At 39.5% G+C, this 210,205-nt stretch overlaps 2 protein-coding genes, 2 long non-coding RNA genes and 1 pseudogene across 6 annotated transcripts; 2 read left to right on the top strand and 3 right to left on the bottom strand.

Moving 5' to 3' along the window:
* Positions 1–3,877: 3,877 nt before the first annotated feature.
* On the top strand, positions 3,878–11,665 carry LOC137197560 (ATP-binding cassette sub-family C member 2-like; annotated as a pseudogene).
* Positions 11,666–18,335: 6,670 nt separating this feature from the next.
* Positions 18,336–21,555, top strand: LOC137197011 (heme A synthase COX15-like). Its single transcript, XM_067610067.1, has 4 exons — positions 18,336–18,430; positions 18,563–18,644; positions 18,972–19,126; positions 21,467–21,555. Exons 1-4 carry the CDS (start codon positions 18,413–18,415, stop codon positions 21,500–21,502), a joined length of 291 nt encoding a protein of 96 aa, XP_067466168.1. The 5' UTR covers positions 18,336–18,412; the 3' UTR covers positions 21,503–21,555.
* On the bottom strand, positions 19,124–131,416 carry LOC137197010 (Kv channel-interacting protein 2-like). Of its 3 annotated transcripts, XM_067610064.1 has the most exons (9): positions 131,062–131,416; positions 26,742–26,844; positions 25,780–25,900; positions 25,509–25,578; positions 25,031–25,101; positions 24,707–24,814; positions 23,002–23,106; positions 22,762–22,824; positions 19,124–22,087 (listed from the first exon to the last, which is right to left on the bottom strand). In XM_067610064.1, exons 1-9 carry the CDS (start codon positions 131,132–131,134, stop codon positions 22,040–22,042), a joined length of 762 nt encoding a protein of 253 aa, XP_067466165.1. In that variant the 5' UTR covers positions 131,135–131,416; the 3' UTR covers positions 19,124–22,039. The 3 variants fall into 3 exon arrangements, with proteins under 3 accessions (XP_067466165.1, XP_067466167.1, XP_067466166.1); XM_067610066.1 differs by lacking the exon at positions 26,742–26,844 and having other exon boundaries at positions 25,780–25,904; XM_067610065.1 differs by lacking the exons at positions 26,742–26,844; positions 131,062–131,416 and adding an exon at positions 75,301–75,574 and having other exon boundaries at positions 25,780–25,904.
* On the bottom strand, positions 94,520–97,897 carry LOC137197620 (uncharacterized). Its single transcript, XR_010931485.1, has 4 exons — positions 97,201–97,897; positions 96,310–96,427; positions 95,625–95,699; positions 94,520–95,281 (listed from the first exon to the last, which is right to left on the bottom strand). It is a non-coding gene; the product is annotated as an uncharacterized lncRNA (long non-coding RNA).
* A 5,771-nt stretch (positions 131,417–137,187) lies between the features above and the next one.
* Positions 137,188–150,682, bottom strand: LOC137197619 (uncharacterized). The gene is made up of 2 exons (XR_010931484.1): positions 149,463–150,682; positions 137,188–137,312 (listed from the first exon to the last, which is right to left on the bottom strand). It is a non-coding gene; the product is annotated as an uncharacterized lncRNA (long non-coding RNA).
* Positions 150,683–210,205: the final 59,523 nt, after the last annotated feature.

Raw genomic sequence — 210,205 nt, 5'->3', positions numbered from 1 at the left:
CCACGTGACATTTCCGATTACAAGAAGTTCACAAATACAATCTGCAGTCTAATAAATTCCCCTTGAATGTGTATTGATAGACTAGTACATCTGTAGTGTGTCAGCCCCGTATTGAGGAGTGCTGGGATGGTCAAAACAGCCACAGATGGGCAATCGCCACGTTGTACTGCCTCATATCACATCACTGGGAACGCTAGAAAATGTACAACAGTCAATAGACACCTACAGCTAGGACTGTAATAGTTTGGAAGGCCAGGAATTATTCTACCAGAATCCCATGAATGGAGGTGGGTGTATTCCCCTTTAGAGTCTTACATAGGTAAGATGGATGACATCTCTTTCTGTTACACATGCACACACACATACACAAAGGGTGAGGCACCTGTGAATGACTGGGAACAGCAGACAGACAAGCAGACTTTGGAGTATCTCTGTAAATACATAACTGGATATTAGTGACATCATCATGCGATATTGAAATCAGTTCCTCATTGAAAACAACACCTCCATCTGCAAAACAGGACTGCTTGAATCTCCTGTCCGTTGAGTCTTCACCTCAGGAATGTCTTTCTCTCTCGTGTCCCCTAGATGGCGGTAGATTCATATCAACTTTATGGGCAGGGCATGAGCACTGCACTGAGAAACAAAGTTTTCTGACGCAGTGAATCATATAAAGCAATTGTGTTGAAAATGGTTCACTGTTTCGAAGCATTTGATACAGTAAAATGGTGACATCTGCTGGGCAACTTTGACATTGCTTTTACGTGTAAGGATTCAGGACAAGACGTCATGAATCAGGCAAAATATAAGTAAACTCACCGCTGTCGTATTTTATTCAATGAAGGTTATTTACCAAGAACTGTCTCAGTGTGTGGATGTACAAACATATATGGAGATAATTAGTCATTTTTGATAAGGTTTATAGTAACCCCTTACCAGTGGTGGGAAAAGTACTCAGATCCTTTACTCGAGTAAAAGTACCAATACAGCAATGTAAAAATACTCAATTACAAGTAAAAGTCCTGCATGAAAAATCCTACTTAAGTAAAAGTAAGTATTAGCAGCAAAATATACTTTTAAAATAAAAGTACTTGTCCCCCTTTTGGCTGATATATATGACAATGATTGGATCATTTGAACATTTATTGACATGAAACCATGTGAAAGTTTTGAAGGAAAAATCACTATTTGGTGGAGCTGTTAACAACTCATAGACATCTGAAATGTGACCCTGACTACACATTGCTTTTTGTAAGACGTCAAAAGCCAAAAAGGTTGTAAACCACTAGTTTAATCTTTAACAGTGTGTTGTATTTTAAAAAAGCTTGTTATATTATTAATTGTGTCAAATCTTCATCTGAAAATAAATGTAGTGGAGTAGAAAGTACAACATTTCCCTCTGAAATGTAGTGGAGTCGAAGTATAAAGTAGCATCAAATGGAAATACTCAAGTAAAGTACAAGTACCTCAAAATTGTACTTAAGTACAGTACTTGAGTAAATGCACTTAATTACTTTCCACCACTGCCCCTCACTACTTTTATAAACTCTGATGAATTAGGGACAGTAAGCTCTGTGACATATTTATATTATAACTGGCTTTAAGCAGTGACATGAAATAAAGGAATAAAAGTGAGTGTGCTACAATGATAATATAATGTTTGAGGACATGCTTGTGCAAGGAGAGTGATTGTGCTAATGAAAAAAGAAAATAAAAAAAACATGTGGGGGACTTTGATGTGTATGTGCAGGGGGTTCAAAGATTTTCATTAAAAAACAGAATCATTTCCACAGACTGCCTGCTCCTCTTCTTGCTCACTACCTCTACAGCTTTGGAGAAGACCTTTTCGCATGACACTGATGTTGGTGGCATGTAAAGGTACCTTTTAGCCTGTTTAAAATGGTTTGGGTACACTGCCAGCTCTTCGGCACAGATCAAACACTTGACCTCTTTAGGACTAATCAAGTCAAGTGGCCTCACACATATGATCTGGCCCTCTTTGCTGGTGCTATTTCCATTCTCCCTTTTTCTCCCTCCCTCACACTGTCAAACACTTGCACACACACAGCCTTTCAGTCACAACACTTTCTAGTTCTCTCTCCTTTATCAGTCAATTAAATCTATTGCTGATCTGAGTATGCTTGTGTGTGTGTGTGTGCGCGTTGGTTGGTGTGTCTATCCACAGTACAGGTATGTGTGTGTATGTAGCCTATGTCTGTCTATTCTATACTATGTATCTAATCTAATACTACTCTTACTTAAATTAAACGGTCCCTGGCTGTCTCTCAATGAAAATTTGGCCTATGCAAAAATCTCCTCCACTCAAAAAACCCACACATTTTGGAAGGATTCTGCCCACTTTAAAACATGATGGGAGAATGACAAGCACCCACTCTGTATTTAACTCATATGATTCAGTAACCAACACACTCGCAGTCTCGCGCATGATCACAAGCTTAGTTTGGGATGGTAACGTGACTTTTGCCGTGGTGAAGCGAGGAGTCGATACATCGATACAGTAGTCTGCTTCGAGCGTGACATCACTTGTTAAAGTTAAAGTCAAAGTAACTGCCTTCACTATTGCATGAAAGAGGCCACAGTGGGGTTGAGGAATATAGCCTGTTGGCCCTGCAGTGGATCAGTTGACACTTTATAGTCTCAAACACTGAAAATTTTCTGATGCACATATATGTTCAATAGCTAAACCATACAGTAAATTATACTTAAATACTTAAATGCAAATGGAGAACTCCAGATGGTGGACACAATCATAGTAACAACTGTATTATACCATGCAATCACATGCAGTATCTTTTGTCACATGTTGATTAAAATTTGTTGTAATTTTTTAGGTTAAAGTTTGTGGTATTCTTTTCTGGATTGCTTTATATTATAACTTTTTCTGTTATTTTGTATTATGTTATTGCAATATAGTAATTATATTACAACCTCTGACACAAATATTAAAATTATATATATATACAAATTAGAAGCTTCTTCACAAAAGTTTTTGTATTGCGGGGCTTCTATATTGGATTGTGTTGTTTTGCACACATGGTCATGTTACTGTGTCAGTCACCCCCACAGTATGTGATAGATGAATATGAAGGACCTATTTTAGCTCTTTAAGTAATTAAAAAACAAAAAAATACAACTAAGACAGTTAAGAAAAAGGCTCATCTTGTTATAAGTTGTTTGATTATACTTTGATCTGAAAGCATTACATAGTTTTTTTCACCCCTGTACACAGTGAGCATGTGACTGGGCAATAATGACTCTTAGGTAAGACATGACTCGGCAAGTCTGACAACTGCAGCGCATGTAATATCTTACATTATTATGATTATAAGAAACAATTGAAACGGATGAAAAGTTTTGGATGAAATTCAGTTTCAGTTGAAAGAAATGTAAACTTTAGTCTATAGACTTTAGTTTGTAGGTAAAACAGATTTTATTTTCCTCATGGGGAAATTTATCAAAGAATCCATTTAGCTGATAAGAGTGAAATACCTTAATTTAAATAAACACCTGCACATGCAGTCCAGAAAACAGAAGCACATGCACACATCTCTCCAGACTGTACTGTTAGACCCTATATTTTCTCCTGAGCGTAAGAGTGAAGACTGTGACTTGATCTAGGCTTCTCCTAATAACACGTTGCTCACACAGCAGATACAAATAACTTCAAGTGCTTGAAACACTAAGAAATGCTTTTACAGCCCCTCAAAAACTTTGAAACACTACAATTTCTGCACTGTGTCAGGGTCTTTTGTTCATATAACACATGAAAACCCTCAGTGTTCTGCTCCTTTCACTCCAAATTCATGTCGCTCCATTAGCAGCCAACTCTCCATCACTCTCTTCTCCGGAAGTGCACATGACACAGGCTGCTGTGCGTACAGCGGTGAGCAGGGATTTAGGATTTAATCACATGTGAGTCACTGTTGATTAAATATCTAATCAGGGAGGAGTAAGCTGTCCCAGTAGTGTAATATAGTGTGAGCTCCTGGGGTACAGGGATGGGAGTGTGTTTGCGTTCACTTTTCCCTGAGATTAGGAGAGCAGCATGGACCTTATAATGAATCAAATCCTTATATGTATGTTTTTTTCTTCAGAATGCTTCATATCTGAATAGAGAGGACCCAGACCTCCCACTATGTGTGGAGCAGACAGTGCTGGTCTGGATCCCTCTGGGGTTCCTGTGGCTCTGTGCCCCGTGGCACCTGGTGGCTCTCTGCCGGAGGACACACATGAACACAAAACACCTGTCCAAGCTCTACTTCATCAAACAGGTGATACACTCAGCAAGAAAAATAAATAATCACACTGACAGGAGTGACACCGCACCAAAATTATCTTACTTTACCTCAGAAAGTGCTGCAAAAAGTGCTGCACATCATGAGAAATAAATGACCACCTGCAGTTTTCAACACCCTCCTCAGAAACTTGTCAGCTGCATGAGTGTAATCTGCACATGTGACGATCACACGATGTCACTAAATAAAGGGATATTTCCTGGCTTGCATCCTACAAGAGCAATTTCCTGAGCTACTCAATATCTCATATGGGTGTGGATACAGTAATAACTGCACCTTTGATGTTGTCAAACTATTTTATGTATTGGCAGAGTCAGAATCACTTTTTCCTTTCCCCTGCAGCTCTTTTCTTATATAGAGCATGAATGAGATCAAAATTGATTGGACATTTTGAAAGCTCAAAAAAATAAAAAATAAATAAAACAACCAATTTTCCAATGATTAAACCACACTCACACATGGAGGTGTAAAACACAAACAGGAACATACAGACAAGAGCTTTTTTTTCTAAGAATAAGCAACAGATAAATAAATAATAAAACATTCATCATTTGGGAATGATGCAACATTATGCAGTATAACTGTTTAGTTCTGTACTCCCAGTTTTTTTGGATTCATGGATCCAATTCATGCTGATTTACATTATCTCCTTCCAGATCGAGAATATGAAGTCCAAAGACAAGAGATTGAAAATCATGAATGAAATACTCAACAGGATCAAGGTAAGTACCTTTATTCAAAAAATACAGAGTTAATAGCCCACCATCAGTGGTAATGGGTATAGGCTGACCATCCATCATTGGTGGAGGTTGGGGACTCTAAGGGTATGAATGCTATCCTCTGTTCTCCCACCCTTTCCCTGTGTCCTCCGCACTGCTCCCTCTTCCTCCTTTGCCTCCCACCAGATTCTGAAGCTGTATGCATGGGAGCCATCTTTCCAGGCGCAAGTGGAAGGTATTAGGGGGCAAGAACTGAAGGTCATGAGGAAGTTTGCCTACCTAACGTCCGTCTCCACCTTCATTTTAAAGTGTGCCACGGCTCTGGTGAGTCCTGTCAGTGAGCCTTCACAAAAAGACCACAAGCAGCAGGTCATGGATGCTCTTTGTAAAGGTTCTTTTCTAACACTGTCCTTTTCCCAGGTGTCTCTGGCCACATTTGCTGTGTTTTTTTTTTTAATGGGGCTGGCCCAATAGGAGGGCTAGGATTAACCCTAACCCTGGGACTGCAGGATTATCATATAGGCCTAGCCCAATACATTGATATTATAATTGTGATTATAATTTGAATTTAATAGAACTGCTATTAGGCTAAATACATATTTTGTGTAGGCCTATTTTTTACTGGAAGTTAACATTAAGTATTTTAATGATGCTTATTTTTCAAAACACACCATAGTTTTGATGGTAAAAACTTTACCTCAAATTATGTAACTGTAGCAGTTGAGTGCAGTGCAGTCAGTGCAGCCCAGGTTACACCAAAAATGTATTGTAAAAACTATATCTGTAGTAATGTATCCCCTAAAATAATTTGTTACAGAGGTAGCTTGGTATGGGGGTGTATTTTCAGCAGCACAGACACTGCTGAATGATCATCGAAATATTATAGGAATACTACAGGCAGCAGTGTGTCTCTATGAGCCTCTTGCTCTTCCACAAGCACATGTTGTTACTTGTCACTTTGATCATGAAGATGACACTAGTATATAGACTACAATATAGTATAGACAAGAGTATTTGTAGTATACAGTTTAGAGAATATTATAAATCTAAGACGAAACTGACAGAACAGACAAAAATCTGTCTGCTACTTCAGCACCATGGACAGCGCCATGGATTTATCAACACACAGCGCAGTTGGGCTAATGATATTTCAGAGCCATGGTTGGGGCTATAGATTCTAAATTGCACAAACCTCAGTCAGATAAAGGATCAATGAGTCAGGCAGACTAGACTTACATATTCAATTAAATAACCCCTCTGCCCGTGCACTCTCTCCTTGTCTGCCAGGAAATGTGGTATTTCCCATTGAATGAATAAAAAAATGGAGGAATCTATCTAGATTGTTCTATTCTGCTGTGGGTCACTTGAAATCACTGTAATTTTTTTTTTTTAAATAAAACACTAACTTCCTCAATACTGGTCCAAAAGGATATGTTCCTATTGTTAAGGAAATCCAATTAAACCATCCTGTGTTTCTGTTGATTTCTCTTGCCCTCTCTCTTTAACTAGTGCTTCTATGTAGCAACTTCAAGGCAGCTGCGTCGGTTGGACTCAGTGTCTCGCTCTCCTATATACTCACACTTTGGTGAGACGGTGTCGGGTTTGTCGGTGATAAGAGCCTATGGCCATCAAGAAAGATTTCTTAAACACAATGAAATTGTCATGAATCATCCTGCCTTTAGGTTTTGTTTTTTCTCTCATTTAGTCCTGCATTTCCTGTTTTATTTTGGTTTCTAACTCTCCTCTCATTTCAGATCCACTTCCTGCCCTTGTGTGTTTCCCACTCCTGTCCTCGTCATCATCCCCTAATGTCCTCCACCTGTGTCTCATGACCCTCACTCCCCTTGTGTATTTAGTCTGTGTGACCCCTGCTTCCTGTGCCAGTTCGTCTTAGCCCTTAGTCGCAAGAGTTCCAGCATTATCCTCCTTGTTATAGTCTCTAGTGTTTTTGACCCCGGATCTGCCTTTTTTTGACTCTGCCTCTGCCTAGCCCTTTTTGGTCCTGTTGCCTTCTCTGACTGCCTGCCCGTGTACCAAACCTGCTACTAAAGACTTGTTTTTTGGAACTACTGTTTGAGTCGTGCGTTTGGGTCTAGCCCTGGTGTACCTGACAACCTTGTCAGAAATAACTATTGATGAAAACCTCAAGTGTGTCTACCCGTGGATAGTGTCAAACAGGTCAGATATTGAACAGCAAATTCACCTTGAAACACAAATCATTAAAAAATCCAAGCACATCATATTGGAGTCCAATATTGTAGCTGTGGAGAGAGTGAGTGAATACACAGAGATTGAGAATGAGGTATGTTGAATAGAGAGCTTCTCTGTTCTTTTACAAGCCACTCTGCGAACATGAGCTAATTTTCACCCATTAAAAAAGACCAGACAACGGTATCAAATTACCATCATTTTCTTGAATTGCGCTTTAGTTGCTGACAACTAGTAAGCACAATCATAGAAGACAAACATAGACAGATGTGTCATAGGTCACCATAGCAACTTTTCCAACATCCAGAAGTGTAGTAGACACACACATCCCATAAATTTCAAACAGGTGCTGGACCAATGAAACAATGTAACAAAGAAACACGAAGGTCCACACACTGTAGCTCCCTTAGGTGCAGTTTATTGATATTGAGACATCCACCAGTAGGGACTTTCACCTTTCTTTGTCACAACTTCATAATCATAACACAAATAAACTTAATTTTCCAGATATATATAGACCCACATCATACACACCTAACATAAACAAAACAAAAACACACAATCTTAGCAATGACCTCACAAAGTAAAAACAACACTGTGTCTGTGTTTCTACAGGCCAAGTGGGTAACTGACACTCGTCCAACATAGCAGTTGCCTGAGGCAGGAAGACTACAGTTTGAAAACTACAAGGTCCGTTACAGACCTGGTTTAGACCTGGTGCTGCATGGAATCTCATGTGACATTCACAGCACTGAGAAGGTTTGTATGTGTGTCTGTATATATAATCAGTATGTAGGCTTTATCTAGACTGCTGAATAGAGGAATCTCTGGATCAATAGTGTTGTGTGAGTGTATATATGTATACATTATTCACTTGTCACATGCAAATACATAAATATTAGATGATCTAAATCTGCATCTGCAGAATAAGGGTGTTCCACAGCTGGCACTCACACCACCCTTTTCAGAAGTCCGGAGTCACTCCTGCAAGCACAGATCTTGAAAAGGAGCCCATCATGTCCAAGTGGTAGAACATTATGAACAAACAAGGCGTAGACCAAGGCATAGCTTGGGAGATGCACTTACAAAGCCAAACAGCTAGGCTAGGCTAGGCTTTACCAGCCACTCCCTCTCCATAGGAGTTGAACAGCTGTTCAGTGCGCCGAAAGGGGGCCATGTGTTCAACATAGCATGCAGTGCATAAAGATATGTTTAAAAATATGTTTCACCTGATATGTTGTCTCATTGCATCCAGATTGGTATAGTGGGCCGTTCAGGAGCTGGCAAATCAAGCTTAACCAACTGCCGGTTCAGAATCATTGAAGCTGCTGAAGGTCGTATCCTCATTGACGACATAGATATTTCCACCCTCAGCCTGCATGACCTCAGAAACAGTCTCACCATCATACCACAGGTATACACACAAAATGAAAAAAACACTATAACCCACACACAGCATTCTGTTCTAAATGGTACACTGACCTAACCCTGTGGGCATAGGATCCGGTGTTGTTCTCCGGGACCTTGAGAATGAACCTGGATCCATTTGACAGAGCCAGTGATGAGGAGATCTGGAGAGTGCTGGAGCTCTTCCATCTGAAGGACTATGTAGCAGGGCCGCAGGAAGGATTACAACATGAGGTGGCAGAGGGGGGAGAGAACCTCAGGTAAATGTTGAATTGTAACCTACAAACTTCTGATGATGTGTATGTGTGATCTAACAGACATTAATCATTCAATTGTTTTCTAGTGTATTAAGTATTCATTGCCTCAGTAATTGTCCTGTGTCCCCTACATATATTTAAATCAATTCAAATCTAATCTGATATCTGATATCTGAGTTTAGTAATCAAGTAGAGATGTTGGACTGAGCTTCCAGTCTCGTTAAAGACATATTTAATGTTGTTCCATCCCCTGTTAAAGTTGTGGTAAAACCATTTGCTTTTGTTTTTTTTCGCATCAAATGAAATGTTGGCCATGTGCAAATCCTACCTAAGCATGCACACCAAGACCATATATAGCACCTGCCAGTGTGGTGATTTCCAGCATCTTCAGATAATTACCTTGTCATTGAACGTGTTGTAAGTTCACTGCACACAATCTAAGCCTAATTGGGTGTCAGTACATGTCACTAACACAGCTCAAGCTCAGCTCAAGTGTGCCAGAAGGTCCTAAAATATCTATAATATGTCAGGGTAAAAACCTGGAGTATGTTTGAAGCTATTGCTAATAATTGTCCAATTGTACTTTATTTTAACCATTTTATGTGTGCTCCAAAAATGCTCTTTTGAGATATCAACACATATCACTCTCCTCTTAGTATTGGGCAGAGGCAGCTGCTCTGTCTGGTCTGGTCTTGGATGAAGCCACAGCAGCTGTTGACCTGGAGACAGACAACCTGATTCAGAACACCATCCGCAAAGAGTTTTCACACTGCACTGTCCTCACCATCGCCCACCGCTTGCATAGCATCATGGATAGCTCCAGGTGAGTTAGTGCTCCATAAAATGTTTTTACAAAGTGTTTTGGCACTTCTTCCTCTCCTGTGAACATAACATAATATTTCTTTCTTTCTTCACTCTTTTTCACCTTTTGTTTTGCACACCACTGAGTATGACACATTATTTATGCAATGTTTTCACATGAGGTAATTCCTCTCGGAAGTAAATTAATTTGTTGTCAAAGAAGACAATAAAACAAATAATATAAAGCAAATAAACCAAAAATGGCATGTTCTACCACCTTACTTATTATGACAGTATCAAAATGATAAACTGCTGTTTGACAAAAACTGGATTAAACAACACTTTCAGCATATAGAAGAGTTTTATTTACTTGACAAAATCATCTAAACTCAAGGTCTGCATACTCAGTTTTTCAGAGCTTTCAACCATCACAACAATCCATGTCAGCAGAATTTGCTCAGTTGTCATGAGCTGTAGATGTTAAATCTTTGTGTTTTTTCTGGCTTGTAGGTTGAGTTTGGTATTTCATTCTTAATTTTGAAAACAACAACTGACAAAACAATCTCAGCTTAACTTACTTGCTTGTTCCAGAGCTTTTAATCATACCTGACGGTCTTCATCATCAGATGGAGTTTGCTGTGTAAGAATTAGAATAGAATTAGATTATTTGTGTATTTGTTTCTTTTTTTTCAGACCTTTGTCTTCTGTTTCAGTCTCAAACAATGGGCTGGTCTGATTCAGTATCAGTTTTAATGGAGCAGGTGTTCCAGCAGTTAGGGTGCCTCCTGTTTTGTGACAGACGTCAGATGGTCACAGCTGTGAGGTGCAATTCAGCCCCTACATGCATCTTTGTAGACAATCAGACATGAAAAGATCTCTTTGACTTCAAAGTCACCTTTTGCTTCTTCTGGATGTGTGTGCAGTGCCATAGCCTAAAGATAGGGGTGAAAGGTGGTGTAGGCTATGTGCAATAAATGTATTCAACAAATCTTTCATATATAAGAGTTAGGTTTCCACATGAAAAGGTGCTTCCATATCAAACAGGCTGTAATACATGCAGAGAGGATGGTAGTGTGTTTTGAGCTCCGTGGCCTTCTTTTTGCAAGCAAGAAACTCCCAGTTAACTTTATGTTGTGTTATAGTTGAGAATTACAATAACATCATAGCACAACATCGAGAAAGAAATGCAGTAAGCAATGGCAATAATTTATACTTATATTATGAAAGTAGACTACAGGTTTTTAACTATGTTTTTTTTGGAACTGACCTTAAAGTGAGGGGAACCTTGTAAATGCGCTTTTTTTGACAATAGAAAATGAATGAATGAATGAATGAATGAATGACTGAATGAACTCTTTATTTTCACTGGAGGTCACCAGAGTTGAGCATTTAGAGAAAAATACCCATATAAAAAAAAAGATTGAAAACTGCTGATTTAGCCTATCCATCCTTTTTTCCATCAATATATCCATCCATCTATCCGCATTATTCCTTTTTCAGGTAGACTGGATCCTCTTGGACCCTCTTGTCCTTGTTTCTGGACCAACTGTATTTTCAGATGTTCTGCACAAATATGTACACATCCATCTGTTTCACATTAGAGCAGGAAGTTTATCTTCACCAGGTCCTCCTCTGCCAGGCAGTAATGACACACTCCTTCTGTACACTCCTCAGTCAGTGGGTTTTGTCTATGTTCTTCCTCCGCAGGGTAATGGTGCTTGATGCTGATAAATTGTGGAATTTGATTCTCCAAGCAACCTGCTTGAAAAACAAGGCCATTGCTATGCCATGGCAAAGGATGCTGGGATAACACGAGCAGAAATCACAGCTCTCTAATTTTGGACTTTTGTTTTTTTGTTTTTATAGGATAATTTCTATTTCATGAATTCATATTTTGTTGTTTGATTTTGAAAACTGGATTGTGCTTTGATGTTAGGAAATAATGTAACATTTGTATTTATAGGAAACAATATGAAGAATCATACTCTGTAAATAATGTTTGTATGTGAACAATAAATATACTTTCTCAAATAATGCTCAGTTGATTTTAATAAAGGGTTGTTAAAGTAAGGGAAAATCAACGAGTAGGTGTGTGTTAAATGGTTTTAAGGCATGATATGGAGGTGAGGAACCACCTGACATATGCGTATCATATTGACCCTTATATTGAAAATTCTAGTATATCTATTATTTTTTATGTAAAATAATTTAGTAATATGGAAGTTCAAGAATACAATAAAAGTTGTCATGATTATTACAAATAGTTTATATTTCGGTTTAATATTCTTCCCTATCATACAAAAGCAAATCATTAAAACAGTTATTGGAGTCTGAGAACAAATAGTTTGGTCTGATAACATTTTATTAAATTAGGATCAGATCTGACAGGATGTTAATTTCCCTGTGTTGACTGGGAGGGCTGCTGGAAAACGTCCATCTTGACTGCAGCTTTTTGTCACCTCCCCCTGCTGCAGCTGCCTGCTTTTGCCCACTTTCCAGGGAGGCGAAATGAATACAAGCCCACTGTGTCTTTGCCAGTGTGACATAATCACTCCCCCTAGAGGCCAGGACCATATCTGGTCTGTCAAGTCTTTCTGTAGCATTTCTCCTTTTATGTGTTTGAATTTCCCTTAATGTTTATATTTTCACGTTTGTACATGTTTTAGTATTTGTAGCATTTTTGTATTTGAAGCACATTTTACTTAATGTTGGTGATTTTGCTTTTGTTTGTGTTTTGTCCTTAGAGCCCTATCTGTGTAAGATACACATGAGTAGAATTGCAACATCTGCATGAAATATCCAAAGATGTTGTCTCCATTGTCTTTCCAGAAACAATGCTGATGGTGGAACAGTTCACTATGTTTCCGTGAGTGGTTTCATTGCTCATTTACATTTTCTGAATAGGCGAAATTGCATGTTAAAGTAGCTGCAATGACAATATGTAGGATTACCTATCAGCCACTGTTGTGACCATTTGTATGTGAGTGTGAGATAGATTCTCCGTGTCCAACGGAAAACTCCACATGATGCATGCAGAGCAGATTTAGGAGGATACCCATTAATAATAAAAAATCCAAAGACAGCATTTAAATTTTATAATCATCTAAAAGAAAGTGACCGTGACACACTCCATAACTAAGCCCTCACCTACAGAGAGACCCTAGAGAGAAGCCCGCTCAGCCAGCTGGTTCAGGGGCACAGATAGAAACTCCATTAGACTAAACTAAATTATAAGAAAATTAAGTGAAAACTATTTGATATATTGGAAAGATTCAACTAAAAGCCAGAGGAGACTGGAATGCTAAGAAAGACTGTGCACCCACTGCACACAGCAGGAGGTGTAAAATGAGCTAACTGCCTGCCAACTATACCAAGACATCAGAGACATATACTAACCACAGATTAAAACCACCCAAGACTTTGAAAACATGGCTTATAACAAAAAACTTCCATATCTGCTGCATGAAATACAGCAATGTACAAACACAGCTGCAAGATTTGTGAGCTGCTGTAACTGGAAAAGGGAGTCCAGTGGAATACAAACACCATTAAGACTGTCAGTCACCTGTGTATTCCTGCACTGACCATTTGTAGTGTGCTGATCTCTGTACATAAACATATTTACTGTACATACATACAGAACATTAATTAAAAAATGTTGCAGTGTTTATACAGTTCTCACTCATTTGTATTTATTTATTTTTTAATTGCAAGTCTTCTTTTTTATAATTTTAAGTTATTTTCTACTTATCTGTATATATAAATATAGAATTGAATTGAATTGAATTGAATTGAATTGAACTGATAGAACCAAGGAAGAGACAATGAGTGAGAGTCAGAGAGGCAGTGAGAGAGACACCGAGAGTAAGAGAGGGAAGGAGGGGGACAGAGTGGCAAAACCAAAGAGATGGTTCTTGCTTGTTAAGCGAGCTGCTGCTGGGCTTCATCCTGCATTCTTTCCTCTGCAAGGAAGGTGAGTCTATACATTATTGATCCAAATACATTGTCAAATTGATCTTTTTTTTACTTACACAATAATGATAAGAATCATCTTGATTTTGCAATGTTCTAGTTATACTGGCAGTGTAACAAGTTGTACAGTGTGTGGATGTCAGATTTTAATTAGACATTCTGAAATGTTTGATAAATTCATATATATAATATATATAATTACAGTGTAATATGAATGTTATTCCCTCTAATTCGTCATTTTTCCTGATGGTTACTTTAGCTCTAGATTTAATTGCAATTGTCTGCACAATTTCAACATGCAAGGTGGCATCATTTGGTCTGAAAAGGTTTCTAAGCAAACATGTTCAGGAGGCATGACTTTCATTATGATCATTTGTGTGCTCAGTGAGCTCTAATTTTTTTTTTATACTTTATTGCTTATATACCTTATTTAAGAGTATAAGAGTTTATGTAGATTTACATTTACTTACATATGATGTTGTTCATACTTATAGCATTCTTACAATACTTATATATTTTATAGTAAAAAAATAGAATCATTAGAATAAATTTTGTGTAAACCAAAACTGAGAACATACAGTCTGATTAAGTGTATTTACCATCCTGAGCACTTCATCACCCATAACCTGACCAGAGCACAGAGGTCTGTCTGTGCCCCGTTGAAATGTGGTATCTTGCCTCTGGAGGTGGAAACTGATCACTTCTAAGTGTCACCTGTGTGATCTGGGAGGAGTTGAAAAAGAAATGCACTTTCTGTTCTGTTCCATTCTATGACAATCTTAAATATAACCTTTTCCTTAAAATGTCTGCAGAATGTCCTGATTTCTTTCCCATGTCTGATGAATGTAGACTTCAGTACCTGTTTACAGGCAAAGTGTTTCACCTAGCTCAATTTGTATTAAATGCTTACCAACAGCGTATGAGGGCACTTTATGTTTGATGTGTTAAAGGCACAGTCTGTGCCTCAGATATGCCAAAGTTATGCTTTATGGCTGTAATGTCTAAGGAGCAGGATTGTATTCATATTTGGTTTGACATTGACTGACATGTATGAAGATGTATTATATTTGTTCTTTCACGCTCATTATGTTATTGCTCTTGTTTGTTGTTTCTAGTGTCATGTAAGCTCATGCGGGCTGGGCACCTTTTGGTGCATGACATTTTTAGATAAATTACCATAACATACCATACCATATCTTATCTGGCAAGACGTTTTTAAGCCTATTTGTTATAATAGATGTTTATCTATTTTTATTGGTATTCAGTAATAATATTGGTCTATAAGAGGTTCTATCTGTTGTATCCTTTCCATCTTTATGAACAACTGTAATTACAGATGAGTTGCATGTTAACGCCCAAGTACCTGATTCTGGGGCAAAGTTAGAGGCTTTTTGTAATAGAGGTGTCAGTAGTTCCCTGAAGTCCTTATAAAATTCATTAGTGTACCCATCATCTCCTGGGGCCTTCTCTCTTTTTAATTTCCTCATTTGTTGTAATAATTCATCTGCTGTTACTGTTTTAATAAGATTAACATTTTGTGATAATGAGACTTGTTTTAACTTACGTTTCTCAGGGTATATATCCATTCTTCTTCTTATCCATCTGTGTTGTCAGCATCATCCCTATATATGTATAATTCCTCATAGTATTTTGCAAACACTGTGTTTTGCAAACACTATTTCTTAAGCCTGTAGGCTAAAACTTTCATTGATTTTGGTCCCTTATCATAATATTTTTGTTTTGTAAGTATTAATGATTTCTCCACTTCTTCTGTCAACATTCGGTCTAATTCAGCGTGTTTCTTCATCAGCTGTTTGTTTAATTTCGAATCATGTGATTTTTTTATGTTTGTCTTCCAATACTTTTATTTGTAGTTCAAGTTCTATCTCACACAGTCTCCGCCCTCCACTGGACTCTATGGGTAATACTCCCATCCTTGGAGAAGAGTGAACATCCCCCCATCAGTGCAGGAGGTCTGCACTACTGGGGGTCCCCACAGAATCTGTTGATAGGGATACTGCTAGGCTGAGTGACCTCCTACATAGCGGTGTTCACAGATGCATCCCTGATGGGGTGGGGGGCCATCTGTCTGGAGAGACCTCCTCAAACTTCAGGCGGTGCTCCTGGTTCTCCAATACTTCCTGTCTCTGGTTCAGGGGAGACACGTGTTGGTGAGAACAGACAATCGCACCACAGCCGCCTACATCAACAGGCAGGGTGGAGTCTAGTCCGCAGTCCTGTTGAAGATAACGGAGAACCCATTGGTGTGGGCCTCAGTCTCTGAGAGCCCTCCACATTACTGGTCTGGTGAACACGGGCGCCTCATGTCGAGGGGCAGCCCTCTGCTGGAGGGGGGGGGGGTGCTGCACTCCGAGGTGGTGAAGCAGATTTGAAACCAGTTCGGGAGAGCGGACGTGGACCTATTTGCCAGTTGAAACAACACCCACTGCCTGTTCTGGTTGTCCCTGATGCTGCACGACAATCCACCCTTGGAGGTGGACGCGTTTGCACATGCGCCATGGCCAAGAAGGCTGCTTTACGCCTTTCCCCCTCTTTGTCTCATTCCCACGGAGCGAGTGTGACAAGAGTGGTTGCCAGTCATCCTGATAGCCCTGGACAGCCTTTCATCGCTGTGGTATGCAGAGATGACTCAGATGTTGGCGCCCCAGCCCTGGTACATTCTCCAGGTCTGGGAAGCTTTGTCCCAGGAGGCGGGCTCAATAGGTGCGCTGCCCCCATTAGGCCAACTTCTCCAGGCTTGGCTCCTGAGAGGGATAGGCTGAAGAGGGCTGGACTGTCTGCACAGGTTGTGCAGACTATCCAGGTGGCAACCAGGCCACCATTGCTTGCTACAAGGCAAAATGATTGGGATTCCAACACTGGTGCGAGGAGAAGAAGTTAGACCCCCTGATATGTGCAGTGGGAGAGGTCCGCTCCTTTCTACAATATCTGGTGGATAAGAGGCTGTCTCATGCCACTGTTGAAGTGTATATAGCAGCCATCTCCTCCTGCCATGAGGGGTTTGGTGACAGACCTGTCTTCGTCCACCTCCTCGTGAAGCATTTCCTGCAAGAGGTCAGGAGACAACGGCCGGTGAGGTGTGTCTCCACTCCCCAGTGGGAACTGCCTGTGGTGCTCAAGGCTCTAGTGAGTGATCCCTATGAGCCTCTGGAGTGCTCCTCTTTAAAGGCGTTGTCACTCAAGACACCTTGCTGCTTGCGCTGACTTCAGCTAAGAGACTGGACTGTCTTGCGCCCCCTACTGCTCTGCTAAGCGGGTGGGGTTATAAAGTAGTGGGTGGGGCGCGGCGACTAACCTGTGGCTGGCCGGGCTCAGTGAGGCAGTCTGAGATTATTGCGCGGCAGGGTGTACATTTATCGGGCTCCACCTACTGTACCCATAAAGTCTAGTAGAGGGTGGAGCCTGTGAGAGAGAGAATGAAGGGTATGATATTATAAGCCTTGTTCTATAAGCATGGGTGGAGCCCTGTACCAATGGACCCTGCCTCTCCCACGCCGTCCGCTGAAGTGGTTTTGGATGGTGAGCGACAGTGAGATGCTGCTTATATAGGGTGTGGGATGCACGTAATTGGTAGGCGCATCTGGATTGGCCGGCTATGTACATGCAAATTTCAGTGAGTGATTGCATGTGTGTCATTGGAGAGGAGTATTATTGATAGAGTCAAGTAAATGGCTCTGCCTGTGGTTATAGAACTAGGGTTACAATATTGTAACTTTCTTATTATAAGAAACACAGCATGTGATGTATATACCTCAGTGTTATGTAGTAAACAAAAATATGGGTTGGGCCCTAAAATCAGAGATTCATTTTTTGGTGTCATTTTGTTTTCTCAGAATGAACCATGACATGACCAGAGTTTATCTTCTACATGGAGTGGGGTCATCGTATGTGGGGCCAGCTGGTTGGACTGACGTACATCCTCCCTACCATGTACTTCTGGAAGAAAGGGTACTTCACTCGCTCCATGAAGGGAAAAGTGTGAGGGCTTTGTGGATTCTGTAGCAAACCTGGCTCAAGGCTTGCAACAAATGAGAGCCCACACATTAATGAAAGGTGCAAAAGATTTATTTAACTAAGCATAACAACTCATAATAAAATATGGGAATGTTAGGCATCAGTGATGTGAAGTGTGTGTGGATGTGTGGAATGTTGGCTGTAAAAGTAAAGGAACATAACTCCAAAGCAAACTAAACTAAAGTGAAGCCATGAGGATGGTGTGCTGGCTCTTCAGCAGGGCAAACTCCTGGAACAGTAGCCCTTTTATATCTTTAGGCCACTCCCTCCTCAGGTGCAGTCAATCAACTCTGACGGACCTTTTAACACTAGCACTCCTGGAAGAAAGACAACAGGATTGTAATTGCAGAGAACTAGAGAAAGGTAAACAGTAGAGAGAAAGAGAGAGAGCCATCACATTTCGTTTTCTTCCAGGTGAGATATTATACAGTTTAAGTGATTCAATAGGATCATAGGAGGAGCACAGGAAGTGAATCATTGCCTCACTGTTTGTGCTGTTTTTTTGGAGGCAAGAGGTCGTATTTATTATGAAAGTTGTTTATATAGAATCATTCTGTGTATCCTCTCAGGGCCTTCTGGGTTGGTACATAGTAAAAAGCAGTTTGGAGGAGAAGCCTGAGTCCAGTATTGACTGAGTGCTCACCTTGGTTCTGCGTTGCTACTCTACTGCACCAGTCTCTGGACTGGGCTTACTCTGATGCTGCCTGTCAGCAAGGTACTGCCTACAGGCAAAACACCCATTTTAATTTCTGTCTCCATTTGAAGAATGGAGTCCTAACCTTGGTCTGTGTCACACAAGCTTTTGTTTATTTATTCATGACTTTTCCTGGCACCTCTTTTTTTTCAGATGGCAGAAACCAAACGTCTAATGCAGCTCAGGAGGTTTGCCAAGGGTACTGGTGGACTCGTCTTCCTCACTGCTCTTTCCAGTACTGCTTGTTGTTGTGCCAGCACAATGTCAAAAATATAAATGTGTAAATACCCTTTTTTAAATCAGCTAAGGATAGGAGTGGTTTTAGTTTCACAGCAAGTCTCAGTTACAGGAAGCAGGACTTGACCAATCCTTGTAAGTTGTTCATCAAAAATTGAAATTGGACAACTTACAGTTTTCATATTCAAAGCTAAGATACAACACTGCACTGCACTGCAAAGCATAGTCAGAAGAGGGGGATATAAAGAAACAAAATCATTTCTGTGAATGTAATGAATACACATGCAGATAAATATATAACATTGTTTAAAATGCTTTGTTACAGGTGCTTTTGTTGCTGGTTTGGATGCTGGGCTGGTGTATAACTCCTTCCCTAAGATGGGAGATCGATGGATCCCTGATGATCTGCTGGCCTTTTCCCCTGCCCTCAAGAACTTCTTTGAAAACCCCACAACAATGCACTTCGACCACAGAGTTTTGGTATGTCATATTTTCTACAAAGAAATAACCTTCTGGGCAACATTTCAGTGTCTTAATTTAAAAAAAACAATTATTTATCTCCACTTCCTATCCCACACTGTATTATGTGAATTAGGAGGACACAGTAGGTAGTTGATGTTCTTCTGAATCCCTACGAGCCACACCTAAGAGTAAGCAGTGTTCGTTTGAAATAAGGCATTCAGGGAAAAAAAAAAACAAGAGATGGGTTTCAATGTAGACTGGGCTTTTGTGCATATGCTGCATCCTGTGGTTCTGCAATGGAATCCACATGCGGTGACACTGAACCATGTCACCGTACAATTATTACAGCAGGGATGTAATTTGAGTGCCTTGGATAAGAATTATAATACATCAAGGCTGCCAATGCGGAATTGACTGAGCCATTTGTGGATGCGTGTTGCCATCAGAGGATGACCACTTAATGTTAAGTGTTTGTTTTGTAAGGAAATAAACTAAGACATGCAAAAACAAAAATAAGCACATTTTCAGCTTTGTCCAGCTTTAATGGTACAGCAGATGTTTTGAATGAAAGTTTGGCTATGAAGTGGTTACTCACTTGCTGCCTTTTGTCTATCACGCACTGCCTGTTAGTTGAATCAGATGTGGCTGTTTGGAACGTGTAATTATGTATATTTAAGTTATGAACCATTGCTTGCTGACATAGTGATGATAAATTATAATGTTAAAAATGTGGAAACCTAATTGTTGCTTTGTACTGTATCTTTAGAAATGTAAAACTGAAAGCGGTGTATTTTAATAAAGAAAATTGTGTACAGTCCTCAAAATTCAAACTCAAGTCAATTTTGCATAGTAACTGTGATTTTTATTGTCTCTGTACAAAATATACACATTTTGAATACGTAATGCAACCAGTTGAGGCTAGCTAACTAGACAGTCAGTACAACGGGTTAGTAGGTTTTCATTGTTCTAGACACAGTACATGCGGGTATAGACAGGTTTTACTTGTGGTCAGGAATGGAAGTTAAAAACTGTTGGCAAGGGACAATCAGAGCCAAACCACTTTTTTCTTTTTTTCTTTTTTCGTTAAAAAATTCAGAACAGAGAAAAAAAAGAAACTACAGGTTTGGAAGTGCATATTTTCATTAGGGCCTTATTCCAACCTGTTACTGTGCTCTCAGAGGAATCAGAAGTGAGATGAGTGGAAAAGTGCTGATACATGATAGAGGACATTATTGCTATTCCATGTTAGTGTCTGTATTTAAAAGACATTAAAGCCTATTTAATAACATCTGGAGTGCCTCTGGTACTTATGCCGTCTTCATCAAGAATAGTTCTTGTGTGAAAAGGAACAAATTAATACCTAACGATGGGGTTTAAAACCCAAAATTACACTCCAATTTGGACAGTGTGCAGGTAAACCACACAGCCAGTTTACCAGATTACATCCTGGTTTTATCTCTGATTGGCCCTTGCCCAACCAACTACACAGTATCTCCCTCTCTCTTCACCCACAGGTGGGCTGTATGTCTTAACTTAGAGTGGCTTCATATACATCTTTAATGTATGTCTTCTCTTTGGTGTTACAGAGAGAGGGGGAATAAGCAGGGGTAAAAAAGAAAACTGTCATTAAACCATGTCTCTCTCACTAACAGTACACACACACATATTATGCCTCTTTGAATTACTGAAGTTGAATGAGCCTAATTTAATGCAACAAGGGTTTTGAATTTTTTTCTTTTTAAATAAGTGGTTGAACCTGCTACGACCACGTGACATATCCGATTACAAGAAGTTCACAAATACAATCTGCAGTCTAATAAATTCCCCTTGAATGTGTATTGATAGACTAGTACATCTGTAGTGTGTCAGCCCCATATTGAGGAGTGCTGGGATGGTCAAAACAGCTCATCAACAAGAGGGCAATCGCCACGTTGTACTGCCTCATATCACATCACTGGGAACACTAGAAAATGTACAACAGTCAATAGACACCTACAGCTAGGACTGTAATAGTTTGGAAGGCCAGGAATTATTCTACCAGAATCCCATGAATGGAGGTGGGTGTATTCCCCTTTAGAGTCTTACATAGGTAAGATGGATGACATCTCTTTCTGTTACACATGCACACACACATACACAAAGGGTGAGGCACCTGTGAATGACTGGGAACAGCAGACAGACAAGCAGACTTTGGAGTATCTCTGTAAATACATAATTGGATATTAGTGACATCATCATGCGATATTGAAATCAGTTCCTCATTGAAAACAACACCTCCATCTGCAAAACAGGACTGCTTGAATCTCCTGTCCGTTGAGTCTTCACCTCAGGAATGTCTTTCTCTCTTGTGTCCCCTAGATGGCGGTAGATTCATTTCAACTGGGCAGGGCATGAGCAGTCAAGCGGCTCCAGGGAGGTGTTACCCACATGCACAGAGGCAGGATCAGATTCACAAATCCAAATCTCAGCCATCATGGGGGAAAAGGGAAAAAGTGGTCAAGGTCTGGGGGCAACTTCCTCCCTCTGAGTTCAGCCATTACAGGCTGCAGTAGTTCTTCCATCAGCAATAGTAATAAATTAAAGTTCAAATAAAACAGGTGAGAGGACTTGGGTGTGCCAGTGTCTGTGAGCCCACTGCTTGCCTTTGCTCTCTGTGTCTCTGGGGTAAACTAAGATTCTGCATGATGAGGGAGGGAGTTGGGGAAACTCCATTGTTGCTTGGAGAATGGCCACTGGGCGTCCAGGAAGAGGGAGAGGGCTTCTCAGTGCCCTCTGGACTCACAGCTCTCAACAGAAACACCAACAATCTTGCAAGTCAGAAGATATCCACACACACACACACGCATTCACAAACTCTTGCTCTCTTTCAACCCTGATTCCTCTTACACACACACCCCTCCCTGGTGCCAGTGTACTCCCTGGTCCAGATTCTTAGATGACGTTGTCAAACAGCTGCATGGACTGCATGATGTTCTCATCCTAGAGGAAGATGAGATATTTGGATAAGGAAGCAGTCTCATTTCTCACTTCTTGGAAGAAGGGTTTTTTTTAAACTTTTGGACAGAAGCAGACTAGCTGTTCCCTCCTTCTTCCGGTCTGTATGCTAAGCTAAGCTAATTGCCTCCTGCCTCTAGTTTCATTGAAGGACCAGTGTGTAAGATTTAGTGGCATCTAGCGGAACAGACTTGGCAGAAGTGTAATATAATATTCATAAGTATGTTTTAATTAGTGTATAATCACCTGAAAGTAAGAATTGTTGTGTTTTTGTTACCTTAGAATGAGCCCTTCATATCTACATAGGGTTCTCTTCCACAGAGCCCGCCATGTTGCACCACCATGTTTCTATAGTAGCCCAGAACGGACAAACCAAACATGGGCTCTGAAGAAGGCCTTTTGTATTTTTCACAAGTTTCATGGCCACCGTAGGTTGTTCTACATACTAGGAAGGGGAGGGTGAGGGGAGGTGTATTCATTTGGTTGCAATCTGCAATCTCATGGCTAGATGACACTAAATCCTATGCACTGGTCCTTTAATGCACACTTGAGAGTGTTATCAATCTTCTCATCTAACTTTGGCAACAAAGCAAACAAGCATATTTTCCAAAATATCAGACTATTCTTTCAAGGCTTAAAAATCCCATTGTCTGCCATACCTTTTTGCATGACTCAATAAATTCGTCTACGGTGACTACCCCATCTTTATTTCGGTCCATTTTCTGAAAGGAAAACACAGCAGTCAGAGATTAACTTACTGAAAACTACCATACGTTCAACAACTTTGTGTGTTATCTTATTTTTAGAACTTGTCAGTATGTCTATCAATCCTTTTTTCTGTGGCTTTCAACAATCATAAAATGAGGACTTAATAGAAAGTCAAGTCTGTGGCCTTTGACCTGGAAGAAGCTCTCCACATGATCTCTTGGGGCATCGTCCTGCATAGTGGGGTATGTGTACTTCCCCATCATGTCATAGATGGACGTCATGATGTCCAACATCTCCTGCAAAGTGAAGGACAAAAGGGAGAAAACATTACTGAAGATGCAGAAATTGTTGGAAGGAAAAGAACATTTTAAAAACTTAGCCTATAACATGAGTTTTTTTTGGATAAGAAGTGGGGGTTTTGCTTTGTTTAATTAAATAAAAATTACAAACCAGTGGACCCATGTAACACATTTCTTAAAAATGACAAAAGGTCTTATTTTAGTAATTGTTATAGGGCTGTAACTAACAATGTTTTGTTTCATTTCTAAAATGTAACTAAAAATGTGTGCATAGAAATGTTACTTCCCCTTTAAAGCGAATGGTGTAGTACATTATACACTGTTAATTTAGTCTAATTTAATTCAATCAATTATTAATCGAATATGGAATCTGCAATCGTTTTTCTTTCAGTCCACCCCAAGAGAAGGGTTATATTATAGATATATGCAGAGTTGTTGTGCTCCTTTAAATATTTGATATTGGGTGGCTTTAGAAATGGTTACATTTAATTTTCACACTGTTTTTAATTAGCCTTCAAAGTCACTTTTCTGTATGTTTTCATTCATATTAACCCCCACAAGTAATTAACCCATACAATTACCATCAGTGTTAGCATTATATTGTTGTTCTTTGTTATTGGTAGCTAAATTATTATTTGTGTCAAAACAAATTTGCAGCACTGAAATGCGTCCTACAAAACAGGGGATAGACATAAGGACTTTTTTTAAGAGTCAAGAGGTAAATAGCGTAAGTAAAAACAGTAGTGACATGTTTGTGAGCTTTCTTGACATAAATAATCAATGGTGCTGGCTAGCTAACCAGCTAATGTTACCCCTGAGTTTAAAGCCTTTTCGCTAACATTTTCTTGTTAAATATTGGTATGAAATGCAATATAGTATTAATAAGTGTCATTCAAATAGTTTTAGATAGTAACTAATGGTGGGTGGTTTGGTCATAAACATAGAAGCCGAGGAAGATACTGATAACAACTTGGTTTGGTTTGAACATTAACCTTAATCCTACCGACTGGGGTACCCGCAGACCCCAGAGGACAGAGGGCACTCTGTCAGTCACTTTGAAGGTTTTGTGGAAAGATTCTATTTAATAAAATCTGCAATTAGTATTAAAGGAAAGTATATATTTTTATTTTACATAATATGCAAATTAAATGTAACTTTCCTAAAATAATAATAATCTGTTTTTTTTCCAGATGACATCAGTTACATGACTAATAATGTTTTGAGAAGAAACAAGTTAACATTTTGTTATAATGATTGTTTCTTACAGTCGTTTAGTCTTGGTGTCCCCAGGGACCCCAGTCGGTAGTCCTTATATGTTAAATATGTTGGTAGGATAAGGGTTAACATATGCATCGTGAAACTGTGCCCCCTCTTTATGTTTGTTTGACATAGTGGAACCAATAATATAATAACAGGTTGCCAAAACCTCCACATCCTCCAAAACACTGAGGACATGACCTCATCCTCCTCGCTAGTAGCTATAGTAACTTTGGGCCTGTTTAGAAACCAGTGACAGTTAGATTTTACAGTAAGAATTCAGAGCGAGCTAAGCTGACTTTTGTGTGTGTGTGTGTGTGTGTGTGTGTGTGTGTGTTACCTCTTTGGTGATGCAGCCATCCTTGTTCAGGTCATAGAGGTTGAACGCCCAGTTTAACCGGTCATTAATGGTCCCTCTCAGAATGATAGACAGGCCAAATACAAAGTCCTGAGACAGAAGAGGAACAATTTACCAGGTTGTTTGGGAATTGCCCAAATCTTGACACAGTAAATGAAGTCAAATTTTCATCACAGCCCTAATCTCTGTGGGCAGGTATTTAGAGGGAATACATATTTTGTGGATAAAGCTCATGGTCACAAATTTCACTGGAAGACAGATTTGCTTTTATCTCTCAAAGGAAGCCAACGTATGAAGAAAACTCACCTCAAAACTAACCGAGCCGTTCTTGTTAGTGTCGAAGGCTTCAAACAGGAAATGTGCATACATACTTGAATCTACAAAGGTAGAGAACTTAAAGTAACCCGCATGCCCTCAACACATGAAGCACAGTCTTTGAACAGCTACGATTAGCAGCAAGCTAAATATAGCCCAGATATAAAAATAATTTCAAATACAACTGGAGGCGAGTGGTTAACATTTTATCAACCTAAATATCATGAGATGAAAAATTGCTTCTTTGCAGAGCACGTACTATAGTTCAGCAGAGCAGATTTATAATGAGTTAATTATCTTCATTTCATTATGATGATTAAAATCTACATGTGTACCTTTACAGAATCAAATAAATGATGTTATTTACTTTTCTATTTGAACTTTTTAAGATGAATGAAGACAGAAAGGAGGGCACAAATGAAAGTATTGTGGAGCCCTTCAGGTTTAGTGGTCGGAGCTGACAACTCACCTCCCTGAGGGAAGAACTGGGAGTAAATGTTCTTAAAGTTCTCCTCATTCACCACACCACTCGGACACTCCTAGGATACGAATGTGCATGCAGAAAACACATTAGTTCCCATATCATACAGAATATAAAGGACAAAATGGAAACTTCAGCCCCAGCCAGACTGCTCTAAACTCTCCTGATGATGTAATTAGAACAGATTTTTTAGGGTTGTTTTTTTGATTTGCAGTCTGTCTCATCCTGTCTCATCACTATCTTCTTCAGCCAGACCTACATTTTTGAAACCTCTGTAGAGGACTTGCAGCTCCTTCTTGGTGAACTTAGTCTGCTCCTGCAGCTTGTCCATGCTTTCAGGGCGATGACACACTGTGGATAGCTCAAAGTCATCTTCCTCGCTGTCTGTGTGAGGGAGAGATGAGTATTGGTTAGCATTTATCACCACTATACTCCTCCTAATCTCCAAGGCTGCCATGAACTGGCCAACATATTTTAATGAAGACATTACACTCATATTGAGCTCATGATACACTATTAAGTCTTATGAGTAAATTGAAAAATATTCTATATGCACAAAACAACGTTAATCCATATTCTACTATTTCACTGATTCAAAACATGAAGTAATGCATATTTCTTTAGATGATTGTGAGGTTTCTAAGTTGAGTAATTTGCACACATCTTGCAGTACTCCATATCACAAAGCAGAACATTGTCAGTAAAGCATCTTTAAAATGTCTATTTGTCTTAACACTCAAGCTCAAGCAAACTCAAAAAACTGGAGAGAGCCCTACTGAGGAACTGAGAGAGTAGGTTTAATGAAAGTGGTCAAGAAGATACATTGAAAAGAGACACAATCACTAAAACACACCCCATTCTCATTCCAACTGTTTCTCCAGCCATAGATAGTGCTTTGACCTCTACAAACTACTACTTTGACCTCACTTTAATCTCTATCAGCCTGGTACCTCTGTCAGACACGCATACACACACACACACACACACGTTCCAGTACCCAAGGGAACAACACGCTCTTCAAATCACAACATAGGAAAACAGATCTGACCCATTAGTTTCAATAACACCAGAACGTGTTCGGTTTGTTGGGGTTGAGTGTGTTCCTGTGTGATTATGTAGATTTATGTGTTCACTGAATGTTTCAGTGTCTGTCTGAATCTTCTTAATTCACTAAATAGGCTGGACACATGGGAGAATGTAGAGAAGAGAGTGAAGGAGCACTTGCTTTGACTGATTGAGGGGGCAGCCGAGGGCTTGCAGCACGGCAGCAGCTTGAGGAATCGCTGCTTTATGGTTTTTTTGCTTTGGCTGGTGGAAGGATTACCTGCAATCGCCAACCATAGCACAAAGGTTAGACACGCACACATACGCAAAACTGTGATTTAATTCTGTTTCACATACTCACACACATACATACATGCCTGCAAAAAAGAAAAAAACACATTCCATGCAACAGACAGGTGAAACAGACTGATTCATGCCATTTAGTCAAATTGGTAATTGCCTGCTGACCTGGCTTAGCAATGGGAGACCACGAGAACCACTTCAAAAAGTAGATATTACAGCGCAACAGCAGCACAGCGTGACCCCTAGAAACACACATTTTCCCTAATCAGACTCACTCTCATATCACAATGTTACATTCAACATACTGGATGAAATATTAGAAAAGCCGGCAGAGAGTATCCATTCAAAAAATGAGTCCTACATCAGTTTTTATTCACAATCGAGTAGAGTAGAGTAGAGTCAGACAAATTATTAGTCAATTAGACAAAAACTCCAAGTCCACTTCAAATTGAACCCAACACATCATCAGTTCATCTCCAAGCAGCAAAGCCAACAAATTTCTTGATCCTTAATTTGGCATGTTGCAAAGATTGGAAATCTCTCAATATGAAAGGCAGATAGAGGAAGTAAAACACATACGCACACATGAACCCGCATACTTACTCGTGCCTCTTAGTTTCCATAGTAACAGGCCTCTCACCCCTTTCAGCAAGACCCCAGCAGTCTGAGGGATGAAAGCCATGATGGGGTGGAAACCAATACAACCACAGAACCTTCACTGACAATCTAGTCTCTGTGATGTGTCACCCTGTTGTCCCTCTATCCCATGGAGCCTCTGAGACTCTGGCCGGGGCTCTGGCGTCATTTGAAGCCGGAAGAGGGGGAGCACATCGGCCAATGGAAACAAGATTAATATGTCCAGCCACCTAGCACAGGCCTAGCCCTCTTCCCCAGGGTCTGTGTAAGTACATTATCTTTTTCCATGGACCCAACCTGACCATGATACAGGGATGAACATTAAATACTTTGACCAACAGCCAAAGGTACAAAAAATATCTGTATTTATTATCGGGTCACAGATACTTGTGAGAGTCAGAGGACAAATTATGTAGTGACAGGCAATCCACATGACAAGTAACGTTTGTATGACCCTGCTCCTTGTCATCGTTCACCTTTTCTTATCAAAGCCTTTACATCATAAATACGTCAAAGTAAATCTAAAAATTTGTCTGATGGCAAAGTAATCTGAAAGTAATAATGCATTTCTGAGCAGTGGTGCAAAAAGTACTGAGATCATTTACATAAAGGCCTTGAAAACATATATTGTCGATCAGGTGACCAATGGGGTCCTAATGTACATGCTTAAGTTTTTCTGCTTAAGTTTTTGTAATTTCACATGACAGATTTCTGCATTTGTGTTTTAGTCCTTGCTTCTCTCATGGGTTTGAAGAGGGCAGGGCTCAGTTAGAAATGGTGATGTCATGTATTTCTGTGCACCAATTAGGATTAAGCAACATTAAATCAAAATGTGATTACAGTGGTGATGTTGCTAATCATTGTACATGTACTGTATGCTGCCAGTCAATCAAATCTAATCAAACCTAGCTGAATTTTTGAATCTATTAAAATATTACCTAACAAGCATGTGCAGAGAGGGCAGTGGGCTGAGGGTGCCCGAGCACCTGCCCCTTTGCCCCTTGATGTCCAAAGTTCCCTTTTGTCAAGGCATATTTTATGTTTAGCTAGTCCATCACTTTATAGCCATTAGTTCAGACTGGTTTCCTACCGTTTCTGTCCCTACAGTTTCTGTTGTAGCTTCTAGGAGCGCTCGTTTTGTTTTCCGTTTGAACACTGTATCCCCGTATGAGACACAGAGACAGCTGTTCCTGGTAACAACCAGTGACCAACAAACCACCACCCACTCCTGCTATGCTGTTTTTAAAACAAACAAACCATCTGTGTTGAAGCTAGCAGGTAGACTGGACCTGCTTTCATGAGACAGACGAATTAAGACGAGTTCAGAGGATCACATAACACTAACTGACATGTGCAGCATCAAATAATAATCTGATTGACAAAAGTCAACAAAGTAAGTAGCTAGCAAAACAGTGAAACTCAAGTTTTTTAAGTTGGCATTAGTGTAGTTTAACCGTCCAGTTAAATCTGTGTTGATGCTTTACATTGCAGTAATGTTAATGTAGCTCGATAGTTTGGATAGCTTGACTGCTGATGCATTTCCACTGCGTGTTGTTTGTCCACAGTTACTATAATTAACACCATAAAAGTTAAAGTTCTGCTTCATGCTCACTCAGACTTTAAAAAGTACATCTCATTACATTTTTAGAGATTGAGTCAAGGAATAAGAAGAGGGAGGAGACAGAAATGAGGAAGAATTGCAGAATGTAATGGTGTTGAAAGAAAAACAAGGAGAAAGTAAAGAAGGCACAGCCGATATTCAATTCAATTCAATATTCAAAGAAAAAGTTTAAGGAGGAAAGAGAAACACAGAAACAGCCCAGTTGTCAGGTGATGGAGAGACATGAACAAATTCAAAGCAGGGAAACTGGTAAGAAACTTACACCTGTACCTAGATGAATTACTGTTCTGGTAAATATTTTTAAAGGCACAATCTGTTATCCACATGTAAACAAAAGGGCATCCCCACTAACAAAAGTCAAAGCACAAGATTGAAAACACCTATAAAAGGACTTACAGATCTTTTAATACAGGTACTAACACAACACAACTCTACTAACATGATGTTTTCTTAAGCTGTTAAAAGGTTGTTGACCTCAGTAACTGTACGTTAGGAAACAACTGAAAATGACACATCCCAACTCAGTGGATGTTTCTTATTGTTTTAAACATTGAAGATGTGCTGACGAGAAGTAGCAGAAAAGTACTGAAAAGTATCACAATTCATTTTATTCTCATTTTTGTTTGGAGAAATGTATATTAAAGAAACCTCCAAAGCTGAATCTTTATTCAGTGACATCTCCATTTTAGAACCATTAAAAATCCAACATCCAATAAGGTGTTTCAGCCAAAACATGTTCTGAAATACAGTAAATGGTGTCTAAGGATTTATAAATATTTTTCTACTGTGTTGCTTGGAGCCGTTAAATATAGATCTCAGAATGTTTTCTTACTTTTGCAGAAACAAAGATCTAAATTAAAATAAATTATGAAATGGCAGCCATGTGCTGCTTGCACCTAACTTGTGCTTTTTTTAAAGATAAGATTTTATAGCTGTGTGGTTTTGTCTAACTGTCTCTTGCACTACTTTTGAACTCTGCCTCTCCACTATTTTTAGCCCTATTTTATAGTCTTTAAAGATTCTCCCCTTTCAATCCCAGTTGTTGTACGTCTTGTAGTTTTTTAAAATGTCTTTGTAATCATGGGATTTGAAGAGCTACATGTTTGTCACAATATCAAAAGCATATTCTTTGTTTAGACACAATGTGTGTATGATGAATGTCTTTAAAGGAGCAGCCTTTTCACCGCTCAGGGGTTTTTGTTTTTGAAAGCAAACTGTTTTATATGCCATTCAGTCAAACACATAAAGTGAGTCCTTCAGATAAAAATACATGAAGCCTTGGGCCTTTCATTTACCCTTACAATAAAAAAACCTCTGTCCTCAAAGTTCCTGATCTACACTGTGGCAATTATGGTTCTCAGCTCTCAGTGTACCTCGTCCAGCCTGCAGAGAATGTTGCCTTTGGCTGTGTGATGTTTGATAGGTGCCAACAGGACACACACACACACACACACACACACACACACACACACACACACACACACAATAGAGAAAGAATCATAGTCCCCCTCTGATTTCATCAGGTGGGGGACAATGACATAGTACGATGTGGTTTGTTGTAAGATTCAATGTTACATTTTGTTTGAATATGGGTCGCTATAATTCAACAGGCTATGCTGTAAATTATGTTGGTGTATGGTCTTTTAAAATCTTGTTCCATGTGCCCCTTTTTAACTCTGAGCACCTGTCCATAAAGGTTTTAAATATTTGTAACTAAAAAGCAACAATTAAATTTATATTACAAAAAAAGCTGAAGTTTGACTCAGATTTTTGGGGGCTTTAAGTAAAAGTAGCAGCACCAAAATATAAAAACACTCCCTTACATTTGTAATTCTTCCAAAGTAGAAGTCCTTAAGTATTAGGAGCACAATACAATTAATGTATGAAAAGCAAAAGCAAAAGTAAACATGAAGCAGCACAACATTATATTCATATTATTAGATTACTATTACCGATGCCTAACTGTGAATGTAACATTTTGATGTTGTCACTGACAGAGACATCGGTGAAGTGTTCATAAAATTTGATGATCTACAATTCTTTGACATCTGGGCTGCTCCATCTGCTGAGGAAGATCATGTGATACATTCAAAAGCTCCAGAACAGCTACTAAATTAAACTTGAGGAGAGACTGTTTTGCCAACTAATCCTAACTACTTTTTATTCTGTTGTAAGTTTAATTTACTGTACACTGTATATTAATTGGTTGTACGTATAACTACAGCTGTCAAGTCAAATTTACACTACATACCTCTGAGATACGATGAGAAGTGTAAAGTAGCAAACAAAAGTGTAAACACGACAGTCAAATTATTTACAGTACATAAATAAATCTACCTAATTATATGCCACCAGCACTTAAAATGCATCTATTGGCAAGTAATCACAGTGCATTTCTAAGTTTGTACAGTTTCTTCCCAACTCTGATTGTTGTTGTGTTAGAGATATGTCTTGTCTCTGGGTGCAAACAGACTAAACTGAATTCCCACTGATCGTTCTGAAAGCCTGGACAGAAATAAGTAAAACAAAACAAACAAACCTTCATGATTTGGGACACTGAGCTTGAAATACTTGTAAAGACAACAAAAGCAGAATCTACTGGAAACTGTCAGTGCTTAGATAGGCTTGTTTTAGGACTGAGACACCTTTTTCCATCTCCCTGTCTCACTGCGCTCTCTCCATCTCCTCTTTTTGTCTCCTCTGATTCTTTCTCTGTAATTTTTTCCTCTGCCAGTGATGAAATATATTGCTTGTTGTGCCCAGGCTGTCTTGGCCAAGTCTCTCTTGGAATAGAGATATTTGATCTCAGAGGGATTAACCTCATTTTAATACACACATGCACACAAGCACGTCTCTTTAAGGGCCCCTAGATTTGATAAAACATGCCCCAAATGTGAGGATCTATGCATCTATTTTTCTTTCCAGCTATCTAAGCACAGAAACCAGGCTGTGTTTGTCTTTTATCAACTAAAATACCTACTACGGAAGTTGTATCTAATATTAACAGAATGCTGTGGTCCTTTGTTCAAAACAAGTAGGTTACTGCGCTCCTTGCGCTATTGAAGTAACATGCAATACATTTGTTCTCCAGCCTTTGAAGTTCAAATTGTTTTTTTTTAGTGGCAATGACAATGAAAGCAGTAATTCTTTCATTTTGGCCAGAGTAGGCAGAAAACTGTCTATTCCTCATCAGACCGAAAAAAAAGCAGCTGTCTGTTCTTACTGTTGTGCAGCATTATGACACTCGTACCCATTGCGCCCTGTAGTGATTGTGCAATTAGTTCAATAGTTTCCCCCAGAGTACACTGACAGATCATCACAACTCCTCAGGAAATAAGAAAAACAGCTCTATTTTTAGCTTGGCAACACATTTTTTTTGGCAATATCCAATAACTTTTGAAGGAGCTTCATGATTCATAAACCCAAGAGATCTGTGGATTTTCTCAAGGAAAAGAGAAACCATGTAATTCCTCAACTAGAGTGAAGGCAGCAAACCTATTATAGAGCAACAATGATACACTGTTAATAGAGATATAGGTCAGTTGTGCAGATCCAACATTGGACCTTTCAGCTACTGTATCTGTAGTCCCTCCTGACACCTAGTGACGAGACAAGTAATACTGTAGTTTTAAAAAAGGCGCCGTTTTCTCAAATACAATACACACTTTCTCATTCAAGTGAATAGGAAGGTGTGTTCAAACTTCTGACTGGTACTGTACGTATATGAGCCCAGAAATAGTATTTATAGATGTCCTGATGGTTCAGATGGTTCTTCATGTAGCTGCCTGGGACATTTACCTCATGTAATTCATCTCCCCCCATTTAACTCTTAACTGCACTCCAGTTATTCAGTATTGCACTTTCATGAAGTTGGAGGACTTACGAGAGGCAGATTAAGAAAAGACAGCTCAAACATCATCCTAGACCAGTAATAAAGGCTTTCTGCTAGAACTTTATAGCCTTGGTGTGTCCTGGTGGCCAAGTGGTTGAGATGCATAACACATAACTGCAATGTCGCTGGTTTGATTCCAGTTGGGTACCTTTTTGCATGTTTTCCTCCCCCTTCATTTGCTGTGTTCATCTCTACTGTATATCACCTCAAGCCCAAGCTGAGCTAACCCTGATGACATCACTAGGGTTATCTTTGGAAAGCTCCTCCAGAGACACACACAGAAGATATTATACAAAAGTTTTCACAAGTTGAGCAGTACTCTACATGCCAAGTAAACTGTTTTGCTATATATGTTTTAACATACAGCACTAATATGTGAGTTAGAAAGAGGTATGGACTCACTGTTTTTACTTTAGTATTTCAGTCCCTGACTCTCTCAGACACTACTGCACACACACATACACACACACACACACACACAGAGGACCATAAATACTTATGACAAAGCTGTGACAGCTACTTTGTTACATTTAACCTTAATAAACTCTGCAGAAAAGCACAAAAACATATGTAGACATCCATTTTCCAGCTGAGTCTTTTCCTCCTAACGTCCCCTCGCCATATTCATCATTTTGACTTCTTACTCTGCGCCTCTCTCTCTCTTGCTCTCTTACCGTTTCTCTTACCTGCCACTGAAAGGTCGATAAGCCCCAGAAAGTGCATCAGTTTGAGGGAGCTGCAGACCACCAGGAGGATGCCCACCGTCTGCAGCCCCTCCACCTCCCACTTGTCTTGAAAGAACAGATGCATCCTTTCCAAATTCCTCTCTCTGCTTCTGTCAACAAAAATCTATCTCTTGCCCCAGGGCAAGCACGTCCAACCCCCCTCAGCTCCAACCAGAAATACACCGTCTTCGTCTCTTTAGTCTTTCCTCTCAGTCTCCCTCTATATGCCGATATTCGGCCATCCTAACTCCGCACGGCACCCCGCCCAGTTTCTTCACCGAAGGTAGATTGTTATTCTCCTCGTTTCCTCATTGGGAATGGTAGGTGCGTGGGAGCAGGACTGTTTACTTGCTGCTCCACCCCCGCCGCCTCCAAGGCTGTCAAAGGTTGTTTAAGTTCCAGGTGAAGTTCGGACAATTCACAGTGTGTGTCCTGGCAGGTTGTTTTCTGACTGATATTCCAGCTGCTTCCAGACGCTCAAACTCTCTCTATTCTCTGTCTGTCCTCCCTCTCCTCCTCTCTCTTTGCCTTACCTTCGTCACTCTCCTCCCGCTGTGTCCCTCCCCATGTTTAATTGGGTCAGTGATGGAGTGATGGGAATGAGTGAAGGGATGAAAGAGGAGAAATGGAAGGAGAGAAAAGGATAGAGGAGTACTACTTGTAGGCATAGCCGCGGGAATATGATTTCTGTTGGGGGTGTGGGGTGCTGACTATTAACCCCGCCCCCCAACATTTTTTTTTTTTTTTTTTTTTTTTGGAGTTTATTAAATATCTCCAGTGATCCCCTCGCAGAGAGACGCTGGGCACATTTACGCACAGCACCGTAACTTCATTGATTATTTAAATCTTCAGACACGCTGACAGGCTCGGTCAGGATGTAATGGTAATTAATGTTCTGTGTTCTTCTACACATCCAAAAGGTGACACATACAGTCCAGGTTCATACAGTGAAATTATTTGGAGTAAAGCAGCCGTCCTCCTGATAAATCCTGAGCTCCATCAGAGCTGTCTAAAACAATTTATTTCAGAAGCTAAAAGTTTAATTCTGTTTCCCCTGGAGAGTTTGCTCTGTCCTGTCAAGTTTATAACTACAGTTTTTAGTTTTGCTGTGACATTACTGTTCGCATGGTAATGTTTACAATTACTGAAAGCAGCCTCTGTAATCTGTTAAGTAAACTGTTAAAGAAAACACTCATACATCAGTACAATACACAATAAAGAAATCACCTGGAAAGCCTGCACTGCTCAATATAATTTAAAAAGCAATATAGCCTACAGGGACTGGTAGAGTGGAGTGTAATGTCCACAATAAGCAGCTGCATCGCGTTCCAGCTCTGTCGGGCACGCCTGGTTCTTTTCCCCACTCCACTGTTTTTACGCCAGGGTCTATTTTTGCTGGACCGGCTTGCACATGACAGAAAAAAATAAATTATTACAACAACACAAATGGGCCTATAGGTTGCCAGCCACCTGGTGGCGGGGGTGCTGCACCCCCAGTTCCCATAGCTACCGTAAAGAGGGGAAACAGAGAAGGGGGAAATACAAAAGATAGATGAGAGGAATGAATTGGGAGATGAGATAGTACAAGAAACGGGGAAAGGAGGGGCAAAATGGAATGGTTAAAGGAGGATCTAACAGCAGCAAGGAGACAGCGAGAGTTGAATCCAAAAACAAATGATCGAAAAGAAGTAGCAAGGCAGAAAATGAAGGACAAAATTAGGAGAGAGGAGAAGGGAGGGAAGAACAGAGAGGCAAGGCATCTGACCCAGCGGCTACTGTGGACAAACTCACAGATGTGGCATTCTCCCCTGAGTGTAAAGTCAACACACATGCACACACGAACACACAGCCTGGAGGTGAAATCTGGCTATAACATGTATTGCATATGTAATCCAGTGCAGCAGGGAGTATTTCAGTTGGGATGGGATAGATTGATGTCACATCTGTCACACTGACATTCTACCACAGACAGACAGACAGATTCTCTAAAGAGTTTCAGCTGAAAAACTAAAAATTACTACATTGACTAGATGATGATGCATTTTGGTTGACTTGTAAGGTTGTTTTTTTGTTAAAAGGCCTTTAACCTTTTAACAAAGTGTAGCAGGAAACAAAGATGACCTTTTGAGCCCTTTTGGGATTTGATGATGGAAATAACCATTCTAAATAGGAGTAGCGATGCACCAATCTGATACACCAGATCCGTATCAGACCTGATCCTGACCTTATTAAGGTATCGACCAGATGTGACCAGTTCATATTAAATACAGTTTATTTGCCAACGCTATTATATAACAGTGTTTCTGCTGTCAGTTAGTCAGTGGCAGTGGGTGACTAACTCACTTCTAAGTGCCTCATCATCCTTGGCTTCATGTTACCTTACATACAGTAAAGTACATCCAGTGAGGTATACACACAGAAAATTTAGAAAAACAGGACCCTGGTAACAGATCAGTACTTGGTATGAGCAGATACACACTGAGTTGAGGTATCAGAATCAGTGTTGAGAGAGAAAAAGTTGGATTAGTGCATCCCTAAACAGAAGGTGGACTTCAATAAACATGGAAAGTGACCCCACTTAGCTTCATTGTCCACTCCATGTTCAATTGCACTCCCTGTTTTTAAAGCAGAAAGAGGATGGAACATGAAGAGGGGAGAGACAATGTTTAGTCAGCGGCTAAATTCACTTTAAAGGCTTAATTTTGTAAAGATTGTATACTGTTTTGTTTCTGATTCTTCATGCCTGTGAGCAGGTTGGCTCCACGCCATGCAGAAAGAAACCAGGAGATAGAGAGGAGGGTAAAAGGGAAGTTGGGGGAGACAAAGAGGTCTGCGGAGGACTTGATCTGTCTACAGAAAGAAACCAGGAGATGGAGGGGAGAGTAAACGGTAAACTGGGGGAGACAGAGAGGTCTGTGGAGGGCTTGATCTGTCCGTCGTGTGATTAATGATTCTTTGAGTCAAAATAAGACCTGCAGCTATACTGTAGCTGCTGTGCCTTGGAGAGCATAAGTCTTCAAGCAGCCTTGTGAGACTAAACAACCTACACTTACTCTGAGGCAGACTTATGCTCTGTGGCAGACAAAATGGCAACAAGAAATATTTTTGCGGTCACAGACAGAAACTGCTTCCAACACAGTAAAGGAGACCTTTTAGGGAATGGCACTAATGGCACCTAAGAATCAGACATTAATACAGTAAAGAGAGAGTAAAAGAGAACACATTTAATAAAAATGGCCATTAAATGTAAAATACTTCACAGCTGGCCACTTATAGAGATTTCTAATCTACATAAAGCATTAAATTACCCTATACTCTGCATACATTTATGGGTATGATTAACTAATCGGGCTGCATACATTCCCAAATAAAGTGACATATTCAGGCCAGTAAATTCTCAAACACAATCTGCAGTCGGAGAGTCAAATCAAGGATGAAAGTGTGAGAGATTAAGGCTGGTCGCACCTAACCGTCATTATCTCTTACATAAAGCTGGAGGATATCTGTCATATACTGAGACAGAAATGTAAGATCAATATATTGCAAATAAACAAAAGACTCTCCTCTTTAACTTTGTTTCTTTCCTAAAACTTTGCTCAGACATGACGTGTCTGTCATTCCAAGAATATTGTAAGGCACTGACCTTTGAACTTCCTACTGTTGTTGTGGTTGCTTTCTATTAATGGTATCATAAATTTCAGCTTGATTCATTGATGCACTGATTGTAATCATGTGTACATTTGACGTTGAGGTAACAACTGCATTAAATTTGGTTGAAAAGTTTAAGTTTTGCCTTCTAGTAAATATATTTCGACATGTATTAAGGAGCTGCTTCACATTTAACTATGGTCATGCCATTGAAAAAAAATTACGTAATCTAGTTGTCGGAAAGATATTCACTTTTAAAGCAGATTAAAGGAATAGTTTAACATTTTTTTCAGTTATTTTTTTCAAGGGAGTTTTGGTGAGAGCCAAGCTCTCATTTTCATTCTGGGAATTGCACTTTTTTGCTTTCTGACTGAGCACCTGGTTAGCTTAGCTTAGCATAAAGACTAGAAACAGGGGGAAACAGCTAGCCTGTCTCTGTATGAAGGTAACAGACAAACAACAACTCTAAAAGGTCACATGTTAAACTAAACACATTATATCTTGTTTGTTTAATCCCCACAAAGTATAAAAATGACAAGTTATGGTTTTATGGTGGGTTATTGTACCAGATTTTTTTGGCCTGGCTTGGTGACTTCCCTGGAGCTCTATGCAAAAAGTCTCAGGGTATGGTCTATTTTACTCTTTATGCTAAGCTAAACTAGCCAGTTGCTGGCTCCGGCTTCATATTGAATGGACGAAAATAAATGTGGTAATAGCAGTAGTGGATCTCATCTAACTCTCAGCAGCAGAAAAAGCAAATAAACGTATTTCCCAAAATGTCTAACTATTCCTTCAAGTGTCTACACATCTTTTGACCTGCAAATCACAAGATCAATGCCACCGGAAGCTTCTCTTAATCTGGCAAATAATGAAAAAACATCCCTAACTGCAAACATGCACACATAGCACCCCTTTACTGTTCACCTCAGTGTTACTCAGAAATGCAATTTGTGCAGTACATTTCCAGCAGCTTGGAATTTGTGAGAGTGTGTGATATAATTAGCAGACCAGTGATGAGTGTACAAAACATCTTCCATTCCAAGTTCCTTAGATAGGCTTCCTCTTTCCCACTGACCTCAACTCATGACTTCAAAAGCTCTTGTAAGAGCAGTGAGATTCCTTCAGGGGGGAAAAAAATTACAGATGAACTACAAGAGTTAATTTTAGCCTAACCAGTTTACTAACAGTATACAAGACATCTGTGATCTAATGATGGACATTCACCTGCCTCAGTGATAATCTACAGTAGATGCTGACCCCCTCACACACACCCTCACACACGCACCCACATACTCAGATTGTAATAAAATGTTAGGTTAATCAGTCTTAGTTGATTAGTCTCTGTGAGGCATATTTTGCCTGAAGCCAGACACGGCGAGTAATTGAAATACCTCCATATTTAGACGTCTACCTGGGCAATTATTCCTCTCAAAACTGATTAAAATGTCTAAGAGAGAGAGAGAGGGGGGAAAGTGTGTGTCTGTGTGTGTTATTATCTGCATGTGTGTGTGAATGCGTGCGGTGAAGGAGACACAGAGGAGGTCATTGACAAATGGTGCTCAAAATTGGCTAGTGTGTTTCCAATTAGATAAGCGAAAGAAGAGATCCATTTGCATAGATCATTAGCTTTTGAGGATATTTTTAATACCACGATGTGGTACAAAAACAGATTCATTCTACTGAGTCCTTTCAGCATAAACTACAGAGAGCGGCTAATGAACAGTTTTCTTTAGAAAGCGCACACAGGTCAGTCAATCCGATGAGACAGAAGACAGAGGGTTTTCTCTTTAGAGGAAACAAGAAGTAATGGATTATTTCTGTGTGTGTGTTAACAGCATCTATACTGAAATGACAGTAAAGAGTTATATTTATTAATAGTTTTTCTGGAACATGATTGGTATATATGGCCATGTCTCTAATTTAAATAACTGTTTATGTTACAGTTGATATAGAAGAACTTAATATATAAGAGGTTTGTAATGCATTAAAAGAACAAAAATAACAACAAATAAAAAAAAAAATCATGCAGTTGCAGCCCTAAAACAAACTAAATAGCACTGTTATATTGTTGAGTCCTGAAGGCACATGTTCGGAAACCTCTGACCTTTCCAACTGCATATTGCAGCAATTAGCTTTTACACCTGAAGAGGGCAGTGCGAGGTAAGACATTTGATTAGCTGTAACACTGTATTCATAGTCCTGCTCACCTCTAGCTATTCTCTGTTTCTCTTTGTTATTGTCCTTCATTTAAATTCCGCACCAGAGACCAGACTAACAGTGGGAGGGTAATGAAAGATCACAAGCCATTAGCAATTACCAAATGCATCACGCACACATTCACACAACGCTGCAAGGAACAGAAACACTAACGTTTGCTATGTGATTGCTATATGTTTCACATCAAAACTACAGCAGACAAAACTGCTTTAAAAGCTGTTATACTTTGAACCTTCCTGTCTGGCCATCAGCTGCATTTATGCTTTTTAAAATGCATCCTGTGTTTTTGAGTGGTGTAAAGCAGTCAATGTAAATTGGGTTTGCATCACTCACAACAATCTTCTAAACTTATTTGCTATCAAATCATAAACACTCTGCTCTGCTGTCTCCTGCCTGGAGCTAAATCAGGTAAACATCCTGAATAGGTCGATACTACAGAAAAAGAAAAAAACAAAAAAAAACTTTCTAGTACCTAATACAGGGTTCAAATCTCAGCTCCCTAAAGGTTCACTTCCAGTTGCTGAAAGATTTGCTTCTAAAAAGACCATTGCAACAAATCTTAAGGGAAAATTACTGTCACAGCAACTCTATTACAGAGCAAAGTAACAATTTTCAGCCACACAACACATTACTATGTTGGAGCAAAAGACAGTGAAACATTGAACTAAACTCAGTTTGAACCAAAACTCAACCAGCAGGCAGTAGTCTACAGAAGAGTTCCCAGTAGTCTCCCAAACATTTATTGGAATCCAGCCATGAATGAAGATTAAATTGGCAGTTAAATCAATGGCACAATGACAGCAGCCTATAGCCTCCCTTTGTTATTGTAAAACGTGGTGATAATAGCTACTCTGTCTCTATGTCTGCCCAACATAAATGTTTTATCCTGGTGAATCCCGCTACAAGGCTTGTGTGCCCTTGTTAAATGGTTAGTTCAGATTTTTTTAAGCGGGTTTGTATGACGTACTTATCCATAGTCAGTGTATTATCCACAGTAGATTTGGGCCGGCATGCTCCCAGTTTGGAGAAGCAGGCCAGAGTACTGGCACGGAAGCTACAGTACGCAACTGTAGGCAGCAGCACAATGTATTTTAGACATCTAAAAAAGGCACACTTAAAAAAATCACTATCAGTTTAAATGTACGCTATATTTAGAATATTATCACCTCTTTACCTTGCCGTCAGACAGCCCTTTCCTTTGGCATTACATTTTCTCACTTCCGTATTCCTACGCATGCTGTGCACTGTATTACGCTGCAGGTCAGCTCCTCGACCCAAACAGTTGATCTAAAAAATATGAAAACTTAATAAAATAACATATTAACAGTCCTGCAGCTTTTGCCCTGGCTAAAAATCTCAGCCATCCATTGGTACGAAATGCATTCTGGGATACTTGGCTGTCCCAAGCTTCTGCTGACTTCAGCTGACCAATGGTGTAACTTCATCAGTCGGTGAGTGACTCAGTGACGGACAGACATTTGAGTATATAGGGCTGGCCCCACTGTTGTGGTACAGCCAAAAATCCGAACTAACCCCGTACGTGTGCAAGAGAGATTGTAAAGAATAAGAGAAAAAGATGTGAGAACAGATAGAGTAATTGGGTTAATAAGCAGCAGAAAGCCAGAAATCAAACTGTACTTTTCTCATGTTTTCATTCAGCATTTTGAGTGGGTGACTGGGGACCTTTTTGGGAAAGAAAACTGGGAGAAGTTTACTTATTAGTCAATTAATTTCAGGATGAATTTAGAAAGCTTCCTCAACCCACTAGGTCCACAAAGTTACAGTGTGCACATATGTTACATTTTGACCACTGATGCTTAAAAAACTTTAGACCATCCTTATTTTAAAACATAAAAATGACAGTTGTGTGAACAGCAGAGCTATCTAATTAGCTACAGTAAATCAACATTACCTAGCAACCATGACCAATGAGGACAGTGAACCAGCAAATTCTCCCATAGGCGGCACAGCAATGAACAAACAAGGATAAACTGCTACCTCAAAACTGAGAAAAAAGTAAGGGTACCATTAAAGGATGGGTTCACAATTTTTCAAGTCTGTCCTAAAACAATAGTCAGGTGCCCAAAACGAATATTGAAGCATGTTTTTTTCTTGCTGTGATCATTCCTCCTGTTCATACTGGTCATTAAGAGATCCCTTCATAATATACTTTCAATATAAGCGATGAGGGACGCAATCCACAAGCCTCCTCCTGTGCAAAAATGTATTTCAAAGTTTACTTGAAGCTAATATGAAGATTCAGTCGTCCAATTTAGTCAAATCAACGCAATATCTTTCAAAGTTAGTCTTTTTAGTGTCAAATTCCCTCTTTTCATCACTATCCTTTCACCCCAGCTGTAAAACACTGTCTCGGGAAACACAAAGACGAACAGATCTACTAAAAGACTAAATGTGGAGGATATTCACTTTATTTGAATAACTCACAGAATGCTGAGGCCTGATATTATCTTCAGATGAACTTTTGAATATATTTTTGCTCAAAACGAGGACTGTGGATTTTGCAGAATAGTTTAGGAAATATCATAATGTCTGCAAATTCCTGAAACAACTTACTGCAACATGTAAAGTTTCCAGAACATTTACAGATTGAGCTGCGTATCGGAAAAGGTCTTCAGACACGAGGCTAAGCTGTGTTAATGCAAATCTCCCAAACGCAAATGTTAGTGAGGGATATTTTCAAGGACAGGTCTGCATTTGTGTGTGTGTGTGTGTGTGTGTGTGTGTGAATTTGTTAGTTTATTCTCAATGTTATCATCTTTCTGCAGACGCGTGTCAGAAGAAGAGGAGCGGAACGTCAACAACTTCTGTTCTTTTATCCACAGAGCACCTGCCGTACAAATACAGTCTCTCATCCACATAACAAACCCACACACACACATACACACATGACTACCATTATCCAATAGAGGTAACGAGAGCTGAAGGAAAAAAAAAAAAAAAGACAGACAGCGACAAAGGAGGGAGAGAGACAAATAGCGAAAGAGAGAGAAGCATGGAGAGGATAGAGAGGAGTTGTGTATTAAATATCCCCTGTCTGATCCTCCTGTGTCCCAGGCTCTCATCTTCTAGCTGGCTCGCCATCAGAGGGGCAAACAGAGAAAGAGCCTCAGACAAGGACAACCAGGACAGTCTCCTCCACGCGCACTGCGGTTTTATTACCGTTTATAAAGCTTGCCACAACCAGGATACTTGTTCAAATCACTGATAGAAGCTACAGCATCTGTATACCTGCCCTTGTTTCAACTTTCCCCAACAGAGTACAATTATGATCACTCTTTTCAAAAAATCAGAAGGCACAGATGACATTTTTAATCTGTTTTCAGGTCGCAGCTCCACTACAGGTGAGACATACACACACATACTCGCTGCATTTTCCATTAGCTTGCTTATCCATTCAAGGGCAATTACAATGAGGACAGATGGACGTGGCTCTATGAGAGTGTGTGTGTGTGTGTGTGCTTGGACACAAATGGATCCTCTGCTGACCGCTAAGCAATTTACCTGCACTTATCCCTCTGCCTCATACCATCTCATTCCCTCACACACACACACAGACACACACATACACCTCTCAGTGCTGATCATAGCCAAAACCCTCTTAAGCAGAAAAAAATGATTTGCTGAGCCTGATTGTATACAGCAAAGAGATGCTTTTCCATGATGGAGCTAAAAGTTATAGCTATAATGTCCACCAAAGACACTTCCATTACTTCCACACTGTTATCAACATGACAGCCAATGTTGTCACACACACACACACACACACACACACACCTCATCATTTGCTTATGATACAGGCATCACAGAACTAAGTACACTGCATATTTTGTACTCAAGATACTTTGAGCCCTTATCAATGACAATCCATCATTATATTATGCTGAAATATACTTGTATACTATACTGTGCTGATAGTTTTACCCCATACATTATTATGGTGCAATGAAAAACAGCATTGCATTCACAAACTAATTTCTGATTATATTTCTCATGACTGCATGATTCCAGCTGATTTGACTGTATTAATCAACAAAAACTCTTTAGCAAATCTATTTTGGTTCCCCACAATTTATTTCTCTTTAAAACATTGGATTTAGCATGAGAGTCCTGCGAAAAAAAACCATGTATCTCCAAAATGTGATGAGCAAAGAAAAACAATCCTGTTTTCAACTTTCTGACATGTATTTTTCAGATCATCCAGTGGGTTTATTTAACATAAAAAGGAGAATTTTATCAAAGAAAAGCAATACTTCTTCAGTTTGCCTAAAAAATCTAAAATCTAAATCATCATAAATGTAATTATTCTTTTGTTAAAATCTGTCTTAAAGAGAAACTGCAGGCAGACAAGTTGAAGAATGATTTTTAAACTTTGAGGCAAGCGAAACAGTATATTTACAGATATGTGTGAAGCAAGTTACCACAGCTCATCAGCCGTTTCATTCATGCTTCACAGTCATTGGCTTATTTTCCTGCTTTTCGACTACCAGATGACTAGTGATGTTGAGTCCCATTCATGAAGAGGTACATCAAGGCCATTAGAACCTGATGAGGGTGGCTGTGGCTCAGGAGGTAGAGTGGGTCGTCCATTAATAATAAAGTTGGTTGTTCATATGTGCTGTATTTTTCAGACTGTTGATGAACGAAGATCTAATGATCATGAATGAGTTATTATGAGGGATTTGTTCTCCTAGCAGAGTTCTCATTGGCTCCCTCAAAGAGCAGTGTGACCATTTGCTATTAAAGGTTTTTTCTTGACATTTCTTTCTTGACAGGCATTTCTTGACTTAAGTGTCTCTGACTGAAATCTCAAATAGTTGTACAAATCAGTCCTGGCTTGCAAAATCCTAGAACCCCCTCCACTGAATCCAGGTCCCTGGACTCCTTCTTGGGTCCTTCAAAGCACCTTGAACAAAATGAGTTTGACCTTGTTTCTTAACTGTGTGCCACCATCAAACAGAGGGAGCAAAGTAAAGCATCACTTTGGAAAATAAAGGATTAGATCCTGGAGACTGGTATGACCTCATCACACTGTTAAATCAGGTATGAGTTGATATGAGGACAAGAAGAGACATTATGATATCAGAAGGTCTTTCAGAAGTGATGAAGCAGCACTGGAACATGTCCCTGACATCCAAGACTAGTGCCAACTCAATTTATTCCAAAATCAAAGGCTAAGAGAGACCACAGTGGATGTGGCAAGATGCCACAACTTTCATGCTGGAAGTGAGTAACCAGGAATGCCACGCCACACTGCAGCACAGAGTACAGTAGATAAGAAAGATATAGACACTGAAAGACAGAATGAAAATAAAAATCAGTGGCATGAACAGGTGGGAGTGTTAACATTTCAGTAGCTGAGATTTATTTGTCTAAAGTCTGAAATTTTATCCAGAGAATTCAAGCTGAAGGTGACCTTGGAAATGGTAATTTGAAAAAAAATGACTTTTTCAGAACATCTCTGGCCACAAGATGCAACTGAAAGCTCTGAAAAATGTCTAGTATGTGGACCTTGTGCTATTTTTGTTTTTTGTTAATCTGTGCAGGGAATATTTTAAGAACAAGAGTGAGGTAGAAGAAATCGCTGTGTTGTTAGAAACTCTCTTTCCTCAGGCACAACGCCATCCAGCTCAAGCCAGAATATCCCATCGTACAACTCTTCAATTTCCACCTCATAAACTTTCAAAGAACACACTCCAGCCATTAGCCATGAGCTTTAAATCTATCAGCGCCTTATAAACTTCCAGACCAGAGTGAGCCTCACACACACTGGATGCATCCTCCTCACACACATCCTGTTTGCTTTTTTTCTACCTTCTTTAACTTTCTCTTGAGAGCACAAAATATGTGCATGCAGTGTGTGTGTGTGTGTGTGTGTGTTTAATCAGCGCAGGGTCAGCAACACAGCTCATTAAAGTAATGGGAGTCTCACAGTCTCTTTATTTTACTTGTCTCGCTCTGTCTCACCAGAAAATGACTTAGTATAAGTCTGGCAAGATGAGTCTGGCAACGAGGGAGGACCGGGGGACATTTTAACCACGATTAATTTTTTATCTGTTTTTTTCCTTTTCCTAAACTGACCTTCAATTGGTGGAAAGTCATCTTTGTAGACACATAGAAACATATCTCAAGACTGTTCCTGCAGCTTTTCTCTTTTTTGCCAAAGTGAAGTGAAACAGTTCTGTAAAAGCACATGTAACCAGTGACCATACTAACTGCAGTCAAGTCAACTCACGTCAGCAGATCAATATCCTGAAGACAGAAGTAAATGAAAGACACATGGCCACGCAAGGAGCCGACACAAGCCTCCACTATTATAGTGGAAAGGTCAAGCAGAATGAAAGAATCTATTTCTAATAGAGGAGTGATGCTGATTTTGCAAGGGAAGGAGTATGGAGGGAGACAGATTACTAATGAGTATGAATGAGGGAGTGTCAGCTGTACGGGGGCTGAAATTAATAAACAGATCAATTGACTAATCACATTATGGTCTCAGCAGTACATTGTAAATATTTTTCATATGAGCATAGCAGACATACTCATGGAGTCATGTGGGCACCAAGTGTATATCACATGCCCATATATGGAGTATGCATTGGTTCAAGCCTTCCAGTGAGCACTCTTTATGATTCTGCAGATAGAGTAATACAGTCCTTCTGCCATCTGGACTCGGTTCGTCCATTAAAGAGAAAATTCATTAGCTTAAGTACTAACATGGGAGTTGGCACACACACAAAGCTGCCATTTTCCATAAAGAATGGTCAAAAAATGCCGAAGACTGATGCTCAGAGTGTAATGGGAGAATAAATGGAGACTCCGGTGTGTGTGTTTGTTTGTTTGTGTGCATGCATGTGTATGCAGAACTCTGTAGCAAGTTAAGACAATAAAGTTACCAAGGGGAACTTTTTTTTTTTTTGAGATGACAGAGCTGTTGGCACACCTTGACGACTGGGTGCAGTCCAACAGGTAAATAAGGGATGGAAAGTGGGGAGGAGGGAGGCATCGAGATATGACAGGCCAAACAAGGCATCGGTGCACATTGACAACTCCTGGGAGTGAGCCAGAACAGGACAAGGACCTTTTCAATCAACCCGTCATTTACAGGCATTGTTTGAAATGTTGTAAATGTAAATCTGAAATATGTTTCCCTTTATAAACTATGACATCTGTGAATCGACAATCTGAGTATATGGTCGACCAATTTACCATAAATCAATGAGGGCTTCTATCAAGTTCTGTCTCTTTTACATAAAGTACGATCATTTAGTGAAAGACTTTTGAACTGAAGTTGTTGTCTAATCACATCAGGCCAACCCAACCACAATACATCTTGACCTATGATGTGCAGAGAAGAAAATGAGCCATATTTTCTCTCTTGATATAATGCCATACTAAGGCTATAGGTTAATGAGAGTATTGAGAGTAAGGCTGACATTCCCTCAGTGAGTGAGTGCCTCTATACAGCACTCAGACCCACTCTGTCCATAGTGTTATCGATTAAAGGGTAAAAGCACACACCCCAGAGGCAGGGGGAGGCCTCACAAACAGCTAAAGTTACTCAGAGAGAGAGAGAGGGAGAGGGAGTGTGTGTGTGTGTGTGTGTGTGTGTGTGTGTGTGTGTGTGTGTGTGTGTGTGTGTGACAGAGAGAGAGAGAGAGAGAGAGAGAGAGAGAGAGAGAGAGAGAGAGAGAGAGAGAGAGAGTGTTGCATGGCCAAGAGTTGTACTGGTAACCCAAACCCTCAGACAGGACTGCAGCCCACTCAGGACCAGAGGGAAGGGGCACTGCAGATGAAAATATCAGCTCATGCGCACTCTCACACAGTCACAGCAACTATAAAATCTCTTAACTCATTTTTTTTTTTTACTGTAGGTTAATTGTCCTGTTATTAAGCCAACAAATCAACTTAGAAAATCCATTACCTTCCCCGCCGACGGGCTCAAACAACCCAAACTGCTCCAGGACTTTGATGAAAAGACCCATGACCACCAGTACAGCAATCATCTCCAAGCCATCCAGACTCAACATCTTGGGAGACCACTGTCGGTCATCGCCCAACACTGTGCTGCCGAGCCAGGTCAGGCCGGGCCAGGCTGAGTCTGGCCAGCAACTCAAGATTCGTCCAAACTGCACACAACCTGAGCAGTTCTTCCAACTTTAGCCCAGCGTAGCCCAGTCGTCTTCAACCTACTACCTCACTTTTACCCACTTTGATCCAATTTAGAACTTGTCAACTATGATGGAAAGAAAAAACGTGGCCGATAGCTTGGCTTGATTGGTGTTTCTCCTCTGTCACCCAAAATCTGGCCTCAGTCAGCCCCTCCTATCTCCTGGTGGAGGCCATACTGCTGAAGCTACAGGCTGCAACGCAGACCTCCAGACTGCCACCTGGTTAAAGTGCTTTGCTAAAGTTTAAGGTTTTTTTTCTTCCCCTCTCCTCTCTCTTCTTTCACTCCCCGTCGAGTGATGGAATCTGGGGATGTGCTGCGCCTGCTAGTCCTTTGGCAGTGGTTGTCAGGAAGCGAGTGTTGTGAGGGGGGAAAGAGGGAGTGAGTGAGTGAGGGAGAGGCGGTAGATAAAGAGGGGGGGGAGAGGATGAGTGGGAGATGGCATAGAAAACGAGAGAGAGGGAGAAAGACTAATCAAGAGAGGGAGAGAGAGAGAGAGTGCGGGCCAGACACAAACACAATGAGAAAGAAATAGTTTGGGGGGGGGGGGGTTTGGAGAGTTAAGCTATGCCCTCCCTCTCCGGTGACATTACCTTCATTGATTTTCCTAATGCGGTTTCCTTGGTAACTGGGAGAGAGTGTTAAAAGCCAGATTTAACTAATAGATAAAGAAATATATATATGTTCAGATGTGTATTTTCACTGTACGGAGATCGCTGCATCTGTTCTGCAGCCTGTATGTCTGCCAGTCGATGCAATGTCTCATTAACTTTTTAGATGTGTTGCTATCGGAGCTCAACTGGAAAAAGAGTTCTGGCTTCAGTACAGAAATTTGGGAAACAAACAGGGATTTGAAAAGATAGAAGCAATAGTTTTTTTACATAATTGTTAATGTTGATGAAGCAGGTGCAGGAAGAATAGTAGTTGACAAATATTATATAAAAGGAGCAAATTATGTTTAAAGCCATGCAAGCAAAAATACAAAAGTAGCTCAACTGAAAACTATTTTGAGTAGCAGTTTGTTGCATTTGGTCACAATCACAACATCCTACTGTTACTAATTCAATATGAATATATTCTTCTTGCCTTCAGTGGAAAGTGGTCGTCATCTTTTTCTCTCAGCAAAATTTTTTAGGCTGTGTCTGAAATAAAAATTATTCCATTTTATAGGATTGTCTGAGTATAGTAAACTCATTGTGAGATCATTTGAACACTGCATGATTGATGGTCATGATCCAAGAGCTAACTACCATCAGCCATTGCAAAGACAAAAAAAAAGGATGTAAATTTGTCCTTTATTGTTCTTTTTGTTTTGAGACATAATAAATCCCTATACAGTATAGTGAGTAATGCATAAGTGAATACAAGACCTTAAGATGGAAAACAGCTAAAACCAAACCTAAATAGAATGCATCGACTGTATGGTAATAGCATAACTGAAGATTACTTCATCATTCTTTCTTTCTCAAGTAGTTGAGAACTTTTTTTAGTTTAAAATCTGCTTAAATAAGGGACTGTATGAAAATTATTGGGATGGGGACTGAACCATACCTTTCACTTTTTAAAAAAGCCCCCAGCTTTATCAATATTTTCTTTGGACCTTCACCTTGACTTAAGGCCCAAATGCATTGAAAGCGCCTGACGCACATTATGAAGAACATCTATTATTTTAAATGGCTGAATGCGCACTAAAAGCATTATGAGCTACTTCAAACTGCCTTGACACCCCTACTCCAACCTTGCCTCGATTTTGGATTCTGCAGCCGAAAAAGAGAGAGATAGCACGAGTGAACTGAGCGCACGAGTGAGCGAGCGAGCGCGCACGAGGGTTAGGGGTTGAGCAAGGAGAGGGAGCGGCGGTAGAGCGAATGAGAGAAATAAAACGTTATTTTCTGATTGTTTCATGGCGGTATGTTCTAAAGCACAATAAATAACCATCAAACACTCAACATGTTATGGCAGTCTATCACCTGTCCTCCAGACTTTTCTCCCTTTTTGTTTAGACTGGATTGAGTGGAAGAAAGTTGATTTGAGTTGTGTCTTTAAAAGACTATCTTGCATGATGATTATTTGGGTTGCCGATATTAGTTTGAGTCCAGGGTTTTCTTTAGTTTCATCTCTGCCTGGCTTTGGTTTTATTCTTGACAGTTTGTAACCTTGTGTTTCTCACGTGTTGCTCTAGTCCTGCTCAGGCTGTTTCCCCCTGCACACCTGTTCAGTGTTTAGTCTTGTTAGCCTTGCCCTGTTTGTTGCCTGCCACACCCTCATTGTCTTCATTGTTAACCAGTCCTTGTGTTCCCCTCCTTTTCCAATTGCCTGCCCCTTGTGTATTTATCTGTCTGTCTGTTCTTTGTCAGTTAGAGGTCAACGTATCCTGCTGTTTGCAGCTGTTATTTTTTGCTCCTCGTGTTTCAAGTCAGCCAGTTCTGTTTTTGTCTTCGTCTGCTAGTAACCAGTCTGGTAAATAAACAATTATTTTCTTCAGTTCCTGTCACCTGCCTGTTGTTCCTACATTTGAGTTCACTTGCCTGCATAATTGTGACACAACAGATGATTTACAGTGGAAACAGACGCTTAGTTTAATTTTCCTCCTCTGCATTTCTCCTTTTCATTCATTCATTATATCCAACTAATGCAGCAGTAAATACAAAGAACGACAGGACAATTCTGTATTGGTTCTCTGGCGTTGGTATTTCAAATCGGATGCCTGCAGTGTGTGCCATAACAGCATCAAATGACACGCGTCAAATGAGGTGCGTCAATTATCGCCTTTAAAAAAAAGCTGCAACACTCTCTCCCATAACACATAAATATATCTTAATTTAACGAGACGTTTATGTTTTCTGTTATGACGCAGAAGAAGGTGAATCTTTAAGCTCCTGTTGGCTAGTTTTTTGCTCGAGATGACGTTCACTGACAAACCACTAATGTGGGAAAAGCTAAGATGTGCATGTATTGTGTCTCAAACTGTTACATTGTTCCTATTAATAACAACAAGTTTCATTTCGATGAGGAGCCTGATACAGAGACAGTATTGTTGTCATCTACATATGGCTACATGAAAATTAATCTCATTTTATATCATAAATCTCACAAGAGAAGGTTGAAATAAAACAGAAATCTTAAAATTAAATTAAAAGATCCTCCCCTGCTCTCCCCAAAAAGTAATTTTAGCTGTTAATTTTCATACAGTCCCTAACTAAAAGTAGAATTGCTGGTTGTTAACATATACTAAGTACAAGTATATATAAAAGCGAAACCCAACCTTAACAAAACATTTCACTCCCAAACAATTAACACACTGCAGTCAGGAGAAGAACCACACTGCTGTTATTAATCAGTTAACTTGTGGATTTCTGCAAAAACTCTTACAAAAGGTTTATGTGTTATGTGCTCCACAGATTCTTATACAAAAAATAGGACTGCTAATATGATCAAAGCCACATCAAAATAGGTAAAACTGAGTTATTTGGTCATTTTCTGCGTCAGTCATCTGGTGATGCTGGGATACTTGAAGCATCAACAGGAGCCAGTGCAAGCTAGCCATGTTCTGATGTCCTGCCCCTCCCAGCATGGCTCCCAGCGAGGGTATCACTTCACCTCATGCTACAAAAATAACTAAATTGGAAAAAGGTATGTTCCCTCTTTCTCTTATTCTCCCACTATGTATCCCTCTCTGCCTCTTTCTTCAGAGAGAGGAAAGGTTGAGAGAGGCAAGGCAGCAGGGGTTTGACAAATGTGCTGTGTCTGCATCCACTTCTGCTGCTGGTTCTCTTTGTTGCCATTCCTCTTCCTACATTTTCAACCGGGCTATATGGCAGCATGCCTCATTACGGAGAAGTCTGTCACAAAAACAGCTGCACTGAGGACCATGTGGGTCACCCTAATGTCTACTCCCACACATACACACAATCACACGAGTACACAGAAACACACACGAGTCAGACAAGGTGACGAGAAACTGATGAGTGATGTCTTAAAGTGACATCACTCTTCTCATACATGGTGTGAAAGCAACAAACACTATGCCACAGCAGACCCATTTCTCTTCACTCTTCTGGCAGAAATGTATACTTTGCTGTATTGAGGCTGAGCTCCGATTGCAGACATGGTAAATGTAAACAGAGAGGTATTGAACCACACACTGACAATAGAGAGAGAGAGAGAGAGAGAGAGGGAGAGAGAGGGAAAGTGAAATCTGTGCCTGACCTGTTGGTTAGGAATGATTTCTCTGCACGTCTGTTTATTGAATTTATTCATTCTGGGGGAGAAACCGAGAGGGGGAAGGAAAGGAGAAGCCAGGCAGGTTTTTGTATGAGACATAGTGGCAGGAGAGAGTAATGAGAAGCAAGAGAAGACAGACAGAAACAGACCATGTAGGAACAAAGGAAGGACAAACTGAAGAGCCGAGCCACTAAGGTCAGATCCTACTGTGTGGCGATCTGCAAAGTACAGAGAGAAGACACATCTATTCTTTATTACCCTCCAGCATCTCTCCCCTCCTGGAGGATTTTTCACCTCATTCTGGCTGTCACGATAGAAAATTGGACCTGCAGATGTGTCCTCAACTCCTTAACAATTCTTCTCCACTACTTTCTCCTCTATTTTTCATCAAATTTACACAAACAAGGAGCAGATATTTACACTTTCAGGGTCAAGGTTGACAAGATTAACTCTATATAATTTGAAATCCAGAAGGATCCTTCCTTCAATTGAATCTGAAACTTCAATTGCTTTAAAAAACACACAAGGCAACAGGTCTGTTTACTGTTTGAAGATTCAAAGATATTCACCTGAGAGCAAATAGTTTTCTGAACAATTCTCTTTATAAGTTCAACTATTGAGCAGACACAGTTATCACCTCAACCCTTCACTTTACAGTGTCACATAACATAGTTGTCTGAAAATGCCTTCCAGACAATAATGCATTTCAGTCTTCAAACAGTGTGTGGCAAGATGTGTCTCTGACATAAACAAATAGCATTTTTGGTCTTTCTTTTTTGCTTCTAAATTATCTGCATGGTCTTTAAAAAATACCTTTATGTGCATCTTAACAGTTTTTAGCCTGTTTGTGTTATTTGTATTGTTTTTATTGCCATAGCAATATTATGCTGCCTTAATGGCCACAATTCTCTTGGAAACAAGATTTTAATCTCAATAAGACATTTACCATGTAAGAGAAAAGACAAATAAAGAAAAGACACAACAGTTAATCAACAAGTTTTGATTCTATAGGTTACTGAAGATACTATTGCAGTATATACTGTAATTCTAATGGGCTGTATGAAAATGATTGCAGTTGGAGTTTCTGAAAAAGGGAAGAATATTGTAATTGTTCTTTTAACTGAAGGGAGGGTACTTTGATTTTTCTGAGAGAATAATGGTTCAGGTTTTGTTTTGTTTTTTACTTACATATGATTTATATTTTATCTTTTTCCTCCCACATGGCATAAAAAATGTCAGTGTCAACAAAATGACAATGTTGTTTGTGTAGCAGGGTTTTATTATGTGCCATCATAATCAAACTGGTAGCTAACAAGACTAATATAAACTAGAAACCAACGAATAGGAACTAATAGAGAAAATGTGTCAGTTTTTAGAAAGACAATGATTTTGTGTGATCAATGATGACAAAAAACACACAATTTTCTTTCACTAGCAAACAGTTGCTTAAAGATCTGTTTTCTTCTGCATCATAACAGAAAGCAGAGCTACAGTTTTGTAACTGTGTCATAGAAAGTTAACCTATGATAAGATGGAAGTTTAACATCATAAAACTACCAGAATGCAGTTATATTATTTTGGGAGGAGGATGTTGCAGTTTTTCTTTAAGTCGAGGGGAAGATGCTTGCTTTTTCTAAAAAGTGAGAGACAAGGTTCAGCACCTCTCCCTGCTCCAATAATTTTCATACAGTCCCTAAGATGTAGTGCCTGAGGTTGCTCTCATGGCTCTTGTGCCTGTGGAACTTGTTGAGGCATCTCAGACTAATGAAGTCCATCAAAAGCAAAAAAAATCTCTCTTGTCTCTTATATGACCTATCATATAGGACAATCATAGTCACTCAGCTCAAAAACTAAACAAACTATCTCATTTCCTCTGCCTCTCTCCTCGAGCTCCAATTGATTTTTCCAAATTTCTGCTCCTGCTAAATATACTGTAAGAGATGCTGAGGGGAAGTCAATTGATACGTGCTAAACTGGTGAGTGTGTTGTTCGCATTTGTGCTGATGGGTTTATGGGTTTTATAATAAACTGAAGTAGATGGCTTTATTGACTCGTATTTCAGTATTTATGTTCTGTTAGTTTATGTCAAACATTAGGCCTCAAGGGAATTTTATGAATCAGTGATCTGACATTTGAGCTCTATCAGATCATCATAGACAGATGGATTGTGACTTGAAGCAGCAGAGGAGGATTTATGACAGATTCTAGGCCTGCAGCATTCTTATCTTGTAGAACATACAAATACATTTTCCACAGTGCTGAAAGTCGAAACTACAAGACAGTTAAGCTGGTATGACTGTGTCATGTTGTATTGACCCCTGCATGTTACATTCTCTAATCCACACAATGTGCTAATTGGAGAACATGACTATTGATCTCTGTTTCAATAAGGCTTGACTGACCATGCTAAAGAAGGAAGACCTGAGCACACACACACACACACACATACAAAGTTGCACACGTCAAATGCCTTCTGAGAAGAGAAAAGAGCTCAAGAAAATTGTTACGATTACTGAGATCCCGCTCAGTCTTCAGTCGTCACACATATAATTTCACCTGACACTATGCTTCACAGTAGAGCTCGAATGAACATACAGAATTCGTTTGAAATCGATAACAAGATAGATGTCTGGCCAAACAAGTCGTCTTTAGTTTCTATGTCACACTGTGAGCTGAACCACACAGAGGATCAATACAGATGTACAGTAATAGAACATGATAGAGTAGGAGGTTTGACTGGAAAACTAAATAAGGGGCCAGTTTTTAAATCCTGGGTCAGCAAGACTGGGACATCTAGTGGGCATAAAGGGTGAAGATCAGACGCTGTATCACAGAATAACAAATGTATAATGACTTACACTATTTAAATCAGGCTACAATAATTTTATATCCACATTGCTCAATTCCCCAATACATTCACATCTTATTGTCTTATTGTCTTATTGATTTTCATGTACAGTATTTACTCTCTTTTAAACTCTCACAGACTCCTATATACAGAATAATGGAAACTTTCCTTAACACATATATCTGTAATATAAATAGAACATATAACTTTACCCCAAAAAACTGTTAATCCTGTTAATGCACTCAGTTTTTCTTTTTGCTCTGCCACCTTATATTATAACCTTGAACTAAAAATTCAGACAGAAGCAACAAATATGCTCACATTCAGCTTTGAGAAAGTGCCACTCACCTTTCCTCATAAACAGCCAGTAACACAATGGGAATACTGACATTAGGACAAGTGCATAAAAACCTCCAATGCCCTCCTCGGAGCCGCTCAGGATGGCCGACTCCAAATCCCTCATACCCAACACAGGTGAGTGATCCTGATCACAGAGGAACATGTCTGTGTGTTATGTGACAGCTATAATCAGAGATAATCAGTGGCACAGCCAGGTCCTCCTTTCCTTGTGTGGGCATAATCACACACATAATGGTTTGTGAGTGTATTTGCACTCATACACAAACACACGTTGTCATGCACCACCTGTGTTGATAAGGCATGTGCTGTTTTTCCCCCCATGATCTAGCTGCTATTGTTAAGGTTTACAAAAAGCTGCCTATCAATTATATTACTATTCAGAGTCTGAATGAGGCCCCTTATGTCATTCATTTATGTCTCGTATGTGCACTGACAGTGTGTCTTATAAACTAGTGTTGTTGTATTATTTGCTGTTATGCCACACGGTGAGACACAATACATGTGGAACAGCAACATGGGTGGACCGGGACAGCATGCAAACAAGGTGTGCAGCGACAGTAAATGGCAACACAGCTGTTAAGAGATACAAGGATAAGAATGTAGGAAATTTCAGATTTTCAACTTTGCAAGGAAACACAAAGGTACAATAGCAGTCTCGTATGCGGGGTTGGAAATAAACAATATATTATTTATAGCAGGAATCTAATGCAGAATGAGTGAACTTTGAATTTCACAGTGCCAGCGAGCAGGTGCTGGAAACCTATTGGGAGAGAAGAAAGAGAATGTGAAAGAAGGTTGTGAGGGAAGAAAGACAGACCAATAGACTGGAAAAAAGGAAAGAGAAATACATAATAATACGGGAGTGAGTTTGAGTTGCAGAATGGTGAGAGGAAGAAAAAATAAGGAGCAAGAATAGATGAATGTATAAATATATGAGGGCTGCAGAAAGAATTCACAAAATAGAAATGTGTTGAGAAAGTCACCTTTGTCATGTCCGCACACACACACACACACACACACACACACACACACACACACACACAGTCATGTTTCCATCACTTCAGAGGACATTACATTGACTTACATTCATTTTCTGGAGACTTATCCTAACCTTAACCATAACCACCAAATGCCTAACCCTAACACTGATGCTAACCTTAACAACCCTAAAGTTACCTTAACTTTAAACCAAGATTTATGTTAAGGGGACTTGCTTTTTGTCCCCATAAGGAAGGCGAGTCCCAACATCATGACTGCGTAAACAGATTTACGTCCCCACAACATGGGGAATACCTGGTCGACACACACACACACACACACACACACTCCGACTCCGCTGGACATTCAATAAATGAAGTGCAACTTCAATCAACTTCCACTAGAGGTCAGTGTATATCAAAGTATATACACACATCTTTCAAAGTATTTCAAACATGTCCTGTATAGACCATGCTCTCTCTCTCTTTCACACACCCCTACTGACACACAAACACACACACACACACACTCAGACTTCAGATGGCCATACAAAGCTTTTTTTTTTTTTTAATATGACTTTCAAATGTTCTTTATATATCCACTAAACTGATGAAGGCATGACGCAGTTTTGAGTTGGTGCCAAGTCTGTAGCACAATCTCATCAGCGGTAAGTCTTTAGCTCAACCTTTAAGTGAGGGGCATAGATAGTCTGGCATAAAGCCGGGTGCCCTGCTGGTTGGCCAGATGAGGTTTGAACTGAAGGGTCACAAGTTCAATTTAGAAGTGAATGTGTCCCAATGTGTAAAAAGAATGTGAGGAGTGCACTGGCTTGACATGGCTAACCTGTTCCTGCAGTGCAGAAAAATCTCTGACTTCACACTGATATGCATGCATGTAGAATACAAAACAAACTCCCAATTGCAAATTAAATGTGCAACATATTCTCTACTGTATGTGTCACCTTCTCTGTTGAAGAAACCAACCTGCAACCCAATTCATAATACATAATTTTTAATGACTCATTGCAGTCTAGTTAAGGACAAATACTGTTGCTAAGGTTGTACGGCATATGGTGATATATAAATGAGTGTCTCAATGGACAACAGGACAACAGGACAACAGGACAATGACAACAAGCACACGGAGCTGCCACATAAGTTGATTCAGCAGCTAAACAGAAGGCACACAACGATCCAACCTACACCAAAGGACGAATCTAGCGGTCCTGCACACACTTGCAGGCACACAACTCCGAATGTCACAAAGGGTGGAATGGCACACTATTGATGAACAAGCATAAAAACACATTTCAGCACACGGTCACACAAGAAACAAGATAAATATCAGGAATCTATACATTAGGGACAGTTTGTTTATAAGTCAACATCTATAACCAATGCTCTTCATCAGGGAATGAGATGTGAGGGTACAGAAAGACTGGAGATGCTATCAAAAAGACTAATGAACATTTAATTGTAAGGTATCTCAATGAAAGAGGATAGGAAAGGATAGGATAAGAGAGGAGAGGAGAGGAGAGGAGAGGAGAGGAGAGGAGAGGAGAGGAGAGAAAGCTGTGATTGTCTCTGATGGCCAGGCCCAGTCAAATGCTCTATTGTGTTAAACCTGTCAACTGTCACCAAAGAGAGCGAACGAGAGAGAAATCGACTGACAGATAGAGAGAGAGAGAGAGAGAGAGAGAGAGCGTGAGGCTGTCGTCATGGACACGACACATAGCATCAATTCCCCGGGTTTGGTTGCACACGAAACCCCACACACCCACCCTTCTCCATGTATTGGTAAAAACGACACAGACAGGCTTTCCCATTTCATCTGTTATATTGTGCCGGTGAATGTATTGATCCAGGATACGTATAACACACAGTATAAGACACATTCGAACACACACACAGTGTGGTGTGTTCAGTTAAGTTCTTGCTCTGCTGTCTCTCTGATATTACCAGACCTTGTGGACATGACAAACCTCATTATCGTGGCTGTGCAGGCTATGGGATCCATTAGTATTCTGCAGATCAGGCACACAATCAAATACATGCACACATGGAGAGTGGGGTTATTTCATAGAAGAAAATTGTTTCTAATGCTTTTCCTGCTTCTCCCCATCTGTGAAGTAAATATTCTGTACTACATTTGTCTGAAGAGATTTCTATTTCTGGTCTGGATAAATCAATCCTGGCCTGCAGAAGTATGATCAGTCATAATCATGATCAGCCATTGTTTCCTGTGTTTTCTCAGTATGCCTACTGCTCACTATTGACTGCAATCATGGTCTGTCCACTGCTGTGACCCGTCGGTTGTCCTTTCTGTCCTTCATCTGTTCTTGTCTCTACAGTAGCTGACAAAAGCATAACAGTTTATGCTTGTGTCTCACGCTTAAAGGTCTGGTTCACACAAACATTATATATATAAAATTGATTAAATATATTTCCTCACTTCTACTTCTTCTCACTCCAGTGGCATCTGAAATGGGAGTGTGCCATGGCGTGACACTGTGCGTAGGAGACAAGTTACAAGAAAAAATTTTTTTTTAGTATGTTCCCAGACGTTGTTGTCTTGAATTATGAGGATTATAAAGCAACAAAGCATGGTATCAGAAGTGCTACACCAATGACAGATAGAGTCTAACAAGACTGTGATGACCAGTTCCACCACTTAACAGATGTTTCGTGAACGAGGCTAATTCCCAACCGTGCCACCATAGGTAACAGCTACATCTACTCTGCACAGTCAATATGGAGCATACGTTTGCAATTACGCCATCAGGACCATTTGACTTTGAACCAAGTTCATGGCCCACTTGGATCAGATGATTCGAATGCTTCAGGATAGCTTCAGATCTGAAAGAAAAATACCAGGTAAAGTCCCTTGTTTCAACTATGGGAGACAAGGCCTATGACATACTGAGTTCTCTGCCTCTGACGACACACACAGCCGAAGAACTATGAGGCCATTAAAAGGGCTTTTGAGGGATACTTTGCTGGAGTACATAATGTGATTCATGAGTGGGCAAAGTTGAACAAAAATGTCAGGAAGCCGTAGAGAGTGCAGAGCATTGAACATTTCAATTATGGGGAATTACGTGAGGAAATGACCCAAGATAGGATTGTAGTTGGAATACGTGATGCTACCTTGTCAGAGAGGCTTCAGTTACGCCCCATATTGGATCTATCCACAGCCATATTGTACAGGTGAGGCAACATGAGGAAGTGAAAAAACAGCAAGGTGTTTTATGCTCAGCCGATTCACCTTCCCACATGGATGTGGTGGCGTACCATAAATCCAAGAAAAATAGCTACAGGCAGAAAACAACTTGTTATGTTCAGGCTCTGCATCAGTCTTTCTCAACCAAAGTCAAGCCCTGTAGAAAGTGTGGCAAGACTTCAAAGCACCCATGGATTGAATGCCTGGCAAAGGACGTTGAATGCAGGAAATGCCACAAGAAGGGACATTTTGCTGTTGTATGCGGGTCAGCTCAAACCCTTAATTCTGTAGAGACAGAGTCAGCTGTAGCGTATTTGGGAACAGTGGCAGTGCAGAATCCCCAGGTAAGGTCCTCGTCCTCATGGAAAGAAACTGACTATAAATGGAATACATGAAGGACTGTTATTGTTGTTGTTTATTATTGAGGTTGTAGCAGGTGGTAGTGGTGGGTATACTGGACTGCATTATATTGAAAAGTGTACCTACTGTTTTGCCCATCCATTAACAAACATGAGGGGCCTTGCTGACAATGTCAACAAAAACTGAAAATGTATAAGCTTCGTAAAAGTAGAATCTATGGCAGAACTGTTGTATTGGATTGCATTAGATTGCACAGGTGTTCCTAATAAAGTGCTTGGTGAGTGTAGTTGTGCATCTAAACGCATCTACACGGCTAGATACCAGGTAAGTAATATGTTTATCAACATTTCACTGACCCTTTAAGCTCTGATTATGGACAGTCAACCATCTTTTTTTATCGTTTGAGCTTCTTCACCATGCAAACCTGGATGTAGTTGAATGTTTACTATGTGTGATTGTTCTCATGTAGTTATATGCTGCACAATCTCTTCAAGGAAACATGAATATGAAAAAAACTGTTCACTGTATGTATTGTATTAACACAGAGCAAGCACAGAATGAGTGACCTTTAGCTAGAATCGTAGAAAAGTCCTAAGCAAGTCCTAACATTCCTAGAAATCTGCTGGGGCAGAGTACACAGAGAGAAACACACACACAAACACATGCCTGATAAAATCGCTTTAAAGTGTGCTCCTTCCTCACAAAGGCAGGCAGGAACACAGGTCATGACGTGTAACTCAGTGTGGAGTGGGCCTCCACGGTTATAAATAGCCCTGAGAGGAATCAGATTTGGAGAACCGGAGGTGGGAACTGATGAGATCACACATATCCATATGTGTGTGCGCACAAGCGTACCTACACATGCTCACACACAAAGGACTTGGATCTGAGGAAACAGAGATGGAGTCAGGTTGACATCATGCAGACTTGCAGACAGACAAGCAGACAGAACAACAGGATGGCAGCAGAACAGAGCGGGAATAAGCTGAACACACATCCGGTACGACTGAGAGGATGGTGTGAAGTGACATCAAGACAACTACCTGGTGACAAAACTGGGGAGGAACTAACTGTGGCGATGATGAAGAGGATGACGACAAGATGGTGTAACTGGTGCAATTGCTAATTGTGGTGTGAATGATGACAATATACATTGTGGGCACGTGAAGTGTTTTTGAAGTGAATATATGTCTGATATTCACATGTGCTCTGAACATGTGGCCTTTCAAGGACATCACAGTATTAATAACACATGAAACTGGAAGACTTGTGTATGATAGATCATTCATGTAGTCTACATTCAGTTTTCCATATGAATATGATTTGAATATGTTTGACTTTCACCAAGGACATGAAGACAGATGACAATGAAATAACTGGGCATGACTGCACAAGAACATGCACTGTATTTCTGTTTCATTACAAAATGAGACATCAATCATCTCACAAAAGTTATACAAAACCATACAAACTGATGAAATTAGGCTGTTTGATGATGAAGAGTGCTAAGATAAAAACATGTTTCATATCCTTCATGTAGGATAGAAGCCAATCACTGCATTTAACAGTCCTTTTGTTGTTTAACTGCTCTTTGTTACCTGCAAAGCAATAATTAACTTGCAGCCACTACAGATTTTTTAAACCTTTGTAGAAGTCTGCATAGGAATACAGAAATATTAGTGAGTTCAAATAATGATTAGAAATAAAGTCTCTTTTTTCCCTAAGGGTGAAATGTGCTTTACGTAATCTGCTTGGTGCTGGTTTACTGTGGATACAAAGGAACACATCAAATAATGTTGTTTTCTACAACAATCTTTAGAGTGTCTGTCAGTGTTTACTGTATGTAAGGACAGCTGATACAAAGTTGTCTTTTAATGTCCTCCCATCTTTATGCTTCATGTTTTAAACTCTGCTCAGCTCCCTCAAACTATAGCACATGCTGTATCAGTCACAAGTGTGACACAACAACAGCCACCCAGAGGCACGATAACACACACACACACACACACACATACACCTCAACATGACTGACAGACATCAAATTGATGCAGAGCGTAAAGACGACAGACTTAGTACCACTTGAGAAAGTGACAAGCGAGTGACACATTAACAGTAATGGAGAGAAGAGAGACGCTGAGCGTTGTTGTCAATCAAGAACGGTGGTGATGAAATCTCTGAAGGCCAAGATATATTTATCCATGTATTTAATTTGTTGTCTGTAGTTTTTTTTAAAATTCTATTTTGTACCTTTATTTGTCTAGGAAAAATCAGGAGTACTTAGACCTGATTTAGTCATGATCTTCACTAAATCATTAAATGAATCGTCTCCTGGTTCTCAACGGCTCTCCATGACTTCTCTTTCTATCTGTGTTATCAGAATTTGTTAGTCTGTGAAACAATTTTACATTACATGTAAATGTGGAATTGATTACTACCCGCTGACATTGAAATAGATTAATGACTAAGCCTGAAGACAAAGACAGAATAAAGAAATTGTGAAGAGCAGCGGCGAGAAAGAAGAGGAAGAAAACAGATAAATATGCTGGTGTTTAAATTGGAAATATTTTTTATGGAGAAAACAGAAAACTAAATATTATTTAGAGATAATCTTGTCGACCCCATACTCCATTGTCCTCCTTTTCCTTGGTTTGGGTTTCCCTCCTATTGCTCCCTTTTTTCTCTTTATTTACAGCATCACTTCACAGGAACACACTCTTGCGCCACAACCCTTTTTCTTGCCCAACTTCCATCCAACCCCCAACTCTATCTCCCTACTTCCCCTTCATTTCCTTCCTCTCACCCTCTTCTCACCTCCTCTTGCTCTGTCTCTCTGTCATGCTGACTAGAGGTCAGCAGCACTGTCTTTCAAGGTCATCCCTGTCCGAGGTCTGGCCTCCTCATGCCTGGATTGCTGAGTGGAACAGACAGCTCCGTCCCAGTTGGGGACCGTCAGACTTTTAGTGCCTTTGACCACCAGCCTCCCTGGTGGATAGACTTGATGTGCATCCTTTCTTTGTTTCCATCCACTGCTGACCATTACAAAGAGTGTCACACGAAGAGAAAGGCAGAAAAGAAAAGGAGTGGCTGGCAAGAGAGAGGGAAATAAATTAAATGTTCCTTCAAATGAGTCAATAATGTTTTATAGGGTAATTTTTTTCCCAATAGTCTAATACACTGTATGTTTACACTAACTTAAACATACTGTATGACATAAGCTTTGTAATGCAGGGTGCATTATCCAAACCCTTGAACCTTACTCCTTTATTTTGGTTTATTTGAGCAGATGTCATTCAAACTCTGCACACACCAAACAACACCTTTTTTGTGAGCTCAGACCCGTGTTAAAATATTGTAGTGTTGTCTAAAAACTTGGTTTCTGAGATAATATCTACTTTTATGGGGAGCATTGTTTTACATTGTTTTTTATACAAAAATCTACAGTGTTTTTTTTTTCTTTTAGAAGTGAAAGGTTTAGTTGATTAATTGATGATTGACAAGAAATTTCATAAGCGATTGATCATTTAAGTTGTTTTTTGAACAAAATTGCCAAAAAATCTTTGAAATGGCTGCTTCTATCCTCCAAAATGGGAAGATTTCTTGAACTAGTTTGTCTTATATTAAGTAAATTGAATCTTTTATTGGTTTTTAAACTGTTGTTCAGACAAAAAAAACAGTATGAGGACGTCGTAATGAGCTCTGAGCTCTGGGAATTTCTACTTGATGGATATTTTTTGTCATTTGTGACTATTTTCTTACATTTTATATAGACCAAACACTTACTGGATGAATCAACACAGTATTCTGCAGACTAATCTATAATTAAAGTAACTCTTAGTTGCAGCTCTTGCATCTATAATGGGCTCTTTGCACGTAAGACCATGAGAGAACATAAATAAAACCCCTGCACTTAACAGATAAACCAACATTATTATCATCATACTTTTATTACATCACATTATGCTTGTTTATGTACTTAAAATAAAAAAATGAGACAGTTATTCAGCTACAAAATTTTATAATAATCTTTAAGCAACCTCAGTGTATCTTGTTTTAAGCTGCAAACCAATACTAAGCTGTAATGAAAGTAAAGAGTCAGGTGTGCACACATCCATACAGCATGGAGGCAGTGTAACTGAGAGATCCCTGAGGCATTTAATAGCTATAGTTAGCTTAGATTTATTCACTGCTCTGATAGCTATAGTTAGCAGTAAATTTATCCGCCTGCCAAGGGAACTTGTCAACGAGGGATGGAAAATACACTTTCATTCAGTTAGTTAGCCTTTAATGACTGAGGGGCTGGCTGGAAAGAGCTGATTAGAAAATTAATTATTTATCAAAATACTACTAAAAATTTCCCCTGAAAACTGAAAAATTGAGAACAAGTCATTAAGGTGTAAATTGAATGTTCTGAATTTCAGATCAGGGCTATAAGTCTTTATGTATGAGAGCAAGTGTGCAGGGTGAGTCTTCTCACTACATACATGTACATATGGGTCTGACAGAGTTAACGTGTGTGTGTGTGTGTGTGTGTGTGTGTGTGTTGTGGGGGCTCAGGTGTATCTGTGTCTAATGATGTCTGAAGGAGTCTAATCAATCTCAAGGAAAGAAAGATCAATAACTTATCAAACAGTGTTCACCCTGTCAGTGCTTTAAGGCTGACTGACTGACTGACTGACGGACTGGCTGAGTGTGGTGAATACCCACAACACTGCTGTTATTCTCTTACTTTGCATATCTTACTCACACTGCATCCATGTTTTTCTCTCTATCCATTCCGTCACTCAGAATGATATCTATTCATTCACCTTACTTACATTGCTGAATAATGAAATATTCACTTGTCAATGCTCCTGTTATCAGGTTTTAAACAGCTTTTGAAGAAACCCTGTCTTGATCCACCAGTCTCTAAGAACTGCCCTCCTTGGTCACAGTGGTTCTTGAAAAAAAAGATCTAGCAGATCATGTCATCAGTTTTCATGAACAAAAAGCTGGCTGTTTTTTTGGAAATGGCTTCTCTAGAAGTTCTGCATGATTTACTGCTGGCAACTGACACTAGTATTCTTGGTTGTAGTTCTTCAAATCTCAATTTGCATTAAATACTTGATGATTTGTTTTCATTGAATGTCTTAAACAAAAGGTGGGAATATCTGTCTTCAAGACAGGACTTTTTTTGTGGTTTTAGGGGATGTGGAGTTCCGCAGGGTTCTTTATGCAGGTTGCTATTCTCTATCTAGAGTACATGCTGTTGGTCAATTATAAGCCAGTTGTCATTTTTATGCCAATGAAACTCAGCAGTACAGCTCCATTGATTATCTTAATACCAAACAATCCTGTTTTTATTAATTATAAACATATGAAATATCAAAAGATCTGATCATATAAGGACAAAAATATGTAGGTATAGAGAGATATAGAGAGTGTATAGAGATAACTCCTTATAGACACAGATGTTGTGGTGAGCTGGATTGGTTCAGCAAGTGTAGGAAACGGGGAGGACATAGGAGGTAATAGACACATGCTATAAGTGTATTAAGATAAATGGTGCAAGTGGTAATCTTACTCTCTGAGTGCAGAGAAAGAGCTGGTGGTAAAGCTGAGGATGTGTTTTGCTTCTCTTGGCAAGTAAGAGGTCAAGGTTAAAGACCAGAACTAAGGGGAGAGGAAACGCCACATCTCCTCTCCTGGAGGTGGAGGTGAGCAAAACATGTGCAATTTGAGCACAATAGTATTTTTACCTATACTGTATAGTGTACAATACATTAAGTTCTTAGATTTTACTTATATAGTGCATAGTTGGCTCATCCCATATGTCGATTCATTCTTGAGCATCCCTGTGAGCTTGATATATATTATAATGAATAATTTGATAAAGTAATGGATGTTTCAGCCTATTCACTACAAAAACAGTATACTCAGTGATAGAAAATCTGTACCTTGCATTGTGTACCATGTATGGTTATATGACGGCAGGGTCCTGCGGGTAATAGCAGGAGTCATATGGATATCATGTGGAAGGGAGAGCTCTATAAAGCTTTGTCTAGGTCTGGTAGGAATCTGTAAACAACTAAAGGTGCCTCCCAAGGCTATCAATATATACCAGTGAATTTCTTTCCTTCTTCAGAATTCTCCACGGAGACTCTGCAGACTCTTCATGTCTGTAACATTGGTACTGTTTGAATTAAAGAGATGCTTGACTTCAACCAACCTCAGTCTATTGATAATTTATCTATCACTCAGCAAGTTTTTAATATAGAGGGGAAAACATCTAATCACAGCAGCACATGTTGTTGGCTTTTTAATATGTGGAAACTTTCCTTGAAGAATTTATAAGTTGAAGGTCAAAGGAAACAGATGGAGGACAATGAATGCCTTGTGAGTTTAGTTGTATTTCAGCACCATGGACAGAGGACCAAATGATTTGGACCAAGTGATGCAAATGTGTTTGTTAGTTTCTTTATATTCCTTTTACACATACACACATACAATAATTAAATGCAGCATCTCACCTTGAAATAAGCATAAACAAAAGGCAAAGTAACAACCTCTTTTAAGATGTCACAAAACCTCATGAAACACTCCTAATCTGTGGCCAGACGCTTTGTCTTCTGCTGTCCTCTTTCCAACACCTGATAGAAATTTAATCAAATATGACATCTTGCCCTTTTTCTTCTACAATCATGCCAGAAGTAAGAGAGAACATTCTGATATCCAAACAGTTAGAGGCCTTAACTTTATAAGTCAATGTCTCTGTGAGAACAAAAAGTACAGAGGTAAAACCTTCAAGGGCTACTAAACCATAAGAGATATTCTCCTACAAACACTAATACAGTGGTATGTTATCACTGATAGCTGCCACCAAGACCCATGATGAAGCTTTCAAGGTACACGGGGGGGAGGACTGTGATATTACAAATGTAACACTGGCTGAGCCAAAATTCCAGTAGTTGTAAACAAGCAGCACATAGTGGACAAGTGCTTGCTTGTTGTAAAAGTGTCAAAAGGAGGATTGCAAGCTTGATTTAAGAAAATTAGCCTATATTAAACTGATTCAAATCAGCCACATCCACTCTTGAAATATACAGTATATACCGTATACTTAGCTTTTTTTTTTTGCCACAATAGCTAATTTCTGCTAAAATCACAGTGTAATAATCTTTTAACACATTTGGAAACAAAATAATGGTGCAAGAGAAAAGTTTAATTTAATGGCCTGTTTGCTTGATAGACACAGTTGTCAACCTGTAACACTGAGACCATGGCAGATACCACTTCCTCACTCCTTATTACACTCAGAGCCCCCGCCCACCCCAACGCCTAACCCCCCCCCCCCCCCCCCCCCCCTTTTTTTTGCTGAAATTAGATTTTTCTGACCCTGGTAACTAGCATGATGGCTGCTAACAATAAACCCAATATAAGGCTTTAAAATATCCTTCAGAAACTGATAGAAACCAGTGTGCGCATACACACATTAGAAAGCATTTAGGTCTTATTCATTATTTTTTTCAATCCCTTCCTGTCATAAAAGAAACTCCGGCGAGAGACGGTCGAGAATACAAACCCCTTTCCTTCACAGTTTCTCCTCTTCTCTTCACATCGCATTGAATTCCTCTTTTCTTCTCTCTCTACCAGTCACACCTATTCCCTCCCTCCACCCCACACACACTCAGACTTCTACTAATAGGGGTTTATTTTTAGCACATGTGCGATGTGTGTGTGTGTGTATACACATGATGGATGGAGGTGATGTTTCACACCTTTCTAGTAAGCTGGGAGGGGGCAATGAGGGAAGGCTGGATGGAGGTGAACAAGGAGGTGAAGGCAGGGAAGGTTGAAGGGAGGGCAAGAAATAGGCTCGAAAACAAGTGCACATGCTGGGAAAAGTGTTACTACACAGGAAATGTGAAGCAGAAGGGTGTTAGGCTGAATGGTTCCACCTGAAGTCCCCGCTGGCACTGCAAACTGACCTAAGAGCGGCTGAAGATCAACAGGCCGCTCTGCACCTGCTGATCGTGCTCTTCTTCAGAGAAATTTAGAATGACAAGAACAGCCTGATGTACAGCACTGTCCAATTAAAATAAAGATCACACTGTCCTTAGCTTAAGGCAAAAACTGAAATTTAATCACATCATTTCTAGCTTCTTGTTTTTCCCTCAGTATCCCTTGAGAGGAAGTCCAAGAACTGATCTGAGGTGGAAGTGGATATAATAAGTACAAACTACAGATACCACAGTGATACACATAGTACTGTACCTGATAGGCAGAGCAAGCTAAAGAACTGACTCAAGCTTGGGACGAAGGGAAATGTGAACAGCATGGAGCAGATTAAGGCTAAAACATGGGTAGATGCCAGAGAAAACAAAGGATAAGAAAGCAAGCAACAGATACTCAGAGGGATTATTCAGCATACACGGAGTGCACAAATAACTACAAACCAACTGTCACTTTTCCTTTAATAACTTGATCTTGAATGCCACCGCGTGTACATAACATTGGCAGCACCTACGAAACAGAAACGTAATTTTTAAATACACTGTAGATCCTCAAATAGGAACTTCTTTTTGCACAGGCTTTGACCTTGAACTTCCATGAGGAGCTTTATTTTTAGGCCACTTCTTTTTTTTTTATCTTGACTGTGAATGTTCGAGTCAGGAGGTGTCAACAGCAGACAGAAACAGAAGTGAATAATCAGTGCAAGCGAGATAATTTAAGTGCGAATCTTCACATGTCTAGCGACAACACGAGTTTGTTCTTAAAATGGATGTGAGCGCTCAAACGTGATGTGATATGGCATTTTTCTTTCTCTATCCATCTCTTCCTGTCTTCTCACTTTCTTGCCTCACTTTTCCCTCACTTTAAAGTCTTTTTTCTATTATCAAATGACAAAACAATTGTCACAACTTGGCACTGCAGCCAGTAAAATAATAATCTCAAATGAACTGGAACGGAGTTTTGCAAATGAATCCAAATTTATCTCTCTGTTTCTGCCCTGGAAGTCATATCTATACAAACCAAGCTTCAGCGCTGCTTCCTGCTGTGTTTTCATAATGCCTATTATGCAGTGATAGGAGACAACATCCAGCTCAGCCTGGCAGAGGGTCTCCTCTTCACCCCATGGTAAAGCACACAGGCAGGGGGACTTTAGCTTGGAGTAAGTTATCCTCATGGTAATGAACAATTCCCTTCCCACCGCGAGTGCCATTACCACATACTGTGATATGGCTTGCTAGTCCCCATGTGCACAAATACACCGACACACATGCACACACACACTAACCCCTGCAAGCGTTCGTCAGAATTTGCCATCACAGGCAGTACATGTTTTATTCATTAAGCCTAAAATTGACGTTTAATGCCAATTTTTGTCAACAGGAGAGGAAAGTGATGAACGAGTGTGTAATAACATCTGTCAGACACAAGAGGGAGATTACAAAGGTGACATTGTTAAACTTAATAAACTCTACAGGTGTTTGAAGGCAATGAGCTCAGAGAAAGATACAAATACATCCTCCTCACCTCAAAAACATGACACGCAATGCAAATTTAATCAGAAGTGGACCAGCAGTGTAGCAGTTACAACTTTTGACCATCATCAAACCACAAAGTTTGACCATCAATTACATCAATAGCCCTATCGGTACAGTCAGTGTAACAGAAACACTGCTCGAGCAAACTCATGGTAAAATCCAAAATGTGAAAGCAGCACACAAATACACACAAAGCTCAGCATCTCCATGCTGGGGGCCAAGGCGCTGACCGAACATGTTTTATTCATGGCTGAAAGGTTGATAACAAAATCTCTTTGGTCAAAGCCACAAGTGAGCTGCAAAGAGAATTGGCTTCAAAGTGTTGGAGCTGAAAAACAGAGTGGAGATGTGTGTATCTTTCTGTGTATCTGAGCCTATGTGTGTTTTTCATGTGTATACCATCACTGGTGTGGAAGCGCCCATATGCCCATTCAACAGAAAGGTGAAGCAGTGTATGGGGGAGGTGATCAGAGGTTATTAATTGGAAAGTACAAAGTTCTAATGGGCTCTGAAAGAAGATTAACACCCCATTTCATTTAGAAAAATGTCAAAGCCCCTAATAAATGACTCCTACTCTGAAGAAGGAAATGAATGTGACTATTTCTTGGTGCTCATACTGTATACTGTGAAGTGTGGGTGAAAATTTAAAGTTCATTTCATAAAATGCAGAAGTCACAGGAAGCTAGTCTCTGCCAGAATGAATCACATGCTCTTGATCACCTGAAAGGAATTATTTTGCAGTAATGACCAGCATTACATGCTGCTCATTACACAGCTACTTACCAAACACATTCATCATAAAACATGAAATATTCATCTAAAGCTGTTTGTTATGAGCTAAAGTCATTTATAAGCCAAAACAACGTGTCTGTGTCGGATACTAGGGAGTAAAGTTGTTAGGGCACAAGGTGTTGCTCGTTAATTTGATTTAACAAAATCAGCCACACTTTGTCACTGTGGAATTACTGTGAAACAGTCATCTGTTATTTACAGCAGAAACAGAAATCCATTGAGCAGTCAACACCATATATGTCTGCAAATTAGTGGGTTGTCTGATATTGTTATTATTGATCCATTGACATGGCAACAGAGAAGGTTTTTGACCTATTATTGACTTGTCAAACACAGGTGTAACTACTAATTGCTACATTCCAGCAGCAGCCATAGACCCAAAGGCCTTTTTCACAAAGACATTTTGACATATCAAAGTGGGAAAAGCACAGGCGTAAACAATAAAACTAATGATGACTGACTTCTATTTGAGTGCTTCAGTTTAAGAACCTTTTTCACAGAAGACATTTTGACTTGTCACAGCAGGAAAAGCACAGGTGGAACTGATAAGATTAAAAATGTCTCAGTTCCATTCAAGTTTTCAAGGAGGGCATACTGGTCAACCATCATGCACTGTACCAGGTCATGAATTTGGAATAACTAAATGGGTTTCAGTCATGATTAATGTTATTAATTGCACCTGTGCTTTTCCTGCTTGGACATGTCAAAATGTCTGCTGTGAAAAACTGGCTCTCTGTCACACTGTCACAACTTACTGGGAGAACTGAGCCATCGTTAATGTTATTAGTAACACCTGTGACTTACCCTGCCATGACAAGTCAATGTCTACTCTGAAAGAGGTGTAAAGAACATACATGTACTGGCTCACTGGTATGGTCTGCAGGCATCATTAAATTGAAAAAAGTCATCATTAATGGTATTAGATACAGTTGTTTTTCCTGTAAGCACTAAAAGAAAAGGTCTTTAAATTTTATGAAAAGAGCAGGAACCAAACTATGTCGGACAAGAGCACAACTGGACATGTGACAATAAATAAACTGGAGAAAGACTCAACAATGGGAAAGTATCATAGAGTGGACATGCTATTTATTCATGGCATGTGATGTGAACAGGTTAGCTAACAGCTAGAGCCCTACACACCCTTGGTACACCCACACAGGTGTTTTCATTTTGCCTGACTAGTTGTTGAACTTGTTACAGTGTGACAACCTACATCTTTATCTATTCTATTCTTATTAAGACATATGCCCTGTAATTCCCAGCATAGCTCTACCCTACACACACATTATTACAGACATTATTATCATAAATAAAATCATAAATCAAACCTCTTTATTTGTTTTCCTTATCAAACTACAGCTGTTATCTGTTATTTCTTCACTTAAATAAACACATAATACAATGTATTTACATTTTATGGTCAATTCCCAATACTGTGGGACCAGGTTCCAATGACTGCTGCCTTCTAGTCCCCTTCACATATTGTATGAGACACTATAATGACACAAAGCAGAGGTATGTGACACTGTGATGGGGACAGGAGGTACTGCAGGAGGAGAGGGTCGGGGACAGACAGAGCTGTGCTGTCAGCTCAGACTGTTTATGTTAGATAAGAGCACGGCTAAAGGACAGATCAATAGGGCTCACAGAGTTCTATAAAAGCCAAAGACGCAGCTTCTACAGACTGAGATAGTGTCATGCAAGAGAGTGAAGTGGAAAAGAGAGACAGTGTGTGTGTGTGTTTGTGTGTGTGTATAGTATGTGAGCTGGTATACTCAATGCATGCGATTGCATGTGTGTGGGTGGACAAACAAGCTGAACAGTATATAATACATTTTAATTGCACTAAACAGAGCTAGTCCTACTATTAGGTAAATCGACAAACAAAGCTCTAGGGAAAAGAAGAGGAGAAGAAGAGACACAATGAGCCACACACACGCGCACACACACACACACACACACACATCAGCATGGCCTTGTTTCCCCTACAGAGGCTAATTGATACAAACTAATTAGTGGGCAAAGAAGGGGCAAGAAGGAGGGTGACAACAAATGACTGTCATCAGTAATGTACACACACACACAAAAACAGCCACAACCCATAACCAAGAGACAATTAGGCTTCTAACCATTGTGTTGGTGTATGGTGAGGTAGATGTAATTGACAGAACTAATTATAGACACAAAAGCCTATCCAGAAACACACTGTGTAGTATCAAGGCTCAGTAGGGGTATAAACGGAAGAACGTTTTGGTTTAAATTACTTTATTTAGTCTGGTAGAATAAAACCATCAATTGATCTGGGGCTTTTTTTAATGTCATTTCTCTTTTTTTGCATAGCTTAAAACGCTGTTAGGTTCATACACAGTTTGACGGCAGATCAAATTCTGTCTCTCCATGCCTGACTTAAATGGCAGGTCCCTCAGCACCTTGGCACAGCCAAAAATGCCACAAAACTCAAATACCAAACTCTGAATGGCCTTGATGAAATCCCTATGTAGCACACCCATTATACAGTTCAGCCCTCACTAGCTCCCATTGCACTGTGGCAGACTCTTTCTTTCTCTCTCCCATTGGAACAGACACGCAGGAGCCAGTAGTCATGGTAACCCCATTCTGGGTAAACTTAAGGATGTGTATGTGCATACACACACACACACACACACACACACACAGACACACAGACACACACACACACATACACGGTGTTTTTAATAAATACTTCATGGATGGGAGCTAGTGAAGGGCTTTGAGACTGTGGTAGCTAGTTAGCTGTCTGAACAGTGAACAGTTTGCTTTGCAAGCCCGATGTCAAACTCCATGATTTGCCAGTGTATTTATTTCCTTATCAGACTTAATAGATGTGTGTGTGCTTGTTTGTGTGCACATGTGTATGAGGCACTAAACTACATAACTTATTAATTATTACATTTAGTTCATTCATCTTAATGCCACATTAGCAAATTAGCACACATGATTATTGATTAAATGGCTTTAAATAAATGTATTAATCATGCATTGTAATATTTTTGAAAAATGTATATCCATGTTTCACTATTGAATTAAACAGTACAATCCAAGGTTTAATTATGTGACTGCGTTTTATCTTCTAATTGCTTTAGTGTTAAAGTTTTTACTTTAAAGGATAAGAAAGTTGTTATTCTGTATTTTTCTTCTTGTGAAAAAAAATCATTGAAAAGACCAAAACCAAGAGTGTGATGGACTCTAAATGCTTTCCTACTTCTCAATCCTGTCTGTGGCACTCAGACCCAAGACCACTGGTTCCTACTGAAGACATAAACCTTTGAAAACAGGACACAAACTTAGTTTCATTTTCAAAAAATGCTAAGTAATTTCCCAAAAACGGCTGGGCACTGCAGTTTTTACCAACAGTCACTCCAACACTGGAGTACATTGTGTATTTGTTGGGGACTATTTTCAGCAGTGCATAAATACACATTTGGTGCTCTAGTGAATATTTACTGCAGCTAGATGGTGTATGTAGAATGGACTCAAAACAACAACAGTGCTCATCTTCATCGTAATGAAGGAACCTGTCACTGGGTTGACAGGTTCCTGATGTGTTTAAATAGGTTTTAAACAATGGATATCCATGGCACAGAGGATTCAGAGGTCATTCACCTGTTAGTAACGTTTTTCAATACTTATATATATATCAGTGTTTCACTTTTGAATGAAAAAATCAATCCAAAGTCAGATTGTTTGTTCTTAAATGCTTTAAAGCTGAAGGTTCAGTTTTAATCCACATTAACATAAAAAGGTTCTGACCGACAAAGAAAATCTTTATCTGCAGAAATTTTGATACTAACATAAGATTTTGTTATGTGTGTGCATGCCTCTCCACACATGTGCTCGTGGCCAATTGCTGCTTTCAGAGCACGAACACAAAGCTCTGCAGATGTCAAAGTCTGAAGAGATAACGAGGAGAAAAGCCGAGGTGGAGATGAGCGGCACGGATATAAAATTAGCATTCACACACCGCTCTATTGACAAGGTCAACTAAATACCGCTTTATCTCCACCTTCTAGGATCAACTGCTAGGATTCAATAGAACCACCCTTCTCTGCTGTGTCTTCCCCAAGGCAATCTGAGTTGCTGCTCAATATCACTCAAGAAAAAAGAGGGGAAGATGTGTGTAAAGCTTAGCAGCAGGCTGTCAATAGGTGACGTTAGTGAGGGTGTTTCTGGCAAAGGACATTTAACTCAGCCAACACTTAGTGGGACAGCATGTGGACATAAAAGGGATAAACCCTTCTAAGTATCATGAAAAGAATTTGACTGGGTTTATACAACTTCATTCTAATCCCAGTGCAGATTAGCATTATAAAGTTGTGTGTGACTGTACAAGCAGAGCTAGATAGGAGGATGGGGATGGGTGAGTTGATGACATACTGAGAGCTGGCTGAAGGGCTGGATTAAAGGCTGTGTGCCTTTCTCCCACTGAGGGTTTCTCAATGGAGGTGGAATGCCACATGCTTCCAGAGGGCAATCTGTTTGACTGCTAGAGAGGGAACAGGAGGAGAGAGAAGGACAGAGCTGTGAAGGGAGAAGGAGGGGGAGGAAAAAGTCAAAAGGTAGGTAGAAAGAGGGGAAGAGTGAATTCATTCAACCCCAACAGCTTTCTAATTCTCACTGTGCATACTGGTAATTTTTTTTATTATTATGCACAGGATTTGAGCAAAAAAGAAAAAAAAAACATGTGCCCACATACTTTTATCTACAGTACATATGAACATACATTATGCAGAGAATAATGACTAGAGTCTTTGGGCTGTTTGATGTCAAAGCTTTGTATGGTCTCTCTGTCTGGAGATGAAACAAAGCATTCAGACGTCTCGTATACACACACAGATGCACACCATGGACACACACACAAACCCTACAAGTCAAACCCTAGCATGCTTGTTTTGAAATCTATGTAAATTAAGAGTCCATCTACTCCACCAACATTCAGGTAGAAAACTAACTGAGCCACAGACATATAAAATAATACAATCCTGAAACAAGAAACTGAACCATCAGCAAAGATCAGAAACAAGAAGAACCACCTCTGTTCTTGAGCAGAACACTTCTGCTAAAAACACAACAAACTCCAGTTAAGACCATCTCCAGTTGGCTACTTAACTTGCGAAAGAACCCCCAACAAACCTTTGGGTGTGGAAGTGGAAGTTTTGGGTGCCTACCTTGGGTGAGCGTTCCCATGAGGAAGCGATAGAAATAGCGAGCCACCTTGGTGAGCTGCCTCTTGCACCTTTTCCTGCACTGGCTCATCTTGGTGCAGCTGTGGTGGAGGTGGAGGTGATGGTGGTGTTAGTCGGCTAGACTGCCGGGGGAAAGCGAGCTCTCAAGGTAGGAGGGGAGGAACAGAGCACTGTGACTGTGTGTGTGTGTATGTGTACGTGTGTGTATGTGTGTGTGTATATATGGAAGTCTGATTGCCGCTGCCTCTCTCCTCCTCCTCACTCACTCCTTCTCTTTCCTCTCTCTGTCGTCCTCCCCCCACTCCCCCCCCCCCACTCTCTCTCTCTCTCTCTCTCTCTATCCGTTCTTCTCTCCACCTGTAGGGCGCTGGCTGTCAATCAGTCCCCAGTGCTCTGTCTCCTCCCCCTCACGTTCTGAGAAGCCCTGTTCCAGCCTCTCATTCGCTGGGAGTGGAGCGTGGCGGAAAATTACGGACCAGCATACATGTGAGAGTGTGTGTGTGTGTGTGTGTGTCTGTGTGTATGTGTGAGCAGTATACTACGAGGAGCCTGGCTTGAGTGGCAGGTGGTGGTTTTTCTCCAGCTATACACTCCACACATCTTGTTGATGTTGTTTTTTCTATTTTTCCCCCACTCACAGCTCATAAAGAAGACAGCCTCGGAGTGTGTGTGTGTGTGTGTGTGTGTGTTTGAGCCAGCAGGAGGTTGAGTAAAGTGACAGAGGAAACAAAGCAAACCCATTCATTAGCATCACACACCGTCCTTCCCTGTCTGTCTGTCAGTCAGTTCATCTCTCCCTTGCACTGCTCAGACACTCATTTATAGTATTCAAAACAGAGAGAGGAAGAGGACAGAAAGGAGGTGGAGAGAGGGGGCAAAAAGAAAAAGTGAAAGTACACAAAGAGACAGATAGGGAGGGGGAGATGGGGCAAAAGGGGGAATGCATAATTAATCTGTTTCCCATCTTTCACCGCTGAGGTAAAATTTAAAAAGAGAGGAAAAAGCTTGACAGGGGAAAGACGTTGTCGGAAAAAATACCACGCTTCACCAGCAGTCGATGAACGGATTATTATCTGTCAGCAAAGGAAGAGGAGAAGAGGGGAAGAGAGAGAGAGAGAGAGCAAGAGAGAGAGAGAGAGAGACAGAGAGAGAGAGAGAAAGAGAGAGAGAGGAGCGTTTAAATCCTGTGGGATTGAGAAAGAAAGGTATTTATATAAAGCCTTTCTGTCTTCATCCTTATCATTCTGCCTCGCTTCGCACTCTCTCCATAACCACTTGCAGAGCCACTAAACAGGGACACACACGCTCACCTTGTTTTCCCTGTTGACACATTTTATTGTTTTTTCCCTCTACAACTCTCACATTACCCTAGTAAACTGCTGCCACTCCAACTTTATCCTCTCAGTTCAATTCAAGTGGCTTTATTGGCTTGACTGCATACAATACAGCTTTGCCAAAACATATTAACACAAACTATACAATCATAATAAACATAAATAAACAAAATAAACAACAAACAATAACTCTCTCTCTTTCTCCCTGTTGCTGAATTAAAAGTGATTACTGTTACCACAGCAACCACAGACTCCATGGATTTTTCTGGTAGCCTAAACAGCACACACACACATACACACCTGTCTCTTCGTTCGGGTCTGAGAGAAAATCAATCAAACGTCAGACAGATGCTTCCTCTAAATGATGTCTTTCACTTTCTGCAGTCTCTGTGTCCTCATTCTCATTTGGAAGTCACAGAGAGGTCAAAGTACAGTTGAGTGTTTGACAGTGAGCTGTTCAAAACTCTTAACAGTCAATGCATCACTGCCAGACAGAGTAAAGACCCCTGACATAATCAAGTAACATATAAGGACTAGATTCTGAGCAAAGGGGCTTAAGAACATGTGGGAAAGCAGATGGGAGAGACTGCTGGCTCAGTATTAAATATCATATAAGGATTACTCACTAACTAGAATATTTGCATTTTCTGAGGAAAACGTGTGTGAGAGCTGGAAGCTGTTAGCTGCTGCTGCCAGCTGCTTCTGCTGCCGCTGCAAGCAGTAGTGCCCCCTGTGGGTAGAATTGTATCAAATGTTACACACTTGTGTAGTGTGGCTGTATGTACAACATTCCCAAATTTGGTTGCAATCCAATCTAGCATTTAAGATTTATGGCCTGTTAAGTGCATCAGGCAATGACTTGCCTTCAAATGTTTGGTAACCAATTACAGACAAATTGTAACTGATACCTAAAAACAAACTCATAAGTTTTGTTTGGGGTCATCTAAAAATCTTATGTACCAAGTTTGGTGAAGATCAGGTGAAATATGTGCCAAAAGAAGCAAAAAATGTGTTTACCTAAAAATCCAAAATGGTGGAATTTTTTTCCAGGCGCAAATGGGTGTGGCCTGCATCAGTCCAATCAGCTTCATCCAAGGAACGTACTGTGCAAATATTGTTTTGCCAGTTATTAGCCAAAACATAAAACATGTAATAACTGACTACATGGTGGTGCTATACTTACTATGTTTCCTATATGTTAAGCATTTTCACATGGGGCTACTGCCCATAAAGTATGAATACTTTAGCACTTTTAGTTTTTGAGATATCAACTTTAAAACATGCCTCCCATAGATTTTCCATTATAAATTTTAATAATTGAAAAAATATTTTTAAATACTTTTAAAAAATCACCGAAACAAATAATAGCATATGTCTCCTTAAGAAGATGTACGCTTTGATGTTGAAACTACGTTTGACAGACAAACAGTACAGAAGTAGATAGACGCCAAAAAATGGTGAAATAATAAAGATTTAAAGAAAAATAAAGGGCCAAGATAATATTTTATTAACTTTGATTCCTGGCTTCTTGGTTCAGGAATATTTCAGGTCAGGAATTTACGTATTTTTGTGAATGCAGGAAAGCTCATTGTTTTCATTTTCCAGTCCACAATTTTACAATTTTGGTTCATTCTCACCACTCTTGTCAGCAGGCAGATGTTTTTGAAGAAAAAGTACCCACAGTACTCTTAAAATCAGACAACGTTAGCGACTAGCTGGTGAACATAGTGGAGCATTTAGCTGCTTGAGTGCCAGATATTTCCCCCCAGGAGCTATGGAGACCAATAACAGAGATACAGTAAAAACAGAGTGAATATTGAACTTAGATTCATCAGGTGAACACAAACATGACTCCAAATGAATGTTAATGTTGCTCCATATCTGCTGGATGAGTGAATTGGCAACTGTTTTCTAATATGATTGACAAATTAACTTGTGTTTACAGCTTAGCTCCACTGACCCAGTTGGCCAATAAAAAAATCTATTATTGCAGATTTAAGTTCACATCCAGTGTCTCTGCTTGCCTGAAAATGCTTGCAAACACACTTAAAATACAGAAAAAAATTATATAACACCATTGTTTCTGCTCTATCATGCTTAATTATAGATATAAAAATGAAAATCATATACTATCATATTACAGTGGTAATAGACCATGGTTGTTTCTTTGAGGAAAGTTTGAGGAAAGCCCCCTGATGCCACACAGTGGTGAACCGAACAGCCTACAGTGAAACTCTGCAGCTCACTAACAACAGGTACATCTGTGTTGACACTGGTGAACAAGTGGAGCAGACCCCAGTCCTACAGCCCTGTCTTCATCATCCTGCCAGTAAGTTTACGGATGATTATCAGACTTATAGATGATAAACAAATAATCATAATTCAATCATATTGTTTCGGCTTTTACATGGAAGAACAGTTTTTTAAAGAAGTGTCAGGGAAGCAAATAAACTTAAGATTGACAGTGTTTATTCCCTTTTCACACATAAAAAAACACACTGTTTTATACACAATATCCTTCTCTCTAAGCCTATGAATAATAGAGTCTGCTAGCAGTCTTATTGAAGCTTAGGAAAAAAGCACACACAGATACTAAGACACACACACATTCATGCATGTACTGAGGGGTAAAAGCTGAAGAAGAACTGAAGCGAGAGATTGAGTAATCAGTGTAGCATGAAGGATTACAGACTTGCAATCGTAAGTATTACAACACACCATCTCTTGCCACACACACACACACACACATGCACACACAAGAGATCAGGGTGTATGATCTGATGGTGAAAGGTTCAATTTTAATAGAGACAGAGGAAAAAAAGTGGAAGAAAGACATGTAAATGTCTGGAATTGCATACTCAATGCAGAGAGTGTTACATAATGCATAAAGACATTAAGTAAGAAAAACAGCATAAAACATTAAACACCAATTAAGATAGTAAAACTATTTAAAGGTCCAGTGTGTAGAATTTATTGGCATCTAGTGGAACGGACTTGGCACAAATGGAATATAATATAAATAAGTATGTTTTATTTTGTGTATAATCACCTGAAAAAAAGAACTGTTGTGTTTTTGTGAGCTTAGAATGAGTCCTTCATATCTACATAGAGAGCAGGTCCTCTTCCATGGAGCCTGCCATGTTGCACCGCCATGTTTCTACAGTAACCCAAAACGGACAAACCAAACACTAGCTGTAGTTCACATTTTTCACAATTTTGTGGCCACCGTAGGTTCTCCTACACGCTTGAAAGGGAGGGGTGAGGATGAGGTTGCAATCTACAACCTCACAGCTAGATGCCACACTGGTCCTTTAAAGGAAAATAAAAAAGGTAAAAACACATGAACAGAGGGGAGTTCAGGATCTAAGTGCAAGGCAGATAAAATGCTTATGATTCAGAAGGCAGGGGAGAATATAAATGTTTTTAACCTTAACCATTCGTACAATAATCAGCTAATCTTTGGTTGACTGTGAACCACAATGACAGTCAGTCAGTCATGATGATGCTAGGTCTTTGCCTGCCCTTTCAGCGCATTTTACATTAAGTCTGATATTTTTGAAAGAAGTCAATGCCTTTGTATAAAACAAGCAAATGCAAAACTTTGAGGTCCCACACAGACACTGTCATACTGTTATTCCAACCCAGTCTCACAGCAGTTTGTGAAAAAATTTAATCTATAGGTTTGTGTACATGGACACAATTCTTTTTTTCATATTTCACAAATCAATTTTTTTTCATGACACTCAGCATGACTTTCAAATTAATGTATTTCAATTGGAAGTATGTTTTGTGCCTGCACCATGCCACTTGGGAGCACAGTAGCTGTATTGTTTTTTTCTCATTTGTTATTCATTTTTTAACTATATAACAACTATATTGCTCAACATTTAATCATGAAATTTTATTCTTGTTTTTACTTAATACTTAATACTTAAGTAGCCTACGGTATTTTCCTCACCGTGTTACGGTTTTCTTTAAATGATATCTTTAACATTTCTCAACACAAAAACATGAAAGTGTCCTTGATAACTCAACAAAAAGATACGTTAAAGCCATCCCTTTTAATTATTTCTCCTTCAATTCTGAGAAATAAAGGTTTTTTTGTCAGTTTTTGATAGCGGTAGGCTAAGGGAGAGCATTGTGTTTTGGGTTGTCTGCTGTTAATGGACTTCATTCCATTTCAATTTGCCACCCTCAGCCACAACCCAAATACAAATGCCACTATCTGTGTTAAGAAACAGTTTTGTACAGCCTGTGATTGTAAAATGGGAGGTTGCTCAATTAATTTTATATTTCCAAGAATATGTGGCTGAGGATATTTAATATGAAATTATATTTCTGAAAACATAGTCTTCCTCAATTAATATTGAACCACGTCATCCATATGCACTCCAATGTGTGTGTATGTGTTTGTGTGTGTGTGTGTGCTCATCAATGCCACATTGAAGACCGGGTTATCAAACTAGACTTTACATTTCGCATCCATCATTTAATCCCTGCTCTTGTCACCTTCATATATTTCATACACTTCATTTCTTTGTCCATAGCATAGTCTGTATTTCCTTTGTACAGTCAATATTTAATTTCAAGTTTTATATCCCATTTCAAAACTGTTACTATTCCATTCTGTATTCCAATTTAATTTTAATATTACCTTGTTTATTTCATTATTATTATACTTTTGTCTGTTTTTATTCTTCTGTGTTGTGTTTTTTGGGAGACAACACTAAGACACATTCTTTGTATGCTTGCATTGGCTAATAAAACAGATTCTGATTGAATGGGCTACTGTATGTCATGCTGACATAAAATCCCAAAACTAAGAATCATAAAGATAAAAAAAAAAATCCATGGTTGTGTAAATAGTAGTCTATGCATGCATCAGTATTTGACAACCTGGGAATGAGAATGGGTTGGTCTTTTCAGCCCTAACCCTAACCCAAGCATTTCAGGCCCTCCTCCAAGCCTATAGTGATGCCCTTGATTGTCAGCAGTATTGTAATCTCTGAAGGTGACTCATGAAACTCAAGAAAAAGTAAAGATGTTGGTGTATTTCAGATATTTTAGTCAAACAGGAGTCAAACACGCCAACCACCCACAATACAACAGAACCACACAATGACCATTTTCCTCTGACGTCATGCTTAGGGTTGGAACCATACAGCTCCTCCGCTCTATCCAGACCATCCAGATTTATGCTAATGCAACGCTTCTAACAGGCTAAGCTAACACACTGTTAGCTTAGCCCATTAGCACCTGCTACTGCAAATGTTATTGAGAAAAATACATAAAACAGCTCACAAGCTTATTAAATCTGTATTTACGGAGCTATGTGAAAGTTAATCAGCTGCAATCAGAAGCCAGGTGATGCATTATGGCAGACTGGCTGGAAATAAAGTTTCTAACATTAGCTAGTCCAATTCAATCAATACTCAACAGTTCATAAAAACTTCACAAAAACTCTGATTGTAATCCTGCTGCTTTGGTTGTTAAACTGTCACATTCAGTTGGTCTGTCAGTGAAACTGTCAGGTTTTATCATGTTTTACGTGAGCAGTCCACTTACTGAAAAGGACAGCAATATTAAATCTCAACAAGTACTGCACACAACAAGTCAGCAGGACCTCTGATATTCCCGCCAGACTGATGCAGACCATTGACTGTACTGATAAAATTAAAATAAGGAAATAAGAACAAGGATAACATCTTGTGATTAAATGTTGAGTAATGTAGCGGTTATAGTTTAAAAAGTGAATAAGATTGAGAAAAAACAATATAGCCTCTGTGCTCCCGAGTCCCAACTGACTGAAAAAAAAACAAAAAAAACAAAAACAAAACAAAAAAAACTTGGTGCAGGGATGAAAGATACTTCCAATTGAAATACATTAGTATGTATGCAGAATTATATGACAAAGCAGCTGATAATAGTGGCAACAAGCTCAATGTGGAAAAACTTTGTGGTATGTCGTTGCCACTACTATACTGCCCATTCTATGGAGGTATATTTTTTTTTCTGCCGCAAAAATTTCAATGTGCATGTATTTTTTCTTTTGGGTTTTGGACCATAAATCTGTCTCAGACCTGAAGTAATTACACATTTTGCTTTCTCTCAGAATGTTAGCTGTCACTCAGGGATCTGTCCTCCCCCCAGGAAAGCTTTACATAGTCGAACAACAAACTCTTTTAGCTCTAGAGCACTGACACTGTGGGTGAGGTAGAAGATGTGAGACTTTCTGCAGATATCTGACAGGTTTGCAGAGGATGTACAGAAGCTTGTCAGTTCAGCCAAGAAGCCAGACAAGACAAAAAAAGTAAGAGGCAGTAGTCAAATTGTAAAATGTCAGTTTTGGTTGACTGTTTTCCAGCAAAAAAAAAAAGATTTTCTATGGGGGTGGATAAGAAGAAGGTGATTAGGAGCATGGAAGGAGTGGTTTGGCTGCTAGGTACAGAATGAGAGATCTGCATGTGTTGTTGTTGTTGTTTTAAACACTGTGACACATGTCCAGGATTTCTGCCAAGACTCAACTGCCTGCTCTCAGTCTATGTTCTATATGTGTGTGTTTGTGCATGCGCGTCTGTTTTTTTTTCCAAGTATTTCTGTGCAGGAGTCTGAGTCACCACCACCAAGATGTCCAGGGTGTGAACCTAGCAGAGCCAAATCCAGCCTGCAGTCCATTAGCGGTTATTACCAAGAAACACAGCACAAAACACAACGCCTCACATGTCAGGCCCTTTAGCACCAATTATCAGCAGACAATACCGTTTGTATTTAGTACTCATGTGTTAATTGAGACTTTAATCAAATGCCAGCAGCTCTCAATCATATTCATGCGGGGAGTAAAAATAAAGTCAGTGTTAAAATGTCAATCTAAGGTTCAAAAGGCATAAAAATAGAAAAGGAGACAGACACACTGGTAGACAGACAGAGAGGTCAAACAGACAAGAAGAAAGATGAGCTAAGTAGCGGGCACACTTGCTGCATCGTTGACCTGCCGGTGAAGCTCCAGATCTGCAGGCTGTCTCTGTGATTGGATCCATCATTAGAACGGAGACCCTGGAGGCCTACGACCTGCCCTGACCGTCAAGTGATTTTCAGAAACATCATCACACAGTTTTTTCTTTGGCAGGTCAACAGGAAGGTAAATCTGATTGACCTCACCTGCTCCCTGCTTACCCAGCCTGTCTTTAAGTTCCTACACACAGTGATTAGTTTATTAAGGTTTGTACTGAATGAGATTCAGCTGCTGAGAAAAAAACACATTGTGAAAAATGTGTGTGTGTGTCTGTGTGTGTTGCAAATGGACAACATAATGATTTTCAACAGATTTGGAATCGGTGCAGCAGTCTGTGTAGGCTGCCATACGTATGAGCACAAAGGCATACAGAAATGTTGGAGGGCAGACGTGACACTGACACTCCACTCAAGTATCTGGCAAAGACACACACATGCGCACGCACAGACACACATACATTTGTTTTTAACACTACGTGGCAGGCAAAGACACCAGCTGGTGGAACCCACTCAACACTCTATTCACCGAGAACATGTGACTGAGGAGAGAAGGAGAAGAGAAAAGGAAGAGAGAGAGAGAGAGTGAAAGGGAGGGAGGAGCGGGAAGGAGAGATGCAGGTGGAAACACTTGTCTTCAGGGATGTGCAGTGTAGCCTTTAATACAAACAAAATATGAACATACTATGAGAGGTTTTCACAATGCTGAGAGAGAGGTTCAGTCCTGTTCTGGACCCTACAGCCTATCCACTCCGCCTTTGTTTAATGTGTGGAGGGTTCATCATGTTACCATTAGGGCTACCCTAAATCAGCTTGGACTACTTAGACTACTGTATAAGACTCCATTTACAACATGTGACCTGCATCTGGATACATCATCTGGATAATAACATCAGCTTCATGGGTTTTTGCATTTACATTTTTTAACTGTTTACTTGCGTTAATAAAGTAAAGTAAATGCTGCTCAATGTCTTTTAACAAAGGAAGGGTTAGGCATTTATTTTTTAATTACTTTTTGTGAGGGAAGTCTCGCTAGTAGCTGCTACTACTTGAGCTAATAGGAAGAGTCAGAGTTGTTTCTCAAGAACGTGGTCACCTGTATGGATTGTGTTTACACCTGGCTGAAATACACTCACAATGCAACCTCTAGATGTGGTCTAGCCAATCCAATCACTTTCCAATCCCAATGTGTTCTGTGTGTATTTACACATTGTATTAATGTTAATATCCAGATAGCACGGTAACACCAAGTATACATGGGGTTGAACACCCTCAAACAGCAAGTATTCACCGGTGCTGAGTTATCATTCTCTTCTAAACCTAACCTTTAAGAGCCACAAGTTACAGAATATAAGGGCTAAGCTAGTGAAGTTCAAATCAATAGAATCATTACTCTTTCCCTAGCTAAATCTCATTTGTCTAATACGCTCCATGTTCATCAGTCAGTTTCAATGAGCATGATACACAGATTGTTGAAAAGTATATAGTTAACAGCTGAACGAGTAAGGTTATTATCTGTATCCACGGTGATGGATGTCTTCTACTTATAGCAGAGAGTGTCCCACAGTTTATCTGTTTATTTATATTTCCCCTTTGATGTGGAGTAATCGCCACAGCTGCAAGTGTGACTTTATGCAGAGTGATACTTTACAGTGTATCTAGTATTTAAGGGCCACACACATACATACAAATGAGCTGTTTGTTTTTGTTGTTGTTTTGTCACCATGGTTTCAATTTTCAAACCATAGAAAAAGGATTTCAGTGCAACACAATTTGAGAACTCAGAAAAATCAGCTGGGTTTAGGCAACAAAAATTTAGTGAGCATGCAAGGATGTGTGTTGGAAACAAAAGGCTCTAGCAACAGATTGCTGCAGAGAAACTAATAAATCTTAGATAATAAATTAGGTGGTGAATATTCTTTATTAAACACTATAGCTATTGGCTGTCAAGTGGTGCAGACACCAAACACCAGGAAAGAAGCTCCATGATGCTGCTGCCATCTGCAGGCAAAAACCTGTATAGCCAAACAACTCCGCGACTGCTCATCTGCCCTGAAGACAAACAGATGGACTGAGAAGAAGCACAGGGGAAAAGAAACTCCTAACTTCACAAACACACACATATACACATCAACTTCAAACTGTAATGAAGGCCAGAGAGGAAGCAGGGGTATTAATGAAGTCGAAACATAACTAATGATGCATGGCTCTTCCAGCTGGGAGAGAAATATGACTATAGAGTGCTTCAATTTGAATACTAATGAATATTCATTAAAAGCTGGTCTAGATAAAAAAATATGGATCGCAAAATAATTATTTGTGTATGAATGTGTGCACTGACAAATATGTGCATGTGTGTATGTAAGCATCTAAGGCGCGAGTTGACACCAGGTATAGACTTCATACATCTCCAGTTTGAGCATTAACAGGCACACTGCATGCATATGAGATCAACTTCAGAGTTATAATAAACAACAGGCAACGTAAGGACAGGCTCTGCGTTTCCAAGACAGATGGTTAGATATAAATGTTAAAGTTCCTCCTGCAGACAAGTAATTTGTCTGTTTTTTGTCGTTTTTTTTCAACAAAACACATTCAATAAACTACTTAAAAACACAATTTATTCTCCCTTAAAAAAATGTTTAAGTGTTGGACACAAGATAACTTCTACTTCATGAAAAGTCCATTTCCATACCACACTTCTGTAAATTGCAGATTTCACCAAGATTGTCTTCCAAACTAGTTGTGATGTCCCTAATAATCACGTATCACGTATGTATGTGCATGTGTTAAACTCAGATTTAAGGTGAGCACACAGAAACTTTCTCTCTTCAACAGATGAATGTGAAAACAGTCTTCTAGTGCCAAAATCTTCACATACTGTATATTATTCTGTGTGAATTGACGTAACAATAAGCAAAACACATTTTCGAGTGAAGGGGGACTTAAACATAAATAAAAGTATTGACATATATGTGTCAAGTGTAGAGCCAACTAATGACAATCAAGGCAGTAATATCTCCATCAAGCAAAACTATCAACCCTCTGACATACACCTGACCTAAAAGCTCATGGATAAACACATGACAAGGACAAATGTTCTGCATTTAACAGAGTGAAAGAGCTTTCCTCTGCAATATCTATATCAGTGGAGGCTGGTCCATAGAGGCAGATGAGGTTGATCCTCCTCTATTTTTTGAGAGGCAAAAGGGATCAAAATATAAAAAAGAATATTTGGTTGAAATAAACCATTACAAATCTCACTATTATTTATAAAGTATTTTTTCTCTCCTCTTTGGAAAAAATCCATTACTGTTTAAAATGCTTCAACAGCGACACCTGCAGGGCGGGAGGAGGAAGGGCAGTGTGTGAAGTGGTGGGGGGGGGGCGCAATTGGTGGAGGTGGAGTGGGGGACAGAGGAGGACGGATGCCCGCTGTCCTCCGCAGGGCGGGATCTCTTACATTGGACTTAATGTATTTCTTTTTTTTTCATGCTAATCTGTGATTGGCCATGACACGTAAAATGATGCTCCAAGGGTGGCTGTCCTCCCTTACCAATCAACAACCAGAATGCAATATTGACATTGAGTTGGTCCAATAATAGTTTCCAGATTTCATCTTCTATTCTCTCCACTGTAAGGCAGAGTAGCAGCAGTAGATAGCTCCTTGCGTTAGCCAATGCAACAGCTGGCTTGTTGTAGCAGCCTGAAGGACTCTTTATACATCCATGGAAGGACTCTTAAGGACTGTTGTTCAGCTAATGGGAGAAATTATCTGGAATGTGCAGTGCAGCAGCAGCAGGACGCTGCCGGGAGGCTGGAGAGAGAAGCAACCGGAGAAACAACCAGGAGAGTTAGCTTGTTTGTCATTGTTGCCAATGATATCAGACTGGTCAAGCAGCAGCCGTAAAGTTCTGTAAACTAACAAACAAGATGACAAACAGTCACAAATGGATGTTATAACATGGATACTTCATCTCCATGAAAGAAAGAAGAAGACGTTAGATTACGTGAGTCAGACACAGCTTCTCTCTCTTTGGTCGCTAATTTAATTTCTGACGGTTAAATGTCTCTGTGTGGCTTTTTTGTGTTTTTTATCTCCTTAACAAGAATGCAGCAGAGATCATATAATGTGTTGTGGGTAGTTTGCTTGTTGAAGTTACAGTGAGCTGTCTTTTTAATTGAGTGGTTGTTCACTCACCTGATGATTAGTGAATGAGTGTGCAGGAGGTCTGGCTGCTTGCCTCTGACAGTTTCTTTAGTTCGTTTTTAAGCTGAGCCGTATATTGAGTAATAAGCTTAAAGTAACTAGAATAACAAGTGTTAACTAGTGGTGTAACTGATTGTAGTTGATCCGTGATCTGTACGGATCGCCCCCCACGGTTTGGCAGGCATATGAACTGCAGATTAATTGCAAAATTTAATGTCTCAAGTAAACAAACTGCTGTAAGTACAAGTCATGGGCAGACAGCGTGTCGCTGACAGGGATTTTGAAGAGCAAAGATCAAACCAGCATCTAACGATTCTGAAGTGACATTTGAGTTATGTTTACCTGCTGTTTAATGTGCTGCAGCTGAGCAACTTATTAGCATCTAGCTGCTAACTGACGTTAGCGGTGAATATTAGTTTTGATGATGTGGACAGAGGCTGTTTCATTCACTGTTTAAAAGAGGAAGGTTTCATGCCTCACATTGCAATAACTGAGCATTGAATATTTTATATATTTTATATTATTTTATTTAAACATTGGACATCTTAAATGTTGTTTTCATTTAAGACCATGGGCAAAAGTTCCTTGCTGTTTCTTGCTGTAAGTGTGTTACAAAATTAATGGAAAACAAAGTTTTATTTGTCTCCCCCTTTTTTTTCCGCTGATCCTAATAATGATCTGATGGGTGACTAAAATCCATGATACGATCCGAACCATGAGTTTTGTGTTCATGTTAACACCCCTAGTGTAAGCTTTGAAGACTATATTTGTATGTGGTGCATATAGATAAGAGTGTGTAAGTCATGTATCTGATACATGCATTAATACTTTCTGATGTGAACCTACACTTTTAGATCTGTGAATGTTTTTAGTGTTCAATCTTTCTTGTATTCAGCACTGATCTGAACCTGTATCACATTATAAGCTTTGTGCTACTTTATATATTACTGTATACTAAGAAAATACATAGGAAACATGTGTAAATCATTTGATATGTTGTCTGTTTTTGATGAGAACATAAATTTGTTTTCACAATAGAACAACACTATAAATTTGAATTTCACTTTGTTAGTAAAATGACACATTTGATCCACTCCATGGCTAAAATGAGCACTTCTTTGTTTAGAGACATTATGTATATGCTAAATGTCTTTAAAGAAGCAGCCTTTTCACCGCTCAAGCAAATTGTTTTATTGGCATATAAAATTGCCCCCCACCCCTCCAATTTCACCAGGTAGGACAATGATATAGTTTGATGCGGTTTGTTGTAAGATTCCAAGTTGGTTTTCCTGCGGTCTTCCCCAATTTTTTGAGTCACCAGCTACCACTGATTTATATACACACATTGGATGATATAGGGGAGAAAAAAAGGCCAGAGAATAACATGATGAGCTCCATACTAAAAACAGTGTATGGCTGTTCCCTGCTGTGTCCAGTGACTTTGAAATAGTTGCCTGCACCAAACAAAGAGGACCAGTAGAGGGCAGATGAACACCAGTAAAATCACAGCTACTGTAGGTCTAAAAAGTATATATTGAATCCAAACTCATAATTGTACCTCAAAGCAATCAATGAAAGGTATGAATTTTTTTCCTACATGTCATTTTTTGGTCTTAAAATGCACTGCAGACAGACTAGTTTCATAAGTAAGCAGCCAAAAACACATTAAATTATACAGTCTATTCTAGTGCTGTACGTTATATATTTCTCCAATGCATTTATCTCAACCCTGAATAAGTTAGGTTGTGGAAAGGCTGGCATCCACACCAAATAAATATTTCAAACCATTATATATCTTGGTAATAACTTCAGACAAATCCTAGCAAAGCAATTATTTGTGCTGACTTTCCTTAGACTAATGGCTATCCTCAGTTTGCTGCTGTCTGCTTTTATATACAGTTAATTATCTGGCTTGCAGAAAATATAGCAACAGTGTGATCGTTCCATTAGACAACAGAGTAAATGCAGCTGAGATATTTACTGGTCCCTATCAGCCTGCAGCCCAGTTTCATCAGACTTAAGGGTCAGATTTCTGCTTTGTTCTTGGCATTGGACTCAATTTGCATCAGTTCAGTGTTGTGATGTGAGCAAAAACTGATCATTGGAGGACACGGGCACACACACTGTACCGATTAGCAATTCTTTTATGGAATAAGAAGATGAATCAATGGGGATAAAACACTTGTCACACTTGTTGAAATCTTCTTTGTGCTACAGTTAAAACAATGAAACAGTAAATATTAAACTCAAGTCGTGACTCTCTTCCACTGCTCATACTACTGCACAAACACACAATCTTCTGCTGTTCTCAGTTTTAACAACCGGTGGGATGGCCTTACGTATTCCTTTGGATAAAGCCAGGGATGAGGCTATGGATAGATGTAGATAGACAAGGAGACAGACCAAAGGGAGACGAGACTGACAAATACACAGTGAGAGATGAAAAAAGGGATAGATCACTGGGCCATGAGGTCCAAAAATAATCCACAGGGGAGATTCTGTGGCTTTCATGTTGTTTTTATTGCTGGGCAGCAAAGTCAACCGAGCCTAACATTAGAAAAGAGGAGCACCAAAATCACACGCTGCTACCTGCACCTCCTCGAAGGCATCAAAAAGACGATCTCTGATATCCCTGTAGTGCTTGTGTCGAAGTGAAATCTCACTATTGACTCGTCTTTGCTGCATCTCGCTCCACTCTTACATGTTATCATCTAACACAGGCCCTCAGTACTTCCTCTGAAGCCTCTGTCTCTCCTCCTCTTGCTGTTACACCCAACCTCTTGGCTGCTTGACTGCTGTCCCCCCCACCCCTCCCTCCTTCTATCTGTCAGTCTGTCTGTCTGAAGGCAGGCAGCAGGTGTTTTGTGACTCGAAGATCAGAGAGCCTCGGAGAGACGGAGCCCCTCTGAGCCAGGCTGCCTGTGTAGGAGGAGGAGAGAAAATCTACGCTTCCATTTTCAGAGTATGTCTTCTCTGCAACTCTCCAGACCACAGTTCAATAACAGTGCGTGTGTCTTATCCATGTTATATGTTCATGTACGTGTCCTACAGGCTGAATGAAGAGAGTTTTTATGAAGAAGCTTGCTGCTGAGTCGAGGTGTCACTAGGGAGAAAGGCAGTGTGGGTGCACACACACATGAGTTAAAAGCAAGGTCCATTCTGTGCATGAAACGTGCTCCTGGAATATTATAATACAGTATGACTTTGCAGTGATTATTAAATCAAACCTTTTTGAGGTGACCCAATTTCACAGCACCCTTCTCTCTGACCTAAAACTAGTTTCAGTGATGCTGACTCAAATACATTACTGCTCTCCTCTCTCTCTCTCTTTCATTCGTAGAGTAGTTTTTCTAAATTATGCTTAATTAGTCTCAGTGTAGCCGCAGCAACAATTCCATTAATGATGGGAACATTCTAAACACCAAACTCATCTCTTTTCTTTCTCAAGTGATCACCTTTTTTTCAAGCTGCAAGAGTAAACGGCAGACCTGCCTTCATTATGCATTCTAAATTTAAAAACAGACACAGAAACAGCGTTGCTTCCAAGTTGTGGGTGGATGGCTGCGTGAAGTGCAACATTCATTTCTACAGTATATGACATAATTCTCCCTCTAAAAAACATATTGCCGGGTTTCTTCTGACTTGCTTCTATGGTTGCTGTTTGTTTGTTTTATTAGTAATTGATACAATTGAAAACTCCACATCTGCTGACGGAGCTTGTGAACATAGTGGAGCATTTAGCAGCCAGATATTTCCCCTAAGAGTTGGTGAAGACCAAAAATATAGCTAAACAGAGAGTGACAATTGGTCTTATTTCCCCCAGGGGTCCACAAACACAACTCCAAATGAATGCTAATGTTGCTCCATATCTGCTGGATGTGTAAACAGGCAACTGTATGCTTGTTGAAATGTCAGTTTGTGTCAATGAGATATTTCAGATTTAAGTTGACATAGACCACACATCAATGGTTTTGTCATTGAATAAGCCAGAGACCTTCCGATTTCAGGTTGGTTTCTCCATCCACTCCACCACCCTGTTGTACTTCATCTCTGTGTTTCCTCTTCATTGCCAGTTTCTGTTCCCCTCATGGCTTCTAGTGAGCCATTAACCAGAGGGCTCAGTCTGGTGTGTCTGATGAGGACAGCTGCTGGGTTAAATGACCCATCTGTATCTAAATGATATAATCAGTCCTAATAGAACAGGGAAAGATCAGTCCCATCGCTGTCAAACATCGGAAGACAAGAGGTCACCTTCACTGTGATTTAGGCACAGTCCACCTTATTGGGAATTCACAGAGAAACTTGCCTGAAGTTGTGCAACTCTCTATATTGGGTCCTGTCTATGTGTGTGTGTGTGTGTGTGGTTTAGCAATGCATTAGGTGTCAAGAGTGTCGTTTGTCTTTCAATAAGCACTTTTCGGTCATGTTCTGTGCCACAGTGATGAAATTTGGAGGCTGCCACAGACTCTGCTCAGAAAATGGAGTGGATGGGAATTATTGATGGGAAAGTGTTTGCGCCTTGCACCCTGAGGGGATAATTCATCAAAAAGTGTCACTGCAAAGGTTACACAGGCATAAGGGCATCCTGAACTGGAGTCTAACCAGGGTGGTTAGAGTGACTGCCCCGAGAGAGTCATATGTCCTGCCAGACTCCCCCTTGAGCAAAACCCATGCCAACACCTACCAACTCAGACAAAAAACATCGAACAACTAAAAAGTGAGCCAAAAAGTAAAATAAAATACCTTCTACGCTCTAAACTCTTCCCCCTCTTTTTCTCTCTCACTTGACAGGTTCTCTGTTTGCGCTCATGTTTCATGAGCTCGATTTGATCCTCACTAAGAGCACTAATAGCAGCTTTGATCATGACAAGTGCAGCACTTACACTACACTACTATAATCACTAACTCTTCTAATGTAATCCCTCACTTCTCTTGACACCATCTACAGCTTCCTTAAGGAGCTCTCTCCATCTGTCTATCCAGCGAGGCTGACGCTGAACTCTCCACCTCTCTCTCCACTCAATTTTCAGAGTTCCCTCTCACGCTCTCTTTGTGTTTCTTAAGTGCTTTCACTCTTGACTATTTCTGCTAAGTGGATGTCTGTAAATATGCGTGCATGTGTGTGTGTGCGCAGAAGGGCGCAGAAGACACCTTTGTCTAATGACATTGCTATGATGGCTGGAAGGGGGGGTCACAGGATCTAAAACAGATCCTGGACAATGAAGTAATGGAAAATAGTTTTTTCTCTGTTTCTCAGTAACTCTTTCTGTGTTTCTGCTCCTCTCACCATGTGGGCAGGGAGCCAGAGGTGAAGCGGGTTGAACTACATCGCACAATAACAACACAGTGATGAGAGACTAGACATTCAGCAGACTCCGCAGCAATTAAACAGACCTGACGATGTAAACAGAAACGCACAATACACAGACAAACATCTTTCAGAGCAAAAAAATTATGTTAAGCTGAGTTGTATTGATTCCTTGAGGACGCTAAACTCGTTGCCTGTGCGTTTTCTCCTAACAAGCAGCTCATCTATCCTCCTTCACTGTAAACACAACGGTAATGTAAGACACAGAGGACAGGGGATATGTGAAAGTGCGTGTGTGTGCACATGTGGAGGGTACATGCTAAGGTGAGCATTTGTTTACAATATGTGTTCTCACACGAGTGTGTGCTTGCTTTGGTAATTGAACATAACTCTGCAGAAAGGAGCCCGACTTGGCTGAATTCACACAATCACCCAAAGGCTCATGGGAGATCAGTGGGCGGACAGGTATGGATCTGTGACGGGGGGGAGGAGGAGGAGGAGGAGGAGGGCGGGTGGGTTGGATTAGGTTCACTCTCTAACACACTTTAACGCTCTGGTTCTCTCAATCTCTCGAAGGGATTCTTTCTCTTCTCTTCTCTTCAAAATAACTGTACCTGTTCTGAGTGGTTGACTTTTTTTGAGAGGTTCATGTTCAACAGTTAAACACATCTCTAAACACTCTCATGGACATATCATTATCTGTATATACTGTGGGTGAAAAACCACTCCAGGTAGTGAACAACACTGTATTGGAATCACAGTGATTGCTAAGTTTCCACAAAGTGATCATTGAGGACTAATAAAGAATGCTTGTTTGAATTCTCAGTTTGTAAGAGGTTTGAAAAAAAATTAAATGTTTTGCCTTTTGATGGCTTTTTTCTGTGTAGTATTGACTACATTAAATGCATGGAGCTAATTTCAATACCATGATGATGGTTATTGAGCAAGACTAAGAGTGTACCTGTGGGTAAGTAATGTTCGCGTTTAATCAGATAAGTGTTTGATTTTAATTAACCCATTTGATCCAAAACCTTTCCCTATATGTGAGAATATAAAATCTACTCCCTACATCAATACATCACACAAATGGTAAGTGCTTTTTTAGTATTTTCAGAAACTCACAAAAAACGTTAAAGGCTCTCTCTAGAGCCAGTGTTTGGTTTGTCCGTTCTGGGCTACTGTAGAAACATGACAGTGTAACATACTGGGCCCTGTGGAAGAGGACCCACTCCCTTTGTAGATATAAAGGGCTCATTCAAAGGTAACGGAAACACAATTCTTATTTTCAGGTGATTATACACTAATTAAAACATACTTATGAATATTATATTCCATTTCTACTAGATACCACTAAATTCTACATACTGTGCCTTTAATTGTGGTAGTTCAATCCTTCCAATATGTAATTCATAAATCCTGAATTGCTACAGGTAAACTCACATAGAGTTGAGCATTGATTTTATTGATGCAAACAGAGAAAGCATATTTGTTGGATTTATTTAATTCAATTCTCTTGGTGCTTTTGTGTTATCTACACCCCATTACTCAAACTCTTAACAATAAACTTAACCAGAGTTTATTTTCTGACTGAAGTAAAGGACACAGTGCAAATGATCAGCAAGGATACCTGCCAAGCAACATTTAAACAACTGCTTATGTCACTCAGGGACATGGACAGACATTTTGAGAGGCTGTTTCTCTAACCTGAAAAAGCACCAAAATGTACCTGAATGGTGTAAATATGGTCATCTAACTAACCACAAATCAATTTTAAATTTGTAAATTGTTTTAAATTTTAAAGATTAATGATTTTTTTTTTTTAAACTGCACACTGTTGTTGTAAGTTAATACATTATTGCAGCTCTAGTTTGAGCAGCAATATGATTTTGCGTCTTGAGCTTAACACTGCCATCTATCAATTTGATTGTAAAAGATGTGTATTTCTGTAGGCGTTTTTGCCCTTATGGACTCTGATGTTGCTGCCTCCCTCTCCATCTCTTCCCTGTCAATCTCCATATCCTCACTTCCTGTCTAGATGTCCTCCCTTTCTGCTTCTGTCTGTGTCTTTTATATTTTACTCTCCAAGTCCGCATGGCTCACCATCTATCAAATACAATTACAGAGGATGTTTTAGAGGTCTTTTTAAAGACATTCTTGTTGATAAGTGTTCAAATAATGTAAGTGTTCAAATAATGAAAGCATTATTATTGTTGTGCCGAAGGCTCCTTATCACACTATTAAGGTATGTGCACGCTCTGCGGAGAATTTGAACGATGGAGCTGTCTCTGAAAGAAACGATTTGGTATAATTCTGCATAAGTTCCATAAATTACCTTTTAAGAATAACGCTGTCCAAAGCATCTATCTTTCTCTTTATCCCAGTCTTACTGGCATGGCCCTTTTATGCTAACTCTCTCACACTCGGCCATTACCACCCTCATATATACCTGTCTGATGTGTCTCCTGATGCTCAGCATGCTCTCCCTCACTCTCTGGTCTGGAGCCTTGTGTTTGCGCCTCATCTTAAACGGAATTAGAATCAGAATTAAGAACCATTGTCCGCAGCATTCTCCATTCAAAATTGCTTGGGCGTGGTAGAACTACTGTTTAAAATAGCAAGTATCTTAAATATACTTTACTGGTTCAATAATTCTAATCATTTCAATTCTGAACATCAGACTGAATTGTCAACTTGCATCTCTCACTGCAAAAAATGCACTAAAACAAATGAACACTTTATGTAAAACTATGTACTACAATACAGAACAATTACAAAATGCCATATAGGATTTCATGAACATGTTTTCTGGCCTTACCATCCCATATTTTACTATAGCTATTAGAATTATTTTACTTTAACACCAGGGTCTTCAACACTCTCTGAAGTGGAGCTATTGGGGTTAGCCCCCTACAGAAAAGCACTCTCTTTAATATTATGTTAAAGATGAAACTCGGTCACAATATGCACATATATAATTTACTTTGTATTTATTGATTTATTGATTGAAAAATTCATTTTTAGTTAGTTATTAGCCTGCTTCCAACTTTAAAAAAAGTTTCTGAGAAAATAAGCCTACTTCACATTAAATTAATTATGTAGGAAATGGTTGCTTGACATATCTATCATTTCACCTGCTGACCTGCTGGTTGTCTGAATCCAGCTCTGCAAGGTTGCGCTCCCCTTAGCTGCCTCCCTCAGCTCTTTCTCTCTCTCTTGTAGTTTCCTCCTTCTGGAAGGCATTGTAGCCTTCTGTAAGCACCCGAAATTAACATTAGCCTAACTAAAAGAACATGCATTACATTTTAACCAATTTGAACATTACAAGTTATCATCTCATAATGGAAAATAAGGCAACTTCTCGCTACATCTACTTGTTAGTTGAAAATCCATCACAACCTGAATGAAGCATGTTCAAGAACATAGCTAGCAGCTCATGTCACAAGCTAGAAAGAAGCTAACGTGGGCGTTTGGCCTGCCGAGGCCAGCTAACGTGGCGTTAGGTTGGCTGGTTCGCACACGACACATAGGTTCATATTGACTGTAAACAATATCTAATCTAGCATGATTCAACAGTCAAAACCACCAGAGCCCCGTATCTCTATAGAACGCACACTTAATGTAATGGTCGGAACTGTGGAGTTATCTTGCATGTAGCCTGCTGTCTATATGTTAGCCAGCTAGCTAGCTAAGATTGGTTCATGTTATAGCATAATATAAGGCAATATTGCGTGACGAGATGCAAACATGACAAGCTGTGCATTGTTAGGAGGCATATATGGAGATTTTTATTCACAGGGCAACCCATTGGTTATACCATTCGTTGTTAATCATTTCCACAACTCACACAACAGCAACAATACCAAGTGTGAATGGTACAGTGTCAAAAGATATGGGGCATAGGGCATCACTTTGCATCACATGGAGGCATTCCTATCAAAAAGTAATAAAAGTGTGGATGATATAGCAATTTAACTTAAGCAATCATGGGCTATACTCGTATTTATGCAGCGACAACAGCTCACCCAAAGAGGGCAAATGGGCTGTTGCTCAGGCAACTTTAGCCCAGTCTTTTGCACGTCCTTGATCTCACTGGTGATTTCTTGAGCTGTATGAAACCACGAAAAGAACAGCTCAATTGCAAAAACACAAAGAGAAGGAGCACAGCTCTTTCTCTTTTCATCAGCCTCCGTGACAGGCCCATGTATTTGATGCTTCGCAGAGACGAAGAAACAAACAACTCTATAAAGGTCTCGTCAAACCGTGCAGGAGGTAATGAAAAAATGTGTGTTTGTGTGTGCATACATGTGTGTGCCTGTATGTTTTATTCAAACACCACAATGACTGTTATTGTTTCTCATCACTTCTCTTTTCCTTCTGTCCTCTCTGCTATACGGTGTGGACAAAATAATAAAAACACCTTAATGTACAACGCAACTCCTGCGTCTTCTTGTGACCACTGTTCCCTATTGTCTACACAGTATTCTAGTGAGTATTGTATGTCATTGATTTTACCATTTCAACTTTCCACATTCATAATTTGGATTGCCTGTAACTGATGCAACAGTTCAAGCAGCTGCTTCTTTGTACCTTCAAGTTTGCTTATGGTACCTTGGAAAGTTAATTAATTCAATGGTGATTGTCACACCTCTATTAATGCTGACGCATACATAAATTAATGACATCCATGTGGCTAATTGTGATTTACAGTCTCCATCACTGCAAAATAATTCAATGCTTCAATGGATAAGTTGACTAAATATTTGACTATCAATTTTTTTTAAAAATATTTAATATTTAGAGTTTTACAAACTGGTGATTAGTGCAGTTTTACCGTATTATGTGTTGTTTTTCTGTTACTTTATCCATCTTCTTTATATTCTCCTTTCTGCATCACTCTTCTACTCCTGTCTTCTACAATATAAACCCTGTGCTCTTCTCTCCTGCTGCTCACCCTCCTCTTTTTTCTGCACGGGTGACAAAGAAGAAGCAGCAGCACGAGGTGAGGCATGCAGGGCAGCAGTGAGGAAAAAAAGAAACTCTCAAGGCTTCACAACTTCCCTTTATCTATAATATATTGTTTGGTTGATATTAAATGCAGCCGTGCTGCCCATTGTTCCCAATTCACTAAGTCTCCTGGCTTCATTGTGAAGCACTCCTCTGCAGAATCATTTCCATTCCAAAAGCCTCCAAAAAACTACTTTCCCCATGAAAAAGGCTGGACTCTACCCCTGCAGTGCTCAAAAGATGCTTTGGGTTTTTTACTCTCCTATGTTCATTTATCCATCTTCCTCTTATCGACCCATCTCTGCCAACCAATTTTGCCCTACACACCCACTATCTCTGACTCAATCTTCTCCCTCCTATCCTTTTTCTTTCTGCTTCTTAACTCTTGACACACAGTTTGGAGGGATGGCCAAGGACAAGGGAAGAGAATGATGGAAAAAAATGCAAAAGCAGTTGGAGAGAGTCATAAGACGGTTTAATTGAGAGGAGGCAGTGAATAAAACGACGCGCATTCACAAAGAGCTGCAAAGATAAATGATGCAGTGAATTAAATGCATGATTTGAGCAGTTTGTTGCTCTCCTGCTGCTTCTCCCCACTCACTATTCACTTCTTAAATTCTTCAACACTTACAAATGACCTCTGTCTGTTTCTCTCTGCAGAAAACCATAGTCTCAATGACACATTCTCATATTCTACCGGATAAGGAGAAATATTCATTCTGATTCATACAGAAAGAGTGAGGGGCAGGAGGTGGTGAGAAAAGGAGCTCACCCACTCATGAACACACACAGAAGCATCCTCAGAGGATGTCAGAGAGTTTTACATGGTTGATTTATCCAGCCTCTATATTAGCATAGATAGAGGACAGTTAGTTTCCCTGTCTGTTTATTGGCAGATTACCTCAGGGGAGAACCAAAATATTCTGACAGTCTCCAAACAAGGATGGATAAGGAGAGCTGTTGCTGCAGGAACAACTGCTATTTATATACTGCTGAGGTGACATGTTTACTGTAAGGGATGGCCAAGGACAGATGACCACAGCACAGGTCACTGCAGGATACCGGACATACATACTCAGAAGAATAAGAGGGATAGAAGGGATGGTGAAGGTGAGGCTTTGAACAATGATGGCGATCATCACATTTGATCAAGGTCCCGAAGACTTTTCTGGACAATGAGAATGAATACATTCAATTAGGGATGTAAATTATTAATCGATTATATAATTGCCATTAAATTTAATCTGTTAAAAATATATTAACCAACAGGGGCGGATCTAGAGAAATATTCATGGGGTGGCAAGAAGGTGGCATGGAGACTGTTCATTAGTGGGTGTCGTCTTTGGTAGAAAAAAAAACCCAAAACAACTGGTGATGTTTTTATAAGTGTCTCCTACAAGATTCAGAGTGATTTAACTACTGTTTTTTTCCTTTTATAATCATAATGATTAATAATGATATACAACTGAACACTGAATGTTGTTGGAGGTTTGAGTGAATGTGTGTTGTTTTTCACTTGCTGTCTGTTTCAACCTCCCGCAGCCCCTCAATGTTTCCCAACAGATGTCATAAATGAGATCCAAAGCGATAAGTAATTATGTCAATCTAAGCTTTCTTTAATGCTTTAAATTGGCTCCTAGATAGACATATAAAGACGATATTCACCAATTGTGTTACTTAAACTCTGTGAAGCCATACGATGTTACTAACGATCCAAGATATCCAGTGTTTATCCAGTAATGGGTTAGGGTTTCTCTGAGCTTCAATCTGAAAATGTGGTGAAAGTACAAACTCTCAGGTAAGCTCTGAATGAACTGTCACTGCCTTGTTGACTAATGTGGCTTTTTGTTTGGGGCTTAGAGCGAGTGATTTTAGTGCTTTTAAAACTGGGTGCTTTCATTGCACTTACTATGATTGATCTGAAATTTGGACATGTTTGTCTGCAGAATGAGCAGTTTCAGAGATGTTCGTAGCTGCAGATAGTTGTAAGCACCGGTGAGTATTTGGGTTTAGACAGGTTTAATCCATCCCTCACACAATCAAACACGAGTTACTAAACAAAACATGTTTCAACAAAACAACCCCGTCACTATCCATCTGCGGCCGTTCTGTATTTCTGCTAGTGGAAGTTGGCAGCCCTACACACATTTAGCAGGGAAAAAAGCCATCAGCAGTTGTTGTGTGTGTCAGCTAGCGGCAGCATACACAGCTTTCATAGAACCTAAGAGTCTACAGGGAGCGTCATCTCTTGCTGCATTCATTTGCACATGGACATCGGAGTTTTTTTTTCTATATACATATATATATATATATATATATATATATATATATATATATATATATATATATATACCCCCCACCCCAGCTGTCACCCCGGTAGATCTGCCCCTGTTAACTGATAATGCAGAAGGTGAGGGATATGCGGTCTAACTAACAGAAAATGTACTGTAGATTTGCTGTAGTACCCTGTTGCACCACTAAATAGTGCCTCTTACTGTTTATTGAGATGGAGTTACCCAAAGGATACTAAAAGACAATACCCCAGCCACAGCCTGTTCACCCTGCTGCCATCTGGAAAGAGATACAGAAGTATCTGCTGTCATACCACCAGACTACAGAGCAGCTTCTTTCCTCAGTCTGTGAGACTCCTCACTTCATCCTCTGCACTACCACATAAAAAATAGTTTTGTTTTTGTGACTTGTTTGTTGGTCCAGTTGTGTGGTTTCGGTTTTTATATGTGGCATTGGGAGGCTACAGTCTACATTTCGTTGTGCAACCTTGTATTGTAAAATGATAATAAAAAAGATCTTGAATCTTGAATCTTCAACAAACAATTATATTGTTATTATTATTATTATTATTATTATTATTATCATTATTATTATTATTATATTATAATAATTTGTAATTCAAGTAACTTGGTGTTTACTTAATTTGTTCTTGAAATCCCTAATTTATGTCAGTGGTTAAAAAACATTTTTTATTACGGAAACTCAATCAATTAAGAGAACTGCTTAAGATTTTCATCCTTACATTCAGTTGAATGGTAACAGTAAATTGACTGATAGTTTTAGCTCTAAGGTCCAGGTATCATCAGATAATTCGTAATTCATTTGTAATTCAAAACAAACAAAAAATGGAAAACCGTTTTTGGTGTCAGAATCAAATAACGAAAAACCAATCAAACCCGGCCCGTTTTTGATTGATTTTGATTTGTTTGATTAATTTTCGTTATTTGATTCTGACACCAAAAACATTTTTTTGTTTTTTGTTTTGAAACAAATAACAGATTTACCGTTTTTTGGTTTTTAAATTACAAATGAATTACGAATTATCCGATGATACCTGGACCCTCTAAAATAGATTAAGAGAATTTAATTTTATTATTATTTGAGATTTTTTAAATTGTAATTCATGCATTTTGTTAAAGATGTTGTCCCTGTATTACTTATATTTTTTAAATAGTGTTAAATATGATACTAAATACTACAAATTTAAAGGTAAGCCTTTAAAGGTTTGTAAGCTCTAGTTCTGGAGTGAAAGCCTTCTAACTCTGAAGTGAACGTCTGGTTGGTGTTGCGTGTGTTTCTGTTTCTGATTTAAGTACAACATGCTTTCCAAAAGACAGAAATAGACAGCTTTCGCAGTCCAGAGTAATGGAAAGCAACTCAGACACTGACCAGCTATCAGGATCAGACCACGTGTGTTTGTATCTGTGTGTGTGTGGGTGTGAATGTGTGTTTGTGCGTTGCTCATAAATCCTGAATGAAGTTTCTATTATTTCCCGTATCTCTCGAGTGAGATTAGTTCAATCCAAACAGGCATGCACCCAAGGCTATACACTCAAATCTTAAACAAACACACACATACAACACCGTGCACAAACACACCAGCCAGACATAAAAATGAGTGGGTGAACGATGACAGCAGGGAGACGCTCAGGGAGTAAGCAGAGAGATCCAGTACAGAGGGAATAAGTGTCATGTTTCTGACAGCGAGCATTACTGATTGTAAAAAAAATAACCTCCTCTTATAGGAAATGACTATGACACACATACACACACAACCAGCCAATCAATTTGTAGAAGTTTACTTTCCCATGGTCATTATTGCCTTGATCTTGACAATGGAAGTCTTTCATATTAACAAACTGAAGTTGTTTTAACAATGCGAAAGATATGAGTTGCACTATAATAAAAGAAACACTGACAAGCACAGATATCACAAAAGCTCTTCGTATGCAGTATGTAGGTGTACGGTTCTCCAATTGGGTGTCACAAAGATTATAATTTAAAAGGCAGGAAAGAAAGAGTAGAAGCGTGACATTTGAGCACAAAGCCCATTCTGCCACCTACTGTACTTTGTGTGTGGGACAGTGTTTCTCAGACTTTGCCATCTCGTTAGTTTGGAGATTAACTCCCTATGTAGCTGCTTCCTGCACACTGACTGTATAGTGAGGCATACTGTCGTGTAATGTAGGAGGAAATGATGGGATACCAATAAAGAAAAGAGCGTGTACATGCGACAAAACACACCAGCTTTGTCTTTCCAAGACAGTGTATGTATGGTAGGCATTCTCAAAGCTGCAGGTACTTATAAATCCAGATGATGTGTGAAATGCTTTGCCATTACGAAACAGCATACTGTAAGTATCAAATTAGTAACTCTACAAGTATTCATTGAAACAGTCAGGAAAGATTTCTGCAACAGGAACATAATTTGTGTCCAGTTTCAACAACTTGTATCACCACTGGAATTAATGTATATGAACAAATATATAAATGAATCAATTAATTTTCATGTCCAGTCAAAAGAACAACCCACCACTTCAGGGTTACAAGAGACCGTCCAAGTAGTAATTGCAGGAATTCATGATATTGTATATGAGTATGTTTATTCAAAAAAAAAAACTATCCAGGTATACATAAACATGTCATATGTCACCTCACTGTGCCAACCAACAAGTGCTGCATCATAAATCAAACAAAAAAAGCAAAAGACAACCTAAGCAGACTCAAAAACCCTAAATGTTGGGCATGAACTATAGGTTGTCTTCTTATGTTTGTCCCAAGATTTGCAATTAAAACTGTTACTGAAAAAACTTTATTTTCAAATAAATAAATAGGATTATATATGATTAGAGGTGCAGTAGGGTTATTCAACAATTGCAAAAATATGCATATTGTATCCTGAGTCGATCTGTGTGCGGATGTGTTATAAGTAAGGGAAGGTAATTTATTTAAGTGTCATGTACCAGAGGGTGCCCAGCCAACATGGGCTTACAAGATACTAGAAGCAACAAACAAGAGCAATAACATGATGAGAGCAAAAGAACAAATATAATACACCTCCATACATGTCAATCAATGTCAAATATCAACACAGTACTGCTCCTTAGACATTACAGCTATAAAACATAACTTAAGCATATCTGAGGCACAGACTGTGCCTTTAACACATCAAACATAAAGTGCCCTCATACGCTGTTGGTAAGTATTTAATACAAATTGAGCTAGGTGAAACACTTTGCCTGTAAACAGGTACTGAAGTCTACATTCATCAGAAAACAAATCAGGACATTCTGCAGATATTTTAAGGAAAGGGTTATATCTAAGATTGTGATATAATGGACAATAGAATAAAAAGTGCGTACTATTTCCACCACCAGAGGCAAGATACCACATCTCAACTGGGCACAGACGGACCTCTGTGCTCTAATCAGGTTAATGGTGACATAGTCCTCAGGATGGTAAATACACTTAATCAGACTGTGTGTTCTCAGTTCTGGTTTACATAAAATTTCTTCAATCATTCTGTTTATAATTTTCAAATAGTATTGTTTTAATTTGACTAATACTACAAGATTTATTTCTATCTTTATATTAAAGACCTGCATTGACAAATATTTTTGAAAGCTCCCTTGTTTAAGAATAATTATTTGAAAAATCCCAATAGAAAATTTGGTTGGTAAGTCTGTTAACGGGCATGTTGATTAATCCACAGTTGCAACATGTCACCCTTATGCCACACTCCACATGGCTCCCATCACCACATACTGCAGGTTTTGGGGCCATTTTATGGACACCCAGAAAACAGCGCACAGCTCTGTTCTGAACTGTGTCACATTTTGTTTGCTTATAATAACCCCAGACCCCTGCACTATAATCTAAAATAGGACAGACACAAGATTTATACAACTGTGTATAGGTTTTATAACCAAGATCCCTACATAGCTTAACCTTATTAAGGACAGCTCCCAGTGCCCTACCTGCAGAGTCTGATAAGGCTTTTATTCCTTCTTCAAAGCTAAGATGGTCATCTAGAGTAAATCCTAAGTATTTGAAATATTCAGCATAGGACAGAGGCATTGAGCCAAAATGATTTAAACTTGGACTGTAACTCTCCCTTCTTCCTGAAATGCATAACCTGAGTTTTATCTTTATCTTCAGTCTCCATTTAACTACACCAACAGCACACAATATTCAACAAACTTTGAAGATCATTTATGTATACTGTAGAAGAATGAGCATAAAATCATCCAATCTGATGCCAAAAGCTGCTCCGTTTTTGAGCACTCTTGATTTCCACACTTAGATTTACTACTTCACTTATTTCACTTGTCAAGTGCAGCTCATTAAAATTATATTTATTGTCAAGTTATCAAGGATAACTGAAGTTATGGTTAAACCGTAATTTGTTGCTATGCTGGAATGTGAGGTAAAAGCCAGTATGTTAGCCTTAGACTAAACAGTATTTCTTCATTTTGGCAAAGGCTTTGGCCCACAATAGTCTGTGTGGACCACATAATAAAGCACAACCACTCATGAATGAGATGCAAAATCATTTTATTGCGAGTTTTCACGCAGACTCCAGAGTGTGCTTGGTCTGAGGCTGGAGCAGATCCTGGCAGAGTGCTCAGGAGGGAGTGTGAGTGTGAGCCCCAGTGGGGAGTCTTGAGTCAAGTGGTGGAGAATGGAGCTGGGATAGTGGTGGGGGACTGAAATACATGCAACACAGAGAGGGACAGAGCTGGTTTATGAATAAAGACACAGTTTTGATTGCTGCATAGGCTCAATGTCCTCAATTAACCTCCTATAAGAGTAAGGTGTATTTTTGTTAAGAAATGTGAGGATGTAAAATCTTTAGCACTAATTATTTAACAGAAGATGAAGAATTAGCTATTGTGAGAATATTTTTAATCTCATTATAACAAAAGCAGCTGATAAAACTGTTATCAGCTCTATCTCTATCTATCAAACTTTTTTATATATATTTCAGTAAAATTACCTCCAGGTGTTTTCATTTTCACATTTTTCTCTTAACTAACCCCAGACAGATTTCACCTACCAGAGTCTCTAGAGAGCTGGAAGCCAGAGCCTTGTAACAGCCCAGCAGGTGTTCAATAACAAAGCCAACCTGCCACGAAACTGGTGGCTGCAGCTGTATTGCCCTTTCTCCAGGGCTCGTAATGAGTACAACTCTTCTGTTCGGTAAGTTTACTGTACGTTGGATTCAAGCAGGTTTCAAGGAAACGGTGGACAGAGTCAGAAACCCCAACCCTCAGCTGAAATCAAAGCCCAGGTGACTTTCCATAATATGTCTGAGTTTGTTTAGTCACAGACTGTCTGCCTCGTACCACAGACCGCTGTGCTGTTGTTTATATTGCTCCCCCACTCGTCACACAAGGTTAATTGTTGGGATGACCTTTATCTGAGCAAAACACCTCAGAGACATTAGAAGCCTGGCAACACCTTCAGTATGGAGATAACATAAATACACACACATATGAGTATGCGTGTGTTTGCTCTGAGAACAGACACTGTCATAATCTCCGAGTTTGTTATGGAGCCATGAAATAGCCCAAGAGATGGAATTAGATTGTGTGATGTGTCAGCCAGTAAAAGTATTGAACGCTGAATTTTTGCCAGCTGTTGTGCTTTTGTCTGTTGTTGTTTGGATGGTAGTTTTTAGGCTGAATAAACCGATTACCAGAGAGAACATTAATACCATGATGAGCATATTTATAAGGCAAAGTAATCACTTGAATAATCAAACAGCCATTTGAGATCCAAAGTTAGGAGGAAAATAAATAAAAACACAGTCTTGTTGGTTTTTTAGAGATATAAGAGGCTGGTACACTTCAGCCTTTTAAACAACACTGCACAACACAGTCCCCAACTGTGGCAATGCTGAGAGACAGAGGCAATGAATGCTGCTTATTAAACAGAGGTCCGAGTGGATTAAAACTGCTGCCTCAGGTGTTCAGGTAATTTGAAAGTGACGCAGAGAGCAGCATAAACAAGGGCATTATTGTCAGCAGCAATACCACCACTACCTGTTAGGGCCTCCATTTTAATAGAAATGGCCACAGTACAGCAAAAGTGATGAGAAACTGTCAGAGGTTTGTGTGGGCTTAATTAGCCAGGTCTTGGCAAGCGTGTCTGAAAAAAATCTTAAGAGACAGTCCAATTACTAACTTCAGTTCTGGTAAAAAAGTCGGGCTTTTATAAAGCAATCTGTTCTACCCGCTTGAACACACTGAGGCTGAATAATTAAAATTCCATTAGGAAACTTTTGGTCACTAGGGGGCAATAGCCCAATCCCCAAGAAAGCCAACACATCCTCATAACTAAACGACAGTATAGGTTTAAATTCAGCCGGCAAATAGCAACCTAGAGTTACCATTACACCATCTAGTGGCCTTAGATCTCACTGTTAAAAAATAGTTATGTTCTACACACCCACAAGCCAAAGATTGCAGCCAGGAAGTGTCCCGAACACAGCAAAATAATAAGAAAATAATAAATTACAGGCAGAGGGCAGGGTCTCTGCAGATAAATACATGGCCACACACTTAACGTGGGTCATAAGTGATGATTGAGAGGGATTACTTTTGTATGAATCTATACATTATTTTTTAGTGAAATCCTGCATAGTATATACCTTTAAAGTTATGCAACCTTTGTCATCATGGCAACAGTAAACATTACGTTTTTTTAAAAAAAGTCCCAACTCATGGTTGGAAACATGACACTCTTTGTTGGAAACAGGAAGTGAACAGTGGTCCCCTGCAACAAAGTCCATTTTTTGCAATCTAACTATCTAGCCATCCACCTAATCAGGCAAAATCATCTTATCGAGTCACTTTATATTGACATCATCTGAACTGCATCACTTCCTGGGGTCATAATTACTACAGCCAGTGTAAACGCAACTATAGGTTATTTTTGCTGGCCTGAATTTAGACCTATACTTTCATTTTTCTTGTGAAGACAGGCTGAAAAAAGCTGACAACAGACGCACTGACACAACACGTCAGCACACAACAGCAGATATGGAGCAGCATTCTCGTCACGTTGGATTCTTATTTATGGCAAATATAAGTCCAATATTTTTAGCTGGTTAAAGCTGTTAAAGCTGCTCCAATCATTGTTTTTATATTAACAATGGGTCAGAACACTATGCATAATGTGAAAAGGGTAACAAACCCACAGTCCCCCTCAGCTATACAGAGCGTTCTGGTGCTGTTAAGCTCATTCTTTGGTTTTAAAGCCCACAATTTCACTGTTTTGGTTTACTCTCACTACTCTCATCAGCACCATCTACAGATGCAGCAGGCAGCTGAAAAAACCCGCTGTACGGCACCTGCCCAGAGTATTAAAAGTTAGTAACTACCTGGTGAGTTGGTGGAGACCAAAACAGAGCTAGTAGGAGAGTGAATATTGGACTTATATTCAGCAGGTAATCAGAAACACAACTCCACTTATCATGCTCTGTGTCCACTGGATATATAAATAGGCAACTATTTGCTGACACATTTGCCATATAAACTTTATAAGATGATAATCGTTGCCCCCAAGTAGCTTTCAGGATGGTCACTTCACAACCTGGAAATCAGCATTATCCTTTGTCCCCTTTAAAATGATTCTCTCTCTCTCTCTCTCTCTCTCTCTCTCTCTCTCTCTCTCCCTCTCTCTCTCTCTCTCTTTTGTTAATGTGTGTTTTTAATGTGTTTTTAATGGTTAAAACTTGGACTTGTCTGAAAGGCCAGAGAGTGACAAGGACGGCTGTCTATTTCATGAAACTCTGAGTGAATGTAGGCATTTAAAAGTAAATGAATAATGAGCATGATGTAAATGATAAAATCATAAAACAATAATAAGGAAAATTGTCTACTTCAGTAGTGGCGATCCAAATAATTATACTAACCAAATTCAGGCTCACTTCTTTGCCAGAGTCATCTCAATGATTGACTCGAACCTCTGGCCTCTCTCACTAATACACCAGCACATGTGCTCCATGTGGCTGCCAGAGTTATTCCACCTCCTCTGTGCTCATTTCAAAGTAGTCGTTAGGAGAGACGGGGGGCAACCCTCCGGCAGTTTAGATACCTCACACACATGCATATATATACACAGACACACACAAAAAAAACCACGCACATACAGTGAACAGGTGGTTCATTAAGGTGCTTAAGTGAGTGAGGAGAATGGGGGAATAGAGAGTGGCTGTAGTCATTAACAGCCACAGGCAGGTGGCATAACAGAGTCTAGCAAAAAGAGCATCGAAAGACGGCGGATCAGGAGAGTAAAGGGGAAGAGCCAGCAGAAAAGGAGTCAGACAATATTGCCTCTTCAATATTATTATTAAGCTCCACACAACTTACAGCCATGAAATCTGGATGAGCTCCATGAGTGTGTGCATGTGTGAGTCTGTGTGTTCTTTGTCAGTGTTTGTGTGTCTCTGTGTGCCTGCATGCGTACCGTAATTGTTTATGAGTGTGTGCAAAGCGTGCCAAATCATTGTCCCCCTCTCTTTAAGCGTGGGGAGAGCTGAGGGAAGGAGAGACCCCTAGATCCCCAATCCTAACTGCAGCTGGCAGAGGGCGATAAGACAAACAGGCTCCCCCATCAGGACGCAGCTGAATAGGAGCAGAGGAGGAAAAGACGAGAGGAGAGGAGAGAGGGAGGTGCTCAGAAGAGAAATGTCACAGTTTTATAAGACCTACACAGGGATGGAGATGTGTCTGCTCTCCTGTGTCTTTGTGCGTATGTGTCCGCACACACGTCTGTGTGTATGTGGTCGTGAGTGTGTTTGAAATCATACTTTCATATTGGGCCATTAGCCAGCCTCATTTCCCATTTTTCTTCAACTTTTTCAAAGTGCTATATTCAAAATGCAAAAACTTCAACAAGGTCAGAAAGACACAGACATAAGGACAGAAAGATAAGGAAGACTGGCAGAAAATACCCCTATTTGTAAGTCTAACAATTCAAGTGTGAGTCACACCTACAGTAGAAGGAATCGATAATGAGAACAGGCCTATTATGTTTTGAACAGTGCATCTTAATAAAAACAGCTTTGGCTGCAAAAGGTATGGAGAAAGTTAAATGCACAAAGCTCATTTGAAATTCAGCTTGGCAGTCTGACAGAAATTTTCACCAAAGTGAAAACTCCACTCACCTCATTTGTTTCGCACAATTTCCTCATGCAGGTGATTATTAATGCTGTGATGGATCTGCACGCATTATTGCCATCAAACAAAAGTGTTAAATATGGCGTCAAGCGTGTGGTGGTTGTATGCATTTCCTGGATGATGAACTGTTTTGTCCTGAGTGGTCTAAGAGTTTGGTATGGTATAGGGGAGATGAAGCTGTGAATGCATGACATACATTGACCCTTCAAAACCAACTGCAAAAACTCATTCTTGGTTTGTGTGTATGAATACGACACCACAGCATATCACTTCCATCCATAGTGCAATATGGAAAGTGCTCTCATTTGAGTGAGTTGAGTGCAAACCTATATTCTGACACTCTGACACTCTAACACAGCAGCTGTCTTCTCGTTACAGAAAACAGTCTTTGTTGTACTGGCGGAGGGCGAGGGGCTGATAAAGGAGGTGAGGAGGAGAACAGAGGAGAGGGGATTATTGTCATAGCTTTGCTGTCATCACCGCCAGAACACAGGCTACGATTCAGCAGAGGAGAAAGGGATGTTAAAGAAGACGGTATGGAGAGGGGAAGGCGGATTTCCTACTGAGCCAAGGCAGCCGGTACTTTGACTAACAAATGAGAGACAAACGGTTTCATCAGCATTACCCAGGCTCCTCAAATCCTTAAGACACATCACTTCATTTTTGTGCCAAGAAAGCTGACCAGCATTTTTTAGTTCCTCTCTTGTCTTTCTCAACTTCTCAGCCTCAATATTTTTTCTTTTATACACCATCACAGAGTGCAGCTGCCAAAACTTTTAATCACTTTCCCCCTGTACGTGCACACACTTAAAATGGCATTATTAAATCAACCTTTTCATCACTCTGCAAAACTGATCTTTTCCAAGAGATTGCTTCACAATAAACCTTTTATTTGTCTGGTGACTATCATGCTAACTACCCATTTTTTTTGTCTTGTATTTATTAGAGAAAAAACTGTTGCTGGTGCAAGATACAAAGGAAAATGCATGTTTATTCATGTGAAATGGTCACAAGTTATTGTTGTAGGTTGTATACTTATTCTCAGATTGTGTTTCAATTCAAAAGTGAGGCTCCATTTATATGTGTATGATTACTAATGATAAAAAGTGATCCCATGCACTGTGGAGAAAAAATCAGCTCGGCAGAGATCTGCAGTGCGACTGGTGCTGATCAACAGGCTTGATTCAGTTCTTCTTATTTCAAAGTTTGAGCCATTAAAAAAGCACAAAAGTACCAATCATTGCTTATTAGAGCAGAGCAGTAGCGCAGTTCTCATTGTTCCATTCTATCTTTAGACTGCCTGTCTAATACAAAGTTAAGTGAAGAGGAGCGCAGAGGATTGTTGAGGAGTTGGTAAGAAACTGAGACATAGAGGGATGAATTCATCTCTGCTGCTGTAAAGACACAGCAAAGTAGGAGATGCAGACTTGGGAAAGAGGAGCATACACCTGTCTGTTTTTCTCTCTCCATCTCTGTTATAGGTATGCCACACACACATCTGTCTCAGGCTTTTCTTAGTGTGTATGTGTGTGTGTGTCCCTCTGTCACAGACTCCCATAAAAGAAAAGAGAAGCAGGAAATGGAAAACTGAGGAATCATCATGTGCACAGTCTCTCCGTTACAGGTGTAATACAGTTTCTGTCACTGACTTAAGGACACAAACTCACACATATAATACATGCAGTCATTCCTGAGACTGAAAGTGGCTGCACACATCAGTGTGATTCATTTCCATTTAATCTCCCCATAAAGATTTCATAAAATACATTGGATTACTCCAAGGACCGGGTAGCAGGACTAAGGCTAGGAGAAAAACACACCAGGCACTGACAGTATATTGTATTGCCCTCATCATATAGTATACAATAAACCCAGAGTATACATCAATCCACTTCATAACTTTCCACACATGGTCTATATGTGGCCAACCAAACTTGTATATTAACAGCAGCCCAAGTACATTTCAACCCACTTTTACAATGACACAGGTTCATGAAGACACACTGGCGTCATCCAGTTGGCACCAAATCCCTAAGACTGTCTTCACCAGCTGATGTTTCAGACAGAATAGTGCACTAGTAGTGTGCAATAGTTGGTCTTATCAAGAGTTAAAGGATGAGGATAGTGATATTTTGTATATTCTATATTATTCTACTGTCAACAAATCCTATGAAAAGACCAAATCCAGTAATGTATTAGTCTGTCTCTCAGTACTTATCTTTCAGGTCTGGGGCACTCAGCCCCAAACCCATTCATTTCTACTGAAGATGTAAAACAGTCACAGATACTTATACATCATAATATTTTAAAAGACAAAATAGTTTACTAAATGAAGGTTCAGGGGACTAGGAACATGTCAGCTAGCGCACATTTTTGGACCACAACAGACATTATACTAAGGGCATTTTCAAACCTGCCTTGTTTGGTTTGGTCGGGTTGGTCGGTCAAATCGGACTCTTCGTTCACCCTGAGACACTTTGCAGTTGCCCAGATAGCATACAGAAGTGGGCCACTTCAGGCAATGATGCGGCACTGCTGGCCTTCTTCTGGCCTGGACAAAATGGATGTGAAGCTGAAATGGCCCACATGTAAATAGCAAATATGGCCCAAATATCCCAAATCACATGTGGGCCTTTTTTTGGTAAAGATGTGGTGCTCTCGCTGGATGTGGGCCAGTTCTGGTTTATCTGGTTTGTTCTTGGCTGACATACATTGCTATGGCTTGCTTGTGGCCCAGATCTAGGAAACAGGGGCGGTTCACCCAAGTGCCCTCATTCCACGCAGTATGTGGGCTGGATGAAAATGCCAAAAGCGTTGGGTGTAGGCCGGATCTGGGCCACAGCAATTTTGCTATCTGGGTGTGGTCTCAGTCCAGTCCCAAAGAAATTCTGGAGTAGTTCATTTGCAGTGGGAATGTGATCTGCCCTTGATCCAACCTAGCTATAGGCGTAATCTGCAAGTTTGAGCTAAACAGCTCCTGTAGAAAGGCGTGCTTTGAGGTCCAACCTGGACTAGTGCAGTGAGGAATGTTGCATTTAGCCAGAGAACCTTCTTCCTGTGTTTACGTTCTTGCTTCCACCCGAGACACAACTAACCAATAAGCAGAATGAACATTCCCACGTGGCTTTTTGTGATGCATTTTGGTTCGTTTTAATTTTTTCTGTGTGAAATGAAACCGAACCAGTTGCAAAAAATTGTTGATTTTGGTCTTTTCACAGGATTTGTTGATTATCAAGTAATATATAATATCACAAGACTTATCCTTTAATGAACAGGGCTTCATTGAAGCCAGTCATGAAATTGAAGGGTGGCTGTGTTGGTAGTAAACCATAACTTATTTGGGCAACTTGCAAGCTAATTATATCCACTGTTACTGTTAGCCAATCAAGCTAACATTCAAATCATCTTTATTTTAGCCTGTTAGCTCCTGAATCTACTCTTCTGCACCACAAACTTGCAGGCTAGATGTATTATTGTGATTTAAAGTTGTGAAAAGTAAAAAGTTCAGAGAAAACAATTGACACAATTACCAATAAAATGTAATAATTCTCAAGAGTAAGCAAAGATGTTGACATGCTGAAATTTGTCAATACCATGAGATTATCATCAGCAACTGACAGACACATACAGTAGTAGTTTGGATATGTGAATCCTCCTTCACTGAGTGAGCTGTAATTTAGCAGCCTAGACAGAATTACATCATCAGTGTTTTAGACACAAACAGTTTATTGCACAAGATGGCATCACACTTTGAACTTCTGCCACTGTTTGCATGATGTGTATCATAAAAAATGAATGGCTAGTTTATTAGGAACACCTGTACAATTTTATACAATACCCAATCCCACCTCCTCCTCCCAGCCTTGGTAATAGTGCACATGATCCAAGGACAAAGTGAGAGAGGTGCTAAAAACATTTCCCATAAGCATTACGCTGACATACAGCCAGACTAAGAGGCAGACGAGCGATGACAGAGGTTCTTTTCTAGCTGCTTGAAGGTGCTGACAGAGAGCAGCTGTGGTATTATAGGTTTGAATCAACAGATCATCGGGCGTCAGCCTCACCTCCAGCTTGTGTGTGTCTGTGTCTGTTTCGGCTCACTTGACTGAAAACTGAAACTTCAACTATTAACTAATGCTGCATTAGTCTATAAAACAGTGATTTGGCTCACTGCCTGAAAAGCCTGTTAAATAAAAAAACAGGAGATACAGGATCAGATGATATCAGCGTCTTCCAAGTTTAAAGTCATTTCATTTTCAAGCATTGACCTGCAGGGTCATATCTGAGCTTATTAAATTGCTGTTGCTTATAAAGTCAATGTGCTTGTGTGGCAGCGTGTGTTCGCATTTGGCTACTTGCCCTGATCACATTTAACTGCATGTTAGATGTTTTTTTTTCTGGAAGTCTTTGATAGAAATGGGGGAGTTTCAAAGAAAAAAGGATCTGAGGTCAGACAGTAGTGTCTGTTTTCAGTTTTTATACCACAATCACTATCACAGAGAGGGACGACAGAGAGGGCCTCTAGAGATGACTTCTATCCTCCTCTCTCTCCCTCTTTCTCTCTCTCACACACACACACACACAACAAAGAAACCAGGAATCTTTGATCTGTTTCACATTAAGCTCAAAGATACTTAATCATATTCCCAAGAATTACAAATCAAAAACATACTGAAAGAGAAAAAAAATGAACCATCCAACGTTTTTCAGTATACTGTATTACACTCACAAAAAACTTGAATATCGGGGTGATTGAAATCACTGCTCAGATACACACAAATAAAGTGTTAAAGTGTGTAAAGTGTTTTTGGCAAAAGCCAGTGAAGCAATTTCTATAGTTTTTGTTTTTATTTAAAAAAGGAACCATCAATGTCATTTCAAGTTTAAGGTAGAATTGGGAGCAATGTATGGACATTTTGTCTATAGACAGACAATATTAGATTTATAGGATATCAGTTTGAAAAGATTCAGTAAATATATATCAACTGACATTCTTTTTTGACATTAACAAATAACAAAACATTCTGATGAGGATCCCTTATTTTTATTTTTTTTAAGAATTTTGACACAATATGTACTTTTTGCATTTGAACAATACAGTTGACAGTCTTCTCTGGTAAACATCTTGACATTGTTTCTAAATGACCTAAATCAGTATTTTTTGCATTCCTATAATGAAATTCCATTACTCATCCGCCAATATACGCAGATATATCTGCAATACGTTAATATAATATAACGGGGCCTTGCAGATATGTTGGCCAAGCTCTTATTTTGTCCACAGAAGATTTGAGATTTTAAAATAATAAGTAATTCCATTAATGAGGATTTAATTTTTGTTTTCATTTCAAAAACCTGAAAGATTAAGTGAAAATCGGGAACAATTTGCTCTTGAAAAACTGAAAAATTACTGTATGTACTGTGTGTTTGTGTTTATGTGTATGTGTGTATTTTTGTGCTCAAGAGAATCATTGTGTGTGTGTGTGTGTTAATGATGCAGTTTCGCCCTGTGGGTATTTGTTGCAAGCTTAATTTTTCAGGTCTGAGAACACCTGCTGTTTCCTTGTCAACTCAAATTTGACGCAGTTTAAAAACTGAGAGGGAACAAGTACTAAAATATGATATTTGTGACTTTTTTCTGTCAACAGAAACCATGAGACAAGTAGAAGCCTGGAAATCTGGCCTTACAAAACAATATTTCAAGCAAGTTCGAAGTGTATATAAATACAGAGAGGTGAGGCTTAATATTACGTTAATATTACGACAACATGAATAATTAAAGACAAATAAGAAAATAATCAATAGTATAAAACCAGATTATAGTGACTAACATCAGTGAGATTACACTCCTTTCACTGCTTTTTAATATTAGCATTCTCCACTGTCAACAGACTGCAATGTTAAAAATTCATAACTTTGGAATGATAATAAAGGGTTTGTTGCATTACTAATGATTCACCCTGAAGTACCCCAGATGGCCTGTCTATATTGTATCTGTCATGTCATAGCACAATGCATGATGGGCAATATTTTTTCATATATTATTTATCTGAAACTGTTACTTTCTGTCATGTTGTTTGGATGAGTCAGACTCATCTCTCGCAGATAACATCTGACTAGTATAAAGATGTCTATGTTTTGCTTCTTTAACTGTACGACCCTAATCATGAGTTCACCCTGCTGCTCGCACTGAACAAAAGGGCTAATATGAATAAACCTTCAGTGTCAAACAATCTCCACACATACACACACACACACACCTTATTTTCTATCACTATGCCCAGTGCCCCACTCATGAATTGTGGCCACCGAGGCATGAGAACTAGAGCTGAAACTATTAACTTTACATCCACTTTAATCACCTTTCCCCCCTCTGCGGAGAGGACGGTAGAGGAGAAGAGAGGAAAGGAGAGGAGAGAGTGGGATACATCATTACTGTTACCACCTCTCATTCATAAAATCATGGCATGTAGAGGAAAGCCAAAAGTATAAGGAGAGAAGAAAGTGAGAAGTTAAGGTCAGAGAAGAGGTGAGAAGAATCTGTAATAGACCTCTGCATCTTTCAAGATCTAACCAGGAATATATGAGACAGTACTGTACACACAAACACTCCTTAAAAGACCAGTGTGTTGGATTTATTGGTATCTAGCAGTGAAGTTGCAGATTGTGTGTAGGAGAACCTATGGTGGTCGCGAAACTCACGAAATATGCGAAAGGCCCTCTCTTGACCCAGTGTTTGATTTGTCCGTTCTAGGCTACTGTAGAAACATGATGGTGCAACATGATGGCCTCCATGGAAGGGAGAGCTCATTCTAAGGTAATGAAAACACAACAATTCTTATTTTCAGGTGATTGTACACTAATTAAAACATACTTATGAATATTATATTCCATTTCTGCCAAGCCTGTTCCGCTAAATGCTACTAAATCTTACACACTGGACCTTCCAAGAAATTCACAAAAACATACACAACTAGGATGTTTTCCTGCCACAGTTTACATGACCCTGAAATGCTACTATAGCCACCAAACAAGTAAAACATGAGCACAACTTCAAATTGTTGTGTAACTGTAATTGACTTTTGTTGATTGAGAAGGCAGAAACACTACAATTTTGAGTGGTGGTCTGATTACTGCTCACAATCTATAGCTTGTGCCTGAAGATGAACAGTATAAGATATAAAATGTTGATTAAATATTCATCAGACACATTTAAAATAACAGATAAAGTCTATTTTTGCACACCTTTCACAAGCTACTTGCTCCAAATACTGGAGGTCACACTTCAGTACTAGGTTGATAAACTTAAATTACTGATACAATTAGGGCTGCAACTAACAGTTATTTCCATTATTGATTCATCTGCTGATTATTCTTTTGATTAATCAGTTAATTGTTTCATCAATCAAATGCATAGTCTATAAAAATGGACGTAGCCACTGTGATGTAACCCATTGGTTTGTGGACTCCTGTTTTTAAGCCTCTAGTTTGGCATCACCATTTTGGATTTTTGGAGCCAGAAGTGACGAGAAATTACCATATTTGGATGAGAGGGTGCACCTGACCCTAACACTAGCTGCTAGCTGCTAGCTGCTAGTTTGGTTAGCACAGTGTATTTACAGTCTATGGTTAACTGTGATCATGCTAAAGCTAATTTTAGCTAGCAAAAAACAAGCTTAAGACCATTAAAACAAAATGTACTTACCGGAAAAACTGAAAATCCAATTCCTTAGAGAGTCTTTTAGTACAACCAAAGACTTTTAGGCCACCAAAATGTCATAAGTAACAATAGCAATGGCTAAGGCTATGCCTGTGCTCTGTGAATTTGGGGTTACGCCATGTTTATGTTACCTAACCAACGTTGCTGCTGTGGTAGCGACTTGTAAATCACAACTTAGCCATGCCCTAAAGCATGCCCTGTTTTATCATCAATGTTAAATTAAATGGGACCATAATTTACAAAATGAACATCATGCTGTACAGAAGAAGACTTGAAACTAGCGATTGAGACCATGAACTCATTGGGAAAGTGTTTACTGAAGTAATAAATCAAGTGAGAAATAGGGTCATTTCCTCATAGACTTCTATACAATCTGACTTCTTTTTGGAGCCAGTGAAGTCGCAGTTGCCCCCTGCTGGCCATTAGAGAGAATGCAGGTTTAAGGCACTTCCACATTGGCTTCACTTTTCAGACCCTGAACTACCCACTTGATCAAATGACAGAAAACTGTGAAAAAATGGACATCCTCATTTCCCAGAGTCCAAGGTGACATCTTCAAAAATCCAAAGATGCAGTTTACAATTATATAAAACGGAGAAAAGTAGCAAAGTCTCACATCAGAGATGCTGGAACCAGATAATTTTTTTCACTTTTCTTGCTTGAAAAATGGCTAAACAATTAATCAATTTTCAAAATAGTTGTTGATTATCTTTCTGTTAATCGATTGACGGTTTCCACTCTGGATAAAATATGCATGAAAGTTTAACTGTGAGATTCTGACAAGTGAGAATAACAGCGAGATAGTCAATGATGATGGTCTTGTAAAACTGCAACAATGTGTTATTGCAGTCCACTCACAATCTAAGAGTCATGTCACAGAGTTGAGTTTGTTTCTCAAACAATCAATCTTGAGTGCAGACACTGGCTAGCAGAGAGCCTCAGTAACTAGACATTCGACAAGTTTCATTTCGGTCCTTATGTCAAGTTACTTACATAACTGAAGTTAATTGTCTACAGCTGTGCCACCACCATCCTCATTTTAACAAGACAAGTCTGCTTACCTAAATGTTTTGTACATTACTCTATGCTAATATATAAAAGTGAGGAGAGATTTAAACAAATCAATAAGATATTTTCTCTCTTCAGAAGTAGAGAGGTCCAAGTATTTTATCACCCTGGGACAGGATTCAAGACAAAACTGGCTGATTCCAACTTAACTGATGTTAGAGGACACTGCGTGAGCCATCACATTACTGCTAGAACAAATGTCCAGGATTTCACCACCCGACTTGATAGCCAAATACATAAATACCCATAAGGAAATCAGTTTTAAGAAAATGGATTTAACAGTAATTGGAGAGGCAAGTGAGGAGTAAGGAGCCAAGAGGAGAGGAAGGAAAGAAGGAATGGAGGGACTTGAGAACTGTAGACTTCCTACACACACATGTACATAAACATTGCACATATGCACACAGACACATACTAAAAAGGAATATGATGTATGTTAAGCCATAGTGAGAGCTTTTCCAGGCATATTAATACACTTAAAAATGAAACTTTAATTAACTGGTTCTATCCCCGTGCTTATCCTGTTCAGTGAGAGTCAGGGGTGCCACTATGCACCGTCAGTAATGTCTCCTTTGATGCCAAAATCCAGCAGAGCCTCTCACAGTCATGAACACGCAGGAAGGAAACAACAGGCCCATATTTCAACGCATATATTTCACACCGGCCTCATTAATAATCATTACCCCTCTTAATGACTTTCTCTGAGTATGCATCGGGAACGTGTGCACTGCGTCCTCTTAATTCACCTTCATTAGAAGCAAACATCTTGTGGTTGTAAAACAGAAATATGGTGACCAAAAAAACAACCTTCACACAGATGTTATTCTGTGACATTCTTCAAGTACACTTTTCATTACGGCCTTTATATTACACTTGGTATAATTCTTAAATGGGTATTGCTGCTGACTGACCAGAATTTATGAGTCACAGTTAAATATCCCACTTGGTCGTGCATGGCAACTTCATTTTACAAATACATCAAATAAAGAGAAAGCATTTTGAGTCAGCTTTTATATTTAATGTGTCTCCTTAATAAATAATAAATTACAACAAATACAAAATAAAATAAAATAACTCATTCCCTGCGACTGTGTTCATCCTGTGTTTTTATCTCTGCCTGTCTTATCAAAGTGTCCTATTCTGAAATGCCAGAAAAACATATAATTACTTGAAGCTGGTTGAGATTTGGCTGACCTTAGCATTTCACTAGGAGATGGATAAAGACCAAGCTGTCAAGAATTGTCCCCTCAGACAACCTGGCCCCAGCAGGCCGCCAGGGACCACACTGAGCTATGTGATGTTTGTATGGTGGCCACAGCAAAATTTCTTGGGGACCCAGAAAGACTTATTGATGTAATAATCTGTAATATACAATTTTCTGAGTATTCCGGACACTCTATAACTTGTACATGTTTCATTTCTTTTTTTTTTTTTTTTTTTACATTTGCAGTGACTAAATTGTCATAATTTGTCCAACTTAGTGCTTAGTTTTAGTGAAGCCCGGTTGCTGTAATTTCTTTTTAATAACACAAACCTCTTTTATGCCTTCTAGGCCTTTGCTGTGTCTTGTTAAACAGATGTAAAGGTTCCCATGGTAATGATTTGCAAGTGTTAACATAATCAGACAACTGATTATGGCAATTGCTTATGTGAAAAATTTGGTTTTCCCCCCAAAGGCCAGAAGGAACAATAATGAGCCCAATCCACACACAAAGACAAGACAGAGTTGGACAAGCGACACAAGGGTGAGATTTATGCTTTATCAGAAGTGTTTTCAAACAGTATTTTTTAGTTCATCAAGAGAAAAAACTAACAGATATTAAACACATGTAAACACAGTTCACTCACTGCTCAAATTCTGAAATAAAGTTTATACAGCCCATCCAGAGCATTGGCGCAGATTTTACACCTATTCGTGCACTCAAACTAGGCTCCCTACGCTCATTTAGTTTTCCACTGGAACACTGTATTCTCATGTCAGCACTGTTTTATTCTGTTAACAAAGAGTGACTATCAACCTACCACCCACTTGCAGGAGTTTATAACATAAACATGGCCTGTAAACACTGCAGGACTAAATTTCATTGGGGCAGTCGAGTGAGTCAGAGGTCAGAGGATAAACATATGACACCTAATGCTGGAAATAAAAGACAAAGAAACAAATACCTGTATGAGCCCTTAGGGGAGCCTAGTTATTTTTACATTACTGTACTTTTATCCATAGACCATGTGATTGTGTTTGATTTTTGAGAAAGAGGCTGATTGGTCCTTGATCTTTCCATCAGGTGAGGTAGGGTTTACCTGCCTTTTATTTTACCACCACAGCCTTGTTTATCACACTAAATAACAGAGAGAAAGAAACTCATTATGAAATAGATGATTTAGGGTTGACATGTCCCAACAACTTAATAATTTTTCAAATGGTTAGCCTACTAGCTAATTTTTAAATAGCATATATTACTATCAGTTTTAAGGCCAATCCCGGTAAAGTTTTATAGGCCTATACAGTAGGTGGACCACAAAGACTGTAAGCATTATGTTGTTTGGATTCTGGCTGCAGAGGCTGTTAAAATAAGAAGGTGTAAATCACACTATACTCACTGGGATTAACACACTAAGGTAATAATAGCAAAGGTCAAGCAAGCACGGCTTAGCCTCCCAACAAGCTGATAGTACTCTCCCACAAATCATTCTAGATATTTGGAAGGAAGAAACCACTTCTTTGTTGAGTGACAGAGCTGAGCTAAATCCCAGCATACCATGCTAGTAAAGTCATCTGTGATGAAACAAACTGCACAAATACAGTACATGACTGGAAACCAAAGTAAAGCTCTTTAGAAGCACAAAATTTAAGCTGTCTCTTGCGGCGGTGACAATGCTCGAAAGACTGTTAACTCTTCAGCACTGCTAAGAAAATGTCACTTCGCAGCAGGAGATGAGTGGATGAGTGGATGTGAGCAGGTGCTCCACTACATGTTACATCTACTCAAGCCACCACCCAGTGTTGCCAGGTGTATGGTAATTGTTGTATTTGTCAGACTATTTATCCCAGTGCATCAGTAATTCTAAAAATCCCTAAATGTAGGATTATTTTGACCATTTCATTTATCTTTCATAATAGTGAAATGTTATAGAAGAGGTAGTAAAATACAATAAGTCTATAGTTTGGGAGGCTGCCACTTTCATCCAACCACTTCAAGTTAGTTGTTAGTTTGTGCTTTACCAGAAATTTCAAGAAAACACTGCAAAGATGTTTTAATGTGTAAAACATTACACACAACAAATGTAGTATGTTTTAAATTATATGTGTATGTATGAAAATTAGTGCTTTCTTCTTCAAAAGTCACAGTGGATATTTATTTTTGGAACAAACTTTCTCTCTCTATGCAGCCCCATCACCTCCCTCTCTCTCAGTGCTTTCCCTTCTCTCCACTCCATATACGACATTAGGTTCAGGTCCACCTTTGACGGTAATGTCGGTGGCTGTTGCGCTACTCCAGGTCGGTAACGATCCCATTGCTGTCATGTGTGTCACTCCACCAATCAATCAAACCTGCCTGTGTGTGTTTCTGTCTGTCTGTGTGTGTATGTGTGTGTTGATTAGTAGACTCCATTAACTCTTATGAAATTCTGGTGCCAGGCCTTGGCGCCTGGGGAGAAGCACTTATGGAACGTCAGGTTGCTGTGTGAGTAATCGGTTTACCAGTGCCAGAGGGAGATAGTGGTGGTGTTTGTGCGGTGGGGGGTGTTGGGGGTGGATTTTCAAGCCCCATAGCCAACAAGCAAACACCCTGAGCAAGCAGTGAGCAATGGAGATGATTAAAGCAAATGGATTTTCAAGTACACAAATATGTTTTTGGACTTCTAAAGTCCGTGTCTTTAGAATATACAAGTGGGTAGTATGGCGCAGCAACCTGAGAGGAAGTGCAGGCTGGTTTAACAGTCGAGTCAGGACACACTGACACGGCTCTGTGGAGCTGAACACAAAATTACCGGCTCAGCATTTCGACATTTCTCAATAACCTTCTCTCACACAATTGTAACATTATAAACCATATCGTAGCCTCCAGAATCCAATTGGTCGTGTTTCCTTCTACCTTGTCACACTGTGCATATTTAGTTGGTCGAGGATTTGGCTGACTTCAGCAGCTCTCCAGGGAGAGATAAAGACCAAGCTGTCAGGAAGTGGCCTCCCTGACAGCTTGGCCCCAGGCTGACAGGGGTGCAATGATGAAGGCAGACTTTGTGAGGGCCAAAGCAAGGGCAGCTTTAGGTCTGCCAGGGAGCTAATGATGCTGGACAATACCATATTGTTTCGTAATATCATAGATGTTTGGAATAACAGCTTGTTTAAAAAATTTTTTCTCTCTGCTCAAATGACAACCCCACACTACAGTATGTAACAAGCATAAATATTAAGATTCTTCTAAATTAAAATTGGAAGACATTATTAATATGCACTATTACTTAAATGGAGATCAATAACAGCTAGTGAACTATAGAGAGCACTGTGATATTTGATGACATTTTACAATACAGTTCATCATGTTACAGTGCAGATCCACCTGTTCACCTCACTTTTAGAAAATCCACTCACTTCCAACTCTCTTTGCAGAGTTTATTCTCGTCTGAATGTATAATATTCTTCTCAATTTGTTTGCTTTTTACACATAAATTGCAGCAAAACTTGGCAACTATGTTTGACGGGAAAACACAAGACTTCATGTTCTTGTGGGATTTCAGAGTTTGACTTATCATCCAGAGTGTTGTCCTCTGTATTTAATCAGTCATTCAATATGTGATCTTTTTAACTCTCAAGAAATTTTAGAAATTTATGTTGGTGAAAAACAGTGGCTGTGGCAGTGGCTTCAGTAATCTTAAGGTCTCTTTCCAGCTTTAGGAGGGATTTGAGTGGTAAAGGTTTGACTAAACTTTAAAATCATAAGTAAAAGCTCATGCAAGTTGATTCACTGTGTTAACCTAAATTTTCCCTTCAATTCACGACGAAAAATATAAAACATTTAACTCTCAATGATTGCTCTGTTGCCTTGAATCCAGGTTAAACTCTCCTGACTCTATGGCACCATATTGCACAGATACAGTCTCACCTCTCATCACTACTGATTGTAAACAGCAGACACCTTTCTGTAATAAACTTGGCTTAATTGGGCTATAAGTTAGACACTGTGTGCGTGGGGAGACACTGAGTTTATTCTGACTTGTAGGCTAACTGACAGATATTGATCAGGCTTTGCCCACTGTGCTTTCCCCTGTTTCACAGCTGTGTGTGCGCCTATGTGTGTATATGCATGTGTGTGTGTGTGTGTGTGTGTGTGTGTGTGTGTGTGTGTGTGTGTGTGCGTGTTATTGACTAGAACTTGTCCAAAGTTCTGTCAGAACTTGATTGATTGTAAGACCAGCTGCAGTGATCTCCCGCACTGCCATCCCTCGGGCCAAACCTTGTGTGTGTGTGTATGTGTGTGTGTGTGATTGTGTGTGTTTCTGCCTGCATGTGTGTGAGTGCATTAGTTTTTGCTTTTTGACAAGAGCAAACCCCAGGCTTCTTCTAATCACCTCCACCTCTCTCCTTATCACTCTCTGCTGTGCTGTCAATCACCCTGAAGTTGTTACTGAAGAACCTTCGGTGAACAGAGTAAATATCCTCAACAGGCTTGTTTGCAATTAAATTACAGTCACTTCTTGTCTTCCTGTTTGTGCCATCTCTGTTTTTCTCACCAACACAAGAGGAAGGGGAGGGCAGGACCTTTATTTACCTCAACTGCAGAGGGTACCAGACCTTTATTGGAATCAGGCTTATATTAGAGAGAGGCCTTTATTTCTAATTCCCTCTGATAAGTATATTTTCTGATATTTTAGGACAAAGCCTCTTTGTCTTCTGATATGCTTCCATTTTCTTTGTTAAATTTTTGTTTATTACCAGCAATCCATTTTCTCCGACATGCAGAACAATAATTCTAGCACTTGAGCTCCACCAAGAATGTTTTGGCAGTGCAGCAATTAGCTGTAGCATGCAGGTAGCGTGCTCATGGATGTATGCTCGCCAGCTTAGCCAAGTTACCCTGGTTACCCATGCTCATGTATGGGTAACCAGGTAACCTGCTGTCTTTATTATTATTAAAATATGCACCATTATTCCCGTATTTAAAAGATATTGCATTTCCTCCGTCCCCCTCCCCTCTCTGTGACAGTCGGCTAAAGGGCTACAAATGTACTCATAGAACTGGAGTTACATCCAGGTAACTACTATTTATGCTTAACTGGCATGCGCATTATATAACAGGCACCAGGAGTTTATCCACCCTTGTTTTTTCCCTGCTCTGTTTTTGGGGCCGGCCTTTATTTGTTCATGATGACATATACAGCAACTTTTGCACAAACTCACATCTTCACAAATGCACAAACGGAATGAGTCACTAAATTGGACTGTAGCAAAAAAAAAAAAAAAGAAAGAACACACACTCCAGACATCCTTCCCCCCGAAACACCCAGTTGATAGCAGTCACGCATGCCCTTCAGACATCCTCTGCACCATGTGTACAGCTCCACACACACACACACACCTCCAATTCTTCATCTTCAATCTGAGACATGCTGATAACCCCTGTTGACAGAAGATTCTCTCTCTCACACACACACACACTGAATGAAAGGGGGAACAGGGTTGCGACCTATGTAGTCATACAAAGTAACATTGTTTGGCTATTTGCTGGTCTCTCTTCCTCCCCATACTGATGAGTTACTATCCGTCTAATGGAGAATGGCTGAGCTAATGGACAGAAAATCCTCCTCTAATGAAGATCAGATGCTCTGAGCGACAGGACAGTGAAGCGAGAGAGAGAGAGAGACACACACAGTGAATGACACTGGGCGCTGTCATGCTCAGACACTTTCTGTCAGTCAATCAATCAGTTGCTTGTTGATAAACATCACTGACAGGGCAACAGAGTCAGACTGATGTGGAAAAAACACCTCTGACCAGTTGTACACACACAATCAAACATTTCTCTCGATTTTCATTCCCCTGCTGCCTTTTAATTCCTTCATCCACAATCTGACATGGACGTTGACTTTTCCCACCCAAATTCTGCTCCTCCCTCCCCTCTCCTCATCTCCTGTTGCTTTGTTCTCCATCCATCCTCTCACCTCGTCCCCCTGCAGGCATTTATAAATGAATGTGTTTACAGAGGAGGGGAGAAGATGGGGACCTAGGGAGAAGTGAGCGGGGCTTATTTTAATTAACAATCGCCCGGCCCTCCGTAGATTCAGTCAAAGATTAAAACTCGTTAGGATTGATTGCAGCTTTCAGCCTCATTGAGCTGTGGTCCCACCGCGGCCTAGATGGGTTGTAGAGATGGGAGGAGAGGAGGAGAGGGGTCTTGGAGGGAGTTTGGGTCGAAGACGGACAACAGGGAAAGCTGAGAAGGCAATGGTATGGGAGCAGAGAGCATGGAGGGAGAGGTGAGATGAATCAGGACACGGAAAGTGAGATGCTGAAGACACTTGGTTAGAGACAAAAAAATATATATTAAATTATATAATCTGATTTGTGAGAGTGGAGACAGAGCGAGCGGGAGGAGTGTGATGGAGACAGAGGAGAGGAGAGAATTAGAGTGCAGCGAAAGTGGGTACTGTCAGATTATTTAGAAATATGGTGGGGACATTAGGGAGGGATGGATGGGCAATTACTATACGTAAAGTTTTTCATTTCTACATGCAAACATCCAGTTCACTTTACCGTAAGAGGCACAAATTTGAATGTCAAAAAGAACTCAGGCTTCAAGTGTGCAGCTCCCATATCATTTCAGGACTTCTGTAACACACTGACAAAGAGCATCACTGGCTTCTGTCCTTCCTTTGCCCCTTCTTCCCTTTTCTCCTTTCCTTCCTTCCTGTCTTTTATTATTCCTTCCTTCCTTATTTCCTTCCTACAGTGATGTTAATGATGTGACAGATGAGCCTAAGTGAACCACTCCAAGCGTTCCACTATGTAGGAATCCAGTCATTTCACATCAGCAAATCTGGCACTTCCAGGAGAAACCCCGGCCCGGGAACCCAGAGGGGATACCTGATGAGGCAACGCATGTCACACACACCCCGGCACATCAGATGACACATTAAATCAAGGCTTTTAATTAGTGCCATTGGCCATTGTGATTCTAGCTGCAGTAAAAACAGTTGTGCCGAGAAGGTGACTCTAGGCTAAACTCCATCTGACAGGCTCAATTATGAAGGCAACCTTTGCCCTAGAATCAGTTCGAGTTAGCAATTGTAAATTATGATTTTCACCACCAGGGCTCTGCATCAGTCACTGGGTTGGGGTGTGTGGCATTTGGCTTCTAGACCAGCTAATAACCTTCACCTCAACACCTCTACCCTCTCTCTTGGATGAAAGAGAGGTTTATTGTGACTTGGAGCCTGGCATGGCTCTGAATGTCACTGCTTTTAACATCATTCATTAAGAGCTGCGTGTGTGAGAAATAAACCATCCAAACATCTTTACTGGAGCTGCGAGCTGAACTGCTGCGTGGTAACCTGATGAGTATGTGTCTGTGGTACCTCACCTATAGCATAGATTCAATTATTACAACAGAAATAATAGCTTGAACATATACATTCATCTATGATTATGTGTGTGCATGTGTGTAAGTTTGCGCATATATGTGCCTGAGTGTGTAAGAATCCATAGGACAGTGCTGACTGCTTTGGAGTGGGCGATCAGCTCACTTTGCCAAGAACAAATATACAGTTAATCTGAGAGATGGATATCATTGGCTGTCCAATTCTCCTGATCCTTTACATTCTGTAAACACAAACGCACAAACAAAGCAGTGTTTGCACACCATACATTTTCTCTCTGAAGTAGTCTTGCGAGTATGTACAAATTTGATTCCATGTTCCCTTGTGTCCTTGAGACAGATGTTTGAGCTACAAATAAAGGCCGCAAGAGTTGACCATACCTCATAATAAACATACACACCTACTGTAATACACCTCAACTGGGAAAAATGGATTGAAACCATCAAATTCCTAAAAACTGCTAATTATCCCTCTATGTCGAGTCATAATTAGGGCTAACCTACTCTCCATTGCTACAATTGAAAAATAAAAGGGTTTGGCAAGTTTGGACCATAGACTGTATATAACGATGGACGTAGCGAGGTGTGACATCACCCATTCATTTGCATTAGTGCCAGATTGAAGCCCAGAGTTGTAGCTTCTGTTTAGCATCATCTTTTCCATTTGGAGCCAGGACTTTCCAAATAAGTGCTACCTGAGGCCAAAGGGTTAATGTTGAGTTAATGTTAGCTACTTTAACTAAATTGTGGATAGGTATAAAGAATTTCTCAATTTGGGATCAATAAAGTACATCTATCTATCTATCCATCCATCATAATCAAGTAGCATTAAATGTGGAAATATTGTGACAATAGTCCGACTCAGTCTGCTATAAATTCTTCAAATCTTATTAACAGAACAATAATTTCCAAAATGACCACCAGCACACTTATTAGAGGGCCTGAATTGATTGAGACAATAATGACCATTATTGAGGTCACTGAGGTGTAACACAACACAAAGATACAGTATTCATAAAACATTTTGATTGAAAATAAAAAATAGATAAATGTAACAGCCTTGTCTCCTTCACTAAAACATGAGGGGATGCACATGCACATGAGGCTTGACTGACAGACTCGCTGTTCACCAGCACTGATATAGATACAGTAATATTCTAGACTTGGATGAAGGAAAGGGAATCATGACAAGGTTAAGATAATAGCTGCATATGCATATGTGGAGAAGCCATAGTGTGTGTGTGCTTGCTCGTGTGTGTGTGTGTGTGTGTGTAGGTGATATGATTCCTCTTGAGTGTGGCTTGTGAGGTGGAAGAGGAGATTACTGCACCACGCTTCTATAATTACCTCTCATCTCTCAGCCGGTGCTCTTAAACACAACAGGGAACTCCAGGCTACCACACACTCCGACACATGCACACACACAGTGGGGCGCACTTCAGTACAATGTAGCAGGCTGAGAGGGAGTTATTTCTAGAGGGTTACATTTCACTCAAATGGTGATTGGAGACCACCCACACTACCTTTAAGCAACACAGGTCAGATTTGCTGTGAGAACACACACACACACACACACACACACACACACACACACAAGTTGCTTGTAAGTAAGAAGAATGACTCACCTGTAGCCGTCCTTCCCACACAAAAAAATCCACTTAAAGTCATGCACTCACATCATACTATATACTTTTTCATTTTAGTGGGGATTATGCAGAAAATCACCTGTCACCTGTTTTCACTCTGTCTCACACACACACACACACACACACACACACACACACAGACACACACACACAATACACTGGGCCACTTTCAGGTCAGATAATATGAATACCATAAACAAAAGAGCAACAATTATTTCTCCTGAGCTTTAGCTGCATCACATATTCATTACACTGACTCTTATTGGCAACAGCCTCAAGAACCATGTAAACTATCAAGGCTAAGTATGTTTTGAAGTGGACAGCGTCTTACAAAGATGAATTAACCATGCAATTTACAGCTTTGAAAAAGTCATTAAAAACTACTACCAGGAGTAAATTGCTCTGCCACACTGAATGACTTGGACTCTCTCTCTCTCTCTCCTCTCGCTCAACTGTTAAAAAGCAATATGACTTCTGGTGGACAGTCAGGCACAGGGGACCGTTTAGACTGAATAGAGAGGAGGAGATGAAATGTCTAGAGAGAGGAAAATGCTGATTCTTCTGAAGAAATGTATATTACAGAAAGTTTGTTCTCAGTGCACAGTCACATTTAAGAATCATCAACAATATGTCTGATATCAAGGGAAATGTTGCAAAGTAAAGTGGCACCAGGAGAAAAGAAAGTCAAGCTGCTGAAGTATGTTGTGCAGCCTCTGAGAAGCTCTGCAAAGCTCACTGTTTGTCCAAGCATGACGGTCAGCACACTGTGTGGGTTGGTTGACATGAGTTACAAGTCTATACTGAGTTGTAAAGCCTGATGAATGTTTTTTGAATTCGGTGGAACAAAGTCTCCCACATTTATTTTTTTCAACCTCCAACAATAGACTGTAGAAAAAGTGATGCTGCTGCTTCTTAACTCGCCCACACATTTATACCCACACACACACAAATATATTTTACCTGGCAGATACCCACTCACACGTCAACATACATGGTTTTGCTGACACCTTGCGATCTTCTCTTGATTTAGGATGCATTCAATTTGTGTCAAAGCGCTGCTTAGCTGCTAATGCATGCGCTGGTGAAAAATGAGATTAGGGTGTCCCCTTCAAGCTGGAGGCACACAGCTGTCTGGACAGGCACAACTTCCCCTCTGCAGGCCTGAGATGTGTTCAGGCATAAAAGCAGGCATTTTATTTAGGCAGGCGGCACTCAACAGGCAAACAGTGCTCACATAAGCAGTGAGGGCTGTGAGCTATGACAATGAAAAGGCTGTGGTGACAGGAAAATACCTCAAGAGAGTGCTCAGCTCACAAAGGAGCACATACAAAACGCAGGTATGCTCACTGTCACTCAATGAAATTGTTTGTTATATATATGGCCATAACGTCAAGTCTCCCCTGGGAGTGTCATCAGTTTACTCAACCCAAATACACAGAGAGAGAGAGAGAGAGAGAGAGAGAGAGAGAGAGAGAGAGAGAGAGAGAGACCATTATAATTTTATTTAGCAGACAATATTGGGTCAAGTTTTATTCACACCACAGAGCAGAGACTAACAAATGCACGAATCTACCCCACCTGAAAATCCACCTAAGTGTCGCTCACGCTCAGATGTCTGCTGTGCTTGCAGAGAAAACTAATATAAACCCATTAATTTATTTCTTTTTTTACTACAGAGCCGGACTACAGCGCAAATAGAGCTCGAGGTGATATGAGACGTTTCTGTCTGTAAGAGTGATAACACCCCAAAGCAGAAGAATCTGGTCGAGCTCCGGAATTTGGGCATCAGGTCGCTCCTCTCAACAGGCAAGACTGCCACAGTGACGTGGTCTCCCAGTATCTGAGCCAGGCCAGCAAAGATCACACTGTTGTCTTTATAATTGTTGACACAAGCCACCCATCATTCACCAACATTACGCACCACATTACGCAACCACATATGCATGCAACATTGACAATAAGAGATTCAATATGTAAATGTTTTTTTTTTTTTGTCCAATCAAATATTTTTCTCAACTCATCGTCCTCTCTCTTTTATCCCTTACAAAAAAAAGAACTATTGTGGGATAACCCAGCAAATATGAGAATAAAATAGGAAAATGTTGTTACCATGGAAGCAAAAAATTAAAGTACACAAAGTACATAAACTTGCGCGCCACAAATGTTAAGTAAATATCCATAAGAGTGTTGAATATAAATCTTTTTCACGAGATGACGAGATGAACGGCGAACAGGTTGTGACATGTCAAGCCACCTGAAGTTAGGAAGACCAATTTCCTTATAGATTATCAGCTTTACATATTGAATCTTTTTTTTTTCCTGCAAGATATCACACAACGTCCAACGATGCTTCAGACGTTGGTTCACTCACCCGTTAGCTGGTCATAGGATCCGTCCAGCTCTCTGGAGTCCGACAAGCTTTGGTCACGGTTTTTCGCCTTCATTTTCCCCGTGTGCGCCGGAATGTGGAACTGTGGCAAACAGCTGATATGTTGGGCGATGCTGGATGGGGAGGGGGGGATTTGACAGTGGTTTGTTGTTCGCCTTCACGGAAGATGGCTAAGAGTATACTACCGTTAAGAAGTCATATTTGGGTTGCCATAAATAAAAAAAAGGAGAGCCATGTAAGTCGTAATTTCCCCGTGTCTGTTTCTGCGTGCGCTCTCGGCATCCAGGAGCTGAGTGAACCCAGCGCGCTTCTGGTCGGCACTCACATGGGCTGGCACGCGCGCACGCACGCACACGCTTAACTAAACACACAAAGACACAGAGAGACGGATAAAATAGATACAGCTCGAATCAAAGTGCTCAGAGTTGGTTAAATGTACTCCTTTTTTTTTTGAGATTATAAAAAATGGCCAAAATATGAATATGACAATGATGAGGATCCCCACATTTCCCCCCTGTGTGTATAAAGCAATATCTGGCTTCAATCATAAATGATCCCATTCAGTGAGTTGCCATTAATATCACCATCACATCCATAATGTTCTCCACTGAGTCAGAGCCTTGTCGGATGTGTACAGAGACATCAGCAGGAGCAACAAGGAGCACACTGCTGCTGCCAGGCAGAGGTTCTGACTATATCTGATCTATAAATACTCACTGGCTCTGGGAAGCCTTGTGTCATTCCCTTTTTCTTCCTCTCTTCTCCCTTTCTCTCGCTGTCTTCGCCTCACTCTTGCTCACTTACTATGACATTTGGTCACAATCTGTCAAGCAATCTGTCTTTGATGCCATATTTGTCTATGTAATATCAGGGTTTGCATCAATAACTCTCTCCATCCGTTCATTCATTCATCTTGAGCACAAACATTTGTCTTGAGCAGTAAAGTTAATCTGTTATTTAGATGTTCATGCATGTTGCCCCCTGCTTCATACAGGGTGTTAACTGTAGTGCCCTAAGTATTAGAGCCCTCCCTCATTCGCTACTTTGCTCAGCCACCCATCGTTCTTGCATTCTAAGGGATCAATTGACATCTGAATCATACACGTGTCACTAAAAGGTTGGCAATAAGACCTTGTCCTCAGATGGGACTCTACCCTAAATGTCATTTCTGTCACTGAAATTACCATTCAAGCATGCATTTTCTTCATGTAGCATGCAAATGCTCGTTGCATGTAGCCCTCGACCTGCCTGTTATCCTGTGAGCAGGTTATGAAGAAGGCTGGGCTTCATTCAAAATCATCTCAGTTGATTTTGTCTGCTAAAGTGATGCTCCACCTAAATCTTTTTATTACCAAATACTCACCCCTTAATGGCTTGAGAGACTGGTGTTATAAAGGTGGTAGTGTTGTCGTTGACAGAATAGTGATAATGAATGTTATGTTGGTTTAAATTGATTCTAAGGGCTTTAGTATACTAGAAACTATCCAAAAGTGAGTGCCCTCATCCACATTTGTATAATTACTTGCATAAAAACTGCTAAAACACCTTGGCTTTTAGACTTGGTTGTATGACATGTCACACTAGTTTCAACCATGCTTAACACTTAATATAGTAAGAGTAAAGTATTGCTATCCTCTCTATCCTTCTCTCTGTCTATTAGGCTTGGTATGATCCACACAATATTTCCATCAAAATGTTATTATATGTCACTTGTGAAAGACGTGCTGACACATTTTTCTGCATTGAAAACATGTCAGGGGCCAGTACTGCTATCTATGAGGGACAAAACTGGATTAGACTTTAAAGTTATTCTGCTGACTTTGTAATTATACACCACATTTTGAATTTGCCTTTCACTCTAGCAGGCTGAAAGACATGTGAGTTTGACTCACTAAGGTTCCTCCTGAGTGAAATTTGCTGTGTTTGCAAGCATTAATGACACTGGGAGCATACACAAATCACTTTGGCCTCGGTACATTAGGAAAACTCTGTTCAGATCTTGATTACTTGCCACTTGTTTTTTTACCCATCACATAACAACAAAAAGTATTGACGTTGCCAGCCTTGGTTTTGCTTATTGGATGGCCACATCCTCGTATTGAGCAGCCTGGCAAACAAAGTCTCATTACCATATAGATGTGTACATGGTTCGTCTGTGAGCATTTAAAATGTGACTGTAAAGCACAATCGAGAGGCTCTAAAACAACTGTAGAAAAGAGGTGACTTAAGGTCATGAGGAGTTGGATTTTCCCCTTTGCTAAGCCTCATTTGAACCTTGTGTGCTGCCAATAAACCGAGAGCGGCCCACAATAACCACAAGGCCTGCTTTTTCTGTTATCTAATACCAACAAAATATTTCACAGATACGGACGATTGGATAGTGATTGGATTTCAGTGTGTGGTAAATGAAAGGAGAAAGGGGAGGTGGATTCTAAATGAAGGTGAGGAGGAGTAGTGCAAGTATAAAGGATAGGGGAAATCGATTCATGGTGAGTTAGAGGGGATTTAGCGATTCAGAGCCGAAATGAAGTAAATCAGGGAGTCACTGATGAGGGTGCTGTCTGTGACTGCAGGGTTAGTGGTGGGGTCGGGGTTTTCTTGACAAACCTAGATGTGGACGTGCACGCGTCATAGCTGCGCAGTGACCCAGAGACGACCTTGTTGTATCCCAGAACAGAACACTGGGAGAGGTGCCAGCTGTGTAGCGAGGTCTGCTGTTGTTTTGTCAGCGAGGTGTTGTTTGCATCCATTTTTGCAACATCAGAGAACATTTTTCACCAATCTTTGGTTTGCACAGTCAAGACATGTTTCTAGAGTTGACCTATCAACAACAAAAAGATTATTATTGAGCAGTTGTGAGATTTAGTGACATGCTTCTGAACTCCCAGATATATGGAACATCTTTGTATTCTCATCAGTTTTACAGTATTAGCCTTTGATCTTATTCAGCAGAAGTCATCACAAATCCTCTTTCTGGAAAATGTTTACCCATGCTCATATTTGCAATTTACAGTAACTCTTGTCAGTGCACTTTCTGTGCTGTACATGTGTGTGAAGCTGCACACTGCAGACGTTAGAAAATTCAAATCAAACCCAAATTAGCTATTTAATCCCAGTTTATCCATAAAGCTTCACAACTTTGTAACCGGATTATTCAAACCTGCTGAAAAGCTCAAGCAGATACTCGGACATGCAGGTTATGCTGTTGGTGTCTGCAAGTTATTGATAAAGAGTCAAAGTTGTGGAAGCCGGGTAGGAGATGAATCGAGCGGAAAGCAGGGGAAGGAGGGGCAAGGAACACTAATCAAACTATTGAGATGCACCCTCTGGCTCTCACTGCAACCCCAAGGTTAGTCCTCTGTCCTTGGCAGCGCTCTCATGAGCCAAACTGCACCGTGAATATTAATAGCACAAAACTCCGGGATCCCCAAACCAAGGTGTGTGTGTCTGTGTGTGTGTGTGTGCAAATCATAGAGTGATGCCAACCAGAATCAAATGTCAAATACTGCACTACAAACAGCTAAACAGTGCAGAATTTTTGCAAAGATTTATGTTTTCTCTCATAAACACAACAGTCGATATTTGCCGTTTCTATGGATTCATATAAGAGAGGGATAGAGATTCTTCGCCAGAACAATTCTCCACCTCAGCAGAAAAGATGGAATAAGGATGATTAACTTAGAAATAGCTGTCACTGGTGGTATTTCAGAGCCTCGAGCTTCCCAAACTAGAGAGAAAACCATCCTTGTTAAGCTGTATTAAAAAGCACTTCAAACGTCTAAATGACACTTCCTTTCATTATTCACCGCAGCTAGCGACCTCCAGCACAGAGCTGTCAGCTTGGCCTCAGTCACAGAGCCACTACTGGCTGAGTGACTGACTGATGATGTCCAGTGAGACTCAGACACACACGTGCACACACACACACTAAACATAGGCCCACACACACACAATCATATTAACAAACACAATTAAAAAAAACAACAATAAATGATTAATACATTTAAGTTAACATTTTTGAATAGATAGAATAGATCTACAATTTAAAATCTACTAATACAACTGAGTTTTCTTTATTTATCGCAGTCTTCCAACAAAATTACTATCTTTTTCAAATTATGAAATAAATGACTGAAGTGCATTCGATTTTGTGTCTTTAGCTGAAGTTTAGGGTTTAGGACGGGTTTCAAATCTGTGTTGTCTGGAGAAAAATCATGTGCTTGTGTTCTCAGAAGCTGGGGCTTAAACTTCCAGTTTAGTCTAAAACCCACTGTTTTAGAGTCTTGTCGAAATCACTTAAACGCCACTAGAGATAATCGCATGTGAGGTTTAACTTAAACCAACTGCAGACGTGGTTTAAGGGAAGGTCTATACTCATCTTTACGACTAAGTATTAAGATAAAACAACAAAGAATGCAACATAAAACAAGTTGAGAATTAAAAAAACAGGAAACTTTTAATCACATTGGGTTGACAGATCTGAAAGGCTTTGTAAAGTAACTTAAAGAAGTTGAACTCTATCGTGAGCCAGTGTAATCCAGCCAACGGATGGAGCAATATGGTCTTTGTGTTTAGTGTTTGTTAGAAGCCTTAATGCAACTGCAGACCATGGGCAGTAAATAATAAATGCAATAATCAAGGCACAAGGAGAAGAAGGCTCAGACAACAGCCTGTAACAGGATGTAATATAAGCTAAATTGATTTCTACCACTGGGAATAGGACACAGCATTTAGGACAGATTATTTTTCCAGGAGTACATCTAATGATTGTTTGAAGTTATGGTAATCATATGGCATTTTTACATCGCTATATTTTCCTTATAAATCACTGTCGCAAATCAAATTTTAGTGTAAAAAATGATATTTGTTGGTCTACATGTCAGTTGCAGTTTTTGGTGATATTATAGCATAGTGAAACAGCAAAATGTAAAAAAGCAAAATGAGACAGTTTGTTGGGGTTTTTTTAAACATGCTGCTCATGAATACTAACATAGCAATTTCTAGATGTAAAGGAAATATACTTCATCTCAGCTGGACACACAGAGAGCATTTCCTCCTGGGAAAATTCAGTTTCTCTTAGTTTTCAGTTCCAAACTCACTTTTGATTAAACCATATGTTCTACGATTTGGCTATGAGAAAATTGATGAAAGGTATATGCCATTATTTGACCATAAAATCTCAAAACTACACTATGTTTGCAAGGATTTATTTTATAGTGTATATCCTTTAGACCATAAACTTCACTTTTTAATATACAGTTCTAATAACCAAAGCTGCAGTCTGGCTCCAAACCAAATCTAAACTTTAAAAGAATGTTGGTTTCTCTCTGTCTACCCATCCTCCCTTTCTTTTAGCTGTTTATTCCCATTTTACCCTACTACTACCAGTTCATTCTGTTCTCATCAAACCAGCTGTAACCTTAATCCAAACTGACTGTCCGCTTTCGCTCTCCGCCTGTCCCCACCCTACTCTGATTCGCTTTTCTCTCTGCGTCTCCATCTTTCTGAAATCTCTACCCCCCTCCTCTAAGCTACAGATGCGATGACGCCATTCAGGGAGAAGGACAAGCCTGTGACCTTCAGGAAACACAAACAGATTTCCTTTCTGCAGGTGTCAGATTTTCTCCCCTGTAATCACACTTGACTGTAATTGTTTTTATTTTGTTCAGTGATGCTGTCTCAGGAAAGAAGGGATAACGCAACCTCTGACCCCCAGGTACGAGCATTTAAAACCTGTGATAGCTTTTGACAGATGTCAGCTGGGCTGCTGCTACCGACGTTACCTTTTGCTTGAGGGATGACACCCTCTGAGACTGTGACACACACACGGGCAGTCATGCAGGAACTTGCCTGTCATCTGGGTGGTGAATTTGTGACAGTGTGAGTGTTTGAAAATTATAACCTCCCTTTTCCCTTGTTCTCTCAATACAATATATACAGCTTGTGTTTTAGGTGTACTACACTATTGAGAGCAGGCTGAATAATGTTGCATCTCTTTATGTTTACTGGCCTGGAGGAAAGAAAACCAGGCAGAATAGAAACTTGTATGAATTACTCATGAGTGTAAAGTGCATGCTTTCTCCTCTCACTCACTCACTCACTTCACTCTTCATTTTCATTTCCGTTTATTCTGTTTTTTTTCTCCCTTTTTTGCCATCTTCTTCATTCCTTCCATGTGTCCTTGCAGAGTTTGTCGCAGACGTGTTCTCGCCATCCAGACAGCAGAGTCATTTCTGTAAAAAGGTAGAGAAACACACACACACACATTCAAGCTGGATCATATTATCTAGAAGTATCCTCCATGATGGTTAATCAACAGACAATTGGTGTTTACAGAAATCATCCATCTTCTATGTGCCACATTCCTCATTCAAATACAGTCTGACAGTGAACGTCTCAAAGTTATATTGGTGGGCCTTCATTTTAAAAGCCTCTTTATGTCCTGGCAGTGAGTTTATAGAAGGCCTTCACAGCACTATAAAACTGAGTGTTGTGGTGCTGTAGCGTCCTTGTCATACGCTGCAAAGCTGTCTCTTAAGAATGACATTCATGCACTATTAACAGGTTTTGCCAAACACATTCAGGAAAACAACGCAATTGCTGCCTGGATTATGTTCACTGGCAATGTTTTTTTTTCCACTCCAAGAAGTTTCACATTCTTTTACCAAGCACAGGACTTTGACAGAGGACACCTGGCTTCACATGTGTTTAGGTTTTAATACACTTTGATTGTCCTGTTCCTCAAGTCAGTATTGACTTTTTTGAATCAGTGTTTCTCTAACCTTAACAAAGTGCTTTGAGTTGCCTAAACATAACCATAAAAACATTAAGCCTGCTTTAGGTGCCACATGCAGATACTGTAGGGGAAACAAATTAAATAAGTTATCACTGAATGTTTTGCCGACATATGTAGGAGCATTAAGTGACTTTGCAGATACACTGATTAAAGATCCCCTCCAAACGTGTTTAAAGAAACATAAAAATACCTTGCTTTGTGTAATAATTTGTCTCTAATACGGTTTTTACACAAAAAAAGTCCATTAACCTCATTAAAAGCCTTAAAATTACATCTCCTTCTCCCTCATTGAAAAATCCCTAATCTATGAATATGCAAATATTGTTCATTTCAAAACACATTTCTGAGAGGAAGGGGAACTCAAAATATTTATTAAAAATGTAATTTGGGAGGCTTTACATATCCTTTAAAGTATATTTGCTGCTGCAAACAAGCAGTATATAAATGTAATTTATATGAAACAGGGTTGTGTCACAGTGTTTTATTGTGTGTATGTGTGCAGAGAGAGAAGGTATTTCTCCTTGCTCTCCTCACTCTGTTTCTTTTATTCAAGAGTCACATTGTGGGAAAACACATGTATACACATGTGCATTCACAGACCTACACATGTATCTCCTGCACCACCCCAGAGTAATGAAAAGTGGTGTTTAGTGGACCAAGAGGCTGTTGTTTGCACTACAAACCACAAACCTCAAATAGATTTGCTTATTGGATACCTGATTGTATTGTTCTCAATTCCAACATCCCAGATGAGAACACTATTGAAATTTCAAAGCCAATATATATGATTGGAAACACATATACCTCGCTTACCTCACTATAATCACCTACCAATGTTTCCCAGGGGGGTATAACAGTCTATTCTCACAGTGATATTTCACTGACGTGTAATGTGCATCGGCTGGAAAGTAACACAGTTTCTTGTGTCCTTCTTCCAGCAGTGACGGTGTGTTTGTGTGTCCTTCCATTGGGGCAATGCAAGCTTGTGTATTGAAGCGGTGACAACAACCAAGCACACAGAATCCAGTTAAAGTCCTCCATGTGCCGATATAGTTAACAATGTAGAGAAAGAGAGCCAAAAAGAGGAGGAGGTGACGAAAAAGTGCTGGGCTTTAAGTCTGGAGACCTTTTTTTATCATGATATGATTGATTAGAAGGTGAATATGGAGACATGTTGGTGAATCCCATTTATCTCAACGTCTCATCACATCCTTCCTCTCCATCTGTTATCTATTCAATATCCTTTTCACAACAATCTCATTATCACTTTCTATTTCCCTGATGTGTCATTGATCTGCCGGCGCAATGAATTGTCATAACTTTCCATAAACCGTGCTCGTTTTTCATCTGTGTGCTATCAGAGCATACCGCTTAAATGTGTTGGACAAACACTTACAATAACAAATAGTCCTGGGTTGGTTGAGGACAGCTAAATAGCCATCAGTAGGGGGAAAAGCCCATAAAATCACCGTCTGATAGATCACTGGGGTGTGCTTGGCTGAGGCAGGCGCACGGGTTTATAGGCACGGGTGGGGAGGGAAAAAAGGCGCTAAGGGAGATGGATGGAGAGCAGAGACTGGTGGGTAGATGCAGGGTATGATGGAGAGAGCAAACAGGAAAAGTGCTGATGTGCCGAGCAGACAGATGGATGGAGTCTGGCGGGCCAGAAACTGCCCCAGCCTCTACCCCCAAAATGTGTTGTCCCATTAATGTCGCCAGAGGGTTGTTTTCATGCTGCAACAAAAGTCGCTGATACTATTGTGGAGGAGGGAGTGGGCTCACATCGCTGCAGTTTTAGCTCTCTCCACTTGTGTCCACTGTGAGAGACAGGAGTAACAGGCATCTGAATTACCACTACATGATGCGATGATTTCCTCTCTCATGCTGCTCTTAAGTGTGTTCCTCTTTTTATCAGGGTGCTCTTTACAACACAGCCTGCACTTCTCTCCTGTAAAACTCATTGTCAATCTAATCACTCTGACCATCTGTAAAGTGACTGTGTGATTGGTGTGCTATGATACCACTGAGGAATGAATGAGATGAATGGGAGCTGCAGGGATTGGATTTGAACACAAAATATATTAGATAAATCTAACCACAGCAAGCTGCATGAAGACTTTTACAGTCAGAATATTTTTCCCGCAAGTATCAATTCCAGCGACACAGATAATGCTCTGAGTGCAGTGTTTCAAATGCATTGTATCAAATCAGTCCCTGGTTTAGCTGTGTGTGTGTGTATGGGGTTCATTTATGCCTGTGTTTGTGTGTATGTGCATGCGTGTTCTAGGGGTGTTAAATAAGTAATGCAGAGGCGCCTAATGAAAGATAATGTCTAGTTAATGATCTGTCAAAATGAAGTGTTTGCTTATTGAGGAAGGGATCATCCCAGGCTTTAATTTTCACCCTGTGACTCATACTGGAGGATATTACTTCTTTGTACGCAAAGTATGCGCACACACGCACGTGTACATATAGTACACACATACACAAACACACACAAATTTAAAAAAAAAAAAATACAAAAGCATTTCAAAGCAGAGTGCGTTATGCTCAGGCTGAGCTCGGAAGCCAGTGAATGTGCCGGTTTGTTTGTGTATATACTTCAGCTGCCTGCGGATTAACAGAGGAGATGGAAACAGAACACAGCCAAACCACCCATAAATGGCCATCTAGCCAACAGCTATGGAGGTAGGATTAGCCTCTGCTTTATTCACCACACATCGTTGACAGGAAGAACTTTTACCACTAATCTTGGCAAACCCCCGTCTTTCTCAGCAGGGCCAAGCCGCCACAGAATAATGCTGAATACTCCGAGTAATGAGTGTTGATGTCACTGTGATTTAGTGTATAGAGATGTGGCTCAAACCAGAACCTAAACAATGCACAATCAGCCAAGTGTAGTGAATGAGCCTTGGAATGAAAGATGAGTTAAGGGAGCACACACACATACACACATATATACACGCACGCACGCATGCACCCACGCACACACACACACACACACAGCACTCTGCTTGGGTCAAACTGAGATGTGCAAATGGATAAGCACTGATGAGACAAGACACACACACATATACGCACACTGCCTCAAGAAGGGTAAAGAATCGCAGATAAAGAGGTCAGACGTAGGTCAGAACACCATTTAATGGCAGAGAGACACAGAAAAGAGTCCTTTTTAAATACAGTACCACGTGGGAAGAGAGGCCGATAAGCACACAAGAGAGATAGGCTGAGCTTGTCTCTCCATGTGCATGTGTGTGTGTCGTGATGTGGCTGAAGATGAGTTTCCTATGTATAATAGGATATTGTATGTATATATGTACAAAAATGTATCAAATGCAGCAAAGATTTCCTGATTCTAGCTTCTCAAATGTGAAGCTTTGCTGCTTTTCTGTGGTTAAAATTGTCATGTAAAATTTCATATCTTTTGGTTTTGGACTGTTGGTTGGACACAGCTTTGAAGGTGTCGCACTGGGCTCTCTGAAGTGGCATTTTTCACAATTTTTCACATTTCATTGCTAAAAATCATCAACATATCAATAATTAAAAAGAATCTTTACAGGCCTAATGAAATCATACTAAACTATGAAAGACATCTACACACAGTCAAACCATACATGGAGGCAGGAATACAAGTCTTTACTAGTGTCTCTGTGACAGGTACAAACAAACAGGTAGATTCTTACACAAGTGCAAGGAAAGCTAATAAGATCATGAGACTAAATGAGGTAGTTAGGCTAAATAGGGTGGTCACGCAATGGGGACAGACTGAGTGCCTGATTGAGGACACAAACTGTCAAGTGAAGGACATTTGCTTGACACACTATCTTAGGATGCAGAAAACCACAGGGAACAAACACAGGAGAAAAACAAGAGGAAAACACTGGAAGAGGCAAGACATAATGCTTTGCTTTATTGGCAAAGAGTAAAGAAATTAAGTTTTACTGTATTAGTTCTTTGAAATACGGTAAGTTAGAGAAATTAGTACCTGGACTGTTGGGCTCATAAACAGACAAAGTGTTATCCCCTTCTGTGTCCTTTCAGCAAGACAACTTTTCAACAGGATGTAGATGAACAAGGTTGAATTTTCCAACAACATCCTTACACTGACTTACTTTGAGTAATACTGTATGTCATACGGTCATAAGACAAAACTGGAGACACTGGAGGCTGTTATTGTACTAAACACGAGAGAATGCAGTGTACATTTTATTTCTCTCAAAATATGAGGTTATCTAAGCTCTATCTTGACTCACAGAGGCAGCCGTGCATGAAGCAGCACCTGAGACAAGAATAAACTACCAACTATAGTTACTCATTATGTCAGTTACTGAAGCACACCACTGATCTCCTAACACGGTACATATGTAGCACTGCGATAACCTTCTGCACAGTATACATACAGCGACAGTAAGCACAGGCATGCACACTGACACACTGAGCAGTCAAAGCATGAAATCATCAGGTGTGGCCAGGCAAGTGTCTGTGTAGCATATTTACTGTGATGGATAAGACAAATGATGCAAGTCTGAGTGAGGCTTTCTGGTTATTTTAGTGTAAAAGGCCAAGATGTGTTGCAGCTGCTAACATTACCCTGAGGCTTAAACATAAACCTGTGCTAAATGAAGTCTGAACACTCAACTATAGCTCTCTCTAAGCATCACAACTTCTTTTAGGATTGAAATTAAACCACATTTTTCCTGACACCAGGACTACAGACGTCTTTTTCCTCTTGCATTAGAAATTCATTTATGTATACGCTTTCCAATTTGCATTTATCCATTATTCTTTGTAAACTACACAGCTCCAAACTTCTTTGTGGTCTATTGATTGAAAGATCAGTGTGCACCATAATCAATGTGCTTTGCCATCCATAAAGCCTCCATCTCTGTGTGTCATCCCACTTAAGACTGGCATTTACTCTGTGTGGTCGATACGATTATAAACTAGTGAAGTGTCATCACTTTAATTTATGCGAGTCGTGTCCCTAATCAACACAAGGGAATGAAAATAGATTCCCCATCTATTGTCTGAATGCAAGTAAACTTCTGCCCCAAGGCTTCCATCTGTCCTTAAATGTCGGCTGGCAGAGTGTGTGTGTGTGTGTGTTTGTGTGTGTGTTCTGCCTTATAATGACCTCGCAATAAAGAATACACATGGGATGTGTGGGATACAATTGGCAAGGTGAAGGAGACATTTTTCACATCCCACTGGCACTCATAAATCCTTCACTAGTTGAGAGGTTCCATTGTAAAGCTGACGCCAAATGAATTTTTAAACAAATATTAAATAAGTCAAGAACAATATTTTGATAATCTGACCTTTTTGTGATTGTACAAATTCCCCAAGGATTTCATTTTTTGTCAGGTATTTCCTTTTGCCATTTCTAGCCTCACACAATATCCCTCCAGTCCATCAGCATTCGATTCAACGCTCCCCTTTTACCTGTTGAGAGGGGAGCAGTGCAAGAACCAAGCTGTCTCAGCCTTCCTGCTGTTTCCTCCCAGAGGGCAGAGTTATCATCAAACAGGGATGCTTCACTGGAGCTCACCCCATCTCTGTCACCTAACCACCAGCTTAGTGCCACATGGCCACATAGATTGAAGAAGATAGTGAGGTGTGGTTCAGATATACAGGGTGGCCCTCACTACATGGTGATAAACGAAATACAAGATGACAGGATGGGTATTATTCACTGTTTAGTGTCATAGCTTGCAGCACAGCAAAGCCATCCCAAAATGCTATGGTGCAGGAGGAAAATATTAATAGACCCTTTAAAATGCAGTAAACAAACCCTTAAAAAAGTTTAACAATTATGGTGTAGCTGATTCCTGACTGTGAGTGTATAAACTAGGCAACAGATATTTTATGGACTACCAACACACACAATTGCAATGCTCTCATTTCTGACAGCATGGTTGGTTTAGTAAGGAAGCTGTGAGTCAATCAGTAGCTAATCTTTAAAGCAGACCACAGCAGATGTAACAAACATAATAGTGTACTAGAAGGCATATTTACATACAGATAAAGGACATTGACAGCAAGAATACATTCCACCGTAACAGCGGCTATCATTTTAAAGTCTGTGGCCAATCAGTGAGTATTTGAAATTCAATGAGATTTACTGTTGAATCACAACCAGAGGCTACGTAAACAAACAATAGTAGTAGATTTTCTCACTCTTTACACGAAATATCAGCTTCTGAAATACATCCGTACATGTTTGAGCCCAAATCCAATCCAAAATATGTGTGTGGGCAATGTGAACGACTCATGGAAAAACATGGAACAGCCATTTGTGGACATGCATGAACAATCAGCTTGAGGAGGAAGTAGAGGTAATATTGCAAATGCAGACTTAAGCACTGGCTGAAGCCCTTGATTTTGACTTGCAGGGAGCATTTTACATACGTTCACCCCAAGTTTTGGAACTTTGACCATGCTTAACAGACATCCAACATCATAACAGTATATAAATGACAGAAAATCACAAAAAGCATGATATGTCTCCTTTAACACAACTGTAACTGCGCTCAGACAACTGCATGAAGTTAGCTTTGCGTGCTTCAAGAGCAAGAACTTCTTCTCATGATAAAAATGTTTATAACTTAGTGTACAATAACAAAAACGCACATAGCAGGATACCACATGCAAAGACTAGAAGACTACAGGTCTTTACTGCTCTTCAGTATTCTGCCAGATACTTAATGAGTCAGAGTCTCTCCCATCATCAGCACATTCATTAAGTGGAACTGCATTAACAAAGCATTAAAGTAAATCACTGACCTGGGCCTTTCCAACACAGATGGTGACAGTTTTTACCCAGCAGACAATAACAAGATGTCACAGAGCATCAGTGGCACTGTCAATCACGAAATCACGACAAACACACACACACATAATTTGTCAGTTATTAAAGACAGCCCTCTTACCACCTGGCATGAGGGTGACCTGTCTGGCAACCTGGCACAGATGGCATGGTCAAAAGTACTTATAAACACACACTTTACTGTTTTACTCTGGTCAAAGGTAAATAAATTCTCATTTTGACTGATTTTAGACTAATGACACTGAACTTTAGAGAGTACAGGTACGCATGTGCACACACACACGCAAACACACAATAATGAGATTCAGACTTATTAGTCAAAGCAGCCAGGGTTTTGTGGGAACTGTGTTGCATTGTGGGGCGGTCCTTACAATCAATACACCCATGTCACTGTACTGCCTCCCATTAGCTGCAGATATTTATGTCTGATTGGAGAAGCAAAGCTGAGGCTGTTTGTTCTCATAATGCAGATGCAACATAAACAGCACTCTTGCACAGCAATTTCCAAGCCAACAATATAGACAAAGAGAAGTGGAAACAAGGTTTCTGGAAACATGAATCAAACTCAGTACATAGTTTAGTATATATATCAACTCTGAATCATCGTCCTGCGAGTATGCTATAAAAGAAAATTGAGAAAAAGAATAAATCAAGTAGAAATGAGTATTGAAAATAAGACTGAACAGTTCAAAAAGCAAGGGGACAAAGTGCCGTCATCCCACACTGTGCACAGCATGCTCCAAACAAATGAAAAGAACCAGGCTGTTTTTCAGTCAGTTTTTCAGTAACATGCACGGCCTAAGCGGAGGGAGAGTGCCAGCAGACCTGTCATCATCAGCACAACCTCTGGACCTGTGGTTGTTACATGTTTTACAAATATAAGCTGTAGCCAGGCCTGGCAGGGATTTCATGAAGACCTACACTAGTTGTTTCGTGGTTGAATGCCTTTGGGATTGAAATGAAATGAGAAAATAAATAAAATAAACAGATCAAAGAAAATCACTAACCTTAAGACCCTGATATCACCTTTCTGACAGGATACATAGAGTCAAAGAGAAGCAGAGGAATAAGAAAGAGGGAGAAATAAAAGACAAGAGGGAGAGAAAGAGGGATGGCAGGGGTGAAAAAGAAAGACAGAGTGGGAGAGCGATGGAAATGCAACAGCAGTAGCGTGATTAGGGAGTAAGAAGAGGCTCAAGGCTTGCGATGACAGGTAATCACTCACACACAATATGCTTTGACAGCACAAGAAACGTGTCAGAAAAGATCCCCCACGCAAACATGCAACAGCACTCAAAGTGACACATACTGTACACACAGGCATTCCCACACACATACACACACACACATCTACACTCACACAAGACAATCATCACTGATTGTAAATCAGAAACATGGCTCTTGTATAACTTAAATATCAAGCAAGAGGAAACAGCAACTTTCCCCTCACAAATGATTTGCTACTACTCAAATGATCCTCAGGGTTTAAAGCCCCAGTTTATGTACAGTATTTGCTAGATTACGGCTCGCTGTTTCTATATTTAGCAAATATTGATGAGTCAGGTTCAATCTCACCCACGTTGAAAGGTTTGAGGCGAGCCGGGCTGAGCTGCACACACGCGCAATTACAGTTAGGCAGGGCTTTCACTCTTTCTACACACAGGCACTGAACACGCATACTCATTGCGTTTGCATAGCACAGGGCCAACAAATCCTGAGTGTGCAGAGTGCCCTATAGGCACAGAAGCAGATGTGCCATCCAGAAGATGAATCTACTCCACAAATAAATCAGACCTTCAGAGAGTTTTCTCCAGAGGATTAGATTTGCTAGGGCACACCTGCGCACTCACACATACAGACTTACAGTATATACAGTATAGTACTCATCTAACACACACATACACACACACACATCCTTAAATGTTCAAAGACCCGTGTAAGACAAACATGAATGTCCACATACATGCACTCACATGCACGCAGGTGCAGGCATTACATAATAGAGACTGTGCTCCTAATCCCAGGGTGGCTGAAGTTCCTCACCCTCCACCTCAGCAGAGAAACAAGGGATAAGGGGTGGAGAGGATGCAGTGGATGAAATTCTCTAATCTAGCGTGAAATCAGTCATGAAGGTGTGTAGATTAATCCTCCCACTGTGTCTGAGGGCAGAGCACAGCTACTTCCCTGCTTGCAGTGAAGCTGAAGGTCAAAGTCAAACAACGTGCAGCAATGGGACAGAGCCATGATGGAAAGATAGAGCTTAAGGGAGTAGAGCTTAACCTGGAAAAGCTAAAATATTACATTCAAAGAACATTTGTTTTTGTTAGAGTACACGTCACCTTGGGACTATGTTGTTTATGAGATTAAAATTCTAAATGTGAACAGGCTTAACATCACAATTTCCCTCTAAATCTCAAAACTATTTTATGAAAGGTGGCCTAGACAATACTGCATACATATGGGTGTTATGCATACAGTAAGACACATACAGTATATGTAATATATGAAAATCTTTGTATAGTCTCTTTAAAATGCTTTAAGACATAAATCCAACTACCAAGTAATTTGGAATATACTGTATCTGTTACATCAGACATTCTTGCCAGTCTGTGTTGCTGATTATGTGATACAGCAGATGGGAATGTGTAGGATATTGAGGTTTGGGGAAGTAAGGGTTCAATGTTACTGCATCTGCAACTATTTTAATAATTTTCAATTAGACTGAGATGAGAAGGAGTGATCAAAATAATGTTTTTGTCCCAGAACACAGAATCCAGTTTACCAAAGTGATATGGGTGCCCAATTCCTGAAGTGACAAAAACATGAAATTTTCACCTTTAAAATAATTTTAAAAAAGACTTTTTTTACTTTTTTGCACAGATCATCTAACAAAGAAGATTGACAAAGTGCCGTCCAACAACTTCTAAAGGCAAAAGTCTGAACTGCTGCATTTAGAGCACAACCGACCAAACGTTGCATAAAGTGAACATGCTTGTTGAATTTCCACATTCAGAAAGTTACAAAAATTGTCAGACACAGCCTTCCCAATTCACTTTTCTGACATCTGAAAAGTGTGAGTGGAGGTGGGTTCAAACATTATTCATCAATGCGTCACGTTTAAAGACTCCTTAAAGACTCAGTCAACTTAGCATCTTTCTCTTGTCTGACTAATACTTCTACTTCTAATGAGAGACAAAGTGACTTTGCAAGTATCATTTACCAAATCAAAGTGTTCCATAATAATAAGAGGTATAAATCTATTTGTATGTAAACAATGAGTGGTAGTAGCAGTTAATCATAGCTGAGCTAATGATGCTGCAGCAGTGCTTTGGTGCTATTTATATTTAGTCCCCTGGCTGCAGTGAATGAATTGCATCATAAGTAGTCTGGCTGCTGTCTGAAAATATTTCAGTGAAAGACAGGAAAATAATGGAAAACAAAGCTATTTTAGGATATTTTGATGTGACCAGCCAGTTCAGAGGAGAAGGTGTGGCTTTCAAATGAACTTGACCGATCATTAGCTGCACCAACCATTTCTCCTACACAGCTACAACCTAATTCAGGCTGTCGCCATGGAGGTTTAATTTAAGTTCCTGCATTGTAGTAATTCATTTGCTCTCTGGAAACAATCCAAATTCTTGCAGGGCTAAAACTTTATTTCCACAGTTAATTTCTAAAAAGGGGACCTTTTCCCCCTGTACCACAATACATTAATAAGACTAAACAAATTAAACAAGACAGACACAAAATAAGAAGACATTAAAGGATGATACGGATAACGCAAAGCTACAAATACAGAAAGGCAAGACCGCCTAATTGAGTTAGTTTCATCTAAAGCCGGACAGCATTCCCTTTGGCGCTGACCCTTGGTCTGATGCTGGAAGACAGGGGAACAGATAGGGGAGAAAAGGAGAATAGGAATGAGCAAATGAAAGAGAATAGTGTTACAAGGAAGGTATCAGGAGGATAGAGAGGGAAATTAGAAAGCAAGAGCTGAAGAGAAAAGAGCACATCAGGAGTCATAAAGAGGCAGAACGTGAGGTTATGAATGAATGACAGACAAAAGGAAAGGAGTGAACACGAAAGAGGCAAGGGTGACATTTTGATATATTTCACGCAAGACAAGCTTAAATGGCAGAGAGAAAGGAAATGAGATATTTGCATTATGTCTATTCCAGACACAGGTTTGGCATCAGTTTGCACTGTACTTTTTTTTTTTTTTTTTTGCACTCAGGCTGGTCTCCTAGACATTGTGGTCAATTTAGTGAAAAATGCTCACACACCAAAAAGTGAGAGAAATATATTTTTAGACCATAAACAGACATGCGAGACACAACACAATACTGAGTAACAAGGGTGTATATCTGTGTGTGGATGGTCAGTATGTTTCTACTAGTATCAAGGGACTACTGTATTCTCCTGACTAATCATTTTAGCAAGTTTGCATGTGGCATTCTGCAAAAAGCTGGGTATTTTTTTGAAAGAGAGACAACAAAGGGGGAGCAGAAATTCCAACAGGTATCAGAGGTAAAGTTTTTGATCATTTGTGCTTTACGTCAGTGTTGTATAGTGTGTTTTAGTCTTCAGTATTTTAAGTCCACAATTACGGAATTAATTTCCTTTAGGCTCCGCTAATCAGTTTTATCACAATGAATCGATAGACTATAAAAGATGGGTCAGTCACAGACAGAGATATTTTTCTCAGGAGTTGGACACGGCTCAAGATGGAGCTAAAAGGCAAGAGAATATTGGACTTACATTTGTCACTTGGCCAAAAACAAAACTTCAAATGAATGTTAATGTTGCTCTGTGTCTGCTGGTTGTTTAAGTTTGCTAACATGTTAGCCAAAACAACTTTATAAGACAGAAATGCTTAAAGCAGCATTCAACTGATAGTGTTATACTGCTGCTGACTGTTATTTATCTTGAACATGTGGACAACAGGTTCTAACTCTCCGGCCTCCCTACAGGTCCATTGCCACTGGGGGCTGTGCAGGGATTGGTCCTTGCAAAATGCCTGTTAGGGTATGCACAGGTGTAAACAATCCAATCAATTAAGGATGAGCTATGAACACAGGGTGCAGTGAAAAATCACAAACTGAAAATACAAGCAGGGAAAAATGAGGCTGTAATTTGTATTTCTGAGCTTGTGATCTTTTAACAACATTCTGAGACCCTCCACCTTTACAAAGATCCACAAACTCCTCATCAGTCTCTGTCTTCTTTATTCCACTGAGCCACAGCCACCCTGAGTTTGAAGTCCACCATCCTTTCACCATCAACAGTTCTCCTCTCCCTCCCTCTCATCCCCCTTTCCCCTCCCCTGGGAAGCCCGTAGAATGGAGGCATCCCCCTCCTCTTGATAAACGAGCTGTAGGAAAGGGAAGCTACATGTTCTGCAGAGGAGAGGCGACTATTATATATGGAGAGAATGGGGTCGTGGATGAGGAAGAGTGGAAAGAGGGAACAAATAGCAGCTGCTTTCACAGATGAAAGTGGTGGCTGGTCACTGGCCTGTGAAATACAGAGAGGAATAACTGTGGGTTGTTGAGACTGGAGCTCTGCCAGTGCAGATCTCTGCGGATAAAGAGAATCCTCTTGTCACATACTAGCTTTTAGGAGGTTGTCTGTTAGTTAAACTTTCTTTGTTAAGTGGCGAAATGTGTGAGCAGAAAAGTGCTCTCGGGGCAAGTATCAATATTGTCTAGCAAGGGATTATTTGTGACATTTTCCACATTTTCTGCTCACTGTTCTGCCCACGTTGATGTGCATGTTTGTGTCTTTGAACTACAGCAAAGATGGCAAAGAATCCAATGTGTTTCACCAAGAAATTGTTAGTATTCTGCTATGTAGTAGTCACAGACTGAGCAAATAAATAAAACTCATTAAATATTAATTACTTGAACATTACTTAATCTTTTTGTGCACCCTTGATTAAAGTGGTGCATCATGCACACATGAATCCAAATACTAGTAAATGTCAGCAGCAAACATTCAGTCAACAACTGCACATCCATTTGAGTTGTAAGAACAAATACCTGCCGTTCCTCTCAGCTGTAATGGTAATCTGCATTCCAAGCCCACTAAGATGCCAATCATGGAGTCACCTGACCAGCCTGCCAGTTTCCATTGGCCTGAAGGGAAATAAGGGCTCATTTCTTCTCCCCCCTTTCAGAACTGAAATGGCATGGCAGGGGTACAGGGGACGCGTGGTAGAGCCATTTACACATGGCATTTACTCACTAAATGTGCTCACTGGCCTTTGGATAATGCACACTCGCTGACTTTCTCCGGCAGTTTTTTCCCTAGAAAAGGGAATAATTTATCAAAATTCTTTGGAACACCACAGCGGTGGAATATTTTGCGGTTTCCCTGGATATAGTTGTGAAAAGGCCACTCCGATTATTTCATTTTCACTCTGATTCCCACTCCTTCCTTCAGTGATTTCAGTCTGACCCACTGTGCCCTGAACAAGCATGTAAAGGCTCGACTACAGGTCCGTATTGATTGTTCACACAAGGATCTCTCACAGGTTGTAGAGATGATGCAGGATTTTCTTTGCACACGTTGTCCATGTGATCTTCTGTGCGAATGTTCACATACTTCATTTGCATTACCATGTGTGTTTGGATTGACATGAATGTATGCCAATAAAGTGTCATGTTAATGAAAAAAGAATTCAGTAGTGTACATGAAAGGATGTCCCTAGTCAAAGCTCGCACTCTTGGGGCGCAAATACAGAGCCTGATCAATAATCACTACACAGCTACAAGATGAAGGCCTTAACCATTAACAATCAATTTCAATCTTCTCCCTCTAAACCATCTATAAGCCATGTATATACCATCCAATTTACAGTTTATAGTACCTCTCAGTTACTGATTTATGACCTTTGTATTGTCTGTTTTCTTTGCCTTCAGCAGGGAAAAATAGCATTGTAGGAACCAAGAGACAAGAATATGATTTGAAATTTGATGATTGAGAACTGACCGAAAAGAAAGACACAGAGGCATTGTGGATTCCCCATACCTTCAAGTGCAGACTACAGAAAATGAGCAAATGAAAAAAAGAGTTATTCTGATGAGAATAGAGAATGAAAATGAGGAGGATGTGGGGAGAGGAAAGGACAGTGGCAGAGAAAAGTTGTGTAAAGAACAGAAAAAGGACACATAAGGAGAATGGAATAAAAGATGATTCGTCCTATCTTGTCTTCATGCAAATACAGCACAAAAACAAAGGGAGCAACAACAAACACACTTTCAGCCAATAATCTCAAGAGGAAAAAAATTGGACATGAAAGTAATCTCAGTGAAGCTTTATCTCATTGTGTTCGAGAGAGGCTTCAACAAAGGAAGCAAACCGTGGTCTCATGACTCGAAGTAAAGGATGAGTCGATGTCGCCTGTGCGACTACACAGTAATCATCTCTAATTATTGTTGCCAAAGCTCAAATCCCTGCAATCACACTGGGGCTTAGTTACACTTATCGTACTCTGTACTAATGGGATCAGCTTGATTGAAAATGAAGGGTTATCATTTAGATTTATCACACAAGGGTGAGCATGCATATATATGTATATAGACACATACACATTCCATGCAAATTTATGCCAGAGGACATACCACTTATACGTTCAAGTATATAAGTATAGAACAAAAGGTTAACATGTTGTCCCTTACATGTGATGAGTTGTCTTGTGCTGCTTTACGTTTTGATTTCAAAAATGTTCTGTCAAATATGTTTTGGGCTGTCCGTGATTCTTCTTTCTATTTCCCTCTGTTTCCCTCCCCTTTTTGTCTTTTTTAGGTGTACAAATACTGTACAGCCAATATGTATAGTGTACAGTACTGGTTTAATGTACCACTACTATAGTACATACAACAATACACACAGATACACACACACACAAACACACACACACAAAGACTTAGATTACTTGCACCATGGGAGCAATCATTAGATTACACAACCGGTGAAGTGACTCCACATGTCGTCTACCTGGGAAAGCCTCTGCTCTGTGCCATGGGCGCTACGACCATGAAGCTCTCTGAGTCACACTGTAATTGAAGCTGAGAGTCTACAGTTAACAGGGAGGTCAGTGAATCTTAGTCATGTGAGCTGCCGTGTGTGTTAAAACAAATCATTGTCCTTGAGGCTGGATCATAGCCTTCTCATATCAGTGGGAGTAGATTGTTTTATTGCTTTCATGTGAAAACTTCTTTTGTTTTTTATTTCTTTATATTTATTAGGAGCTCACATTCCCTGTCATGCACTCAGCTGGTCATGATTGTAAACCCCATTAAAGTCTATTTCAAACCAAAGCATTTTCATGAAGGTGCAATACAGGAGAGTTATACAATACAAGTTTTTTTACTTCAGAACAGCTGTCATATCCTACTGCATTCTATTAGTTGATCAGGAAACGACACTGAAGAAGATCTGGATTGATTTTCTACTGCAGTGTTTACTCCAAGCCTTTATATCCCTGTCCTTAAACTCTAGTTTTATGTTATAAAACAGCTCAGCTGGCAAGGTGTTGCATCTGCAGCCGGTAATGTGTGAAAATAGAAACCTAGCTGCCACAGTAAATGTAGAGGCACAATCAATATTTCAACCTTCATGCAAAGTGAATGACTCGGAATCTTAAATAAAATACATATGGCACATTTCTAGTTTAGTTTCATCCACATCCAGAGAAGGAGGCAACACACAAACACATAACCTGGTGTGTATATGTGCAGTAGAACAACCTCTTTTGTAGCTTTCCACTCCCTTCTTGTTTCTACTTCCTGTCCTGGGCGGTAGTGTCTCCCAAACTCCCTGTTCATCTCATAGGAATTTGTGCTAAATTTAAATGGTTATCCTGTAAAGCTGCTGCACATTCTTTAAAAAAAAAAAAAACATCTAGCAGAGATGTTAACCAAATATAGCGTAAAATATGCAACTCATCAGTTGAACTGACGGAGTGTGTGGCTCACTTCTCTCTAAGTACAGTTCTTATTTAACATAGCCTGACAAGACCTCCTCCCACAGCATTTACTCTGTGTTGGACTCTCCCTGGAAGCACATGAAAGTTTAAAATAGAGTGCTGTTAGTTGTGGAGAAAGAGCTAGGAACTGCTGCATCTTAGTTTTTCCAAGAGCATGAAAATTATGTAAAGCCGTATTTTTGCGTGCTAAGTGCTTTCAGCCTCGGGGTCTGACATCTACATTCCATTTAAGTTTGAACAGGAAAAAACATCTAATTTTCAAAATATTTTTTTTTTCCTTTTGCTCTGCTCACGTGACACGAATCTGGGCTCAAATGTTTCTCTAATGTGTCAAATAACACAACAAATCTCTCTGGTCCTTCTTGTTCTTGTCCTCTAGCAGAGTGATTGATCCTTTTATCAACGAAGTCTTAAGCTTTTGTCTCTGGTGACCTACCTGCTTAACATCCTTTGTACATACAGCATGTAAGCCTTGCAGGGAAGCTCATGGTTTGAATACAGATAAACTCTTCAATAACACATGAAGGTGCATCAAGTAGACAGTGTTAAATTTAGTTTTCTCAACACACCAAAAGACAGAGCCAATTACATGTAGGCTGACGTGAGGAATTTAGAGGTTTTTGTCACTGTGACAAAATCTCATGAGAAAACCAGATAGAGCAACAAATTTCAGACTGGCAAAAATGAGACAAAGTATAAAAAAGAAAGAAAAACAAGAAGGAAATGAAAGTGAGCGTGCATGAGCAAGAGAGAGAGAGAGATGACAAGGCAAAGTGAAAGATGCCAAGAGGCACCTACGCCAATCTCAGAGGTAGATGGCTAATTAATCTCTCAGCAGGAGAGAAACGTCAAAATACTGAACCACAGACCCACGACAACATCAAGCAGGAAGAGGGGGAGGCGGGTAAAAACATCAACAGGAAAAGAAAGAAACTACAGAATATAATGAGAGGAAAGAAAAGTTTGGGAAATAACAAGTACATGACAATGATGGAGATCACAGCGTTTAGGATGTAGGAGTGTTGTTGCTGGGATGCAGGCAAAACCTCTGTGTTCCTCAGACTGCTTGTAACTTGTCAAGACATCAGATTGTTGATGACAGAACGAAGGTTCGGATGTTATAAGAATCAATCTAAAAATTGCCTGGAGTGATCTGTACCTAATAGGGTCCAAAAGTGGTATTCAAAGCATCAGTCAACTGTAAATTGTACTGTCAAATCACTTATGATACTTGCACCATTGTAGCAGCTGTAGTACATAGTACAGGTCTCATTACAGCATGTACATGTAATCAATTACTGTGCATGCAGAAGGTGTATTTGTTCTTAATTACAATTAGTTTCCATGCAAAATACCATGAGGTGTATGTCCTCTTTTGTCAACGCAGTCTAATACCTGCCCATTAAAAAGTACCATAAAGTTAAATCACCAGCATCAGCGTCATACATATTGCTGAGGTTTGACAGCATTTTATCAAAATCTGAATCTTCTATCCTGCTTATCACATTCAAATCCACTGAAATAACAGGTGTAGGTTACTAATTTTGCACACCTTACTTTTCCTGATTCACAACTATTACATTGAACTAATTATGTTTGGGGAAAAAAAATATGAAAGTTTAACTGTATTGCAGCTACTGCACTGTTTGACGTTGATTGAAGAGTTTTAGTCGTAGAGTTGTGTGAGTGGTGTTTTTTCTCTTACTATACAATATTTGGCCACCTGCAGAAACCAAGCTGCAGAGTACATACTTACTAGACTGGTCTATTATGGCCTTTGGGCAAAGTTACTTACAGGTTTAACATTAATGGACTACAGCTGATGTAATCTTTCCATCAGTGAAAGCATTGGTCAAAGCATTGATGTCAGAAACCAAACATTACTGTATGTTTCTTAAGGGTAAGATTTATTTCTTGGCTATTTTGTGTTGAAATGCTGTAGGTGTTCAAGCAGTTGTAGTGAACTTCTATAATAACCACCAAGTAGAGAACAGGGAGCCTATAAATAGAAAAGAACTGAGACAGACAGACTGGGAGAAATAAGGAAGGAAAAATGTGAAAATCTTACACTCTCTCAGCATCTGTCTTTTCGGTTTATGAAGTATGTGAATGATTTCTGCTGCTTTTCCACCCCATCTTGTTCTCTGCCCCTCTTTCACTTATACTCTGTCCTCCGTTGACTCACAAACACACACGGTACAAACACACGCTCACTCTCACGTGAACACACACAGTGATGGGAGTATGAAGAGACGTCTATCTCGAGGGAGAGAGTGTAAAGGCAAGTAAGCAACAGAGAATATGAAATCTATTTATTTTGAGGACAACAATATGAGTCACGCACACATTTGTGTCATACCAGACAAATACATCAAGCCTTCCCAAAGTGACCGGGGGGAAAAACACCCAGGTGCATCTTTCATTGGAAGCTGTCTGGTCCCCAGATAGTCTTTGTTGACACTGTACTGGAGAAAATTGATGATACACTTGATAAATATCACACACTTGAGCACAAAAAACACACACACAGAGTAGCCCCAATGAGAGAGTAAACATTAAAGAGGGGTCCCTGGGGAGTACATAATAATAGAACACACCACAGACACAAACAAGTATCGTATATTGCTGCAGAACCTGATAGAAAACATTCAGACCTATTAATGTTGACGCTGTACATTTACATGCAAAGAGATTTGTACTTTGATCACGGTGAGGAAACATTGACAAATTGCATCTTGTAGGCAAATAGTGTGATAGCATTTTTCTAATTACTCAAGGCTATCAGTGCAGATTGTGATGCATGCATAATGCAATACACAAAAACACATACTCATCAGCCGCCAAAGCTGCGAGCAGGTTATCACTCCGGCCCATCAGCTGTAATAGGTTTTTCGCAATCACTATCACAAACCAAGAACACACACACACTCATACATATACACACACGTCAAGTCACACCTGAGGGGGTTCATTTCGCTGTTGCTATTTTTGGCTGTGAATAAAACTCATCTTTCATAACCTGCATTATTCAAACAAAATCCCAAAACCTTCTGATTGAAAGAGTGCGGGAGAATGCCACTGGGTGTCTGGATATGTAAATGCACTCTCTTCCTCTCCTCAGTCGTCCTTCTACACATACACACACACTCTTGCACTCACACACACACACACACACACAGTATCGGAGCCATAGGCAGAGCTGTCCACATGACAAACGAGGCTCTGAACCCAAGGCTATTCAAAAAGGACTGCAGCCAGACTACAGAGAGGGAAACCCCGTCATTCTCCTTTCCTCCTCCACCTGCTTCTCATATACACACACACTTTCTCCAATTTATTTATTTTTTTTGTTGTTAATTTCAACGAAATGTATTGGAAAGACAGTTCATAGTGCTGCATAATCACTAGGATAAGTGAACACATTATGTCACCTCAATTGATCTTGAGTCCATGCGTATAGTCAGTACAGTGATATATTTTAGGCTGCATTAGGGCAATCCATACGAACCCTCACAGACAGGAGCAGGTGATGAAATTTGCTTCTCACAGACCTTTGTGACTATGTGGACATGGAGATTCTAAATTGAGCTTAAAGTCTTTTTTTTTCTCTTACGTGCATTCATTATGTGCATTAAGTAGTAAATTGATTATGACTGGGCTGTGAACGCTGCCAAAAAGTCTCCAAAACATGATGTGAGTATTTTAATCAGTTTCTTTAAATGACGTTTGCTCTGAGGTATGTTTAGTTTTGTCACATGGCGCGTTCTTACCAAATATATGAATAATTACAGATCCGTGCTGGCAGCTCAGCCTTGACCTAGAATATTATTCATACAGTTCATTGTTATTCTTTGTAATAAATTTTGCTCTCAGATATCAGTCTAATTTTGTGAAAACCTGTTGAATTGACAATACATTGGAATATGTCCATGTAAAATAATAAAGCTCATAACTACCACCATTGAGAATTTACTTCTCAGACTCCAAATCAAATGTGACATTAAAATGAGTTCCTCGTTATGAGTTTGGACTGACGTGGTCTTATATAACATATCTCATTACAGTAATGAGTCCGTGACTGTTGGCTGCAAAACTGACACCACGTGCAGGATTTAGAGAGTGAGTCTTCACAAGAATCAGTGGAACTGGCAGGACCAAGAGCACTTCTCCGTCTTCATTGCCTACTAAAAACTTAAAGACCATTTGGCCAATTTTCAACTTTATCTCTAACTATCCTAATTAGGGATATAGTGTGAAGAACACCTGCAGTTGTTGCTGATGTTCTTTTTGTCTCTGGGGTGCAGCTGCAAAATCTGTTGTTCTTCTGGCAACAGCGACATCATTTGATGTGTACAGTAATGTAGTTGGGGGCAAGAAAGAACTACAGGCTATTTCAGCTTGGATTTCTAGTCTCCACTTTTGGGTAGCCAGGGGGCGTGCTCTAGATGCCGCTCAAAAAGAAAACTTCCTTCTTCTCTTCGGTTGTATTGCAAACTAGCTACATTTCCAACAACAAAAATGGCATCCTAAAATATGAGTTCCGAGGATGTTATGGACGAGGATACAGCTGCAGTGTTTTGGCTGACTCGGATATCCAGCTGTATTTATTCAAGCCAGAGTATACGGCCGAAGAAATGCAACAGAGAGAAGCCGAGGCTGCAGCTGCATTTCGGGGTTGGGTATCAAAAGCTTGCATGCAATGTATCCTGATACATGGAGGAACTGCTGGCATGGCTCCTCGAGCAGGAAAACTCAGCTTTCTCAGTCAATATAGAGAAAGAATTGCTTCAACTGACTACATTTACCATCAACACTGATTGGATATCCACATAAAGCGTGGCGAAATTTCCCTTTAACATTATCGGTCTCTACGTCATGTTCCATTGTTTCTTACATAAGTCTGTTTCACTGAGGACAGAGCCGCAGGGGCTTACATTAAATGGAGGGTTTAAATGTCACATAACTAGATTAACTTCTATAAAATTCATCACTGGACTTCTTGAACGGGAACGGCAATGGGTGTTAATAGCCCAGAAATGTCATTCATACACAGTCTGTCCACGCACAGAGGACTCTCCAGAGGGCCAAGGAACTATAGATTGGTGGAGATGAGGAATGCTGCTTTGAATGGAACTCATAAACACAAAAATTGCGTATGAGCTGCTGCTCCGCTTATCTGACTGAAAGCGTTTTGGGGGTGGGGAGGGTGGAAAGGAGAAATGTCTGCTTTACACTTATGCATGACAGTTTGATTTGCATGTGCGTGTACTGCTTCACTGGATTGCATTTTACTCTTAATGTGTAAAATTGAAATTCAATTAATTCATTCTGTCTACTGTTTCTACTGTTTCTGTTTTACTCCTACCGTTAATCAATTAATCTACTGATTATTTTCTAAATTTTTGAAACTCAAAGAGGTTCAGTTTGTTTTCATATAGAACTATAGACACCTCAAAATATTCACAGTTGAGAAGCTGGTGAATTTGTTTTAAAAAATTAAGTGAACAATAAATCACTATGACATTAAATTAAGCTATGTGATATTAATGGAAGTTAACAGTAATGGCATTACTTTTTTAAACAGTATTTTGCAACAGAAATTACTGCAATTAAACATACAAGAGAGAAAATGATCTTAATGCCATGCAGGGCAATGGAGCTTTTGTACAAGCTGACTATTCAACTTTGAAATCAGTGTCCTTTAGAGCTGCAACGAGAAGTTGATCAATCCATTAGTTGATTGACAGAAAATTAATCAGCAACTATTTGATAATTTTAGTCTATTTAGTCATTTTTAAGGAAAAATGCTTGCTGGAAAAACATTAGCTGGTTGCAGCTTCTCAAATGAGAATTTGAAGCTTTTATGTGTCATTCATGGTAGTAAACTGATTATCTTTGGATATTATACTGTTGATCAGACAAAACAAAACATTAAAAGACATCACCTTGGGCTCTAAGAAATTTTTCACTATTTTCTAACATTTTATAGACAAAATGATTAATCAATTAATTGAGAAAATAATTGTCAGATTAATCGATAATGAAACTAACCGTTGGTTGCAACATCTTAAATGTATGTATGTGTTCAAAACAGTTTGTTAGCCACATATGTCACAGACAGAAGATGGTTAAATTTGCAGATGTCTATTTTCATACTGGATATTTTTAAATAATACACTTGGTTTCATTTTTGTAGTTTGTTTTCGGATTTGTGACTAACTTAAACATTTCTATATACATTCTGTATGTACTCATAGTCATTATACAGAATTCATGAATGTACCTATACCTCATCCATAAAATGCATAGATTCTACTGTGTGTTGCAACTGTTGTTGCTGCTGCTGTTATTTCTCTCCTGATAGTTCAGCATTTGCTTGCTATCCATGTCGTCTGGTGCCCCAGATCCAAAGGAAACTGTCTATACTGTGTATTTCTCTCACCCAATGCAACACACACCCATATCAGCACATTGAATGTAGGAGTACTAATGACGGTTACACTTCAAACAAAAATAAATGTCTGAAGGGTGGAACAGATTTTTACACGCACAAACCAAATCACGACACATTTTAGGCTCACATTTTTGACTTTGTTTTTTTATACATTTCCAGGATCTTCTTTTTGAACAAAGTTGACCATATACTTCAGAATACTTTAAACTGGTTCATAACTCATGCATGTACTCCAGTCTCGATCCTTCCCGCACCACATACACACACACACGGCATCGTTCCCTTTGCCTTATGAAATATCCATGAAAGCTTACAAAAAATGCCTTCAACAAGACTCAAAATAGGTCATGTTTTCTTTCTTCATCTCTTTTGATTGCCCATGACAGCAATTTCTCAAACAGGAGGAAGGACTCCTTGAAGGATCAGATTGTTTGTGTGTGAGAGAGTGGGGGAGCACAAGAGATTGAGACAGAGACTGTGTGCAAGGGAGACAAAATAAAATAGAATAAACTATAAGTGACAACAAATTTGACATTTTTGGCCACACATAGAACAGATAAGAAGAGAAACTATTATTATTTTGTATCACAATTAATTTTAATCTTATGGCTTTTTTTAAATTAAGCAATAAATTCCACCTCCCTGATTTAATCTCAGTTCAAGTATCATCATGAGTATCATCATTTGTCACATTGCAAATCACCCCTCATCACATCATTTTGCCAGTTGTGAAGGGTTCTATGAGTGCATTTCTGCGTCAGTGTTTTCCTTTTTGTGTCCTTGTTTGCTTGCCTGTGATCCTATGAGACTGATCACAAGCAATGTTTCAGATAGGAAATAAAAGAGCATGCACAAACACCAGTGTTGCAGTCTGATGAAAGCGCAGAAAGAGAGAATGAGGAATCAGTGAGCCAGGGAAAAGAAAGAGAAGGGTACAGAGTGTAGATGACAATGGACTTTCAGAGCAGAACGCCAACTGTGAGTCACAGCTGTTTTTTGGCAGAATTCAACTCAAAGAGAAGAAGATGAGCGGGGAGTCGCATTCCTTTTTACGGAAGCAAAAAGGTCAGGAGTTAAAGACAAGAATAAAAGTCAGTGTTACAGGATGTATGACAAAAATATTGGTGACACTGTAAAGATGTATTATTTGACTTTTCAACCCTATGTTTCACACAGCCATCCATCTTTCAATGGAAAGTGAAGACAGGCTGACTTTTTCAGACAATATCATCAAAAATATGTGGTTGTGGTGCCAGGAACTCAAAACTTAAAGCACTAAAACTTCTTTTTTAACCCTTTTGGTAAAGACATATACCACATACTGTGATTGCAAAGTCCCTGATTCAATTCCAGACAAAGACCTTTGTTTGATGTCTCTTGTCCATTAAAACACTGTTGCGGTACCAAAGTTGGTCACTGAAACAGAAAGATGCTGACAGGGGTATTATGGGTGAAATGCATCTTAATTTCAACAAGATATTAACCAAGAAGACTTATTTCCATGTGTATGCTCAGTGCGTGTCATGTATACATCGCATGCAATCACACTTTTGTTAGCTGTCTCTTGATTAATCAAGGGATCAAAAAAATCTAATCAAATGTTGACATTTTCTTGTCTTGCTTGCTTCTAGTTTTCAGTGCCGTGCTGTACTTTCATGCTGCACCTCCTACCACTCACATTTCATGTTTATCACTGTCATAAAATCCTCACAGTGGGATACAGTTTCATTCAACCCCTTAAATAAGAAACAACTTGTGTATATGTATCAGTCACCAGAAGCCACCATCAGTGTCTACAATTTTAAATGAAATTCATAAAGGTCTCTATCTGAATATCTGAATACTTGCATTTGTCTGGAGCAATTTCTAACACACAATCAATAAACATTAAGATATTAATATTCTCATCATCTTTCAATTAGCCAGTCTGCCCCAATTGAAATTCTGTCTTCATCCTTTATAGGATTTTGATTCTAAAAGATTCCACTGAACAAAGGCCACATCAGCATAACAGATTACATGTAAACTGGGCTGCACTCCTCACTCACACACACACATTTTTGTACTTCTGTACTTGTGAGGACCCTCGTTGACATAACGAATTCCCTAAACCTTTACCCTAAACTAAAACCCAATTCTAACCTTGACCCTAGAGCCAGGTCAACCTTCAAACAGCCCAATGAAGTTCTGTCCCAAAGTGAGGACAGGTCGAATTGTCCACACTATCTAAAAATGTCCTCACAAGGTCTAAAACTCAAGTTGGCCCTCACTAAGATAGATGTACAAGTGCACATTTGCATGCACATACACATACACACACACACACACAGTTTCCTCAAATCCCTTTTGAGGATATTACATTGTCTTGCATTAATTTAATTCAACTTACACTAAACATCTGCCCCAAAATGCGATGCTGTCATATGCCAGCTGCTTTTAAGTCTGAGATTTGTCTCCAAATGTGACATAGACATACACACATACACACAAATATTGAAGATATATATGGTGGAAATATTCCTGTCAGCACATATATTAAAGAGTGAAAGAAGGGAGACATTTACTTCAGCTGGAAGCAAAGTGAAATAAAATGAGGCACGCATTTATTATTAACAGATTCTCAGCAGTAATGGCCCACCCACATATCTTTGATTACACATTGTCAATTAAGAGCCATTTATCTTTCATCCCATAAAATACACCTTGTCTTTTTTGCATAAAACGCACCTCCAACAGTTCCCCCCTCTGGCTTCATGCTCTTTTACAGCCACATACTGTGAGTGCGCACACACACACACACACACACACTAGTCTAACTTTACTTCTCTCTGTGTGTGTGTGTGGTGTTATGGACACCCAAGGACCTCTTTCTGCCCATTAAGTCAGATTTACACCTCCCTCTACACCCACTGTCCTCAGGGCATCCTGCTGTCCACTTTTTCTCCTTCTCATCTCTTGCGTGTCTTTCCTCATCAATGCTCTACTCCTCCCATCTGCGCTCATAATCTGTCCTCTCATTCTCCTCTCCCCTGCAACTTCTTATTATCATTTTACTTCATTCATTGCCACTTTCCTGCTTGTTTGTTGATAGTTGTTGCCTTTATTGTAAAAGAACTTATCATAAACCAAACATTAAGGGCTAAAGTGGAGGGGAAAAGTTATGTTATTTCAGTTCTACTTTCATATTTCACTCTCAAAACTGTTTTACCACACAGCAACAAATTACTGTACAGAGTTAGTACGATCTGCGTATGGTGTGCAGAAAAAACAGAGAAAGAAAAGGACAAGAAAACATCCCCTTTGTCCAAATGGGGTCATGCTGGATCAGCTATGCTAATGGATCATATGCTGATCCTCTAGCAAAGCTGTACAGCTTTCACCTTCATTTTCATTCCCTCTCTCTTTCTCTGTCGCTCTCTTACAGACTCTTCATGCATTAAACACAGAATTTAACCTCCACCTACAGACAGCAATCTCTTTCTCTACCTGGCAAGCTCTCACCCACATTCAGGTCCACCCATGCACTCTCTGACATGATTCCTGCTACAACAGCCACTTAAAAGAGTCCATGAGATGGAAGGTAGAGTGCTTACTTCACTCTTTTAAACTTTAACAATGTGCACGACACAGATCACAGACACAGCAGTAGCTGTTGTCTACCCTCTCAAGATTAGCTTTGGTGGTGTTTGTTTCATTTGCAAATGAAATTACTTTCATAAATAAGAGATGTAGGTGTGTAGTCATAGCAACGCAACACTTTGCTGATAGAGGATACTTTTTGTTTATCTGGCACCGACATTTCTCTCCCTATTTTGTTCTGAAAGTGTTATTGCGTATGACTCAAAATTTTCATTGGTATATTTGGCTTCAATCTGTCTCCTATGTTTGAATCTAAATTGTAAGTCAGCATTTTCTACATTTACAGGATGTACAAACAAATATATATCAGATACGTATAACCTCAGTCGACCTCTTAAATGATATTACAGATTTAATGTTGTTGTTTACAGGTTTGATTATTTACCCTTGCGTTTTAGCCTTACGCCCGATAAAGGATGTCTTCAAGTGCACTAGTTTGTGTGTGCATCCATGTGTGTGTGAAGGTGTGTTTATTATTAAAAGCAACATTCAGAGCAATAAAAAGTGGCTGCCGTTGATGGTCTTGATGGTCTAATATCGCCTGGAATGGGAAACTATGTTGACACAGAAATTGATAATCCATTTGCCTGTGACACTGAAGACTTAATTTGCCTTTTCAATTGCAATCAATAAAGCATCATACAAGGCTACCTTCAAGCATTCATGATTATTATTAAACATTTAATGGAACTCATCATCTATAGGATATAGTCATAAAGTCAACATAAATGATCCATACTCAATATGCAATTCATAGTGGCGTCGTTATTATGTTTACATTGTTTACTGAATGCATAAAAGTAGAGCAGTCTAGGTTGTTTAAGCAGTCACCATTTTGCACATTTATAATTCATGTGCAATATATTAAAAGCCAGACACTGAGGGGAAGAGGAGGCTGTCTTACAAAAAGCGTATAGCTTCTAAATCATTTACATAAAATCATGAGACTGTGTGTGCTTATCAGTAGACAGAGAAGGCAAACCTTACACCACCCTACTCACTGTTAGGTTGGTATAGTGGTCCACTGATCAAATATAGAGTCGATTAACCACACAGTCTTGGAATTATACTGAATTGATTTTTAGTTATAAACACAATATTGAGATATGTCTTGAAAAGTTGATACATGGTGAATAGGTCAGCAAACAAAAGCAACATTTGCATTAATTTAGTGTTTTTTGTCATGTTATGAGGGTGAATCCAGAATTACTCTCATTTTAGCTGCTTTGGTCTCTGCCATCTCCTGAGGAAGTATTTGTCTCTTTAGCTGATAAATGGTCCACTAAATTCACTACCTCTGTGCAATTTGGTGCTGGGCAGGTAGCATACAGTGAGTTTATTACTACTTTTTTGCTGATAACAAAGTCGATGACAGCATTGAGACTGAAGCAAAAAAGTAACATTTCAGGCCATAAAATCAAAACTATGAAAGCTTGGCTGATGCTTCTCTGTGGGTTTGTTTCTATGAGCAGCCAGAAATGACATTTCAGTCATTTGACCTATCATTAATGTAAAAATATTAATAAGGGCGGCTTTAAGTGGCTTGAAATTGCACATACTTTATCTATCTCTCTCGGTCTTAAAAAAAAAGAAGATAATGAAACACAATGAATTATTATCGTTTGGACAAAAGTTGATTTGTGGATATCTTCAAAACCACATGGTGCTGGTGGAGGCCTACACTCAAAGTGGCTTACTTTATAGTCTATAATGTGTTCAGTTAGGTCAGCTGAAATGAGACTGAAAAGCCAATCTAAGGTCACATGGGTCAGATATAAAATGTTTGTTATTCTAATAGATGTGTTCAAGTATTTCAACAGGCAGACCATGAGATGAACAGATGCTGTATCTCTTTGTTTTTTAGTCTAGATGTTTCCTTTGGCAAAGAAGAAATCATAGTCAGTCATTTGTGAATCACATTGTGTGACTCAGTGGTTTTGCAAACAGAGGCACATGAGGCATTTCGTTCTGTTGGCCATCTGCACCTCCACCAAGACGGATAAACCCCCACTGATACCCCCTGGCAGAGAGGAGAAAACAGCAGGTGCAGCGTGACGTCCGGCTCTGGCGATCACTTCATCTAGGACGGCAGGGTAGCCTATAGGGGTTAGAGACACTCATGATCAAGCCTCATGTTAGCAAGCATTCCTCCTGCTGAAGCACCCTTGAGCAAGGCATTGAATCCCTGCCTGCTGCACAGATGGAAAATAAAACTTTCCCTACAGCAAATTAAAAAATTACATAGTTATCTCCAAGTTCCACAATAGCTGACTTAAGAGCCACTGCAGTCCAAACATCTTAAAACGCCTCATGCAAAACAATGAAATTAGCAAAGTAGTCGACAGTTTGGGTGAAAATAAAAACATAAATGTGTTATGTAACATCAAAGGGGGAAAAGAAACTAAGCTTTGGACTATGCTAAGTGGACACATATGCTCCACTGGAGTTAGAACTCACTGTGGGCTGATAACCATATGGGAGAGATGCAACTGTACCTCTCATGTTCAGATCAAAGTCTGACTGAGTGTGTGTGTGTGTGTGTGTGTGTGTGTGTGTGTGTGTGTGTGTGTCTGAGTAAATCAGATAATTTCCTTTGCTTTATGGTAAGGGGAGTCCCAAGAGCACCTGTGTTGACATACTGGGTGGGTAATTAGGCATGAAACAGACACATGGTGTACCACTGCCCCTTTCAATTTCAAAAGGCCAATATGTGGTGTGAGGGTGATAACTGATGTCCATTCAACATAGATTATTTCTTACTGCAGTACTGGAAGCTCTCAATACAAAAGAAAACATTGCACTGACATGAAAATCTAAACAAAAACAAATAAAGCTTACTTAAACACTTCGTGCACCATCAGGACAAACTGTGATTTTTGTGTTCGTAATAATATCTGCATCACTTTTGACCACAGACGCTTGAAACACATTTCACTTTCTCATTCAATTTATTTATTTATTTTAATAATGTTCTCTGAAAACACACTTGAAAGGCTTTTCTTGTTGTCCTTGTGGTATCTGTCTCAAAGAAGGTCAGTGGATGCTGTGGTCTGAGTGTTGACTTGGACTCACCTGTAACTGACAGAGCGGATCTTGAACGCAGCATTGGAAGTGACTGATGGCTGCTCTCCTGGGCCAGTGCCGAGATGCTCCCTTGAAGAACTAAGACAGCAGCTGATTATGAAGCTCACTGAGTTCTCCTCTTCTGTCAGGTGAAATGACAGAATATATCACCTCCAAATGCAACCTGCTGAATATCGTGTTCATTCACAACGTGTTTGTGGTTGCCAAGCTGTGAATATTTTTGTAACAAATGACCGCAGCAGGTAGAATGGTGGAGCTGTGTGGCAAAGATGGAAGAGGAGTACTGCCATGGTTTCGGGAGACTTTCAGTAACGAGTTTTGAGAGTCACTATCCTCACAGTATTAGTCATCATCACTCTCCTGTGCGGGAAGCCTTTCTCCCTCTGTGTTTAGGAAAAATACACCAAAAAAAACAGCTATAGGCCACTGCTTCAAACTACTCTGTCCCCCCAGGCACTGATGTGTCTCACACTTGATTGTATCTCCCTAATATGTTGTTTTTCTGCTCTGTTTTTTTCTGTTTACAATGTATCGCACACTTTATCCATGTTGAACATTTTCAAGTGTGTAAGATTTAGTGGCTTCTAGCAGTGAGGTTGCAGGTTGCAACCAAATGAATACACCTCCCCTCACCCTCACCTTTCAAACATCTAGGAGAACACAATAATTCTCATTTTCATGGGATTATACACTATTTAAAACATACTTATGAATATTATATTCCATTTCTGCCAAGTTCATTCCACCAGATGCAACTAAATTCTACACAGTTGACCTTTAAATGATAACTTTGATTACAAAACCCTCAAACAATTTCGTGAACATCATGGTGAAGCAAGTGGTTCAGTCTTTTGTCAAGGAAAGCAATTTAATTTTATTTAGTCATTACTATCTCACACACTTTTTTATGCTCCTCTCCCCTTTGTTGTGCTATCAAGAAGTGTCCCAGCCTCTGTCACTTGTTAAAATGTGGCCTCTGATTTCTGTGTGGCTAAAGAACTGCATGTGTCATCCATGTGTGTTTTGACTTTCATGATTCTCCACCATATAATGATCTGGTTCCCTTCCTCCCTGCACCCTTTATCTCTACGCTCTTAAAGGATGGGTTCACAGTTTTTCAAGTCTGTCTTAATGTCATGCCCCGGCTGGATGGCTGAGTTATCTTTTTGTTTCTCCCAGTGTTTGTCTTGTACTTCCTATTTTATTTTGATACTCACCTCTTGTCTCGTTTCAGGTCCTTCACTTCCTGCCCTCATGTGTCTCCCTCTTGTGTGATTACCTGCCCTGCCCTGATGTGTTGCACCTGTGTCTCATTGTCTCCTCTCCACCAGAGTATATAGTCTCAGTGTTCCCTTCCTTCTGTGCCAGTTCGTCTTGTTTCCTGTGTGACAGCGTTCCAGCCTATTTTTCCTTGTGAGCCTTCTAGTTTCCTGACCTGTTTTTGCCTTCAACCTTGCCTTTAGCCTACTGATTTGGATATTTTGTTTTGCTGACTGATCACCTGTGTACTGACCCAGCTGTGATTAAAGGACTGATTTTTGAACTTGCCAACTGGGTCTGTCTGCATTTGAGTCTAAGCCATTGTTCAGTTCTTGACACTTAAAACAATAGTCAGGTGCCCAAATTAACAGTGAAATAGTTTTTTCTTGCCATAATCATTCCTCCTGTTCATACTGGCCATTAGAAGATCCCTTCATAGTGCACTTACAATGTAAGTGATTGGGACCAAAATCCACAAGCCTCCTTCTGTGCAGTAGTCAAATCAAGTAGATATCTCTCAATGTTAGTCTTTTTAGTGCCAAAGTCCCTCTTTTTGTGACTATTCTTCCACCACAGTTCAACAGGGAAACACAAAGAGGGAATTTGATGCTAAAAAGAGTGTAAATGTGGCAGATATCCACTTGATATGTTTAACTCAGACTGCTGACGCCTCATATAAGCTTCACATAAACTTTTTAAATGCATTTCTGCACAAAATGACTGTGTGGACACACTGCAGATTTTGGCCCCCATCACTTACATTGAAAGCGCATTTGAAAGGGAACTTTTAACAGCCAGTATGAACAGGAGGAATGATTATCCATCCTTTAACACACCTGCACACAGATTTGGTGTAATCAGTGATAATCCAGGCATTAAGAGGAAAAACACCACCTTATTCATCACTGTTAAGTCGCCTTCCAAATGACCAGGGACATTTAGCTGGGCTGTTAACCGTTAATTGACATTTAAATCATTGCCAAAATAAATGGCTTGACTGATGGGCCATGACTACAGCTCAATAGATCTTCCTTTACATCCTTTCACATAGCTGTTGTGGCGTTTATCTCCACAATTCACCCAATTTGCTGAAATTTAACTCAGTTCAGTTTGTACGTTTGAAAAATGATATGCACAATATACTATGCATATTAAAAATCTATCTGTGAATGGTATTCACTGGACAGAGGGGCAGATAACAAGACACAAACACACAGCAGGCCTTTTTCAGAGGTCATTTGTGGGAGATTTGTGGTTTCTCCACCTGGCCAAGCCGACCCTGACACCCTGCGCTACCCCACTTTCATTAAGTGTCTTGGTGAAACATGGTGCCAAATTAAACATCTTCTCTCTATCCGTATCACTTCCTTCTGCCTCTCTCCCAGACTCCTTGAGGTCTTTTTTCCATTCTTCTTCCTCCATGCCCCCTACTCCCCCTCTGTGTCTGACCACTGATTGCTTTTTTCTCTCCTCCACAAATCCCTTCCTTCAGCACAAAACCGTGCTTGTTCTGGTGGGCTGCTAGGAGTAAAGTAATGCAGGACCACAACAGCCAGGGCTTAATAGCCGGGGACAAAGCTGTGGGATTTAGCCTTTTAGATATAAAACAACACTGGGAATACTGCAAGAGTGTAAAAAAAAAAATGTGTTTACAGTAGTTTACTTTTAGTTTACTTTAAGTTTTCTCTTGTTCTATTTTTGTGCTGTGATGAAACACAGAGGTGAAGAGAAACAAAAGTGATGAAATACGAAAAGACTGTGGCGAACAAGCCCAATTAAACAACCGATGCAATGAAAAAAAACCTGCTGTCTCGGCTCTCTGTCAATGTCACCTCGTACACAGTTGGACCAATATAATAACCCGGCATCTCCGAGAGAGAATAAGCACTGCATGGAAGGAATAATTGACCACCTCCTACTGTGAGATATCATCACATTTATCCACAGACAGATCAATACAATCCCATTAGTCAAACTGATCAAGTGTGTGTGTTTGTGTGTGAGTGTGTGTGTGTGTGTGTGTGTGTGTGTGTATGTGTGTGCAAGTTAAGTGTGTGAGTGCATTTAATTGTGAACTTGCCCAATAACATAAACTCTAAATCCCCATCTGTCCACCCACAGCAGTCCTGCGCTCTTGTGTAAGATGATCGATCGCTAGTGGAGCTCCTAGTAGGATTTTAATTTCAAGGGAGATCTAAACGATCAATAAGCATCCGGCCGAAGAGGACGAGGACGAGGAAGATGAAGACGATCTTTACAAAGTGCCATAAAACCATCAACGCCCACCATGACAAGACAGGCCATGCTACGTGCACTGGCATAACAGTGAATGAGTGGCAGCGCTGCCAAGAAAATGAGATGAGTAATGAGATGTATTCACATGACAACCACCTCCTCATCCTGCCTAGACCAAAATCTTATCCTGTAACAATTAAGTGTCCATTTAAAGATTGAATCAATTAGTAACATTCATCTTTTTAACATCTTGAAACCAAATTAGACAAAGCAAAAGGAAGTGAGTCTTACATTTATAACATTTGAAGTGTCCATTTTAGAATTTCAATCATTTAAAATGTACTTGTTTTAACTGAATTTAGACAAATCCAACTGTGTCAGGACCTGGTGTAGCTGAATGGCCATTAGGCCTGTCAGTTTTTATTTAATTTGTATAGTGTCTGACCTATTGCATGCCCTGTTGCCCTAGTAAACAATAGGCTTGTCAATTAGTGATCTGTGCTGAATGGATAATCATGACATCAATACATGTAGTAGTGTGTTGAAGCATTTTGGCTTTGACACCATAGATAGAAAAATGGTGACTAAAGGTAAGACATTTGAATGCCTCACAGTAATGTTAGCTTGTCACTCGGTGACGTAGCAGAGGCACTGCAAAGTAACTGTCAAATCTACAATATAGTTTAGGATTACGCTACATGGGTCACATTCAAATTTTTTCAAAGGACTAATGTATTAGTTTGCATTTGTTCAAGCCTAAATGTGACTGCCTGAACAGCTATATTCATATTGGCTGTGTTTTGGTCGAGTACATAACTCAAAAAGCACAACAACAAAAAAAAACCCTACAGCAAACAAAGAACAAAACCCACTCACTCTCTGTCACTTGTGTATGATCAGATTGTAACTATGGAATAACCACATGAGATCCTGATGGTGGAGTTCATGCTTCATGTGAAATTTAAACAAACAAACAAAAAAACACGGTCAGTGTTTGAATGCAGCTCTATCAAGAAATGGATGAACAAAGAGTAACTGGAGGCACTGCAATAATTCTGGCAGGGTGTTTTTTTTTTTATTATTATTCTCGTCGGGTAATGTGGGCGCTGGGTGGATTAATTTCCCTACAGCGGCATTTAATTATTGAGGTAAACCCCCAAAGCACCAAACACCGATGCTCCTATCTTCCTCTCTTTCATATCCTGGTATTAAAGTTGGTACCACAATGTTTTGCTCGCTGCCCCAATAGCAGACAAGAGCAAGAGAGGCAGCTTTCTATTGGCGAGAGGGACCTCATTATGATCACGTCTACAATGTGACATCTTTGACAAAACTCATTAATATCAAACATCTATTTTTGATTATGATGTCACACAGTAAGCAAAGAAAAAATATCATCATCATAATCATCATCATCATCATCATCAGTGGAGGTTTATAGAGGTCTATAGTAACTCGTGTACTCTGAGACAGGATGGTAATTCTTAGGAGATGAATGGCAGAACTATCGGAGTGGAACAGCCTAAACAGAGGAGGATAAAATATTGAGACATTTATATTATTCCACTCTCATTCCCTGTCACAACAACAGCAGCTTATGATCCACATAATATGGCATTCATCAAATCTTGAATGGGTTTCAGCGTTTAAGAAAAAAAAAATTCAGATTGTTGACTGAGCAGTTTAGCTTGTTATATCATGGAGTTCAAATCGGTTTAGGGGCCCTTGAAATTCTCTGAACCTGTAAAAGAGCGTTTAAACCTCCAATTCAAGTAAAATTATCAAATCACCAAAACATAATTACTAGCCATTCATACAAGAGCAGCAATAAACAAGATGGAGCGCTGTGACTGCTGTTGTTCTGATAATGTAAACCTGAGTGTGCTTGGACAGACAACGCAGAGAAATGAACACAGCCAGTCACGTTGTAGCCTTGGGTCTGCCAAGAAGACTGAATGCAACACATTACAAGCAAATAAACTGCCCTGGCAGGACCTCTAATGTATGTGCATGCCATAACACGCTTTGCTACCCCCAGGAAACATGGTTATTAACATAGATGTCACTAGGATTCGACTCTTCCTCTTAAACGCACGCACGCGTGGACACATGCACACACACACACACACATGCTCAGGCATATACAGATATTCCTGGAGAGTGATGAGTTGTAATGAGCCTACGGCTTTTCCTCCCACAACTCTTACTTGCATTAATCCATCCAGGCATATAGACAAATGGATGGTTTCACCTACGTGGAGGTATGAGTGTCCAGACTTTTCTTAAACCATATGGGGTGATTTACTACTGATCATATAAGCCAGACAGCATTAAAACAGCTACAGGACAGAGAGCCTAAGTGAAGAGGAACTTCTGGATTTGATTCCAGAGGAAAGAAAAACAAATTCAAAATCTCAATGACACTTTTAATAACACACCTTTATAAAGGAATAGTTGTAAATTTTGAGAAATGGTGTCTTGTCATCATGAGGTTGCCAGGCAACCAGAGGAGGCATCCCTCATTGCACCCAACCACAACTTGGTTTTACACTTTTTACACTTATTTTACACTTTTTGTTTGGACTACAGCAACATGAATTTGGCAGCTCTCAGAAAGAGTTTTTGTAACGCATGCCCAATTCCTTTAATTTAACGTTTTATTAATTTCTTGTTTCTTGCTCTGTTTCATGTATTGCACTTATTATTACCAGGTGGCAGAGTAAGCTGTCTGTGGTACAGACCATACATAGAAGAAGTCTGGTGGCAGTTAATAATGGGAGACTTTAGTCTTCCTGGGGTTGCTGTACTTTGTTTTGCTGCATCTTGCCAGAATAATAAAATCTTGAAATAATAAACGTTTTTCCACACCATTAATGCTGTCACAGTCTGAGTGGTGAAATATTAACAACTAAAAATTGATTAGTGAGCTTTAGAAGAGCTGGTGGGTGGATTTTCTTTACCTTTGGACAGAGCTAAGATAGCTGCTTCCCCCTGCTTCCAGTCTTCATGCTAGGCTAAGTGTGTCCCAGCTGTCACTTCACATTTACTGTACAAATGTAACAGTAGTATTAATCTACATCTAACTTTTTCCAAGAAAGGGAATAACCATATTTCGCAACATTCAAACTATTTCCTTAAAAGATTTTCCAAAAAGCTTTGAAAGAAGCAAAGATACGAATAAGGAAGTAAAAATGGGAGCTTTAGTTTTTGGATTGCTAACAAATTAATGTTATTAGTGCTGTAGTAGATATTCATCTGTCTAAAACAATATGGACTATGAACCCCAGAAACACTTTTTCAGAAAGATGAGTGATTGAAAAATTATATTACAGAAACTTGAGGAATTGTGTCTAGCTCAAAAGTGAAAGCTGTTCCACAAAGCTCTCTATTGAAGTGACTATCAAACTACAGCACAAACAACCATTAATATACAAATCTGTCATTCTTCCCAAAATGCTTTGATTTGTGCTTTGGTTCCAAATTCTTGTATAACCAGCCTTATATTCACTGACATTGTAACAATATGACACTGACAGTTTTTTGTGTTTTATATTTTATATTTTAGATTTTAGATGTAAAACGACAGGTCAGCTAAGCCACCCTCAGTGGTACATCAGATTAAAGGTTCTGCAATGCAGATATTAAATATACATTTGTGATTCGAGATAGGTTTGTGTGTGTGTGTGTGTCTGTCTCCCTTCATGCGTGTGCACCACAGAATACCAACACATCCTCATAATGAAACGACCACATAGGTCGACTGTATCTGCACGCTAGAACAACTCATAGGAGCGTTTTCTAATAATCCACATCTATCAGCAGTGATCATGTTTTATGGTGTGACAATGCTGTGGTTAAGGTCTGGTTAGGTTTAGGCACAAAAACCACTTGGTTAGGGTTAGGGAAAGATCATGGTTTGGGTTAAAATGATCACTTGAAATGCGTCATGGCAACAGTAAACACTATGACAATCAAAGTTACATTTTTTAAAAAGCTGTCCCAACTCGCGGTTGGAAACATGACACTTGCAGTTGGAAGCGGGAAGCAAACAGCCAGCGTCCTGAAGTTAAGTCCACTTTTTGCCATCTATCCATCCACCCAACCCACCACCTCCTAATATGAAAATCTGTCACCTTACATTGACATCATCTGAACTGCATCACTACCCTGGGTCATAATTACATATTCATGATGTAAACGTAACTATAGGTCGTTTCTGCTGGCTGAATTCTCAACCTATAATGTTGTTTTTCTTGTGAGAATGGGCTGCAGAACACAGTTCGTGACTGCACTCTCTGTAACTTTCTCTGAAACACAAAAGAGGAAAGAGGGGCGAGCCGTTACATTATTAAACACATACACGTCTATTGCCTCCACTGACACATGCGTGGCCTTTTGTGCATTTGTGTTTATGTTTATGAATTAGAAACTTACCCACAAGACTTAGAGCTCTGCAGTATTTAATTTCCCTCCCTCCTGTCTTTTATCTATAAGAATATTCCCCTCACAGCAGACGACTTCAAATCTGTCCCCTCATTTATCTCTCACTCCTTTCAGCAGGCAGGGACATAAACTCAACACACCAACTGGCAGAGAACCCACACGCTCTCACACATGCATAAAGTTCGCTCACAGTGTCGAACTCCCAGACTTATGACATCTATTACATTATTCATGAGTCCAAATAAGAGTACATGAAATAATCATGAACAGGGGGCCATATTCACAAAGCCATCTGATGCTAAAAGGTGGTCCTAATTGGCCAATTTAGGAACAAATTCTAAAAGTAATGTGCTATTCAGTCATGATTTTAAAAGCCTCTCTAAAAGCAATTGGAGCAGAAAAAATAGATTTCCCAGAAGGGGCGGGTGGGGGGGAACATAACACAATTCTTTACCATGTCATAAAATGTTGCCGACACTTGCTGAGCAATAAATGTCTCAATCCATCACAACGCCTGTTACTCTTCAGCAATTATGAGATCACTTTTAAAATCATTACATCAATCCAGCAAACGCTGACAGCAAAAATGGTCAATTCTTCTTCAAGTGTTGTCTGCATATTGTATCTCATTTGAGGTTTGACTGGCAGCTGTAATTACTCTCACAATAGCTTCTTTACCAGCCAGTTAAGAACACCAGATATTTCTAAAGAAGTTAGAGCTGCCTGCGCTTCACCTAAAAATACTTCACTTTAAAAGCTATCCTGTGAATAGTTTCTTAGAGGAGACTCCTCCTGACTCCCAGGAACTTTTCTGCTGCTGTTTTAAGAAAGCAGGGAAGAAGTATTTTTAGGAGTAAGATAACATGCGGTGCAAATAGGGACTTTAACCACATGAGAATGTTGTTGTTTAGCAGCGGATCTTGCAAACGGGCTTACTGTCACTGGGAGGAACTTTACAAGATGGGATGTGGATTGAATTTTATATCCAAGAAACACAAGTAATGTTCTGTCATATATTGCTTTTGTGGGTTTTTAAGCTACACTAGCAACATGGTAGTCTGGATGGCAATGTCAATCAGTTGGTCTGCCTTTTTGGTCCAAAGTGAAATATTTCAGCATCTATTGGGTGGAATGCCTTTTTTTTTTTTTGTACAAATATTCATGTTGCTAAGAGGATGAAGCCAACCGACTTTGGAGATCCATTGACTTTTCCTCTAGTGCCATCAGCAAGTCAAAGTTTTCACTTATCCTGTGAAATATTTAAATTAACTACAAGACAGATTGGCACTGAACCCAATAAGCATTCATGGTCCATAGAGGATGAATCCCACTGACTTTGATGAACCCTTGATTTTTCTTGTAGCTCCACCATGAGGTTCATATTTGTGGCTTTGAGTGAAATGTGTTAACAACTGTTGTATAAATAGCCATGAAATTATGGTATTAATATCCATGCCCCCCTCAGGATAAACTGTAAAACTTCTTTGACCCCTTAACTTTTCATCAGCACCAACATCAGGTTAAAAACACTGCTTTGTGACCACATACTTGCAAAATTAACAATGTTCCTATTAGCCTCAACCTTAGCTGTACTGTGTTTCATACAATCAATGATGCTAATTAGCAAATATTAGCATACTAGCTAAATTAACATGCAGAACATGGTCAACATTATACCTGCTTAACATCTGCATGTTAGCATGCTGACGTTAGCATTTATATACTGTAAAAGCACCCCTGTGCCTAAGTACATCCTAACAGAGCTGCTAGCATGGCTGTTAACACTTGCTATGCTTACACACTATCTTGGTGAAGAATAAAATCCTTAAAAAGGCAGAGTCTCTCTGTGTGTGTAGGCAGTATGTAAATGTATACAGTGGGGTTCAAAAGTCTTTCCCATTCAAGTGAAAGTGGTCTCAGACTTTCGGACCCTACTGGTGCATGAATATCCTTAAGAAAATTTGTTAATATGAAATTTACATAAACTAGAATATACAGTTTATCATGATCATTTTGTATGTGTGCATATGCATTTTCAGTATGTGTAGTGCATTATTAAACCTTTTTTTACTTTAAATTATGTGTATATGCATGTAGCCTATGTATTTATGCAATGATTGTATAGGCCTATAGTGCTTATACTGTATACTGTATGTATATATAGTTATTGCGACTGCAAAGTAAATATGTAAAAAAAAATCATTAAATATAAATATGCTATTAACAAAAAAAGGTAATGGAAAAATTTATAGAAAAGATATGAGTTGACAATCAGGCATATTTTGAATTGAAGCACCTAATATAGGTGGAAAAAAGATGAAAAATGTATTTAAAATTCTGCCTAATCCAACAATTCCTTCCTTCCTGAAAATACAGCCTTTGGAGGCTTTCCTTTAGCTTGTTCAGAAACAATCGCCATCAGCACAGAAGATATCAGCTATCTCCACCAAATCTCTGGTCCATAATTTCCCCCATGAAAACACTGGTACTCGTGGACTGAATTCTAACTGTTTTTATTTGCATATCATTTTCCAGTAATTGATTTTTATTGCTTCATCAAACTCATTAACATAGTGCCACATGCTGCTGCTCTGTACTGAGGTTCTCCAATTGTTCCCCTATTATTCTTTATATATTACACTCCCTCTGCGTGTGTGTCCCTGTGTGTGTGTGTTTCTTTTTGTGTGCATCCAATCTGATTGTCTCCTGCTTTTGTGCATAAAACTACAATATCACAGTTTCTTCCCAATAGTGTTTATCATGGAACATGAAACATCCATAGGGATTTGATTAGAGCAAATGACATTCATAATTACCCAAGACATTTTAATAATGGAGTTGATTAACGAATATCAGGGAGCACTAGGGAATATTGCTGATCGCGCACCAAGAAGAGGATGATATGAACCAGGACGCGGTGCTGTAGAGGATGAAAAGGATAAGATGACCAGCCATGTACAGCAATGACTGATGTGCAACTTTTAACAAGATTTTTTTCTGTAATCTCTAATTCAAATGACTCATGAACAGTTAAACATTACATCACCCACAATAATACCAGACACTTACTTTGGATTAAATGTCATCTGTAATAATGATTATGATAATAACTTTAAATATTTGTATTTATATAGCACATTTAAAAAACAAGTCACAAAATTATATGAAAAACAAGATAAAATCAAGAAAATTCATAGATGAGAGGGAAATAAAATAGGTATAAAATGTCATTTAAATGACTGAAATTTAAAGTAAAAGTGCAATAAATACAAAGAGACTCAGAAATGCAATTTCTTTGAGTTTGACCTTAAATTTTTTAATCTGAATTGTGCTTGAGGTTCCCTGAAAAAGTTCAAGATGGACCTCACACTCTCCTTTTAAAGTCTTTTCCATTTAAAATCTAGTCTGTCTGCATTTATTATGTGCACCCAAACCTACGCACACATTCCCAAAACACTCTCCGTCTGCCACATTCTGCAGCACTTTAACCTACGGCTGAGAAGCCCTTCATACATTATTCTGTGTCCATTCTCCATGCCTCCTAGCTGGAACACTGAACTCTAATAGCAGCCAAAAGCTCGCTGTATTCACCACATTGGCAGCATCACCCCAACCAGTCCACTGCAGCCAACTAAAGGGCACAGGCGGCACCCCAAGAGACAAACTCAACATGGGCTTCAGAGTAGTGAGCAAGCTTGAGGCAGCATGCTAAACAACCTCGAGGACATGCCCCAAGTCAACTGAAGAACTAAGCTTATTTTGTCACCTAACTGAAGCTGGATAGATGGATGCATTTGAGAAATGTTTTGCCTTGATAAAGATAGAAATTTCTTCAGTGCTTAGGATAGTCTGTGAAAGCCCATTATTTCTCTCTTTGCTAATATTTTCGTTGAGAGATGGTCTTCTTTACCATTTCTTCAATTGAGTGTCTATGTGACTGTGTATGTGTGTGAATCAGTGGCTGTGCATGAGTGTATGTTGCATTTTGATTAATCTGTGAAGTGAGTGAAAATAATGGAGGAAAATTGTTAGTTGAAGTAGATTATTACAATACTTTCTTTGGCACACACTGAAAAATTACCCAATTATTTTCCAAGGTTACTACTGGCGTTCACTCTCTTTTTAATCACAGCCCTGGAGTGAAGAGAGCTCAGCTACAGAGTAGCAATTCAAACCTAAAGCAGCACAGAGATAAGCAGGAGTTAAATAATTCAAAGTCTTCTAATGAAAGGCAAATCTTGATTTACAGTTGTCTAGAATATTCATACTTTGCATAAACGTCTATGACTTTTGGTTGTTGCTTTTCTCTGATTTGCTCCTTCATGTTGACACTTTAATAGGGTGTATAGCCTGGTACAATAGTGAAAACATATAAAGCAGTTTAGCCCACATTGATATAGAGATATAAATCCTTTCATGCCTGTATAATGTCAACAAAGCCTAATATACAGGTACTGTATGGCAGTGGCAGCCTGGCAGGGTTGTGCACTCCCTGCAGGTCCATGACTCCATGCCAAAACAGCACTTACCAGTGATGTCACTTTGGAGCACAGCCTTCTATTTTCTTCATGTATATTGACAAGTAACGATTCAAAATGTTTGTCAATCATCTTACAGCCAAATCATGATTTTGTGAGGCTGGCAAAATGGTTGAATTCCCACCAAATTAAGAAAAATCTGATCATTTACCCAACATCTCAAGGAACCATTGACATACATCAAAATTTTCATAGAGTCCAGTGACGTAAACACCTGGTAAAATGTTTCAGGCCTGGTCACATTTGCATTTAGAACAGGAAAATTCCAGTTGTTGTGCCACTTTCTGGTGTGTCACATTTGAACGTACCAACCAGTCTTTGGTACCACCCCAAACAGAATAATCAAAACTGCTTGTACAGACCTCTATGAATACCCAAAGTAGCAATATCTTTATACACATCTCAAAACAAAAACATATTTACCACTTACATATATATTTAGGGTTAAGGAAGTGGGTTTTTTGCCCACTAAAAAATTACTTAGTGTGTAAAATACTGTGTGTATAGTAGGGCCGTGTGACTTCAGTACCACAGACAGAGGTCAAACAATGCCAAGAGGTACCTCGGACTGTATATAAATAAATCTTCATATACAATTTATGGGTGGCACAACCATGAATGGATACAGCACCACCACGCTGCCTTGCTGCCAATTTTTCCCAGCACTCACGGTACCACAACAAAAAAAAAAAGAAAAAAAAAGAGCGAGAGAAGAAGATGCCTGTAAAACTTTTGCCAGGACACCTCAGTCTGCAAATAAAGTCAATTATTAATATTTGGATTGAAGATCTTTTTGGCTTATGCACTCAGGAGCCATCTTGGAATCCATTATCCAGGTAATTTATTCATTCATGAGTGCAGCTTCTGTTCAACCACAAGGAATAATCTCAGCAAACAGTATCCTGCAGTGAAGGTCTGATGATGAGCTTTGTTGAGCTCAGTAAACAAAGAGGGACACAAGGGCATTTTTGGCTGCCAAATGAAGATGGACACTGCCTGGCAATAAATCTCAGAAGTAGGAGAAATTTTTGACATGAAGGTATTGGATATAAATAAAACAAAATCTTGGACTGTTTAGAGACATTTTGATTTGGTTGTTATTTCATTAAGTATGCCAGAAATAAGACACTCCAAAATCGATTAAACCTGCACGTTCCTGTGTACAAGACAACAGTTTTTGTGTGTGTGTGTGTTGTTTTGGGAGACAAGCCAAGGACTGCCTGAGAACCTCCTACGTTAACTCAGAGTGACACTAATTAATGGCTGCTCAAATAGCTCCTTCTGCAAAAACACTATGGACAGTAAACAAGCTTTCAAGGTGGAATTATGACACTAATGTCATTTTTACCAAGCATGGTGCACAAAGACAGCCCCATGATGTCCGAACATTAAGAAACACTGTACCTGTCATTCCAAATACACTCCCCATCTGGTTAAGTATGTTCTCCATTTGCATGAAAGCCCCTTTGCCCCTCAAGCACAATAAAATGAGCCTGAACTACAGAGCAGCTAATGTCATGTGGGAACAGATGTGATCATAAGCCAGGCCCTGGTTCCTCATTATGCTGAGACAGGTTCCCTGCTGTATTGGGTCTGACCCAAGTCACTGGTGTCGAGGAAAGGAGAAAAATAAACCTTAATAAGTCTTAACTGAACGTTAGGGAGGCTTATCACTGTATGTATAAGAGAAAGAATGTGACAATGAAAAAAAGAAAGAGGGAGTTGATGTCTGTGCATTTGCAGTCACATGCTTACCCTTGTGCATCATTGCAAACTGTTTGCATGGGGACATTATCTGTGTGCAGCACGACATAAGGATGCACTATCATTGGAGCAATAATGATCATTACTTTATCTCCCACACTGAGCCTCACACAGCTCCTCTGAGGCCAGTGAGAATGGGCATGAATGCAAAGCAAACAAGGTTTCGTGGAGGTACAGAGAGAGCAGCAGAAATGACCAACACTACTTGTACCTCATGCCTCTCAGCAGCGGAGATGTGTGGTGTTCCTACAACAAGACATACAGGACGTGCAAATTATCAGTCCACTTATTTTCAGCTTTTAGAGAGTCATTTGCCACCCACACACACACATAAATGCATGTTTTACATAAGCCCACATTGAGACATTAAAACAAAAGCGCATTTGCACACACATGCCTACAGGCTCACACAGACACACACATACACCTGTCAGTTATCAACTAATGATGGAAATCAGAGAAAGATGACTTAACACGATCGGTTTTCAGACTGATTGCAAAACACTTTATGAAATCTGTTATTTAAATGTGTGTAACTAAAGGTTAGTTATAATTACTAATCACTTTTACCTCACAGAGAATATCATCTTTTCATATCATGCCATGCAAATAAAGAGTAATTCCAGTTTATTACAAATTGAGTCTTATGTTGGTGGTTTGGGCTATCATTCCTATTCGTTTTGGTGACATTATACTCAGCAAAGTCATTGAGGAGATCTGGGAACACAGGGACCATTTTACAATTAATTCTGGAGGGTCAAGAAACGCAAGCAGTCAGACAAGGTGACCCAGATTATTTAAATCACTTTATTTGGACTGACTGCACCCAAAATATCAGTAATAATCTCTCATTGTGAAAAAAAAACCCCAGTGTGCTCACAATAAATGAAGTATGATTGGTAAAAGTTGAAGCAGGAAGATGGTCTGTTAACTGTGATGGATGTTTATGGACAGTTTGGGTAATAATTTCACTGTCTGCCTTCATTTACTCTTCCAAATATGTTTGCTGTCTGATCATCAGTTTGTGTTCTTGTATTTCTGGTGATGTTGCCATGTTCTCAGCTCAGCAGTTGGTGAGGACAGTTTTATTATTACCAATAAGAATAATGCAGAAACTACAAAAATAAAATCCAAATTGTATCTAATTTCTGAGAAAATTTGCTGAAAAAGTGTGCTTGCTGCTTCCCAGGGATCATTTTTTATTCTGGGTGTTTATCAAGTGAATGTTAGGGAGCATTGCATGGTTGCCTTGGTATGTATGTGATAGTAGTAGTCAAACCAGCATGGTTCATGTAGAGCTAATGGGCGACAATATTTGTGGCAGCGATGGTCCTATTACTGCTGCAGGCAGTGGTATGAAAGCTAATTTACTGGTAGTATTACGTTGTAGTAACAGTATCAGTACTCATACAGGTCCATAGGCCAATGTCACAGACATCCACATATGTGTTGTGCTGACATGCAGCTGCTGATGTTCTGCTCGGAGTGGAACAAAGTCACTGACATGTCTTTATGAGAGGAGCAAGCACCGACAATAGACAGCAATGGAACTCCTAAATGGAATCCAGGATCAATTAATTTTAACACTTGTGTTGTCAGAGAGGCACAATGGTTCAGCAAGCACAGGCCTGATTGTCAGAGCATCTATCAAGGCATCATTAATATCATTAGTAACACCTGTGTTGTGCTGCCTTAAAGCTGTGCGGTACAGCATGTAGCAGCATTTTCACAATCAAGTGTAGTGTGCACATGTGTTGCACGAAAGACACACTTAAAAGAGTACTCCACTGAATTAACATTGGACTTCTATAATATCATTGGACTCACAGTGGACATTTTTTTAAAAAGGATCCAAATAGATGCAGCAGAACCAGAGATATCATCTTTTTTATTCCATGTCAAGACCTGACACTTACATTTCCCACGATGCAACTCACAATATGCCTCAAGTGACATAATGATGCGCAGGTTGGCACCTTGTATGGCAGCCCCTGCCGTCAGCATATGAATGTTTGTGTGAATGGGTGAATGTGTCTTGTAGTGTAAAAGTGCTTTGAGTAGTCGGAAGACTAGAAAGGCGCTATATAAGTGCGGTCCATTTACCATACCATTTACATAACTTGAGGCATGTTAGGGGAGTGGAGCACTGCCCAAGACCTGAAAATAGATTTTAATGTGTACCCTCTGATAAACTGGAATCTCTATTTATGTAAATGAAGGATCTGCTGTATTTGTGTGCATGTTTGTAAGATAATGCAGTAATGATGTGGATGCAGATGTCTGCCCGACCGTGAACAGCTTGCTTACTGCCAGGATTTAGTTTTATATATAGTAGATGGTAGATAGTCCTATATAACCCATTTACGTTTGCCAGCATCTGCCTCTGCTTCACATGCAACTACAACAGGGAAGTCCCCCCCATTGCACTGCTAATCAGAGACGGTACTAATGTAGCATCTCCCCAGGCTTTTCTTACTATCAGCCTCTTATCATAGCACTGTAACAGGCAGATACACACATGTACTACTCCATGCACTCAATGGCAGGATAACTCTTCAGCTGTGTGGGGGAAGGCTGCAGATTTAGAGATACTATAGAATGCCTGAGGGTTTTTTATATATAAAGCTGGACAACAGGATGATAGATTAGCACTGCTGTTGATCTCACAGCTAGATAGCAAATTGTTACCCAAACAGGCCAGAACTCCTCAGCTTGTTTGCTGTCTGCCGATGAATCCAAATAAGTCAGACAAAACCTTTTTTTATTTAAAAAAAAAAAAAAATCTTTACAAAACAAAATCTCATTTTTACTTTTACCTCTCGCGTCCCTCTCTTTTCTACCTCTGCCTCTCTTTCCACATGGTTCTGTTACAACTGAGTGGTTCTCTAATGATCTCAGATTGAGAGGCAGAAAGTCATCCATAAGCACGCACATGGTCACAGTCACACAGACACGCGCACACACACACACACACACACACACACACACACACACACAGCTACTTATCTTGGTATCCTCAGGGATAATTGGAGGAGAGTTCCCTCACTGAATCCCAGCATCCTGCCACCATTAAACCATGAAGCTGTGTCTGTGCAGCTACATTTAGTGAACTGGCGTGCTCTGACTGGTATGTGTGTGTGTGTGTGTGTGTGTGTGTGTGTGTGTGTGTGTGTGTGTGTGGTTGTGTGTGTGTGTGTTGACGAGAGAGAGAGAGAGAGGGTGAATTGGGGTAGGTTTGACAGGTCTTTTTAGGGATGAAGTGCAGCAGACAGCTTGTCAGTTGGATAGGAAGTCAGTATTTTATGTGTGCATGCATGTGTGTGAGTTGGTTGGTGTGTGGGTGTATGTGTGACATGTAAAGTGAAGTGTTAATGCTTGGTTGAGCATGTCGGGGGCCCGTACATGAAACTCCTCACAGACTGGAGAGAGACAGACAGACAGAGACAGGAAGACGCAGGCAGGAAGTGGAAAAGAAAGAAGGCACCCATTCTGATCCAAAGAGATCATTGTTAATTCATTTTAAGCTACCTGAAAAGGGAACTGCACAAGACACCAAGTGAATTAGGCCTTTTCATTTTTAAATATAGGCTAAATTGGAAATAGACAACAAAAATTATGAGGGCAGAATGAAGCAAAGTTCATAATTAACCAAAACACTCAAACCTCTCCTAATTGGCTCATATATTCGGTCCCTCAAAATTATAACTTCGGTGGACTGTGAAATGTGCAACAATGTCCAGGTGTAATATATGCAATGATTTTAGTCACAGGGAATTACTAAAAATATTAACCCCCATTGGCCCTATTTCATGAAAAAATGAATGAATGAATGTGGATTTTGTCACCATCACTTACAGTGTTCCAGGGGAAAAAGCTTCAGGGCCAATATGGAGAGTAGAAAATTGTCACTGCGACATGGACCTATTTCCAAGTCAGCATTGGATTAAGATAGACTTGAAAAATCCTGAACCCATCCTTTAAAGAACACTTCTCCATCCACCAGTTATAACAGGTGTCTCCAAATCAACCAGCACTGACACTGTAAGGGCTATAGCTTCAAGGGTTAAACCTTTTTCCATTCTAATTCATGTTCGACTGTCTAAAATCTCAGCTGTAGGTCTCCTTATTTTTAAGTGTGTACTATCAGTAATATTCTCCAGACATTATTATCCAGATATTAAACAGAACATTCTCTCCCAGTCCCACACAGAAGATAAAAAGCTTCACAGTGGAATAAAAGTGAAAAAGAAATACTAGTTCAATTTTAACCACTGATTCTTAGTGTTGACCTAATTTGGAGTCTGTGTTCAAAGACCACAAGAGCTCTCCATCTGTAAAAGGAAATGTGCAATGGTGAACCTTCTTTCTATGGCGTGTTTTAAAACCTTCCTGCCATTGTCAGATAATCAAACACTTATTCAAGTCTGGCCTCAAAACCCTACTCAAGCTAATATGATGCACACTTGAAAACACACATGGACATATACAGTGTATATACACACACGTACACACTCACACTCACATACTTTGATCCTCTTGTCTCATATCATAAAGTGTGATGTGTTTGATCTCTGTAAAGCACTCTTGGTGAACCTGCAAAGTTAAAAGTGCTTTATAAATTAATGAGACTTAAATTGACTTATTTTCTCATCACGAAATTTTCTTCTACTTCAAAACACCCACACACACATGCCAACTCATCCTAATGATGTCCTACCAGATTGTTTATGTATTAAAGCACGCAGAGAGGGCCAGACAGCAATGATGGTAGATTCAGACACTCACCACTACTTATAATCCTACTCAGGAAATGCTCGTCAACATATGTGTTGATATATCTACCATATATGATGTATAGCGTATGAGAAAATATGGAGGAAACATTTGAGTTGTTCTTATAAACCTCAGCAGCTTTCTGTCAATTTTTAGTAAGATTATTTACATCTAGTTTCCAACAACTGCATAATACTGTAAATAATAATGTAAATATCCAATAGGAAGTCATTTGTGCTTCCACAGCGGTTGTTTCTACTTTTTAAATTATATCATTGTGTGGATGTTATCATGTATCATGAGTCCAATGGAAAGGGATCCATAAATACTTGCTTTAACTTCCAATGATGACTGTTATAACAACAATGTTGTTATAAAGCAATAGTTAGAAACATTTGTGGATAAAGATGATGCAAATGATTGCAAGATAAAAAAAAAAAAGTCCAATGTTTCATACCAATTTGTTGCCTAGCAAGTACAGTGCATTGCATCTGTTTATAGGTTCAGTTTGCATCAAATAAACTTGTTCATATGAGGTGTTGTCCAAGCACATCTAAAGGAAAAAGTGTGGAGTGGGAGAAAAGCCTGCAATCACAGTGAGGGTTGAGATGCGATGAATTGTGCAAATGGGGAAGATAACACACAACTTCAGACTCCTCGGTTTCCTCAAAGGTTTCATGGTTTTACTCTCTGTAGTACACATGAAAAGTATTTAGAGTTATTACTCTGTGAAGAATGAAAAAAAGAGAGCTTGAGAGAGAAGTTCAAATGCTGTCTACTTTCCCAACATGAATGAGTACCTGGCCAGTCACACAGTGATAGTTGTGTTTCCAAATGTAACAAAATTGTACGACGAAGCCCTTTTATTCCGACATTAGAAAGAGCTGCTCGATAAGCACTTTGTTTGAAGCATACTGACATCTTTACACAGATTCAGATACACAAAACACAGATTGACTGAAGAGGGGTTTTTCCAATTTTTAACTAAAGACATTCCAACCAGAATCATTATTTTGTCTTTATTTTTAAACTGGCAGAATAAGATTCAGTTGGCTGGTGATGAAAGGGGACCAAACATGGACTGAATGAGTTTTGGAAAACCCCTCTTCGATTAGTCACACAGCATTTTGAAATCAGTCAGGCCAATAACTTGTTATCTCCCCTGATATTAGCTTAGTGGGCTTTCAAATCCTTCAGTCCCAGTTTCAACAACTAATGCCAAGGTATTAGAGCGCAGACCATGTTTACCCTGATCTGCCAGTGGCGTCACTGGCAGCTCGAAGTCAAATACGTCCCAGCACACAATAGTGAAAACCTTGCCACCGTGTCAGGGGAAAAAGCAATACCTATTTGTGTAAAACCTTCAAAGCCACAACATTATCTCCTCAGCACAGCTATAGATTACTGAATCATGACATGCTTTTAAAATATATATATATATATATATATATATATATATATATATATATATATATATATATAGTGAACAGGATGCTCTGATACACTGTCTGCTTTTTAGTCATATCAGTAAACAACGCTGTAACATGAGCCATGCATCGCACTAAGAAGGACTGTCAATCACTGTAATACCTCTCAAGTATTTGAATATTCAGTGGGTATTCATGTACAAAATATAATCAAATTATTGCCTGTACTGTGACAGTGAGAATGCTTTAATTAGTACGTTCACAATTTAATGGAAAAAGGAAACTTTGTCTGAAAGTTTGCACACCATCTTTGTATACTCATTCAATCTTGCACCCTTCAGTTGTTTAACAGGGCTGCTATTTATCACATTAATTATTTCAATCAAGAAGCGAAAAACTATTTTTGTCACTCCAGAGTGATTTTCCCAGCACGATATCCTGTTCTAACACAGATGCCTGAGTGATATAACCATAGATCAAACTGTGAACATTACCAACTCCAAGCATTAAGTAATTATTACAATTAACTCCTTCTGACTCCTTTTACACCTGTTTGAACATGTGTCTGTTGACCCCTCCCATGTACCTCTCTAAAGATATTGTTTAAACATTATTAGACAAACACATACAGTGATTTCATTACGTGGCTCTGATTGCTGTATGAAGATCTTAATATTGCTATAAACATAAACATATAAATGTTTCAGGTTTTATACACCAGTTATGACTTTTGTAACATCATGTTAAAAGCTGAGTGTCTGTCTGGAAAAATGTCATTGCTAATGTTGCTTTTAATCTTAGCATATCTGTGTGTGTTGGTGTGTTTGTAATTGTTTGTGTGTATGTGTTTGTGTGTGACAATGTCTGCTTAATCACAGCATCTGTTGCTGTCATCGCTCTTGGATATAAACATCATCAATCACCAGCAGAAGTGACATTACTTATTACGGCCCTATTTGTTGGATTATTGAAAAGACTTTATCATCGTTCAACCAAATCAAGTATGCCATGGCATGAGAGGAGGCTCTGTGATTAATGATTGCAAAAAATAATAATCTAACTAATTTCAATTAAGTGAAGACCATTATAACAAGAGGTGTGTATGATTTACGCCAACATGATGAATGTGCCTGTTAGATTAAAGATTAAAGTCACAGTTTGATGTAATAACAGGGCTGTTTTTAGAAGTCACGCACCGCCGCGTGTTGTCTCTTCAGCTATGGTACTGTTATCTAAGATATAGGCTACTGGCTGAGTCATCGTTACAGCTCGATGGAGATTTATTAAGGGATGGATATCAAGTGTAGAGGAGGTAAAAACAGTATAATCTCAAATCTGTCCAACACCCACTATCTCACTCCCCCTTTCCTTTCTCACCCTCCCTTATAGTTTAGTGATAGAGGACTTTGCTCCATCTTTCCTCTTCAGAGAGAAGAGAGGACTGCACCATGGTGTCCAAGACTTTCACATTTCTCATGCAGGAGGAATATTAACAAATATATTAGCAGTAATCAATGTTGTCTCATTCTAATCACCATACGCCTTACATGATTTGTCAATGATAGCATTGACTGTGTTGATACCCCCGGCAAAAGTTCAATGCTTTTTTCCAATGGTCAAACATGGCCCTGAATATGGCAGCTAAAATATGGGTAATAATACATTTTGTTGTCATTGAAGGTTTGCTAACAAGATGGATTTTATTCAACTGGGTTTCCTGTGTGAAAAAACAACAACAACAATTTTATTTCTCCGCATTTTTTATTTTTCTCAATAATTTTCATCTCATATTTTAATGAGAGGAAATCTGAAATTGTTTTGTTTGGCTCACCAAACTATCCAGTTGATCCACAATAAGCTTGGCAGTCTGTCAATACATGTTAAATCTGTTGCTAGAAACTTAGCTGTGGTTTTTGACTCTGACCTTCGCTTTGATGCCCAAGTCAAGAAATAGTTTAGTCCTGTTTTCTTCACATGAGAAATATCACCAAATAAGGTCTTTTTCTATCATTTGCTGACCTGGAGAAAGTCATCCACGTTTTAATCTCGTCACAGTTGGACTACAGTAATTCCATGTTAATCTTGCTAGGGCCAAAGTTCTCTTTCCCGTCTGTAGCTGGTCCAAAATACAGGAGTAAGGATTTTTAACTAATTCAAGGAAATGTGATCACCCCTATCTTGGCCTCTCTCCACTGACTACTCGTTACTGTTAGAATCGTTTTAAAATGTTACTAATTACGTTCAAGACTAAACGGGGACTTGCTCCAAAATACATTCCTGAATCCTCACCCTGTATGAACTGTCTGAGGTCCTCTGGCAAGGATCTTTTGGCTGTTCCTAGATCGAGGTTGGTAACTAGAGGTGAGAGGCCCCCTGACTCTGGAACGCCTTACCAGAGGAAGGCTCACCACATCAGCTTCTTTGTAACTATTGTTTTGATTGTTTTGCTATACAAATGAAGATTAATTATTATTATTATAAATTTGAATGTTTGAATGTTCTTCTAATTACCTACAATGACGCTGACAAAACTGGACAATGAATGGACTTGAATCCTGAAAGCCGTCTCTATGCACAACAATATTGAAGGTTAAAAATAATGATAATTTTGACACGTTAACTAGTGTTAGCTTGTTGGCAATCTGCGCCTGTCTAGCTAACTTTACCTCTACTTTAACTTAAGTTAAACTAACATTGTAAAAATGACATTTTCATATCCATTTCAGTGGATAATTTAGTTGTATTTAATGTAACCGCAACTTAGAATCTGTAAAAGAAAATTAAGTGAATCTGAAAGTGTTCACTTTGTTTTCCTGTTGAACAAGCGCAAACTAGCAAACTAGCTAAACTAGCTAGCTAAGAATGTTGCCTTTTAGCCCTGCAGCTAACACTCATGTATTTGATTGATGTTGAAGAGCACTGATATGTTTTAATGATTTGTCTTGAAGTGAAGGTGAATTGTTCAATTCTTACTTGCTTTTGGAATGAAACTATTGTTTATTTATATTGCCGTGGGACATGTGTAAAAGGTTTAATTTCTCTCTGCAGTGACATCCTTTAATGAAGGCCATATGTCAAGGCTTGAAATTGTTTATTTAAGAGAAATTTTACCAGACCAAAGTTTTTCATCCCAGCTCCATGTTTTGTATTCACTTTGAGTTGCTCCTGTCTGCAGTTTCTTGGCGCGGAACAGATATTGTGTATGCGTGTGTTTGTGTGTGCATGTGCATGCACCTGTCTGTCTGCTGGCCCTCCACGAGTGCATGCTGGTTTATTTGCCATATGCCAAGGGCTCTTTGGAACAGAGGCACCATTATCCATTCATCAGGCCTGTAGCATCAGTGTCTGCCGGTTTCCCTGATCTACAGTCTAATTTACACCTCAGACAGCAGCTCTCATCCCTCTCAAAACTTGTGTTGACATGAAACAGGATAAACAACTATAAATCTACAAATGCTCCACTGTTGCCTTGTCCCACTGGTCAATGTGTTCCTGTTTTTGATACGATGCACTAAACCATTAAAAGATAGACAGATGGGAAAGTGGTGTTACAGGTGGAAAATGAATTGAACCAGTTATCCACAACTGACAGTTTAAAAGTCAGGCATTTAGCACACACTCTTATCTTGCCTTAAAGTTTAAATCTAATCAATAAGAATGATAGTGATAGGCAGTTCAGAGCAAAAGAGGGCTTCATAAACAACAGCTACATGAAGAGACACAACCACAAGTTGTCTGCTTGTCTTACACTTTCATTTTCTCCCGCCCTTCCTCATTTCTTCCATCACTTTTATGGTGGCAGAGCTGGAGGCCCTGGGTATCGATTGTACGCTGAGGACTAATGGACATGACAAAAGCAGCAAGGGGGGACATAGAAAAGAGGGAGGAGGAGATAAGATGGAGAGGGGATAAAGAAGGGCTAAATGAGAAAGTACGCAAGTGAGGCGACTCCACCATACAGAGACATGAGAAAGATGACAAAAAATAAAGTTCTGATACAACCTTTTTTTACTGATCAAAATAAGCCTAACCTCATAAATGTTAAAGGAAAGTTTTGAAAATTAGCTTTTTTTCCAAAAGCTAGATGAGAAAATTGATACCACTCTCAGGTATATCTTAGCATAAATACTGAAAGCAGGGCTCCTTATTTGATGTCCAAATAAGGAAATGTGCATCATATAGCAGGTGGATGTGACTCCACTCATTGAGACCTGCTGATAGACGTAACAGCGGAGCAGAGGAGAGAGACTGAGATAGCAATGTCACCAACCTGCATGCTGGTACCTGATGGGTTTTTTTCATCCTGAAAACAAATAATTTTTAAAATATTTGTACAAAATAAGTGTTAGGAAAAAAACCCACTATTTGTGCTTTGCTGAATAATGTATTTATATTCGGGCGTGTGTGTGTATGTGTGCATGTGTGACCCATAGACTATAAAAAATATGGACATAGTCACTGTGACATCACCCACTTGTTTGCGAATTGCCGTTATGAAGCCTCGAATGTATCGATTTGACCATAACCATCTTGGATTTGGCCATCGACATGTTTGATTTTTGGAGCCAGAAGTGACCATATTTGGACGAGAGAGTGGACCTGACCATAGCGCTAGCTGCTAGCTTGGTTAGCACAGTGCATTCACAATCTATGGTTAACAGTGATAATGATAATGCTAATGCTAATTTTCGCTAGCGAAAAATAGGCCTAAAACCATTAAAACAAAATGTAATCACAACTAATGATCCGACTCATTGATGGGTCTTTTATTACAGCCAAATGCTGAACAAGACTTTTTTTAGGTGACCACAATGTTACAATTAACATTCGTGAACTGAAAACACACTGTGAAATAGCAGCAGCTAAGCCTATATGCAATGTTTACGTTACGTAAGCAACTTTGTCGCAGTAGCAGCAACTTGTCAATCACAACATAGCCATGCCCTAAAGCATACACTGCTTTATCATCTATTTTACTCTAAATGGGGCCATAATTTACAAAATGAACATCATGCTGTATTGAAGAAGACTTGAAACTAGCAATTGAGACTATAAACTCATTAGGAAACAGTTTACTTAGGTAATAAATCAAGAGAGAAGTAGGGTCATTTTCTCATAGACTTCTATACAATCAGACTTCTTTTTGCAGCCAGTGGAGTCGCCCCCTGATGGCCATTAGAGAGAATGCAGGTTTTTGGCACTTCCACATTGGCTTCATTTTTCAGCCCTGGAGGTTGCCGCTTGGTGTGACCTCAGTTCGGAATCCGCCATCTGTTTAAGTAATGAAAGGAAATGAAATCCTAGGTAGAGTTAAAAACTGTTCAATGCTTTAATACAACAGCTCTGTTTAAGTTTTATAAGTTACTGTGATGCCACTGAGAGCAAAGGAAGTTAATAAGCAGTTAATTAATAGGTCTGATGCCATGGTGACGCTGACAGCTTCCCTGATTCAGACAATGCACTTAACTGAGATTCAGCTGAGGCATACTTCTCAAAGTCTGGCTCATAACTCAAAAAGCACAACACTTATAGCCAAAATGTTTACATTGTCAGTGAGAGGAGACCCTGCTGCTTGCATTGGTGTAAAACATGTGTCTATTGTGTCAAGAATGTGGGAGAGGGAGAGACATGATTTTCTACCTTTTTATGCTATCTTCCTGAAACTTTTGTTCTCATTTAACACTGGAGCAGATGGATCAGTTGGACGGATCTCTTGTCACTCTGAGGCTCGTAGCGCAAAATGTGTTGGTCTTAGCTCTTAGATAGTTAAATTGTGTGAAAGAAGACAAAATTTCCTACATTTTAACGTAAAGATGATGTGTGAAGTGTGAAAATTGTGGGAGTTAGGAGATGTTGAAGAGAATTTTTTTGGAAGAATTGAAATTCTCATTCTCACTGTGTGTGATGTCATGCACTGTAGGCTCTGAGCAGTCTCTCCATTCACTTATATAGGGAAATTTTCTGCGAAAAAACGTTAAATATTTCGTAAGCTATAAAAGATATGGACAAGAAACATAATAGTGAGCTTGATTCAACAATGAGCCAATCATTTTGACATTTGAATAACATTTCTACGTCAAATGATAAAGGACTAGTTACGAATCCGAAAAAAAGAGAGATAGGAAGAACGGAAGAACATATAGTGGGATTGCGCTTGCACAGCAATCCCACCAATTACAGAGCTTAAGTAGGTGTTTTGTTTTTCACTTTGGAGAGAAACAGGTTAACTCCAGTCTTTATGCTAAGCTAGGCTAATCCCCTCCTGACTCTAGCTTCATACTAAAGCACAGATGAGAGACTGGTATCAGTCCTTTCATCTAACTCTCAGAGAGAAACCGTTATAAGCATAACCCCCAAAAATGTTGAATTATTCCATTAAATGTTGTAACACAAGCAGCCATACAAGAACTTTTCAATACTTAGCTACAGATACATTTCAGTGTCCAGCCATACTAAGGGTGTGGTGTGGGGTTTGGAAGAATAATAATAAAACATCAAAAATTGCAAGAAAGAGTCCTGGGAAGGAGTCAAAGAGTATATACTTGTCCAAATCTCCGCAGGCTGAAAGTTCATAAGAATAACAACAGATGCATTCAAACACTGACACACATAAAAAGAGACAGTAGAAGTCAGACACTGATCCAGGTCCAAGAGTCTACGGAGTTGCTTTCTCTTGTAGCAGAGCTTCTACACAAACTAGAACATGCATTTCCTGAAGAAAATGCGTGTAATTGCTGCTCGCTGATTAGACTTCCAGCTGCAGCTACTACAAGCTGCTGCTCTAGCAGCAAACTCTCTTAATATTGTAGCGCCACCTACGGGTGAGGTTATATAAAAGTCTCATTTGTAACAGTATGCAGCAGGTGAGTAACTTGCATATCTATCTTCATCATGGTTTCATCAGAGAGAAAACAATCTGACTCCTCTGACACACATTTAAAAAGACACATCATCGCATCCAGCATGTGAATTGTCCAGAAAAAAGTTTTTTTGGTCAATTTTCAACCCATTGCAATGCATTGTGGGAAGTATATACATATAAGCTAACACTGTTTCTTGACAACTTAATTTGAAGAGAGTAGACAAGTTGACAAAGGAGTGGGGTTTGTGCATGTGTTTGTGCATGCCAGTATGTAGTGTGACTTTCTATGTATTGTTTTGGTGTGTGTGTGTGTGTGTGCGACTAGAGCAGTTTTGAATTGTGAATGAAACCTGAAGCCACTGAAGGTTTAAATGTACTTAGAATTAATTGGAGAGCAAGATCTCAATTTGCTGATTGAAACCAGCTGTGTGTCTCTATGTCTGCATTTCCTTAACAGAGCAGTCTTGCCAGGAGTGAGGATCAAACCCACAAACTTATAATCTCATAGGGAATCTGATCATGAGAATAGTGCTTAGACCACTGAGCCGGCAGACTAGCCCTGACATGTTGATAAAAACTTCCCATTTGTTGAGGAGAAACTGATTTTCCTAAAACTAAAGCTTGTAGCCCAGTGTTTGAAAGAAGAGAGAATCAACCTCTTAAATTTATTTTAAATCTCAAAAACTGTTACTCCTATGGGAAATATATTTACATTTCAAGAGAGAGGAGGCTTGTGGCAACATTTTCAGGTATTATGTGATGTATATGTGTTAAAACTGTGGAGTGAGATGTGTTTGAGACATTTGTTTTTCCTGGTCTAAAAATATCTCTGCTCTCCACTGTGCCTGATGATGTCATGTACTGAAGAGATCTGAAAACTGCTGTAAAAGCCCTCACTTTGGGTTTAAATTGCTCCAAAAGTACAAAAGGTATCATAAGTAACGGATTATATCCACAGTAATCAGATTACACCCACAGTTTGTCAAACTTCCACCTGTCTATCCAGTCATCCCTCATCCTGCAGACTGTAAGTATGTTTTCACTGATTTACAGAGAAAATCCTCTTTTGATTCTGTTTTTCAGCTGCAGCCTCACTAATCCTTTAAGAACTCTCACCAGACTCCATACAAGTATTTCACCTTTTTAGAGTTCACTGTAAAAAAAAAAAAAAAACTGCTTCAGTGCTCATGTCATGATGTGTGGAGATTTCACTCACCAGCACAGCCAATGAAATGACCAAGGTGTGGAATAGTCTGGAGAAGTTTGGGATCGTTTTGGAGAATTTTTTTGATAGTTTGGACAAGTTTTTAAAGTAAGTCCATATTTTATTAAAAAATAAATAAATTAATACAATTTAAAAAATTAATACAAAAGTAATGATTGTTTTTGTTCTAAGGTTCATTCTGATGGAACTGAAGCTCAAAGCCTGAAGACACCTCTGATTATTATTATTATTATTATTAATAATAATAATAATAATAATAATAATAATAATAATAATAATAATAATCATAGGTGAGCACTGGAACAGCTAAGAGGAGATAAAACACTGATAGTTCACATCAGTGTTAGAAAATATTTTTATTCATTTTAAGATTATAAAATATTTAACTCAAGACTGAGAGATGGGCTTTGCTGACCTGCTGGACAAGGTGAGTTTACTGATCAGTGGCCACTGAGTTACCTCTGCTATGTAATCTGATCACTGTGGGTGTAATCTGATCACTGTCGGTGAAATCTGATTACTGTGGGTGTAATCTGATCACTTATGTAATCTGATTACTATGGGTGAAATCTGATTACTGTGGGAGTAATTGGATTATTGTGTGGTGTAATGATTACAGCTGGATTTATAACTGTGTGCAACATGATTACATGACGGATTCCCTGAACATTCCAGGTGATAAGTCTGAGATCACCCATCATGTAAAGTGTTGAGTAAAGTTACATATATGAAAAATGGTAAACAGTTCAAGCTGGTTGTGAGTAACAAAAGACCCTAAAGAGGACCCCCATGTTCAAATAAATAAATAAATAAAAACAGAGACAGACAATGTAAAATGGTAAAACATTGACATTGGATGCAGCACCTTTCCCTAACCCTATCCCCAAACGGCAGCGAACCATAGAACTTAATGTGTCACCACATGTGCTGAGCCTAAACCAGTATAGGAGTATTCAAATGGACAACTCATCCAGCATAGGTAACCCCAGACAACTCCTGTGCTCCCCATAAATGTGGTGTTGTTGTGCAAAAAATTAAATATAGAAAAAAAGGAAGAAAACAAAAACATAAAAACAAAGCAAATGAGGAAAAGGACAAAAAAAACAAGGAAAAAAACACACACGCACAAATGCACACATATTCCCTGGGGCTGCCTTTCACACTAACCTGGCATCCTTTCACAGGGCCCAGTGGAGCGTGTTGGTGCGACTCTGCTCTCAGGCTCTACTGACAGAGGAAACTGCTACTCTGAGATGGACAACATGGACGTCATGGTAGCAATAGGGTGGAGGTAAGTCACACAATAGTAGGTCTGAAAGACAGCAGAATTTCTATGATATTTAAAGAGTACACTAAGAGTGTGATTGGCTGGAGGAACGCGGCTAGAAAGATCATTGGTCAGGTGTGGTGATGTCAGAATTGAGATTGAAGGGATTTTGAAAGTGTTGAAGTGTGAATGAAGGGACTTCAACAGCATGGGAAAGTGGAAGGGACAGAGAGATAGAACGGAGGGAAATAGCAACTTTCACCCATGATATTTAAAGGCAGTGTGATGATAGAAATCTTCCTTATTGAACTTACACCAAAGCTTAATTTCAGGAAGAAGAGATCAATTCAAAGTGAAAAATCTACATGAACAATTGTTAGGGATTAAGATATGTAAAAAAAAATGGGGGAGAGATAAAAATTCTGTGAAGGAGGCTAAAGGCTGTCAGAGGCCAAACATGGATGAGGAATGAATTAATGTTATGAAATTGTAAACAAGCAACCACCACCAGCTACATTATATGCACGACTTATCCCATGAGTCTTAGGGCTTGAAGGATTTTTTTGAGCAGAGAGGATGACATCGGAGTCAGGTAGAATGTATGTGGAGTATGCTGAAGATGACCAGCGGCCCATTTGTTGTAGAGAAGAGGATGAAATTGCCTGCATAGCCACGGAAGTAACAGCGCCTATCCTGAGGGAGAGGCCTGAGTACTGCAGAGGGCTTAGACCACATTTAAGAAGCACTTGCCTGAAGTTATGAATAAACCAGGATTTAGTCATGGGATAACTATCAGGCATTACTTTTGAATTGGGACTTAAAATGTTAAGACAAATGATAGGTGTTTCTTTCAAACCATGTCTCACTTTATTTACATTTTAAATGAAGATGCTAAACATTTGTACAAAATTAGAAAGTAATAGAAAAACAAAGCATGGAGCACATTCAGGTAATTAAACTTAAATTGCAATCATTTAAAAAGTAAAGTGCAGTCTGTCTGAACATTTTACACAAATAAAGACATAAAACATTGTAAAAATATTAACATGCTCCTCTAATGCAAGCTATAACCAAACTGAGTGAGTGAGTGACCAAGAATAACTCAGTGAAAAACTGAAAAGTGTGGCTAAGAGACTGATGGTGTGGGTGGGTGAGAGGGTTTACTGACTTATACGAAGTCCCACTCAAAGGTCCATTAGTTTCTTTAGTGCACTCAGCACACAAGGGTTGACTGATGTCATCTGTTTCTGTGTGACTTTCTGTCCTCTGTAACTTTGTCCCGTCCTGTCAGGATGCTTCTGAACCACCTGAAAAACAAAAAAGGGTGCTCGGCGAGGGTGTGAAAAAATTATAATTATTTATTAAGATAATAATAATAATAATAATAATAATAATAATAATAATAATAATAATGACAATACTAATAATAATAATAACAATACTACTACTAATAATAATAATAATACTTAGTCTATATAGCACATTCTTCGGTGTTGCATCGATGCAACACCGAAGAATACAAGAAGTCCAGTTTGAGGGACAGATCCATGCATTTTGAGACTAATCAGATGCCAAAACAGTGCATAGCACTTTATAATACTGTAAGTCAGTATTTTACAAGCCTGGAAAGTTTATAAAGTCCAGAAACATGAAGGAAAACATTTTTATATATATAATTTTGCCAACCGTATTTTGTAATTAGCTGGCAATCCCAAACACTGGGTGTTTAAAAAAGTAGAAAAGTAGTAGTAGTAATTACATTGGTTGAACCGTTACACTTTGTTGTGCTTCATGTGCGTGTGATGTACAATTATTTGTGTAATAATTATTAAATTATTGTATTTTTGATTGTCAATCTAGGAACAAAATGATGTCAACATGAGATGCACTCTGGCCCTTCATGGCCATCCAGTGTATCAGCATGAGGAGTCTCTGAGTTCCTCAAGACCTGCAGTACAAGCTCTCAGTGCACTCAAGGAAATGTCAATATCAATCAGTACAGTGTTTATGTAACATAGTGTATGGGAAACCAACAGCCAACTTTTTCAGGTCTATGTCAATACAATATTCAATAGTCAAATGTATGATGACAAAGTTATTAATGGGTGGAATTATTCCTCCTCTCCATAATAGCCATAATAGTCCTTCCTAACATGATCCAACTGTTAAACATTAGGGACAAATCCACAGTCCTCATTTCATGTAAAAATGTATGAAGTTCAGTTGAAGCTAATTTGTGCCTTCAGCAGTCTCTTACCTAAATCAAGTAGGTATCTTTGTCCTGGCAGTGCTGTGTACATTTATTGTTGGTGTTTTGTCTTGGTAACAAACATACATGCGATAACAGTAACGTATTCCTCTGCTGCAGCTCAGCAAGGAAACACTGCCTATTTACTAAGCTTGTTGCAAACTTTTGCAGCATTTTTTTTAAATTTAGCAGGGTCTTTACTAAGAGTAGACATGTAAATGAGCCCAGCTGCGGTTCATCTGATTTGCATGGAGTGCCGCTGTTTTGATGTGTGCTGCACATGTCTATAAAGGACTGGAGCACAAACATAACAGTCTTCTGCTGTTGGACTTGCAATATTGGTTGAAGAGAAGAGGAAACTTTTGGATCTGAAGGCGCTTATTTATTCCGCAAGGGGAATGCATATGTGAGTAAATACGAGTTAAATATTCTGATGTTGTCAGCTCAACAGAAAGATCAGTCATTGAGTTTGTTATGAAAAATCAGTGGAAGGTTTTTGATGAAACTTTTAAAATTTTTTCATAAGATTGTTTTTGTAGTTGCGAGTTACACAGCCAGTATGGACCAGAAGAATGATTACAGCCAGCAGTGACTCTCAATACACATATATACATACTGGGATGTGGGTGTTGTATCAAGATAGTCATGAAAAAATACAAGCCTATCCTTTAAGTGTGTGGGCAGCACAGATAAGCATACAGTGTATGACTTGCAGCCTTGCCTCTGGAACTATTCTCATAATTGTATTGTTTGTATTTTGCAGTGAGAAGGCGAGTCAGATATGGTTAACAATCCTGTTGTTCTCCTCACTGTGGTCACTAACAACACTACTGTGCGATCCACTTCAGCCCTGAGAGCATCTCTGTTGTAGTCAGGAATGAAACCGCTGTGAGTGATCTCCCCAGGTTGGCTGATGCATTTGTACTGTTGTTTAGCTTAATGTAGCATTTAGACTATCCACAGAAACTCATTCACATGTTCACCTTTATCCAGAAAATACTAATGTGTCTTGATGATAGTAAACCACTGACACAGTTCCTACTGATAACTACATGTTGAAAGAAGTGAACCAAGCGACAAGTTTGAATGCACACATTATCACAGTAAATATAAGGATCTGTTTCTGACAGTCTATTAATTAAGTTCTTTTTTGGACAAAGAGACCATACAATAATTTAAAGGAATACTCCTGTGAAAACCTGTTTTGGTGTGTTGTCAGTCAGCATTACGGGAGTTGCTGTTATCTAGTGTCTGGGGTTCTAATAATTGTTGCTTCTAAAATAAATCAGGCCATTACAGTTTTCATTTCTCATTTTAATGGCACTACTAATGTGAGATTAGGGCTGCAACTAATAATTGTTTTTAGTATCTGTTATTTTCTCTGATTAATCATTTAATTGTTTGATCTATAAAATGTTAGAAAAATGGCAATGGCAATTTCTAAAGCCCAAAGTAATGTCTTCAAACTGCTTGTTTGAGAGTCTAAACCCCCAAGTATTTAATCTGCTATCATAAAAGACAAAGATAAGCAGCACATCTCACAATTGAGAAGCTGTAAGTAAGGAATGTTTGAAATTATTACCTAAAGTAACTGAAAACAATCAATCAATTATCAAAATAGTTGCTGATTGATTTTCCCACAATAAACTTATTATTTCAGCTCTATGTAAAATGTGCCTTTCTTGTTTTCAGCCTGATGTTGGAAATGTGTGTCAGTGTGAAATACTTGGTTGCTCCTGTGGAAAAATACTGTAGTTTCTACAAGAGATGTTTCAGTCAGTGATAATGATGTTGATAATGTTAATTTCTATGAGAAGGCAAAACACAGTATTTGAAGGAAAAGAGAATCTAGAAGAGGGACCACCTGCAGTTTGTATTGCAGTCAATGAGAGCCGGACAGAGTTTTCCCCATTAATTAAGGTTTAGATCTCAAAAACTATTACTCCTGAGGGAAATATATTTACATTTTAACAGAGAGGAGGCTTGTGGCAAAATTTTGAGGTATATGTGCTTGAAGAGTTAAAACTGTTGGAGTGTTTAGGATTTTTTTTTTTTCTGGTCTAAAAAAAATGGCTGCTTCAGCCTGTGCCTGATGACATCACACACTGATAAGAACTGAAAACTACTGTAAAAGCCCTCACTTTGGATCTAAATTGCTCCAAAAGTACAAAAGGTATCACAACAGAGAATACAACTTTGAATATTGAAAGTTTGCTGAACTTTTTAAGTTTGCACAGGGTCTGTAGGCCAACATATGTCCAAGCATGTGAGTTCCTAAGTTATACAGATTTTCCATCTTTCCAACTGAGGTCTATCATTCCTCCCATTGACTGCCATTATAAATTTTAATGTTTTAAAAATTTACATAAAATTACTGGAATATGCTAGACACAAATAAAAGTAACACACATCATGGAAACATGTTCAGCATGTTAGAATTGGAAACGTGTTTCTAGCTGTAAGCGTGTGGGAATAGTTAAACACAGAATCAAAATAATAAAGAGAACACAATGAGTCTCAAGACACTGTAGCTGCCTTCCTCACTGTCTGATCCCTCTAACCTCCTCTTTCGACCCCTACCTGATCAGGCCCGCTCCCAGCTCCTCCACTGCCCACAGGAAATCATTACATCCATTGTGAAACTCTCCACCAATCTCTGTTCTCCCCTGAGCCCCACCTTTCACCAATTAGGAGGTGTGCTTGGCTGATCACTGCATCTATGAACTCATCCCTTTTTACTCCCAAGCGCTTTAGATTTTGGAGTGTGTAATGATAAAAAACCAATTAAGACTATATACATACCTATAGCCTAAACATCAACCATGATGATGATGTGATGTGGATATGAGTATTGTTAGGTTTGTTGACAGGTCTGAATTTGCTTTCAAACACTGGAGGGAGTTTTGTGGCTCCTGATGCTTCTGATAATCCCCAGCTAATGTATGGTGATATAGCATTTTCTCTGCCATATGGCCTGTGGTAAGCTTATAATGAATGTGCAGTGTAATGTTGGATGCCTACCCAGGGACCTAATTTATCAAGCAAAGGCCAACAGTGTCAAAGCCATTTCCTCATGAGATGCAGCCACACAGCAAATGACTCAATTGGGCTGTAATGTACAAGGTGTTGCCAGAAGAATTCGTATTCCTTCCGCTATCCACGCGTGGGAGAGCTAAGGTCAAATAAATTGGACAGGCAAGCACAGGCCTGCAAGGATGATAATGCAAGGTGGCAGGTTTCCTATCGGTGGAAAATACTGATTTATCGTCATTGAATCTGGTGTAAATATCTCATGATTTTGCATTGGAGTAATCTCTGGTGAAAGGTGACTGTATTGGTTTGTCCAAATGAGTCTTCAAATGAGCTTTTCTTTAGAGTAGGACATCAATTTCCATTTTCGGTTCTATTTTTAAAAAGTGCTTTTAGTTGTCAATAATGGCGATCACAAATGTTAAGCTCCTACAGTGGCACTTTCAGCTTTATTTTCAAATCTGGAAAGATTAAATGGAAGCTTGCAGCAGGTCAGTCATTCCATTAAAAACATAATATGAATGATTAAAAGTCGATGTGAGATGGGTTGGTTTGGCAGCACGCATAAATCCCATGTGCAACCAGTGCTTTAACACAGCAAATGTATTTCATCAGGATTCCAATCCTGTAATTAATTTAGAAATTATTCCCTGAATATATCACAGAACAGTTAGACCTCACATACAGAACACACAAACAGCGACTAGTTTTTACAGCTTCACACAGACATGTTGAATCTGTCATGAAATATGAACGTCAAGTTATACCCTCTTGCCACCCGCAAAGTAAAAAAGTTGTCAACAAACTCATTTTTCTCTATTTGCCTCTCTTGTCTGTCGTCCTGGGAGGTCTAAAGGATGGATGTGAGCTCAGTGCAAATAGGCAGCACCGGCTCGGCTGCAGCTATTCCCCGAGCCCACGTTGGCCGAGTGAATGCCACTCTCTGACCAGATGATCAACACCAGATGTCAGAGCGGTCAGTGGCCAGAATGACAACAACAATCCTTCTAGCGAGATGATAAGCAACTGGGCTGGAAGCGCCCCCTGCCTCCTCGCCAGATTTTCACATTTTCTATGCTGGTCAGAGGGAAAATTAACGGGCTGTCACTCGTAGTCTCACAACCCAGACAACATACTGAGTGGGGGGGATATGTGACAGGAAGGATTGGATGGTTTGAATGAAGAGTGATCACCTTTTGAGGATGTTTCATGTATAATCAGAGGATGACTGAAGGGTGTTGTGATTTATGACCACTGAAGAAATTCGCCTCCACAGGTAGCTTTCTCTCTGTTTTTTTTTCTTTTTTTGCTTGAATATATATATATTGGTTTTTACATTTTTACATATAGTAAAGACATACAAAGTAAACAAAGCATAAAAAACAAAACAAATAATTAAAGGATCAGTCTTGGGTCTTGCTGTAAAGTCCAAAAGGTAGACAAACATGAGCAGTCAGGAAATTCGACAAATTATAAACATTGCAACAGTTGTCAGATCATCTAAACCACATCCAAAATGTTGGTAATAATCCCTCATTGCACAGAAAAACTGGGTGTGTAGCTCGAATTTGAACCAAGTGTGTAAACTTTAATGGATGTTTACAACATTCACCTTTGTTTTCTCTACCAAATAAGTTTGACTAATCTGAAGCTTTGTTAAAACCTGACCGCTCATGTCTCTTTTCTAGTAATACTTGTTTTTAGCAACATTCCCCAGATCCTATAAACTGTGTACAATATTATTATTGGTAGGAAGGAATGGTGAAAACTATGAAAAAAATAAGAAATTATCCTTTAACTGATCCTTCCTAGTCTAATTTCAGGGTTTGCATCACAGCAGAGTAACATACTGTATATATATTATATATAAATATATATAATATATGTTTGCTTGCTGAGTCAGGAAAAAAATGTGCCATATACGGACATCTCAGAGCAGGGTACGCCGTTCAATTAATGACAGCAGCAGCAGGAGAGAGAAAGGGGGGTGAAGGAAGGAGAAAGAGTGTGCTGGATTAAGAGAAGCAGATGTTGTTGTTATTGCATCTCCATTAGAGCCATCATTACCACCTATAAAAGATTACAGCCACATAAAGGCAATTTCGGAACGCACATGTAGACAATCGCAAATGCCGGAGTTCTAATGACGTGACACGACATTATGATTTCACAGTTCATTGTCCGAGGGCCTCGTCACGCACAGGTTCATCGCAGGTTTCGCTGCATGTGGGGCAAACTTAAGAGAAAACCACCAGCAACATGCTCAACACATGTAAGTACACACACACCGCTTGTGTTTAGAGGATTTGATCACGCGCATTCCTGTCAAATTCACCTCAGAATGCAGCAAAAGTGGAGGCCTTTTAAGTGACAGCATCAAGGTTTTGCGGATACAAATCTAGTTAAATTAGGCCAAGGCTGGGGAGAGGATGCTCCCTGTGATCAAAGGCTACACTGATACCGGCTTGACTGTTCCATGTTGCCGAAACCAAGCGGATGTTTTCAGAGACAAAAAGAGGAAATTGCATTGGAGGGTTTATCTCAACAGCAATTATACCTGATCATGGGACAGAGGGACGGAAGCAGAAGGGGAGACAGGCAGAAACTGAGGCAGAAAGAGAACGCATAAATACCAGAGGTTGAGGGAAACCTTGATACAATTCCAGGCTGATTAATGAAGAGGCAGTGAAGTGAAATGAGCAGGAAGTCAAGGAGGAAGCTAAAGCTGAATCCTGTTCTTTGATCTCTTGCTCCAGTGAGACTTTGCGCACTCAGAGCTGCAGCGGCAGCAAGCACAGTGACTCACACCTGTTTCCATAGCTATAAAACACAGAGGAGACAGAGATGTGTTATTGGCTGGAAAGCTCTCCTGTCACAGTCACAAAAGGATTTGATGGCACATGCACTCTACCTTAAACCCTCTGGATACAGTTGAACAGTTCAGTCAGCAAGCACTGGGTAGGAACAATGATGGCAAGACCTTCTTTTATCCTCTCATGACCAACTTGCAACTATTGTAGCATCAAAGTCAATGCACATGCTGCCAATCTGTGGTGGCACACGGTACTACACTACAGACAAGTACGTGTGCCTTTTTAGGAAAAGAAAGACAGGGCAGAATAAGAGATTTAAAGATTGGAGACAAGCAAAAGAGGCAAAGGACTTCCAAAACATCCAGCACTGAGCCAAGGGCCATGAATCCGATTAATGGTGTGATGTGAGAGCTAATGCTATTTATGCTCAGAGTCGGGGTATGGATCATTGAGATAAGAGCTTGTGCTAAATGCGGAGGGACAGCCAATTGTAAATGGCCTGTTATCTAATCAGCCAATGAGGCAGGGTATTTGTTACGAGTGCACCCATCAGAGCGACAATTCTACAGACATTTCACCACTGCTGTGACCTCTCGTTTGAGTTCATTTGAGGAACATCAGAAGTTTTCATTTCGAAGATTTCACTAGTTCTGGGATATTCTCATTACTTGGTTTTACATCATTTTCTGTCAAATATCAACTTTCTTCATTATGCTAAAATCATGGCCAATAACACCTCATCCAGCTTGTTATTGTTCGCTCATCTCTATTGAAGTTCAGCTCAAGTGCCTCCCAAGTCTGTTTGTCTTCCTAATGAACCACTAAGCTTCCCTCTCTCCGTATCATCTCTCCTCTCTGTCATGAATTGCCACTCCATGTGCTCGTGCAAATTCATTAAGCAGCCAATATTGTAGAGAAGCTGCTTAAATGTGTGCTCGGATGTTAGAATATAATCTCGCTGAAAAATATTTACCGCTTAAAGGATTTCATCAGCCTCGGAAAATGAAGCTCTGGGAAGAAAAAGATTTAACTTGCAAACCATTGGAGCACTCTCAACCATTGAAAATCCAGATGAGGAACATTTCTCATAAAGAGTTCTGGTTATTAAATTTCCAGATTGTTCAAATCCATCAGACACTTATATACATATTTCATTACAACTGTACCATGATCCCTTTTGTTTGCTTTATTTCTTCACAATTTCTGGCACAAACATATTGAAAATCTGACTGTTTAACTGCTTCGTTTTAAAGCGATTACACTCAAGGAGCTTAAAGCAACGTAGATATTTATTAATTTTTGGTGGAATATGATGAAATATTAGAAATGAAATAGTAATATTGAGCAATGTTCTCATTCATCATCATCCTTCCTCATTTTATCTCCTTTAGGTCGGATTCTTTTATTCTCGTTTGCCTCTGCTCTTATATATATATAAAACATATCTGTGAGAAAGAAAAAAATGATGGATGATTTCAGCTCCCGCAGTGCCTCCGCATGTCAGCACAGAGGAGAGTCCATGAAAGACCCTTGAAGTTCGAGACAAAATGCTCCAGTGAAGTGAATTACAGAAGCAAAGGGAAGATATGGCAAGAGAGAGGCAAATGACAGCTGTACAACAGCAAGCACAAACTTGACAGTAATGTCTGCCTGTTCTCACATGAGACAGGAGGCTGACAGGCAGCTGCAACTTTCATTTGACAAAACAGATACTGGTACAGCGGCACAGAGAGGTAGCATCTCTCTCAAACCCCAAACAGACTGTGAAATCTCTTGATGTCTCACAGCTTTTCCCCCACTCATACGCGTACTCTTACACACTTTTTTGCTTCTAAATTGCGCTCAAATTAAAATAATTCCATCCTGGGGATATGCAAAGCTGACAGCCTACCCATCTTCTTTACTCTGTGCAGCAATATTTTGCAGCCAATGGTTTTCTTTCCTGCACCATATAACTCAAAAAGGAAATCTCCCACGTCTCCAACCCCCTCTAGTCTTCAGACAAGCACTTTATCTTCCTGTCTACAGGCACAGCAGACTAAACACACTCTCTAATAGAGGGTGTTTTCTGTCCAAGGAAAGCCTGTCTGGAGGCGGCGGGGCTTGAATCTACTGTTTGAATAACATACTGCATCCATATACTTTATAAGAAATGACACAGAGACATAATAGGACATAAATACACAGACGCACACACACACATACCGGCGTGAACGAGCAACCTGCCTCCCTTTTAAAGCTCTTTCTGGCACAATAATACAGGCAGACCGTATACATAGAGAGCTGTGAGCGAGAAAAGCACCAGATTTGAAAGAAGAACAACGTCAAGGAAGCTCTTTCAAGTTATTTTTCGGCTAGTTAGGTCGGAGAAAGTTTGAAAGAACCTGCTGGGTGAAATTTCACACTTGTCTTCCCTTGTTTCCAAGGTGATGTGACCTTCTTTCAGCCATTAACAGAAAAGTAGATACATGTGAAGAAAAAACATGTATATGAAGAAGCATCATAAAGATGGAGGTGTGATTGAAAAAATTTTTCACGTTCCTTAATTTTTTTTTTTAACTGCCCTTGACTTAACACCCTTTTTATCTGCCCTCTCAGTGGACCTCCACAGCTGCCAACACTGGAGGACGGATGCCATAGAAGCAAAAAAAAAAGGTAAAACAGAAACAATAAATGTCACAAGATTTAATGGGCAATTTCAGTTAACTGTAAGTGAAAGAAGACAGCAGCCTTGTGATTCCGCATCTGTTCAGCCATGTGATATTCATCGAAACACACAGTGATTGTTGTGTGCAGGGCTTTGGAGTAGGATTCAATGGACTGTGCACTCAGGGAAACAAAGAAATGAAAGAAAACATGATCCATATATCACTTCATTCTAGTGAGCACTTTTAAGATATTTCCATTCATTTTTAGTTGTACACTGATCTTTCAAATTACCCACACATCACCCACAGTGAAGATCAATACTGCCTCCTCCTGGATATCAAAGGAACTTACATGCATGTCCGCACCAGCAAATAATTCTCAGTACTCATTTTCACTGATCCAGTAATCTGAATTTTGCAGCAGAGTATACTGAAGAAGTCAAATTGGCATTAAAACTCTTTTAAATTGTATTTTCTCTCAGTCAAAATTAGATGGAAAAACATGCGACTAGGATGTGTCAACAGAAGGCTCGAAGCCATAGATAATTATGAAGTAGAGAGATAGAGACAGTGGAACTTTCTCCATGATTTGATTATGTTATTGGTGTCACAAGCTTGTCTGCTAATTTGTTTAATATTATCAAATGCTAGCATCAAATTTAATCCTTAACAGTGAAATTGTTGCTCTCATTCAATCACAAAAGTGATCTTAAAATGTCCACATGTGGGTCAGACAAAAAAAAGACCTCTATAAAACTGAAAAGAAAGCAGTTTTCTGGGATTATACCTGTGCAGGTGAGATCTAAACGCACCAAGATTACACTTAATCAAAGGAAAGTTAAACACACACCATTTAGTGCCAGTTGTACTCTCTATGACGGAAAGAAAATGTAATTGTCAGCACCTTAGGTTGGTTTGAGAAAGCTTATACATGCTGCCAACAAAACATGTGCTTTATTAAATAATATATCTACCATATAGATATTGCTAACAGGTGTGTGCCACAGCCAGCCATACCGCGTATCACATCTGTGTTGTCAGTTTATTCACCAGCACAGCTTCACAGTGTGGGCTCATTTGCAACATGAAAACCGGTCGAAAATAAACAGGGTTCTCACAACAAGAAGACATACACTTACACTTGGAGCCATTAATGCCTGGTTTAATACATGTTATTTGTAATATTTTCCTTCAAAGGCCCCTGAGATACAAACAAGGCTCCTGCAGACTCATGTAAGCCTGACCAACATCACTCTCAAATCCTCCTGCGACCACATCTGTGGTGTGAAGCAGGATGGCACAAAGCTGATTTAAGTGAAGGGGTCTCTCAGGTTGGTATTAACCCAGCGGAGGTTGTTACTGGCCAGTCACTCTTTTCGCAGGCTCTTGCCAAAATTAACAAGCATGTACTGGAACAGTTTCCCAGTTTTGCTTCTTGCCAGTTAAGATGGATTCTTGCCTCTAGATCTGTGGAGGTAAAAGCAGTTTCCATAGTTACACTGTAGGAGAGTGTTTTAAAAATATATTCAAAGTAGGCTGTCAGAGCAGAGAAGGAAATTAGCACAGTTCCTCATTTGTTCTTATCTAGAATCTTTTTTCAACTCACCTACCGCAGCTTTCAAACTGTTTTTAGCTGAATGGCACTGGTAGTCTGCATTGACATTTATGCCACAGAAACCCATCGCTGCTCTTATTGTTTGCACTCTCTGTCGAAAGGTCGAAGTTCAGGGTCAGCTACCGAAGCAGGATCTGAAAGCAGACAGATCTGAACACAGATACACTTCAACACTTACGAAACATAGTAAATGTCACCTTCTAAAAAGTACAAATCCCATGGCAAAGTGTTACACACCTATTCACTACCAAATACGCTCCAAATAATTAATTGTTGATAAATAAGCAGACAAATTATGAAATGACTAAAAACTAAATTCACAACCATGTAAGATAGGCCAGCTCTTTGAAGCAGACACACATGTTGATGCAAAATGTGTAATTTTTTTTGACAAAGAGCTTCCTCAGCTACAGCTAGATGGCTGCCAACAAGCTTCCTGCCACATCATTACAACCAGAGGCCAAACAATAAATATATACATATCTGGCAGGTTAAATTAAAAGCTAAATAAACAGAGACAAAAAGAGAAACACTGTCTAATATTTGCTTGACTTTTCAAATTTAGATAAACACAAAAAGAAAAGAGAAGTAAAACTAGATTCTACTTCTGCTAAAGAGAAAACTATCAGTGATCGTATATACAGTATATTCAACTGTGGGCTCAATACCTAGTATTCTTTAAGTATGATATAGCAATCCGTGTGAGTTTGATACTGTTTTATGTCAGTCATTAAATCCAGCTCTAATTGCACAGACTCAATGACAAGTGAGAATTTATACAATCACAATATTTTTGGGTCAAAGGGTGAGTTTTAGTTTCATATATATATTTATTTGACATAAAAATTAGAATAGAATTAAAATAAACATGTAAAAACAAATTACAAAACATGATAATCCTATAAACTAAAATGCATTGTTAAATATTAAGCCAGATTTGGTTTGTGACCCCTTACATATAAAAAGCAGTGTCTGTTTGTGGTTCCTTGTGCTCATTTTAATAATTATTCAAGCCTCAAAGAGGCAAAACTCTTCAAAAATTCATGTAAAAGCAAAGACTTTGAAAAAGAGAAAAGTCCAAAACAATGAATACTAATTAGTGGCTGAGGACATTGTTTATCTCCTTTCCTGCCCCATTAATCATCTCAGGACCCCTGCAGATTTATCTTGTGACCCTTTGGAAGGGG

Source organism: Thunnus thynnus, chromosome 14, assembly GCF_963924715.1.
Source record: "Thunnus thynnus chromosome 14, fThuThy2.1, whole genome shotgun sequence".
In the NCBI taxonomy this organism is placed as follows: Eukaryota; Metazoa; Chordata; class Actinopteri; order Scombriformes; family Scombridae; genus Thunnus; species Thunnus thynnus.
The sequence above is the reverse complement of the archived record's forward strand: the minus strand, read 5'-3'. Positions and strand labels throughout refer to the sequence as shown.

Bases quoted from the DNA above. Each gene is read 5' to 3' on its own strand.
- LOC137197011 (XM_067610067.1), top strand. The intron at 18,645-18,971 runs GTACTGCTTGTT...GCTTTGTTACAG, and splicing joins CTTCCTCACTGCTCTTTCCA to GTGCTTTTGTTGCTGGTTTG. The intron at 19,127-21,466 runs GTATGTCATATT...TGTGTCCCCTAG, and splicing joins ACTTCGACCACAGAGTTTTG to ATGGCGGTAGATTCATTTCA.
- LOC137197010 (XM_067610064.1), bottom strand. From the start codon at position 131,134: ATGAAGGCGAAAAACCGTGACCAAAGCTTGTCGGACTCCAGAGAGCTG. The intron at 25,901-26,741 runs GTGCTCCTTCAC...TCACACAGACAG, and splicing joins CCCTCAATCAGTCAAAGCAA to CGAGGAAGATGACTTTGAGC. The intron at 23,107-24,706 runs GTAACACACACA...TTCACTTTGCAG, and splicing joins ATGGCTGCATCACCAAAGAG to GAGATGTTGGACATCATGAC.